Raw genomic sequence first — 288,358 nt, forward strand, 5'->3', positions numbered from 1 at the left:
AACAGAGTCAACTAGCATAGACTCCTGTGTCTCTTAGTGACTGAACCACCAACCTAAGAACATATATAGGCTGAACCAGGCCTCCCCACTCATATGTAGCAAATATGAAGTTTGGCCTTCATATGAAGTTGTTCAGTGAGTTCTGAACAACTGGAATGAGGGCTATCCCAAAAGCTGTTGCTGTTGCCTGTATGTGGGATATTTTCTTCTAGCTGAGCTGCCTTTTGACTCAGTAGGAGAGGAAACACCTAGCCTCATAAAGACTTGAATTGCCAGGGTCGGGAGATACCCAGAGGGGTCCCTACATTGTCAGAGAAGAAGGGACAAGGGGTATGAGAGAAGGATTGGGGGGGTGACTGGGATGGGAATAGTGATGTAAAGTAAGTAAAAACTAAATGAAATTTTTTAATGTGCTCGAAAGGCATTGTTAAAAGTAAAGTTATTACACTTAGTTTCCTATTACTGTGATAAACACCACAACTAAGAGCAGCTTGAGGAGAGGGTTTATCTTGCCTAACATTGTGTAGAAAAGGCAGGGCAGGAACTCAAGGCAGAAACTTGGAGACAAGAGTTGATACACAGGCCATAGAGGGGTGCTGCTTACTGACTTGCTCCTTGTGGCTTGCTCACCCTGTTTTCTTATAGAACTCAAGACCATCTGCCCAAAGGCAGAACCCTCACAGTGGGCAAGACCTTCCTACAACACTCATTAATCAAAATAGGAACCATAAACATATCCATAGGCCAATATAATTGAGGCAGTTCCTCAGCTGAGGTTCCAACTGCCTGGTGACTCTAGTTTGTATCCAGCTGAAAACAACCAGCACAGATTGATAAGCCACAATATGAGAGAAAATCCTTGAGGTTCTTAAAACTGACAAGGATGTGTATCTGGAATACACAAAGAAGTCTTATAATTCAACTCTAAGATGTATAGTCAAAAGGGCAGAATTTTCAAATAACTCACTGAGTAAGATGTAAAAATAAGAATCAATAAGAAAATGGAAAAGCATCTGCTATTCATTGTCAAAGAAATGAAAACCAAAACCAGTGTCAGTTCATACTGGTATTGGACAACTATTGTCAAAACAAAAAATAAAATGAGTCACTGAGTACACAGGGCACTGATATTGTTCATGAGCACACAGAATGGTACCAACACTTTGGTAAAACAACTTAGATGTTCATCAAAATAGTATATACAAAGTTATAAGACTTAGCACCTTCATCTTAGTTATCTACATACCATATATATGTACATGAAAAATGGCATCTTTGTGTATATAAACAGCAATCTGTCAAAGCCCCTAACACAAGAACCCATGTGTCCATCACCTGCTGAAAGGATAAACCAATGTAGCCTATCCATAAAGTAGAATATTGCCTGTCAATAAAAATGACTGAAGGACTGACACATGCAAAGACAGACCACGAAAACACTGTGTGCAGTGAAAGATCACACAATAAAGAGTGTGTGCGGCATGATTAATTTGCATAGATTGTTCAAAACAGAAAGTCTACACAGACAGAAAGCAGATTATAGGTTTCCACACACTGGGAGGGTTGAGTGGGAAGGGAAGGATGACTATTAATGAGTACTGGGAAGGAAATGTTCTAACCATATTTTGCTGATATACACCTCTGTATGTACACTAATATCCACAAAATGCAAATACACTTAAACAATATTGGTGTGTAAGTTAAATGTCAGCAAAGACTTTTAAAAGAATATTTGCAACAGTGCTCGTGACACCAAAACTCTGCAGTAATCTGAGTATCTACCAACAGGGAAACAGATGCATAGATTTTCACACGTATGCTATGAAATGGGAACAGCAATGAGAATAAAGAATATCAAAAGTGAACCACTGAAGAGTGGGAGAAACTCCTGAAGTTCAAAAATGATGCCACTTAGACAGTTCAGATAAGATAAATAAAATAGTTCTTTCTCTACTTGATTTCTCATTCAAAGGAGGAAAAAAACTCAGTTACAATTAACAGTTTTTCACATTATGAAGTTTTTCATTCTGAACATTGAAAACAATATGGCTGGAGACAGTGGCAAATATGTTCTCCAGAAAGATGTGCCATTCATGTTTTTATCTACACTTTGTACTTTATTCTACCTAAACCTTTAAAAAAAATAAGTAGAAAAACAAATCTCTTAATGTCTGAAATACAAGCACAGACAGGTGAACCAATTCTGAACTCTACAGACATCTATTAAATGCCACAGGGGTGATCAAAGGCTAAATCCATATCCCAGCCCAGCAGGAGAGACTGGTGTGCTGCGTGCAGCTGAGGTTAGCATAGCTTTATTCCAAATCGCCATGGTAGACTTCACACAGTCCCCTGATACTTCAAGACCTCTGTTCGAACAGAATCGGGCCACCAAATAAAAAGTAAAAACCTTTGAACTCTTTGGTTTTTTATTTTGAGGTCTTTTTTTTCCTCTTCAGTATTCTCCGGGCAGATATGAAAACAAAGATGTAAGACTTGCACCTCTGAGGCTTTGGTCGGGTCCTTTGCCACTGTTTTGTGGCTTTGTTTCTAAAAGGATTGGTTAAAAGGATTGACGGGGTTCTGAGTCCCACTAACAGTAGATCCCGACTCAGTGATGATGCTTTGGTATTTGTCTATGATAAAAGTCACTCTTGGGAATTTTTAAGAAGTTTCTGAATGGGGCTTCTTAGTGTCCCAAGTCTGATTTTACACTGTAAAGCCAGATAGTCCACGAAAAGCAACTAATTAGCAACAAATTGGCCCAACCTCAGGTCGCACAGATGAGAAGACCTAAAATACGGAAAGCAGCTATGTTTTATCTAGCAAGCAAAGTTGGAGCCCCATCTCAGCACAGACTCCCAACGAAAGCTGAACAAAAACTAAGTAACCAGAATTCTCCATGACAACCTTCGTTCTTCAAGGTACTTGCAGAGGAAATTAGAAGATACATAAAAAGCAATCTGAAGGTGTGTGGCAATGTCCTTGGGTGCGTGAAAACAATCTGAAAGTATGTGGCAATGTCCTTGGGTGCATGAAAACAATCTAACTGGGTCTCAAATTTTAGTCAAAGGGTTTTATGCCTTTGTATAAAAGTTGAAATTAATAATCAAAAGAAGATTATTAAGCTTCAGATTTCTCTACTTCTTGAACATAGTTGTTATTTTTTTTTTTTTAAATGTTCACATATAGTGCCATACATCTTTAACCCAAGCATTCTGGAGGCAAAAGCAGATGGACATTTCAGTTTAAAGCCAGCATGGTCTACACAGTAAGTTCCAAAACTGCCAGGGCTACACTGATAAACCAGTCTCAAAATAGATAAATGGAGATAGATGAATGGATGGATGGATGGATGGATGGGAGGACAGATAGATAAATCCATTAGCTTGAAGGAAAGATTTAACTTCACCTGCCTTATCTACATGTGGTTGTTTAAATAACACTTTTATGAACTTCAAGGAAGTATTGGAAGTCATTTGATTTTCTTTAATGGTTATATCATAGCTCCTTAAATTTCTTTGAAAGTAGATTTTAGTTTAAATCTCAAGTACCTATGTAAAAAGCCAGCCCAGTGTTTGGGCAGTGGAAATAGGAGGATCCTGGAGGCTTGCTGGTCAACCAGTCTAGCTGAATCTGTGAGCTCCAAGTTCAGTGACTGACTCCACCTAAAATGTAAGACAGAGAGTGATGGAGGAAGATACTCCCATCAATATCTGCTCCCCACAGGCAAACAGGTGCATGAGTGCACACACACATGTGCACATACACACACACTCAAGGCAAACAAAAAAGAAAAGAAATTTCACAAATAACTCTCTTCTGGTTAATAAAAAATATTGATAAACAAGCTTATTCTAGATTCCTAATATATTTTGAGATCATGTGTATTAAGCATTAAACACTAAATATCAATATGCTTCTGAGTTTTTTTCCAAAGGCTGAAAAATAATGCAAGATTTCTCTGATTTATCAATATAGAAGTTTATGGGGAAAGCTAATTAATTAATTAATTAATTAAACAAAATCTGTGGGTTTTGTTCTCTCATCCATTGGTGTCTGTCTTCTTTAAAATTTCTAATCTACATTTTTCCTTTTCTTTGTCTTAGATGCTGTTGTGTCTGCATATAAAACAGACTGTTTGAATAATTCTTTATTCAATAGTTCAATAATTATTGAATAATACTTGAATAATCCTTTGTGGCAAAAATGTAGTCAAAAAAGAGGATCACTGGGTTATTCCAGAGAAAAGGGGGTGGGGGGGGGGGTTTGGGAGGGAAGGAAGATTAACAGTGTTACAATCTGAATATGAAGTGTAATCTTTCTTCCTACACACACACACACACACACACACACACACACACAGAGAGAGAGAGAGAGAGAGAGAGAGAGAGAGAGAGAGTCAGATTCATCTCTTTGAACACTAAGACCCCAGCTGGCTGCATTCTAGAGAAGCTATAGAACCCTTTGCACATGAGACTTAGCTGGCAGAAATAGACCCTAATGTAAATCTGAGCCCAACCCTACTTCCAAACCAGTTGCCACAGGCTAACCCACACTGGCTGTTACACCTTCCCTATCACAACAGAGTCTGTCCTCTGTTCAGAGACCTAAAATCAATCCTTCCTTCTTTCACTTCTTCTGTGGGATATGTGATCTCAACAATGAACAAAACAAGATGCAGGGAGCTTATAAAGAATAAGAGCTCCTGTTGTGCCCTTCAGCCCAGCTTGACTGCTACATCAAGAGAGCTAAGCCACGCCACAGCTAAACTGACCCACAGACTGTAAGCTATCAAATGCTTGCCCTTTCGAGCTGCTAAACTTGGTTCCGGTTTTGTTGTTTTTGGTTTTTAAGAATACGTCGTGTACTGTGGTGTAGACATGCAGGTCAGAGGACAGTTTCGATGGCTAGCTTCTCACCCTCCACCATATGGGTTCTGTTAGGTCCAAAGGAAAACGCCAAGCACCCAAAAAGGCTCACTATGTCTAGGATGACAGACTGGACGCTAACGGGAAAACCAGGAGGATTGCTGGAAGATACTTTCAGAACCCTTCTTCGTACTTCTACCAGGAAGGGCTACTTCCCACATCTCCCCTTCCTCAGTAGACGAGGCGTCTGGCTGCAGATTGACCTGTGCCTGTGATGTGTACCAAACAAATGCTAGCCTCCAGGCTCCTCAGCTTCCTATCGACCTGTGATATCCAGGCTCATCCTTTCCCAACCCTGCAGGTACAGGTTTTTCTTTATAACCCTGGAGGTGTTTCCATGTTCCTGCTCTTCAGAGATAACCCTGGCCCTTGTCAGTGCATCCTCTCCTCTCTGCCCCAGAGACAGAGCCATGCTGCTTTGGACTTTTATGGATGGATGGATGGATGGATGGATGGATGGATGGATGGATGGATGGATGGATGGGCACAGGTCTGTAATCCCAGCACTCAGGAGAAAGAGGCAAAATGGTTTCAGTGAATTTAAGGCCTTCCTGGTATATAGTGAGTTCCAGGATAGCCAGAGATATGTAGTGAGACCTCTTTTTCTAAAACAACAACAACAAACCACCCATGCATGGATCGGTCAGTTCCGAGACTTCACTGAGCCATGCTCGGGAGCAAGCATCTCTACCTGCTAAGCCACCTTGCGCAGGACCAAGCATCCTTACCTGCTAAGCCATCTTGCTGGCAGCTTTAGAAAACACACAATGGCTCAGAAGATAAATGAGGTGTTTAAAAGGGGTTTATAATTCAGTGAGCAGAGATGGATAATAAACAGAAACGTGGTTGCATAATTTTACATAATCTCTAGTGCTACGGAGAAAGTCATGGGCGGGTAACACTCCTGTGGGTGGCTGTGGAAGCGAATGGGAAAGGAAGGCGTCTCTGCAGAGACTTGGGGGAACCAATAATGGATGTTCAAGGGGAAGGGCAAGAGGTTCACAGCAAGTTACAAGATATGAACTCCAACCAAGATGATCTAAACACTCAACCAACATTTACAACACTGAAAAACGCTATTCTTTTCAGCGCCTGTTATTTGAAAAATAAATTAATTAAAATAAATAAGTTTTCACTGAACACTTGATTGTGGTATTTTCACTGAACACTCCATCGTGACATTTCTCATGTTACAAAAACAGGTGTATATTTTTAAGTTCTTTGTTTACTGGTAGGTTAAATCCACATAAAGTCTACTGTAACCTTAGTAGAGTTTTAAGGTGTAAAGAGGTCCTGAGACCAGTGAGTAAGACAGGCACTGTGGGACATACAATGTGGGTAGATCTCACTCTGGGATGAATGGCACAAAAAAAAATTGTAGAATGATTTTTTAAGCAGAAAAAGAAGAGACCTGGTTCAAGTATTTAAGAAATTACTCAGGGTTCTGTAAGAAGAATAGACAGGCTGAGAAAAAGGGAAATGGGTCCATCTGTTGGCTGATCAAATTGCCACCCACAGAGGATTTTACTTTATCTGGTTATATTTATTTTGGGTTTGGAGTGCTGGAAATCAAACCAGAAGCTTTATACAGTAAGCAAGGGCTCTACCATCAAGCCCTACCCCGAGCCCTCCCACAGAGGTTTTCCCAAGTTCCTGAAATGGGAGTGGAAGCCTTCAAGTAAAAAGAAAAGAAAAAGAGTCCACTTGAAAATTATCTTTCTATTTTGCAGCGAAAAAATGCAAATATCGTGTTCATTTAAAAGATGGGGTCAAATGACTCCTGTAGTTGGCAAAGCAGCCTTTAGTGTTCCGTTGCTTGTTTCTAGACCTCGGCAATTCACCTCTGCCTGAATCCTGTGTGCTGTGGGCCTTACCTAGGCACACCATTTAATTTCCAAGCAAAACAATGCACTGCTAAAATTTCCTATGGGAAACAAAATAGTCAAGAAACAAAGCTCCTGCTGCTGCATGAGGCTTTAAAAAATTCACACCTGTCTACACCTGTCTACACCGGCAGAAATGGAACTTTACTTTCCTTAGAAACAGTGCTTTTTCAGACTAATGAGGTGGTAGTAGCTTTCACAATGTCATACCATAAAAATGAAAAACAAATCAAATCCTGAATTCCCTCTAATTATATTATACTGTTTTATGGGCTATGGAGTATTTTGTTTTCTTGCTAAGTATCTACCCCTGAAAACAATACACCCTCAAGAAAAACTGGATTGCTGCGTCTGTCTCAAATATCTTTACCAAACTTTGCTGCCCCCCCTAAGGAATATTCAAGGTTGTTTCCAGCTAAAACCTTGCAGCTTAATCTTTCTGCCATCTCTAATACCTCATAAAATATGGCTAAATTGCTAAGAAAAAAAGAAAACGGTTTCTTTCTACTCCTACACATTCTGACCTTTACATTCTCTTCTCTTGGGGGTGTGCTAACCTTGTGCATCTTAAGCCTGAATGTTGTGTCTCCCACAGTGCCTACACTGTATCCCCTCATCACTAGGAATGTAAAGGGGTGAGAGAAGAAATACATAGGATGTTTTTCTTAGAGTTTTATGTTTTCTAAGTATGAAAGAAATTGCATGGGATTAAAGAATCAAGTGTGATGGCACAAAACAGAGGGAGGCGGAGGACGCTGGGGCTGGAGATCGTTCTTGAGGGCGTGGCCACTGGTAGGTTTCCCAAGCTTCGGGGAATGACCTCATACCTGTGCAGCACCAATTAAAAAGGAGAAAGATGAGGAGACTACGTGGGGGGGGGGCATGGAGGAAGGTGGGGGGTAGAGAATAGATCAGATCATATCTCAAAAATTCTCAAGAACAAGGAAGACAGAGCTTTAAAAATCCACTGAAGGTTTGCTATGGTGTGGCCAAGTCAGGCTTACAGAGAACCACTCCAAATTGCTCACTCAGTGTCCAATATTAAAACAAAATGAAGGAAGATTCGATATTTAAAACTCTTCTTAGCTAGCAGGCTGCTTTAATGTAACTATTGGCCAGGGGCAGAAAGGAAATGATGTTTCCAGCTGTGTGACTGAGTGTGTGCAATAAATACAAATAAACCTGAAATTAAAACCTATGGCCAGCTTCAGTGGAGCACACGCACACTGCTTTAAATCATGTAGGAAAGGAGCCGACCTGAGAAAAATTTAAATATGTTTGAAATGGAGCTTGATATGCAAAGAGTCATTTTCATGCAAATTTTCAAAACTGCTTTTAAAGAGAAACACGCCAGGCTTATTAAATCATTTGCACCATAACCGGAATATGGGGACCCTGGAACTCAGCTTAATTCCCTTCCGTTTCTCTCTAGCTCTTATTTTTTCTGTCATTAATATTATCACATCTGCTGGACACACACCGCCAGACCTACACCTGAAGGAAGGAGGGAGGGAGGGAGGGAGGGAGGGAGGGAGGGAGGGAGAGAGAGAGGGAGGGAGGAAAGGAAGGGAGGGAAGAGAGGGAAGGAGGAAAGGGAGGAAAGGAGAGAGGGAGGGAGAGAAGGAGGAGGAAAGGAAGGGAGGGAAGGAAGGGAGGGAAGAAAGGGAGGAGGGAAGGAAGGGAGGGAGGGAGGGAGGGAGGGAGAGAGGAGGGAAGGAAGGAAGAAAAACATGCCCCAGAGGTTTTGATGTCTCTCTGTCAGTGGGAATGGCCCTGCGAAGCCAGAAGGGTTAGACAGAAGCAGCAGCCATAAACCCTGGGCGAGCTGGTATTGTAGCAGCTGCCAGCATCCGGTCATCCTGAAAGTTCTAAAAGGTCTCCCTTAAACTTCCCCAAAGCTATGCTTTGGGCTCCTATTGCATACCAGTTTTCGCTCTAACCCAAGTTGGTAGATACCTTTGCTTGGTGACGGGTATTATCTCAAAGTTCAGGTGAATGATAAAATTCCGAGCCAGTAAGAGTTTGAGCCAAGCACTCTCATGAGAGACGGCAACATCCATCCACATAAAATAGAGCAGAAAATTCATCTACCGTGAACTTATGTGAGCCCGATGAGACAAGAAGATGGCCAGAAGCTAAGAGAAGTAGATGAGAGGTGCCCTGACCATGTACCTCTCCGGGAGAAAACAAACTCCCTGTCTTTAGTAATAGATGTTGGCCCTTTCACAATTATTTGGGAGGAAATTCAGAGTATTGCTCCAAACACTCCCCACTCCACCCCACCCTACATCTCTCCCACGCCTGAGATACTGTTTGCTTTCTAGAAGTTTCTCACCACAGGGTGCCAGCCACCTATTCCTGTCTGTGCAGGGCCTTGTAGAAAGACTCGTTCCTCTCCCTGGTCTTAGGTGGACCTGGTCGTTTCCCTTTAACCAGTTTTCTCAACTGCTGTTGCCCGGTCACTTTTTGCTTGCTGTGGGTTAGGGAGAAGGGAGTCACTGTCGAGTGCATAATAGGATTTTGGAAACATCCCTGGATTCTCCCCACTAGATGTCAAAAACCTACTCTAGTGGTGACAGTCAAACCTGTCTGTAGATGTTGTCAAATGTTCCTTTATTGCAACACACCCTGCCCGAATTGAGAACCCCTGCAATATACTATGTGGATCCTTGACTCACTGGGAAACAAATGATATCATTATGTCATATGCCTTTAATTATGAATTTCTAACGGATTATTCTTATCTTTTTCTTCTATATTCAGAAGCCTTCCTGAGCTATTACATATGTCCTTCTCTTCATCCTATTAACGAGTGGACCCTTCCCAAGTGAAGTCATTTGATACATACAGTAATACTTGCTGACATTTTTGAGTCAGGAAAATATCTGAGCAACCAGAAAGAATGTTATGGATGTTCTTGGTTTGAAACTGTCTCCCCCAAGCCCCAGACACTGCTACTTAGAAGTCTGGCATGGTAACCATCACCCAGGCTCCCAGAACCCATCGCAGTGAGAAAGGAGATGTACAATTTGAAGACCACCCTGAGCTGCTTAACAAAACCCTTTCAGAAACACTGGAGTGTACTGGAGGAGCCTTTATAGGCTTTTAAAAATCTTACCTTTGTGTCGTTGTTGCTGTTCTTACATCCATGGGGTGGTGTGCTTAGAAGTCAGAAGCAACATTTGGCAAGCGTCTGTGTGTGCTCTCTCCATTATGAGGTTCCTACGGATGAAATTCAGGTAACAAGTGACAAGTGCCAGTACCTGATGAGACATCTTGCTGGCTCTTTGCTTTCTGTTTGTTTTTTTAATTAATTTTTTGTTTGTTTTCTTTTTCCTGATAGAGTTCACTGAGGCAGTGTACTCTGGGTCCTACTTCCTCCAACTCCCAAATGCTGGGGCTGCTGTTGTGCACCACTGTGCCTGGCTCAATCTATTGTTATTATTACCGTGTGTACGTGTACACGTGTGCAGGACAGCTTGCAAGAGTCGGTCCTTCTTTCTGCCGTGAGTTCTGGGGATCAACATTGAGTCATCAGGTTTGTGAAGCAAGAGCCTTCAACACCTGATCCATCTCAACAGCTGTAACTTTATGTTTTGATTGACAGATAACATATACATATACATCATATACATATACATCATATACATATACATATACATATACATATACATATACATATATATTGCTATGCATTGCTTAAATTCAAGCATACATTGTGTATGGATCAAATCAAAGCAATCAGAATGCCTATCTCCTTAAACTGTTATCATTTCTTTCTGGCTTGTACACTGAATGCCCTAACTAGTTGAAATATAAAGTCATTGTTGATTGGTCCTAATAGAGAAAGGATGGTCTCTCTTCATCTTTTTGCTCCTTTAAGGCTTGACACCATTTATCAAGTTCAATCTATTCTCAACAGAGCAGCCCAGGTGGCTCTTAGCTCTTGCTGCCTCTTTCCTCTGTATCCTCACATTAGCACCTAGAATTGGTGCTTAGATTTCTGGCCACCGTCTATAGCTAATCCATTCATTTACCCCTTTAAAACCAAGACGACAGTTCCCCTAAGTTCTCCGCTTAAATACCCTTCCCAGCGCCTAACTGTTCTTTCAAACTATATCTTCGAATGTTACTTCTAATTCTAGCACATACTTCACTTGTTTTTCAAAGAGTTGGAAGAGAGGAGAAAAGCCAATACTATCTCCCTAAGAACCCAGGACACCCATCATTTTACTGGGGTCTAACAGCACTCAGAGCACTCAGCACTCTTGAGCTACTGGAGCACATAGACAGAGAACTGGTGTGTGCACAGGATGACAGACAGGAGAGAGCCTTCCACTCATCCTGCTCCCTCACCTGCAAGATGAAGAACAGTCCTTTATCACCAGAGAGCTGCCTCCATTACTGAAATGCATCACATGAAATCCAACAACCGTGACTGTAACTCTTGGTTTATATTCGCATTTGACTGGCTTGGAAGTTTAACTAAAATTCTGTTTGGTGTTATAATTTAAAAACAAGTGAGATGCCACCTCTAAGAATACACGCGCATGTTCTGTTTCAGCTGTTTGGAAGGACTGGGTGTATATGTGAAAGTAAAGAGTAGAGGTGAGAATTAATGCCGGTGGGTGTGCTGAGACTGAACATGAGGCATTAATGAGCAGAGAAAGAGAAACAGGAGACATCTTTTCAGACCATAAATCATAACATAAGAAACTGGGGAGGAGCATAGGAAGGAAAGAGTCTTCTATATCTTGCCTTCCACAGGAAAACACTAATACTTTCTAAGAAAATGGATAAGCTGTCCAGTTCTTACCAATTAATGAATCAGCAATTTGTCGACTTAAGCACATTATCAATCACTGTCTTTCGTAAAACTCTACTTTAAAAAAACTTGACACCCATCTCCGTTGCTTCTAGGGTATGTTAAATATGACTCCGGTTAATTAGAGAAGTTCTGAGAAGCGACTGGAACAGTCAAACTTGATGTAATCCTGCTTTCTCAGAACTCACTGGGGGAATTGGACAGCATGCAGGAACATCTGGATGGATCGGAGGCACGCTGGCCTTTGGTGAGAGCACTTGAGTGCAGATGGGTTTCTCCTTTCTCTTTTTGTCCCTCTTCTCACTGTGACTACTATGAACAAAGGGAGCTCACAGCAGATCCCGATCTGGCATCTTAACTGACAGCAGGACTTCATAGAGCCAGGTTAGTTTCCTTGGAGAAGGAGCAAAGGAAACTCCCTTCTCTTCACAACTGGTCCCGGCTCCCTGTACTAACTACCCTGCTCATAACCCCTTTTTACGTGGGGATGTATATCAACTATTTTTCATATTAGTTATTTATTTACATTATGGTTCATACAGTAACAAAATTACAGCTATGAAGTAGCAAGAAAATAATCTTATGGCTGGGGGGGGGTCACCATAAAACGAACTATATTAAAGGGTCACAGCATTAGGAAGGTTGAAAACTACTGTTCTATAGTATTTAAACAACCACTAGCCTTCTCCACGTCATATTATCTGGATAATGATAATGCATAATGCGCACACACGTGAACACACACACACACACACACACACACACACAAACTGCTAGACAATTGCAGCTTCTAACTCCCTAGATGAAGTCATGACATTAAGTGCCGGAAGCAATTGAGAACTTCCAAATTTATTTGTCTTCTGAAAATTCCTGATTTTTTTTCTAATGCAATTCTGCTTATAGGTGTTTCCAAATAAATAGATTCTTATCCATTTAGACATTTTGGATTCATTGTACAATCTTTTATAGTTATTTAGGGATTTCTCCTTACACTTAAAGAGCTGAAAACCAGTAAAGAAACCATCAGCTCCTATGAAACAGTATATATTAAATCAATACTATGCTGAGTAAAATGAGTATCAGGTTATGTACATGTGTGCATGCATGTGTGTGTGCATGTGTGTATGAGTATGTATGTACATGTGCGTATATGTGTGCATTGTATATGCATGTTCATGCATATGTGTACATACATGTGTGTGTGTGTGTTGTGTGTGAGATGGGAACAAAAATACAGCTATATGATATAAAAGAGGGTCTAACATTTTTTATTTGATATGCAAGGTTCTGATAGGCCGGTGGTGCCATTCCTACTTTAGACTCCATTCTGTACATACTTGCTTCTTTGGTCTAAATAAGTTTTTTTTTTCTTCTGAAACTCACACTGGAGCTAAATCCCTACTATTAAGATATTAAGATATTAAGTAGAAGAAAATTTCAAACAGCCAATGGTGTTTAGAGGTGCACCTTTGGAGAGGCAGTCTGGATTAAATAAAACCATTAGGGTGGAACCCAAATAGTTGCGTATGAAGGGCTTTATAAGAAGAGAGAGCAGCTGCAGAGAAGGCTCAGTAGTTCCCACTGCTCCTACAGAAGACCACAGTTCAATTTCCATCTTCCACAACAGGACTCACAGCTGCCTGTAACTCCCACTCCAGTGACTGACGCCCTCTTCTGGCCTCTGAGGGTACTGTGCTCATATGCACGTAAAAAGATAGTTAAAAAATAAAATCTTTTAAAGAGAATATGATTTATACAATTAAGGAAGGACATGCACACGTACTCAGAGCTTCCTGTCTTTCTTCATGTGACTTGTTGGACTACTTCAGATTCTTCCGGAAACAACGGAAACACTATGAAAACTCTCTTCCTTTTGAAACTTACCCAGTAAGTGGCATTGTATTGTTAGCAGCAGGGAACAGACCAAGGCACTAGCTAGTTCGGTTTGCATTGTTTCCTTGTCGCCTGAAATGGGAGGGGAAGATAAGTCTTCTTAGGTGGCCATTTTACCACCACACTGTCGTCACTTGCAAGTGACTCATCACTTCCTACCATGACACTTACAATACATATTTTTGTGTAGAATCTTGACACCTTGGAAGTGCCATGTGACATAAAATATTTCTGTGTTACTGCCTTAATTGCATCTTCACACCCTAAAATTCATGTTGAATTCCTGTTCCCTAGGATGTCAGAGAACGACTGTGTTTCCAGACAAGGTCTTTACACTGTAATTAAATTTATTTTAATTTATGCGAAGTCATTCGGGTGGACTCTAATCCAACTCAATAGTGTCCTTTGTAAAAGGAGAAAGTTCAGACGCTGAGAGTCACAAAGGAAGAGGAACATGAAAACTCAGATGGAGCTGAGGGTGTCAAAGCAGGTACCTGGCAGGTGTGAGGGTCTGGCTTTCATCCCCAGCACTGAGAAATAAAAAGGCAGGAACAGAGACAGAAAGATCTCCTTCCGCACTGCACCTCTAAAGAGCCCAGCCTGACAACACCTTGATCTCAGACTCCTGGCCTTCCTACCTGTGAGAAACTAAAGGTCTGTGGCCGAAGCTCCCTGTGGTGTGGTCCTGTGCTCTGGCAGCCCTGTAAGCCAATATGCCCACGTAACAAAGAGTGTGGGCAGCTTTCCGGCGCCAAAAGACAGATTGTAGCAGTAGGAAGTGGGGAAGCTCATTAAGGGAGCATGTGGCTGCCTAAGGGCACAGCCGCCTTGGCCTCCTCATGAAGGGAAGGATTAAGTTTAGGTCCTGCTGGATCATACATAAGGTGTAAATTAAAGATGATTACCTCACTGATCCTGCTGAAAACAGTCTTGCCCAGCATCTTACTGTTTGAAGACTCAGAGTAAAAACAGTAGATGGTTATAACAATGCAAGTTAAGCTGACAAGAAATGTGCTTCAAATGCATTTATTAATTTAATTGACAACAAAGTTTTTCTAATATAATTGAGTGTGTTATACATGTTCATTCAGGGATATGTGTATGTGTATTAAACATATTTATATAGGTGTGTGTATATTATACATGTTTGTATGTGTATGTTATATATGTTTATGTGTGTGTATATTATGTTTATACAGGGATGTACTGTACATGTTTTTATGTGTGTGTGTTATACATATTTATATGAGTATGTGTGTATTATACACATTTGTATGGGGGTGTATATTATACATGTTTGTATGTGTATATCTTACATACATTTATGTGTGTCATATGTGTTTGTATGTTTGTGTTATACATGTTTGTATATGTGTTATACATGTTTGTGTGTGTTGCACATGTTTATATGTGTGTTATACATGTTTGTATGGAGTGTATTGTATTTTATATGTTTGTATGGGATGTGTGTGTTATACAAGTTTGTATGGAGAGTGTCTTATACAAGTGGGGGTGTATTCTACATGTTTATATGAATGTCTCTGTATTATACATATTTGCATGGAGGTGTATTATACATGTTTGTATATATGTTTATTATACGTTTGTATGGCTGTGTGGGTGTGGTATACATTTGTATGGGATGTGTGTATTATACATATTTGTATAGGTGTCTGTTCTGTGTGTGTGTTATACATGATTGTATGTGTTATGCACATTTGCATGTATGCATGTGTAGAGGCCAAATGTCAACATCAAATGTTTTATTCAGTTGCTCTCTACCTTTTTAAGACAGAATCATTGGTTCAGCAAGGCTGGATGATCACAGTTACCCAGGGTCCCGCCAGTCTCTGCACAACACCCGCCACTGGAGTTACAAGCACATGTGACCACATCTGGCTTTTTACATGGGTGCTGGAGATCCAAACTCAGATCCTTACACATGTAACAGGCATCTACTGACTGCAGGGGGAGGGGGCTAGTTTTTATGCCAATTTGACATAAGCTAGTCATTTTGGAATAGGTAGCCTCAACTGCCCCAACCAAAGTAGCCTGCAGCACGCCCATGGAGCATTTTCTTTAGTGATGATTTATTGATAAGGGCAATGCCCACTGTGGTCAGCGTCACCACTGGGCTGGTGGTCCTCAGAGCTCTAAGAAAGAAGGCTGAGAAAGCCACAAGTACGAGCCAGTGAGCAGGACTCCGTGAGTTCAGCGTCAGTGACTGCCCTGAGTTCCTTCCCTTACTTCCCTGGGTGACACAGTGACCTGGAAGTGTAAAATAAAATAAACCACTTCCTCCCCAAGTTGCTTTTGGTCAACGTGTTCATGAGAACAATAGAAAGTCTAAGATGCAGGCTGAACCACCTCCACATCCCTACCAATATTCATCTTTAAAAACAAATTTTCTATCAAATCTGTTCTATTAAGTCCTGGTACATAAATATTGGAGTTGCTCAGATTAAATCGTTTTTGTCTCTGGTTTAGGAATCACCAGAAGTAGCAAGAAAAAGGAATTTATAAGTGGCTTTAATCTGTGCTCTGGTCACCCTTACGCTACTAGCTCATCAGAGTGGTAAACCACCTACTAAGGCAAAAATGAAAGATGTCTCCACCATGTAAATCTGCCATTCACAGGGTGGGGAAAGCAGAAGTCCCCTAATCACCGTAGTTTTGTCTTAAGCATTCACCTCTCTCCTTGGATTTTTATCAATGAACCAGAACATCAGACTATTTTCCTTTAAATTATTCTTTGCTGCTGGAGAGATGGCTCAGTGGTTAAGAGCACCAACTGCTCTTCCAGAGGTCCTGAGTTCAAATCCCAGCAACCACATGGTGGCTCACAACCCTCTGTAATGGGACCCGATGCCCTCTTCTGGTGTGTCAAAAGACCGCTACACTGTACTCACATAAAATAAATGAATAAATCTTTTATTAAAAAATTACTCTTTGCCAAGGCTTCCTATTGTTTCACATTAGTTTAAATACAGGAGGGAAATGTGCCAGAGCTGTAGAGGTGATGAATACGGTTATGGACCCAAGGACTAAGGGAATTGCAAAGGAAGCGACTGCTGGGTGATGTATTCACATTTCAGAGTAAGGCCTGCTAACAGGGAGGAGGCAGCATGGAGCCACTGTCAGGAAAGACACCCCAAATCACACTATCCATTTGATAGGTCTAATATTTTGCAACAGTAAGGTGTCCAGAGACAACTGCAAGATTAACCAGGGCTCTCATAAAAAGAAAGGACCTCCCAGTCTTAATCTTTCCAGTAAAATGCTTCAGTGCTGGTTGTTGTCAATCCTGGAAGGGTAATACCAAAGACATGGACTTTTAAATACCATTGTGAAATAGACCTCCTTAGAAACAAAGTCTCAAGCCTGGTACCAAAGGCCTTGAATCTCAGACAGAGATAGGCAGAACCCAGGTAAGTCTGAAACAGTCCGGTTGACATGACAAGTCCAGGCCAGCCAGTTCTGCATCCTGCCTCAAAAGTTAACAGATGCATTTTCATCTAATCATCTAAGGGACATATATACTCTGTCTTCCAGCGGTTCTCTCCTTCTACCATTTGGGTGGCAGGGATTAAACTTCCACTGGCTGGAACGAGGCCTCCTCATACACATGTACCAAATGTGCAGCTTGTCCTTCATGTGGGTCCCAAACACTGGAGCAGGAGCCATCACAAAGCTGCTGCCTGTATGTGGAACATGTTCTTCTAGCTGGGCTGCTTTGTCTGGCCTTGTGGGAGAAGTACCTATATTTGAAGATACCCAGAGGACTCCCACCCACTCAGAGAAGTGGTTAAGGGGGTGGGGAAAGGATTGTGGGAGGGGTGACCAGCAGGGAACCAGTGAGTAGGATGTAAAGTGAATAAGTAAAAAATAATTAATTAATTGATTTAAAAAACAATAGTGTTTCTCTATTCAGCATCCATTCACCCTTACTTCAGTTTTCTTTAGGTCCAAGTGCTTATAAGAAACTTAACTGCACTTCTGTCTCCAGGGGTACCCAAAAAACTGGAGGACGGCATTCTCCTAGTTCTTCTACAATTCCCCTTCCAACAGTCGCAACTGTTAAGGTTCCAATACTACCTGAGTAGTTCCAAAACCAATTGCCAACTTTTACATCAAACCACTGAGTGCATGAGTGTATGACAGTCTTATCCTATCACTCTGTCTTGTAGGCTTGGAGTTTTTGTAAACCTACTTTATTCGGGGTCCTAGAATGCTTCAACCTCCTTTCTAACCTATGGACCAGAGGTTGGAGAGAAAGAAGGTTAATAGGAAAAGAGGCTTCTAGCCCTACTTAGAAGTGGTGCTTTGGGGTGATTACAAACACAAATTAGTTGCAGTGGCTCAATCCAGCAGAAACCTCCAAGCTCTGCCGAATCTTCCAGAGTCAACAAAAGTAGCAAGCATCAGCTGGAATACCAGAAGAAGTTCTTCTGTGTGTTTCTCTCTATGAAATGAAGTCCAGCAAAGACCAGTGAAGACCAGTGATGAAGGGAGGCCAGCAAAGCATTGTGTGGCATTTCAGTGCAAGAGCACCTTTTACTGTTTGTGAAACTTCATTTATACCTTTCCAAACATCACATACCCTCGAAAGCATCTGCTCCAGTAGAACATCATATGCCCTCTCATGTGTCTGCTTCAGCAAAACATCCTCTCATAAGGCAGCTTCCAGAAAAATGTCATATGACACACTGAGTTACCAAAGAAACCAGGAATTTCTACTTCAGTGTCTCACACAGAACATGAATTGTCTGTTATCCAGTGTATCCATGTTACATGTGTTTTACACACACACACACACACACACACACACACCAGTCACACGGCAACCTCGATTATCAAGTAGACTGTAACAGTGGCTGAAGATGCTTACTTTATTTTATATCATCATATAGCGTCCCAAAGGATTAATCCACAGAGAATTTCCGACCCAAGAATGGGGTCATCACAAACAGAAAACTGAGTCCAGTGGTCATGGGTTTCACGTCTAACAATGTGACCAGCTACGGACCAGAAATATGAGAGAAAGGCTGTATCTGTACAGAATACATACAGACTTTATTTTCCTTTATCATTATCACCTATACTATGCAATATAACTATTTGTATAACACATTGTACTACACATGATAGAGACACATTTCCAAGTACAAGGAGGGTGCACGTGGTTTGTATGAGATCTAGACTGCTCTAGATGAGCCTTGGGACACACCTGTGAGGGATTGTCTTCAGTGAGTTGACTGAGGTGTGAAGACAAGTTCATGGAGGCACCGTTCCCTGGCTGGAATTCTGGACTAATTGAGCATAGTCACTATTCTCCGCTTTGCGAGTGCAGATGCAGTGCAACCAACTGTCAAAGCTCTTCCTCCAAATGTCTGTACCGTGGTGGACTATATCCTGAAAATGTGATCCAGAACACACCTTTTATCCCTTAATTTTCTTTGGATGAGATATTTATCATAGCTCCTGGAAATGTCACTAACACATAAGGAGAGCAGTTGTATAACTTTTACTGCAGAATATTGCTGTAGTTGTTCCATTGTAAACCTCTACACTGAACCTGGTCATAGTATTTGTATGAAAACGGTAGTATGTATGTCCTGTCTGAGTCTGATAATATCCACGGCCTCTAACACTCAGGCGAGGGCTTGGGACTCTCTCTGCATTCTCCTCCCCTTCTCTGATCATACACCACCACCGCCCACCAGTCACAGTGATGATCTTAGGGGTGGACATGTGAACCAATCAAATCCCAAGGAGATATATGGTGTTTTGGACCTGCTGACAAAGATAAATACAATCAAACTTGAATGACATTATATAGGAAAATGTAAGACTGTAGACATCTTTGAAATCCATGGAACCTGAAATGAAGCCATAGTGAACGATCCAGAGCCAAGACACATCACAAAGTCAATAGAGAATTCTGCTGGAAAAAAGGTTTCAGGGCCTCAGACAGATTGACTTTGAAGCACATACAGTCCCATAGACAACAACCTCACACAACTGTCTTTATCCTGTTGTGGGACATGGAGACAAAGCATCTCCTCACTCCTCTTGCCTGGCACTGAGAAAGCAGGGAAGAGAATTACATGACCATGAAGACCACTCAGTGTAAGGGTCTTGTCAGTGGAGACCTGTATAGACACATGAGTATAGGTCCAGAAGACAAGGTATGTATCTTAGACATCAAGGTGCGAACTGTATATTTTCACTCCCGTGGTATATGGGAGTATCTGAAAGGTCATCTTTGGACCAGTTTGGTTCTAAGTATCCAGTGTCTGTCTGAGACTTACCGATGACCCAGTTAGTTTCCCTTCACCCCGGGAATTTTCTCTAATCTGGGGGAATCCCTAGTGTCTCCTTAAGATCTTTCCATATGTCCATTTATCACATATTCTATTTTCTATGGACTTAGGACTTTGGAACACCGCTCTGGAGACTTTTCCTACACCGCCACTTCCCTTCCCTGAGGTGATGAGCTCAGAGCTGCCCATCTGCTCCAGTGAGGAAAAGAAAGATGTGCCAAAAAGAGCAAAAATAAAACAACCTCAGCATCACCGTTCTAGCATGCTGTTCTGATGAATCAAATATTTACATCACGGCAGCAAAGCCTAGTTTTTCATATGCAGGTGTTTCTTCTCACCCACCAAATGTGACCTTCCAAATATACACACACCCTAGCCTGAGAAACCGGGTCCACACCCCAAAAAGATGAGAAAGCTTCATGCACAAAACAGCCTCTGGGATGAGCTAGACAAGAATAGACTCCAGGTAACTTGTTCCATGTACAGTGCTCTTTTACTGAGGTAGGCTTCCAAATGTTCCCAACACCCAATGCTGACTCTTAAACTCACCCATCATATTATTGAACTGAAAAGAACCTCAAATGACTCACTTGAACCAACAGGTAAGAAGCTGCCATTGGTTAAAAGCAAACACCCACAGCCAAGCAATGGATGGAGCTTGGATAGTCATGGAAGAATAGGAAGAAGGATTGCAGCTCTTAAGGAGATAGAAACTCTACAGGAAGACCAACAGTGTCAACTAACATGGACCCTTGGGGCTCTCAGAGACTAAATAACCAACCAAAGAACATACATAGACTAGACCTAAGCCTGCTGCTCACATGTAGCAGATGTGTAGCTTAGCCTTCGTGTAGGTCCCAAACAACTGGAATGGGGGCTGTCCCTAAAGCTGCGGCCTGTCCGTGGGATATGTTCTAATAGTTGGGCTGCTTTGTCTGCCTAGGTGGGAAAGGAAGTGCCTAGCCTCACAGAGACTTAAAGTGCCAGGGTAATGGGGTTATCCAGGGACCCTACCCACTCAGGAGAAGAGGAGAGGGGCATGGGGGAAGAATTGTGGGAGGGGTGCCCTGGGAGGGGAGCAGTGAGCAGGATGTAAAGTGAGTAAGCGGAAAAAGAAATTTAAAAGAAGACAATAAAAGTGAACAGCATCTCCACTTTGAATCTCCATCCTAACTTCTTCATACCTAAAACATTACACCATACGCGGGCCATGAAGACACTCAGGAAGAGGAGTGGGTAGTACCAAACTCAAAATCTTCAATTTTATTTTCCTTTTTGGAACTATAAGTAGGAAGTAGGACCTCCTATATACTAAGCACACTCCCCCTCACTGCGTGAGCTACACCCAAGTCCCCAAGCCCAGATTCTCCTTTTAAGATTGTGTTTTATTTTTAAGGCTTTGGGGAGGATGCATGGATCTCCCTAGGAAGAAGAAACAGAATAGATGTTGTGGGTGGCCTGGAGGCAGATGGAGATGGGGACAGGAGGGATGGGGGTGGAGGGGGGGAGAGGGATGGGAAGAGGAGGAGAAGGGGACAGAGGGAAAGAGCAGGGGAGAGTACTGAGACAAATGGAATGGGGGAGGCATTTCAGGGGCGAGGTGGAAAGCTAGTACAATGGAAACTCTCTAGAATCTATGAGGATGACCCTAGACAAGACTCCTAGTGATGAGGAGCAGAGCCTGAAGCAGCCACGTTTACATAGCCAGGCAAGGCTTTCAGTAAAGAGACTAAGACATCAGCCCAGCCAAAAACCTTCAATCTACAATTTTCCCCGCTCCCGTAAGATGTGCTGGAGTAAAAGTGACCAAACAGCACTGGTCCAGTTTAAGGAGCACTCCAGGAGAGAAGACCCCATCTCTGACATAGCCGTGAAATGATTCCTAATGATATCCTGCTATACTGGTAAGCCAAATCCTAGCCCAATCATCATCAGAGAGGCTTTATCTAGTATCTGATGGGAGCAGATGCAGAAAGAGACCTCTGGTCAAAAACTGCAGAGCTCAGAGAACCCAGAAGACATGGTGAGGAATAATTTTTGGAGCCAGGGGAGTCAAAGACACCACAAGAACATTGTATACACAATCAACTAAGCAGGGCTCATAGGGGCTCACGGAGATGCAAATGACAATAAGGGAGCCTGTATGGGAGACAGGCCTTTGGGAAGGTACCAAGATCCTTCCATCTGGAGGGGCCTGCCATATAAACAGTCCAAGTTAGGACATTTAGAAAGAGCTGGTGTGATAACCACCCAGCTGTGCTGTCTCTCAGGGGCTGAGCAGCTGCAGGAATCACTGTTCTCCTTCCAGGTAGAAAGTCCATTCTAAATTCAGAGGCTGGAAAGATGCTTTAGAAGAATATCCCCAGTGAGGAACTGGAGAGGTGGCTCCGAGGCTAAGAGCACCAGCTGTTCTCAAGGACGACCTGGGTTTGATTCTCAGCACCCACATGGCAGCTCATATCCAATTCTAAGAGATCTGCCACCCTCTTTTGACCTATAGACACTGTTCATGTGTGGCACATTTACATGCAGGCAAAACACTCACATACATACATACATACATACATACATACACATATGTGTATACATAGAGTGTGTGTGTGTGTGTGAGTGTGTGTGTGTGTGTGTGTATACATATATATTTGGAGAGAGAGGGGCTATTCCATATGCCTTCCTATGAAACTGTTTTCCTGGTATGAAATTCAAAGCTCTGGGAGCTCTATGAAGGTTCCACTTGCTATCTCTTTCTTCTACCCATTCTTCTAGGATACCCTAAAACTATCAAACATTTTTTATTGGATTTTTTAATTTACATTTTAAATGTTATCTCCTCTCCCAGTTTCCTCTCTGCAAGCCCCCTATTCCATCTCCCCCTCCCGCAGCTTCTATGAGGGTGCTCCCCCACCGCGACTCACCCACCCCACTCCCTCCAGCCTCTCCACCCTGGCATTCTCCTACACTGGAGCACTGAGCTTTGACAGGATCAAGGGCCTCTCCTACCACTGTTGTCCAACAAGGCCAACTTCTGCTACATATGCAGCTGGAGCCATGGATCCCTCCATGTGTACTCTTTAGATGGTGGTTTAGTCCCTGGGAGCTCTGGTGGGATCTGGATGGTTGATATTGTCTTATGGCATCTTTAGATGGTGGTTTAGTCCCTGGGAGCTCTGGTGGGATCTGGATGGTTGATATTGCCTTATGGGTTGCCCAACCCCTTCAGCTCCTTCAGTCCTTTCTCTAAACAATCTCTCTAATCTGGCCTCACTAGACATTACTGGGTCCCTAAAGTGGGTTTCAAGTATCTGCCCTGTCTCAGCAGCAACCATGAGCACTGTCCCAGCACCATGCACTAATTCAAGAGAATCGGGAATCCGCATTGTAAGCATGCGCTGTTTGAGCTCACCGAGAAGCATGGTTGTCCCCACAACACGCGCTCAGACCCATACGTGTTTATATCACGTAAGCTCCAAAACCAGCCCTGACCCCTTAACACTGTAAAGAGGGAAATGGCAAGCAGCTTTGGATTAAAAAAAGAAAATTGTCTTTGAGAAGAGCAAGAAGGTGAACTGTTTTCAACAGGTTTCTTTGGTTTATCCTGATATAAACTACTTGCAATGGGTATAGAAAAAGCAGTCCCGGTGAGAGGCTGCTCACCTGGGAGTTCCAGCTCACGGCCTCAGCTTCCATAACTGACCTTTGCTGGGTGCTGTGAGCCCTGATTTGATGAGGATACCCAGCTGCTCCGGGAGCCTCTGCTGGATGTTATAAATGCCTGAACTGATGATTTCTATCTCATGTTCCTGTCTGTCTGCTATTTGCTACCTAGTGTTCTTTTGTTTTCATTTGCTGTTTACTTAGTAAACTCACTCATTCTAAATAAAAAGCACAGATACCACAAATTATCCTCCCAACTTTATAACAACTTCTGTTGGAGACCTATATAAGGACACTGGAGGAAGAAAGGTTCTCTCTCTTCACCTGCTTGCCTTGTGGGACTGAGCATCTGCTAAATCCTTGGCTTTCCATTCACAGCTGCTGCTGACCATTGTTGGGGAGTTGGACTACAGACTGGAAGTCACCAACAAATTCCCTTACTATATAGAGACTACCCATAGGGTCTGTGACTATAGAGAACCCCAACTAATACACCCCTTTTCTGAATAAAGTCTTGCCACTCAGAAGCTCATGGGGGACATGAGAGAACACAGGTGGGGAATTTGTTATAATGTTACTGGAATCTTTCTGTCAATCTAAAATTATCCAAAAATAACTTTTAATACAGGTTGAATATTTAATCAAAGCTGACTGGAGATGTAACCTCATTGGTAGAGTATTCAGCTAACACCTAAAGGCTCTTTGTTTGGATGACCAGCTTCTTATAAAACCACACATGCTGGCTCACACCAATAACCCAACACTTGGTATGTGGGAGCAGAAGGATCAGGAACTCAGAGTCAGCTTCAGCTACATAGTGAGTTCAAGGCCAGCCAAGGTAACAGGAGACTCTGTCTTAGAAATAAAAAATTCAAAGACTCAAATAGAAAGAGAGGCGGCCAGGCCAGGTGAGAAAAGCAGTTGTTTATAAACATGTTAGGAATAACACTCATGTTAGCAGCCGCAACCCAGAAAATACTCGGACTATGTTGGTTTTGTAAGCATATATAAGCCACTGCTGGGGCTAGGACAATTGTTCTCCCAAGGCTGTGTGCGAAGGCTTGGTGCCCACCCGACTGCACCAAATTAAGAGATAATAATGTAATAGGTGGTAAAAGTTTTGAGCTGGAGACTCTTCTTAGGCTTGTGTCCTTGTATTTGACATTGGGCCCCTGCCTCCTCCTCCTCTTCTTCCTCCCCCTTCTCTTCTTCTGTTACATCCATGCAAGGTGAAAAACTTCTGCCACGGGCACTATTAAGGTATGCCTCCTGCACCGCCGGCTCCCGAGCAATGGTAACAAGAATCTATGGGTTGAAACCTCACTAACTGGAAACCAGAATTAACCTTTTGTCTTCATAAAGAATGTATCGTGCATGTATTACAGTGATGGAAAACTCACATGACCACCAAAGATGGGAAAGTGCCTCAGCCTTTTAGACATCCTAGGCCAAGACTGAACATGCTTTAATGCCTGGTTGCTCTTCTTTCCCTTTTATAATTGCAGCTTTAGAGAGGGTTGGTCAGTCGGTGCAAATCAATAAATAAAAATAGTTCTGCTGATCCTCCAACTCTTTATCTCTGAATTCTTGTCACATCTGAGTAAAATTCCCATCACTGCACCATTTTCTCTGACTTCCTTAATGTTTTGAACAAAGGTAAGTTAAGTGGATCCGGAGGCAGGTACTTCCTCAGCATCTGTGAACAAGGCCATTCTTAATCTCAAGTCTGGGATTTAAAAGCCTAATCTTACTAAGTGGTATTGCCCTACCTGAACTTTTCTTTTTTGGCCACTTTTCAAAAGTCCATTTCCATCTAACTGATACTGATCTGGTTTCTTTTAATCCCCTTGGGTTCTATCCTTTAATACTATTAAATTATACCGGTAGTCCCAAAAGGTCTATATTGGTACATGATTTCAGGTGATTTACTACTGTGTTTGAATTTTTCTCTTTTTGGCACAGGAGAGAGGATCTGTACAAAGATACAAGGTCCCCTTCCTAGGGTCTAAGACTTTCAGGAACCACACTCTAGACCCTAAGGCTCAGATGAAACCCAGGATCCAAGCTGCCCTATGGATTTCTCTGCTGTTCGTTGGCAGCTCTTCTACCCTGCAGGTCTCTTGGTCACCACCTCACAGCTTCCCAGGAGCTTAAGTCACCATGTCCCCAGTCCCTATAACTAAGAACTTGCTAAGTACTAAAAGCTGTGCACCTATTTCTCCAAACCCGGTGCTGCAAATGGCAGCTGTGTGCAAGTTGAGAAGATGAAACTCATTCTGTTCTAGGTGTGAGTGTAAGGGGAAAGTACTTGTAACACAGGCCAAGAAACCCCTTTATTACAGCAAAGAACTTTCCACAGTAAAACCTGGAAGTCATTCAAACCCGATCTGAGAACAGGACTTCAGAGGTGAATTACTGGATGGAATGTAGAATATTCAGATCAACCAGTGAAGGAAACATGACAAGCAAAGCTACCAGGAGCCCGGCCATAACCGGTTCATTATGGATACAGCCGTGCCCTCAGAACAGAGTTTGGTCTACTTCTCCCTCCTTAAAATTATATCATTTCACAGAAAGACATTTATGTTACTGGATATCCCATCCTATTACCAACATAAATAGGCCTGCTGTGGGGTGACAGGGTTTGGGGTTTTCTGGAGACTGATTTTAGAGGATTTAGTTTCTGTAAATGAAGTGACAACCAAGCCTTCAATGTGAGCTCCCTCCCCAGGCCCCGCTTGTGTCATGGGACAGCAGAAAATGAAGAGATGGTTTAGATCTTAACTGGAGAGACCTAATAAGGAAGTCTGGAGTTACGGGCGGTGAGGCCACACTTGCTATACCCATTGCTTCTGTTCTTCCGTAACTGCTGCACGGTGCAAGACTGAAAGTCCTCCGCTCAGCACCGCTGAAAAGACTGCCTACAAAACAAATGAAATGGCCACTCGGTGCTGAAGAGTCTGCTGCTCTTGCAAAGGACCAAAATCTGGTACCCAGAACCAACACTGAGCTCGAAACCACCTGCAACTCCAGCTTCTAGTCTGAGGACACAAGCACAGTCAGCACATGCATGTTCGCACACACTCACTCACTCACACACACACACACACAAAGAAAATACTAAATCTTTAAAAAAATAAACCTATAAATAAATGTACATTTTGTGGGTTGACCAGTTGATGTGTTCCAATTGGATGATCAAATGGAGGGATAAGCAAATTGAAGAGATCCAATGTTTAAATAATTATTTAAAAACTAATGGAATAATATATTTTTCTTGAGTAACCAAGTAATGTCATTGATATTATAATCCAGGAATTAAGAATTCTGGCCAAGAACAAGAGGTAGATGGCTGCTCCTCTATCCTGTCTACTTAGAATCTTCCAGATATGCCTGGTTTTTGTTGGATTGAACACAGACCTCACTGTATCATTTAAACAGCTCAGCTAGGTCAAGATCCCTCTCCAGCGCTTACTAGACACTGACAACTTATTGATAATTATGCTTTTTTAAACAGAAGTTGTGTCCTGAAGATACTAAAAATTCGAAAGCAAACCATTTTTTTTTTTTGTCACGGATAAGAAGAAAATACATAATTTATGAATTTCAAGAGGTCCAAGGAACTCTTTGACATTTAATTATATTTAATGGATCATTTCTTCTACCTTCTAGAATTAGTTGGCCTGTGAGTTTTCAGCTAGAAAACATAGACACCATATGTAGAATGGATCAGCAAAATCCCCATCGGGAAGCCTTAAAGCAAACTGCTCGGCCTGCCTTAGCTCACTCAGCTGCTCTGTAGAAAACATAGCAGAGATGGAAATTACTGGAGAGACATGTATGAAAACACAGTCAGTATACCACCAGATAGAAAACATGGAAGCTGGGTTTTCTGGAAAAGGCTAGGTGTAAATAAATATTGGTAAATATGAAATCACACATCAAGTCTTGGCCGTGATGACAGCAGACACCAGAGCTTACAAAACTTGGGGGAACTGGGTCTTCTGTAGGTGAAGAAACTTAAGACCCCAATAGTTTGGATGGCTTCCTGCCCAGACTCCACCCACTGCTCCCTGTATTCCCACTAATAGCTATGACCAGGATGTGCACACGCTGAGCAGGTCCCCACAGCATGCAAACATGAAGCTGCTCCATCCTTTTTTCCTTCCAACCAGCTTCCCACACTCCTCCTTGACCCTTGGATGAAAACACAGGAAGATGTTACAGGCACCTCCCTCCGCTTGCTCACGTTGTAAAAAATTACCTTCTTCCATGTTTTTAGGTCCTTTTGGTCCTACCTCAGGGGAGACACCTTCCTAAGCTTCAGGCTGCACTGTGAGGTAAGTTTCTTCTATTCATTTGATGTTGGTGTGTGTGTGTGTGTGTGTGTGTGTGTGTGTGTGTGTGTGTGTGTGTGTAAGATTTGCCTGAACGTGTATCTGTGCACCAGCTGTATGCAGTGTCCACAGAAGCCAGAAAAGGATTCCTGAAACCGGAGATACAGTTGCAAGCCCCCATGTAGGTGCTATGAACCAAACCCAAGTCCTTTGGGAAAGCAGCCAGTGCTCTTAGCCGCTGAGCCATCTCTCCAACCTTCTCCCATTCTAGCTCTACCTCTGCCCATAACCACAGTGTATAAACAGCAGAGACAGAATTTAAATCCAGATAGTGTGAAGCCAGAGATCTTCACACAAGTCTGCCAACCACCTACTGATAGTCGCTTTCATCAGCCCAAGTGCTGACATCTGACCTAGGAGGTGCACCAACTCTGCCATGTTTCTTTGCCGCTGAGAGAAAATGGCCTCTCTCTCCTTACACCACTGCCAGAAACAGCTGGTTCCAGCCAAGGGCTCTTGTATGCATGTCACTAAGCCTGGTATCCCAAGCTGCAAGAGATGCATCTCAAGGAGCCCCAGCTGTTCCTCACAGGGTAAACATCTTGAAACCCCCTTCATCAGGAACACCAACAGCAGGACTGCCTGGGATAACCTACCCAGCAATTCCTTTGGGGTGGGGTGGTATTTGAACAGACTGTGTTGTGCTGACTTTTAGGTCTTTGACCACATTCCTTAGGTACTAGGAGTAAAGGTTCTATTTTATAACTTAATATTTTCAGGCACGGTGGCTCACGGTTGCAATCCCAGCTTTTGGGAAGCCACACCTGGCCTCCAGGGCAAGACCCTGCGTGACCTACCCACAGCTGTTTTTCAGGAAACCTCCCCAAATATAGACAATTGACAATGTTGGTGATTGTGCAGTGTTAGTAGCTAAGGCCCTGCTACTGAAGACACCACGTACCTTGGATGCAGGACACAGAGAAATCAAGCTGTAGGTGGTCTGGAAGCTTCCTCTCCACTGGCTAGCCTGCACTGTGCCTGAAAGGTGCTATGCATGCTGGTGGGGGAGAAATAACAACAGTCTTACTTAGCTGTGAGCGCTGTAACACTGAAGGACAAGTGGGTAAGCTGTGAGGATAACCACTGGTGTTTGTTTGCTTGTTTTGGATTTGAGGTTCACCTCATGACAGAGAATTCACACCTGATATTATAAACCAGGTCAGTAGCCCGTGGCTGGGGAGGTTGCTAGCCGAGGCTAACATAGACCGTAGCAGGGAAGCCATTGCTGTTGTTTTGCTGAATAGACTAGCTAGTTTTATGTCAACTTGGCACAGGCTAATGTCATCAAAGGTGGAGACCCAGTTGAGAAAATGCCTTCATCAGATTGGGCTGCGGGCAAACCTGAAGGGCATTTTCTTAGTGATTGATGGAGGAGGGCCCAGTCCCTTGTAGATGATTTTCCACGAGCTGGTGTCAAGTTGACATAGAAATAGCTCAGATACAAGAGTGGTAAGTGTATGAGAGTATGCTTTGTTATTAGATTTGAGGGAATTCATATCTGGTACCATAAGCCAACTCAGCATCAGTGGCTGGGAGGTTGTAAGTCCTAGTGGGGAAGCCATTGCTGTTGTTTTGCTGAAGAGATGTGATGTGCCTGTCAAATTGCCTTCTAAATAATTGTGTTTATGCCCTTAGAGTGACGCCATTGTCAGAAGCTTTTGTTTGTGGTGCTCAGTGGTACAGCGGCGTAACTGGTCACAGGATAACGGATGTGCAATGCCCAGCCACAAAGGGGGCATTAGTATCATGTCCCGTCCTGTTTCCTCCCCGAATCTCAGGGAGAAGAGAAGGAAAGAATGGAAGAGCCGAAGAAAATGGAGGGTAGAGTGCTAACCTGAGTGTGACTCAATTTCAGCACTCCTGAACCTACAGCAGCTGTGGTCACCTCCACAAGACGTCCCTTCGACACCCTGGCATGGAGGAGGAGGGAGGCTCATGAGACCCCACTGACCCTGGGGACTTATAGACAGTGAATAATTTCTAAGGGAGGAAAAGACATTGAGTTCAGTGGTATCACTAGGAAAGTGCCCAAGTCTCTACAAACAAACCCTCACCATGCCCATGTCCGAGCTCCTATAAACAACCCTAAGGAAAGTCACTGGGTCACTGGGGTCACTGAGGGGGGCATGGGGAGAGGTGGGGCTAGCTAGGAGCAGAAGGGGATTCATGGGGCAAGGCAATGGGATGAATAAAGTTGAAATGCCTCGTGCACAAGTTTAAAAAGGTGACTGTAAAACCCACTATTACACATAATAATGCTAATAAAAAGGCATTTTTAAAAACTGTCTCAGAAAGCAAACAGAAATGCGAACGAACTGAAGGGAGAACGCCAAGATGTACTAGAACCACTGGGAGAGGCTAATCTTGAAATTTCCTCATTCTTTAAATTTTTCCACTAACTTAATAATGTCTTGAGAATAACCTTTAAGTTCTCACAATTAAGAGAACCTTAAACTCCCCCCAGCTTCCTGTCAATCACACAACACTCCAAAGTTCTTCCCAGCCTCTGCTTGTAGAACCTAATGAAATAGAAATCACCGGCTCAAACATCAGCCATTCCCGGTGGGAACACACCAGAAAGTCATCAGGTGAGCCTCAGGACTGTCTCTCCAAACCTTCCACCCACTTTGCCTCACTTTGGCCCCTTGATGACACCGACCAGGACCTAAACTGTCTCTTCCGGTTGTGCTGCAGCTAAGGCATATATATATATATATTCAGGATCTTTGAGTTTGCATCGGGCCAAATTGGAGAAGTTCCTTTGGTATCTTCAAATAAACCTCCAGTTGAAAAGTCTTTTAAGCTAGGGGCATCTCTAGTATTCTTCCCTTTAATAACAATCTACTTGATGGTCAACAAGGTGTTGGTGCGCCGTCTCTGTTACAGCAGAACCCCTGTGCCGCTTCATCTGGCAATACGCTGTGAGACTTTGACAAGAGTCATACTCAAAGTCAGGTTTCTAAGTCCCACGTCCTTCCCACCTCTGAAGCTGGACACGAAGCTATAAAAGGAGGTTGGCTGCGAGGGTGTTGAACCTATTCTGGGCCCTACGAATAACTCACGACCTAAAGAGAATCGCCAAGCACGTGTTTAATAGTGCATTGCAGAACACAGTGGTTATTACTGCAGGCCAGAGTTGCAGAAGGAAAGTTCAAAGCTCCCACACCACTCCATCTGCTAGCTCTACGCTTGGGTCCCTGGTTCCGGGGAGAGTTTGCATCCAGACTTTGGGTCTCCCAGTCTCCAGAATGTGACTGGAGAGACTTCTCGAATCTAACGGTCGCTGAACCAGAGGAGTAAAAGAAGCTAAAGGCTTTGTGCGAGGTGTTCTTGTTCTCCTGTCCAACTTGAGACCCCTCGTCCTGGTGCAGTGTGTGTATGTGTGTGTACGCATGCACAGGTCCTTGCTGGCCTCCTAGAGCTATTAACAGGTGATCATAAGCTTCCCAGCATGGGCCCTGAAATCTGAACTCTTGGAGCCATCCCTCTAGCCCTTTCCTTCCAGTTTCTCTCACTGGTGTTTGTTTTCAGAGGTGCTGCGTTCAGCACAGCAGTGGAGCCATACCTGACCAAAGGGGAAGCAGACAGAGAAACCCAGCACGAACCATAGATTATGTACCAGAGACATCCCGGTAATGCAGCTCCCATTTCTGTTTCCAGGCCGGCTGGATCCCATCTAGAGCACCAGTTTCATGTCCCTGCTTGGCTTAGAACACTCCCATCTGTGGTACACAGAATGCTACCACGCAAGCATGATCCATTCCTGTCTGGACCAGAATACATAATACATTCTTTTGGATTACCCAGAATCACATGTTGAAATAAGTCTTGGGGTGGAATGGCAAGATGGCTCAGTGCCGTAAGGTGCTTGCAGCCAAGTCGGTTGATCTGACTTCAATCCCTAGAACCAGCATTGGAGGGGGGGGAGAGAGAACAGCCTTCTACACAGTCCACTTACCACATAGACAGACCTTGGCTTACACACACACACACACACACACACACACACACACACACACACCTCACATGCAAATAATAAATTAATTAAAATTTTTAAATAAGGGAAAAAGTAAATTTTTTCATCAGAATTTTAAAAATATCAATGCCTGGACTACTTAAACTAGTATAACAGCCAACCTTTTAAAAAAATACAATATAGGATATGCTGCTCAAATACAGATGTTGCAGAATTTCGTTTGTTCCCATTGAAGTGTTGAATCAGGGTGTGTTTTGTGGTTGTCTTGTACTGCCATCTGGTGGTCATTTTATATATATATTTCTGAACTTTTTTCAGTTCTTTGCCTTATCCATTAACTCAGTCTCCCCGGCAAGGTCTCTAAAGCGGTGTACACGGATTACTGCATCGTCCTTCTTAATCAAGTGAAGATCGACACATTTTACTGAATCATAGCATTGATCTGTTATTTAGCATAACGAATAACCAATAATTCATAAGAAAATGATTGTAAGACAAAAAAAAAAAAAAAAAAAAAAAATTAAGGCCACATGTACCCCAAACTTAGAACAAAAAAGAAGAAAACAAAGCTTGTCCAGAAGACGTACCTAGATTTTAATGACAGAATTTGGAGTTATATTGTCTGTGGATTCAGCTGAGTTGATAAACCACTTGCCTAGCACAGTGAAACCGTGGCTTTTATCCCCAGCACCACATAAACCAGGAGTGGAGGCAGACTCTGATCCCAGCATGTGGAAGGTAGAGGCAGGAGGATCGTAGTTTGAGATTATCCTTGATTACATAGTAAATCGGAGGCCATGTCTCAAAAACAAATGTTAGTATTGCTATATATAAACAAGGTTATAAACATTTTAAAGGGTTCCCTGGTATTTTTTAAATTTTAATTTCTCATTTGCAAAATGCCTCATTTTATCTTGGGCTTCCCTAATTTCTCATATAAATAAGCATAAATATTTTATTAAGGATAATATTGCTTATAAATTACATTTATTTAAAGTATTTGGTTAATTAATAAATAAAATGTCCTTTTGACTAATTTGAATAGAGAAAGTTGACATTACTGCTAAATCAAAATCACAAATTATCTTCTTTATTCCTTCAATTCTTTCCTCACTTACTGTTTTGCTTGGTAGTATTTTCTTAGCATTCATTGGTATCAATTTCTTGCCACTTTCCAAAAAAACTCAGACATTGTTACACTTTGAATACAAAGTGTGTCCACAGACTAGTGTGTTTAGAACACTGTCCCCATCAGTGGTGTTTTTCTGAAGGGCAGTAGGCTCTTAAGGGCAGAGCTAAGTAGGGGGAGTAGCTGATGCCTAGGGTGTGAAGCTTGAATCTGGTCCCCAGTCCACTTTCTTTCTTCCTGCTTCCTGTCAGCCATTTGAAAACTCAACCTCCCGCACTCACTTCTGCCCAAGCACATAGGGCCACGCCCACCCAGACAGAACCCTCCGAAACAGTGGGCTGACACACACCATTCCACCTTCATGCTGCTTGGGGCAAGCATTCTGTCACAAAAACAAGGAAACTAGCAACACTGATTTTAAGTTCACTGTAACTCTCCCACTATCTGGCAAATGTTTTACCTGGCCTTTGTCATTTCATGCTTTTCTAATTTTTGTTAACCCAATAGTATCCATTAATTTGCTTTTTTTTCCCCTAAATAACCAATAGCTCACTAAATAGCAAGATGTAGATAAACCCTCCTGATGTAACAGGGCCTCAGAACTTAGGAGACCTCTAAACCAACTGACTCCGTAATAGAAGAACCATTCAGCCCATAAATAAAAATAAAGACCCAACCCAACATAGTCCATAATCCTGGGACAGTTTCTAAATATACTAACCTTGGTTTTCAGCTTCTGGAGTTCAGCATATGGGCATATTCTTGTTAACTGAAGTATCTCAACCCAAGACATGGTTTATGAACTTAAAAGCTCACCTTGAGAAAGGCTTGGGGCTACACTGAAATCCCAGACACTCAGTGGAGTTGCTGGCCAGCTAATAAAAACTTTCTATTGGCTTAAATCCATGCCCAAGCACCTTCTCTGATGGATACCCCTGATGACTTGTAATATGTACATTAAGTCATACTAATATCCAAAAAATTAAAAAACAGATATTATGAAAATGGGGGAACTTACCTGAGGAGCCAGGAGGAAGATAATACAGTGGAAGAGCCAGAGAGAGATAAATTGCACTAAAGATGTTTGAAATAAAACAAAGATATTTTATAAGCTTACTTCAAAATACATATACCTGTGTGTGTGCACACATATTGGGACATATATGTTACACTGCATGGGATGATGATAGTCACACCAAGAGTCATGCACTTCTGTGTGCATGTTAGTTGGCATCTAACAATGCCAGTACCTGGCTGGGGAAACCTCCCCTCGAGTTGTTGGTCACAGGGATAGATGAGACTCCCAAAACAATACAAGCCTTTGCTATTGCTCTCGGTTACCTCCTACAGTTTGACGTTACATTCCTACTGCTGAAGATATCACACTCTTTGGACACAGGACACGGAGGTATCATGCTATGCCTGACCTGGAAGCCTCCTCCTGAAGACTAGATCTCATTGTATCAGAAAGTGTAGTGCAAGCTGCCAAGGGGGAGAAACGGTAGTGCCATCCCGCTGTAAAGCCTAAGAACCATCAGTACAGACATCTTGGAGGACTATCCTGCCTAACTCATGGAAACTAGAGTTGTTCAGTCTTCATTAGCGCTGAACGTGGACCCCCATGTCCAATGTTTTTATTTCTGAGAAAATATTCAGCAGCTCAGGCTGGCCTTAGATTTGAGATTCTCTCTCCTCAGTCTCCTGAGCTAGAAACACAGGCTAAGACCACAATGTGCAGCTTTATGTCTTCCTTTTAAACTTTTATTCATTTATTTTTTTATGATTGCATTGTATCCTCAGACACACCAGAAGAGGGCAACAGATCCCATTACAGATGGTTGTGAGCCACCAGGTGGTTGCTGGGATTTGAACTCAGGACCTCTGGGAGAGCAGTCAGTGCTCTTAACCACTGAGCATGTCTCCAGCCCGAGTCCTTTCTTCTTGCCTGTACTTAGTCACTGGGCTTTCCCTATCAGGACATGCACAGTTGAGTCATCAGGAAAATGAAGCATTGGGAAATGGTTGTTGTGTGGACACAGCAGGCATGCTTTCCCTCCACCTATCTTTGTACTCTCCAAAGCTTGGTGGAGAAAAGCAAGGGGAACAAAATTTAAAGTCTTTAAACAGAAGCTGCCAGCACATCCCCCACCCCCACCCCAGATCGTGATCCTGGAAGAGCCGGATGCTCCCTCGGGATAAAGAGGAAGCATTCGGCTCAGCCCATTGAGTCATGTATTCGATGTCATTCTGCACCACATGAGAAGTCCATAACCCTCCTTAACTCTGTGCTCAGATACATACGCATATGGGTGACTGTTACTGCAAATGGAAAAACTCAGGCTCTGAGCAGTGGCATAGAACCTGAGTGTTAGAACTAGACATAAAACTAGACCTGCAGGTGGCCCTAACACCAGGAAATGTCCTCACTCTGGTCCTATCTAGCAAGCAGGCAAGATAAAAGCCACCGCAGCCTTATCATACCCTTCGGTGTCTAAATGTCAACCTTGATGGTGCTGGTCTCCTGAAACCAACCTTTCTGCCACGCAAGACCTCGTGACTTCTCAGAGCAGGTCAGCAGCTACACACTACCTCCATTTGATCACAATACACTCCACTGCCTTCCTTACTCAGGAAGTCTATACTCACGTGAAGAAAACTCATCTGGGGATATTTTCTTCCCTTCCTTTTCAAACTTTGAAAAAGTGGCAGTGATGCTTTAAGTGTTTAATGAACACAACTCAGTTTACTGGCTTCATTCATTCATTCATTCATTTTTAAACCATTCTTTAAAGAAACAAAGGTGCTGAAGCCATGCATGGTGATGAATGCTGTGATCTCGATGCTCCAGGAAGCTGAGGCAGCAGCATCTCTGTGAGTTCAAAGCCAGCCTAGGCTACCAACCAGCCAGGGCTACATAGCAAGAACCTATTTCAAGGTGGGGAGAGGGAGAGGAAAGAAGGAAGAGAAGGATGAATGGAGGGCAGGAAGGAAGGAGAAAGGAAGGGAGGAAAGGAAGAAAAAGAAAAGGATGGAGGGAAGGAAGAAAAAGAAAAGGATGGAGGGAAGGAGGAAGGGAGGGAAGGGGACCACGGTCTTTGGATGCTGCACTGGACTTATTTAGAAGAGAATTTTTATTGTTGCCTTCCAGCTGCTCTCAACACCTCATCTCTCTCATAAGGGGTGATGGTCCGGGTGAGAGGCAGTCCGTTCAGAACCTCTGCTCACTTCTGAGATAAGTATTGTATTAGTCGGGGTCCTCTAGAGTCACAGAACTTATGAATACTCTCTATATAGCAAGGTATTTGTTGGTGACTTACAGTCTGCAGCTCAATTTCTTAACAATGGCCGGCAGCAGCTGTGAAGTCCAAGGATCTAGAAGACGCTCAGTCCCACAAGGCAGGCAGGCAGGTGAAGAGAGAAGGCCCTCCTTGTTCCAATGTCTTTATGTAGGTCTCCAGCTGAAGGTGTGTCCCAGATTAAAGGTGTGTACCATCTTGGATCTGGGACTTGCTTGTCCCAGATGACCTTGAGCTCAGTGATCTCCTTGCCTTAGTTTCCTAAGATTCTTAGCCTCTATGCCTCAAGATCAGGATCAAAGATGGGCCTCCCAATTCTGGATTGTGGTTTATTCCAGATATTGTCAAGCTGACAACCAGAAATAACCACTACAAATATATACTCTAAAATTTCAGCATGAATCTAGTTCCTTCCCTCAGGAATGAGCCCTATATAGCGTGTATATGACCCCCCATCTTTCCAGTACACCACTCCCATCCGCTCCACTCACAACTGACCACAGCCTGGTGCGCCCCGATCTTACAAAGTTCACCACCAACTTCCCTGGAATTAGCACCCTCACCTAAAATGTCCCCTTTTTGAATTGGAATTTGCTGGGTTTTTTTTTAATTTTATGATTTATGGGTTTTTTTTTTTTTTAAGGTTTTGAAGGAATTTTAAAAGATCAAAGCACCGTATTAAAACCGTATTCAGCTGCTTATTTTATGAATGTTGGGTTATGATTCAAATTATGTTTTCATGTTTTATATTGCTGTAATTTGGAAATTTGGAAATTTAAGAATTTAAAATTACTATTGCAATCCTCACTGTGTTTCTGTTTTACAATACCGGTTGCGGGTCTCACTTACATAGCCCTGGCTGGCCTGGAACTCAGAGATCTTCCTGCCTCTTCCTCTCAAATGCTGGGATTAAAAACCTCTACAACCCAGTTTCTCTGTTTGGGAGGTGGTATGTGGATTTTGTTTTGAGTCAGGGGTTTATGTAGCCCAGGCTGACCCCTAAATCACTAAGTAATCCAGGATGAACCTGAACTCCTGATCATCTTCCTCTTTGGACCGCTTGGCAGTATAGGATGCCGCATCACACCCCGCTCTTCCTGGATCTTAAAGCTATTTGGTTTTTGTTTGTTTATCGATTGTTCAACACTAGACTGCAAAGGAGAGATCATTCCCATCCCTAATCCCGGACATTTCAGACAGAACCTGGATCACGTGTGTCCTAGATACTGGTCTTGGTTTTGCGTTTTAAAACTTTCAACCTTACTGCTCCTTATCCGGAGAGGGAGAAACGTCCGGCCTCCCGAGCCAGCTCTGAGTCTGAGGTCCTTCAGCTCTACGCCCGCTGCTTATCACTGACCAAACGCTCTGGGCCCAGGAAGGAGGGGTAGCTGGACACCCATTTGACAAAATCTCCTTATCATCCTATTTGCCATGCGGGATAGGGCGCAGTGCAAAGCCGGTCCCACAAAAGCCAAGGGACCGGGTGAGCATCCTCTTTCTAGGAAATCGTCGCCGCTGCCTCCGCGGTGCACTTCTCCCTCCGGCCACACGGGGGAAGGAGAGCGCGCGGCGGCGGTGGTACAATCCGTACCCCCTCCTCCCGCGGACAGTGGGCTCTTCCGGTCGTAGAAAAGCATTGTGGGAGAGCGACGCGTTCTTTCTATGCTCTCTGGCGGCGCGCATCATGGTGTTCTTTGTAGCTGTGGCCTGGGAGGGGGCTGTGGCGTGGGGTCTAGGGTGTCCGCGGCAGCCTTTGGCTCAAGCTCTCTTCCCGGGAAATAGGAAGATGGTGCGGACTCGATGGCCGCGTGAGGAGCACGGCCCACCGGACCCCGCGTGAAGCGGGTCGGTGTGGGAGCCGAGCGCCGTTTGGGACGTAGATTTCCGCCATATGCCCAGGCGCACAACTGGGTGGAAATGGAGCGGACATCCAAGTTACTAGGTAGGATTAATTGCCCACTGCCAGACGCCCTATTCATGTAGCCTTTGTGTTGCCCGTTCACTTTTGGTCACTGGTGAATGCGGTGTCAAAAAAGGCATAAATCAATGCTTTTGCGGCCTTTTCTTTCCCTGGAGTTTGGTATCTTGGGTGTAGGAGCTGCATAAGTAACAAAGTCTACTCTTGGCTCGTGTGTGTACGTGAACTTTTTGTCCTTTGTCAGCAACGTTTCTTTAACTGGTTCTTAACTCGTTTGGCAGGAGGGTGTCTGAAGCTGAGGGATACTTCCTGAACGACACGCGGGAGCACCAAGTAGAAGGTAGGATGACTACAAAGCAGTACCTGTGGATCTTTTTAGGTTGAAATGTCCATGTTCGCTTACATTGCGGCTACTTACCGGAAGTTAAGGCAGACGGTAACTCATGAGACAGACGTTACCCATTGGCTAACTTTTATGGGTGTGCTTTTTCCTGAGTATTGAACAGGAGTAGTATATTACATTAGTGGCTTTGAAAAATCTGTTTGGATCTGTATTAGGTAGAAAAACTGCCAAACCTCTTAAGTCAAAAATTGGGCAGTTTTACCAACGCTAAAGGCTGTGGGGGGGAATCAATGTACAAGATACTTTTTTGAGAGGTACATTAAGCGTTTTTATCTTTCTTTTAGGATGTCCTTGATGGTTTGAAATTTTGACCTTCAGAAGCACGAGCGGTTTGAGTTTTTGTAGGAAGTCAAAACTCTGCAGACGGATGCACATTTGTAACAAGGTTATGAATAAACTTTGATATGTTCTGAAACTTGTGTGCTATGTGATTGGCGGCCACCTCACTGTGGGTTCATATGTAACAGCTAAACTGGTAGCTGGATTTCAGCTTAGGTTGACCGTGTCCCTTTGCAAGACAGGAAGGGACAGCTAGTACATGGGGATTACTTACAACTGTCCTCTAAGAGTATCACAAAAGGAAAGCCTCCTGCGTGATGTGAATCCAAGATCTGAACCAGTCAAGGGAGGGTGTGTGTGACACTGTGGATGGGAGTTGGAAAGTGTGGGGGGGGGGGCAGTGAAGAGACCAGACCACTAAGGCTTAGGTTTTATTAAAGCAAGAAGGTAGGGAGACTGAGCAGGGCAGTTCCACACAGGTAGACCGATGAGAGGTGAGCTGTAAGGAAAGATGGGTCACAGCTGCTGGCAGTACAGAGGGTTCTTTCTGAGTACTGTTCCTGTCTGAAAGCCATCATGCACAGGTAAAGGTCCAAAACTTGTGGGAACATGGGTGGACAGATGGGGGTAGGGGACAAGGCCTACACAGGCTTATTTTTTTTGCCCCAGAAAACACAAGACAAGGACACTTAATTCAAATCAACACTTAACAGCTTTTTACATCATTTGTAAATAACCATTGGGACTTAGTGTCACAAAATACAACAATACCCTTTTGTGGGAGTCACTACAGTCTGATGCAGGCCAGGAGTCCAGAGGCTCAGTTGGATGGTCAGTCTCAGGAAAAATTGTGGTGTCCACTGAGTTTATAAGGTTGTCCTTCTAAAGGCCCACAGTGCTGTATTATGCTGTACATAAATCCTTAAAAGATGCTAAAGACACATGTCCAAGATACATGGGTAATTATCTAATTCACAGTTTAAGAAGTACCAGTGGCACACATGCCTGTTCCCTGCACCCCTTCGGCCCGGTCAAGTCTCTGTCTTGAGGCGAGTGGCCTGGATGGTTTTTATTGTTTTTGCTGTATTTTTCCCAGCCAGGTTGATTGTAGAATGCTGAGGTTTGTCTTCAATCAGGCTGTCTTTAGATCCATTTCTTCTCTAGAAAAGATTTCGTAAGGCACACACTTGTGAGCCCGGGAAGAGAGCAAAGCCAGCCTGAGCTACATAGTGTTGCCACCCTAAATTTGTTCATTTATGACACTGCATATTGTAACTACTTGGAGAAAATGTATTGTGTGAAAGACCCCTGTAGTTAACCGCTAAGCCAAATGTGCTGAAATCTTGTCTGACAATTGGGAACACAGAAGTTTTCATGAAAATTGGGCATAATTTACCTATGTAGGCCTTTCCTTAAGGCTTTTTCCTTATAAAGACCAAAGAGGAGACTTAAAAGCCTCCCCTGGTTCTATTCCAAGCAGCCATGCCATGAAATGGTTCATCTGGAACATGTCACTGCCAACTGCCCAGGCCTAGGGATAACGGGTTGCTATGGCTTCACGTGTATTAACATATCTGAGAATAAAGAATCCCTACTGTGTCCAAAGGAATCCTTGAAAGCACAGGATGCAGAACCCATGTAAAACAGTTCTGAAAGCAGTTCTCTGACCACATGGACCGTGCATATTTTATAAATACATATAGTCATCAGTAGGGTCCTTACACCTTTACTAACCTGATGAACTGTAGCTCCTCCAGACCCCTGAGCATCTGAGGAACGGGTGACGGGAAGTGGCGGTACAAGGTCTGTCTTTGCACTGCCAAAGAGAAAGGTCAGAGTTTGAGAAGTCAGAACTCAGGCAGGGAGCTCTGAGGGCTGTGTTAGGAGCCAAGGGTTTGGCCACTCACTTCACTTCCGAGAGGACGGACCGCTCCCCGTCTGAGCACTGGGACCTTCGGAACTGCCGGTAACTCCGTGGGGAATGCGAATGCCTGATGCGGACAGGGTCTCCCTGGGTCCTGAGGAAAGCAGAGGAAGCAAGGACACAAACAGATGTCAGAGCAGCAGTGCTGTTTCCTGCATGCTGAACTGTAAACTTGAGACTGCTTTTTCTTGACTCTCACATTTATGTTGAAGGTCTCCTCAAGTCCAGGTTGACTTGAGACTGAAGGTAACTTAGATCCTGGTCCTCAAACTCCACATCCCACACGCTGAAATATAAGCATGTTCCTCGGCACCTAGCTCAGACAGGGGTGGTGCTTTTTTTTTTGGTGGGGGGGGTAATTTTGGATTTTTGGTTTTGTTTTTAAGAACTTAATTTTTATTGTCTTTGAAAGCAGTTGCCTACTTTTCAGAAAAATGTTTACACGTGCAAATGGAGCGTGTGTGTGTGTGTGTGTGTGTGTGTGTGTGTGTGTGTGTGTCTCCACAATTGTCGCTGTTGTTTGGAGACAGGGTCTGGGTCTCCTGATGTAGTCCTGGCCTAGACTATGTAGACCCAAGTAGCCCTAAAACCCGAGTGTCCCCCCACCTCTGCTTCCAGACTCCGAGAACACAAGCGTGCTCTACCCAGCACACTAACCACTATAAGTGGAATACTTCTGAGAATTCGGTTGTGTCTCTTCAGGAATATGGAAGGAAAGATCGATGCTAAAAACAGAGGTTTTGTGTTCCCGTCAGAAAAGGCCAGTTCTAGCTGACTCCATCCACAATGGGAAACTTGAATTCTTCAATGTTCTTGGCACACAGATCAGGTGGTAGACAAGTGCACCTTCCTGACTGACAATTTCACAATATAAACACATCCTAGAATGTCACATTCTACGCCATAATTTTTAAGCACTTAACTTAAAAAAAAAAATCAAACCTTGACCTAAAAACAATAGCAAGAGAGTTGGAAAGCCTGCCAACAGCTGGACCTGAGTGTGAGTTCCAGAGACCAGCATGAGGAAGGAGAAAACTGGTTCCCACAAGCTGTGCCTCACGCACATGCACAAACATATATATATATATACACACACATGCACATATACATGCATACATACAGACAGACATATACATACATGCGTACATATATTGTAAAAACAGGGTAACAAGAGATGGTTGGCCAGTGGGAAGAGGCTGCAGAGCTGAGCCTGTACCTTTTCTGGATGGGAATACTGGGTTATAGAGGGAAGGTAGTAACTTGTGCTCCCTCTGTATTCCTGGAGATAATTCAAGTGAATTCTCAGATGTATTTACATTGTAGTGGTTAAGCCAAGCCTGGTAGAGCACACCTGATCTCAGAGTCTGGAGGCAGATTCCGGAGAGTACGCAGGTTCTAGGCTACTTCTAGTCTTCCCTTGACCCATTACAAGGCACATAACAGCCTATCCGTGCTCAATGGTCAGGGCTGGAGCCTGCATCCTGCTAAGCATTCATTCACAAGGCCTGTTCAGTGTGGTCCCATGATGGTCTGAGTGAGGGTGTAATTGCTGTGAAGAAACACCATGACCAAGGCAACTCTTATCAAGGCAAACATTTATAAAGACACATTTATAAACTCTTTCATCAACATTTATAAGGGCAAAATATAAAGGCAACTCTAATTAAGAGCTGGCTTATAGTTTCAGAGGTTCAGTCCATTATCATCATGGTTGGAAGCATAGCATTGTGCAGGCAGCCTTGGTGCTGGAGGAGCCCAGAGTTCTACATTTTGATCCAAAGGCAGTCAGGAGAAGACTTCCATACTGGGTGGGGCTTGAGCATAGGAGCCTCAAAGCCCACCCCCACAGTGACACTTCCAACAAGGCCACACCTCCTAACAAGGCCATACCTCCTAATTGTGCCTTCCCATGGGCCAATCATGTCCAAACCACCACAGATGAGAACTGACTTCAGCTCATATGACAGTCTTGCAGTAAATATAAATTCTCTCTGTGTTAAAATGATAGACAAAACTGACTCTGTTATCGATGAGTACCTCAGCCAAAAAAAACCAAGAACCTTTTAATGGACATCATTCATCATTTATTGTAACTTCTTACATACAAACAAGATCTGAGAGATGTGAATTACAGAACAAGAGCAGTTTTATGATGTTTGAAACAGTCTCTCACTCTGGCTCAGGTTGGCCTAGAACTCACAAGAAACCAAGCTAGCTTTGAACTTGTGCCTCTACCTCCCAAGTTCAAGGATTAGAGACCTGAGCCACCACACATAAAGAATAGTTCTATAAACCCTTTTTACCTCTTTCTTTACAATAATCTTCAGTCATATGGAAACTCTGCATGGACTAAGTGTAAGAATAAATTGTTCCCTGCTGTGGTGGTATGAATGGGAATGGCCTCCAAATGTTCATGTTTGAATACTTAGTACCCAGACGGTGGAACTGTCTGGGAAGGATTAGGGGGTGTGGCCTGTTGGAGGAAGTGTGTCACTGGGGTAGGCCCGAGGTTTAAGACGTATGCCATCCCAGTGTGCCTTCTCTGCTTTCTATGCTGGGTCAGAATGAGCATCAGTTGTCCCTGTCACCTTTGCTCTACCATCCTGGACTCTAAGCCAGATTCTAATGCTCTGAAACTATAAGCCAAATTAAACACTTCCTTTTATGTTTCCTTGGTTATGGTGCCTTGTCATAGCAACAGAAAGAAAGTAACATACTCTCACACTAATACAACTGGCGAAGACTCTCAAGGCTGTACTCACTCTACTTTAGTGTATGGGATCTCTTTCAACTGCTCCTCCGACAATCCAGATGGGTCCACAAGCTCCTTCCTAGGAAAGAATAAGCAACAAGGTTAAGAGAAAAAAGAAAACCTGTCAGGCCTGTACACGTACCATTCCCAAATGGCAAGATTTCCTCTTCTGCCCTTGTCTCAGAACTTCTTAAAAATAGTACACACATGTGACGTGCACAAAGCTGAGAAAACTGGAATGTGAGGGGAAAATGGGAGAGACTCTTTCCTGTAGCCATGGCCTCTCTTCCTCCTTTCTAGGCCCACTCTCTTCAGGGCCCCACTTCCTGCATTGATAAGCCTCTCACCCTGTGACAGTGCCTTTCTTTCCTGAATGGATTTGCTTCTCTTTGCATTCCTTTGTAAACCACTGGCCTAGCTGAAGTGCATTTACAGGCAAATTAAGAGACCTTGGACAGGAGGCACTGGTGTCTGCCTATAGACAGCTGCTGGTGTACTACACCCAACCCTGACGTCAGCATCAGACGATACAGAATGAGTATGGCACCTTCTGGGGCACTAGACTGAGGCTCCTTGCGGTAGCACTGGTTTATCTTGTAATCGATTGAAAACAGCACGTATCATGCTGGTCACTGGCTGCTCTTGCAGAAGACCCAAGTTCAGCATCCAGCCACACGGTGGCTCACAGTCATCCATAATCCAATTTCCAGGAGATCCAGCACCACCAGGCACGCACATGGTACATATATATACATGCAAGCAAATCATTCATGTGTTTATGTGTGTGTTTGCATGTATGCATGAGTGTGCATGCGTATAATATTTACATATATATTCTAAAATTGTACCCATCAGGGAGACCCAGTACTCACTGGATATGCTTCCACAGTTCTTCTTTTGCTTGGACATCAGGACTTCTTCTGCAAATAAATGAGACAAAAATCATCCCTCATGGTACATGTCATTCACAAACCTCGAGTTACCTGCAATAGTTTTTCGAGGTCTCACTTGTCGCCCAGCTGCTGACAGAAAATACGAGCATGACAATTATCAGGGAAAAGGTAGCAGCGTTTTTCAGTGTAACACATCGTGGCCACCAGGGGGAGCCCACTCCCACACACAAACCATTGTTTGAAGGGGCAAAGGCAAGGCCCTCCTGCACAACCCAAGGAGACAAGGTTACTCAGCGGAAAGCAGGTTCAGCGAGGCTGATGCTGACCCTTTTCATGATCTTTCACAGCAGCAAACACAAATGCCATAGAAATGGAAATGAAAAATACACCAGGTAATTCTGAGCTTCATAACATTCAATAGATAACGCAAGTCATGTTCAACTTAGTGCTTGCTGGAGGCAACACAAGCACACAGTGATGATGATGATGATGGTGGTGATGATGGTGGTGGTGGTGATGATAATAATTTTAAAATAGAAATGGAGTTTATAATAAAAAACTTCCTACAAACAAAAATCTAGGCAGAGATGATAATCTTGAGGCAGGTGAGTAGTGGGAATACGTTAGCAACCTGAGATAGCATTTGGTTTGGGAATACAAACACACACACACGTACGTACGTGCGTATGTATGTATGTATGTATGTATGTATGTATGTATGTATAGCCCTCTTCTAATAGCACCCTTGGCAGCCTGACACCCTGAACTACATGTACTATGCAGACATACCTCCCCTTATGAATAACACACCCATCAAGTTGCATACACACCCCATTCTGACAATAAAATAACTTTCTCGTCCCCATTAACAATCATTAAACTCAGATTCTAATCAATCATACTATCGTTACGTCCAGGTTTGTTAGTACATGGTCAATTCAGCTTGAACTAGTTGGGGTCCATGCAGAACAAGGCAAACTTAGTCCTTTACATGAAGGAGCAGAGAGAATGCTCTGCTTTCTGCCAAATGCCCATGTGTGATTGGAGGTGTAGATGACTAAAATCATGCATTATAGGAAAGGATGTGTGAGGGCTACTAATCTACATCAGCCAATCAAATTAGCACACATAGACACAGAGGAAAATTTCCTGAACAGAACACCAATGGCTTATGCTCTAAGATCAAGAATCGACAAATGGGACTTCATGAAACTGCAAAACTTCTGTAAGGCCAAGGACACTGTCAAAGGACAAAATGGCAACCAACAGATTGGGAAAAGATCTTTATCAATCCTATATCTGATAGAGGGCTAGTATCCAATATATACAAAGGACTCAAGAAGTTAGACTCTAGAGAATCAAATAATCCTATTAAAAATGGGGAAAGAGCTAAACAAAGAATTCTCAACTGAGGAATATCACATGGCTGAGAAGCACCTAAAGGAATGCTCAACATCTCTAGTCATCAGGAAAATGCAAATCAAAACAACCCTACACCAGTCAGAATGGCTAAGATCAAAAACTCAGGTGACAGCATCTGCTGTCGAGGATGTGGAGAAAGAGGAACACTCCTCCACTGTTGGTGGGGTTGTAAGCTGGTACAACCACTCTGAAAATTAGTCTGGTGGTTCCTCAGAAAATTGGACATAGTACTACTTGAGGACCCAGATATACCACTCTTGGACATATACCCAAAAGTAGCTTCAACATCTAACAAGGACACATGCTCAACAATGTTCATAGCAGCCTTATTTATAATAGCCAGAAGCTGGAAAGAACCCAAATGTCCTTCAACAGAGGAATGAATACAGAAATTGTGGTACATATACATGATGGAGTACTACTCAGCTATTAAAAACAACGAGCTTATGAAATTCCTAGGCAAATGAATGGAACTTGAAGCTGTCATCCTGAGTGATGGAACCTAGTCACAAAAGAACACTCATGGTAGGTACTCACTTATAAGCAGATACTAGCCCCAAAAGCTTGGAATACCCAAGAAACCATCCACAGAACTTATGAAGCTCAAAAAAGAAGAAAGACCAGAATGTGGATGCCCCAGTCCTTAGAAGGAAGAACAAAACAAAGGAGGAAATACAAGGTCAAATAGAGGAACAGGGATTGAAGAAAAGATCTACAGAGACTGCCTCACCTGGAGAACCACCCCATTTGCAGCCACCAAACCCAAGCACTATTGCTGATGCCAAGAAGTATTTACTGGCAGAAACCAAATATGGATGTCTCCTCAGAGGCTCTGCCAGAGTCATATAGATACAGATGAGGATGCTTGCAGCTAACTATCTGACTGAACAAGGGGACCTCAATGAAAGAGCTAGAGAAAGGACTGAAGCAGCTGAAAGGTTTGCAACCTTGTGGGAAGAACAACATCATCAACCAGCCAAGGCACTCAGGTGGAGAGGGTGATTGGGGGAGGGAGCACCTCCATGGAAGCAAGTTGAAAGGGAGGAGGGAGAGGAGTGGGGTGGGGGAGGATATAACATTTAAAATGTAAATACAGAGAATATCCAATAAAATTGAAAAAAAAGAGAATTTATGCAAAACACATCTCTAGTGGTCAAATTTCTCCCTTCCTTCAGACTGCACGGAGAAAGAAGCCCCAGACCTGTGAGTACTTGGGACCCTTGGGTGGCTTCACATGTACACAGTGTCACTCATGACAGCACATTGGCCTGCTTAGAATAAAATTACCGTGCTGTTTTGCAAATCTGTATGGGTCTTTGTTACAACTCCTTGAATAAGAAAGAGAAATTGTGGGCTGGAGAGATGATGGCTCAGTGGTTAAGAGCACTGACTGCTCTTCCAGAGGTCCTGAGTTCAATTCCCAGCAACCACATGGTGGCTCACAACCATCTGTAATGGGATCTGATGCCCTCTTCTGGTGTGTCTGAAGAGAGTGACAGTGTACTTACATACATACAATAAATAAAAGGAGCAAGTGTGTCCAAGACTTGTTTCAGAAAAAAAGAGAGAGAACTTGTAAACACTCAGCCCAAGCCCCTAACCAAGGCAACAATTTCAACAAAGCATTATTCAAAATATTTAAAGAAAAAATAATGTTGATTTTATACTAATTCCAAAAATGAAGAGAAACATATCCCGAATGATAGTATAACTTTGTTATTTTAAAAAAACCAAACATTCATAATGCCACATAAAATTAAAAGCAAAAACAGAAACAGAACATTGGACACAGTAATGCCAATCCTTACTTTGGGGAGGTAGAGACAGAACAGAAATGCAAGGCCTTAGGCAGAATGTAAAAGTACAGACCTTTAATCCCAGAGCCCAGGAGGTAGACACAGGTGGACCTCTGTGAGTTCCAGGCCAGGTCAGTTAGGGCTACAGTGGAAACCCCTATCTCAAAGGAAAAGCAAAAAAGGAGGGGGAGAAGTTAAATTTAAGGCCAAAGGCCAGCCTGGGGCTACTTGAAATCCTTTCTCAACAACAACAAAAAAGTCCTATACAGGGGTGGTGACATGTGCCTTTAATCCCAACACTTGGAGTCAAAGACAGAGCTCTGTGAGGTCAAGGACAGCCAAGTCTCTATGCCGGGTTCTAGGCCAGTCAGGGCTACAAAGTAAGACCCTGGCTTATGTTTGTTCATTTGTTTTAGAGTTATTTAACATGTATGTTCTGCCAACATGCATGTCTGGGTACTACATGTGTGTTTGATGTCAAAGGAGGTCAGAAGAGGGTGTTGAATCCCTGGGACTAGAGTTACAGCTGACAGTGAACTATCCTGTGGCTACTATCACGTGAAGAACTGTGTCTTCAGCAAGAGCAACAAGTACCCTTAACCACTGAGTCACCTCTCCAGCCCCATATGACCCTATCTTAAAACAAAAACAAAAAAAAAAACTTTTAAAGTATCTACGATTGAGCTGTATCCCTCCTAACACATGGTCCACGGGGATCTGTGCCGGACCCTCCAGCATCCTCTCCTGGCCTGTCAAGCTAACAGCGCATTCTCAGCTTTCTTCTGCCTGACTCCCTCATAGCTGCCCAGCTGGTTGTGGTTTCAATTTCCTGCACCCATCCTCTATCTGTTCAGACAATGCTCTCTCCTCCCAGGAGTAAGGAACACCACACCGTTACAACTGACCACCCAGGATGTCAAAAGGCTTTGGGGATAACTTTTCAAGTTCATCCCAGCTCACCTGAAGTAGACATGCTTGGCAAGTGGAGCAAGTCTGGGTGGCACACATGTACACACACACACACACACACACACACACACAAACACATACACATCATTTACCTAAGAGCATGCAAGTACACCGCCTTGCCAGCTCACAGAAAATGAATCTCGGGGACAGGAAATTTCACCATGATGGGGTAATTGTACTCACACATGTCATTGCCTAGCAACAAGAGGGGCAGGCAAATCTCAATGCAGGGGTGTAATGAATCATTCAATGATTACCGCTCACAAATGGTAATTTGACAGCAAGATAGTCTGGCTCAATTTGGAACAAGACTTTAGAGAATCCTGTAGACTCCAACTGGGCAAAGCAGCAGGTGTTTCACCAACAGCCAGGCTTCACAACAAAGGAAACTATTATTTACCTGGTTTGATGTACACATTTGGTGGAAAAACAATACAAAACACAAAATATGGTTCTGATGGCCTTGTTCCCCTAACATTTTGAGTACCAACTTCTGAGAATTCAGAAATGGTTAGGGGATGTTACTCATGTAAGAAGGGAAAACAACAAATAAAAATGTATATTCCCCATTGAAAGGACTCGTTAGGAGACCAAACACCCATCCACCGGCTCCACCAAGCTTCCGGAAAGCTCCCTGATTTTGAAGGAAAGAGAATCCACATACGAGCGAGATCTGTGTCTGGATCTCCGGTTGTTAGGATCCACTTGGTTTTTTTCCTTCTGTCTCCTCAACACAGCTTCCCACTGAGGCGCTGAGTCAACCATGTCATTCTCCTGCCGTATTCTGGGAAGACAAACCAGGTGTTTGAAGTTAACCTCCGAAGTAGGCATCGCAAGCTCACCCAGAACAGCACTCAGCACTCAGAAGGCTGAGGTGGGAAAGTCAGGACTCTGGGCCACCCTGGGCAGCACAGAGAGCCTGTCTCAGAGACAAAGAAGAAATGTACAGTTCAGATCCACCCATAAATGGAAAGGAAAGCACCGCAAACCAAAGACATACACAGTACACAAAGAAGGCAGTCCTGACCTCCCAATCTCCTCAACCTCACTTTTCAGATATTTAAGAGAACAGTGGTTTTATTATATCATTTTTAATTTAAGAATAAAAACTGGATTAATATATCTTAAAGCAGGTGTACCTCCAAATATATACACATAAATATACAATGTTCATACTAAATATGTAATAAAGTAACTCACTTTAAAGGTATATTCTTATTTTCTGTATGTCCTTAGTCTGTTGTAACAGCTCTCTTTTCATCTCTAAATATATTTGTCAGAATCTTTTTTCTCTGTCTTTTGGTTAATTTGTTAAGACTTGGTAACTTTGTTAATATTTTCATAGAACCAACTCTTTGTTTCATTGATTCTGTCTACTGTCTATCACTTTCATTATTCATTTCATTAATTCTAGACATGACTTTAATTATCTCTTCTGTTTACTAGTTTTAGATGTTGTCTGTTACTGTTTTTCTAAAATTTTTGTGGTGGCTTGTATATGCTTGGCCCAGGAAATGGAACTATTAGAAGGTGTGGCCTTGCTGGAATAGGTGTGTCACTGTGGGTGTGGGTTTAAGACCCTCACCCTAACTCCCCAGAAGCCAGTATTCTGCTAGCGGCCTTCAGATGAAGAGATAGATAGAACTCTCAGCTCATCCTGAAACATGCCCCTCCCCCTGGATATTGCAATGTTTCTGCATTGATGATAATGGACTGAACCTCTGAACCTATAAGCCAGCCCCAATTATATGTTGTCCTTATAAGAGTTGCCTTGGTCATGGTGTCTGTTCACAGCAGTAAAACCCTAACTAAGACAGCTTTCAAGTGGACCATTAAGTTATGAATCTGAGCTCTCTCTGGTTTTGTTCATGTCCTCTCAGGGCTGCCTCACATCGCTCCACAGATTGTGGCATGCTGGGTTTTTGCTCAAGTCTAAGACTTTTGAACTTCCATCTTGATTCCCCGTCACCTCAGTCATCACCCTTTAGTGCTGTGGTCTATGGCCCCCGTGCATGTGTGCACTTTACAGTTTCTATTGGTGGTGACACCCAACCTTATTCCACTGTGGCCAGAGAGAATGCAGGATGTTCCTTTACTTCTCCTGGATTTATTAAGACTTGCTTTGCTCCATCGAATGCGGATGGGTTTTGGAGAAAGACCCATGAGTGCTGAGAAGATTGCATATTCTTTAGCATCGAGAGGAAAGTTCAGTAGGTCTTAGGTCCATTTGATTTATGATGTCATTTAACTTCAGTTTTCTCTGTTTAATTTCTGTCCAGATGACCTGTATATTGGTGAGGATGGAGTGTTGTAGTCACCTACAATCTTCTGTTGTGCTTAATCTGTGGATGTAGAACTGGCTTTACAACGTTGGGTCACTCATGCTTGGTGTGTGTATGTGAAAATCCTCATCTGATAAATACGAAGTGTCCTTCCTTATTTCTTCTGATCAGTTTGAAGCCTCTCTTGGCAGATACTAGGATAGCTACACCTTCTTGCTTCTTAGTTCCACTTGCCTGGAATATCTTTTCCCACCCTTGCACCCTACAGTATCTGTCATTAATGATGAAGTATTTTTCTTAGAGACATGAAAAGATGAATCCTATTTCCTTTTTTCTTTCTTATTTTTTAAGATTGATTTATTTGTGTCTACAATGTTCTGCCAACATGTTTGCCTGCAGGCCAGAAGATGGCATCAGATCTCATTACAGATCGTTATGAGCCACCATGTGGTTGCTGGGAATTGAACTAAGGACCTCTGGAAGAGCAGACAGGGCTCTTAACCTCTGAGACATCTCTCCAGCCCACCTATTTTCTAATCCTAATTACTATTTTATGTCTATTGGGGAATTGAGAACATTCTGTTATTGAAAGACATGTTATCAGTTGCTGTCATTTTGCTGATTTTTGTGGTACTGTGTTAGACCTCTTTTGATTAAGTATTCTGCCATTATTTGTTTATTGCCCATGAACTATGTCCCAGAACTGCTGAGCAGACCTTTGGGGAGGGAAAGAGTGGACCTAGCTGGTGGTATTAGGGAAAGAAATCCCAGCGAACCACAGAGGCCATGGGATGGGAGGGAACCTATCGTGGCAGTCTGCACGGCTTGAAGAGCACTATTCCATCTTCTCATGGCAGGGTAAACTAGAACACAGCATGAAGATGCACACTGTTGGCACCAGCACTAGGAACATGGGAAATTATGTAACCTGAGGTCTTTAACACCCTTTGAAAGCAGCCCTTCTATTTGACATCATCATGCAAGAACATACGCTTACTTACACATGTGTGGGCACATGTCTACGTCCACAGGTTTTCATTGTTGCGCTTCCCTGCAAGCCTTGCACATCACACAGCACAGAAACCCAGCAGACCTGATACACTACCAGGCATGAGGGGCCAGGGCTTATCGGATGCCATCAAAGGGAAAGGGTCAGGCCAATAACAGATCTCTCCTCCCACAGGAGCTCACACTTGATTTCTGGGTTTAGAATTGGACATAAAATTCTGCACAGAGTCACCATACCGTTCATGAGCAGGCTTAGATTTCACTACAATATGTGATCCAGGAAGCCAGGATCTTTCATCTTCTCAAGTTTAGTTCTCCTAGCAAGGCCGAGACAGGCTTGGTCCAGCACAAACTTTCTTGTAATCACAGACATTTGGAAGGCAGGCAAGTGCTGTGTGTACATCCTCTTGGATTGTAAAATCCAGAAGGTTAGGCATCACACTCAGATGATAAAAAACTAGTCAGGCATGGTAGTACACACCTTTGATCCCAGAACTCAGAAGGCAAAGGCAGGTGGAGGGTTTCTGTGAATCAGAGGCCAGACTGGTCCACATGAAGAATTGTAGGCCAGCCACCTACACTGTAAGAGAATACATTCCTGGGAACACACGTGCGTTTTCCTTTACCTTACCAATAGAATGGACCACATCAAAGTGAATTTCCGATCATACCATATACTTTTATTTTTCAAACTGGAGAGTCTCGAGTAAGGCCAGTGAAGTGCTCCTACTTCATAACCCCCTCATGACCCGTGTGCTCTGAAGACAGATGCCCTCTACAGGTAATGGTCTTTCATAAATATTCTAACGGATGCATTAAAAATGCAAGGCTTGTTGTAGCGTTGCAAGAGAAGCGGTGTTCCCGAGCAATGCTGGCGTGGATACCCAGGTCCGGTCTGTAATGAAGTCTAAAATTACATGCTTACAAAAGGCCACTGGCTAATGAGGCCTCATTACAGGAAGGACAGTGTCATTTCTTCCATTACTGAACTGGTCCAGAAGACACAGGTGCAACCAGGGAACAAAAAGCAATCCTAGCACGGAGAAGCAGGAATATTTTAGCACTCCACCCTTAAGGGCAGAAAGGGGTTAATGATTCCCCCACTTTTTTTTTTTTTTTTAATCATTGGTGATTAAAGGAAATCTTTGGGTGAGAAACACATATCTCCCACAATGATTTTTTTTCCCCTTTTCTTGAGACAGGGTTCATTATGTAGCCTGAACTGCTGTCACTCTTGCCTTGATCTCCTAGATGCTGAGCGCATAGGCGCACACCTCCTCCGGGCACGATTCTTAAGGCTTGTTTACTTACAGATGTGGAATATGCAAGTGGTTTTTGCTAACTTCCATGTTATTTCGATATAAGGATTTACATCATGGAGAATAGAAATATTAAAAGCTGTCAACTGGCATGCAACGTTTGAAAGCATCACAGTCAGGAAATTATGGGGGAGGGGAGTGGGGGGAGGGGCACTGTTATTTATATTACAGATCTAGTCATTTTCAAATGCTTCAAACACAAATGGTGAGCTTCAATACCCACCACATTTTCTGCCTGAATCTCTCAATCTTTCCTTAAATCTACATTCAACCCACTTTGTCTATTTCCCCATCTGAAAGTGAAGTCAACAGAGAGTGTGGGAAACAGATCCTAACAAGGCGTTTGCCTCTAAGGTAATGAATGCATGGGAGAGAAGGGGTCTAGGAGAGGAGGGATAGGGGAGGGAAGAGATGGGAAGAGAGGGAGAAGGTTATCAAATAGAACCATTTCAACAATGTTTCAGGGCAGGGACTTCTGGTATACCTTCTGTGTGTCTCACCGGGCCCCCACAGTCTACTTTTTCCTAGGTTACACATGCAATTTAGGTTTTTGCTGTACTTGACACTTAATTAAGTTTTCCAAGGCCATGAAAATGAAATACTGCATCCTCACTTGATAACGACGAGAAGATAACAGCGATTTCTATTCTTTCCCTTACTCCCAATTAGAGCTCTGCACAAATCGTCCTATTATCAAATGAGCTCTTACACAAGTCCCCTGGGGCCCATGCGGTCCTCTTCTTTTATTGGTTTTGTTCTTCACGGGACCTTCCTTTATACTAGCTCTTAATTCACCTCTAATTCGTCGCAACAAAGGCCGCACTGAATGCTGAACCTAAGATCTTTTGGAGCAAATGCATGAGGCCTGCTCTAGCGTTCTGACTCTTCCCAGCTTAGCCGTTATCTGACCCGGAGACTTTGAGCAAACCGCTAATCTCTTGCAGTCAGGTCTCTGCTTGCTCATGTGAAGAATTATTGCAAAGACCGTTTCTAGCTTTAAGACCCAATGTTTCTCTATTGTGTTTTTATCTCCAAACCAGTAAGACGCTGAGCCATGCCTTCTCTCTTTGACTGCAGCCTAACATCCCAGACAATTGCTTTGTGTGATAACTCCACTGCTAAAATCCAATCGCCAGGTCCCCACAGATTGGGAACTTGTGTTCCTGTCAGCCCCACTCATGTTTGCCTCACCTGACATAAAGCAATCTTCTTTTCTTATTTTTGCCAGTAGCTTTTCTTCCCTAGGGAAATTATTGGTTCCAGGCATCTGTTGATGTATTCTCTGAAGGCCAGAAAACAAAAACTGCATTTGCTTTCCCAACCTTCCCTTGCTGTCAATAAATTCCTCTGATTTGCTCCTAAAGTTGTTGCTTACGCTCCTGCTACTACCACAGGTGACCACTGATGCAGTTTTGCCCTGAAACTCTCCGGTCTTCGTGATTTTAAAATTTGTTTTGCCCTATTTCGGCAATCTGTGACTTGTCTCTGGTGTGGAAGCTTTGTTATTGCCACAGACTGTCTGTCAACTCACAGCACACTCTGGAGCCCCACATTACCCCATCACAGGTCTGTGTCTTGGGGGTACATTCTAGCAAAATAGAAATGAGACATCCTTTCAGCTGCAGTGTGGCAACCGTTGTCTGTCTTAATCAGCTGTCTATGAACTGTCCCCCTCATAACCACAGTTTGTATCTTGTTGTCTTTTAATCAAATCACCCATATTAGGAAGTAATATAATAGCTCTTACGAACACATTAAGACCACCTTAAACTATTTTCCAGATACTAATATACATCCAGCAGACTAATAAACTTATCAACATTAAAAAGCAGGAACAAACTCCAATAGCACTGGACCACAATGGATCATGTTTCAAACACTGACTTCATTCTGTTAAAGGGAACCAGCTTCACTTTCTGTTTCCCCCATGGTCTTGAGACCATGGGGCAGCTGATGCTCCCATGAGATTAACACCACCTGCCCATGCGGGACACTTTCTACATTCCACATGGCATTGTCTCCTGCATCTTCACAAACCTCCTTCGGGGAAGAAAGGGCAGGTGGGTATTCTTTCCCTCTGAGCCTGAGTATCAAAGATCCAAAGGGTAAAGTGACCAGGCCACAGGCACAGAACCTTCTCACGGCAGAGTGGTTTTTATAATTTAGGTTTCTTTTTACAAGAGCACACAATGCTCCCTGCATATAACTATTGTTTAAGATGCAAACCTCCTGGAATAAATGTAGGGAGGCTCTCTGGCTGCCATTATGCTGTAACCCTGCGTCTGGGCCCAGCTTCTCTCCCTCCCCACGCTCTAATCCTCTCTCAGACTCACTTCGACTTTTTCACTTAGGTAAAAACCACTGAACTACCTATTCACCCACATCCCTCATCTCTCCAAATCTTCACTCTGAAACTAAAAACCTAGCAGCACATGGAAGCCAAGGAACAAGAGATTAAGCCACAGATCCTCCCTGAGACGTTCACGCCAGGAGCAGGATATTCTGCAAATCTCTCCCCTGAGTGTGCAGAATGTTTTTATCATGCTCAGGGCATTTACAGGAAAGCTGGGGCATGAAAGCCTTCACTGCGGTCAGTCCTTCGGCATGTGTCTCAGACAAGTTCAGGGTGCACGTCCTATGTATTCAAACCTATAGAGGCAAACTGGCTGGCCTATTTTTTTTTAATGTTTTAAGATTTTTATTAGCACATGCTAATTACATACAACGGTGAGTTTCATTATGACGTTTTACATGTGCATGTGATCTCTTCGGACCATATTCACCCCATCTTCCTCTCTTATTCCTCTGACAGGGATCTCCTTCCTCTTATCGACTACTGACTGACCTTTTGGATCTCAGGGACAAGACTCGAAATTCTAGCGCACCAATTAAAACAAATACAATCTAATTTGCACAGGGATCTTCAGCTGCACAGTGCCAGCAGGAAGGCTCGCCATGTGGCAATTGTGACCAGATCAGTTGTCTCTCAGCAAAGGAAGCTCTGACTGACGCTTGAGCAGGCTGGGGAGAGTTCAACTGACCCAGCACCAGATTAGCACAGGTGAGGCTCCCGAACTGTCTAACCAGGTGTGGCAGTGCACACCTGTAATCTCAGCTACAGTCAAGTGTGAGGCCGGGTTGGGATACCTGAGATCTTACCAGTAAATAAATAAGAAAAAAGAAGGAAAGAAACTTAGTTCTTAATCCTACCAGTAAATTGAAGTACAAATTTATTTTTCCAATATCAACCCTTCACTATTTATATGATATTCAATATATCGTATCATCTTGAGAGATATCACATAAGACCCAAAATACTATAGATATTATCACCAAAAACTGATGTACACACAAACTATAATCCCCCTTAGAACCAAGCCATGGGTGAAAATGTGAAGAGAATTTCTGGTATAAAACCTGGGTGGTAGTGCCTACCTCTAACCCCAACATTTAGAATGCTAAATGTTGCAGGTCAAACTGTTCCTTGCCCTAAGTTGTTCCACACTGTAGCACCGGGTATTTGAGGTTGTCTTCACCTGAATGACTTTACAAGCCACTTTTGACTCCACTGTAAATACAAATGCAGAATCGGGATGAATCTGCACCTTAGGGATACTCAGAGATCTGCCCAACTGCCCCTGAGCACTGGGATTAAAGGCCTGTGCCACCATACCCAGCTTAGATTTTTGACTTTTTAATTTATTTTTATTCATTTATTTTATGTATGAGTGCTCTGCTGCATGGACGCCTGCAGGCCAGAAGAGGGCGCCAGATCTCATTACAGATGGTTGTGAGCCACCACGTGGATGCTGGGATTTGAACTCAGGACCTCTGGAAGAACAAGCAGCCAGTGTATGTAGCCCAGCTGGCAGTATGCTTGCCCGGCATGTATGAAACCATGCGTATGATCCCCGAAGCACATTAAAACAGCACAATAGTGGCGCAGACCTCTCATAGACCCTGAGAGGTAGAGATTGGGGAACAGGGGTTGAAGGTCATCTGTGATACACAGAAAGTTTGAGGCAAATGTAGCTTCACGAGATCCTGTCTTAAAAATACCAAGAGGGAGCCCCTTTGTGTATAAATAAATATTTGTAACGCCCAGGTAGAGGGTATAGGGAACTATCCAGCATCCTTAGACCACACACAACCTCCAGAAGTAAGATGACTCGGTCTGAAGAGCCACAGGACCCTCACAATGCCACACAGTAGTTTCTCCACTTTCCAGGGCTACAATTTCCCACAGCAAGAACAGAAGTGGGGTGTGTCGGGAAGCAGGTGCTTGCTTCAAAGATGGGAAAACACTTAGGAAGATGGGAGGGGTGCAACCCAAATCCCACAGTAACCTGTAGGAAGTCCACAAAGAAATCTGATACCTTATAAACTTCACAAAACAGTAAGAAAATAAACTGAGGGGGGGACCTTGAGAGAACAGATAAAGTTGCTCTCAGAAGCCATGAATTATTAAATGGATTTTCCAGGGCCAGGAGTGGGCCTGTCTCTCTACAACAAACTGCTAGTCAGGGAGATCCAGAGACACCCCCCCCCAATACCTTTAAATTGCCATTGCCCTTAGCTGCCCATAGAACTGGATAGTGAAACCCTATCACCAAAGATGCCACCCACTGTAGTTGTGGGACATAGAAAAAATAGTCAAGCTGCAGTTGGGCTGCATGCTCCCTCCTTGCTGGCTAACACTCATGGTGTGGAAGCCACTGGGGTATTCAGTTTTGGGCCTCATGTGTGACAGTATTAACTTGCCAAGAAAGATGAACCCACTGGCGCAGCTGTGGCAAAGGTTGGTATGGGAGTAACCAATGCTTTCTGGCTGGATCTGAGGCCTCCTCCACAGGCAGGGATTCACATCTAGCGCTATAAACCCAGTCAAAAGCCTATGGCTGTAAAGGTTGTAAGCCCCAGAGGGGAAGCTACTGCTGTTGTTTTGATGGGCATGATGTGCCTTTCAAACCGCCTTCTAAGCAACTCAACATATGTCCTCGGAACAGTGCTAGTGTTAGCAGTGTTCATCAAAGCTTCTTTTTGCAATGGTTAGCCACAACCCCATAGACTCATATGGTTAAAGAACTGAGAATAAGTAAGTGTTGAATGCTCAGCCGTGAACAGAACACTCCTCCGAGGCACAGGAAACACTGAAGATAAAAAGGCAGAGAGTATGTAAGAGACGGAGTCAAGTGGGGAGAGCAATATGTAACACTGGCTTCTGAGCATGACATGACTGTTGTACTCTGGACTCACAGCATACGTGATCACCTGCACACAAGTCTAGGATGGTCAAAGCCTAGACCGGACTGGAGAGGGGCTCGTGGGGCCCCACCCCTCCCTAAGGATTTATATGCAGTGAACAGTGGCTAGAGAAGGGAGGAACATTTTCTTCAGTGGAATAGAAATTGGTAAAGGTCACGTGATCCTGGAAACAACCCTAATGGAATCCATTGATTGGGTCACCGTCATTATCCAGAAAACGAAAAAGAAACCAGACCTGGAAGTAGAAGGGAGTCTGGTTGAGAACAGGAAACAGATTGCTGAGAGAGGGAAGAGGGCAAGGGAGAGCAAGGGAGCAACAATGACTGACATGTATCATGTTCTTGCATAAAAACAGCATAATCAAATGAATCTTACATACAATTAGTACACGCTAATGAAAATGTACAAACTTTGCCCAGAAGTTGCTCCAAGGTTACAACTTTCCAAGACAAGAAAGTGGGTGTTTCAGGGTGCAGATCCTTTCAGCAGAGACAAGGAAACAGAACATCAACATGTCCCGGGTTCTGTGTGGCCACCGTTCACAAAAGCACAAAGGACAGTGTGGGGGACTCGTCAGCCCCCACTGGTAGCCAAGAACAGGGAAACACATGAGGCTGAAGAATCGATATCTTGCCGTGTCTCCTGAATAAGTGCAGAGACAGATATCAAGAAACAGTCCTTTGTTGTACACAGAAGACATCCTGATAGAGCTGAAGTGCTAGCCAGGAGTGGGAAGGCTAACCCCCAGGGAGGAACTGGAGTTAAGCAAGTGAACAACAAAAGGGGCAACCTGACTCTGAGCAACCTCACCTGCCAGCTGAGCTAAACAAGCTTTTTCCTATGCCTGCTGTCTGCTACCTCTGTCTGCTGTCTGTCTGCTACCTCTGTCTGCTGTCTGCTACCTCTGCCTGCTGTCTGTCTGCTACCTCTGCCTGCTGTCTGCTACCTCTGTCTGCTGTCTGTCTGCTACCTCTGCCTGCTGTCTGTCTGCTACCTCTGCCTGCTGTCTGTCTGCTACCTCTGCCTGCTGTCTGCTACCTCTGCCTGCTGTCTGCTACCTCTGTCTGCTGTCTGTCTGCTACCTCTGCCTGCTGTCTGTCTGCTACCTCTGCCTGCTGTCTGTCTGCTACCTCTGTCTGTTGTCTGTCTGCTACCTCTGCCTGCTGTCTGTCTGCTACCTCTGTCTGCTGTCTATCTGCTACCTCTGCCTGCTGTCTGTCTGCTACCTCTGCCTGCTGTCTGTCTGCTACCTCTGTCTGCTGTCTGTCTGCTACCTCTGTCTGCTGTCTGTCTGCTACCTCTGTCTGCTGTCTGTCTGCTACCTCTGTCTGCTGTCTGTCTGCTACCTCTGTCTGCTGTCTGTCTGCTACCTCTGTCTGCTGTCTGTCTGCTACCTCTGTCTGCTGTCTGTCTGCTACCTCTGTCTGCTGTCTGTCTGCTACCTCTGTCTGCTGTCTGCTACCTCTGCCTGCTGTCTGTCTGCTACCTCTGCCTGCTGTCTGCTACCTCTGTCTGCTGTCTGTCTGCTACCTCTGCCTGCTGTCTGTCTGCTACCTCTGCCTGCTGTCTGTCTGCTACCTCTGCCTGCTGTCTGCTACCTCTGCCTGCTGTCTGCTACCTCTGTCTGCTGTCTGTCTGCTACCTCTGCCTGCTGTCTGTCTGCTACCTCTGCCTGCTGTCTGTCTGCTACCTCTGTCTGTTGTCTGTCTGCTACCTCTGTCTGCTGTCTGTCTGCTACCTCTGTCTGCTGTCTATCTGCTACCTCTGCCTGCTGTCTGTCTGCTACCTCTGCCTGCTGTCTGTCTGCTACCTCTGTCTGCTGTCTGTCTGCTACCTCTGTCTGCTGTCTGTCTGCTACCTCTGTCTGCTGTCTGTCTGCTACCTCTGTCTGCTGTCTGTCTGCTACCTCTGTCTGCTGTCTGTCTGCTACCTCTGTCTGCTACCTCTGTCTGCTACCTCTGTCTGCTGTCTGTCTGCTACCTCTGTCTGCTGTCTGTCTGCTACCTCTGTCTGCTACCTCTGTCTGCTGTCTGTCTGCTATCTCTGTCTGCTGTCTGTCTGCTACCTCTGTCTGCTGTCTGCCACGCCTCATCTTCTCGGGACACGGGAAGATCCCAGAGCCAAACTGCCACAGGTAAAATCAATCGCAAAAGCCTTCTGTATCCCATCTGCAATATGCAGCTGTGTGCTTTGAAAGTTCTCATCACTGGCATTACAGAGTACGTAAGCAGCTGTACACTCAGAAGCAATGCTGTTCTCACACCAAGAAAGCTGATGCAAAAAAAAAAAAAAAAAAAAAAAATGTCTTTCGGAGACAGAGGTCAAATATCCTGGGAAAGAGACAGGGACACAAGCCAACACAGCCAGAACAGCAATGAACAATTTAAAGATCCAGTGCAACCTTTTAACTCCCTTTTTAACAGCAAATGTTGCCCTCAGCACATTTGGCTCCCAAAGACACTGTTTTTAAACAGGTTGCAAGTGGGGCATTGAGGAGCACCGTCTGGAAGGCACTAAATAAGACAGATTCTGGCGAGATGAATAAGCGCAAGTGGTTAAGCAGAAAAAGCAAGCAACTTGGTTGATTTTGTACAAACTGCTTGGTTTTACAGCGGGAAGAAGGCACCTAAGGGAGAGTTGCCTCGAATAATTGGATTTTCATGGATACAGAAACCGCAATTGTTTCTTTGAGGAGTGTCATCACACACGGGGGAATCTTTCGGCTGACCAGTGTCATCCCAGCCTCTAGGAGATCAGGAGGCAGGAAGCTTTCCTAAACAAGAGGCTTCTCAAGATGCCGTCTAGGCCACCATTACACAGGCTGTGCAGTCAGAGTGCAGACCATTCCATCAGCACAGAGTTCCCAAGCACTAAAGAATGACCTTAGCGATGGGTCCAACTGCTTCATCTCGGGGAAGAGAAGATGGCTGAGACAAGAACAAGCAGGCCTGAGCCCGCCTATTAGCTCTTCCTTCCCCTCCCTGTCCATCTCAGCATCACTGATGTTTTATACCAGATGCACCTTTGTTATGGTGTCTGCCTTCCACATTGGAGAATACTTAGTATCAACTCTGGTCAATAATAAGATCTCCCATCCCAACCAACCAAAAGTAAATAACTCCAAACACAACCAAATGTCCTCTGGAAGAGTAGAGCCTTCCCAGTTAAGGACCACAGGGTTTGACTGGTAAAACTAACATCAAATCCCCTCTGCCCTGGTGGTGTGTGTCTACAGCTCATGAATACCTGCTGTTCATAAGTAAGTGGTTTGGACCTAGGGAGACATGATTAACACATTACGTTAATACTAATGCTGATTGTTTTTCATTGATCTTATGAGCAAGCTCTAAAAAACTGAGTCCTTCAACATCGAACTAAATACACCTCATGTGACTGGAAACTCTTGTAGATATGGAGAAGCAAAGATTAATAGAATTTCTAAGATGATAAATACCATTTTGGGATAAAAAATGTCAAATCCAGAGGTACTTCAAGGAGAAATCACCACACGAATGGCAAACTCCTCCCATCTTAGATAAATCCAACACACATTATGCCCTAAATATAGAGTTGTCTTGGAAAAACAAAGACAAGAAGGTACTTTAGCTATCGGGCTATTTGATGATCTGACTCTAGAGATACGAAATTCAGAAGAGCAGAGGTTTCCTAGACCGAGGATACAGAAACAATGGAGAAGGCAGGCTCAGATCTGCAGAGCACATCAGCTCCTAAGGCCAGGGCCAGCCCCGACAGCGCAGGCCTAGGGACTGCAGCATTCGGCTGTTACCTGTTTCTCTTCTTCCGGTGTTCTCTGTTAGAATTTTCTGACTCACTACCACTGCTTGTGTTACAGCGTGAGCGCGACCTGAAGAGAAAGCAAAAGAAGAAAAAAAAAATTATGACGGATTGTAGACAGGTTCATCATGAATCAAACACAAAGACCCATCTCTCTCACACACAAAGATCCCTCTCCCAGTAAAAAGAGTTTCTGGATTCGGGGAAAGATGTGATCGAAGAGAAAGAGGGAAGCACATGACATCAGTTCCCAGAAAGGGCTTGGAAGGTCCATCATGCCTAACAAAGCCAGCAATGGCAAAACTAAAACAAACATGGAGGACAAATCAGGGATGCCTCGCCTTCCCCAGACCCTCACAGGGGTGGACTGCCACTGCTCTGAATGTGTGCTGATCATGTGAAAGTCTTCACCAACAGAATAAGACGTAGGGATCAGCCTGTGTGTTCCAAGACTTGCTAGCCCACAAGGCTATTCGCAGGCATCAGCTCCCGTCTGACCTCTGCCTGCTCAATCCACTTGGACACACACACACACACACACACACACACACACACACACACACACAGAGTGTGTTTGTTGTTGCTTTAAGCCAAGTGCTGGAGTGGTTTTAGAATGAGGCAGAGCATAGCCTGAGGCAGCTCCTCAGAGGTACAAAAGAAACAGGAAGTGAAGGGAAATAGCAAGGGCCAGAACAGAAGGAAAGACTGAGATGCTCTTAAAACGCCAAGACTGGGGATACAGAGACAAAGCAGGCATAGCAAAGGGAGAAATCCCCACTCTCGCCTCACCTCCTCCTTTGCTTTAGATCTGAGTCTTCACCACTGTTGTGAGCCTTCCTGAGGGAGGAAAGAGAAGAAGCTACAGAAGGCAGCGCGCTCTGCAGCTAAGGAAGCACACAGAGGTTCACACCCATTCAGGTGCTTTCTGGACTGGTTCACTTGCCACAGTTACATCCTGTGCGCACGTCAGGTCCTGTGATGGATCCCAGAGCCTCCACACACCACCCGGCTTCAAGCACCCGGTCATCTACACCGAGGCTGTGGCCCACGTGTAATGCTCATGTTGAATAAGCTACACTCACCCAGCAACAGGATGTGTTAGCCTGTGGCTTCTAGGTCTGTAGCCCTCTGAACCAAATTTTAGCTGCTTCCAGCTCTCACTTAGATGTACTTTCCAACAATCCTGGCCTGGAATTCCATATCTCTCATAATAACCTCACCCACCACAGCTCACCACCCTACCCCTTCATTAGCTTTCACCTTTATTATCTCTAACCATCTCCAAACATACTGTCTTCTCATCACAACCCCCACTTCCTGTTTACCTCTACACACTTCTAAGAGGGCATATTGTTAAAAAATAAAAAGAAAGAAAAACACAGGTACTGGAAACAGACTATGTTACATTCATTACATGAATCAGAATCACATCTTCCCCACTGAAGAGCTTTGTGACCCGTTACTCCTTTCAGTGGCTTGGTGTTTTGTCTTATTTTTAAATCTTTATTATATATATGATTTAATATATATACATGTTTTGTCTGCATGTATGCCTGCATACCACACATGTGCCTGGTGCCCTCAGAGGCCAGAAGAAAGTACTGAATCCGCTGGAACTGGAGTTACAGACAATTGTGAGCTGCTTTTTTTGGGAATTAGGAATCATAGCTGGGTCCCAAAGAACACCCAGCTTTCCTAACCCCTGAGCCATCTCTCCAGCCCAAAGTGCCTCAGTTTTAATAGGACTCCCATAAACAGTTATGAGGTGGAAGAAAATGGGGCTGGAGAGATGGCGCAGCAGGTAAGAATATACACGGCCCTTGCAGAGGACCCGAGTTCAGTAACCTGTAACACCAGCTCCCGGGGACTGAGCGCTGCAGGCCCTGAACTCACACACATTCTCCCCAACACATACACACAAGTTAAAAGTAAGAGAAGTAACTCTTTCGAGCACAGTGCATTTCAAGCGAGGAGACCCGTATCACTGTAAGCTGTCACTGTTCCTGCTCACTCACCTGTCCTTATCCTACCCATCTGACCCCATGACCTCTGCCGTGGCATTTCTACTCTGCAGCTTGGGTTTCCATCCAGCGCTCAGTTCTTCCCCAGCTCTGGTTTTTTTCCCAAAGCATCCAGGTTTTCTGGGTCAGCCCCAAATATCAAGCTGAGCATCAGCAGCCAGAAGGAACCGACAGGCTTTGTTCGTTACCCTGACAAGCCTTCCTGACCGCATGTTTCAATCTTTCAACAGTCTGACTCCCTTTTCTGAGGTAAGCACTGTTTCTGTAATGTACTGTCAATATCTCCTGTGGTGCCCTTCGGCTAAGGTGCCACTGTGTTTTCTGGTCTCTGCTTTGTCCTCACAAAGGCAAAGGTGGCATCTGATAAGACTCTTCCATCTTCTCTCTACCTGAAATAAAAACTTACCAGTATCTCCTGGGTGCTTATGGAACTGTGTTGACAGCACAGGTTAGCTCCCCTCCCCCCACCCCCACGTGCTACCTGAGTCCCCAAACCATTGTCTTCACGAGCCTCTTCATTGACCAACCACTCACCTCCCATACATAGTTACCTTCCCGGCCAAATCCCCCTTTTTAAGCTTTTAGTATTATCAACTTAAACTTTTGACATCGTGCGTTTATGAGTGCTTGTGTGTGAGAGGTCAGAGGGCAGTTTGAGGGATCAGAGGACCGCTTGAGAAGAAGCTGCTCTCGCCTTCCACCATCTGGGTCCCAGGACTGAACGTGGATCCTCAGACTCCTTTACTGGTTGAGCCATCTCACCGTCCCTCAACAGAAGCTTTGACTCCATATAACTCCTCTTCTGTCTGTCTGTCTGTCCTCTCTTTCAAAGCCAAACTTCCAAAGAGACTAAAGCCTCAACCCCATCTCCTTCCCATGCATCATCCTCCACACCCTCAGAGGAGAGGACAAGGCCCTGCCATGGCCCCAGCCCCTTTGTCCTCTGCTGCCTCTTACCCGCTTAAGCTGACAGTAAGGCACACAGATATTTGACCCCCACCCTTATGCTAATTTGGCAGTGGTTAAGCATCCACAGGAGCAGAGCCACACATTTTTAAATTAGCCATTTTAAATACAGAAAGCAAGTGACCCATAAGTATATATATTTTTAATATCTCTAAAACTGTTTCAGATAAACACTTGAGGCTCCCTAACATGCATTATTTTGAAAAAAAGGACGAGCTTCCAGTGATCAAGGGAACACAGACAGTAGTGGCCCTCTGAGACTCTAGGTAGGAAATCGTGCCCAGGATGGAAGCTTCCGGTCACACTGCAATGGGAACCGTGTTCGCCCACCTTCGCCTCACTGGCTGCGAGGAGTCGTCGCTGCCACAGGAGAGGTTGCGCTGTCGCGTACAGGGAAACTTGGGTGACTTAGTGCGGTCGCTGGGGGAGTTGTACAGTCCGCTGGAGTGAGAGGAACAGTTCATGTGTCAGTTTGGGTTTCACAAGGCAAGCGTGGAGGGTTAGCATTCATGTCATTCGGAACGTTTCTCAGAACTACGTCCTCATCGAGAGTAGTGGCTCTCAACCTTCCTAACGCTGCCAGAGCTCTTCACGCTGTGGTGACCCCCAGCCATAAAAGTATTTCATTGCTACTTCATAACTGTAATTTTGCTTCTGTGGTGAGCTGTAAAGTGAATATCTGATGTGCAGGATGTCTGATATGTGACTCCCCAAAGGAGTCACAACCCTCAGCATTTGAGAACCACTGCTCTAAATGACTGCCCTGGTCTTGTAGGTGATGTCTTTATATACGCGGGTTTTCCCTTGTTGTTCTAAAAGGTTTACATTAGGAAATGGGCTACCGACTCGCTTCAGCACCTCAGCCACAGAGCAGCTTCCTCCACTGACCAAGCTACAGCACACCCCTCTGCTGCTTTCTCTCCAAAGGCAGAGAGCCTCCTTACCTCTGGGGTCCGTTTTCTTCCCATGGTGCATGAGATTTGCTTCTTTGGGGGTCAGGGCTGTTTTCATTCTTTGCTTTCTTAAAACTTTAACAATAAAAAAACAGAAAATAAGTTGACCAAAAGATTACATTAACTCATAGATTTATTCAGAAGGCAAAACCACATTGACGTATATGCACACATACTTCCTTGCTTATAGCTGTCACTCCTCCCAAAAAGAACCAGGATGTCAGATGAATACATGTGTTTCTCCTGCAAGCACTTCTGTGTCTCCTCCCTGACCCTAGTTGTACTGCTTCATGGGAAGAGAAGCCAGGCTGATCAATTGTTAAGAAACTTTCTAAAGACTCCACCGTAATAAGGAAGGGAAGATGGCGGGAATTTCATTTTGGTGAGCCTGTGACAAGGCCTTACACAAAACCACTATTTAGTAAATGAATTTAAACGTATAATTTAAGTCAGGATATGTGGCAAAGGCATTTAATCCTGGCACTTGAAAGGCAGTGGGTCTCTAAGCGTAGGTGCAGGATAGTGTACATACACAGTACCTGTACATTATGTGCTATAATCTAAATGTATATGATGTTATATTATATGTGTGTGTATATATACATATATGCACATTTTAAATGCGTTTAAATGGAGTATCCTGTATAAATAATAGTACTTTCTCCAGAAGCCATGAGTTATTAGATAAAAATCCAATGTCAGGTATGGAATACCATCTTGCAAGGTTTGTTTTTTTTTCAAAATAAAAATACTTTTTACTTAATAATTAAGTTGTCCACTACAATGACTTTGATAGCAGAACTGAAGCCATGGGGTGAGAGGGAGCCTGGCACTGAGGAAGCAGTCATGTCATTGGCCTGGGGCACACAAGCAGCTCCCGCTTAACCCCTTCATGCTGCCCACTGGAGAGTTTTCCTGTGCTCGTCCATCCCAGCATGCAACGTTTCATTTTAGTTCCACTAGACGGTGTTGTCCTCCCAGCCCTCAGCAATGGTCCGTGAGCATCCCTATCTGCTGCCTTCATTGCTGCTCAGCTGCTCTCCTTCCTTCCTGTGAGTTTTGGTCAGAGAGGCCGCAGAGACTCCCAGACCAATGGCAGTGGTGGCCGTAGCTCTTGCTTGCCACCATAACTAGATGGCAACAGGAAACAGCACAAATGGATTGCAGCATGTACAGAAACCAAGCTAGAATGATCTGGAAACCTTCTACCTCCTCACCAGTTTTCAGAGTGCCTGTGTAGGCCACTGGGGGAGAAAAGCCAGCAGGAGACTTACTCAGGAGTGGTGTGAGCTCTGTAAAACTGGCCTGCCAGGCAACATGTGCCCACAAGTGTAATACTGGAACATTAATGGGGCTAACCAACTGCTCTCTGATTGAATTGGAATCCTGTTCCACAAGAGAGAATGCTTGCCTAATAATGGGGTAGGAAGAAGGATGGACAGAAGGGGAAAGGGGAGAGGGAACTTCCCAGGAAAAGAAGCATTAGCTGCCACCAAGTAGAGAAAGGCAGCAAGCTGCAAAAGAAGAGAACGTGGGTGCAGTAGTTTGAATGAAACAGGCCTGTATCGGCGCCTGTGTTTAATTAAATACTTGGTCCCTAGTTGGTAGAGCCATTTAGAGAGGTGTGTTACTGACTCACTGAGACTTCAGACGCCCATGCTATTCCCAGTTAGTTTTCTCTGCCCTAGGTTTATGGGTCAGAAGCAAGCCCCTGATACAGCTCCAATGCCATACTTGCTTGCCTGCTGCCATGTTTTCTACCATGATGGTGGTCATGGCCTATAACCCTCTGGAACCATGAGCCCCAGAATAAATGTTTCTTTTATAAGCTTCCTTGGTCAAAGTGTTTTGTCACTGCACTAGAAAAGAACACCCATTCACATGAGGTTGGCCAGACCTTACAGCCATGGCCAGACTCCCTGGCTCCAAGTTTGGCTCTGGAGCACTGAAAGATAACTCTGGGGAGGAATCAGGCTACCCTATCTGACCTCTGTCCAGCTTCCGGATAGCTTAGCTCCATCCTTCCGGATCAGAGTGACTTCTGAATGCCATTTCCTGACCTAGTATCATCTTTCTGCCCTAAGAACATAAATACAGCTGAGTTGTTACTCAGGCTCAACAAACTGTTTAGGCACACCTAGGGAAACAGGAGACCAGCAGGAGGTGGGGTTGGGGTGTCATGTCTCACTTCCTCTGGAGTCTTAGCTTGCAGAGAAAAAGCATTACTTAGCTGCTAATCCACATTTAATCCTTGTCTTCAGAAGGATCTAGACCTCTGTTACAGAATAGGGCTGTAGCAGAATTCTTAGTAATAGCAACAAGAGGAAAAAGAAACAGGAGAAAGTGGCAAGGGTGTTGCAAAAACAAAAGAAACAAACATCTGTTGGGACACACCTGCACAAGGTATATCCAACAAGGGCACAGGCATCAAAGGTTTAGTAGATAGAGGGCATGTTTTACATAGGTTCAATATATTGTTCAATAATTTAAAACCAAAATTTCAAAGATCAGGTTTTCAAAGTAAATGCTTTCCTTTTGAACTAAGGAAAAGCTAAAAAAAAAAGAAAAGAAAAGAAAAGAAAAGAAAAGAAAAAGAAAAAAAAAGTCCCGTGAAGATTTAGTATAGCAACACAAAGTGTGTGCATTTACTAAGTTAGAACAGAAAAGAAGGAGGAAAGAGGGAGACAGGGAAAACTAGAGAGATGGAACAGACCCACAAGCAGCTGATTGTTAGAGTAACAATATCCCAGGTGACATGGAAACTGGTAACTATGTTTCTTCCACACTGTAACTGGTAACTATGTTTCTTCTGCATGGTAACTGGTAACTATGTTTCTTCTGCACAGTAACTGGTAACTATGTTTCTCCCCTGAACTCCTCATCTGCAGTGCAGTGGGCTACAAAGGCGACTGAGTTCAAGACTTAGGGGTCTGGATTTCACAGGTCACTGTTTCTACATTGGATACATCGAAAGTGTGCCCTGTACCTGCAAGTATAGCGGCCTCCACCCAGCAATGCAAGTCCATCTAGGGAAGCAGAGTTAATGAAGACACATTCAAGGGTGAAGGATGTGTCCTTCCAAAAGGGTTGCTTTGTAAGGAGAATGCCCTAGAACTGAAGAAATGGAGACAGGCCCAAAAAAATGTGTAGGGGAAACATCATTCTTCAAAGTCACTACAGAGCAGTTGAACGAAGGTGCCATTGTTAACTAACAAAGGATGGAGTAGAGGATGATCTGAGGCATCCCTGAAGGTCACACAGCTCTGACTGCTGAGACCTCTGTTCCATGATGCAAGTGGGGTGGCCTCTATAGGGAAAGTGAGCTTCTCAAAGCTGCTCATTGTAGCTGATAATGCTCCTTCATGGATCTAATTGGAGACTGGAAAAAAATTACTCCAAAACTCTCTTAGCAGAGAACAAAGCAGATCTTTCAGGGACCAATACATATAGCATACTAAGAGGAGGTTTTTTTTTCCTCCCAGTGGGAACAGCCCTGGAAACCTGATGCCCAGGACCATGATGGATCTGCATACATATGCAACCTCTGAATGCTGGGGCCCTGGGGTCTCTAAAGCTGCTGACATTGTTCCAGGGTGAGAGCTCAGTGCACCACTGTGAGGAATACGGTATCTTGAACTAAAATGTCATCCTCTACCTCCCCGGTCTCTTTACGTTAGCCCATTGTATCATGACTTCAAAGACCACATGGAATTTTCAGGGTGCTAATACATGCTGCAGACCTTGTATGCATACGGTCTATGACTTCCTCCATGAGGGGCAGGTTCCAGTGTTTGAATTTTGCTGACATCGTATCATGTTCCTTGGCTCAGACACTATCTACTAGAGTCCCTAGGTTAAAAGTGCTAATCAGTGAATTACAAAAGTGAAAAGATTCTCAGCCTTGCCAACAAGGGGAAGGACTGTCATGGAGCACATAACTGCACACACTGACCTTCTCACTGGTGAGGGAGCAATGATCTTGGTGGTCCCTTCGTTCTCCCTGTTCTCTGTGTTTGCAGTTACCCGACTGATGTTGTTTGATCCTAGTAACAAAGGAAGAGGAAAGATGGATGATAGGAGACTGTGAGGAGGGAAACAAAGACTCAGAATAATAATCTGTAAATGCAAGTTTACGGCTGGTACAATGGTTCAGTCAGTAAAGTGGGTGCCATGCAAACATGAAGACCAGACTTAGGTTTCCAGAACACATGTCAAACATAATGACAGGTATTTGTGATCCCAATGGAGACAGGCAGGTCCTGGAAACTCAACAACCAGCTAGCCTGAGACAGGCAGGTCCTGGAAGCTGAACAACCAGCTAACCTAGCCTAATTGAGAAGCTCCAAGCTGTTGCTCTCCACAGATGTATCCATACACTAACACACAGGCACACTGTTGCACAAAAATAAAGAAACAAAATGCAATTTTTGGGTAATTTGTGGCACATTTTATTGATATATTATGACTCCAAATAAATGACTGACCACTCAATAAACCTGAGTATTACCATCTGATTGCATACAGTGCTGCCCCAGGAGTCTAAGCTATGCCCTTTGAAGAATATTAGTAAGTTCTCATATCATTGACTATAAAAATTTAAACTCTGAAAACAATGTCCTAGATTATTCATTACCATATTGGAATATAAAACATTGCCAGTTCTTTGGGACCGTGCTGTAAAGTCATGGCTGGCCCCACTTGAAATCACAGTGAAACTCCCCCAAATTGAAACCTGTGAGAACATTGCAACCCAACATGCAAATGTCAAGAGGAAAATATGAGCCTGTGTTGTGTGTATTCATATGCCAAGGAACGTTTTCAAATATATCTTTTACAAAACAGGCCTCAAAACCTAAAGCCTAAGTTTTTCTGCTTACCCCACCACCGATTTGCACACAGGCCAGATGGGCCAGCAGAGGGAGCCCGCGGCAGGCACTCTGCAGGGATTCTGGTTATGAAGTCTGGGTACGGATCTCAAGGCAGGGACCAGAAAGGACTTGTGTGACCCTGGTGGTGACTTTTCTCCAGCATGCACCTCTCTAGGAGACAATTTAGATGGGAGGGTCAGCCGGCCAATGAGTGGCAGGCAGAAATGTCTTCCCCAGGATTGTTCCTTATGGGCATTTTCAGAGATGAAGACCAACCCAGTGCTTACACAACACCGAGGGAGTAGCTGAAAACACTAACACGTGCTTATAGATATCGAACGTGTGTTGTGTCCATGTGTATTCACTCATGGGACCCTCAAAATAGGGTAAAGTGACACCAATATCACTTTATTTTAACTATACAGATATGAGCTCTAGGGGCCGGAGAGATGGCTCTGTGTTTAAGAGCACTCACTTGCAGGACCTGAGTTTGGCTCCAGCACCCACAGAGGGGCTCACAGCTACCTGTAACTCCCATTCCAGGGGATCTAACACCCTCTTATGACCTCCAAGAGCTCCAGGCATGCATGTGGTACACAAACTTATACGCAGGTAAAATACTCATGCATGTAAAATAAAATAAGTACATCTAAAAACAAAACAACAACTAAAACCACCCAGAACTTTTAACCCTATAGCTCCCGGCTCACCCAGCTTGAAACATCATCAGCTCAGCCACCAAGTTTTAGATCTTCCCCTACACACTGTCGCTTTCTGTCTGCCATCTAAGTGCCTCCTACAAACAGCATGAGTCAATATAAATTAAAGGTCAACTGGGAGACAGAGACTTGACTACCTACTTATTAAATTTCAGGAGAAATGGCTAGAGGAAACTAGACCAAAGTGATTAAGTAATTTGACTTTACTCCCAAACAGTTGGTTGTTAGACTAAGACAGATTAGTGAGTCTGAGAGACGAGACCAATCCTAGGTTGCACAGCTTTGATTAGCAGCATGTCTACTCACTGTGACTCTGATGGCCTTGCTGGCAACAGCTGCTTGCGTGGCCCTATCCTTCAATTCAGTGGGAGCAGTTGTCAAAGCAGAATCAACTTGCCCAGATTTAGTTAGCTACTTGATTTAGGGACAGTTCTTCGGCCATTTGGTGATGTCAAGATTTGAGGACGAGCTACTATAGAATTGTACACAATTTGTAACTTGACACTTGTCAGACCACAGTCAAAACTCTGATGTTACTCAGTGTTGCTGCAGGATGTTTGATCACGCTGTGAACCCCAGATTGTGTTATTTACTGGGGTGGGGGGTTATTTTTAGTCCTGGTTTAGCTCAGCCTTAGTGTACATCTTTAATCCAAGAGTGAACATAGGATTACTAATAAAAAACCATAGAGAGTAAGGGGGAATCAGAGGATGGATAGAGAGACACACAGGAAGAAGAAGGGAGGAAGTTTGAAGGTTTTTTGAAAGAAGGGCATTTCTGGGCATGAGCTGAGGAGGAAATGGGCTGGGTGCTTTCTCTGCCTCTCTGAGCTAGCAGGCCTTCACCCCAGCTTCTGGCTCCCAATTTTTCATTGATAAAATGGGATGATTGAGACTTTGTTAAAAAAAAAAAAAAAAAAAAAAAAAAACAAGCCAGCGTCGTTACCATCCATTGCAGCTGGAATAGGTGAGCACATGGCATTAAAGTGAAAAACAAAGAAAAACCTGTAAACAGGTAAAATATAAGGACATAGAGTGTCTACAAAAATGTCCTCTGTGCCATAGAAATAATCTCTTTTAGATATCTTCAAGTGTCAACTTGGAAACTTAAAAAATACTTATCTTTCTGTTCTACTGTGCCTATTTTTCTTGATGTGCACCTTGTGAATGCCTGGTACCTGCAGAAGTAAAGAAAATCATATCCCCTGGAACTGGAGCTTCGAATGCTTGTGAGCCACTGTGTGTCTGCTCAGAGCTAAACCTGCATCTTTCAAAGTTCTTTAACTGCTGAGACTTCTCTCCATCACGGCCCCCAGCCCATTTCTAAATCTCTATGTTTAATTTTATTTTACTTAATCCTACTTTATCCTTTCCCTAATCTCTGATTTAAAAAACAACCATATACTAATGCTTAGGACAAAAAAAAAAAAAAAAAAAAAAAAAAATCCCGATACATCTTGGCTATTGTCCACACAAGAAATCTGGAGGTTTTAGTAAATTAACCATCTATTCTAGCAAAACTTATCTGAAAAAATAATGTACTCATGAGGAAACCCGAGCTAGCCCTTGGAACTGTTTCAGTTTTATTCCCACACTGACAGTCCAAAGTCACCTTGCCTTAGTTACCCCGGCTTCTCTGAGTATTACGGGATAAAATGGCAAAGTAGAATAAATTAACAAAATAAAAGATCCCCTTTTCTAATTCCAGAGTCAAACACAAAAATGATCCAAAGACAACCATCTCCCCACTACCGTGGAAGGTTTACATTTGGCAGAACACAGCCTTACTAAACCGTACAACTAAAGCAGGTTTTGAAACACACGCACTGGAAACTGGCAGTGTGTCTGGATTCAATGGCCGTTTATTTAAAGTTCAAATCCCTGACGTCAGCTCATCCAGACAAAGGGGTCCCTGCTGTCTTAAGAGTTTCTGGCTTCAAAGTCCCAAGACAGCCATTTAACCACATCTACCTCCTCTCCACAGAGGTGCCGACTTTCAACATCGATTTGCTTCATGACAACTGCAAGATCAAACAAGGCACCTACCAACACACCAGAGGGGACATTAAACACACGGGAGTGGCAGGCAAAGCTACTAGGAAAATAGTCAATGCACAAAAGAACCTGCTCGAGTTCATGTGCTTGCAGCTACCTCTTCCCTAGCACAACACTGCCCAGCCTGGGCAGCTGGCTTTCAGCACGATCACTTAGGAATGAGAGGTACTGAGCACGAAGTTACATTTAAAAATGCCAGTCCTCTTCCAGAAGTACAAATGTGCTCACATACAGTGCCTCGGGTAGCCAGAGGTTTTTTTTTGTTTGGTTTGGTTTGGTTTTTCTCTCTGCCCCTTAGAAAGCTACATTCAAAAACAAGACAGTGAGGAGCCTTGCTTCTGGGAGGCTTGAGTTTAACTCTGGTAAAAATGCACCCGTGTTGAAGAGCCTGCCAAGGGACCTGACGCTCCTGTCACTCAACCTTCACGGCCATGGATAGCCCTGATCTCAGGAATCAAATTATATGGTGTACCCAGATACCAATTACTTTTCCTGTGATTTGAGGACATAAATTGTGTCGCAGGAAGGAATTCCTTAAGCTGGCATACAAATTCCTTAAGATACTGGTAATACCCGCAAAGCCCAGTGGGATCCCGCATCTTGGAGATGGCACATCTTCCCGATCCTCCCTCTCTCAACCCTCGGGCAGAGGATTCAATCCGCCTGCTTCAGTGGAGGGTACTGAGCCGCCCACTGCTTTATGCTACACAAAACATCGCTGTACATAAAGAATAGCTTAAAACTTACTTTATTTTATTACACGTATGACTGTTTTGTCTGCATGTACGTCTATTCGACATGTGTTCAGTGCCCATGCAGGCCAGAGGATGGTTGCTGTGGGTGCTGGGAATTGAACCCAGGTCCTCCGGAAGAGAAGTAAGTGCTATTAACCACTGAGCCGTCTCTCTATCCCCAAGGGTTACTTAAGAGACAACCAGCCAAACAGAACAAAACAAACCTATTTATTAATTCTTAGGGAGTTTTACATCACACGCCCCAATCCCAGTCACCTTCCTGTTCCTTCAACCTCCCCTCTGCCCTTGCAACAAAAGAATTTTAAAAATTAAAAAAAAAAAAAAGGAGAAGAATAATGTCACCAGGGAAGCTCACGGTGTCCCCCACAGTGCACACTTTCAGGCCCACACCTTCACTTATAAATGTTCATTGCAATGAGTTATTGGTCTGGATCGAGGCCCTTGGCCTATGCTACACCATAAACACTGGGACTCCTCAGGGTTACCCCGGTTTTGCCCTGTGTCATGGAGACCCTTTCATACAACCCAGCAGTTCAGAGATGGGACAGATGTTGGTGTGGGCCAACTCAAGGCCCTGGATGGAGGTCTGGGGGATAGCTGAGTTGGTCAGCCCAGCACTCCCCTGTGCCCGCAGCATCAGGGTAAGCTGTGCAGCACTGGCCCGGCTAGCTTACCCAATGGTACAGCCGGCAGCAGGGTCAGCTCTCCTCCGCTCAGACCCTGAGGCCAGTTTATCTGTACCCATAGCACTAAAGCCAGCTCTACTGCGCCGCCCAGGAGGGAGCTGGGGGATAGTGCTCTCCCAAGGGCTACAGGTGGTGCCTTAGACATCAAAAGGGTGGCAGGTGAGCCCAGACCCGGAGCATCTGCATGACCTTTAGTGGCAATATGCACAGAGATCAACACTGTTGCAAGTCCTGCTGCATTGGCCATGGACCCCGACATGGCCCTCGGTGGTGGGACAGGCCACTAAGTACAGGCTGTTCCTCTCCACCCTCGAATCTCCACTTGCTCCTCTCCTCACAATGCTCAAACTGCTGCTTCCCCGTGCTCCCACCTTTCCTGGGCCACTGGGTGTCCTTCTCCCACACCAAGAAGTTGGCCCCCAAGGGTTACTGTAAAGAGGCTTATTTAGTTGAAAAAAAAAAAAGTTAGTGAAAATCTTTACAATAGATGTTTCCCTGCTTGAGTTCCTCTCTGTAAACTTGGAACCCAGTAGTATCTAAATCCTTTATGTAAAGAATGTTTAAAATCTATGCATCTCAGTATATACATACAAGATGAAGAAAATGGTTTTTTCTTTGAAAGTTTAAATACTGGAGCTATACATGTGCATGTCTGCACTAAGGCCTGCATGTGCATGTGTTCTCATCTGCGTTGGTTACCAGGACAATGCTAACCTTCTATGTGTTTGGATAAATTCCTTCAAGTTCTCATTTGGAGTAACAAGTAGAAGTGGCGTTAGTTTATTCTTTGGATGTTTGGTAGTACAGTGAAGCCATCTGGTCTTGTGCTGATCTGGATGAGAGGGTATTATTATTACTGTTGTTCACTTTACTTCCTGCTCAGTGCCCCTCTCCTACAACCCTTCCCCACTTCCCCTCCCCTTCTCTGAGTGGGTGGAGCCCCCTGGTATCCCCCCACCCACACAATCCCCACACATCAAGTGAATGAGAGATTAAAAAAAAAACTATTACTGATGTATCTCTTATCACTTTATCATAGAAACAAATTAAAACAACTCCCTGGATGTTAAAATGAACTTCTGTAGCTGGGGAGATGGCTGGGTAGGTAGGAACTTGTGTGCAAGCGTGAGGACCTGAGTTCAGCCCCCAACTCCCATGTAAAAAGCCTGTATGTCTGTGTTCACATGCACTTGCAACCTTTGTGCGGGGCGGGGGAGGGGTAGCTGTGAAAAGGCATGAGCTAGACCACTGGGGCTTTTGTCAAAATAACTAGCGGGCTCCAGGCTCTGAAAGAGACCCTGTCTTAGAGAGCTATGGTAGAGAGTGACAGAGCAGGAAACCTGACATCTGGTCCTCACGCTCTTATGTACAGACACATATACCATATACATGTACACTGTACATGTATACCACACATACAGAAGCACACACAAAATTAACTTCTGGATCTTTATTACATTTACTGGAAATATCAACATGCCACAGCAATACTAATGTTGACAAAATATTAAACACAAAAAGCAAATTGCTGCTTTTATTCTAATGCTAATAATACTGCTCACTCGAGACCTGGTGTCCCAAAGACAAGGGAGTCCACAGGTAGACCCAAGTGACACTATGCAATCCTGCCCCCAAGTTACTTCTGATTGGCGAATAAAGATGCCAACAGCCAAAAGATGGGCAGAAGAGATATGGGAGGGGTTTAGGGTTCCTTCCTAGATTTAGGGGCTCAGAGGAGATCCACATCAGGGAGAAGGTGATTGAAGGAGAAGCTGCCATGAGTTAGGTGAGTCAGGAAAATGTGGCCCTGAGGGCTGGCCAACTGGAGATAAGAGAAGTTCAGGTGAAGAACAGTAATAACTCAGGGTTTTCAATAGGAAATAGATTTAATATCACAGAGGGTAGATACGTCCCAGCTCCTTATACTGATTAAGGTTTATTGTACTTTATTAAAGGGCTTTTATTGGGGAACTAAATGGTTACAGGTGGGGTAGAAATCCCAGATTGTGATTAAATAAATTCTACAGTAGTTCTTTAAAATATGTATTGACTATGCCTGTATATATGTGCCTGCAGGAGTTTGTGTACACTCCATATATTCTGGCGTCCAGAAGACACTGGATCCCCAGAAACTGGAGTTATAGGAAGGTTGGGATCACCTGATACAGATGCTGGGAACCAAACCCATGTCCTTTGCAAGAGCAGCAAGCCCTCCTAAGAGCCGAAGCATCTCTCTGGGCCTTAGAATGTAGTGTCTAACGGGATAATGAGTCTCGCTTTCCTAATCCTTATCTGTATTGTATCCAAATTACTTTTGGACCAGTTCTGGAGTGTATTCCCTTTAATCTCAGCACTTGGGAAGCAGATCTCTTTTAGTGAGAGGATAGCCTGCTCTACATAGCAGGCTCCAGGCTAGCCTAGGCTACATTGTGAGAAGCTGTCAAAACAGCTATGCAAACAAAAAGGACAATTTTTACTTTGGAGAAACTAAAAAGATTTCTCAGCAGTTAAGGTCTCTTGCTTCTCTTTCAGGGGATGAGAGCTTAGTTCTTGTCACCCAAATCAATGGCTCACAACTGCCTGTAACTTCAGCTCCAGTGGGTCTGATGCCTTTGCCTGGCTTCTACGGGCACCCAAATGTACATCTGCACATACATACACATACATAAATAACAAAATACTCTTTCTTAAAAAAATTTACTGTTGGCTAAATGTGGTAGTGCACACCTTTAATCCTAGCACTCAGGATGTAGCAACAGGAAGATTTCTGTGAGTTTGTAGGGCCAGCCTGTCCTACAAAGAGAGTTCCAGGATAATAAAGTCAACACAATGAAATCTTATCTTTAAAGAAAATTACTTTTTGTTAGAATGAAGCAGTTTAACAATGATTTCATTACCATTTTAATCTTGTTGATTTTTAAAAAAGATTTATTTTATGTATATGAGTACACTGTAGCTGTCTTCAGACACACCAGAAGAGGGCAGCAGATCCCATTACAGATGGTTGTGAGCCACCATGTGGTTGCTGGGATTTGAACTCGGGACCTCAGAAAGAGCAGTCAGTGCTCTAACCACTGAGCCATCTCTCCAGCCCTTTGTTGGCTTTTAATGCTTCTTGAGCACATAAGCAAGTAGAGATACAAAGTACTACGCTAAATGAGAGTCACACTGACATCCCAAAGCACCTCTAACAGTTACAAATCTGGTGGTGACAAATTATGAGCAGTGACTTTGATATTTTATTAGGTGACAAGTCCACTGGGTCCTTCAACTGTGCTGTTAAGTCAAAATGAGAAAACGACTTAGAAAGAATGTCACTTGACAATTAGAATCCTTTCGTTCCCCAACACCAGCCAAGGGGATTTAAAGACAGAGATGATGAACTTCATTTGGAGGAAAGCACCGTCTTCCTTTGTACAATATGGGAACACCTACAGCAAAGGGTACACTGGGGACAAGAGCCAGCATGTCTAGTGCCACAGCAGGGAGGGCTCTTTAGAGTTGAGGAAAACAGCAGAAGTAACATGTTACTATCCCACCCTGGCCCCACAGAGAGGGAGGCAGACACAGATGGGGAAGGGGGAGGGGCGTGGACAGAGAAGCAGAGGCAGACACATAGACAGGGAGCATGGAGTAAGAAGTAAAAAGCAAACAAAAGCCACACCCTCTGCCTTCTAAACTGCATCTTATTCTATACACCTCAGCTAAGATCCTACAGATGATTTAAAAATTTTATTCATTTTCCTTCCTACATACTCTACTCTGGGAACTGCATAAACCAGCTGGAGGTCTATTATGCTAGCCTTCAAAATGGCTTCCTTCACCATTATCTCTAGCCACACTTGTTCTTGTTTTTGCTGTTGTTGTTGCTGGTCTTGAACTCACAGAGATCCACTCCCCTCTTCTGGGATTAAAGGTATAACCATCATGCCTGGCCTTTGTTACTGTTGTTAAAGACTTTAATTTCATACTTAATTGTTGTATTTATCTGTGTGTCTGAGGGTGTATACTGACTGAAGCTACAAGACAGCTTCAGATCCCTGGTAAACTACTTCACAGGCTGCTGGAATCCAGTCTCTGTCCAGCACTCTTACTGCTGAGTCTCCAGCCCCTCTCCTCTCTCAGTCAGCCTCACTGACACTTGGCATGTCCTGCCTGCCTAGACTGTGTCTGCCACACCTCTAGGCTGTAAGGGGCTAAGAATGCAAACAAGACATACAGATCTGTTTCTCATCTATACCAATTGCCTGTTACTAGCCGATCTAATGACCTTGAACCTCCTGGTCTCTGTTCTCTAGCCTGCAAAATAGGCTACCTACCATACAGCGAACAAGAGGAGGAAATAAGGCAGGTCGTAGAAGGTCCTTGGCATAGCGTTTACAAGCGCTAAAGAGCTGTCTCGTGTTTGTGTGCCTGAACGTGTACAGATGAGTAGCCATGGTTTTTTGGGTTTTTGGTGAATTTTTTTCCCTACATGAAATGGGGTCACATGCCACAGAGGTACTCTATAAATTTTTGATAAATAAGAAGGAGAAGCTACCAGGTGCCCTTTGTGGTAAAGTTAAGGCTTGACTGTGAACACACAATAGGTTTTCAGTTTTCCGTGCTTTTCCAATTTGGGTGGCTATGCTCCGAATGCCAAGCACTCACTGACAGAGGGGGCACAGGAGTTCCCCAGAATACATCTAACCAGACTGACCTTACCGTACATTAATAAGTCATCTACACAGCACAAAGAACACCGGCCTCAAGGCAGAAGAGAAAAGGGTGTGAACAAAAGGGAACTTCGCTGAACAAACACTTCCAGTCCCCACACCACCCCCCCAGAGCGCAACTGACATGTATGTGCCTGCTAAAACACCATCCCCCACACCTTAGCTCATTTCTTTCAGAGAGGGGTTTGACAGCGTGGTTGCTCAGCTCTGTGAGGCCAGCACTCTAGAGCCGGGCAAGAGAAGCACATGTTCAAGACCAGCCTGAACTAGTACAAATCAAGTTCCTTCAGAAATCAGTGGAATATCCGCTAGGGGCCTGCAAGATGGCTCAGCAGGTACAGGCGCTTGCTGCCAAGCCCAAGAACCTAAGTTCAATTCCCAGAATCTAACGGAGGAGGAAGAGGCTTGGCTCCTATGTCTTCTGACCTCCACACACCGGCACACACACACACATCCACATAAACGAACAAATCTAAGCAAGTTGTACCTGCTGAAATAAGAAATCGTGTAACAGGAGGAGAAAGCAGGTTTGTGTATTTTCAAGTAATTCTAGATGCTTTTCTGTTTTAAATTTATACTGATTTTTCTTAAAAACATATGTTCCCTAGCAGATCCGAATTCAAATTCCTGTCTGTTCTTGTATGTCTACCTTTGAATGAGTGCTTCTTAACAATTGTTTTGGTCTCCGAATTAATCAAAAAGGAAGGAACAGACCATCGCCTATACAGTGTTACTAAGATTGATTTGTCCAGTGACAAAGCCAGCTCTGATTAAAAGGAGGTTCAAGGTGAAGACCCTGAAGGATCTCACAAACTGCAACTCATTGATACAAAGTCTCCCCCAAGTCTCCCCCCGCCCCCGTGTCCAAAGCAGTTCTGTCCCTCAGAGTTTCTCCAGGTCAACTCCATTTTCCTTTCTCTGCAAACCAGCTGCCCGTGGCCAGACAAGGGACCACAACACAGCTCCTAATGCTTGGCTCTCTGGAGCTAAGTGACCAGACCACTGCATTTCAAGTCACCTTCATGGGAGGAGTCTGAGAGACCCTCAAATACCCTATTCTTACAGAGGGCTGTCCGGTCTGCCCTATAATTATAAAACACACAGAGATGCTGGAGGGATGGCTCAGCAGTTAAGAACACTGACTACTTTTCCACAGGTCCTGAGTTCAATTCCCAGCAACCACATGGTGGCTCACAACCATCTGTAATGGGATCTGAAGCCCTCTTCTGATGTGTCTGGAGTCAGTGACGGTGTACTTATGTATAATAAATAAATCTTGAAAAAGAAAAATGAAAAAACAGAGTCAAGAACTCCACATGCTAAGTAGGGCACGCTGGCTGCAGTGAATGTAGTTCCTTTCTTTCCTGCCTCACCTTTCCCAGCTACCCTGAACTCAGACTGAAATCAAGAGCCAAGGGAAACAGAGCCATGCATGTGAATCCACCCCAGGTGTCACAGTCTGACAGTAAACCAGAGCTGTAGATCTCATGTGCTGTCCGCTTCAGAAAACTTATGCCCCAAAGAGAATTTCAAACTGCTCTGAAACCACGGCCTGGGGAGAACTGGGGTACACTGGGATTGTATTTAGCTAACAAGTGACCAAGAACGGCCAGTTCCACCACTGACTCCCAAAGCACAAGGAGATTCAACAAGAGCTGGGTCCACAGCTGTGTGAACACAGCTGTCAAAGGCAAACACAAACCACACAAGCCTCCCAGGAGCAATGTCCATCTCTCCCTGGTTCTCACGCAGAGGGACGGTACTCATTTTTAACAAGGAGCTAACCAAAGAGGCAAAATGTCAGACTCATCTGGCCAATTTTAACTAAGAGAATGTTTTAGAAGTAATACGGGAGCACAGGTTGTTATGGCTGATGAAAGAATTTCATTTAACCTTGAGGGGGTCTAAAGAATCTGCTAAAATATTTTTTAATGCTATGCACTTCCAATGGCAAAAAGTATTCTTGAAGTATCTGAAGTTGTTTTATGTCTATGAGTGTTTTGCCTGCACGCATGGGTGTGCACATCTGTAAGTGTTTTGCCTGCATGCATGGGTGTGCACATCTGTGAGTGTTTTGCCTGCATACATGGGTGTGCACATCTGTGAGTGTTTTGCCTGCATGCATGGGTGTGCACATCTGTGAGTGTTTTGCCTGCATGCATGGGTGTGCACATCTGTGAGTGTTTTGCCTGCATGCATGGGTGTGCACATCTGTGTTTTGCCTGCATGCATGTGTGTGCACATCTGTGAGTGTTTTGCCTGCACACATGTGTGTGCACATCTGCGGCTGGTGCCGGCTGAGGTCAGCAGAGAGCATCAAATCCCTTAGACTGGAGCTACTCATTGTGTGAGCAACCATGCAGGGGCTGAGACTGAAACCTGGGTCCTTTATAAGCAACAAGAGCTCTTAACCACGGAGCCAATTCTCCACAAAGAGATATTTTACAATGAGATGATAGTTTTCACAAATCTGTGAGTCAAGTGACAACAATCTCTCTCTCTGTCTCTCTCTCTCTCTCTCTCTCTCTCTCTCTCTCTCTCTCTCTCTCTTTCTCTCTCTCTCTCTCTCACACACACACACACACAGGACACTGAATCTCCTAAAATCTTTTGTATGTTTTGTGTTTGATCCTTCCAACTCTGAGAGAATTTTAGGGAGAAGAGAGGTCCTTGAAGTTTACATACTCAATTCCTTTGTTCTATGGACAACAGGGTGAGAGCCTGCGCTGTATCGTTGAGTCTGTTAGATCAGAAAGTATTTACAATCGTACACCTTTCTCACATTGCCTCTCCCCTTTTCTTCACGTACCACAGCATGCTTTCCCAAGGGAAAGACTTGGAAACCCAGGCACTGAGCAACGTAAACCATCCTCAGAGCAATCTGACACTCAGGCTGGAGACAAAGTAGAGACCAGATTTGGCCTTAACTCAGTAGAGTCACTTTAAGAAAGAGGAGCCAAATCATGTTCTGTCCAAAACGAAGTTAGCATCCTGTTAATTCTCTAGAAGCCTTCTCCACAGCCACCACAGAGCAGCTTAGGTTTAGAGTGCTTTGTTCTAATGCCCTGGGAAGAGAATTAACACTGTCCTTGGCTGACCTGGAGAGGAGACTCAAACACAAACAATCTTGAAGAGCCCAGCAGGTGTGTGCACTGTCTTCCGACCTCATTTCCAGTCCCCTTCCACTCAACTTTTCCAGTCCCAGCCCTGCATGATCTTAATCCAGATATCCTCCAAGCTAAAGAACAGGCACATTTACACAACGGAGTACTACTCAGCTATTAGAAACAATGACTTCATGAAATTCTTAGGCAAATAAATGGAACTAGAAGCTATCATCCTGAATGAGGTAACCCAGGCAAAAGAACACTCATGCTATGCACTCATTGATAAGTGGATACTAGCCCAAAAAGCTCAGAATACCCAAGAAACAATTCATAGACCTTATGACACTCCCTAAGAATGAAGACCAGAATGTGGAAACTTTAGTATTTCTTAGAAGAGAGAACAAAATACACACAGAAGAAAATATAGGGACAAATAGAGGAGCAGAGACTAAAAAAAATATCATCCAGAGACTGCCTCACCTGGGGATCCAACCCATATGCAGCCACCAAACCCAAGCACTATTGCTGATGCCAAGAAGAGCTTACTGGCAGGAACCTGATATGGATGCCTCCTCAGAGGCTCTGCCAGAGCCAGACTGATACAGAGGAGGATGCTTGTAGCTAACCATCAGACTGAACATCAGGGATCCCAATGAAGGAGCTAGAGAAAGCACTGAAGGAACTGGAAAGGTGTGAAACCCCATGGAAAGAACAAAAATATCAACAACCAAACCTTCCACAGCTCACAGGGACTAAAACATCAACCTATGGCTCCAGCTGCATATGTAGCAGAGGATGGCATTGTCTGGCATCAATGGGAGGAGAAGCCTTTGATCCAGTGAAGTCTTGTTTTCCCACTGTAGGGGAATGCCAAGATGCTGAGGTGGGAGAGGGTAGTTAGGAGTGGGAGCATCATCATGAAAGCAAGGGGAGGGGGAGTCAGGAGAAAGGGGATAACATATGAAATATCAATAGAGACTATCTAGTAAAAATTATATACACACACATACACACACATATATACATACATACACATACATACATACACACACACACACACACACACACACACACACACACAAATAAAGAACCAGTTACTCTTAGCAATCACCCCATCTCCTCTGGTCTTGGCTCCTTACCTATAACACAAAGCCCCTGTTCTACCTCTGATCCTGCGAGAACTCTTCCTTCTCAGAAATAAAGCATGTTTTCCATGTGCACTGCTAGTAACCCTCTCACACCGGGCTAACATGAACAGGTACAGAGAGGCCCTGCATCTTGCACTGGGCTGATGTGAATGGGTACATAGAGCCCCTATGTCGGCCTCTAAAAAATCAGCTCTGCTCACAGTGCAGATGTTAGGCTCAGTCACTTGTTGGGAACTTGTGGATTCCTGGATCCAGAGCCCGGAGTCCACCGTGCTCAGTAACATTCCCTCCCCTCTCTGAGCCCACAGGCCTTTGTCCTCCCTGTCCTCTCTCTTTCCGTCGGCTGCTTGACACTGGAGACGTTCCTAGCACTCCAGTTCTGTAAGGCTGGTCCGCTACTGTTATTTACTTGCTCTATGAATCACACTGCTATGATCAGTGTCCTCAGCTCAGAGCCTTTTGATACGCTCTATGCTAAAGAAATGAATGTGTGTTTGAAACCATTTTTTTTATCATAATACATTCCTGACAATTATCTACTGGGCTTTTTACAATTCCAACACAGAAACAATGAAATAAAATTCAGATCCACCCCTCCCCGATTCTCCATTCGGGCAGAAATGCTTCCCTTTGTAGGCTTCTACTATTGCCAGAATACAGCACACCTGCACGTGGGTGCACATGCATGCCAGCCATGATTTCTGGATGTTGTTTTATTCACTGGAAGCACAGGAGTCAATACCAGGGCCATGCTGCTCTGTCCCCTCCCCCACCCCTGCTTATGCTATAGTCCAGAGACCATTCTATATACTTATAGCAGCTATGTTGGCTCTGTGGTCCCCAGACCAGTCCGAGCTCCAGCTTTCTAACCTAAACACTCACGGTCATAGTATCTCCTAAAAGAATTGAGTGGGACAGCATCTGCAGAGCTCAAGCACAGAGCCAGGCACACAGAAATGTTCACTAACCCTTAGTTAACAGCATTCTCTTCCCTTGGTGGGCTCCTTGCCCAGGCTAGATTTTCACAGCAAGTGTCATGGGGTTATGTGTGACATCACACGAACACAAATTCAAACCTTGCTCTCAGATTTCTTCCAACAGATGCACAGTGTGCCTCCCTAGATCAGTTCCTGACTTCGGGGTATTTGGGTCATTAGGATGTGTCTACAACACAGCCTGTTCATGTTAGAGAGGTGATCGTATTAAGAATTCCCTGATCTAGAGCCCTGGGGTCCTCATGTTGTTCGCTCAACATTGTTCTTCCCCATCTCTGCATAATCGTCCTTTCTTGTCTGTTCTCTTTCTAATGTCTGCTTGATGTGAAAATGAACCAAGGGACCAGCAACTAATTCCTTCACACAGGAAAGCTCCCAGGCACAGAAAGAATGATGAATCATGGAAACTTGAAAGTCGTCAGGTAGGTCAGGTAGGGCTCCATTACAAAGGTGCAGGAGAAGTTACAGGAAGTTATTCTGCCATAGGAAGTCCTGAGAGGGGAGAGAGCAATGTGCACTCGAAGTGTGTGTGTGTGTGTGTGTGTGTGTGTGAGAGAGAGAGAGAGAGAGAGAGAGAGAGAGAGAGAGAGAGAGAGAGAGAGAGAGGAGGGAGGGATGTTGGCAGGAGTGGAGGGGAGTGCTCAGTGTAAATGACACAAAAGGAAATGGTCCTAGGGAATTGTCGTACAACACTGTGAGTGCTTTGCACTGTCAAACTTACATTCAAAGCTGTAAAGATGCTGCCCTTCATAGCATGTGTTTTCTTACCACAATTTAAAGAAATTAGCTTGGACTAAAGCATTCTCTAAAAGGCCAGAAAACCAATAAGGAAGATGTCTAACTGTGTTATCAGCACATTGAGTTGATGACCAGCCTGGAACTCTACCTCAAAAAACAAAGGAAAGAAAACTGAACAGTGTAACTTAAACTGCCTCATCTTTTGGATTCGCTTAACACTGAATTTTCTTTAGTGGCATAAAGTCTCCAAGTTCCTTCTCCATGCCTATTCATTTTACTTACATGGCCTCTCCCCATCCCCCCCATTCCTCACTTCCAACCATTCAGTGACAGTCACATTATCCTTGTATGATGGCATCCATCAAAAGTATAACTCAAACACTGATGGGATGGTTTTCAGAAGGAAACTAAAATGTACCAAAATACAACTAAAACCGAATAAGGTGTTCAAACGCCATTGCCTGAAACACCATCTCCAGGAGAATAACCCAGGAGCCAGGGTAAATATTCTCACTTGACTGATGAAGAAACAGAGGCTCAAGGTAGTCATGTGCCTTTCAAATACTGCATACTTAATGACACGGAGCTCTGAGCCAAATGCAGATTTAGATTTACTGGATCCACATTGCCTTGGGTTGATGACACCAGTCCCTATTCACACAGCTTCCCTTTTCTCTGCCTCACCATAAAAGATCTGATGGCCACAAGCTGTGCTAGATTTCCACCAAATCCCATCTTACACACTGAGCAGCTGGATCAAGGGTCCAGTAAATGCTTCTCTTGGTTCAACAGCCCAGAGCTGCTCTGCGGTGGGTGAGACTGATCTTCCCAGCTTCAAAGCTTTCTCCATCTCTCCTGCTTTGGCTGTACCTACCTGATGTGCCCAACAGATATGCCAGGCAGCTACCTACAGGTGAATCCTTGGTTAGGGTCCAGAGCTGTGTGGCAACATCGCTCCCTTGTAGTTGGCTGACCAACCTACTAACAAAGTGTTTGTGCCAAGAAGTGATCGAGTTTTGGAAGAAAATGTGATTCTTCCAGGTGTAACTCAAGAAGCCTACTGGGAATTCCAAGACAGGTGAAGGCATTACATGGCCATGGGGTAGGTCAGCCACTTTCCCCAGCTCTGCCAAGCAGGGATCCCAAAGAGCCGTACCACAACCCAAATCTGTCACTCAATTAGCACACAGTTTTTCTAAATGAAATTCATCACTAACACATAATATCCAGGTTTTATGCTTCCTGAAACACTAGGAGATTCATGAAAAACAGTGGGTCTACTCTCCTGCTGCCGTGGCCCAAGCAGTAACTGCTTGCACACCTAGCCCCAAGAACCTGCACTCAGAAGTCATTTTCCCATCCTTTTGGGCATGGTGTTCTTGGCACCTTCCCCAGAGCCAGAAGAACAATGGTGTAGTCTCCACTGCAGACAGCGGGTCCCAGGGGAGGCATTTAACTTCTTAGAAATATCTCACCGAAAGACGCAGGAATCCTGGTACTGTCTAGATCACAGAAAGGCGAGGCAGGGAGGCTGGAGAGGTGACTCGTGGTTTAGAGCACTTGCTGTTCTTGTAGAGGATTGGATTTGGTTCCCTGCACCCACGCTGCCATTTATAACTCTCTGACAATCCCAGTTGCAGAGGATCTCCTGGCCTCCATGGACACCTGGCATGCTCATGGTACACGTGCATGCATTCAGCCAAGCATTCATACACATAATATTTTTTAAAAGGAAGACCATACCATTATTTTCTGGTTCTATCTGGATTCTATCTAAATATTCTATCCCTATTGCCAATTCACAGCGGACGCTTCTGCAAGAACCCACCTGCCTGAGTTGCCAAGACCTTATCAGAGACAGGGCTGTGAAAATATGAAAATATGCGTATTTCCTGCCTGCTACCTCCCTTCCTGCTCCACACACCGGGGCTTTATCCACAGAGGCAGCTCTGATCTGCAGGAATGCTCTGGCTGCCTGCCCTGGCACCGAACTCTTCTGGGTGGGGCAGCAGGCTACGGGGTGCAGAGTCTTGACTCTGGAATGTGCTTCCTCATAGAAGTGCCAAGGTCTAAGCTTGGCACATTCTAAACACAATAACCTTTAAGCTACCAGACACGTATTATTCTTGACTGAGAGATGAATACGCGGTTCTCTGAACTCAGAGAGCTGGGGTGCAGGTTAAGTGGGGGGAGTCATCTACTCAGACTGCATTGTTTTCCCTTCAGAAGGAATAAAAGAACATCTTCTAAAGCAAAAAGTGCACTGTAAGATGAAGCCGCAAACCAACAAGAACTAACCATCTCCAGTCTGTCGAAACTTAATACTTACACAAAATTATGAAGCGACAAGGTGAAGGTATATGCTGATAATTCCAAAACCTGTAGTTCTAAAACCTCAGGGAGCACATTAATAGAACTCAATCTATAAAATGCAACAGCTGGCCTTATTAAAGGGAAAAAGAACCTCCCTTCTCTAAGCCCCACTTCTGCCCAACTCAGGGAGGGTCTGTTTTTTTCTTCCTGGTGTCTGGTTTCTTTTTATTATTATTATTGGATTTTTTAAAAAATTTACATTTCAAATATTTCAAATGTTATCCCCTTTTCCCAGTTTCCCCTCCAGAACCACCTCCTGTTTCTTCCCCTCCCCCTGTTTCTAAGGTACTCCCTACACACCTACCCACCTGCTCCCTCAAGTAGAGTCTTAAAACAATGACTCCGTATTTTAAAAATTGTTAAGCTTGGTCTGGTAGAACAGGCTAGCCTGGACAACTTATCAAGACCCTGACCCAAAACAAAGAAAATATATTTTAAAAATATATTATTATTATGTTTTAATTATATGTAAGTGTGTTTGCATGTGGCCTTGGAGCTGGAGTCACAGGTGGTTGAGAACCATCTTCTACATATGCTAAAAGCCTAACTTCGGTTCTCAGGAAAAGCAGCAAGTACTCTTAACTACTAAGCCACGTCTTCAGTCTCTCAAGATAAAAATTAGGTAGAAATCTGGAGATATAAACCAGTGGTAAAGTATGTGGACCTAGGTTCAATCCCCAATACTGGAAAGAAAAAGATTTTACTTTGCCATTTTGTCAAAGTTTTCAAATATTTTAAATATATAAGCCAGGTTATTTATTAGAGTAATACTTTTATTTCCTTTAGCCAGTGAAAATTTGTAAGCTCCCCCTCCCAACTCTAGGAATGAAATCCAGGACCCTGATACACTTTACCAATGCACTGTATTCCCAAACTAGTATTAAAAACTACAGTAAAATAAATGAGAACTGTTCCTTTTTTGGCTAGTCAGTGATGACTGTGTCCTGGCAATGGAGATTTGAGAGAAAGGCTGGGCTGGGGAAACCAGTGTGGGAGGGAGAGGAGTAGGCAGGCTGGCAAGATGGACGCTGAAACTAGGAGGCCTTATTGTAGACTCATCTGTCTTTGTCTCTCCCCGAGCAGCTTTATGGAGATGGTCCTCCTCCACAGAGCCTAGAGATAGTCCTCCTCCACAGAGCCTGGAGATGGTCCTCCTCCACAGAGCCTGGAGATGGTCCTCCTCCACAGAGCCTAGAGATAGTCCTCCTCCACAGAGCCTGGAGATGGTCCTCCTCCACAGAGCCTAGAGATGGTCCTCCTCCACAGAGCCTAGAGATGGTCCTCCTCCACAGAGCCTAGAGATGGTCCTCCTCCACAGGGCCTGAAGATGGTCCTCCTCCACAGAGCCTAGAGATGGTCCTCCTCCACAGAGCCTGGAGATGGTCCTCCTCCACAGAGCCTGGAGATGGTCCTCCTCCACAGAGCCTGAAGATGGTCCTCCTCCACAGAGCCTGGAGATGGTCCTCCTTTACAGAGCCTGGAGATGGTCCTCCTCCACAGGGCCTAGAGATGGTCCTCCTCCACAGAGCCTAGAGATGGTCCTCCTCCACAGGGCCTGGAGATGGTCCTCCTCCACAGAGCCTAGAGATGGTCCTCCTCCACAGAGCCTAGAGATGGTCCTCCTCCACAGAGCCTGGAGATGGTCCTCCTCCACAGAGCCTGGAGATGGTCCTCCTCCACAGAGCCTGGAGATGGTCCTCCTCCACAGGGCCTAGAGATGGTCCTCCTCCACAGAGCCTGGAGATGGTCCTCCTCCACAGGGCCTGGAGATGGTCCTCCTCCACAGAGCCTGGAGATGGTCCTCCTCCACAGGGCCTGGAGATGGTCCTCCTCCACAGGGCCTGGAGATGGTCCTCCTCCACAGAGCCTGGAGATGGTCCTCCTCCACAGGGCCTGGAGATGGTCCTCCTCCACAGAGCCTGGAGATGGTCCTCCTCCACAGGGCCTGGAGATGGTCCTCCTCCACAGGGCCTGGAGATGGTCCTCCTCCACAGAGCCTGAAGATGGTCCTCCTCCACAGAGCCTGGAGATGGTCCTCCTCCACAGAGCCTGGAGATGGTCCTCCTCCACACAGCCTGGAGATGGTCCTCCTCCACAGAGCCTGGAGATGGTCCTCCTCCACAGAGCCTAGAGATGGTCCTCCTCCACAGGGCCTGGGGGGCAGGGGTTTGGACAGGAATGCTCACCGTGATGGACTAGGGAGCTCTCTTCAAATGTTTGCGTCAACCTAGGAGGCCAGCGCCACTCTTCGTTCTCAGGAGTGCGGCCCCTGGAAAGTGGTCCTTGCTCAGTGGGTGATCCGACATGCATGTGCATATGGGTGAGTTCATTAGACTCATTGAGTTTAAACAAAAAACATAAAAGAACATTTGCTTATTACTCACAAGCATGGGGCAGTTAGTGCAATGGGACTTCATACTGCTTACATTAAAAACAAACAAACGCATTATGATACATTAAAATAAAACATAAGACCAGCAGTTAGAAGACTGGAAGTTTGTGCCTAAGACACTGGCTTACCTGGATTACTATGTAATTGCAGAAAATCTCTCTGGGTGACCTTGGACTAACCCAGTTCTCTTTGTCTGCACCTTTCAAAACTAACTGTCAAATGTGTAGGAAATGTCATGGGCTGAGTTGGGAAGCATCTGACACACCCAGCCCTTATTCCTGTGCTTCCCAGGGAAGGTGACATTGTGAGTCAGAAAAGTCCTTCCAGGACAGCTGAGCTCTTCCCTGAACAGCCGGATGGATGCCTGTTGGGCCCGAGCTTCAGCCCTGGTGCCTCATGTGACTATTTGAGTACAGAACACAGTTCTGTGGCCTTTCCTTGTGGCAGAATGAGGCACGTTCAGTTAAGATTCTACCTGCCCCAGGAAGCTTTGCCAAACACTGAGAGACCAGCTCACAGGGGATGCTAGGCCTCTCTTACCCTTCCTACAGAAGAAGTAAGTAAGACATCCAGTTCATGTGACTGTCTCTGCATGTTCTGTCTCACCGGACTCATGACGAACAGTAAAATCAGGGCACAGCAGACTTGTTCCACAGTACTCTTGGAATCTTACAGTCCTACTTAGAGAAATGGGGGTCATAGCAAGGTACTCTACTGCGAATTTAACTTGGGGGGGTTACAAGAATCATAAAAGATTGTGTCTTCAAGACTAATGTGAAGAGGAGACCTAAAGTCAAACCGATTGAACTGACTTTAGAAAAGGTAAATTAGGTGTCACTCCTACACCCAGAAAATTATACAACAAACTCACTCACTTCCTTCATGGGCTTGGTGTGAGGATGAAGAGAAGCAGTGAATGTCAAATGTTACATCAAGTCAGGCTTGGTTAGCAAGTACCTTTTAGCTGCACCATTTGAGGGCAGAGCCAGGCAGATTTCTATGAGCCCGAGGCCAGCCTGGTCTACATAGTGAGTCCCAGGACAGCCAGAGCTATAAAAGAGAAAGACCCTGTCTTAGAAAGAAGTAAAAGAAGGAAGGAAAAGGAAAAGAAGGAACGAAAAGGGAAGAAAAGAGAGGCAGACACAGAGACAGACAGGCAGGCAGGCAGGCAGGCAGGCAGGCTACACCAGCTCTTATCCAATGGCTAGATGTTGGTTTTAACAACTCATTTCAAAGAATACAGTAGAAGACTAAAAAGAACAGATTCCTGACCCTAAATAGAAAGCCCCATGCCTCCTTATAGCTCCTAGGACCATGTTTTCCTCTGCTGTAAAGTGGAACTAACTATGTGTTTTTCAGTGTGCTGCCTTGCAGGGTAATAAAGAGGCTGAAAGGAGATGCTGCGTGTGTAAGGCCTGGAGACCAGAAAAGTCCTGTGATTTTGAGCACCAAACATCAAGACTGACTGACCAGGTGGCTTCATTAAAGAAAGAGGATATATTAGCAATATAAAATAGCTAAACAATACCATGTTCACCAACACTAGCAGAGAAAAACCGATACACATTATAAGAAACACTTAGCCTTTACACAAACACTTGCTCTGTACATAAAGCTGATAAAAAATACCAAGACTGCATCCCATGGCCTACTTACACAACATTAACAACATACAATTAAACATGCTCAGAAAAGGGCTCCACACACAGTAAAGTTACGAAGAGTTTATGATTCTCATGTGTTAGACATGATCTCTGACCGGGGAGGCAGGATGCTGACGATTTAATTTGGGGTCCACTGGGAGATTCTGAGCATTGCTACTGAGGTTACATGTCACATGCATAAGATATCCATAATCAAATATGAATGTGCATCTGTGATTTCATGTACTTCTATATTATGTTCACAACAAAAACAAAGAACAGTAATTTTTAAAAGCTGCTCAAGCACCACAATTATAGCAACGATGCTTTGTTATACATACATACATATATATATATATATATATATATATATATATATACATATGTATATATATATATATATATATATATATATATATATATATATATATATATATATATTTAAAACCATTTATTAGAAGCTATTTTGGTTCAATCTCAGAGGCACTAAATTAGTAAGGTACTCACTTAAAACTTCTCCAAAACCGAAGTTGAATCATTAAAAAAGGCATAGCAAATTATTCAAGGGACTATCCCACCTGCTCATTGTTAATTACCAATTACTATCCATATAATCCCAGCACTTTGGACAGTGGAGATGGAAGATCAGGAGTTCAAGGCCAGCTTTGTCTACACAGTCTAGGCAAGGCTGGGCTATATTGAGACCCTGTTCCTCCAAAATACAAAAAATAACAATAATAATGTTAAGTAGTAATAATTACTGGCTGTCTGAAACTTTCCAGAATTAGCAACAGACAGCCTGGAGCTGGAGAGAAGGCTGGATGGCCAAAGCATCTGCAGTACAGGTGGGAGGACCTGAGTCACACCCTCTGGCCCCAAGTACAAGCTGGGTGTGGTAGTGCACCCTTTTGTTCCTAAGTAAAATGGAGGCAGAGTCAAGATGATCCCCAGAAGGTCACAGGTCGGCTAGCCTGGTATATGCAGCTATAAACAACCATGAAGAGACCCTATCTTAAAAAAACAAAACACAACAAAAACAAAAACAAACAGAAATCGAGGACCAACACCCAAGATTGTCCCAATCTCCACATGTCCATTGCTCATGTACACGCTCATTTACATATACAAAATGTTAGCATATACCTACACACATATAAACATGCGTGTCACATATTCACAATAAGATAGTAAGATAATAAACAAAAGGGTTATATAACCCCAGTCACCACCTGAACTTGTTTCACACACCAGCCTAAAAGAAAATGCCAGAGCGCTTGGGCGTCCGCGGTCTGGTGGCTACTCACCGGAGGGCTGTGTCTTTGCTACCCTCTTGGGGTAAGTCTTGCTTCGACTTCTCACCACGATCTGATTGGGCCGGGGAAGTTGGATAGAAAGATCTCGGCTCATCTGCAAAGCCGTCCTGCCGCTTGAAAACGAGACACTTTGATTAGCAAGAGTAAAATCGTACGGCCACAGAACTAAACACAGCCCAGCCAGAGTGTCTAGCAAAGAAAAAGAAGGGAAGAAGCACATATTCGACTGGCCATAAGCGTGCAGAGGTTTTTAATTGATGCCCCTATATTATTACCAAGAAGGTGCCACTAAACTCAGGGAGTGATTGGGAGCATATGAAAAAAGCTTGCCAAGGGACCAGAAGGGAGAGAGGGTTTACCAAAGGTTGGGCTCAGATTTAGGGGGGAAAACAGGCTAAAAATAGATGTTTCTTGTTGGCCTTAAGATTTACAGCCAAAAATTAGACAAGTCATGATGGGGGAACCATGCAAGGGGTAATTCTACAAGACTGTCCTGTTCATGCAGTAACAATTGGACAGTATCCCCAGCAATATTGGTGGGATTTGTCTAAGCTCTTGCAAATCAGTTTTTATTGTATCTCCTCACTTAACAAACCATGTCCAGGTAGGAACAGGTAGAAAGACAGGTCTAGAGGCCCACTCAGGCCTGACTGTCCAGAGACTGTGTGAGGATTTGGAGCCTAAGCTTCTCTCCCTCTCCCTTTCCCCCACCATGTCCCTCCCTCCCTCCTCCTCCCCCCCCCCCTCTCTCACACACACACACACACACACAAAGTGTTATGTGTTGACAGTTTGGCCTCCGACCATTGGCCCCAAATAAGAGATGACTAGGTGGTGAGGTCGGTACTCTCAGCAGTGGATTAATCCACTGGTTTGTAGCCCAGCAGTCGGCTAAAAGGTGGGGGCTCGCTGGAGGAAGTAGGTGACTGAGGTGCCTTTCCAGTGAATGTGTATATATTGGGACCCAGGTCTATCTGGACCCTCTCCTTCCCTTCACACTCTGTCGTCCTCAGCACGAGCTCACCAGTGTCCCGTCCCACACGCCCACTGCCATGATGCTTCTATCAAAGACCCAGAGCAGCGGACCCAGCTCTCCTTCCACTGAGATCTCTGAAGCTACAAAGCAGAATAAACTCTTCCCCCTCTAGCTTGGAGGCTTCTATGTGCACAGGCTCTTTTCCAAAAACGCTTTAAAAATCCCGTAGAGAGACAAGACATGCTCCTATTATTTTGAACGTGAAGATTAAGACCCCCTACTCCAGACTTTCTCTGATGTCAAAGAGGCTTGGATAGTGTATCCCTTACTGCACAGAGGAAAATCCATTTGTCATAAAAACATAACTAAATATGCAGACCACTGGGGCATTTTATAATGAGATTATGCTTTAGTATTCAGTTTTTCTTCATACATTCTCTCTCAGGAACAAAGCAGTAAGAACATAACTTCCCGAGATTAGTAAGACTAACGTCCAGAAACACCAACTAATGTACTACAGGCTACAGAAAACCCAGGTCTGGAATGGGTCTCAGGCTTCCCATCTGGTGGGTACAGAGCAGTCTGCCGACATGGAGGGGCAGAACACTCAGCTATTTAATTTGAAAGCCCCATGGAAAACTCAGAGCTGCCTTTTCCTAGCCGTTTGGTCCTTGAAGGCTGTTTTGTTTGTTTGTTTGTTTGTTTTTAAATCTCTACAGTCCCTTTCTGTCATCTATACTACGGTGCACCTCTTCCTACCGCGCACTGCTTCTCCGTGGTGTTAGTGATGGGTATGCACTTCTGAGGCACCTCACCTCCATGCCTCCTCACACCCTGCCATTGTAGCTTCTGTTCTGGCTGGCAAAGCCACACACAGTTAGTTCAGCATCAAAGTGAAGGAGAGGCAAGAGGGGAAAGTTACATGGCCTTCAGATACCAGATTTGCAGCTTGCGGGTCCTTAGCTTAATTACTTTCCCAAGAGAGTGCTTCAGTTTCTATTCTGTAATTGGGATACCTCTTTGGTGGGCCACTGTGCAGATCAAATAAGCCGTGCCCAGGAAAGCACCTGACACCACGGAGGAGATCCTGAGAACCGGGCTCTTACACATCTCGAAATCTGAGAGCTCCTCTGCTTCAATCCTGCAGAGAGGACTCTGCTCTTCAGCCCTCCTATGAAATTCCAGCAACTCAGCCTTTCAGGGAGCTTAGCAACAGCTAAGAGGAAAGGCTAATTTTCAAGGGACTCCAAAAAGGAGATATCAATATGTAACAAAATACTTAATTAGTCAAAGATTTAATCAGCCTTCAATTCGGATGACTGGCTCCTCAATAAAAACAAGAGAATCAATGCATCAGACTTCAGCTAAGCCTTCTTCCCAATTTAATTTTGAGACCTGATTGTTCCACACCACTTAGAAATGTTTAGCTTTCCCTTCTTAAGTACTTTTTCTTCCCTTCATAACTAGTTTTTTAAAAGATGCAAGAATCACCCCAGCATTTTGCAAGGCCTAAGACAGAAGAGAAATAAAGTCTGGAAGCCTGTCTTCCTCTACTTACATACACAGCACAAGGGCCCCTACAAAAACCACACACACACACACACACACACACAGCACACACACACACACACACACACACACACACACATTCACACACTGCAGCTCCTGGGACATGGCTCCTTTGCCTCCACCTCAGAGCCTGCAAGAGGTGACTATTGAACTCCAGAACTATTTCAGGGCATCTCCAGATTACCTTAACAAAGAGGCAGGCACAAGATACTGGTTAAAGGCATGTTAGTTTGCCAACTCTTGTCACTAATCAGCCTACATTAGTGCCACCCAGCAATCAGAGACCTGACCTGCTGACCTCTGGCCAGACAGATGAAACACCTCTCTCCCACGGGTGGCATTGAAGTTAGTGCTTCTTACACACAAATAAATAGATCTGGGCCTCATTAAGATTTAACAGGCAGTTAATATTAGCCACAAAAACAGAGAAGAGCTAGCAGAGCATCCAGTTCTGCAAAGGTTACCTTTAATTGCTTTCATGGAAAAATTATATTTAATATGCAAAATGCAATAAAAATACTTTCTAATAGTGACTCCCAGTAGCCATAATATTTGCATTTCAATAAACTTGAGAAATCAGGTATGGCTGTATTTGCAGAAGCCAGCTACCTCCAGCATATGTTAAACAGCATGGTTATAATTTCAATCATCTGAGCACTAATACAACAGATGCCTGCATGCTAGCTGCCATCCGTTGACAAAGAGACAGATTCAAGCATGCTCTCTCTAGCCTTGGCAACACCACGGTTGGACAAACAGCACAAATACTAGTTACCACCCATTCTTCTCAGAATAAAAGTAAGTACTATCTTCTTAGATATCTCATAATTATATTCTTGTCTAAGAAGGAACTCTGAAAAGCTAAAGGCTAAATATATTTATACATCAACAAAAACCTTCATACAAAATCAGAAGCACCTTGAATAAATAATACTTTTTTTAATCCATCAAGAGGATAAATATCCTACTGGATACCATGTTCACAGGAAGTGCTGACATTACCGTTTATCATTCTTACCGGTTGCCTCTTGTCTCAGATTTGACACTTCAAAGTGGGAGCATTAAAAGGGAAGAATTGAGATCTGGCCTATTGTAGCCTTACAAACCCAACTTTTCTTTCTTAAAATCTCCCATGGAAGCATTTCATCCACTAATGTCTTTTATCAGCAGATGGAGTGGCCTTCCATCCTCAGGTGGCATCTCTGCACCCAGTTTGGCTTCCCCAGGCCTGGGGGCTTCTCTGCCTATGTAATACTGCATCTCTTTGGTGACAGAGGGGCTTGAGCTGAGGCTTTCTATATCGGGAGCCCTAAAGGCGTTCCTCACACACCGCAGCTCTCCATGGAACTGAAGGAACTCAAATAAAACAAATGCTTTTGCAAAATACAAAGCTCATTTCCACTTTTAGGGTGGGTACTGAAGAAAGCGCTCATGGTGTTCAAAGTTTTGCCTCCCCAGGCTGAGCCTCTCTAACAACTGGAAAGCACCGGCCATGGGGACGAGGGTTCTACTTCCTAGCTAGGTCACTGTAAGAAGTCCCTTAGCTTCCCCGAGTCTTCATTTCCTCACTGTAGGTAACATACAGATGACCGTGATGACTATCGGAAGCAATAGTCAGTATTAAACAATCGTATTCTAACACGCAGCAAGGTTAATGTGTAACTAGCAGTACTATAAGCGGCTTTATACTTATGTAAGTTCTGTGTGTACAGATATGTTCTGATGTAGAATATAAATGATATACTGCATTCAGTATGGGACCAACTAAATATTCTAACATCATAAACAGTCAGTTGCAATCCAGAATTTCTTCTTTGTTTTATAATCACAGGACAAAATTGGAAATAACTGATCATTATAACAAAATGAACCCTGAATTAATAAAGTCTACTGTGCTCCGAAAGCCCATAACTTTACATAGCTAATGGAGATGTTAAATACATTTAAAACTGGAAACTCGTTTCTGTCAGGAAAGATGTATTTATACAGCATGTTGGCACTGCTGGAGGGGGAACTCACATATTTCATTATGTCTGTATGTAGGTAACTAAATTAAAAACCTATTTACATACACAAACCCCAAGGGGGATGTCATTTACCTGTACCGATGTTTGTAACTTATGGACCCAAACTTGCTGAGTTTTCTTGACAACGAATTTGACTCTGTTTCCGGCATTCTAGTTAATTTAAAAAGAAAACCAAAGATGTAAATGCAAGTACTTATATAATATTTGAACACAGAGCTACATGGGAAACTATTTAATAGAGATAGTCACAATATTCTCCTTATTCTACATACTAGGAAGGAAAAAATCAGCAATTATTTTAAAGTTTATGTTTAATTATGTGTGTGTGTTTGCGCCTGCATGTGCGTGCATGTAAGTGCAGGTGACCATGGAGGCCGGAATAGGGCATCAAATACCCTGGCTCTGGAGCTAAAGACAGTTTTGAGCTACCTGACAATGAGATCTGGAAATGCTCTATAAGACAGCAAGCTCCCAGAATAACTGAGCCATGTGTCCAGGTCAAGAACCATAAACCAGTTACCTTAAGCTAAATTTAAAACACAACTCACATTGGAATATTAGGTGTGTAAATATCAGACACTCAGACTTGCCGATGTCTCCAGGAAAGATGGATGGCAGGTCATCATATTCTTTTCTATACTTCCTTGGGAATCCTGTCGCCATCCTAACTTACTCATGTGAAGGTCGAATAGCAGCTCGTCACGTTAGACGGTGCTGGCTCACTCTGTGCACAATATATTCCAGCATTTTCCATGTCAGGGTACTCTGAACAGACACCAGCATGGAGAGATCCTGGGCCACTGAATGTGGAAAGTCTTGGGCTCCTGGGTCACTTCTCTCCCCTAACAGACTAGTACAAACTGTACAAAGGACAAGGCTTCACTATGTAGCCCAGGCTGGCCTGGAAGTCACTATGCAGAGATCTTGCCTCCGCCTTTCTTGCTGGGAGAGAAGGCATGTGCCGAAAGGATTAGCAGTCATTCTGTGATGTCCCCCAATACGAAGGAAACCGTTCAACATAAAGAATATGGGAAGAAGGGGAAGAAGCCAATCTTGAGTCGATAAACAATGTAACATTATCACCTAATGTTGCTTTGTTTTGACTTAAACTTTACAACACAAGGCTACAAAACAGTACTATTTAAAAAAAAACTGTAATAATGTAGAAAGTATACCTACAGAGTTGAGTGTGGGGATACATGCCTGCAATCCCAGTATGTGGAAGGCAGAAGCAGGGGGATTACCCATTGCACTGAGATACCTCAAAGGCATCTCACCTGCAGTACATTCACAGCAAAGCACCGAATTTCCATCCATGCCACACAGGCGCTAAGTAATTCTGAGCTTTTTACATAAAGTTTCCAAAAATCGTCCCTGAATCTTTCTCACAGTGTGAGCAAAGATTTACCTGGACATCAGTGTGTGCATCGATGCACACACAATATGTGTACAGATGTGCATTAATGCAGTCTAGAGACTGGGGAGCGGAATAAGTTAAGGAAACATTTCTACATTCATGGAACAGAATACCTGTCATGACAATCAAACAGCACCTTCGTGTCTTCTGACGGAGGCCATTAACATACCTGAAGAATGTATGGTGCTCCACGCTGCACTTCCACAGGTGCTTGCAAGCAGTTTTGCTGCGAGCTTCAAAGAAGAATGAGGTTTCATTACACTGCAAGAGACAGACAGAGAACCCCGGTTACTGGTCGGAGCACTTCACATGGCAGCCCTCCTTCAGGGAACAGAAACTCAGAGAACAGAAATTAGCACCAAAAGGATACGTTAAAAATTACTTTCCTCCCCCTTTCCTTCCTACAGCCCCTCCCAGTTTCTCTCCTATCTCCTCAAATTAATAACCTCTTTTCCTATATTATTGTTACATATATACATATGTGTATGTATATGTACCCACAAATACTTAATTACAACCTTATTTTAAAAAATTACTTTCCATGCTAGGCAGTGGTGGCACAGGCAGATCTCTGCGAGTTCCAGGCCAGCCTAGTGTAGAGAGTTTCAGGATAGCTAAGGCTGCACAATAAAACTCTGTCTCAGAAAACAACAGCAACAAAAATACTTCCCATTGGCCACAATTATGAAACATAACTTCTATTTCAATCTCAACGCAGTTACCTTTACTACCTCCTCTGCTTCATCTCATGACTACGAATAGTTCAAGCAACGGCACAGGAATCCTACAAGACTGCCTGTCATAAGCAGCCCCCCGTGTACACAAAAACCTTGTGGAGTTTGGCTCCTAAGAAAGGGGGAGATGTCTACACATCCGGTGCTTAAGCCTACTGCTTACGGAAGGAAAAATCACAAGTCAGCTCTGTCAGGAGACTCCCAGGAAGAGAGGCAGCTTCCAGCGCCCTGAAGTATCTGGGGGATGGAATTAAAGTATAGACAGATGCAGCGTCGTGAAACAGGCATACACAGCCTTTAACTGCCATTCTAATCTAGTGGTTATTCGATATATAAGAAAATAAAAACACATTAAAGGTGACTCTATTTTGTCGGAGTGTGAAACGCGATTTTAAATGGCTAACCAAAAAGTAAAGCAAAACCAGAATGAGCACCATAAACGCATCAACAATTTAGCATCAAATTTAAAAGTCAAACAGCAGTCTTGAACACGGCAACCCCTGTTGAATGATTTCCTATGGACACATAAATGCAATATTGACCGTGCACAGGAGTAACTGGAATATCCATCCACCATTTTAACAAAGAATGTTCATGAAGTCCTCCCAAGCCCAGGTGGAATGACTCTGCCAACTCAGGATTTGTAAAATGTGGAGCGTGGCAGAAATACGGCCACCGTTCCCCTCACAGCAAAGCTAGCTTTGTATCAAAACCTTACAAAGTAAAGGAAGGGACTTCAGGGAGATTCTCAGGCACTCCGTTTGGCTGTTGCTATTAGTAAGCAGCAAACAGGGGAAACTGGAGAAAATGGGCAGATATTAAAAGCAGAAAATCAGGACAAGATATTAAGTTGACATGCTCACAGAATGCCAAGTGATCCAGTGCGTACACAGCTGCCCTGCTCAAAGGATCCCACAGTGTCTCACACAAGCACTGTCCCCTGAGAACACGTAGATGGTCAGGACAGACCCAAGTGTTAAAGGTACCAACAGGATGATGCATATGAGATGGATCAAGATGACTCAGGAGACAATGTGTCAGAGAGGCTGGGGAGAAACACCTCAAGAGACGAAAGGAGGCCAATTGGTTTTCAAAGAGTCACTGCTTTCCACAGTGAGACTAGCTGGTGACTTTCGTGCAAGATGTAGGACCATAAAGCTAGAGATGAGAAAGACATTCGGTGAATTTAGAATATTTTTTTCCTCAATTGCAAATGGACCTAAGGCTGGAGAAGAGCAGAGACTGAAGCAGGTAAAAAGGCTCCAGCTCCCCTGAAGAGACGGGAGTGCTGACAGGGCTGACAGGGCTGACAGGGCTGACAGGGCTGACAGGGCTGCCAGGGCTGACAGGGCTGACAGGGCAAGCTGTCTTCCAGTTCTCTTCAAAGGTGAGCACACGCCCACACACAGTACAGGGGACACAAGGTGGATTCACAATCAACAGGTCATCCCTCCCTGCTGCCACTGTCCCCAAGAACCCTGTCTCCAGATCTGGCCACCACTGGACTGTCTTAACTACAGTATATGGGTCAACCATTTAAGAGTTTGCCTGTGAGTGAATTCCACCAGGGTAAGTCACTAAGGAAAGAAGGATAACAGGACAGGCTGCCGCACATGGGGACAGGTCATCTCCCTGTGCGTCTCAACAAGGGACGCATCAGGCATGGCAGTCAGTGAACACGACCTCAGCACTTGCTGGCAACAGTACTGAAGACAAAGTATCCAACACACATTTCAGCAAAAGCATCCATCACGTGCTTAAGCCAAATTTTCAAAAAACTTTAACTACACAGAACCCAAATGTCCAAAGGTACCAGGCAAATTTTAAATGACTCAGTCTTTGAAATGAAATAGATTCCCTCCTAATTTTAAACTTTGCTTGGATTGTTTATCTTTATTCTTCATGTCTCTATATTATTTGCTTTTCTTACTGAAAGATGTCAAAGGATGTCTAAATTCTTAATATATATTTTAATCCATCATCACTAATGAAAAGATAAAAGGTACTTCAAATGCAACTGGAATTTGGGTTTTCTCATATCTTGGGCACATACATTTTAGAGGAACCAAGGAGCCTCCCACAGGCCCTCTTAATTACCTCTGTCATGAACAAATGCAAGTATGAACTCATTCCCCATTTACAGAAGGCTTCAAACAAGCTACCTATTTTCTTCTGCATTACTGATGGAATGATTCAAATACCAAAGGAAGATTAATGTTACTGAAACCAGAGCCAAGTATTCGGAGTAAATTCCGGGTACTTCTGTCATGAACGGCTGGCACCAAGGAGCTGACAAGGCATTTCTGGACCGTTGGAAGACAGACATGGCCACTCACACATTTCCCAACTGAAGAAAGCCTCTGAGTACAGCTAAAACGCCCTCCCCCAGCATCCAGAGCTTGCTGAGTCACTCGACCGGCTCGAACACTTGAGTCGTTCATGCTGCGGTCTGGGTCTGCTGTTTCCAGTTAGTAAGTCAGCCAAGCTTAAATCACTTGTAGTGAAGACAGAATGCGGACGGCACTGTTCCTGGGGTCTCTGAGGAGAACCAAGTTGGGGCACATCCTTGATTGCATTATTGGGAAGATTTGGGCGCCTGTATTATTATATCCACAAATTCCCAACCAAGCACCTTTCGTCTTCTAGGTGTTTCTGCTTATTGTTGTTGAATGTCTCTCTTGGTGATCTGAAGAACAGGTGTGTGAGTGTGTGTGCGCATGTGTACACATGTGTTCGTGAATGTGTGCAAGCATGTATGTGTGTGAATGTGTGTGAGTGTGTGTGTGTGTGTGTGTGTGTGTGTGTGTGTGTGTGTGCATATGCATGCATGCACAGCTACTTTGCTGACTTCTGCTCTGTGTGTTTCACTGCTGACAGGATCACTGAAGCAGTTTACACGGCAGAGGCACAGCTACTTAAGTGTCCACTCCATTTTCAGTGTCTCTCAAGCCTGTGCTTCTTGACACAGGAGCCTGCGTCACGAAGTCCCGTGGTGTTTCTGTGGAGATGCAACCACAGGTGTGTGTCCTGTCATTCCTCTGCCCGCAGGAATTATGGGAAAGAGCACATTCACAATCCCATTAAACAATTCCCACATCCAAAGTCACTAGAAGCAACTCAAGATAGAAGGCATGGGGGAGGGGGGGAAGTAAAGGCCAATGACCGACATTGAGAAGAGAGAAAACAAACTCCCACAAGTGTCTTCTGAGCTCCACAAGTGTGCTCTGGCACACATGTGCCTCCGCACATACACAAACACTCACATATAGAAATCAGTATTAAATAATTGTACTTTTTAAAAGATAGAATGCATAGGTCACTGGTGAGCAAAAGAGACCAGTGTTTCTAAGAATGGTTAAGTCTTAGTTGTTCTTAATTCTTAAAATACCCAAAGACCTGTGGCAGAGAGGCTTCCTACCAAGGCCTCGCCAAGGAGCAGGAGAGGCTCAAGAGAAATGTGAAGTCTGAAACACTATGGGTATTTTAGCACTCAATCTAAACCAAACTAATATAAGTATTTTGTACTTTAAAATCTTTATTTAATATATGAGTGTTCTACTGCATGTGTGCCTACAGGCCAAAGAAGGCACCAGATCCCTTGTACATGGTTGTGAACCACCATGTGGTTGCTGGGAATTGAACTCGGGACCTCTGGAAGAGCAGTCAGCGCTCTTAACTGCTGAGCCATCTCTCCAGCCCAGTATTTTGGGCTTTTAAACTTGCTTTAGGCATGATGGGAGAAACAAACAGGATAAAAAGCCTGATTACAAAGGAGTAGGATAACTTCCTTCTGGAATCTGATAGAACAAAGGCGAGCAGTGACGCTGGGAAATGTAGACGTTCCTTGGTTGGAAACTCACACCAGACATACAGACTTAAGTACAGGTGGAAAGTTCATCCTTTCAAGTGGCTGAGACCGAATGGCTGCTGTTTTAATACACTGGACTGTGTTGGCAAGTTGGAGACACAGGCTTGATGTTTGCTCTAATGATTTTCATCGTCCCTCAATGCTCGCCAAGTTCAAACCTGTTTTGTTTTGTTTTGTTTTGTTTTTTTAATAATGCCACTTTTGTTATTACTTAAAAAGGGGAGTCAGAGAGAAATGTTAAAGGCTCGAGTACATCTCACGTATTCTTTCAGGCCAAGCTTTGTCTTTATGTACCATACCCAAGGGGAAGGCACAGCAGGAGAGCTTTAGGGCACTGGCATACAGGTACCTCTGGTTAACTAAGTATGGGGCATGCTGGGTAATCACTCACAGTTTAACATGACCATATGCACTGTTGATGTCCACTAGGCAAGGAACTGGGAGGTTTACCTAATTACTTTGGACAAAGACCTGTGTCTTTAAAAAGTATATTTTAAGTACTCCAGTTTGAAAAGATAGAAAATACAAACACTTCTGAACACACATGCAGCGTATATAGTACATGTGTTCACCTCAATTATAAATACCTTTGAAATACATGCTGCATAGCTTTGTTTGACTTGGGTTTTTGTTGGTGGTGGCTGAGTTTTCAGACAGGGTCACTATGCCACCCTGGTTGACTTATGCAGCCAAAAATACTAAAACAAGGGCTGGGAAGCTAGCTGAGTGGGTGACGTGCTGGGAGCTCGTATTAGGAAACAGTCTAATGACACTACTGTATTTGTTGAAGGGAAGTCATAGAGATCTGGTAAGATACAATGAGTTTTTAATGGATTAATTCCATTTATTTACAGTTAATGGTAGTTGATAGCCTTCACTCTAAAAGTTTTGCCCCTTTTCGGGGAATAATGGTTTAATCTATTCTAATTATGGAGAAAGTCAGCAAAACGAGTAACAAAGTAAAGGAAGAACCATGGGCTGAAAGATGCAGGCTTCCCTCCAGCCCGAGCATGAACTATCCAAAAGCAAGGGTGGCAGAAGCAAAGTGATCTCACAGGAGGCCACGGCGGAGGCCACAGAAGCTCAGGAGAGAAGCACAGACCGGGGCTTCTCATGCCAGCCATGGGCTAGGTAGTTTCAGTCTCCTACGGTGTTTATAGGTAGAGGTGACCATATATCCTCCCACCATTCCCACCCCATCCCCCACTACAGGCAAGGGACATGGGTGAAGCCAGAACAGCGAACTGTCCAACATTAGCTAGTCAATGGCAGCCTTGAGTTTAAGCCATGATACCTAACCACAACCCCAGCAGCCTATCATTAATTATAAAAGACTGGAACAAAAAGTGTTACAAGCATCAGGGCCCAAATATTACTAAGATGGCCACACTTGATAATCTGTATTTCAGGTATCTTCAGGTACCCTCATACTGTGGGTAGAAATGGACAACTGTGTGAGACTGGAGCTGAAATGTCAAACAAAAAGCCTGCACACTGACTTATCCTTTAATTGAACAATCTACGCCAAAGACCTGCTGCCACTCAGCCACTCCAAACACACTGATGGTCAGTTACTCACCGAAGAATATAAAAATACCTGAATATTCAAGCTCAAGCAATGGGGTAACTACACCATGGGGCTCACACCCACTGAAGCTTATGAGAACTAGAGGAAGGTGAGGCTCAGGAGTAGGGTATACACAAGACCTGGGGTCCACCCCAGCATCAGGAAAGAAATGATTAAAAAAAAAAAAGAACCAGAAAGTTCCTGATGAACAGATACATAGTTTTGCTGAGGTTTGGCCTGTTGTTATGTGTACTGTAATGTTAAGTGCAGGTCCCCAAGACCTGGTTGACTCAAGTGATGTTATATGACCTTGTCTCCACGTCATTTATTATGGGTGAATAAAGATGCTGACAGCCAATAGCTGGGCAGAAGAGATATAGGTGGGGTTCAGGGTTCCCAGGCCAGTTCAAGGTCAGAGGAGAACCACAAGGGGTGACACAGAAGAAGGTGAAGAGAGGAGAAGGTGCCACAGAGTAAGAATCTTAAAATAACAGCCATGTGGGCTGGCTAATTGGAGTTAAGAGCAGCCCAGAGGAAACATGGCAAATTATATAATGGGATTATTGGCTGGGAAATAGACATAATAGCATAGAGGATAGATATCTGCCTAGCTCTTGTGCTGATTAAGGCTCATTATAAATATAAAGGCTGTGTGTGCCTTTTATCTGGGAATAAAATAGTCAAAGGCAGGGTAGAAGCCCAGGATTGATATTGAATATTTCAACAACAGAGCTATTTCTGGATCAAAAATAAAGAGAAAAGTATAAATACCTTTACGCTATGCAACCTTCAGGTTAAGTAAGAATAATGTGCAGGCACATATACATGCATAGAAAGCAGTAAAACCCAATAGCTTCAAGAAAAGGTGAGAAAGGACAGAAAGAATACAGGAGTTCAGGACGCTCCTCCGAGCACATCTTTCTATACAGTTACAACCTTTAGAAGAAAGTTAATCTTCTACATATTTAAAACCTAGACTTAAGCAAGCAAGAATGTACAGCAGAAGGAACCCTAACTGAAAATAAATAAACCTAATTAGATTTTGAGGGTGTATACAACCACAGCAATGAAGCAGGAAGAAAGGAATGAAGGGACAGAGGGCAGGCCATGTAAACTCTGAACACGAGACAGTTCAGGTTCTCGAATGTGGGTGGAAAAATTGCAAGCTCAGTGTCCTGACCAAAGCAACTCTGACACTATCTGATGCAGTGTGCAGATACTGGGAGCAGAGGTTCTCAAGGTCAAAGAAAGGTCATCAAGCATGAGATGAGGACAGAAAGAAAGGCATGCATGAGGCAATCCCATCGCTTCTAAACTGTATACAAGTGCACAATTAAATGCACAAGCACATATGTATACATTCCTGTTTCATGTATGTGTATCTGGGGCAGTGTCTGTATATATGCATGCATAGATTCTAGCCACCAAAAAGCTTAGGCAGAAAAGCTACCAAAGAGTAACAGTCACCCCTTTCTCCAAGATCTGGATCATTTCCCACTGAAAGGAACCAAGGAGCTTCAGAGATGTGGTTGATCCTAAACTGGGGCCAAAATAGACACAAGATGTGTCTAAATATCATATTGCACTTTAAATAAAAAGAACCACAGTAATGATGCGAACAGATCCAAGGAGCACAGAGGTCAGACTGGCGGGGAGGGGGGAAAGGGTAGGGGCGCTTACCAATCAAACCTAGGAATTCTTGGATCTCCAAACCCCCAGGTACAGGAATGAATCGTAAGTCACTGAGGGAAAAAAGATTAGTAAGGCCATGTCAAAAACAGCTGAATAAGTGGAGGAGAGAGGGTAGGGCTCTTCATCCAGCTTACTGTTGAGGTCTGAAAATCAAGGTGAAGTGCGTGGGAGAACCTGAAAACCAGCCTTGTCCGGCCTTACCGTAGGAGACTGGCGGAGATTAAAACGAGTGAAGACTGACTACACAGGAGAGTTCTAATGAGCAGAGAAGTGCTTGCATCCACTTACCTACCAGGTCTCCCCATGGAAAACTTACCTCCTAGCTTGGGGGCAGGGCTACCCACAACAGGAATCACACATTGGAGACATTAGGTGACATCATAGCCCAGCAGATCAAATGCCACAGACAAAAAAGGCCAGCAGATGACCACTGTGTCTCTCCAGATGTGAACCTCTGAGACAGACAGGACCTCAGCAGTGTGACTACACAGCTGGGAATGCGTACCACACTCTAACCACACATCAGCAGGGAATCAGGAAAGGACTCTGCTTGATGACAGGAGGGGTGGGTGGCGTTTAAAACCTCCATGCCATAAAAGATAAAGATATGCTAGGGAGACATTCCAGACCAAAGAGAGCTGACCAAGTCTGTAACATGGGGGAGGCAGGGGGAATATTATTGAGTCAAGCAACAGAATGAGAGGACTTCCAGTATCGTTTACTCGTCTTTCTCAACATCCACAAATACACTTCCTGTATGTCAGGTTATAGGCTAGGTTTGGAATCATACCTTCTCACTGTTGCCAGAGCTGAGAAAACTGATTGAGTTCTTCCCCAGTTTCTATCAAAATTATCATACTGGGATATACTTATGATTCTCAAGTTCTTATGCTATTTCTGATCCTGAACCCTAAACTCCTACAGTCTAGTGTTTATTCAATATCTCTGCTTAGATGCCTGGGGAAAAAATCCTAAACTCAAGTCATGCACAGGAGGGTTCCTGGGCTCCTCCCACACAGCCTTTCCCTTCCCACTGAGGAGGGCTCCATCTCCTGCCTCTCAAGACAAAGGCTGTAAGTACCTAGGACTCCTCTGTCTGTCTTCCCACACCCTAAGTACCACAGTGGTTAAGTGCAGAATTAGAGCCCCTCGTCTGGGCAAAGCACTGCCATCTTCTGCCTTCACGGATGATGGACAGATGGATGATGGATGGCTAGGCACACATGCACTCCCAAACCAGTTAACACTTACAGACATTCCAACCAATGTGGTCAAATGGGACACAGAAATGACAGAAGCACATGACCTACTTTCAATACATACACACATACTTATTGGGCTACACAATTTATGAGAATTATATTCGGAATTCATAGTTGTTGGGTGTGGGGCTCATGTCTGTCATCCCAGCACTTAGAGGCTCAAGTGGGAAGGTTGCAAGGAGTTTGAGGCAAACCTGGGCTACAGATTGAGAAGTTGCATCACCAAAAAAAAAAAAAAAAAAAAAAAAAAAAAAAAAAAATAAGAAAAAAGGCAGGGGAAGCTAGAGAGAATGATTAGTGTTGCCTTGAGTTCAGTTCTGGGCAACCATGTCATGTGTGCCTCCTGTAAACCCAGCTCTAGAGAAACCCAATGCTGTCATAAGTACTCACATGTGCACATACCCACACACAGCTGTTCACAAACAAATAATTAAAAATAAAACACAAAAGGCAAATGCAATAGAAAGTGCACATTTGCAACAGCAGAAAGAAACGGTAAACCACGTGAAAATGGGATTAACACAACTCCAAGCAGGCACGCACGTGTGACTCTAAGAAGAAGGGAAATCTTTATGGTACAGTACCAAGCACAAATGTCCACACATACTGAGTATGGTGCGTTGCCTACAGTTTCAGTACTTTGGAGGCAGAGGCAAGAAAACTCATAATTGCAAGGCCAGACTGGGCAACAGAACACCGAAGGATGTATACAATCATGCAGGGGATAATATCTTTATATATGCACATATAAACACAGAATACATTCACAGTAATGGAGCAAAAAATTGATAAGCAATCATAACAAAATGTTAATAATCATCACCTATAAATTTTAGGATAATAGGAAAAACTAATTTCGTTCTTCACGTTGTATTTTCCTGTATCTTCTCCCATTATTATGCAACACCTTTATTCAGAGTTTCAATTTTCTGTGGGGTGCAGCTCAAACCACAGTGCACTTTGAAGTGTGTATAATGCCTAAAGGCCTCTGAACTTGGCCTCAAAGCACTAAGCTCATGTGGTTCAGTCTCTAGCCAGACCAGCCGACCAGAAAACCAGCAGACTAAGCATTTCAGCCATTTTTCAAGCTGAATGAGATGACTGTTCCAGGTGATGGGTTTTAACGGGCTTTTTAATTCAATCTGTGATTACAGCTAGGCCTCCATAATAATCAACTTAATTCTACCATTATGCAAATCACTGCCTCACAGAGAGGAACCCTGGTGGAGAACGGGCGGCAGGGGGGGGGGGAGCTGTAAGCAAGAATACTCAGGAAATAGAACGTTTTGGTTAAATCAATATGCCTATTTAATAACAACTGTAGGATGAGGCATGCCTGTAATTTCAGCAGATAGGATAAAAGAGGTAATAAGGAATTCATGGTCACAGCCTGGGCTATAAAGAGAAAAGGCCTCTTCAGTGACTGGCCAGCTTTGGTACCTATGTAAAAGTCACACTCCTACCGGCTTCGAGGACCTAAAACGATGAGAACATGGGAACACAGTGACTCAGGCCTCTCCCAACATGAATTCCATCTCAAAGCTTGGAATGTCACAGGCTGAGTAAATGCCTAGGAAACCAGTTGCCATCTGGAGATATACTACTGAGGCTGACGCCGGGTAAGACACAGGTACATCAACCTTGCTGTCCTCAGTTTGGGCTGGTAATGAAGACACATAAGAGGCTGAAAGTTCAGGCTACTGGTGAAATTAGCAATTTCTTCTCCTGAGACAACAGAAGAAACTTTAAAGCGCTACATTGATAACATACACATAGCTCAAAAGACAAAAAAGAAAAAAAAAAAGAAAAGAAAAAGAAAAAGAAAAAAAGGGACTCACAAAAATAGCTCAGGCCTAAGGGGGAAGGATGCTCTGAATAGCAGGGTACCTCCCTGGGAGTCCTGTCTATCCTGCAGTTGGTAGATGGGGCTCTCTGCTTTAAACCCTATGAACCTCATGGCAAGGCAGAGAAAACTATAAAATCGTACTAACTAGTTTCTCTACTTCTCAAATGACTTTAATCTACTCATACACTAGTGTATCTTTTAAGACTGACATATCCAATTAGACATTAAAAACAAAATGAATTTCAAGCCCCCACCAAAATAGAAACTATACAATTAATGTATAGTTTGCATGTGACTTGGGAACTACCACTGTCTGTAGATCTGGTAATTTCCCATCCTCACAAGTTCAAATTCACCTCAAAACTTAGTTCTAATTTCATTGGCCATGTCTTTCGGGGGTGGGGCCAGAGCAATGGTTCTCTACCTATAAGTTGTGACCCCTTTAAGGGTAAAATGAGCATTTATAAGGATTGAATAAGACCATCAGAAGACACAGATATTACAATTCACAACAGCAGCAAAATTACAGTTATGAAGTAGAAGCAAAAGTAATGGGGGTCACCACAGCTTGAGAAACCACATTAAAGGGTCAGGAAGGTTGAGAAGTATCGGTCTGGAGGAAGAATGGACAGTATTAGAGTTTTGAACTTTGCAATTCACCTCAAAAATCAGTTCATCAGCCATGTAACAGATATTAAGGAGGATTCTGCACATGTGAAATGCTCTGCTAAATACCCTGTCCCCAACCCTCGGGGCTGCTACACAGTTCTGACAGCTCCATGTGTGGTCATTAGCACCGGCTTATACCTAAAGTCTCGCTAGCATCAAAGCAAGGTCAATTCAAGGCTGGCTGTGGTAGCACACACCTGTCACCAGTCAGCACTTGGAGGCTGAGGCAGGAGGACTGCTGTGAGTTTAAGGCTACCCTGGACTACACAGCAAGAGGCCAGACAAGAAAACATACCAAGATCCTGTCTGAAAATGAATTTATGAGAAGCATAAAAGAAGTCGGCTCAATTCCATATTCAGTTTAACTCTGCACGACGTCACAATAAAAGGAGGAGAGGAAGAACCCCTGCCCTTTCATCTTCTACCCGTTGATCCCACATGGGTTGCACCAACAGCAGAGGAGGCAGCATTTTCACAGACAGATCAAATGGAATCTCTCACACCCTTGCCATCTTGGACAACTTCTACAAGCTACCCGTGAAGGTGTGAAAACACAGGCTGTACCCACTGCCCACACACTGCCACAGTGTCATGAGGTCAGCAGGCCCCACCCCTCGGCTTCCGGTCTCCCTCGAAAGCATCCAGAATGTCCATCCGGTTTGTCTATCACACTCAACAGGGTAAGACCATCTGATCCCCAGTGGGTTGTTTGGTTTACTTCAGAGCAAAACGAAGATGCGTATGTGTGGTTCCACACAGCCTACCCCTTTCAGGGTACACGAATCCCACCTTCACAGGCAGGCAGGTCTGAAAAGCAACTTTCGGACAAAACAGATCACCCTGTTCTCTCCTCCGCCTGGAAAGGTTTGCGTTAGTTTGTTAAAACGGAAATGGTATTTCCCTGCCACCATTCCTCTTCCCCTTCTGCAGAAATGTGTGTGTGACATAATTAACCTCGTTCAGCAAGGCCACCGCCGAAGGAGGGCACGGCAGCCTTGCTCTGCACATCTCTTAAGTGACTAGTGAGCAGGTAGTGGTCTCTCCTCTCACAGTGCAGCTAGATGCCCACAGAAACTTACGTCTTTTCCCAAGACTCTGAGTTCAAACTGGGTTTCCTTGAAGTGCACCTTCGTAATCCGAGGCCTGAAAGGCAAAGCAGACAGTGTTGTGTTTGCTGCTGTTTCCAGGGCACGTGGGTTTGCAGAAATTCACAGAGGCAGCCAGCAGGAAAGGATTGAGGAATGCAGGCTCTTTTATACCACGGGAACACTGCAGAACATCCTCTCTCTGTTTCTTCACTAACACACAAAGAAGCTTGGAATCTCAGGCCTAAAGGTATGACCTTCCAGTCATACACAGGGCCTCCCCAATCCCTCCACTCCACCGCTTAGAGGTGAAACACCAGTTAGTCCTGGATACATGGGCCAGCAGCACATGGGAGGTGGGTGGGAACTCCCACTGTATAGTCCCATGGGAAAGCCCAGAACAACTGAGAGTTACAAAGAAGGTACATAAATTTACAATCAGTTCCATCCACCTTTCTACTCAGTACTGAAAAGACACAAGTCACCCCCCCCCACAAAGCCCAATGGCTACCGCACACACTTTAACCTGACTCTGCCCCCAACTTACACTTACCAGAAATACTTCCCCACTTGTGTTTTATTCTTATAGACAACAACACCCACTGGAGTCAGTCCTAAGAAATACTCAGACTTATTTTCTCCCTGAAAAAACAAACAAACAAACACAACGTATATTCCTAAAACCATCAACTTATTCATAAAGAAGCTCTTGGTGAATATAATTGGCCGTACAAATATAATTTGTTGAAGTAATACTGGATTCAAGTTTTGAAAAACATCAAATAAACAAAAAACTAGCTAAACTTCAATAGCAATTAATTTGATGCTCTCCCCCACCCCAATCCTTCAGAGTATTTTTCCTAGCATCAAATCTATACTTGTGACTTCAGTTCACAAAAATAAACACTGACAGACAGCTGCTGACCCACTGGTGCTTAAGCCTAGGTACAGTCACCTTGCAGCTTAAAATGCAGATGAGGATGAGCCACCAACTTGGTTACCTCAGACTATCCAGTGAAGGAGGCGGAGTGTAAAAACACACAGGGGCTTCAAACCATTCTGTAGCCACAGCTCAAGACCCAGTGGTTTCTATCAAGAGAGCTGGTGAATGGCTTGTCTTGGTTTTGTTCTCTGATGTGGATAAAGCTGTGAGGCCCAGCTTTTACCATGAAAAATTTTAGGCAGCCGCCAGCAGACAGACGCTTTGATTTCCTACCTCCACTAGTAACTTTGAGACTAAAATTCTCAAAAAGTGAGAAGAATAATGTCTTCTCATAAACCCCGGGGAACTTTCCTTTCCAGGCAATGGTAAGATCTCAAACAATAAGACAGGACCCTGAAATGACAGGGCCACGGGCCTAGTGGATGCCGTGAACATGCACAGAGCTGTCTGCTGCAACGCCTGTAAGCAGAGGACAACTGCTTCAGAGAAAGACCTCTGTCTCTTCATCCTCAGAGGGAAGGGAGGCCCAACACACACCCAGGTCACTTTCCATAGGTTCCCTCCACCACCTTCCTAAACTGGAAAACTTGAATATAAATCAAGATAAACATTGCAGAGTTTTCCACACGCACTCTGCAGAAGCCTCTATACATTTCCCAGGAGGTCTATTTTTTTAAACACCCCCAAAACCTGGCAGGATTGACATGGCCAGTATGGGAGAAGACAACTACTTCCTGGAGTACGACAGATTCCTTTCTCCCTTCTGTCCTTCCTTCCGCCATTGCTTTTCCAGGCTGGCCTCAAAGGTCGGACAGCCCTGCCTCGACCTGGGACTACACTGCTGAGATTCCCAACCTTTGCCCCCAGCCCTCAGAGGTCCTCTTAAAGCAGCACTACGTTCTTCATCGAGACCGGCATCTAATACCAGAGAACCTCTGCCTTCTCCAGGTCTGTGACTTCCACTGACACACTGAATGTATCCTCGAGAATGCTTCTAATTCTAAAAGTTAAAAGGAACCGAGAACAATGGCAGGTGCCTGGAGTCCTCCTCGAACCCCATGGTAAAGACAAGCAAAGTGTGAGCCAGTCTGGACCACACCGTGAGATCCTCAACGACTGTCTGAATGAATAGGAAGCGTGGTTTCTTGTTTTCGAGCTAAAGGCATGCTATAAAATAAATGCAGGAGCACAGATACAGAGGAGATACTCAAAGAGAAGTGTTGAAGAGGTAGGTCCTGGCTCTGGATTACTTGGCAAGGATCTGAGGAACGCTCAGTGACAAGAGCTGGCAGGTTTCCTCGCTACTGAAGGAAACTGGCAACTACTAGCCACACAAGCACTCTCCAGGAGACAGAACGCTATCCACCCAACTCCACCCACCCACCAGGACCGCTGCCCAGCACCTACTTTACCTGGCAAAAAACTTACTTTTTCAGCCGTAACAAAAAAAAAAAAAAAAAAAAAAAAAAAAAACCTATTTTTAGAAAGTGCTTCCATTTTCTAATGTTGTCAATTACAGACTGGTTTTTAAACCATATTGACATTTAGCTAAGCCCTTTGGAACTGTCATCCGGACTGTTTGCAAGCCCCGTGGATTGTTTTCTACACGTGGAAATATAATCACTGACTTTTATGCAAAACTCATTAGGGTTTAATCCGCATAAGAGCTGCTTTGACTCTGAAAGCACAGGAGGAAGCATCGTTGTGCTAGACAGGAGGCCTGCAGCTTCCCTCGGGGAGTTTCTCTGACTTTTTAACAAAAATGTCATCCGCTTAAGATATTTTGTGTTAATTAAATGTTACTCACATAGACAGGATGGAGGTCAACGCCATACATCTCCAGGGATTTGGCAGTCCTCAAGTAATTCAGCTCAGCTTCAGAAGGAGCCTGACCCCTGTATCCAGAATAAACACAACGCCGTATCTTACTGAGAGCTACTCCACTTGCGGAGAAGGACACTCTATGATGTTTGCTGGGAAACCGAGGAACATTCTGCACTAATGCTCAGGCTAAAGCTTTGCACCTCAGGAAGAACTTGGCCTTCTGGGTGACGAGAAGGTAATATTTATATTAAGTTAATTTCATTTATCAGACCTACTTCTGCTCGTTACAATCTATTCCCAAATTCTCAGTATGCATTAAAATCTTTTCTGTCTCAAAAGCTCCCAAAGAGATTATTGAGAATATAAGCATTCAAATCATAGAGCAGCCACTCTAAGGAGCAAGATGTCTCCAGGTACCACCAGTGGTGGCGGCTGCTGCACTTCAGGAGCTGGTATCACAGCAGGCAAGGAGTTGAGGGTCCCGCTACCCAGCAGGGGTCACACCAACAGCTCCTGAGCACAGGTGCGGTTTGGAAACTGTGAAGTGCTTGTTGTTTTCATAATTGAGTATAGAAATTTTCCTAAGGCCTTCACTGGTGGTAAGATCCAGAAAATACCATTTGCTCTTAATGAGCATCTGCCAGGACTCCCCACGGATGAATTGGTGGAGGGGGAGAAGGGGGGGTTGCAAGTGTGGGTTGTGTGTGTGTGGGGGGGGTGATGGCTAACAAAAGATAAAAGCTGCCAAGAATGCCTCTAAATTGAGATGTGCTCTCTGATGTAACCCCTCACTTCAGCCGCCATGCACTTAGATGGAAGCCCAGAAGAACGTTCTTCATAAACCGGTCACAAGAAAAGTGCCAAACTGCAATCGTGCTTTATTCCTACACAACTGGCCACACAAGTGCATAGAACATGTGTGAGGGCCTTTACCCAAAACCCCTGTAATTTCAAAACACAGTTATACCTTGAAACTCCTAGTAGAATTAGTATTCATGGACCGTGCCAAACACACCACCCTTTATAATGTGTAACAAGCTCTCTCTTGTTAGCATCCACTTCAGCAAAAACCTTAAAATGAAGGATTCTGTTTCCAGGCAAGAGAGCATTCTAGTGCATGCTAATCCAAGATGGAGAGTCGGCTCCTCTGATTGCTATTCCGCAATTGACTTCTGCCGCTAACCACCGAGGCAGATCCATTCAGCAAACATTCTTGTTGAGCAGATTAATTCCACATTTTTTTTCTTAACTATAATAGATCTGCAGCTAAGTATATTCAAAGGGGAATGTTACACATGATGCAAAAAGAGCGAAGTTAATCAGTACAGAGGATTTAACCAAAATACCTATAATTAAATTATAACGTCATTGCTCTGGACAATTAACTGGAAATCTTCCCAGGGGAGCACGTGAGCTCTCAAGGTGCATCAGGGTTAGCATAACATGACGCCTGCAGAAGCTACGCACTACTGTCTTCCTGCACGTGCTCATTTGCCATGGCCTAGAAAGGCTTTTTGCCTCTAATTCTAAAGACATATACTTACTACAGGGCAAATCTCGAATACACAGGGGCATGTTTAGTTATTTTCATATAGTTAGAAGTAGTATTTCTACATTATAAGACTTCACCAGTTACTAATGCTGAGAAAACTACAGAACTCGGCTCTTATGCAAAATCACAATGCCTTAACCTATACAAAATCCAGTTTCTCTGGGAATTATGCAGAGATGAGCGGTGGAGACTTTAGGTGCCAGACTTATTGTCTCCTCTGGGGTTCCCAAAGCTCATTTATCGTGGTCGCGGCACAGTTGAGTTTATCACTGGGAACATTCAGATGAGGGCTGATGCAATGCGTAATGAGCCTACATTAGGGTTTTATGAATCCTTTCTATGGCTTCTTCCAGGTCCTCCTTCTGATCAGGAACAAACCGGTACTCCGACACATACCCCGCGGTATGCTTGTATGGGTCATGGTCTCCCAATTCGGCTGGAAAACAAAATGTCTTTTTAGTCATATACTTTTCTCCTTAACTACCCCAGGCAACGATATTTGTGGCTAAACATTTTTCTTTAAATGCTCTTATCACTACGGTGACACAGCTAAATAGCTTTACTAAAACATGACAAAGAAAAGACTTCACCGGAGACACGTGTGTGTGGTATAAACAAATTAAGATTTAGAAAAATAAAGTGTTTCTGCTTTCCCACGGTCTATCATCATTTTATCTCAAGTCTTCTTATCAGTATTTATGAAATGCGGTGAATGTGCGGGGTTTGAGCTCAAGGTTATATATTTTGGCAGCACTGGAGATGATCCATGTGCCTTCTTGGACACTGAAACCAAGAGAGCAAGTGTGGCATTCAAGACAACCATGCTGCACGTGACAGACGTTCAGAGAGACACTCCAGTCCTGAGTCTGTCCAGCCACCGTCAACACAGACAACCAAACCAACTCAGAAAGTTCAGGTTAACTTCGTCTTCCAATAATCGACCTTCTAAGGCCCAAGCCAGCTTATCTGGTTGACATTCTGCCTGGGCTGTGGAGTCTATACAATTTCTAGTCTACTAGCGGCTCAAAGACCAGGTTATCTCCCCAGATTTCCAACACCACATTTGACACATGACCAGGTTTAGCTTCAAAGAGACCAAATAACCCAGAGTGGCCTGACACAGTCACCATGTTGACCCAGGAAGTAAAGTATTTAGTGTCACTCTGGCTTACTGTCACCACGCTGACAGCGTGTCTGTGAGACAGAACAGGGATGGGCTTAGGCTGCAGAGTCACAGAACTCAGGCACGGGAGAATCAGAAGAGGTTTTGGTTTCCTACTTGGCAATCGGGGATATTCCTGAAACTAGAACCTACCCTGGATGGCATATGCTCCCAACTGAGCAGCGATATTGACAGGACAAGGTAGCCGGCCCTGAAGGGCATCTTGCTTCACCTGTAAGAAAAACTGATATCTAAAAGAGAAATGGAGAAAGGAGATTAACAATCTCTGGTGCTGCTCAGACTTGAAGCTTCAGGCCCTGACCAGCAAGAGAAAAACAAGCATCTTTAAATAAAAATAAAAATAAAAATAAACCACTCCCAAAGAGGGATGAGACCAATCACTTTGTTTGGTCACGTGGCCACACGGGGCTACTGAACTCTCTAGGCAAACCTTCTGGCCTGCACAGCGGTTCTACGGCTCACTGCATCTGTAGCCTTTCACGGTCAGTTAGCTTCTCTCAAGGCCAGCAGCCTCCCAGAACTGGGAAAGGACAATGCCGGCTCATGGCTGGGGTCAGGAAGAAGGTTAGATGTAGAGTTACCATCAACAGTGCTGCTGCTGTCAGTACGTCAACAAATGCTGTTCTCAAGAGGAAGAGATCACAAGGACCCTACCTGGATTCTGTGTGTCTACAGGGCCCGAAAGCACGTGTCCCAGCCACAGTCAACACTGGTGTGTTTCCATCTATCTTCCCGCGTGTTTAGACTCGCCTCACTGTTTCAGCTTGGCTCATTCCGTGTTACCTTTTACAATCATGGTGCGAAGAAGTGCTTTTAGCACTGTAAAAAACACTAACACTTTCTGTGGCTTTTACATTCAGTAATCTAAGAAAATGGGGTCAGCACTGCTATCTTCATCCTGAAGATGATGTAACTGCCCCAAGACTTCCCTGCCAGTTAAGCAGCAGAAACAGAACTAAAGCCCAAGGAAGTGGATCCCAGAACCCTCCCAGTCAGGAGACTATAGGTGGGGCTGGAGAATGGTTCTGTTGATAAAGTGACCGCTATATAAGGAGGAGAGCCAGAATCTGAGCCCAAGAACCTGCACTGAAAAAGCAGATATGACTGTATACTTACAATCCCAGCTTTCGGGAGGCAGATAAGAGCAAACGTCTGCAGTTCCCTGGCAAACCTAGCCTAACTGATGGAACCGAGGCCAGTGAGAACACTCGTCTCCAGATTCAAGTTGGACAGTGCCTGAGGAGTGACACCCAGTGACCTCTGGCCTACATACACATCCACACAGGGATCCATTCATACATACATGCTTCTATACATGTATGTATACACACAATGGCACCGACACACCCATCTACACGTGTACACACATACATACATGCATCCATACAAGCACGCATACAAACACATATGCACATTCATACACTCATCCACACATGCATCCACACAAACTAGTACACTGTATCAAGTTGCTGCCACTAATGTGCCCTCACACAGCCCCCCCTTCAGGCTGCCCTTTGATCTCCCTTCCTCTGTAAGGTGATGCCTGATGTCACGGGGAGAGGCAAAGACAAGAAAAATAAATAGAGTCTAGAAATCCTCTGTTGATAAATACCTCTCCTCTGACTGCTTGCAGCTAAGGCCCTAAGAAGAAATCTCAATGATAGAGGCCAGACCCGCCATTCTCAGAAGACTAACATCAAGCTGGAGTGTGAGTGCAGGCTTGAGGCAAAACCTCCTCACTGGCTGTTTCAGGAGCTGACACATTGCTCTCAGGTGCCATGTGAGGGACCTCGGAACGCAGGAAGACCATCCCTGACAGCCACATTCAATCACAAATACTTGACAGTATAGCTGTAACACTCTCTCTCCACCCTGTCCAGGACCCTTGCATGTTTAATCTGGTCTGCCGTCCCATGTATCCCACTTCCGGTCTTTGCATGTTTAAACCTGGTCTGCTGTCCCACGTCTATCGCACTTCCGGTCTTTGCATGTTTAAACCTAGTCTGCAGCCCCGTTTATCCCACTTCCGGTCTTTGCATGTTTAAACCTGGTCTGCCATCCCACGTGTATCCCATTTCCGGTCTTTGCATGTTTAAACCTGGTCTGCTGTCCCACGTGTATCCCACTTCCGGTCTTTGCATGTTTAAACCTGGTCTGCTGTCCCACGTGTATCCCACTTCCGGTCTTTGCATGTTTAAACCTGGTCTGCCGTCCTACATGTATCCCCCTTCCTATCCTTTCAAAGATGCGACGCCTTTAGAGTAAATAGGATTTTTTTTAAATTCAGCTCACGCTGCACAGATAGATGGTAGGATATACTCTTCTTGGGCCAACTCTCTTGCCAGAGATCAAGGGCCAGATAATGACAATAGGTAAGTTTAACACTAAAATCCTATGAAATACTTTAGAAACTAAAATGACCTCCTTTTTAAAAAAAAGTAAAAGGCTCAAATAAAACTCATTACACAGAAGTACAAAAATGCTACCTTCCAGTGATGGAAACCAGATCTTTTTCTTCAGATGCTCACACAGTGCACAACATTCTATCAGCTACTGAATCCCCATTCAATGAGCAAGTGAGGATATCCAGTCTTCTTCTCTCTCTCTCTCTATTTTTTTTTTTTTTTTTTTTTTTTTTTTTTTTTTTGGTATATGAATTCACTGTCGCTCTCTTGAGACACACCAGAAGAGGGCATCAGATCCCATGACAGATGGTTGTGAGCCACCGTGTGGTTGCTGGGAATTGAACTCAGGACCTCTAGGAAGAGCAGTCAGTGCTCCTAACCACTGAGCCATCTCTTCTTCCAGTCTTAACACACCTATTCCAGAATGCACGCTCCAAAGACTGTGTGGTAGGTTGATTTGTAGCTAAATGCTCTCATACACCTAGACAGTTTTGATTAAACGGATAACCTGGAAGACCTAACTCAGGGCTCCACATTGATCTTTTTCTATTTCTTGAAGCAACAAAATACAAACTAACTATCCTTTTCCCTCACCTCAGCTGGCTGCCAATCTACTGAGCATTTACATCATTCACACTGAGTCAGGGCCTGTGTGCTAAGTAGCTACATTCTCCCAGTCATCTTTCTATAGAAATATAAAACCCCATCCATTTATAGAAGAGAACTGGTTGAATAGCAAAAGAGGTCCAAGCAAGATATATGGAATATGATTTTTTAAAAATCTATTTACATGGAAACCCTGTGATTCTGTTATGTAGTCAAGAAACTGAGATTTTTTTTAAAAAAATTAAATTTCCTCAAAATTACAATTTTCTTAAAATCACACAACTAGTCAGATGGAAAACTAGATGCACAAAAGTTTCCATTATCTTATATTTAATATAAAATTATGAAAAACTCAAAAACCACTACAGAGTAAGCTGGGCCAACACTCCAAAGAACAGAATCAAGATCAGCACTCTACTTGGGATTTTTGTTTGTTTGCTTGCTTTGTGGCCTTGAGTTCAGGGCAATCCTTCTGCCTCAGTTTCCCAAGCATTAGGATGCCTACCTGAACTTAAACTTGAAAACCCTGAAACTTAGTTTAGAAATACTAGCCTCAAAAATGGTTTTCCTTCAATCGCCCATAAGGAAATTTTGCTTTTGAGTTTCAGTTTTAGCTTTTAACCTGGGAAATAGCTCAATGTGTAAACCAAAAACAAAACAAAACAAAAAACAAAAAACAAAACAAAACAAAACAAAACCAAAAAAAAAAAAAAAAAAAAAAAAAAAACCGCTTGCTGAGCAAACCTGACTTGAGTTCCATTTCTGGAATCAGATGATATGGCAGTGGGTGACTACAAATCCCAGCATTCCTACCACAAAATGGGAGCCAGAGACAGGAAAATATGGATACTCCTGGACCGGTCCAGCCAGGAGTGTGCAGCACAACAGCCAAAACAAGAGATGACCTGCCTCAGAATAAGAAAGAACACTGACCTCTACACACATGCCATAACAACCTATGCGCCACACGCAAACTTACACACACACCACTCAAATTTATAGTCACACACACAGAGTAATTCTATGTAATCTTTTTCAGTCTGTTGCATTATGGACCTGCTGGTGTAGGTACCCATGCAAGTCAACAGCATCATCCTCTGCACACCTAGTGATCGCTTACCAAATGTGCATTTAGCTCACCCATGGTTAAGCCTGTCTATAGTCACCACCTAGAAGCTAATCATGTCATCTGGTTCCTGTACAATACGGTGACATGCCTGACTGAAAATGGCTGTGTTCATAACACTCTAGGGCATCAGTATTAGTTGATTCTGAAGTAAGCTTTCTGTTCCCTATTAATACAGGTTAAATGCACATAAAGAAATGAATTATAAACCCTCGTTTTTTTCCCTCCTTAACACAAACATTTTTTGGAAGCTAACTCTATTTAAGTGCAACTTCACTGTACTGTCAAAACAAACAGAGGGTGAACTACTTAGAATTCACACTAAGTACTTAGCAATCAAACAAACACACATATCACCTTATACAATGCTTACAAGAGTCTTTTGAGATAGATACTGAGGCAGAATCCATCAAAATAATGGATTTTCACTACTTTTAAACAAAATGTCCCTTTGCCATTTTCTAATGAGTTATAGGTGTTTCCACCTCTTAGACTTGGTTTCTGCCCTGCTCCCGCCCCCATCCCAACCCCAATCCCTGAAAAGCTCTAATATAAATACCACTCCCCCCAGAACAACTGTCTTCTTGCAGAAAGGTGTGTGCTAGAAAGCCCACACTGGCACCGGCTTTTCAGAGTGCTCAGAAGCAGAGGGAAGCAGGTGATGTGGAGGCAGACATCACATGGGTCTGAAGACTAGGCTTCTGTATAGGAGATCAGAGTGGGATGGGGAAGCCCAATGAGTCCAAATAAAGATGAAAGCCTGAGCAGAAAAGCACAAGAATGTGAAAGGAGCTGGGAAAATGGCCAAGTCAATGCAGTGCCTGCTGAGCAAGCATGAGGACATGAGTTCAGATCCCCAGCACCCGTGTAACAAGCCAGGCACAAGGGTACATGCCTACAAGCTCACCACTGGGTCACCGAGGCAGACACTGCCCTGGGGCTTGTTAGCCAGCCAGTCTAGCCAAATAAACTGACAGGTTCAATTAAAGACCTTATCTCAAAAGTGAAGAATGATTGCAAAAGATACCTGACCTCTGCGTGTGCATGTGTGTGTGTGTGTGTGTGTGTGTGTGTGTGTGTGTGTGTGTATGCATGCTGATGCATATATAAAAGGATGGACTAGAAAGGGGGCAAACCCCATAGGTTGCCTTTGTTGATCTGATTTCTAGTTTTCTCCATGATGTATGAAGCTTTACTTCATTAATAATAATAATAATAAAAGTTCACTAGAAAATGAACTATTTGAATTATGACAAATGCGTTTGATTTCGCAGCCCGTTCACTGGTCAGTAAGCTCATCAGGAAAGCGATAACCTGCTCTTCAGAGCCACTTCCAAACACTGCTGTGGACTACTTTGGTGACCTATCTAACCAATGAGAAAAATTGTCTTTACTGAAGTTTTTTTTTTTTTTTTTTTGGTTAAAAAAAAAAGACAAAATAATACATTATAGTACTGATCTTTTATTTCCCCTGTCAATATTAAAAGTGACTATATTTTCATTTCCTGCAGATAGATGGAATATCTAAACAGCTGATATTTCACCTACAACTAATTAAAAAAAAAATAACTGGCTTTCTTAATGTTTATTTATACACACAAAACTAGCATCAAAAATGCCCTTTGCTTTCTGTTCAAATGACTGCTCTTACAGAAACACAAAGGCCAAAGGCTGAACAATGACAAAGAATATCACATCACAGAGATGCAAAATCTATTAGCACCCAGGTTCCTGTCATTTCCCAAACACATCTATCATGGACCCCGTGCTACCTCATGCAAGACTAAAATCTAATCCTCACAGCAGACACAACACAGCACCAGACTTGACACACATGCAAGTGTTGCATCCCAACTTTAATCCACTTTTAATACAGCCTTTCATACAGCACATTATTCAACAAAGTTTGCACTGTACCTGGTAATTTCTTCTTTGAGTTTACACGGATCTTCAGCATAGAATTTAATACCAAAATACAAAGTATATGGAGGTCCAGCTTTAAAAAAAAAACAGTAAAAACTAGTTACACTTCATTTTATTATAATCAAAGTTACATTGTAATATGTAACAATTAATTATATTCACATAGGGAGGGTGTATTAAATATGAAAACCATCTATTTCAAGAAGTTGACAGTTCATTTACATACAAATTGTATTTTTTTAAGCTTCACACTCTAATATCAAATAATATCAGTATTGTAATTTACCTCTAGGTATACTATGTAGCCACTGACGTGTGTGTGTGTGTGTGTGTGTGTGTGTGTTTGTGCTCGCGCACACGCTCGAAAATTTGAGTCAGCATCTCCATGTAGTTCTGCCTGGCATGACTGAGACCTGCTATGAAGACCAGGCTGGCCTTGACCTCACAGAGATTCAGCTGTCCCTGTGTCCCCACTGTTGGGATTAAGCTACCCTCATGTACCGCCATGCCCAACTTGTATACATTTTTTAAAACTATTGATGAATTTGAATTTAAACTGCTAAAATGGAAGTTTTTTTTTTTTTTTTTTTACTTGGGGAGGGCAAGGGAAATGGCTCAGTGGGTAAGGGAGCTTGCTATATAAACGAGAGGATCTGAGTTCAGACCCCAACATCAGTGTTAAAAAGCTGGATATAGCTGCAGCCGCAGCACTGTGTGGGACTGAGACGGGGGTTTCTGGGGGGGACTTCCTGACTGCCAGTCTAGCTCCTGGCCCCATAAAGGACCCTGTCTCAAAGGAATAAGACACCCTTCTCTAGTCTCTGCATGTAGGCACACACATCTACATATACACACAGCGAATGCAGGTAGGAACACACATACTCAAGTACATTTAAAATATTTCTGAAGATACAAGAATACAAAATGGAAAAAGTATGATTCAAGACTATTGAAAGCAAGTGCATGTTCACACATAAACACAGAAAACACTTATAGTCAGACATACGAGTGTTCCTGGTTCTTAGAGCTGGTTGGACAGTCTATGCACAGTTTTTATCAATTTATATTTTGAGTTGCTCATGAATGAAAGAAGGTGGGAAAAAGGAAAGGTATTTCATAATCAAAAGAGAAAACCATGTTGAAAAATTATTTTTTTAAAACCATGCGCTTATCACTTCAGCTATATATAAAAGGCGCAGTGCAGCACCAGGGACTATGTTAATGAGCCGCAGGCACGGGAGCAGCCCCAGCACATTCAAACAGAGATCTGCACATACAGATGTAGAGGGGGTGGTCAGTCTACAGTCCTGAGAGGGGGTGGTCAGTCTGCAGTCCCGAGCACCAAACCTGACATCTCATGGGGGGAAAACAGTTCATCTGTGTTTGTCCCAGGGAAAAAAACTTGAGAAAGCTTAAACCGTGGCAACAGCTGGAAAGAGGAAGGGAAACTCTGCAAACCAATTCACTGGAAATTTCTAAATCTTGTATAATTCCTAAGCAAGATAATTATCAGACAGGCAGCATAATATCCGGTGCATTCTTAAACTGTTTTATTTTATGTGTATGGGTGTTTGCCTGCATATATGTGTGTCTGTTACCTCAGGGGTCAGGACTCGGATCCCTGCAACTGAATGTATAGGTGGCTGGGAACCACCACACGGGCGCCAGGAAGAGCAGCCAGTGCTATCCAACCACTGAGTTGCCTCTCTTGACCCTCAAACTACTCTAAATAAAAAAGTTTAAAAAGCATAGTCTTACCTACGCAAAAAGATATTTTTTCATTTATTTACCACACACAGATGACAACAAAAAAATTTAAAAATTCAAAAACAAAGCCTGGAATTGACCCTTCATGGGTAAATGTAAAGTTAACACGCTGTGCTTTATTAGGAGGGCCCCTGGGTACTGCTCTACTATAGCACACTGTTCCTAGAAATAGTTCTTACGTGAGCGTGAATGGATGTGGTCCACACTGTTTCCCAAGCTGGCTGTGACTATTAGTCGCTCTAAGATGCTTTGTTCCTGTTTTAAGCCAGGGTCTCTTGTAGCTCACACTGGCCTCAAATCTCCTGGACAGCTGAGGTGGAGGTGAGGTCCTGACCCTCCTGTCTCCACCGCCCAACTGCCATACCCCTCAGTCTCACAGAGAACGTTTTATTTGGTGTCCCAATTGTCAGTCCGAGTAGCAACTGATGAATTCAACAAAGGCTCTGCCTGCCCCACAAACAGAAAGCATGAGCCATGTGCCCGGAACAGATATTAAAAAAACCCTAGTCTTCTTTCATTTTTAGTTAAATAAAGTCATAGCTTATAAGCTTTGGGGGGGGGAATAGAACAAGCGATAAATATAAAATTATTTTATAATATACAAACCACATTATTGGCTATTATCATATATTCACACATGTTTTCTATTCTCGTCCAAAGCTATATTAACTGAATACACAGGCCATCAAGAGCAGGCCCATCCCTCCCATGATCTCTGCCTTCCTTCATGAGTTACTTTTTACACTTAATGCTGTTTTCAAAATTTTACATCGTGAGACTAATGTCCTATCAGTATTTCACATATCTGGTTTTTATGTATATTCGATCCCCTCTTGTGCTTCTCACAAACACGCTACTCCCCCTGAACACAGACACGGGGGAGGTGAGACTATTAAATATTTAGAAGAGCCAGGAAGTCCGGGGCTGGCTGACGTCTGTGTCAGTCAAACTGAGCAGATGGGGAGCCAGTGCCCCCAGGCCAGGCGCCTGGTCTCCGGCGCACGGTGGGGAGGGGAGCAAGGAGGCTCTTGTGCGACTGAGAGGTGGCTAAAGGGACATTCTACAGACTCCAGAGCTACTTGCATTCTGTGGAACATGACAGATGACCCTATTCACCCAACACAAACATCTCCTCTGGGTTGAGCCATGAGCAGCTAAGTAGAAACTTGAAAAAATGCACAGTGAAAAGCAATCAGCCTGAGTTCCTTTTCTTTGATGGCTGTGGTCTTTTCCACTGGCACGTGGAGGGGCTTGTGTCACTTCCTATTGCCCGGTGTGGGCACGGGTCTTTAATGTCAGCACTCACAGGGCAGAGATGGGTGGATCTCTGTGAGTTCAAGACCAGTCTGGTACATATGAGTTCCAAGTCAGCCAGGGAAACAAGGTGAGAGCCTGTCTCAAACAACGACAGAAGTTCATGAATATTTCATTCTCAGCCTCCACCACAAACAGGCGAAGCTCTGCCGAGTGAAGCCACAGAGATGAGCCGCAAGCCTGCCCCTACCTAGTACTTGGTATTGTGTGTGTACTGTCTAGGAAAACAGACCATGGGAGCAAACGCAGCTGGAGCACTCGGTAGCAAAATCTACAGCCCTAGAAGACAACACTGAATGCTCTGGATCTGGGGTTGTACAGGTTGTGAGCCATCATGTAGGTCCTGGAGATCAAACTTACGTCCTCTGGAAGAGCAGCCAGTGCTCTAATCATTGAGACATCTCTCCAGCCCTGGTGTCTGCCTGCTTCTTTTTGAAACAAGAACTTACTCTGTAGCACAAGCTGACCTCAACTTGTGGCAACTCCCCCCATGCCTCAGTCTCTTCACCACTGGGATTAGAGGCACAAACCACTGTGTTTCTTTAAAGTTTACATTGTTTTTATTACCTCAGGTTTTTTTTTCTTATATGAGAAATCTACAAGTTTATTTGAAAATAATTATTCCTGAATTTTTTTTCTGAGTTTCTGATGATTACTGTTTTTAATTGTTTCAAATGGGCCAAAGCTACAATTTGTAAATGTCGTGGATTTTCATCAGAGAGGTAGAAAGCCAGAGATGTAAGAATGATGCTGATGTTCAGAGAATCTGTTCTTGCTCCTGAGGGTCCTGCCATTCCAGGTTTCTAGTTCTTGTCTGAGGCGTGGCTGCATTCCTGTGCTGGGACCCAAGGAAGTTCACACAGCTGGTATCATCTCAGAGAAAGGACCCACAGGCACAGAAGAGATGGGCCACAAAGTCAGAGGGGCCCACTAGGTTCTGGCTGGCAGTCAGTCACAATTTAAACACAACCGTTTGTAGCCATAGAGCTCAGGCTGCGATAATGAAAATTGTGTGGATGATGACAGTGAACACAGTGACAGTTACAACAATGTGAATTATGTAATGCCAGTGAATCACACGTGAAATGTTTCAATTTTTAACTTCCCTAATTTTACCATAAAAACGTGTTAAGGGATTATTCTTTTGCATACTTACGTTTGTACATGTGTTTATGAATAAAACATTGGGTGTGGATATTAAGATTAAAGAATATGTACTTAATTACAACAACTCTTCTAATAACACAACACTCCATAACCCAGGAACAATGCTTTCCTTTTACCTTTTTAAGGCTCTAAAGACAAGCATACAGAAGAGTCCCAGATTAAAACCGAGAGAGGGTGTGTCCCTCAGACATCTTCAGTACAGTAATGAGATCAGCTGAGTGTACGATGAAATTAAGCCCGCCCCAGTCTGAGGAGAGCCTCACGTCACACAGCTCAGTGCTTCTCCCTGGTCCCCCTCTTCCCTCACCAGCTCTAAACTAATCACAGACAGTTCACCATGCCCACGCCCCGCCCTCTCACAAAATCAAAATCAAATACCTACTGTTGATCAGCTCCTTGTGTTCTGCAAGAGTTTTTGCGGGATCCAGCCAATACTGTGAGACAGAAAGGGAAATCTTTAACAGTTAGGCACTTTTCACCGGCCTCTGAATCAAGCATTACTCAAATGGTATTTAAACAGTTGTGGACACGTAAACACTTAACCATGCATTGTGTCACAGCTGCAAACACACTAAGGAGCGCTCCGTGACTAGAACACTGAAGAATGTCTAAAGAGACAGGGCAGCATAGATTTCTCAGCACACTATACTCAGTGTCGGGTGGGTAACAGCCAGACCTGTATGAATGAGTTGTATTACATGGAAGTTGTGTTACCTCTTCATTGCATGCTCCCATGCCCTGTAACAGTTGCTACTAGGTATCAGGAAGAAAGCAATCGATTTAACTCAAGTCATCATTCAAGATCCATAAGGGGAGTCGAGCTCAGCTGAGGACCTGAACCCTGGAGCAGGTCCACGGGGATTTCTCCCTGCCATCACCACGAAATAGGAGACAAAGAACTGAAAAACTATGACTGTCCCCGCAGCATTTCTATGTGGAGTAAACAGTAATGCACATAAAGCCTTTGTCTGCTGGCTGACCCTCAGCTATGCAACACGTGATTGTTATTAAGGTGTGTGGCTCACTCTTGGGAACTGGCTTTAGCCCATCTACGGTATTAGCTTATTAATTCAAATTAATCTTTAATGAATAGAATTGGAGACAGGAATAGGAGAATTCTTGGCTCTGCAGAAGTGTCCTGTGAAACAAAAGTCACCAAAAGAAGCAAGCCTCCAGCCTCAGCTCTTTGTCTGCAAGAGGAGAAAAGAGAAGCCACAGAAGCTCAAAGAAGGCAGAAAGGCACCAAAGGGACCACGGGGGTAAAGAGTTGAAGAGCTGAAATTTCATCATCATTTATCCTAGACAAATATGGAGGACCAAACACAAACACTCAAACATACATACACACGTATGCTCACGCATATGTCATCTTCATTTGCCTAACTAAGGTACCCTTCTTCACAGCAAGGAGGGAGCACTTTGCAACCATGGCCTCCAAACTCTTAGCACTTCTGTACTTACTCTCATGAGATCACTCAGTACCTCCCACCCTATCACGCCCCCCCCCAACACTATAAGAAAAGTCCGGGAGAACCTACCTACCAGTGTTTCCTCCCCTTGCCTTGGATGAACCATTGTTATAAACAGAGGTTCTGATATGTTATGCAATCCCCTTACCTTCTACTTCACATTATATATGATAAGCTTTCATAACTAGTGCCCCAGTTAGTCACGTCACTGCAGCACCAGCCTCAAGCCTTCAGCACCATTTGCAGCTGTCTCTCAAGGCAGTGCCATGTTACATTCCAAAGACATGACAAAGTAACCAACAGATACCAGTGCACCAACTTAAAACAGGGTTCACGCTCTGGCTTGCAGACACACAGAGTTATTTGAAGTAGGGGGTTTTAGGGAGCCCACAATGGTAGAAGAGGCTGTCTTGGTGCTGAAACTCTGGTTCACTAGAAAATTCTGGCTCATGGTGTACAGCAAAATCAGCCCACTGTTGCTGTGCTAGGACACAAAACAAGCTCATTCCCCATTGTTGTTTTCTCTTACAACTTTATTTTAAAAAGAGAGATACATGTACAGGTTTTTAAAAGCATTTTGGCATAAAAACTATGTGAGTATATTTTTGTCAATACTTGATTCTTTTAGAGGTTTGATAGTATGCATTGAAATCATACCACTTACCATAAGCATAAAGCACATGTAGAACAGAACGTAACATGGAAACAGAGTTTTCTTGGTGTGTATTGATTAAACATAATGATTTTTGAATACCAAAAATTGCCACAAGGCTATATTCTTAGCTCTTGGATTATTAATGATTTAAGGTCCAGGTGTACCACACTCTGAGAGGGTGCTATACACATTTTTTTCTAAGAAGGACTGAGGTTTTCACTTTTTGGCCTTTGGTTTTTTTTTTTTTTTTTTGAGCTTCATATGGCCTGTGAGTTGTTTCTGGGGTATTCAGAGCTTTCTGGGGTTAGGATCCAATTATCAGTGACTACATATTATGTCTGTTCTTTTGTGACTGGGTTACCTCACTCAGGATGATATTCTCTAGATACATCCATTTTCCTAGGAATTTCATAAAGTTATTCCCGCAGATGTTTTCTTTTGTTGAGGATGGATTTTGATATTCTAGGTTTTTTGTTATTCCAGATGAATTGGCAAATTGCTCTTCGAAACTCTATGAAGAATTGAGTTAGAATTTTGATGGGTACTGCATTAAATCTGTAGATTACTTTTGGTAAGATGGCCATTTTTACATGTTGATCCTTCCAATCCATGAGCATGGGAGATCTTTCCATCTTCTGAGATCTTCTTCAATTTCCTTCTTCAGAGATTTGAAGTTCTTGGCATACATGTCCTTCACTTGCTTAGTTAGAGTCACACCAAGGTATTTCATATTGCCTGTGACTATTGTAAAGGGTATCTTTTCCTTAATTTCTTTCTCAGCATGTTTGTGAGGAAGGCTACTGATTTGTTTGAGTTAATTTTATATTCAGCCACTTTGCTGAAGTTCTTTATCAACTTTAAAAGTTCCCTAGTGGAAGTTTTGAAGTCACTTAATTATACTATCATGTCATCTACAAATAGTGATATTTTTGCTTCTTCCTTTCCGATTTGTATCCCTTTGATTTCCCTTTGCTGTCTAATGGCTCTGTCCAGAACTTCCAATACTATGTTGAATAGGTAGGGGGAGAGTAGGCAGCCTTGTCTAGTCCCTGATTTTAGTGGGACTGCTTTATGGGCCTTGGATTCCTGTTCTTTCCAAGACTTTTAACATGAAGGGGTGTTGAATTGTGTCAAATGCTTTCTCAGCATCTAGTGAGATGACCATGTGGTTTTTTTCTTTGAGGTTTGTTTATATGGTGGATTACGTTGATGAATTTCCATATATTAAACCTTCCCTGCATCCCAGAGATGAAGCCTACTTGATCATGGTGAATGATCGTTTTGATGTGTTCCTCGATTCAGTTTGCAAGAATTTTGTTGAGTAGTTTTGCATCAATGTTCATAAGAGATATTGCTCTGAAGTTCTCTTTCCTTGCAGGGTCTTTGTGTGGTTTAGGAATGAGGGTTATTGTGGCTTCGGAGAATGAGTTGGGTAGTGTTTCATCTGACTCTATTTTGTGAAATAGTTTGGAAAGTATTGGTATTAGGTCATCAATAAATGTCTGATAGAATTCTGCACTGAACACATCTGGTCCTGGGCTTTTTTTGGTTGGGAGGCTTTTGATGACTGCTTCTATTTCTTTAGGTTTTTGGGATTATTTAGATGGTTTACCTAGGCCTTGTTTAATTTTGGTATCTGGTATCTGTCTAGGAATTCATCCATTTCCTCCGGATTTTCCAACTTTGTGGAGTATAGGCTTTTGTAGTAGGATCTGATGATTTCTTTAATTTCCTCAGTTTTAGTTGTTATGTTTTCACTTTCCTTTCTGATTTTGTTAATTTGGATACTCTCTCTTTGCCCTCTAGTTAGTCTGGATAAGGATTTATCAATCTTGTTTATTTTCTCAAAGAAACAGCTCTTGATTTTGTTGATTCTTTGAATGGTTCTTTTTGTTTCTATTTGGTTAATTTCTGCTCTTAGTTTGATTATTTCTTGCTGTCTATTCCTCCTGGGTGTGTCTGCTTCCTTTTGTTCTAGAGCTTTTAACTGTGCTGTCAAGTTGCTAGTGTATGCTCTCCCCAGTTTCTTTTTGGAGACACTCAGAGCTATAGTTTACCTCTTAGTTCTGATTTTATTGCATCCCATAGGTTTGGGTATGTTGTGCTTTCATTTTCATTAAATTCTAGAAAATCCTTAATTTCTTTCTTTATTTCTTCTTTGACCATGTTATCGTTTAGTAGAGCATTATTCAGCTTCCCTGTGTATATGGGCTTTTTGTTGTTTTTGTTGTTATTAAAGACCAGCCTTAGTCCATGGTGATCTGATAGGATGCATGGGAGTATTTCAATCTTATATCTATTGAGGCTTGTTTTGTGACAGACTATATGGTCAATTTTGGAGAAGGTGCTGTGAGGTGCTGAGAAGGTGTATTCTTTTGTATTAGGGTGAAATGTTCTGTAGATGTCTATTAATTCCAATTGGTTCATAACCCCTGCTAGTTTCACTGCATCCTTGTTCAGTTTCTGCTTCAATGATCTGTCCATTGATGAGAGTGGGGTACTAAAGTCTCCCACTATTACTGTGTGTGGTGCAATGCATATTTTGAGCTTTAGTGGGGTTTCTGTTATGAATATGGGTGCTCTTGTATTTGGAGCATATAGGTTAAGGATTAAGAATTCATCCTGATAAATTTTTCTTGTAATGAGTAAAAAGTGTTCTTCCTTTTTTGATAACTTTTGGTTGAAAATCTACTTTATTCAGTATTAGTATGGCTACTCCAGCTTGTTTCTTGGAGCCGTTTGCTTGGAAGATTTTTTTCCCAGCCTTTTACTCTGAGATAGTGTCTGTATTTGTCTCTGAGATGAGTTTCCTATATGCAGCAAAATGCTGGATTCTATTTATGTATCCAATCTGATAGTCTATGACTCTTTATTGGGGAATTGAGTCTATTTATGTTAACAGATATTAAGGAATAGTGGTTGCTGTTTCCTGCTATTTTTGCTTTTAGAGATAGAATTATGTCTGAGTATCTTTCTTCTTTTGGTTTTCTTGCTTAGTTATTTTCTTGCTTTTTCTAGGATGTAGTTTCCCTCCTTGTGTTGGGTTTTCCATTTATTATTCTTTATAGGGCTGGATTTGTGGTCAGATATTGTGTAAATTTAGTTTTGTCCTGGAATAGTTTGGTTTCTCCATCTATGGTGATCAAGAGTTTTGCTGGGTATAGTAACCTGGGCAGATATTTGTGTTCTCTTAGGGTCTGTATGATGTCTGTCCAGGATCTTCTAGCTTTCACAGTCTTTGTTGACAAGTCGGGTGTAATTCTGATTGTTATGCCTTTATATGTTACATGACCTTTTTCCCTTACTGCTTTTAGTATGCTTTCTTTGTTTTGAACACTTGGCGTTTTGACTATTATGTGTCAGGAAGAATTTCTTCTCTGGTCCACTCTAGTTGGAGTTCTGTAGGCTTCTTTCATGCTCATTGTCATCTCATTCTTAAGGGTAGGAAAGTTTTCTTCTACTATTTTGTTGAAGATATTTACTGTGCCTCTTAGTTGATACTCTTCTCCCTCTTCTATTCCTATTATCCTTAGGTTTGGTCTTCTCATTGTGTCCTGGATCTCCTGGGCATTTTGGGTTAGGAGCTTTTTGATTTTTGCATCTTCTCTGAATGTTTTGTCTATGTTTTCTATGTTGTCTTCGGCCTCTGAGATTCTCTCTTCCATCTCTTGTAGTCTGTTGGAGATGCTTGCATCTGTGAATACTGATTTCTTTTTTAGGCTTCCCATCTCCAGGGCTGTCTCTTTTTGTGTTGTCTTTATTGTTTCTATTTCCATTTTCAATTCCTTCATCTCTTTGGTTGTGTTTTCCTGTAGTTCTTTGAGCGATTTTCATGTTTCCTCTTTAAAAGCTTCTATCTGTTTATGTGTGTTCTCCCGTGCTTGTTTAAGGGAGTTATTCACGCACTTCTCGAAGATCTCCATCATTATCTTGAGGTATGTTTTCAAGTCTGAGTCCTCTTTTTCTGGAGTGTTTGGCAATCCACTGCTTGCTGTGGTGGGAGAGCTGGGTTATGATGTTGCCAGGTTGTCTTGGTTTCCATTGCTTAAGTTCTTTCATTTCCCTCTTGCCATCTTGTTATCTATGATTATATGTGGTCTTGTGGTCAGTGGCTGGCACCAGTCTCTCTTTTGGATCTGAGGACCCTGTGGATCTGTGGATCTGTGGATCTGGGATCAGGAAGAAAATTGCTTCTGAGTGTTTGGCTTTTAGTAGGCAAGCAGTGAGTTCTGGTAGCAGTGACTCAGCTCTGTCTTTGTGGGCTCAGGTGTGGGAGCTCCTGTGAGGCTGTTCTGGTAGCTCAGCCCTGTTCCCACAAGTCCTGAGTACTATTGGCAGGGACCTGGCTCTTTCTCTAGGCCAAAACAGACCCTTTTCCAGATAACACAGTACTTTTTCTCTCTGAGAACTCCCGGTGTGCTCTCTCTAGGCCTATGTGCCAGGCCCCCCTCTGGTTCAGGTGTAAGAGGGCCTGTAGAGTAGAACTTCAAGCACTGCCTCTCCCAGGAAGACCCCAGTTCCCACTGACAAGGGCCTGTGCCTTACTGTGGGCCTGTGTGTTTAGTATGCGAGCCTGGGCTTTCTGGGCAAATCCCAAGTCCCTCTACCAGAGGTCCAGCCTTAATGTGGGCTGCAGGGGCATGTTTTCTGCGTGCTCCACCTAGCTTTCTCTGCACTTTGGTCGCTTACAGCACAATCTCACCAGGCCTGTGCCCCGGATCTCTGCTGTTCCCTCATTCTCCTTTGTATACAAAGCTAAAGATTCTTCCCGTGAGATGAAAACATCAAGTAGATGAACTATTTCTTTCCTTTGGTGTTAAGTAGAAAGGTTTGAGGCTGAGGGGATGACTCAAAGGATAACAGGGAGTCATGCAAGCCTAAGTTTGGAGCATGTAACAAGGCATATTGTAGGATGATGTCATTATGCAGGAAGGCGGGTCCAGGATAAGGCAAAGCCTATCATTGGATCAGAAGAAAGGGTAGGCGGGGGAAGGTCTAGGAAGGAAAGATGAGGAGGAGAAGTGAAAGAATCAAGAGGAGACAAAGGAGGAGGTAGAAGAAGGGAAAGGAGCTGGGAGTCAACATGGTGGCAGATATAAATGCTATGTATATTTTTGTGTGTTCTTTAATGTAGTGACTTAACTGAGTTCAAACGAAAGTGCAGTGGCGGGACACACAAAGCCCACTGTGGAACTGGGATGTGTGTGTACCAAGCGTGGTAACAACCTGCCTAGGAGACAGTGTGTGGAAGCCACTGATTGAGAGACAGCTGGGAGAGGGCGGCTCAGTGGGGAAGCAGCCGGGGAGAGCAGATCTGGCTCAGTGGCCCACAGCTCCCTGTGGATGAATGCGCAGTGAGAGCTCACAGAAACTGTTAACCCTGATACTTTATTTTAACCACAACAGCATGACCATACTCACACACACATGACCATCCTCACACACACATGACCATTCTCACACACACATATCATACTCATGCTTACAAGTGCACAAATTTGGGGAGGGGTTAATAAATATGTTTTTTTTTTTTTTTAATTTAAGTATGCCTATTCTTTTCCCCAGAGGAAAAGCTAAAGAAACACATTTGCTTAGGCTTCAATGGCTACATAACAAATTGTCAAAAAAAAAAAGTGAGACTTTAAACAGCATGCATTTATTATCTCAGAGTTCTGCGGGTCAGTGGCTCTCTTCTCTAGGATGTCACCAAGCTGGACTCAAGATGTCATTGATGGCTGGTGACCCATCTATAAGAGACCATAAGAGCAAGAACTCGAAGCAGATGGGCCCTTAGAGGTTCTCCTCATTTTTGCCAGAGGTCAAAGCACTCCAAAAACTGGATTTTAATTTTAGGCCTTGCAACACACACACACACACACACACACACACACACACACACACACACGGAGAGAAAGTGCCAAAGGAGGAACAGGGAGATGGGAAGGGAGAAACCTGGAAGGGCCTAATAAGAGCAACACTTCTAAACTTTATCTTCTAAACTGATTACAAAGTATCAAATTTTATAGACTCTTGGGTTCAAGGCATTTTAGGTAATAAACTGCTTTCTAATGTTTGTTTTTGGCTGGTAGGAAAGAACATAAAAGCGGTCTATACCGATGGTGTACCATGATGTTCCGTGTGTGCAAACTGTTTCTGTTTTTCAACTCTGGAAAGGCCATGAAAAGAAACCAAAAAGGAAGCTTTTATCTCAATGGGATAGGAAGGAACTCTTGGTGTATCAAACAAAGCACATTAATGATAATCTGTACAATTTAACCTTCATCCATGGAGCATGATTAAATTTTTATGTAAAAAAGCACAATAAAATCCTCAGATGAGATAGAAATTACAATTCTGCACAAAGCAAAGAAAATCAAGACTCAATCAAAGGCCATTCAATCGACTCCCTGCACATCTGATATGCTAAGAATCCATCCATGGCTTGCCAGGCACAAATCTCATTTTATCAAAATGGAAGGCAGAGGTGACGGAGGTCAGACAGTGATAAATGCCCCAGAATGTAAGTAATAAACACAATCTACCAGGTTTCACAAGCCAACATCCTCACATGCAAAATCCACTTATGTTCAACCAAGGGAAAGAGATGACCTTGGATAGACAGCAGCCACCGTCTGAGAGTACTTGTCAACACAGTTACCAACAAGCAATCAAATACAGTGCATGTCTGGTCACACTGAACATTCCAGGCTGCTGCTCATCCCCAAGAGGAAAAAGGATGCAGAAACTTGCTACTGAATGCACTATGCCAATCTTAAGGTTCTGGAGGCAGGGTTTAGAGTACTTAACATGCACAGAACACTCTCTATTCACAGCCGTTATAAGTCTCACCAGGCACTGTCCTGGGAAATAAGATGGGCCTGCCTCTAACCTCAAGGTACTTAAAGGCTATCTAGGGACACACAGACACAGAATTACAATCTAGGACATGATAAAATGTATATAAAATGTATATACATGTGATACTAAAATTAGACACAAAGAAAATGCAAAAAGACTTTACTAAAAGAAAAAACACTGAACAATTATTCATTTAAAAAATCTCAAGCTTTATGTATGAGGAAAAAAGAACTTTATATTGTTATAAAATACATGTCAGTTGTATTTAGTGTTGTGACTGCTTCTGTGTGTGTGTGTGTGTGTATGTGTGTGTTGTTGTTGTTGTTGTTATAAAATACATGTCAATCACCCCACCACCCTGTATGTGTTTATGGTGTAATTGTTGTCGTTATAAAAGACACATCAACTATTTCAAATGCCCATGTATGTTATAAAATACATGTCAGCCACCTCAACTGCCTGTGTGTCTGTGTGTATGCGCTATACCTGTGTGTTTGTGGGGACACATGCGGAGGCTTGAGGACTGTATCAGATGTCCTCAATTGTTTCTCCTCATTTTTATATGTTTTATATTTTTTTATTGAGAATTCAATACATGCGTAAAATGCATTTGGCTCACATTCCTTCAAAACTCCTCCCAATTTTGTGTCCTACCGTTTTTATTATTTATTTAATTTTTAGACAGAGTCTTTCACTGAGTCTGCAGGTCATTAACTTGGCTAGGCTAGTTGGCCAATGAACTCCAGGTCCACACAACCACACACCCTGGAGTTATAGACAAGCCTCACCCTGCCCAGCATGCACATAGTGCTGGGAAACCCAGCTCAGGGCCCCCTGACTTGCCTGACACTTCGCCAACTGAACTATCCCTAACCCTCCCCAACTGCTGTTAGAGCAAGTGAACCTGTTCTCAAGTGACAATACATTCCTTTGCAAGAGAGCAGGGTATTACATTCGGTGCTGCCCAATAGCTGTGACATCAGTATTCATGAGGGTGCTGTGGTTTACACACCATTTGTCCTCTCCCAACAATCATGATGAAATTTGTTCCCCAGTGTAACAGTACCAAGACTGTGACCTTTAAGAGATGGCCAGTTTGTGAGATGCCATCCTTCTGAATGAACCAATGCCGCTTTCCTGGGGATGGGTTACTTATGGGAGCAGGGTTGTTACAAATTAAGGCATCTCTTCCTGCTTTGCCTCTTCCTCTTGTACACTCTTTATGACACAGCACAAGGCCTTGCCTGGTGCATCCGCCTCATCTTGGACATCTAGCCTCTTGGACCATATGCCCTCCACACTAAATCTGTTCGGTAATGTACCAGTCTTGAGTATCTGTCATGGCAACAAAAATCAGGCTGATAGATAATTTTAGAAAGAAAAAAGGCAGGGATTATTCTAGTCCTTTCCACCACCCAGAGTGAGAATAAATAGATACAAAGAGATACAGGACCACACTATGTGATGCTGACCATCAGGGTGTGGCATTTCTGGACTGAGCTTGGATGCACTGCCGTCTTGCCTAGCCAGATGGTTCCAAGGAGAAACAGCCTGTATTCACTAGGAGCATCTCTGTCCAGTGTCACTTTTCCTCCTAGTTCCCCTCTAACCCCCCCTCTCTCGTGTGTGTGTGTGTGTGTGTGTGTGTGTGTGTGTGTGTGTTCGCACACATTCGTGTTTTCACAAACTGGACAAGGTACTGCTCTATACAAAGATAGCAATAAATCAAAGCACACCTTTCTATCCCGTGTCATTTGATGAAGCCTGCTTATTAACATGAGCCTCAAACATCTGGTTACTCAGCAAGCATGATGGCTGTCCTTCCAACTCTCACTCATTCTCCAGGATGTAAGAGGCAAGCTGCAAGGTATCCTTCTACCCTGGCCTGTCAATCGTAATAACAGCTGGTGTAACTAGGAGAAACTGACAGTCTTCGTGGTCTCCGATGGTCTTGGCTAAACGCCACAGGTTTCTTTTATGTACCTTAGCTGATAATATCACAATTCATCAATTTTCTAGGTGAAAGTCTTAGGATTAAAATTTTAAATTCCCATACTGTTCAAAAAATCAATATCCCAATTATACTGGCTGGCTTTGTGTGTCAATTTGACACAAGCTAGATTCATCAGAGAATGTCTTCATGGGATCCAGTTATAAGGCATTTTCTCAATTAGTGATCAATGGGTGGGGGCATCTAGACCATTGTAGGTGGGGCCATCCCTGGGCCGGTGGCCCCTCTTGAATCCTTAGCATAGGGTGAGCATTTATTTCCTGACCAAAATACTTCAGACCAGAAATAATTCACAGCTCAGACTAGGAGCAGGAAGGGGAACATTGGGAGATTTATGGGATGAGTCCTAGGTGTAAGCATAAAATTCGTCTATGTGTTTAGACACACAGCCTAGAGGTAATTGTACATGTCTTAAATAACACAGTACATGAAACTGTTTACACGAAAGCAACAGAAGGTAAAGGTGTTTCTACCCCAGAAACTCACAGGGCAATGTGACTGTCTGCACCCCTCGCTCTGACTTTACATGCTATCAACGAGCAACCGTGTTCATAGACTTAACGCTCAAGGGTTGCTGACAGTAAAAACAGTGCAGCGGAGGAGACTAGAAGGTCACGTGTTCCTGTGTTTACCATAACCAGGCAGCACATAGCATCCGAAGAAGCTGCAGACACAGACTATTTCCCCATCTACTCAAAACATCCACGTTCTGGTTCTTAGATTGTCCTCTATCTTCCTTCTCCTTCCCCTCTGGCCACACAACCCTTCTGCTTTTTGCTTCCAGCCAGAAAAAGCAAAAATACCTGAGGCTTCCTGACCAGAATTCTTCTTCACATATCTACCAACATTACATCTCCACTCGGATACTCCTTAGAGTCTCAGGCCTTAAAGGTCAAAACCACCTTCTACCCATCTGTAAATCCATTTGGCTTCTGTGTTCCAAATAGAAACCAAATCCAAGCATTTCTCCACATTCAATGGGCATCACCCTCTCCTGGATTCCTTAATCAGCTCCTTTTATGCTGTCCTGCCACCCCATCAACCCCTGCCTTTGTAGTTAGGAAGAGAAACCATTCAAAGCCCAGAGTCAGATTGGTTCCCTCTTCAGGGAGGCAGCCTGCAGCAGGCAGACTTCAAGTCAATGTCCTGTGGTAATCAACAGCGCCCTCCCAGAGTGGGACCTGCTCCAGTCTCTCCTCTCTAACAGGAAACACCTTACACAAGAGTGTCAGTAGGAGCCTGAGGTCTTGAAGGCTCTCGCCAGGAGAAGTAGGAAGAAAGGAACCCAATTATACAGAGTCAGAGCTTAGCAATGCTGCTGCCTATGGTAACATACCAAAGAAACCAACCAGGACCTAATGAACCGTGTGATCCCGAAAGGGAGAGCTCCAAGCAGACTGGAGAAAGTGTCCGTGCTTTCACTTTGCTGCCTCCACTAAAATGCAAGGTGAGAGAGATAAGAGGAAGAAAGTAAGTTAAAGAAAAAAGGAGAGCCAGGACTTAGAGTTAGTTCAGAAATCAAACTTTCTCACTCCCTGTCTTATCAGAAGGCAGCCAGCGCTACAATTAAGAAATGGCTCCCAGGCAAAAGCTGGATCCAGAAGCTGTCGGGAAAACAAGATGTATTTGTAAAATCCTTCACAGTAAGTCTTCAAAAGAATTTCATACGAGGCTTCATAGACCCGTTCATAGTGACAAAAGTTTCCTTGAAGAATCCTGAGCGTGTCATTCCTCAACAGTCTTCCAGGGAACAGAAGAACAGAAAGGACGTGGACATTATCGAACTGTTAGGGTTGCCTTTGTCTAGCAAAGATGATTAAACATCAATTTGTAGGAACTCTGCAAAGATGCTTTCTGTTTGTTTTGTAATTTTGTCACCTGAGCATGGGAGCACAAACCTTAAATCCCAGCCAGCAGCCGGGGAGACAGAGAAAGAAGGAAACATGTTCGTGGCCAGCCTAGACTTCACAAGGACATCACCTCCACTACGTCCTTTCTCCCCCAGCACTGTGGAGAAGCCAAGGCTCTGTGCCCGAGCGTCAAGCACCCAATGTCCTCATCAGGCACCAAGCAGACTATATCGGACTCAGCTGCAAACGTGTATTACTGGTTTATGGAACAGAAGAAAAAATCCACAGGACAGACCCACCGGTCAAGACATTGGAGCTGGGTTCCACAGTGAGCAACTCCCAGGGAGGTTAAGACCAAAAGAGAGCTACATGTGCCTGGCTTGACCTCAAAATCCAAAATGTTGTACTGAACTCTGTAAGCTGAATACTGTCTCTGAATTTTAAAAACAACATGTAAATAAAATTAGAAACCAATGCCTCCTGCTTATCTCTTTTCTACTTTGTGGGTTTCTCTATTTTCCTCCTCCTCCTCTTTTTATTTCCTTCCTCCTTCCAAATTTTCCTCTTCCCTACTCTTCCTCTTCTCCCTCCTCCTTTGTTTCCCCCCTCCTTTCTAAATGGAAGTGTTTAGGCCGTAATCAGTACCTTACATCTATGATTCTAGGATTTAAGAGGCTCAGACAGGAGTTTGAAGCCAGTCCAGGCTACAAAGTAAGACTTTGTCTCTAATAATTATTATTATCACTACTTAATAAAAAAAATAAAAAGCTGGAAACTATGGAAGTTTGGATGATAAATGCCCACTGTTAATCGTGAACATCTGAATACCTGGTCCCTGCTGCCTGCTTGCTGCCTTCTGCCTGCCTGCCGCCTGCTGCCTGCCTGCTGTCTGCCTGCCTACCTGCCTGTCTGTTGCCTGCCTGCCTGCTGCCTGCCTGCCTGCCTGCTGCCTGCCTGCCTGCCTGCTGCCTGCCTGTCTGCTGCCTGCCTGCTGCCTGCTGCCTGCCTGCCTGCCTGCCTTCCTTGTGCCTGCCTGCTGCTGTGACAGCCCCCTCACACACACACCTTATCCCTCTGGAACCATAAGTCAAGTAGACCTTTCCTTCTGTAAGTTGACCATGCTGCTTTCTCGTGGCAACGGAAGAGTAACTAACATGGAAGCTGGTGTCAGTATTAACACACACAGCATACTACTGCTGAACGAAGGCCAGGAGCCACTTATTTTTCTCGTCCTCCAAATACAGATCCAGATGGAGGCCCTGCATCGCAGGGCATATCACTCAATGCTATCATATTTCCTTATGAACTCAAGGAGGTAAATATGAGGGGAAATGCCCAGACTCAAATCTGATGAGACTCTGAACTCCAAGCCTGAGTCTTATATCATAATATAAGTAATACATAATATAGTAAATGAGAAAACATAATTTTTGACTAGAGAATAGAATGTAACATTTAAAAACATGTCTTTAAGAGCTAGAGAGATGGCTCAGAGGTTAGCCACTTCCTGGGTTCGAAGAGGCCTGGGATCAGGTCCTGGCACCCACAAGGTGGCTCACAACCACCTGTAACTCCTGCTTCAGGACATCCAATGCCTTATCTGGTCTCCAAGGCTACATGATGCAAATATATATATGCATGTATATATATATATATATATATATATATATATATATATATATACACACACACACACACACACACAAACACACACACACACACACACACACACACACACACACACACACATATATATATATATATATATATATACACATATGCAGGCAAAACATTCACACACATAAGATAAAACTAAGTCTTTAAAAAAAGCTTATCTTTAAATTAATCAACACTGTCGTTAAGGGTTTTGTGGTTTCCTCTCATTTTTAAAATGTGGCTTGACCTTCTCTTCAAATGAAAGGAATATAGCAGAAGTCATAAATGACAAAACAGCTGTTGTTGTCGCTGTCCCTCTATCTGTCCCTCCTTCTCTCTGCTCTTCCCGAGGATGGGTCCTGAAACTCAGGCGTTGTGCTGAAAGCAACACATAACACTGTGGAAAACCCACTGGCTCTCAAAATGCAGAAACTTACCAAGCACAGGAAGTTAAGATGGGGTTTGCCTCAATACTGTCCTTGGACACAAAAACTGATGCACTTGCAGATAGCTAAGTAACTAATCAGAGGAGCCAGAGCAAGCCTTGGGGTGGATTGTAAAGTAAGACCCGCCTGGCAGCCCCCGCTTAGCACTACACCGCCTACCTGTATCAACTGAGGGTACCCGGCCAGACTACATGGTTATACCAGGAGCATATGGCAGCCTAAGTTCTGTTCCCTTGCATTTAGACTCTCTCTGTAATTCTAGCCTCCATCTTAGGGGGCTAGACTTGGATGTCTAAAAGACAAGGATGTATCCAGCATATCCAAAACAAAACTGACTCCTTCTGCCCAAAAGCCAACTCCTCCATCAGCTGTTCCCCATTTCTCCTCAGCTTGCCACACCCAACACCTGCCTGATACACATGTGACACGCCCACCCGTCTCTTTGAGTACTACGTATCTTCAGTGGCTTTCTAGGTCTGGGATACCTATTTGTCCCTTCCTAGGGCCAAGGTGCAGCTGCTTTCTGCCTACCACAGCACTCCTATTTTTAAAAAAATGTTTTTTGAGAGAGGGTTTCTCTGTTGTACCCTTGACTGTCCTGGAACTTGCTCTGTAGACCAAGCTGGCCTTGAGCCCACAGAGAGCCTCTTGTCTTAGAGGTTCTGGGGTTAAAGGTGCGCATCACCACTCAATGGGCCCGCCTAGTCCTACCATTCACCTGTCAGTCTGATCTCCAAGACAACTGCTGAGCACCCGGCAGACCCCCAGCCATGTGCAATGTCAGCGCCAGAGCACTCACCACCTGCTATTTAAACATCTACTGCCTCTGTCCTGGAAAGAAACTCCTTGGGACCAGGGACTTTGTCTTTGCTCCCCATCAGACCTCCCTTCAACAGCAGCCTCCCAGAAAGGATTTGCTGCTTAATTAAACTGAGGGGAGAAACAGCAAACACAGTCCCAGGCCAGCGGTGTTTGAGGGGCACGCTATAAAGTTGATGGATGTAAGTAGGAAACTTCCTAAATAAATACCTCCTAGAGAATATCCTAAAGCCCCAAAGAACCCTAGAACTCCAAAAGAAGCCCGAGAGGTATCCTGCATGGAATTAAAAAAAAAAACCTAAACTGTAAGTCATCTTTAACTCATGAGGCAAACTTCAAGCTTTACGGTCCTTAAAGGCAGGCATGTGCTAATCAGCCGTCCGGACGAGCATGTGCCCAAACTTCACCAGTTCCCCCAGTTCTTTTGTCTGAGATAGACTGTATATCTGATAAATGACTCATCATCTAGTTCCTGAAATTAAAGACAAAATAGCAGGCTTTGATTGTCATGGCCGGTCTACCTATTTATTATGTTCACAGAGGGCCTAACATGCATAATCCTTTTAAGCTTCAGAACAAAGTTAAATTGGGGCTAATTAATCTGCCAAAGACTTATGCCGTAATTCTAAAAACATGTTTTCGATGATCAAATGTGGAAGCCAAGTGTGGTGACACATATACATTTGTAGGCAGAGGCAGCAAGTTAGAGGTCAGCCTGGGCTACAGAGAAAGACTCCTGTATCAAAAGAGGGGGGAGGAGGGGTAAGAGGAGGAAACAAACGAGGAGAAAAAAGAAGAGAAAGGGAGATAGAGGGGAGCTAACAGGGAGGGAAGGAGGGAGGGAGGGAGGAAGGAAGGGAAGGAGGAAAGGAGGGAAGAAGGGAGATTCTAGAATCATTAACATTAAGACACTGCTTCCACATCTGAATCAAACAAAATAATCATCAATTAAACATCTGAAATTCTATCCTTTATAGGTTACACTGATTTAACTAGGTAGAAGGCCATCTAATTTAATAAAATGTTCACTGAAACAAGATCAGCAGTATCCCTTTGGTATAAGTAATCCGGTATAAATTAAATTTCCCGGCCGTCTGATTCTCTGGTGGAAGAATGCTTACCACACTTCCATACCTTGTTGTTTATTTATACACATATGAAGTGTTTGTGTTCTTCCTGGCGGCTCAGTTCTGGTAGCTTTTCTTTGAACCGTCACAACTTTCACCTGTTTGTTTTACTCTAGCTTGGGTTGTTGCTTTTTTTTTTTTTTTTTTTAAATTAAGAACTCTGAGTGCCATTAATAAAGAAAGATCTTCCAAGAATTCAGTCCCTCCTTCTCCGTAAACCTGGGAAAGGACACATGGGAGAAAGGCACAGGCTAATGTATTTTGCATATGACCTGCAGAAGATACACTTTGCCAATTCTGATGACAGACTGAGAAGAAAGAACAAAACAAGGCAGCAGCAGACTCTGGGGCAATAGTCTGTCAAAGCCAACACTGACTGCAAAGAAACTCCATCAATCAAAGCAGCTCTGCTTCTCCCAGAAGCCACGTGAGGGAAGCATGAAGCCCACTTGGCAGCTCCACCACAGGGATTCCCAGGGTTTCACACACATCAGCTCCTGAACTCTCATGAGTAAGACATCTCACGAGAGATGAGACCCTCTCCAAACGGGGCATTTCAGAAAAACACCATCTGTTCCGATTTTATTAAACATTGCTTATGCACTACCGGGAAACAGGAGTTTTACCGTAAGCAACAGTATGTGTACTAACAGAAATGAAGGTCCAAAGCCATCCTGCCAGAGATAGGTGTCCCCCAAGGCCTCACAGGTCACCCCTCTCCTTTTGCACATTGCACACAAGAACTGCTCAACAGCACCTAGCAGCCGCCAGAGAATCAGAAATAGCACCTGTGTGGCACGCCTTGCCATCCCATCCATTTCCAAGCTAACCGCCCAACCTCTTGGGAAAGCCATTTTTGAAAGGTAAACTGTGTTTGAATGAGAATGTGCTTTAAGTGAAAGAAGAGAGGGGAAGAAATCCAGGAATGACAGGCGGCACAGAGACTCGGAGAGGAATGTGGGCGGGTACCCGTCCGGAAGCTCTTCCCTGGGCCTGGCCAGCACACAGGGCCTAGGGGGAGAGATCCTTCCTCCTAAACCAGCTCAGAGGCTCACCTAGCAGAAATGGATGGTGATGACTGATCTCAGGACTTCTATAAACAAGGCACTAGTGATGTGTAAAAGGAAAAGACTAAGTCATTCCTAGACAGTGGGGGAAAAGTTCAAGGGAAAAAAAAAAGATAGAGACGTGGGTGAAAAGAAAATAGGTCTTAGCCCAGGGAAAATGGAGGAGAGAGCAAGCGGGAGGTCAGGGAGGGAGGCAGCACTTGAACACGGAAAGATAATGCTGGTCCAGGTGAGGGGCTCTGACAGTATCTCTCGAGATACCTGCGCTGGAGACGCTAATTAGGGGTAGAAATTATCACTCTTTGACAATAATTTATCTATAGAGCAGATGGCACTACCCAGGAAAAACACATATTTATCCTCAGGAAAATTAGAGCGTGTTGGCATTGCATAGCCCCATGAGGATGCCCCTGTCAGTCCCGGAAAGGGAAACAATTCTTCTTGTGGTTTTCTTTCCCAGGCTCCCCACATCTGCTGTCCTCACTCTCCCTAGGCCACCACAGTGCTTATACGCCACTTGCTACAAAGCCAAAGGGACCACTGATAGATATTCCTGCCTCATCGTCACCCTCTGTTCCCCTACCAGATACCTAGAGATGCCACAGACCGGCAGGTCCATAAGAAGTGTGACAATCTTTCCTTCTTTGCAACATTATCAGGCATTATAGATATTTCCTAAAATACGCAGCGGGTGAAATCTCACGTCCATTGGAGAATACAGAATCTAGATGCAAAGCGTGCAGAGGAACCTGTCTGCTCATGCTCAGTGCAGAAGGTTGCCTTCAACACCAGAACATCTGGAGGGAGCACTGCACTCGTGAACCTCTGCCCAGTTAGGACATGATGAATCAAGGATAAAACCCTGATGAATAGCAATATTTGGTGCTTGCCTATTAGATACGAAGCCCACGTGTACAAACAGGGAACCAAAACACAAACAAAAGTCCAAACCCGGTGTCTCGTGGAACAGGCAGAGGAAGAGTGAAGTCAAGAAAAATCAGGAAAAAGGTCTGAAAACAGAAAAACTAGGCTGTCTTATGACAAAATAAGATTTCAAGAAAGAGTAAGCCACAGTTGCGAACAAGCAGAAAGGTGGGGTTCTTTGTAAAGGCAAAGAATACCTCTGGCAGCGTCTGTACAAAAGATGAGCTTTGAGAAGATGAAGATAAGAAGATAAGGAACCCACGAGACCTCTGCTGGGAAAGAAAGAGAAAAGGGGGAGGTCAGAGCTGACACAGAGGGGGGAGGTGATAGCATTCAAGACAGGCATTGGGACTTAAAGAAGGATGTCAGAGCTGACACAGAGGGAGAGATGATAACATTCAGGACAGAGGCACTGGGACTTGCCCCGTGACAGGAGAGGAACAATGGTGCTGCCAGTGGAGTGATCCAGGAACAGGAAGTTCTTTCTGACTTTTCTGGTGAAGGTGAGGACCGGTGTTTTCCTGTGCAGGATCTTTTCCCCTCCTGACTTCCTGAAGGCAGAGGACAGCAGGTCTAGAAGCATGAGTCTCAGAGACAGTTCCAATTCTGTCCGCTGAGAAAAGTTCCAGAGCCTATGAGTTCTGCCCCTGAAAGAGTAATAAGGGAAGCCTCAACTCTAGCACTGAGAAAAGCAGGGTTGTAACTGCTACCGCAGGGGCCAGGCATGGCTGGGACACCACGCTTACCCTTACTGATGATCCAATGTCATCACATGCATCTTTAATTTTCCTGAGGATTTATAAGAATCTAGACATTTTTTTTTTACTTTCTTTCCTCTTTCCTTTAGACCGTATCCTTTCTCCTACTTTATAAAAGGCACTGAGCACTTCTTTCCCACACCGAGTTTCCACAGGAGAGGCCACTTACACACCTTATGTCTTCTAATCTATAGAGATCGTTCAGGAAAATCTGCTGTGGTCCCATGACACTCATTGAGGGCAGAGGCATTTTACTGTCAATACAGAGCAGGTTCCTACTATGGTTTAAAACTAGTTCATTATCACCCAAGTGCTCGTGTGTTGAAAGCTTGCTCCTTGGTATGGCAGTATTTGGAACCTTTAATATAGTATAGAACCTTTAACGGCAGTGAATAGTTAGATCACTGAAGGAGCTGCCCCAGGAGGAAATGATGTAGTTAGCTCTTTGGAGAAAGCTGCTGTAAATGAGCAAACACGATCTCTTGTTATTTGTCCCACCTCTCTTGCCATGTGATCTCCCCTTCTCACAGACGTAACCCTGTTGTTGGTATGCCATCATCCGTGAGGTCCTCACCAAATGAGCAAATACCTGCATCATGCCTTCGAATTTCTCAACTTTAAGCTAGATATACTTCTTTTCTTTATCCATTACCCAGCGTCAGGTGTTTCGTTACAGTAAAACAAAACAGAATTATTCAGATATTAAGAGTTAAAGAAAGGAAGACCAGAATGTGGATGCCTCAGTCCTTGAAGCTAACCATCGGCCTGAACAAAGGGACCCCAATGAAGGAGCTAGAGAAAGGACTGAAGGAGCTAAAAGGGTTGCAACCTCATGGAAAGAACAACATTATCAACCAACAAAACCCTCCAGATCTCCCAAGGACTAAAACACCAACCAATGAGTTCACATGGAGAGACTCATGGTTTCGGTTGCATATGTAGCAGAGGATGGCACTGTCTGGCATCAATGGGAGAAGAAGCCTTTAGACCAGTGAAGGCTTATTTTCCCAGTATAGGGGAATGCCAAAGCGCTAAGGTAGGAGAAAGTAGTTAGGAAAGGGAGCATCTTCATGGAAGCAAGAGGAGGGAAAGGGGGATGGGACACAGGGGAAAGGGGATAACATTTGAGATGCAGATACAAAGAATATCCAATAAAAATTTTTTTAAAAAGAAAAGAAAAAGTTAAATAATCAACCTTAGCTTTTTTTGTTGTTGTTGTTTAGTTTTTTTGGGTTTTTTTTTTTTGTTTGTTTGTTTGTTTCTTTTTTTTTTTTTTTTTTTTTTTTGGAAGAGACATGGGATTCAAAGATATCTGTGACTCCCAACAGCAGCTACACATTCTGTCTCATCATGCTCTACTTATAACCATCTCTCAAACCCTCAAAAGTGGCCCGGTTCCTTCCATCCTCTTGTTATTTTCAAATGTTTAATGTTTAAAATGAAGAAGACTGTGCTACAATTCTAACACGAGTTGCCAACAGATCTCCCCATCCCTCTCTCACGGCAAGAAACCCACATGCTTCTGAAGCAACATTGCTCACACATCAGGGACACACCCAGCATCTGTGATCATAAAGGAACCCTGCTCATAAACCATAGAGGGTACAAGATATCACTACCCAGGAGCTTAGCAGTGTTGCAGCCGCTGTCTGCTCGGTGTGAAAACCCACACTATAAAGTCTTACATTCCTCCTGAGCCAGCAAAAATGAAATTCTCCTCCACAAATCCAATAGGATTGGTTTCCTGCTGCTGCAACAAATTGCCAAAGATGTGATGGCTTAAAGCAACAGGGATGTATTATCCTGCAATTCTGGAGGCTTTGGTTTCAAAACGAATCTTACGAGGATAAACTAAAGATGCAGAGGTTCTCTGGGGAAGCAGCCACTTCCTTGCCTTCTGTCCAGCTTGAGAGAGCACCTGCGTTCCCTGACTAAGGACCTCTTCCAGCAATGCACCACTCCAACCTCTGTTTCCATCACTGCATCTTCCCACTTTCCAACTTTCCTCCTTCACACGTATGAGGACACTTGTGACTGAATAAGGTCTGTGTGATTTTTGCAAGTTAGTCAGTTTTTCCGGGCAATGTCTGACATCAATTGTGAAACTATATTTGTCTCTACTAGGAAAATATTACTAATAAAATATGAACGCATTCGAGAGCCTGAGTTTACTCCTTCTATACATATTTACAGCTCAACAATAGTGAGCCGAGGTCTATACGGGACAGAGCTCAGTCAATCTCTGAATATGTCTGTACCATGGCAAAATGGACATCAAGACCTAATTGCCTTGTAGAATGCTGTCCTCTCTGTGAGATCTAACAAAATCTCCAATATTTACTCCTATTTCATGAAACCAGCTAAAAAGAAATCATGTTTCACTATTACAGCATCCCGCTTCCCTAACTCTTCTCAATCTAAGGAATTTCTAGGGCCAGATTCAGTACTGACTTCATCTCCAAATGGTCACGGGAAGCCAGGAGCCCCAAGGGAAGAGGACGAACCCTTCATTTCACACAGCTGCACAGGACAGAAATATGTGGCCAGTGTCTCAGTTAGGGTTTTCCAGCTATGAACAGACACCATGACCAAAACATCTCTTATAAGGACAGCATTTAACTGGGGCTGGCTTACAGGTTCAGTCCATTATCATCAATGTGGAAACATGGCAGTGCCCAGGCAGACATGGTGCTGAAGAACGCGCTGAGAGTTCTGGCATTTTGATCAGAAGGCAGCCAGGAGAAGATTGCCTCAAAGCCCACCCCAACAGAGTCATACTTCCTTCAACAAGGCCACTCCTCCAAGCAGCACCACACCCTATGGGCCAAGCACCTTCAAACCACCACAGCCAGTCCGGACATTTCTAAGACAAGCCTCTGAGCAGTTCTGCACGAAGAATCTATCTGAGGCTAAAAGTCGTTCTCAGACTAAATCAACAAGCATCCTTCATTCTTCAAAGTCTTCTACCTCCAAAGTTGCAGTGTGGCAAGCTTCGTAGCAGACAGGATGGTCTCCTGAGTCAGGAAAGGTAGACTACCACACCGAAGGATGGAAACTATACTCATTTCCTTTTGTAACAGTCTGAGGCACCCTCATGTCCTCCTTACTCAGTCCGTCATTTACAGAGACCCCTTTCTCCCAACACAGTGAGTCAGAGAACAGCACGCATGGAGAGAGCCTCCATACAAACTGGTGGCAGCAATGGAAGCCGCACAAACCACCTGCAAAAGGAATTCTGTGCAAAGACGCGGTGAAGCCAGCAGCTCTACAGACTTTTCTGAGGTAGAAAAGAAGTACAAAGAAATCGTCATGGGAAAGTGAGAGGGAAGGCCCCAAGGTTGTTTTTGGTTCCCAAAATCTAAACACCTAGAATGACACCCAGAAAGGCCAGAGAGAGAGGGAGAGAGACTTATAATCAGGCAGTTTTAACACAAGCTCATTGTACTCACTGTCTGATGACTTCTGTCGCAGTACCGCAGCCCAAAATAATCTATCTCCACGAGGTTTATGTGACGGAAAACATGGTCAAGGACGACGGAGCATTTTGTTGACTTCTGCAAAATAATCCACAGATTGCTTTTTAACAAGGTGCCGAGTCTTTCTCCATGGGACAAAATCAAATTCTCATCTCTTATGAGCTGCCCTCACAGAAGGACCACCTTGTTAGATGGCGCTGCTCTCTCTGATTTTCCCCTTAGGTACAAAGACAGATATGGTAAAATTACAGTATAATAAGGAAAAAGTCTTAGACAGTCACCATAAACTTTAAGAGTATTAAATGAATGCAAACCCCTTCTACTGTGGTATTACAAATTATCTCCAGGGTGAAGTACTTCTTTATTTTTAAATTTCATGTGTATAGGTGGTTTGTCTACATGTAGGTCTGTGTTTCATGTGTGTGTCTAGTGTCAGCAGAAACCAGTGAGAAGGCATCAGATCTCCTGTAACTGGAATTATAGATAGTTGTGAGCCATTCGACATGTGAATGCTGGGAATTGAACTTGGCTGCTCCGAAAGAACAGCCTGTGCTCTTAACCACTGAGCTATCTTTCTAGCCCCGAAATGACTCTTTAAATAAAGGTAGCCATCTATGTAAGAAACATTTAATAATTTATTAAGCATTACAGGAGCTTACATTTTCTATCATTCTGTCCATTGGAAAGTAACTTCTGAAATGGTGGCAGGTATACACTGAAGAAACCTAGTGACAAACCAGCTGCCACATGGTAGCAGGAACACAAGAAAGACACTCAGAGGCACACCAGCTGCCATGTGATGGTGGAGTGGCTGAAGACACCCAGAGACAGGCAGGTGTGTGCTCAAAAGATACCATAGGCACCAATGATCAGCAAGCATGTGGTGCAGAGATGGGCGAGAAAGAGAAGGAAGCAGTGTGTGCACTATGAGGAGAGGCAGAAGTGGAGATACAAGGGTGGGGAAGAACAGTCCAATGTGAGTAGCCTCCACTGCCACCTAAGATCACCATGGTGAGGTCCCGACCCATGCTACTGCTGAAGGCCACGTTTGGGTCTGTGACCCTGCAGTATCAGGGATCTGCAGTCAATATCTGTGGCCCATGCTACCACAAAGGCCATGCAGATGTCCCTGGTCTGGGCTTCCTCCTAGAGCCATCTCAGTGTCTGAAGGCTATGCAGAACTGGCCTTGCATCTCACTGGTTGTGGCACTCGGGAGAGTTGGTTCTGTGCCTCTCCTGGGCAGCACAGTAAATCAGGCTCTGGTGTTGTGGTATTAGCATGAGAGATCTGGCCCCTCACCTCACCTTGGCAGATTGGGAAAATTTACACCCGGGGCAAGAGAGTGGGTAAACTGACTCATCCCCTTGCTGGTGGCACCCCTTGAGAGAGCCCCCTCCCTCACCTGAGCTCAGTACAATTGATCCTGGAGGTGTAGGCATGGAAGAACCATGGGAGAGATATCCCCTCCCCTTGCTGCTGCCTGCAGTAGGCAGGAAAGCCGGCCCAGAGACCTAGTGTGGGCAGTTTGGGAGAACTTGTTGTGGTGTCCTGGGTCCTCTCACCAGCTGCAGCACTCAGGAGAGTGGCCCCTCAACTCACCTGGGCAGTAGAGCTGGCCCTGGTGGCCTGGACATGGAAGAACTGGCCTGAGGTTTCAAGAATGGGAGAGCTGTCCCTGACCTAGCCTGGGCAGTGCTGGAGAGCCTGCCTGGTAGCATAGATGCTAACCCTGATGGTGTGAGCACAGGAGAGCCAGTCTGCCTCTTGCCAGCTGCTATAAGCAGGAGAGCTGGCCCTGCCCCTCACCTGGGCAAAGCAGGAGAGCTGGCCCTGCCCCTCACCTGGGCAAAGCAGGAGAGCTGGCCCTGCCCCTCACCTGGGCAAAGCAGGAGAGCTGGCCCTGCCCCTCACCTGGGCAAAGCAGGAGAGCTGGCCCTGCCCCTCACCTGGGCAAAGCAGGAGAGCTGAGCCTGCCCCTCACCTGGGCAAAGCAGGAGAGCTGGACCTGCCCCTCATTTGGGCAAAGCAGGAGAGCTGGCCCTGCCCCTCACCTGGGCAAAGCAGGAGAGCTGGCCCCCAATGGCTTATGTGTGGGAAAGCTTGTGGGCTGAAAAACACAGGCTCAGTTCCAGGGCATGAGTTGATCTACCCCAACATTTGCCCCATCTATGACCTGCTAGAGTGCATGAAAGAATCCGACAGATCCAAAGCTGCAGGATTTCAGGACAATAGGATATTCGAGAGAAGTACCAGTGTGAGAACCTAGTATTGATGATGTAGCAGAAGCCAGAGGCCTCTGGCCATATCAATGATTCATTGTGAAGTACATTTGCAAGTAAAGATGTGTGGACCAAAGGGTATACTGTGGGACACACCATGACACACTCCAGCTTCCACAGCCAAATTTATTTTGTTATTTTTTCTTTTTTGTTTTTATTTTATTTTTGTTTTCTTGGTGGGGGTGTTGAAAGGGCAAAGAGCAGATATGGAGGGACAGAGAGATGAGTGGGACTGGGGCACATAATGTAAGAAAAATAATAAAAAATCAATTTAAAAAAAAGAAAAAAGTGATTTTCACACACAACACTACTTTTGTAAGTATCTAGAATAGAAAATCCATAAGATAAAATAGCAAAGCACAACTAAATAAAATTAAAGCTGCTAAACAACCCTTATCAGGATATGTGAGCCAATCTTACACATGGGCACAGACAGAATGAAAACATTTCTCTGGCTTGGGTTTTAAGCACTGACACCTATATAAATATACTACTCAGTCTTCTCTCCCTCCCAAGACACACACATAGCATGTGTAAGGCCCTGTGTTATATAGTAAATAATTATTTATAAATACCAGAAACACGTAGTCAGCAGGCAGTAATACACGCTGGTCTTAACAAGGGTCTATCCAGTTAGGGGCAGCACAGATTCAGAGCTTCCCTTTTGTGGCCCTACCATGGGCAGGTACAATTAGGACATGAAAGAAATCCCCAGGTCACTCAGTGTATCCTAGGACTTTTGTTCAATTGCAGCTCCTCTCAGACAATGACCACTAGGTACTTAATTGTATCGTTCAAACTATAGATATCACAGGGCTTTCAGAATATAGATTATGATATAAATAAAATTACACACTTGGAAAAGATAGTTGGTAGCTGCTTGTATTACAAATGCTAATTATGTTCCCCCTCCCCCCAAATTCCTGCTTGCACAAGAGTGTCTATACATAGCTTCTGAGAACCTGCCCCAGTTGATTCTGATTGGTAAATAAAGATGCCAACAGCCAATAGCTGGTGAGGACAGATGGGGCAGGATTTTTAGGATTTCTTGGGCTTGGGATGGTGAGGAAGGGGGAGAGACGCCATGCCTGAGAAAAGTGAGAGGCATGGCCACCATGTGAAGGAGCTGGGAGATCTCAGCCCAGAGAGCTGCCCACCTAAGTCTGGAGCAGCCCAGGGAGAACACAGCATTTAATAAGTAGTAACTCGGAACTATCGGTGGGAGGTAGATTCTAGCAGCAGAGGTTAGGCAGTGGCCCAACTATTATTGCTGTATAAGACATCTTAAAATATAAAGGTGGTGTGTGTGTGTGTGTGTGTGTGTGTGTGTGTGTGTGTGTGTGTGTGTGTGTATGTGTGTGTGTGTGTGTTTCATTCAGGAAATAAACCATTCAGGTGGGTAGCAACCCCACGTCGGGATTCAATTAATAATTAATTCTTACAAATTAATAATAGTCCTTCTTACAAATCCCCAAATCTCTAAATTGCCCTGGTTCAACTAAATTGTTCCCGCTCCCCTTCAAGTTTCCCTAAACTGTTTACTTGAAGCCGTAACTCGTCCATGATGGACTTACGCACTGCTGAGCAGCTTCTGCTGTAACAAAAACGGCATGTCCAGTGAATAAATGTCTCTTGGTGCTCATGTCCCTGTGTGTTTCTCTGCAGTAAACATCTGGAAATGAAATCACTCAATGGAAGAATATCATACTTAAAACTAGAGTTGGTACTGCCAAGAAGACCATTCTAACTCAATCGGTGAAAATGCATGCTCCTCCATCCTTGCCAACACTTGGGCTGAAATGGGGGAGGGGCAGTGGTATATGGCAAAGGGGAACTATTTTTATTTATATTTTCTTGACTCTATTAAACATAAGCCCTCTTTTACGTACTTACCAGACAACTGCATTTCCTACCATAGGGACGAGGTACTCTTCAACCAGTGTATGAGCCAACCCTTTGGTACTTTAAATACATACGCAATTGTATTTAGTGTATTAACTCTTCACTCCATCTGGAAATTATTTTTTTGTGCTTGGAATAAAGCCTAACTTTGTTTCCAAATGGACAAAAACTGTATTGTTGTTTACTCAAAAGCCACCATTCCATTTAGGATTTGAAATATCTTCAGCATCTCCTAAAGTCCACAGATATTCAAAGACCAATACTTCTGATAATTTAAGGAATTTAATATATTTTGCTTTACATCCAAAATATATTTAAAAATTGTGTTTAATCGTTCTTAGATATTTGTCCTTATGAGGAGTTTGGGATGATCTTGCAAATGTAATTAAAAACTTAATTCTGGGGCTGGGCACAGTAGCATATGCCTTTATTCCCAGCACTTAGTAGGTAGAGACAGACAGATCTTTATGAGTTCAAGGCCAGTGTGGTCTACAACGCAAATTCCAGGCAAGCTGGGGCTATGTAAAAGAGACATTGTCTCAAAACACCAAAGAAATCAATAGTTAGGAATTTGTAATTAAACAGACAGAGCAGAGGACCAGGTGGAATCACATAATTTACTAGGCAAAAATCAAGGCGGTTTTCTTTACATTCATTGTGCTGGCTGGTTTTTATGTCAACTTGACACAAACTAGAGTCATCTAAGAAGAGAAACTTCATTTGAGAAAATGTCTCTATAAAATCTGGCTGCAGGAGACCCTATAGGACATTTGTTTTAATAGTGATTGATGGGGGAGGGCCCATCCATGGTGGGTGGTTCCATGTCACCCTAGGCTCTGTAAAAGAACAAACTGAGAAAGCCATGTCAGGCAAGACATAAAGCAACACCCCTCTATGGCCTCTGCTTAAGTTCCTGCCTTCAGGTTCCTGCCCTGTTTGAGTTCCTGCCCTGACTTCCTTCAATGATGGGGTTGAAGCACAAGCCAAATAAACCCTTTCCTCTCCAATTTATTTTGGGTCAATTGTGTTTCATCATAGCAACAGCAACCCTAACTAGGACATGCTTCAAAACAGTTTATACAACATACACACACACAGACACACACACACACACACACACACACACACACACACACACAGAAAGAGAGAGAGAGAGAGAGAGAGAGAGAGAGAGAGAGAGACATGGTTTAAACCCAGCCATGGATGCATCACATGGTTTTCAGCCAAGGATTTTGCTGTGAGGGCATGACACAGCAAGGACTTAGAATGGCTGAATCAGAGGTGTTCAGTAGTAGATGCATGGGTTGTGGGTCCAGCTGCAACAAGAAGCAATGATGACTCACTCCCAAGCCAGGTTTCCATTACTCCTGAGTTCTCAGGAATGGCCCGGTGGTACCTGACCCTCCCTTGTCCTGCAGAAGCAGTGATGCTTGGCCCAAGAGACACGACAGTGTTCCACGTAAACCCCATGTGAGAGTATAAAAAGGCTCATCATAAACACAGATTATTGAAACAATGTTAAGCATTCTGGTGTTAAACATCTCAATGTCAAGTACTGGTACAGCTACACAACTCCAAATATCATGTCCCCAAACAAGCCAACAAAAACTAATTCATTAAAAACAAAACAAAACAAAACAAAACAAAAAGGGAAACAGTATGCAGGAAATGCTGGAGACTTCTTTAAAAAGTGTGTGTGTGTGTGTTTGTGTGTGTGTGTGTTTGTGTGTGTGTGTGTGTGTGTGTGTATCTCAAGTCTTTTCTATGAAAAGTACTTCAGTATTCCCACACCCTCTAGAAAGGTTAGGCATTCTTTGATACATATAATCTACTTACAGAGCATACAATGACCTAACACACTTAGTCATGAAGGGCGTATGCAAAAGAAAGTTTGAAAAATCACCTCAGAGCTTGAGATGGTGGCTGGTGCCTGCAGCCACAGCCCTCAGCAGGCTTAAGCATGCAGACTGCCATGAGTTCGAGAGTAGCTGGGGACAACATGAGAGTCGGGGAGCTACCTCCATATGGAAATTATTACAATTTCGTGCATAAGAGAAAGACACCAGGTTTTAAACTGCCATTGTCAAACCACCAGGACATGGAGTGTCAACTCTCTGTGACAGTTCTGCATTCATAGAGGCTCTGGTTCTGCAAATGTTTTGGGTTGTTTCCCTTCAACGTATTGTGTTACCCTCTGCAGAGAACACATTCTAATCTAAGAAAGAACAGGACCCCCTCTGTAGCACTCCATGCAGAAGGGGTGTGTCTGCTCATGCCCTGAGGGCACAGATCAGGGACAGAACCATGTGTTCCATCTTCTTTTCTTTTGTAGTCCTAAAAAATTATCTTTCAGTAAGGAAATAAATACACAGGGCTGTGGGGAAGGATACAGCTCAGGGATATCAAGCTTGCATAGGACCCTCTTCTTCCTGTCTGTTCCGCAAGTCTGTCTTCCTCTGTCTCACTTAGCCCAGGCTTGAACTTGATCTGTTGATTTAAAGTGACTTAAAAATTCTGATCCCCAGGGTGTGAGGGTGGGAAGGGAAGGCATGGGGGCACTCTCCATCCTACCCACTGCTGGGATTATAGGCCTGCGCTACCACTTTCAGGATGTTTTATATGGTGCTGTGGCTAAAGCCTGAGCTTACACACCAGCCCCACATTATTAGTCTCTGGAAGATGTGGGAAGGTGAACCAAAAGGCACCAGGAGAGAGGAAGAAGCTTGGTACACAGATCTGTGGGGAGGAACCCCTGTCTGGTATCATAACCTTAGAGACAATAAAGATATGTATGAAGTAACTTAAAATCTTAGAGTGGCCTCTGAAGGAAGAGGAGAGGCCCAATTTTCACATATTCCTTGTGTAAAATGCCTTTAAAACCCAAGGCGCAGCAGCACAGGCAGGGTAGTGCTTTGCTCACTGAGGCTGCCCTGTAGTGCATTTGGCATCGGCTTTATTCGCCTTTCAAGTTACTTCAGAACTTCTTAATGTGAATTCTTCTTCCAGCAGTCAGAGAAAATCATCATCAACTCAGGTTCCGGCAAGCCTCCAGGCAAGCCCTTCAGACAGTAACAGACTGTTACTGTCATTTGAGGTTTAAGAAAAGCGTGATTCTTCACTTCTTTGGGTCCTTAGCAGAGGACAGGCATGCGAATGCAGTCAGGATCACTGGCATTTTCCTGCTCACGTCTAAGAGAACCCCAGAAACCACGGAAGACAGAATTACAACCACAGCACCTAGCAACATGCCAAAGAAGTTTCTAAATAGATAAACAAAATTTTGTCTCTAATAATCAACTTCCATGTTCAGACTCTAGCAAACGGTACAGAATAAGAATTCAAATATCAAGAAAGGAATTCTTCCCACTTGAAGGAGTGTCCCCATGTGGTCTGGCCCAGCCCATGGCCACGTTCCCTTCACCCTGAGGATGCCTCTTTCCCTTACACTTTAAGATCTTAGCTTTGTTGTAACTCTAGCCAGTAGACCTACAAAGGCTCCTGGTTTTGCCTGTCTCTTAATCTGTTTGACCTTTATTAAGGTCACCTGCTACTTCCCAATTCTACTAATAAGTAAACATTCTGCATTTGACCTTATCCAAGAAGCTGGGAAGCAATAAAGCCCAGCTGGTTTGAGAGGAGGCGCTGGCTCCTATACTCCACTTGCTTTGTGAATAATCTAGTCATTTCTACCTATAAGATACCTTCAAAGTTCACTACGAAATGATGAACAATTGAAGAGCCAGAATACAATGAAAGCCTCAGACTTCCCGACTATCTTGTGAAGCTTCCATTTTTCCTAAGGCAAGCAGACTTGAGATGATAAATAAGAAGTGGGATTTTGCCCTGCTACATCAGGTGAGCAAAATCAATTCAGTTCACTTTTAATTAAAACTTCCCCTCCCCTTTGTTTGGGTGATGTATAATCCCATATATTCTAAAAGTACAGTAAGAAATCACTATCTGATGTTTGAAACTCACGATACTAAAGAGTCGAGGATTCTGAAATTAATATGTACTATGTAGAGAAGTATAGTTTTACCATGCAATAAAATACATCTGACAAGAATTCGGTGATCCAACACTAAGAAAACAGAAAAGACTGAACATAAGACAGTTAAGCAAATAAGGAAAGGACCATCCCTTCAGTCACTCAGAAAAGACTTAAATTTGCCTTTAAGATGGGAAGTGCCTGTGGCATTTCTGGATTGTGAAGTGTGTGCCACATAACTCGGCCAATGGACATAGGTTGTTTTCATACCAACAACTTTCTGGAAACAACAGTTTCTGTCAACTCAGATGTGGTTTTAGGGAACAACTCCCAAGGAGGACAAGCTGATTTGGAAACACCACCGGTGAGCCTTTTAGCCAGAACAAAGGATCCCTCCTAGAGTAATAACAGCTTTGCAGATTAGTGCAACATTACAAACCAGAAAGGCAGGTTTTCACCAGCCACACAGGACGATAACCATTGCGATCAATCAGACAGCCTGTTCCTTCGTGAGGGGAATGAGCCTAGCAGAGAAGTCTTCACCGCTGTGCCTATAAAAACCTTCTCAGTTGTGATTTGGTATTTTGAACAAAAGGATTTCCAGTTCTCTTGGAAAACATAAATCATATTAAGTATTTTAGCATAGGCCCAGGAGGGTACTTGGGGGAAGGACCTCTCAGGCACCAGTGGGTCCTCCTCTTAGGAAAGCAAGACAAGCAGCTAAAATGATGACATTTACTCGCCATCCTCACATACATTCACAAAAACAAAAACAGAAACAAAAACCTACATCATAAAAAAATGGACTTTTTTTTAAAGCTGTTTTCCCCCATATACAATTTGTGTATGCTGATAAAGTTGGGCTAAACTTTTCTTCGTCTTTAGGGTTTTAGCTATTTATTGGTATGTACCAACCCCAAAGTCAGCAGCTTACAAGAGCAATTATTTAATTGAGGTTTAAATTTGGACAGAGCTCAGAACAGCTGGTGTTTGTTCACTGTGCTGAAGAACCCGGTGTGACCTCACTCACAAGTCACCTGAAGTGGGCGGAATGGGAGGGCTGGCTCATCCTCTTTGCACCGTGTAAGTCTTGCCAGCAAGAGACTTTCTAAGGTCGTCCAGAGAGGGCTTGGAACAGAGACCAAAACTGCCCAGCATCAGTCTTGCTATGTTCTGTTGACTGAAACAAGCTGTAAGGTCTGTCCAGAAGGGAAAAGACCAAGAATAGACTCTTCTTGACCGAAGAAATGGCGGCGCACTGGGTGACTGGAGGAAGCGAAGATTGCCATGTTTATATCTTTGTAGACAATGGGCTTAATTTGTTTCCCTCCCAGCCTGGTTCTAGCCTGTACAATGTTTCCCCGCCTCACTCATCCCTTTCTCTCATACTTCAAATCACAGTAAGACAAAAGACAGAACAAAGAAGAGCAGATTGCTCCGGCTGTCTGTATTTAAGAAAGGGTATCCACACATTTTCCCTTCCCAAAAGCCACGCAAAATGAGCATCTTGCTCCTGTTTTCTGAGAATTGGAAGGGATGGAGGCAACTTGGTCTCTGCAAATTAGAAAGGCATGGGAGAGGACCTCTCCCCGAATGTGTCTGACTAAAGCCCCAACCATTCTGTGACACCAGCTATTCTAGAGACATGAAGAGCATGAGGAACCTTCCGGGGCCCATGAAGAAACAGGACGCCTGCGTGAGTCACCCCGGTAACCCCAGCCCTAGGAAGACAGAGGCAGGGGACACGTTGCAAGGCTGGGGTCAGCTGCTTCTTTTAGAAGCACTGACATGGTTCCTGAGGTCACCTTGATAGCATCAACAGTAAGAGAACCCAGCCATCTACTACTAAGTACAGAAAGCAGAAGTTCAAACATTACTTCACTTCTCCAAAGGACCTGCTTCATGAAAACAATCTTGTTGACATGAACGTCTTCTAACTGTACGTGTTGTTGTTATTGTGTTGATTTGAAACAAGGGCTCACGCAGCCCGGGCTGGCCATGACCCTGCTATGTAGCAGAGGATGACCTTGAACTCCTGAATCTTCTGGTTCGACATCCTAGTGCTGGCATGACAAATTTATATCACCATGCCCAGCTGCATGTCTTACTTAATGAGCCAGGTTTGTTACAATTAAGTCTAGAGCTAGCATATGTAAAATGGCTTCTATTATGACATTTTCATACACACAAATCATTGTTTTGTTTATACATGCTTCCCAATGACCTCCCCAGCCCCCCCCCAGTAGTCCTCCTCTTCTTGATATATGTATATATATACATTTTATATACACAACATATATATATATATAGTGTGTGTGTGTGTGTGTGTGTATATATATATATATATATATATATATATATATATATATATATATATATATATATATATACATGCCATTACTCCATCTTAAACTAGTTTAATCTCTCAGTTTTAATTTATAACAATAACAACTACACACGTGATAACCTATATAAGCAAAAGTCCCTTTAGGACTCAATAATTTTAAATAGTGTAGAAACTCCAAACTAAGCAGCTTAGGAATCTCCCCATTATACTAAAGACAAAATTATATTCTTGGTGGTATATATTTATTTTTGAATAGGCGATGTAATTGATTCTTTTATTTCTGGAAAGGCTTGTATGCCAACCCTTCCTCTTTTTATACAAGAGAAAAGGCCTCAAGGGTGAGCTACCCATAAACCACATCATATATGTAGTATGATTATCACTAAAGCAAGCATTTTCCTCAGTGTCTGACAGATCATGTTACAGCAGAAGCCTGAAAAACTCACACCAGTGGTGAGGTGAAACACAGAAAACAAAAAGGAACCGAACGTGAGGCTGCTCAGAGGCTGACAGACAGCACCACACTTTAACAGTAGAAATCCTAATGACCACAAGGAAGCTATTCCCAGACCGATTTAAGGCACACTCTGATATCACCACATTTACACTGCATCATACCAACACCTGAAACGGAGACAATTTTCATCCACATTGGCCATCCTCAAAAATGTGTCAAATTTATGAAATCCAGAATCTCAAAAAAATTATCTTTCTGAATTTGTTTAGTGTTGGAGATTAAATTTCAGAGTAAGAAAAGATATCGGAGCTGATGGTGGTGGCCCAGGCCTTTAATCCCAGCACTTGGGAGGTGAAAGCAGTTGGATCTCTGTGAGTACGAGGCTAGCCTGTTTTATAGTGAGTTATAGAACAATCAGGGCTATACAGAAAAACCCTGTCTCAAAAAAACCCAAAACAAATAAATAAATGATGTTGGAAGGGGAGGTGTCAAAATCCAGAAGAAATCTAGAGTTTACTCACTAAAACTGTACCTGTGAATGTCAGTTTGACTCCAGAAGACATTAAAGGACCTTGAGTAGCCAGCCCTCAGTGACTTCCGTTAAAGCTTCCATAAATCTGACTTCATGGTATACAACAAGGTTTTAGAAATTGGCTTTTAAATTACAAAAGTTCCTGAATAGTAAGAGATACAAATGTTTCAGTGTGACTGAAGAAAACTCTTCACTCAAATCATTCCAATAGCTATTGTTCCTACAAAGGTCAGTGCTTTAAAACTTCAGCATCAGGGGAAAGGGGCAGACTCATCCCAAAGAGTATGTTTCCCTCCTGGGACATCTCACACAGCCTGGGCAGGATGCTGATCTCACAAAAGAAGGAAGGGTCCCAGAGGCAGAGAGGCTGGAAGAGCGAGGGTTGTGCCCAGGGTCCCGGTGCACAGATAATGTTTGTTGCTTTCTTAGTCTTTATCTTCACTAGTGTGTTAAAGACAGGTCATGTATCTAGTATGCACAAGACACAAGGTCCTAAAGTCTATTTTCAGAATATTCTCCCCAACAATGCAAACATAAAACACACATGTGCACACACATAACACCATAAACCGTTTCATTCAGTGGCTCACAGTGCAGTGGGAAGATTGGGGAGGGAGTACTCCATTCTGGTTCTTCCAGCAATCTGAGGCACCCTGGGACTTCACTCATTCACTCCCTCCCTCCCTCCCTCCCTCCCTCCCTCCCTCAGTGAAGACATCAGAAGTGGCACCCACAGTAACACTGACTTTGCTACATCAAACCGACCTCCAGCTTCATGAAAGGCCTCAGGGACCTCAGGTAGCAGAGCCTCCGGGGTCTCTGTGGTCTTGCTTAGAAGCAGGGCAGATACAAAGGAGACTCGCTGCTAAAAGCTCGCCTTATATTAAGATGTGAGGAGACAGTCCAAAAGGTCTGGGGTCATGGGAAAGACCACCTGACTAAAAGAATTGTAACTGACAAGAATCGGACAGTACCATCTCACAGAGAGAAGGTCAAAGGGCATAGGATGGTCAGAATGGGTTGGAAAGGAAAAGCCCACGAGGAAATTATTTCAAAAAGCCTCGCTCCCAGCATGCATTTCTTCCCACCTTGCCTGCAGTAACACAATGCCCGAGTAATTTATACAAAGACGCATGCCTTGTGGCATTTCATAATCTAAAGCTCATTTCTGCTGAGGAGTAAAAAGAAGCAGAGGCATGCTCTCTGAGGACAGAAAGACTCCAACGGCTCTACGGCTTTGTTATAAATAGTACTGCGCCATTATCTGTGTTGGCAAAATGCTTTGTCCTAAATTAGAGCACTGCTCACCGCAGACACTGTTCACTGCTCCTTAATCTATTACCAATGTGTGTGTGGGGGGGGTGAGCGTGTGCCACAGTGGGCATGTGGAGGTTAGAGAATGTGGATATCTGAACCAACTTTGTGGATAAAGTTTCTCTCCTTCTATCTTTATGTGGTATGGTGGTTTGTATATGCTCTGCCCAGGGAGTGGCACTATTAGAAGGTGTGGTCTTGGAGTAGGTGTGTCACTGTGTATGTGGGCTGTAAGACCCACATCCTAGCTGACTGGAAGTCAGTCTTCCACTAACAGCCTTCAGGTAAGGACATAGATCTCTCAGCTCTTCTTGCACCATGCCTGTCTGGATGCTGCCATGCTCCCACCTTGTTGATACTGGACTGAACCTCTGAACCTGTAAGTCAGCCCCAATTCAACGTTGCCCTTTATAAAAGATGCCTTGGTCATGGTGTTGGTTCACAGCAGGAAAACCCTGAGACATGTGAGCTCCAAGGATCAACTCAGGTTACCAGATATGGTGGTTTAAGTGAGGAATGTCCCTCACAGGCTCATGTATCTGAATGCCTAGTCCTCGGCTTATGCTGCTGTTGGGGGGGGGCATACAGAACCTTAGGAGGCAGAGCCTTCCTGGAGGAAACAGGTCTCACGGGGTTAGAGAGTTCAGAGCCTCATCCTGTTTCTGCTCCACTCTCTTTCCTTGTGATAAAATGGGGCCAACCAGCTTCCTGCTCCAGCCTCACGCTGCTGTGCATTCCCCATCACTGTGGGCTCTACCTCTGGAACCATAGTCGCTCTGGTCGGGGTACCTTATCACAACAAAAAGCAACTAATACACCAGGCTTGTGCAAAAGCACCTTGGCCCCACACACACGCCATCTTGCTGGCCCTGCTCAGCTATTTAAGTAATGTTTATAACGCCTTACTTCTGCTGCAACTCACCTTTGTGCCCTGGCTCTAATGCACCACCACTAAATGAAGACCCAGAGTGTATTTTTCACCCAGTAAAAGGGGGCTTTGAAGGCACAATAGATGAACCGCAGTGATAGAGTGGTCAAGCACACTCAGAGACCTGGATTTGGTCTCCAGAGTCATAAGAAAACAAAAATACAAAAGCAAAAGTGTTAAAATAGCATTGTAGTAGATGCTACACTACTTACTGTAGAAGTTCCAGACCACACAGTGAGATGGGATGTATGGACTATATAAAGGTTCCCTGCTAGGGCCTCAAGGAAGCCAGAAAACGAATAGTTTAAAAGTCACACTTTCATCCCCTGGTCATGTGACCAGTCTCTAACTACCCCACAACCCACCTGGAAGGAATACCCAGGACAAAAATTCATCACAGACCTGTCAAGGGACTTCCAAGAAGCACATGCAATCACAACACACAAATCTTTACTGAAGCCCCTTTAAACAGAGTCCCCAGCTTCATGAAAAAGCAATAAACCCTGTACGGGCTCATGGGCCATGCTGGAAAACAAAATGAAGTACAAGTTTTCATCTCAAATTTCTGAAAAGGTACAGAAAGGAAAGAACACTATTGGGATAAAGCTAAGGTCTGCAACTTTCTTAGTCCGTCATTCTCTGCAGGTAAGACCTCAGTCCTGCATGGCTTTTCCATTTTCTTTAGAGCTTCTAGAAGGGCTGTAAATGTGACAGCTCATGCCACAAACAACCACTGTGCTCTCCCAAACTCGTAGGCTCCCCTTTGTGCCCATTCCCACTCAGTCAAACTACTAAGGGTAATTATACATCTATGCCGTGTACATTCTAACCAAAATTCTCCAAAGACGAAGAGCAACAGGATGATCACAGACTAGTATTCACCCCATGATCCAGTCATGAGCAGCTACCATGCCCTGTGCTGGGCTTTCACGTCATCTAAGTCTTACAACCAGATGGCACAAGGCCCCAGTAGCCCCTGTTTTCAAATAAGAAAACTGGCTGAGAAAAGCTGGCTGAGTGGCTTGGAATGCCATGGCACCAAAAGTGGTACTATGCAGAAGGGAGCCCTGGTCGCCTCACCTCGCTCCCTCCCATGAATGTTAAGACATGATGAGAACCATGTTTCTCATCAAAATAATGAGAGAAGGCATTGCTCGAGAAACAAAACTGAACATGCTGTGTAGTCAACACTTTCAGAAACAAGAAACACCTCATATTTAAACGCACTGGTTCCAGAAGGTATCCTTAGCACTATTTCTACGAATAACAATTAGTAACTATTTCTAAGAATAACAATTAGTAACTAGTTCTAAAAATATAGCAATTTCAACACTTCTACAGTAAGATATTTGTTTCTCCTGTGATAAGACTGCAAACCATGAATTTTGGCTATAAATTCAAATATCTGCTATGTAATAATTCAGGAGGAAAAAGGGTGAGCAGGACCCCCTGCCCAGGCAGACGCTCTCCATATCCCCCAAATTTATAAAAGTATAAAGGTCAAATCACCTCGGCAGACATTTTCAAAAACATAGTATTATGAATAAAGGGGTTGTGTTTCTGAACATAAAGAGTGGTATACCAGATAACCGCTCCCCACTGGCTATATCATAAACTATTTCTGAGCAAATAAAGACTATGGATGTTGTCCTACAGTGAAATGAATCTGACTTAAATATGCCTCGGAGTCACTCAATAACCAGAGTGGAGTCCTGTTGCCGCACAGAGTCCAGAAGCCATTTCTTTCTATCAAAACTCTGTGTCAAGCCACTGTATCAACCCACTTGCTTTAAAATGCCATTCAGGTCCCGCTGAGCAAGAGGGAAACCATGCCTGCCTGGGACTGGCGACCTAGCCAACCATCCAGAGCTGGTGAAGTCATGAGTCTTGGAGGAGAAGCACAACCTCTACTTTACTAATCCAGCACAACCCCGAACTACTTCTAAATATTTGTCCTTATAGACACAGATAAGTGCAGTGCTCTCGCAGTGCTCTCTCCTCATCGAGCAAACTTCTCCTTGTAACCGACAGAGACTATTACAGAAAACCACAGCCAACCAAAATGCAGAGCTGCGGAGCCCCGTCCCAATGCACACACGCACAAAACAACTTCTGCACAGAAGGCTCAGGGGATGATGAAGAAGAGGGGGCAGAGGATCAGGGAGTTTGCTGTGAGATTGTGTCTCCTCGTACTGTCAGAAGTACCACCAACATGACTAAACGTGAGCTCCAGGACAAGAGACATGTGACCATCGGTGGTGGAAAAACATATCAGAACTACAGGGGAACTACACACCTAACTACAGGCAACTAAAGAGCTCTGAAAGAGGGGGAGATAGCCTTCCTCAGAGATGAGCACACCAAATGGTGAGTCCTGAAAACATACATAAGAAAAACATCTTACATTCATGTTTTTAGGAATATATATGCGTCTATGTAACAACAATTAATGAAAAGAGAAGCCATGAGGTTGAAAGAGAGCAAAAAGGGATATAGGGGATAGTTTGGACGAAGTAAGGGGAAGGGAGAAATGATGTAATTATAATCTCAAAAACTAATGGAAATAACCTTTAAAAAGAAAATGTTCTATTAGAGAAGAAAGGGCATCCGGGATGGTGGTTGGGAGTAATTGAGTACAATGGGTGTTTGAATAGGATCAGAGAATATTTTATATATGTTTGAGTATGTCTGCAACACATTATTTTATAGGATTAATATAGGGTAATAAAATGAATGACATACCAAAAAAAAATTTAAAAAGCCATTCAGCTTGAACCTGTGAACAACTAATGTTTGCCTAAGAAGTGATGAGGAAAGAAAAATCTGTGTTGCTACAATTATATTGTTCACTTACTTTTTCATGTCTGAAATTTTTGAAGCTCCTCATTAACCATCAAATAGCTAAAGACCTAATAAAACCATTAATTTTCGATACAGTCTTCAGCTAAATAGTTAACGCATTGGAAGAAAGCACAATGGTGCTAAAAGAATTTACAGGAGACGGAGTGAATCATGTTATAATGTGAGTCACCAACTCCTAAATCACAGGTTTGGAAACTCAGATTTCCTGAGTTAGAAACAGGATGATTCCAGTTCTGATTACTAATTATGTTATTACAGGCTTTGCCTGCTCTGTCGTGGTTCTGCTGTTCCCTTGCTGGGGGAACTGGAAACGCCATTGTGTTCTCTAACGCCACATCCTCATCTTTAACGCCAGAGAGCACCTAAGACCAGTCATCACTTTGAACAATGGAGATGCTGATCCTCAGTTCCCACATTCAGTTCACTGCCTTCCCTCACAACTGCAACATCCTCGCTCTTCCTGATTTTATCTGTCCAGTGGCCTGAAATACACCTCTCATCCCAGGGACTGTCCTGAAAATGAAGTCAGAATGTGAATATTTCTGAATGTGAAAGCCCATGGGATTTCCTGCTTACCAAATAAAAGGCCTCACCCTGGCACCCTCACAGGTCTATGCAAGGCTATGTGACCTACAGCACGTTTCAAACATCGCTTTCAAACGCAGTGTCCTTATTTGCTAGAGGAATTAACAACTCCTGTCCAAACCACATCACAGGCTGTATTGGAAGATCAACTAAAACATATCTGGAAGCTCTCTTTAAAAGCATAAAGCACTACAAAGATGGCTCCAGTCTCATCTCTACCATTAAATAAATGCCAGGCACACACACACACACACACACACACACACACACACACAATCATGCTCTAGATCATGTTAACAGGCTTTGCAGAATGGGGAGATGGCAGTGAAAGTATATGCCATTAATTTGCTGAAGTCATCTTTATTTTTTAAGTATTTTTGTTATTATTTTGTTTTGAGATTGGGATTCTGTGTTGACCTGGCTGTCCTGAAAGTCACTCTGTAGACCAGGTTGACCTCTAACCCAGAGATCTGTCTGCCTGTAACTCCTGAGTGCCAGGTTTAAAGGCATGTGCTGCCCCTACCCCGCTAAAGTCACCTTTAAGGAAATAAAAGCGCTGATGAAGCTCTCACATTTTTAATTGGAAACTGACATTTTTAATTTCATCAATTTAAAATTGGGAGAGGGTATCACAGCCACATGTCCACTAGGCAATGGAACTGTGTTCAAGCAGCAGGCATTGTGCAAGTTCCTAATGCTATCAGATTCCATTGAAGCACAAAGAACTTCCGGGTTCTCGCCTATAAATTCTATAGCATTTTGAGGCCCTGGTCCTGTGATTTTTGTTTAAGCCAATGGTTATTCTAAGGAAAGAAAGTCACCTTTAAGCACACTAAGGAACTGTATCTCACAAATCCTTAAACCAACATAGAGACAACGACTAAGCCAGTCAAACTCCGGTTCCCACTGAACATTAAGGGAACTGGAAAGGTTGACCCCTTCGTGTCTACCTCTCTTACAGAGTTGGAGATGGAGACAGCCCAAGAATCCGGTCTCAAATGGGTGTCCCGCCGTCACTCACAAACAGTTAAAGATCCGCCCACAACTGGACCTTCCGGGTTGATACAGAAGCCAATGAAGATGCTCTGAGGCTGGGTCACCAGACCGACGGTGCTTACCACAGAAACATCTACTGCTTCTCCTCTCTATGCCGTTCCTACTACAGCAAAGCCTGGACTGTACCCTACTTAGCACACAACAGCCGCACATCTAGGACGGTAGAGCTGCTCCTGTTATCTGAACTTGTTGTCTAGCCTGGGGACCACTTGGAACCTGCCACCATTAGCACTGTTGCAGAGTGTGAAAATGTCTGTCATGAAATAACGACGTGTCACTCTTTATTCTGATAAAAGCAAGACTTGGGGAAATCTCCCTTGTACTCTGCCCATCTTTTGAAGGCTTTACATCTGACTGATAATAAGTTATGTTTCTGCCCTACTGATACATGCTTGAAGTAAAAGAATTTCTAAGTTTTAAAATCTAGTCAGAATCTACATGTAAAACAGGACAGAAGTGAGGATCTAGTTTTCCTTTTAGAAACCTACCTTGTTTTTTGAGATACGAGTTCATACTTTGTGGCTATATGCAAATGGCAAAGGGCTTTCTTCCTCTTCTGTCTTGAACACTACACCAATCAAGGGACCAGTGTCAACCCAGGTACTGGGCCACACCTGTAATTCCAGGACTCGGGATGCTGAGGCAGGAGGATTGCAGGTTCCAGACTGCATAGCGAGAGACTTGGATCACACAAAACACGCAGTACAGGGAGGAGACAGAAATGGTGGGCACTGAGTGTTAAGCATACCTCGTAGTTCTCAAGGCTCCATTGAGTTCCCAGTGGCTACAGAAATAGCAAACTTGGGAATCATCGGGACCTGAGCTCCCTAACCACAGGATATTTTCTTTCTCTGTGCATTCAATGGCTCAAAAAGCTAAGGACCTGCCAGCTGAGAAGATACACCCTGAGCAGGTTTTCCTTCTGAGCAAGACCCCTCGTTCTTCCCATTCTCCTAGGGCCTCCCTTCTAGAAGCGACAGGGAGGCAGGGGGTGGGGAGAGGAGTGTCAGGGAAAGGGAAGGAGAAGCAGGGCAAACACGCATGTCAATGAGCAGTGACCCTACCAGCCAATTAAGAAGACGCAGTGCTGGTCTTCATGGGATGCTGCAGGCAACTCACAATGGACAGATAATGGTTGTGACACCAAGCCCCAGGAGATGGGGTGCAGATGAATATGAAACATATCCACACACTGACAGACAAGCGGAACAACAGGATGCTTGCATCCCCTGCGCTCAGAAAGGCTCTGCTGGGAGGGAGAGTGTGGCTTTCTGAAATTGTCTGTCCTCCTTTCTCATGCCATAGTCTCTTCCACACAGACACTACGTCGGTCGGTCAGTCAGTCAGTCAGTCAGTCAGTCTCTCTCTCTCTCTCTCTCTCTCTCTCTCTCTCTCTCTCTCTCTCTCTCTCTCTCACACACACACACACACACACACACACACAAGCAAGAGTCCTGGCCACAGAACAGCTCCTCAGCAGCTAAACAGGACTATACAGTGAACACAGGAGAGCAAGGATTTACACAAGGGGCAAACCCAAGGCACCGCAGCAGAGTCCACACCCACCCAGCTCCAACACCACCAGAGACTCGGTGCTCACGACTGCCTTGAACATCTCATAAGAAAAGAATTCTTCTGCTACATTTTAAAGAATTCTTTTGTTACATTTTAATAGGAAAAGTGAAACTAATGCAGAAAATATCACCACTTCCTTTAAAAAAAAAAAAAACTCACCAAGTCTAGACATCAGGGAAAGGGGGATCTGAGAAAGAAACTCCAGTTCAGGGCTTCACCCCATCAATCCAGGCTGCAAACATATTCCACGCACACCCCATCCGGCCCAGTTATGCCAGCCAGTTTGATCATTTTGACAAGTCTCTAGACACAAATGTCTATGTGACTCCATCCCGCCTCCCCCGTTATTCCCCCTGTCTACCCCCTACAACTGCAACTGACTTTTTTTTTAAGTTTATTGTTAGGTTAGCAACGGAATGGGTTTTATTACAGTGTCTTCAAACAGATGTCATCTGACTTTGTTCTCACTCATCTCCCTCCTGGAGTGGCGCGCACACGCACACACACACATACACACACACCTCCTCTTGCTGGTCCCCAACTCCTCCCAAATAGTTCTTTGCCTTCAAGTCACATGTGTCCTATTACCCTCTCTTCTCCTCACGCTCTCTTTTCTTAAGATCTCATCTCCCCACCTCACGTTCCCTTTCTATTTCTATGAGACACACACGCGCGCACACACAAATGCGTGCGTGTACACACAAAATGAAGAGTACATGCTATGCCCATCTCTCTGACTCTGGCTTATTCCACTTACCAACATACCGACGGTCATAACAACCGTCTCTTAATGTTGGGCCCACGTCTGGCTTTGCTCTTCCCTCCACACAACAGCCAGAGTATTTAGCAAGCAAATTTGGCTTTCATATTCTTTAGTAGAACTTTGATATAATAAAGACAAAGTCCAAATGCACACACCCTGATTCCCCAGCTCCCTCTGCCACCTCGGCCCCACTCACCACAGCTGGTGCTTCTCTCCCACACCCAGGGCCCAGCCACTGAGCATCTGTACACAGACCTTTTGCACCAGCCATCCTGTCTGGGCACACCGCCTGCCTCTGTTTGAATCCATCACAGTGTGTTTTGTGGTCACCTGTGCTTGGGGAAGGCTACCCAGAGGAAGGAGTCTTCACTTTTGAGGGGGAAGGCAACAGAATGTCCTCCGAGGATGAGGAAGAGACGAGCAAGGAGGATTAGAAAGCAGTGAACAGCCACAGTTCGAGAACAGGGGGCAGAATTAACATTAAAGTCAAAGCTGCATGAATGTGGGGTGATGAGAACCCCACATCAGCCCAGTACAGGAGAGCTGGGGCTCCAGTTCCCTCACTAACAGCTACCTAAGAAGTTAGGGAGGGGACAGTGGGGCACGGCTGTCCATCACCTGGGAAACCAGGTGTGTTCCTTAGGAATCACACACTGAAAGGCTTTGAGGTTCCCAGCTTCTCTATATGCTACCCGGCAGGTAAGCTGAACTGGAGACCGTGAGGTATGAGGCCGGCGGCAATCTCCTTCACAATTCTTCGAGATTAAAAGTTCATCTTTCCTGCTCCTGCTGCCTGCCCCTCCCGCAGTGCCCCAGAGTGATGGGCAGCTCTTTACAGAACACTTACTACTGTAGTGGCCATTAAACTATTCTCAGCGGAAGGACAGCTCGTCTGGCTAAACAGGGGCCTGTGACAAGGCTTGCCACTAAATTGATCCAAGGCAAGATTAGAAAGCTAGTCAAGATGGGAGACTGAAAACAGAAGAACACAATGTCCTAAGGCCTGGTGCCTGGACCCCCGGGGAACCAGATTTCCCATGAGCAAAGGTCAGAAATTCACCTTTTTTTTTTTTTTAATTGCAGGGATTGGAAGTAGACAGCATCCTAGAAATACATTAAATCAAGTCTGTCTGTATCTTTCCAATTTCCCAAGATCTTATCCAAAAATTAGCCTGTGGCCTCCCTAGGGCACAAAGATCACTTCATTAGCAGTTTCTCTTCTGTAGTCTGTTCACAAAATCATGCTCGGAAGACAATAAAGACCACTCATCTATACATCTAGTAAAAAGTTTTGAGAACCCAAAGCCAGCAGCTAGCTCTCCATCTGGATGCAAGGTGCATTGTTGACATTAATTATCCTTTCAGTGTTTGTCTGTTGAGCCTGCCAGGCAAGAATCCTAGAAGATGCAGGAGCTTCTGATTATTAATACTCCTAACACCACATGCATGTGGACATGTCTGCCTGTGTAAAGTATAGCATCTTTCCTCCTGGAACTTTACAGCTTCCAAAATATCTATCTCTATTTCCCTTCTCCCTCCCCCACCCTGTGTGTGTGTGTGTGTGTGTGTGTGTGTGTGTGTGTGTGTGTATGTGTGGGGGGGGAGGGAAGAGTGTGTGTGTTCTCATGTATGAGAGATTTCCTGAAATCCCACAATTTCATCCTCACAAAGTTTACAAGCCACTGAATACAGCCAGCTTTACCACACCTGAGCCCGTCTGCAAAAAATCCACCCACAGCACACTCCCCTTGTCAGTCACTGTTTATTGAACAGCTATTATTTACCAGGTGTTAAGCCCCATCGCAACAGACAGGAGTCCTTAAAAATCAGTAGGTGTTATCTGAAGAACTCCTGAACAGAGCCCATCATGATCACAGACCTCAAGAGACTGGAAATACTCCTCTCTGACCACAGATAAGGAAAAGCAGGCTTGGAAAAACAGTCATTGACCTAAGGTCACAAGGCCAACTCCTGAGTGACTCTTCTCTGCCACAGCACAAAGACAGTACAAATCCCAGGATCCGTACCTTGACCCCAAGTGTTAAAATATCTAAATGAAAGGGGGTGTGAGCCAAGTGCCCCCACCTAACCCATCTGGAAGAGAAACGCCAGGAAGCAGCCACCCTGAAAATAAGGATGAAGTGGCTTCTTCTAACTGGGCAGGTTTCTCCAGGAGTAGAGCAGCCGGCTTCCCTGAGGGAAGATGGAGAGCAGATACCAGTATGGGGAGACAAAGAAGAGCGCAGGTAGCCTAATGGGACTTCAGGATCTCTCCCAAACACACCTACGGTCTGTCTCTAGCCCCAGGGCAAGCCCTCAGCCTCCCTCTTGCCCCATCTCTCTGTTCCTCCCTATACCTTCTGATACCTTTTCCAAGGCATCTGCAGACAATGCTCTTCTGCCTGCAAGTCTACCCACGGTGGAATGTACAAAGAAAACTTCACTAACCTCAGCTCCTCATGCTCCTCAGGATCCCTTCTCATCCCTTCCCCTGCCAACCAAACCAAAACACGGCTTCCCTGTTAGGCCCAGCATCCTGCCCCTCCCAGCTTCCCTCAGGCTGCTCCTTTTTCTGCAAAGTCCTGCCTCCCAGTCTGCTGTGATTCCTACCTCCCACTGCCTGCTCCCACTGGTATCTCTGCCCTGGTTCTTTCTAGCTGTGCCTGAACAAGCCCAAGGCGGTTGGCCGTGCTGGCCATAGCACCTGTGTTCCCACCCTGGGAAGGCTTTTCTGGTTCCCTCCACCTTCTCAAGATCAGAGGGACATCTTCGATCAGATCAGTGGTGAACAAAAGAAAACACCCTTCCCCCACGGCCACTCCCTCCCCAGCCTTACTCTTTTGGCCATTGCATCGGCTGGGATTTGACACACACAATGACTGTGTGTGGCCTGGGAAAGAAAGCACAGTGCAGTGGCCAACAGCCAAGGCAGCCTGAGCACTCCAGGCAGGTAGGGCACCTGTTGTTTTGCATGTTGTAAGAGGCAGAGTGGTGTAGGTTGCAATCCAGACCATACAGCCCATGACAACCGAAGTACTTACTACACAACTCTAACAATACGGTTTGCCAATCCCTGCCAGAATGTCCCTGCCCCATTCATCTACGCCACATTTCCTGCTGCCTTCCAGTCAACCTCCAACCCCGAGAAGATGGACAGCTCTCAGAAACACCTTGTAGATCAAAGAAGGCAAATGGGGAGCCAGGGACTGGGATAATTGGGAGGGGGATGAGCAATATGGAAATGACACAGGAGACAGAGCAACGGGGCTGGTGGCTGTGCTTGGGTGCCAGCCAAGAGAGGAGGAACAGGTCAACAGCACGCTGATACGCCACTCATTCGTAAACACAGGAGCTGACCATCACAGAGCTGGTGGATTTAAATCAAAGTGTCTGGCTCCCTGAAAAGGCCAGTCAGTGCTGCCCCTGCCCCGAAACACACTGGCTCCGTCCATGAGACAAACTTCCGTACTAAAATTCAAAGTTTTGTCGACTACAGCCGACACGGACAATCTGATGACTAACTAGAGTCATGATCAATAGAGTAGATTTGCCAAATTCGTCCATTTCAAATGCAGAAATACTAAAGCAAAGACAACCATGTTGGGCTAATAAAAGAATCCCTTCATGACTACACAAGACTCATTCTTTGCACTGACGTATGTGAACACTAAGGCCTACCTTAGCTAAGTCACCATGCTACCTCTCCGCAGGCTAAGGGACGGAACTGGAATAGAATCCAGAGCTCCTGGTGAGGGTCCAGTGTGCTCTCCACAGATCCAGTTGTCATGGCAGCAGGTGAAGGAAGCAGAGAAGCACTCCAAGTGTGGGGACTGCAGCAAGACTATGACAGCGAGGGCATGGGCTGGGAAGTCACCTCAGCGTGGTGCCTCCTGCACGGAATGCATGAAGACCTGGGTTCTGGCCACACAGTGATGTGAAAAGCTGGATGCGGTGCCCATGTGATCCCGGCATGGGTGCAGGGAAACAGGTGGATCCCTGGGGCTTGTGGCTGGCCAGCCTTGTCTACTTATTGAGCTCCAGGACCAGTGGGGCGGGTACCTAAGAAACAATACCAAAGGTTGTCCTGTGGAATGCACATGCATGTGCACAAGCACGCTCACATAAAGAATAAGGGAGCAATGGATGAAAGACTTGCCCAGTGAGGAACCCCTGTAGGGATTTCTGGCTCTTACCTAAGTTGGCCTTTCTGGTGGCCTTGATGAGTACTGCCAATCAGTCATATTCAGTTTCTGACTCATGTGGTTGGGAGGGGACACCAGCAAGTATGTGGCTCCCAGGCAATGTGGACGCTTCAGGTAAAGGTCAAATCTCTGTATCTTCTATATAATTCGCTGTAGTCAATAACACACTGACCTTATTCTTTGAAATTGACACAAATATAGCTTACCTGTCTCCCAATTAACACATCAGGCAGTAAATTTCTCATTCCACTGGGTATGTGTGTATGAGTGTGCACATATGTACCCATGCAGGCACACACACATGTAGGAGTGCACACACATGTACCCATGCATGCACATGTGTATATGGCCCTGTTGGTCTAAACTTTTACATTACTTACAGACACCATCAATGGACTTTTAAAATCACTGGATATTTGATTAACTGAAATATCAAATATTAGGACTTCCCTAATACAGACTCATAACCTCACAAATGAGCAAAGCAGACAGAGCATTAAAATCATCTGTTTGTGGATAACATCCAATAATCCTGAAAGGAAGTGACTTCACATGTTTACCTTTACCTATATATTCTGAAAAAAAAAAAAAAGGACACTCTATATAAAGCCCTGTATCCATAAAAAACCGAAATTCTCACACTAGTCCAAAATTCTGTAAATAAAAGCAAGATGATTTGTTTCAGTATCTGTACGTAAAACTATTTCCTTCTGCAGGACACATCAAGACAATTCACAAACCAGGAGGCAACGACTAACTAAACTCTGTAAAAGAAGTACATCATTAGGAAATGTCTAACCTAAAAACCATGTCAAACTGGGCCTTTCAAAGAGGTTAATAAGTTATGATCTCCTTGTAAGAGGAGATACTGAGTAACAAGGAGACAGTCAGGTGGCTGGAAGTGGAGGATGTGTCCAGCTCAGCAGCTCCCATCCCCTCTTCTCCTCCATTTTGCCACTTCTCCTCTTGCTTCCCACTGAGCTGTGGGCATAGGAAGCTCACTGTATCCTCACCATATCTAAAGCAACTGGGCTAGGTGTTCTCTGATGCACTGTACTCAGCAGTTCTCTGCTGGCCTGACTGAAAGGCAACCCTAAGGACAGGCTGGGCCCATGGCAGGTTAACTCCCATAATGCCAGGCTTTTTCTCAGTCACTGTCAATGACAGTTTAACCTGATACAGGCGAACACACTCAAGATGATGAGGTCTACTCTTCCTGAGCAGGGCAAGGTGAAACAGCAGCAGGAGGGAGTAGCCGCCTGGGCTGAGGAAGCCTGGAGGTTGGATCTGAAGAGGTGTATGTGAAGGGCCAGGCGCCACCAGCAGCCAGGAGAGCTTCCATGATCTCACTTAGCAGATGAGCATACAAAGCCAGGAAACTCCAAGGGCAAGCAAGACTCCTGGGTTTAGCATGGCCAGACTCGGGAAAGAGTATGTCCCTCAACAGTTCATCCAGGCAGCACAAACAAACCTCTCACAACCCAGAAGGGCAGTCTAGAGTGGCACGAGACATTTTCCACGGACTGAGTGTGCTCTCAGCAGGCTTTTGAGAAGATGCGCACCACGCCTCCGTGACTTTCAGTGCAAGTGTGGTACTCAGAGCGTAGCCTGCAGGAACACATTCCACTTGAAAGCAACTGCTACATAAACAAAGCACAAATAGGAAGCCGAGCGTGGCAGCTGGCCGCAGACAAGTAAGCACTTTCCACCATGTCTTTTACATTAAGGGCTCTCAAGTGCTTTGAAGAATTAATTGATTCTCTTTTCCCAACGGGCCTGGAAAATCACTTGTTCAAATTTGGCTTCATAATTTCAAACATGCCCAGGTTCCTAGGCATGGACTACTACTGTACCTAGCTTTGGGATACAATATTCTATAGAAAGACTTCGATTGCCAAAGTGTATTAAGACTATAAGGAATGCCAACCATATGTCATCCCTGTATCGTAGGCCGTAGGTTGATTTTCATCTAACTGCTGCTATCGGCTGCAGTATAACTTTCAGAGAGAAATATACAAATTTTAAGAACACTTTGGTAAGTTTTGAAAAATGTACATCTATATAAAGACCTAACAAAAAAGCAAAACACTCCCATTATCACAGGCCATTACTTAACAATACACCCATGAAAACACAGGGACACACACACACACACACACACACAGAGAGAGAGAGAGAGAGAGAGAGAGAGAGAGAGACAGAGAGAGAGACAGAGAGAGAGAGAGAGTCCCCTCCATATATATGGGTGCCTCTTCCCATAGATTCAGCCAACTGAAGACTTAAGAAAAAACACTCGAGAAAAAAGTGAGTATGCACTAAATATGGACACTTTACTTTTCCTTTCATTAGCTCTTAAACAACACATCAGTCTCCATGGTTCTTACTCCGTAACCAATTCAATATGTGTTGCATTGTTTTATCCAAGGAACGGAGGTCTCTCTGCAGATTTCAGTATCTGCAGGTCAGGAAGGAGCTGGGACAAATCCTCAGGGAATACTGAAGACCAACTGTGCACACGTGGAGACTCCTTGTTATGGTTATGAGTGCACAGACAGACACACAGACACGGCAACCTTTTATCCACTTATAATAATATTATTTATTTTCATGTGTATGTGTTGTGTGGGCTTGAGTGAGCTCATTTGTATCACGTGCTATAGCCACTAGCAGAAGCCAGAGAGGGCACAGGATCTCCGGAAGCTGAAGGTCACTGGGAATGAGATGAGCCCAGTCTTCTACAAGAGCAGCAAGTGCTCTTCAATGTTGAGCCATCTCTCTGGTGCTTGCTGTGGGTGGCTGCTTTTGTCTGACTGATTGCTTTTTTGAGACAGGGTCTCTGCATAGTCAGGCTGTCCTGGAACTCACTACGTAGGCTGGACTGGCCTCAAACCTACACAGACCCACTTGCCTCTGCCTTCCGGAGGTGTGTGCCACATCACCACCAGCTCCTTGTTTTGCTTTGTTTTTTTAATATAGTTTCATCATGTTTCCCAAACAGAACCTGGGCTTGCTGAGAGCCCCCAGCTTCTGCCTCTGGGATTACAGGTCTGAGCCACATACTGGCTTGTAATACTCCCCTGCGTTTTCTAAACATCCAGTGTAGTTGTTAATTTAATAATTAAGAAAATTTACAGTGTTCCTTAATTAATATCATTAATGATGAAAAATTAATATGTATGTCTAGTAATTTAAGTTACTACAAAATGCCATGACCAAGCCTGTTAATGGGGGTCATACTGTGGCTGCCCTCTCTTTCTAAGGTCACCAGTGTCTGGTGATTGCACATCATTTAGTCAACAGACACAACCAGTTACCATTTTTTAAATGGTGGATCCTTTAATATTATGTAAAGTATTCACTCTTAACCTACCAAAGGCCCAGATGAGAATGACTTTATAAATGTTTAGAGGTGAATAAATAGCAACTAAAGAAACCTCTATAAGAAATAATTTGTTCTGGTTGTTACAAAAAAATGTTATCCTGGGGAGTGCATAAGCAGAAACATGATGGCCATAACCCACAGTACCAAAAATGTTCAAGACAGGCAACATTTTATAATGTTATATTCATAATCTACAACAAAGCAAACTAAAATTTAGAAAAATAAAAATTTCAAGTCATCATTTCCCTGGCTAGTCCAAAAGTTTCACCAAAACCATTATCTCTGAGGCTTCTCTAATGATGGGCTGGAGGAGACACATAACAACAGGCTACTTAACCCTCACCACACTCACTCCACAACTTTCCAGGCATCAAAGAAGAGGAGGAAGTATGGGGGAGCTATCGTATTGGTTATTTTGATAGTTACATCCAAATAGCCACCCTGTCTATAACCCGAACACAGTTGGGCACAAGCCAATAAACCCACTACAGCCCGATCAGTGTGATTAAAATGTAGCAGTGCTTGATGCACACACAGACTGGTAAGAACATGCTAACAGAAAAGTACCTGAAGCTGTAAGTGGTTAATCTCGACTAGACGATAAAACAGTCTGGGAAAAAAAAGAACAAAAACAAAACACGACGGGGGCAGGGCAGGTGTAAGCACAGGCACGGGCTCTCTCCCCTCCCCATCTCTCCCTCTCCCTCTCTCTCTGATTCTGTCTCTCTGTCTCTGTCTCTGTCTCTGTCTCTCTGTCTCTCTCTCTCTCTCTCTCTCTCTCTCTCTCTCTCTCTCTCACACACACACACACACACACACACACACACTTATATTTTCAAAGGGTGAACCTTTAAGAGGATCAAAACTGTACTTGTAACCTTATTACAATGATGTCTGCCTGCTTCTCTGTGCAGCCATTAGTACTAAAGATGAACGGGTATCCTAGCTTTGTGGTGGACACAGGATGAGGAACACAGTGGCAGAATCAGCTGGATTGTAAAGAACTGAGGACCACCCTGGTAATTCTTCATATTTATTTATTAAGACGCAGAGTTCGAGTAAGTACTCACACACACATTCTGATTACAGAGTTTGACACTGCCCAGTTTGTTAGCCTGAAAGCGCAGACTCACCTGCAAACACGAGGTGCTGTGTCTGCACTGAACATGCTTTTGAACCGTCGTGTAGATTTTATCCATTCTCTAACTGACTTGTGGTCTCTCTTCTTTTGCTGTGAACATAACAATACTCAATACTTACAGAAGAGAGCAGAGAGGGAGACGGTGGAAGCAGCACTATTCAGACAAAAGCTGAAGTCGAGAAGCTGAGCGGCCAAAGGCCACAGATAGAGCGGCGCACAATAAGCAACGCCCCCGTCTCTCTGCTCAAGCCACCAGTCACTGCATCACACCCCCACACCTGCAACTTTCTGCTCACTGCACAGTGCATTTTGCAAGTTACCAGCCTCCGCAGCTTCTCCAACAAAACTTCCAAAAGTTACCTCCTGCTTACACCCTGTGCACTGGAGAATAGCATCTGACTCTCTCTACTGCATGTCAGTTCACCTTTCCTTCCGTCCTCCAATGTGGCCTTACGGTAATCAGCCTCCAACACTCCGAGGAAGCCAGTATAGGTCATACGTTCTACCCTCTTTTCCCATGACACTCCATCCACCTGACCCACCCATCCCCACGGTCAGCTCCACCAAGTGAAATCATCTTGCATCCCTCAAACTCCCCCTCCAGGCAGCTCCTTCACAAAAGCTTCTTCGAAACCTCCTCCGCATACAGTTATCACATGGTACCCATGCTAGAATCAAACAAAACACACAGAACCTTTTCCTAGAAGCTTGCAAGCTCGGGGGCCATGGTTTTCCTGTTCTAATTCTCTCTGCGCCTCCAAGAACACTGTCCTCAGAAATTTCAAGTAAAGTAATCATTTTCAGAATTGAGAAATAAGAACGGAACCTAAGCAGAAAGCTGCTTCGTTGGAACAGTAAGTACATCTACAGACATCGTTCTTCTGAATGTTTCTCAGCTGCCCACAAAAGCTGAAGCCGCTGAGAAGTCCCAAGTATTAGTCAGCAAGGAAAGCAGCATGTCAGCAGGAGATGAAGTTATGGGGCTGACATTCAGAACAAATCTACAAGGATACTGTGATGGGGACACAACAGTGACACTGAGGAAGCCTCTTGAAGTTTTGTGGAAAGAGAAAAAATCCCAAGAATCCCACTTGGGAGCCCAGTATTCCATCTGTCTATTCAGAACAACAGATGGGTAAATCAGAGTTGTGTTTCAGGATGTTTCCCAGCAAGCCATTATCCCTGCACAGAGCCCTGACAGCCCCATCCCATCCAGCACATTCACAACACTACGTATGATGATGAGACCATAGGAGAACCTGAGCAGAGCGGTGCCAACTCCTCACAAGCAAGCGGGGCACAGTGTGACACATGAGACATGACATCGGGGTTCTGGGTAACTAAAGAAAGAACAAACACAATTCAGGGAAAACAAAGAACCACAGCGAAGACAGTTTCAAGAGAGAGCAGTGGCAGCAACTCTGTCACCACAAGCACATCTTGCATGTGAAGTCGGTGATGTCACACTTCAGGCAAAGGAGAATTCAGAACTATCAAAGTTTGCCAAAGGAGCCATGCTTGGTGGGACAAAGCCTGAAATCCTATTGACTTAAAAAGACTGACGCAGTCCAACATCTAACAAGGACACATGCTCCACCATGTTCATAGCAGCCTTATTTATAATAGTCAGAAGCTGGAAAGAACCCAGATGTCCTTCAGCAGAGGAATAGATACAGAAAGTGTGGTACATTTAAACAATGGAGTGACCTGGTGTGAACATGAAAGGCTTCCTCATACCATCTCTTAACAGATTAACAGCACACATTTTCTTGTTTTGTTTTATTTTGTTTTCGTTTTTGAGACCAAGTCTTGTTCTGTAGCTGTCCTTGATAGTTTACATTGTCGTGACACAAACTAGAGTCATCTGCAGGGAGGGAACCTCAGTGGAGAAAATGGCTCCATAAGATCCAGCTAGAAGGCATTTTCTTAATTAATGATCAGTGGGGAGGGGCCTCACTGTGAGGGTTCTGTAAGAAAACAGGCTGAGCAAGCCATGAGGAGCAAACCAGTAAGCAGCACCCCTCCATGGCCTCTGCATCCAGGTTTCTGCACCCAGGTTCCTGCCCTGTTTGAGTTCCTGCCCTGACTTCCTTTGGTGAAAAACAGTAATGGCCAACTATAAGCCACATAAACCCTTCCATCCCCAACTTCCTTTGGCCATGTTGTTTGTGGCAGCAACAGTACGGCAACTAAGTAGCCCAAGCTGAACCTGAACTTAGTGCATGGATAGGCTAGCCTCAAACTCATGCAATCCCACAGCCTCAGCCTTCCAAATTCTAGGGTTACAGGTTACAGGGAACTACTCTAATGTTGATACACACACACACACACACACACACACACACACACACACACACACGCACGCACACACACACACTGATAAGTTGTGAAGCTCACTGTAACTTGGTTAATGAAGGGGTCTTTGCAAACCCTATGGAAGACACTACTAACAAACATTTGTTTCTATTTGTAGCTATGCATTTTTCCGTTTTTGTTTTCTTTTGTTTTTGTTTGTTTTCTGAATCTCAAAGCATTAGCATATTAACAACAACAGAAATTCTTCAAGTAAAAAAAAAATAATATTATTAGGTGTAAATCTGGAAGCTACATGCTGTTTCCATTTAAGAACAGGTAAGAAAACAGTGAAAAGGGGAAGGGTAGATGTTCACAGGTGGAGGCTGGAGACTGGGCCTTCAGGGAATGCCTGTACCACCATCCTGTTTGATTTTTCCAGAAATTTCACATAAACACCAAACTTCTGCTCAGATTGCATTTGCCACTGCAAATAAGAAGTCTGGGGATGAAAAGGTTTATTTGGCTTGTACTTGACATTGCTGTTCTTCACCGAAGGAAGTCAGGACAGGAGCTCAAGGAAAAAGTACATTAGCAGGTGATAAAGTCATTCCACTTACTCACAGTGAGATACTAGGAGACGGTTCTACACAGAGTGTTTGAAAATAAGATCTGCTGCATATGTAGCAGAGGATGGCATTGTCTGGCATCAATGGGAGGACAGGCCTTTGGTCCAGTGAAGGCTCGGTTCCCTAGTGAAGGGGAATGACAAGGCCCTGAGGTGGAGAAGGTGGCTGGGAGAGGGAGCACTTTCATGCAAATGAGTGGAGAAGAGGGAGGAGGGTAGGAGAAGGGGGAAAGGGCGTAACATTTGAAATGTAAATACAGAGAACATCCAATTAAAAAAAAAGAAGATATTCTTTGCCCTCTTCTATTCCTGGATCACCACAGTTGAAACTTGAAGACATTGTCCTAAGTTAAATAAGCCAGTCACAAAAAAGGACAAATGCTGTATGAGTACACTCATAGGGTACGTCCACCATGGTCAGAGTCACAGACACAGGAAGAAGCTCCGCTGTTGCCAGGGGCTAAAGATAGTTGGCAGTGAGGAGGTAGTATTTAATAAGTACAGAGTTCATCTAGGAAAAATGAAAAAGTACTAAGGACAAACAGCGATGATGGTTATACACCAACATGAAAAAAAAGGAAAAAAAAAAAAGAAGAAAAGGAGATCTGCATTGATCAAGTGTTTCAGATGATTTCATGAGGTTCACAGTTTTGCCTAAGCAGAAAAGTCTGAAATTTCTCTCAGTGAACCAAGCAGTGGGCTTCCTTGCTTTGTTCTCATACATTAATCGCCATGATTGGATTTCATCTGCCCCTCCCTACTCTGCCCCCTCCTCTGCATCCTCTCCAAACCTCACCCCTCTGCCTTCACTCTGTATTTCATCACCTTCTCTTTCTGGGCACGTCAAATATCCTCCTCTGGTCTTGTGGACTACTTTCTATACTTCCACCCCACATGCACACACACACATATGCACTCCCTCACACACTCACACATACACATGCACACACACATATGCACTTCCTCACACACTCACACATACACATGCACACACACATATGCACTTCCTCACACACTCACACATACACATGCACACACATATGCACTTCCTCACACACTCACACATACACATGCACACACACATATGCACTCCCTCACACACTCACATATACACATACACATATGCATATGCACTCCCTCACACACTCACATATACACATGCACACACACATATGCACTACCTCACACACTCACACATACACATGCACACACACATGTGCACACACTCATACATGTACACACATATGCACACATACATACACACACATGCACTCACTCACACTAATACACTCACACATATACACATATACATATGCACACACACACACTAATTCATATACGCATGGACACACACATACACATACTCACATATACACACATAGACACACACCTGTACCTTCTGCTAGTGAAAGAAAACAGAGTGTATGTGCCTTTCTAAGTCTGGATTATTATGTTTAACATAATAATCTCTATCTAGTTCCCTCCACATTCTCACAAATATCACAATTGGTTTTTCTTAGAGCAAATAAATTCCGCCATATTTACTAACCCATTCTTTCGATGGCTTTCTAGCTCAGTTCCATTTCTTGGCTACTGTGAACAGCACTACAAATGTGGGTGTACAGGTCTCTCTGTGGTAGGTTAAGAATCCCTCCAGCATATGGTATAGTTGGGTCATATGGTAGTTCTATTTTCAGGTTTAGGCTGCATTAGGTTGCGTTTACCCACATATCCTTGCTAAACTATGTTGTTGTCTGTCTTTCTGAAGATATCCACCCTGACTATGGTAAAATAGACTCGAAAATTTCCTTGTTAATTGTTTTTTTGACAGCTAAAGGTGTTGAACACCTTTCCAATATTAATTGGTCACTTATATTTCTTCTGATGAGAACTGTATGTACAGTTCATTGGTCTATTAATTGAATAATGTTTTGCTTAATGTTTACAATTCTTTATATACTTGAGATATTAATTTCCTGTCAGGTATAGAATTAAAGATTTGGGGTTTTGCCATTCTGGAGGGTGTCTCTTCCGTATGGTGACTGTCTTCTTTACTGTGCATAATCTTGTTAATTTCATGGAATCTCTTGGAATAATTTCTTGAGTACATTGTTTCCAAAGCTACAAAGAGTTTGACTCTGTTCTACTCTTGGAGTTACTAATTTTCAGGTCTTATAAAGGTCTTCTGTCCATCTTGACTTAGTGTCTTGTGCAAGATCAAGAACAGGGATCTAGTTTCCTTCTTCTACAGGCGGCTATCCACGTTTCCCAGCACCATTTTTAAAGGCGTGTCTGTTTTCTGGTGAGAATTGGGTGTCTGAGGCCTATGAGACGGCTGAACAATGGAAGGCTCACCATACTCGGCATGACAACGTGGAAGAACTGAGTCTCTACCACATTGTCCTCATATCATCCATATGTGCACACACGCACCCTAAATAAAGATATTAGTGTAATCTTAAAAATTTAAAGAAAGCTTGAGTGGCTATAGCTTTCTGACTATTCCTGAGGCACCTGTTCTACTCCATTGGTCTAAATGCCCTGTTCTGTGCCAATATCATGTGGTCTGTGATGCTACGGTACCCAAGTGAAACTTAGTGTTCACATTACATTCAAATTTTTACTTAAAGTCTGACATTTCTTGAAGGTTGGTCTCCAAGGAGGAAGCAATACCCTATAGTTTCTTTTCCACAAATATGTTTCACACTTCAGAATGATGTTTCATAAGCTTTTAGAGAGCTGTGTTTATGGATTAGTGCAAGCTGAGTTTCACAGCCCAAACAACTCCCAACACTCAGTGCAATACTTTCCTGGTTCCTCATTAAAGAGACAAGGTCAAAACTATCAGGGAATGTGTGAAATCAAGAATATTCTTCCAGTCTCTGCTGATCCAACTATCGCCTTTGCAGACCTGCAACTCGCAAAAGGACACCAGCCAAGAAGAGCGCCATCCTCCTCCTGTTTGTCTCTGTGGATGCTCTCTCTATTCTGAGAGATCTTGGGCTGGAGGAGAATGCATAACAAACACACGTTCTGTTTCTCCTGGTTCTCCCAGAGAACAACACTCTTCACTCATCTTTTGAAAAGGTACAGTTCTACCCTGGGACCATAAAATGTCACTGTCCTCCAAAGTAAATGTTACTGTGCTCAAAGGATTCCTGAAGTTGACCTTATCCACATCACTGTAGCCCTGAAGAGTTCAAAGCTGTGTCTATCTTTCAAGTGGTGACTGTGTTCTTGGATTACACAGACAACTCATCCATTGGTAGAGTCCCACATGGATTCTTGACCATGGAATAGGTATGTGAGATCCGTAACCAAGTAGAAAACTCTCGACCTCCACTCTCAAGGAGAGTAGGCAACCATGCAGTCACACCTCTGGGGGAACCACAGAGACTAATACCACTATCAAATCCTGACATGTTCGCTAGTGGTAATTCTTACCATGTTTCTATTAATGTATACCTTTGGTCTATGCAAAAAGCCAACCAATGGGAGAATGACTACAGGCTGACACCCTTTCTGGTGGTGACTAATATGACTAATTTACTACATGAAGTGCCATTTCTTGAGCAGATCTAGCCCCTGAACATGATATAAAGATATTAAGGCAGAAAACCCTTTACTGGTACTCAAAGAACACAAGAGGCCAGATACTCTCCCTCACGAAGGCCCCCCAAAGAATATATTTTTGTCTTTCTGCCCAATACTGTAACACCTTTCCTCTCTGCCATATCTAGTCTGTGGAGGTCCCCTGTCCTGTTGAGCAGCTGCATGGTTACAAGCCTATGACATGAAACATGGTGTTACAAATTCCTTAGGTGGAGGAAGTACAGATTTTTCAAAAAGCTACCACCTCCTAACATGCTCTGAAAGATGTTGGAATATTCCTTCATGATGGTTTGTATATGCTTGGCCCAGGTGTGGCCCTGTTTGGAGTAGGTGTGGCCCTGTTGGAGTAGGTGTGTCACTGTGGGCATCTGTCTTTAAGCCCCTCATCCTAGCTGCCTGGAATCCAATATTCTGCTAGCTGCTTTCAGATGAGCATGTAGAACTCTCAGCTCAGCCTGCACCATGCCTGCCTGGATACTGCCTTGCTTCTGCCTTGATGATAACGGATTAAACTTCTGACCCTGTAAGCCAGCACCAATTAAATGTTGTCCTTGTAAGACTTGCCTTGGTCATGGTGTCTGTTCATAGCAGGAAAACCCTACCTCAGACACCTTCCAAAGTAGTATACCAACTGTAGCACTTCAGTCACTGGGGCAGGGGGATGAATGAGAATAGAAATGTTTTACAGGTTTTGCCTTTACAGGTTTTGCCTTTACAGGGTAACATGTAACAATGTGATGCTCTTACTGAACATAGTACCTCATGCCTATAATCCCAGCCCATGGGAGGTGGAGCAGGAGTTTGAGGACAGCTACTGTAAGTCCCCCTCAAAAGGGGGAAAAAACAGACTAGAGCAATGGTTCAGTAGATAAGAGCTCCTGCTGTTGCTGCAGAGGCCCCGTGTCCAATTTCCAGCATACATGTCCTGACCTCAAAACTGCCCGTAACCTCAGTTGCAGGTAACCTGTGGTGGTTTGAAGGAGACCAGGGCCCACAGGCACATGTTCGATTCCTAGTTAGGGGAATTATTAGGAAGGATTAGGAAGTATGGCCTTGATAGAGAAGGCATGGCCTTGTGAGAGAAGGTGTGTTACTAGAAATAGGCTTTGAGATTTCCAAAGTCCACACCAGGCCCCCATGAGAGTGTGTCAGCCAAGACTTCTTTCAGATTTCTGAATTAACCACTGATCATCAATTAACTAACCTTCAAGAAACAGTTTAAGTTCAAGGATAACCCCTACCTCCTGGCTTAGATCTCAAACTGAAGTAAACCATAAAATAAATGCACAACAAATACACACTTTAGGCTTAAGCAGAATTTGCACAACAGCTCCATATCCACAGACATTTTAGAACTTAATGTGGGTGTACTGGGTAAAACAGATCTAAAAAATAATTTAAATTAATTCAGAATATTAAACAAAAGATATCTATTTCTTAAGAAGTATTAAATAAAACTTTGTTGACTTGTGAATAAAATTTTAAGGAAAGATGAGAAACTGAGAATTTCAATAGAACCAAATTCTAAAGAATGCCACAATATTTTATTTTTATTTTATTTATTTATTTATTTATTTATTTATTTATTTATTTATTTATTTACTTTGAGTTAGAATAGTACCAACTTTCTTACTTGCTTGGCTAGAAAAAATACTATGTGTGAGTGTTTTGAGTAGCAAAATATTGCAGATACAACAACTCACTATTTTTTTAACAGAATCTACCTATATAGCTCAGGCTGACTCAAACTTGAGATCCCTCTGATTCAGCCCACGTGTGTGTGTGACACCTCGTCTGGCTGCTATCTGCATGTTAATATCTGTGGTTCTGGCCTTGCTACATTATATATGCCTCCAACGTAGGAAGAGTGGTTTACTGAAAACGTCCTAGTGGCAAGTCTGAAAGATGTCGGCAAGGGTCCCACGCAGGGTGGTTCCACTGAGGACAATATGCAGAGAACAGCTCCGCACATACTCTGCCTGAACACCCAAAGATGGGAGAGGCCAGACAGGCTAGAGAAGCAGTCAGCCGAAGAATGATCTAAAACTAGAAAGAGCTTTCCATAGTGAGACCAACCATTCAGCTGCGCTAACACTCCAGGGCCAACGCAGGGCAGGGTGTGCACTCATCATCATAGGCGGAGCCCATGCTGAATGAGCAAGAGCTAAAGCACTGCACAATCCCACCCAACACTTAGCACTCTTCCCCGATCATCCAATAACCTCAACCATATGCACCCAATAAACCCAAGCACCATTGCTGATGCTAAGAGGTACCAGATATGGATGCCTCTTCAAGAGGCTCTGCCAGAGTCATACAGATACAGCTGAGCATCCTTGCAGCTAACCATCAGACTGAACACAGAGACCCCAATGAAGGTGCTAGAGAAATGACTGAAGGAGCAAAAAGTGTTTGCAACTTCATGGGAAGATCAACATTATCAACTGACCAAACCCTCCACAATTCCCATGAACTAAAACACCAACCATTGAGCACATATGGAGAGACCCATGACTCCAGAGGATAGCAGTGTCTGGCATCAATGTGAGAAGAGACCTTAGGTCCAGTGAGGGCACGTTTTCCCAGTGTAAGGGAATGCCAAGGCACTGAGGTGGAGAGGGTGATTGGGAGAGGGTGCACCTTTGTGGAGACAAGTTGAGCGGTAGGGGGGATAGGGATAGGGATAGAAGTGGATAACATTTAAAATGTACAGAGAGTACCCAATTTAAAAAAAAAAAACACCCTAAAGCATCTTTCTTCTGGCCTCCTACCCCCTCCCCCTCCCTCTCTTACACTTTCCCTCCCCCCTCACACCACCCCCAGCATTCTTGCCATCTTTTTCTACAGAGCCTTCCCTGCAGGATTCTGTGACCTGATGCTGCCAGACAGGGGGATGCCTCTAAAGGCAACGCCACCCTGAAGGCAGCAAATGCCTCACAGATTCATGGATGTGCTGTGTGCAGACACCTTTACACTTAATTAAAAACCTCCACTTCCCTTCTCAGAAATACAATGAAAATAGGAAAGGTTGGAGGGTCACAGGAATGACATTTAAATTCCATATGTCTGTGCTGCCAGCAAAGTCCCTAGCTTAGCAAACCAAGCTGACTGCTAAGACAAAGGACACCACACACCTAAAATCAAGTGAGACCCAAAGACTGGCAATGAGCTAATGGGTACCCCTGACATAGGCAGATGATGCCATACTGTTGTTTAGAAAAGACCAACTTTAACAGTGATATCTGAGACACTGAAGTGAGTTTGTAGAGACTGGTTTGAACGGGAAAATCATTAGAAGGCTTACAATGCTCAAAGCATTTGAAAGTATCAAAAGAATGACATTTTTATACATTCCAAGTCTCCCATTAATCCCTATTTCTCAATTTAGCATTAGCTTAAAAAGAAACTGTGTGTACATGCATGTATGCATGTGTACTGAGTATGAGACAGACAGACAGACAGAAGAGAAGGAGGATAGAGACCACAGGCTTATGTATAAGGGTTAGAGGACAACTTTCAGGAGCCTGTTCTCTCTTTCCACCATGAGGTCCAGGTTCAAACTCAGGTTGTGAGGCTTCTACAGCAAGCACCTTTAGCTGCTCAACCCTTCCATGCTCAGCCCTCTCACTGGCTCCCTAGTGCTGTTTTAAAAATAATGATATAAAGAGAATAATATCTTACAACCCCCCTCCTTTTTTTCAAGACATAGTCTCAGTCAGTCCCAGGCTGGCCTTGAACTCCCTCTCTTTGTAGCTGAGGCTGGGTCTTGAACTCCTTGTCCTCCTGCCTCTACCTCCCCAGGGCTGGAATTACAAGCCTTATACTACTGTGCCTGACATCAGAGCTTCTTTTAATGAAGACTTCCTACTTATCCCATCTCTCTACTGCTAAATGCCGCAGAAGCCTCTTCACATTGCGTGTACATTCTTGCTGGTGGCCATTCCTTGCACTGTGCGGTTGACAGCACTCCCGGACACCTCCACTGGTATCTGCTCATCCGTTTTTGTCTGTCCTTTATCATGTGCTGTCGCATGACCTGTTCTTTCTTACCAGTCAATCTTTATGCCTTAGTCAATCAAGTCCTTAAAATAAGACTTCCATCGCCTCTACCTATGTCCCTGTCTTACTCGGGGTTTCCATTGCTGTTATGAGACACCATGACCAAGGCAACTCTTTTAAGGACAACATTTAACTGGGGCTGAATCAAAGGTTCAGAGGTTCAGTCTGTTACCATCAAGGTGGGAGCATGGCAGCACCCTGGTGGGTATGGTTTAGAAGAAGCTGAGAGTTCTACATCTTCATCTGGAGGCCCCTAGGAGAAGACTGGCTTCCAGGCACCTAGGACGAGGGTCTAAAAGCCCCACACCCACAGTAACACACCTGCTCCAACAAGGCCACACCTCCAAACAGTGCCACTCCCTGGGTCAAGCATATACAAACCACCACACTCCCCCAGCTACCGTTGTTCCTGCTTCTCAGATGGGTGCCCTACCCCCGCATCTCTAATTCTCTGCCCTCCTTTCCCTCAGGGCAGGCCTGACAGCCCTAGTCACTTGCCTGCTGTCCAAAGGCCACTGACTTCCACATGCTACATTCACTAGACACATTAGCCCATGTGCTCTGCCTGTCTCTGCCACATCTGCCAGGCTGAACTGACCCCACATGGCTGCGATGCTTCCCTGGCTCTGGAGTCTGCTGGGTTTTCCTGCCCACTGTCCTTTCATTTTCTGTCCAGACGTTTTTGATTTTAAGGTAGCAATAGCCCATGCTTCTGGCCTCGCTGAGTAGGACCCTGAGTATCACTTCGCTGTTTCTATAGCATTTTCAGGGACTCTCAAGCAAGAGCTATAACTGTTTTAGTAAAGATACCTTACCTCACAGCATTCCTGGAACCTGGACTTCTACCTTACCCTGGCAGGTGCCCCTCCAGAACCATCCTCCTTTTTTAGTAACTTTTTGAAGACAATAGTTCAGACCCCACCAGAATGGTGTGTAAGATAATGAAGTATGACCCTGGAGAAGCCCCAGCTCTGGGTTACACATCTTTCTTCCTTTCTGAGCATCCCTTTCTCTTCACCCTCATGCTGAGCACATGGGAAATTTTTTTTTTTTTTATTAAACCTGAACTCTACTTCATGCTAGCTACTTCTGAAATTGGTTTTCATATCAAAGCCACAAATTCTGGAAGGGCCTGAGTCTAAGTAGGGAAAGTTGAACCTCACCTTCAGAAATGGTCTCCATTAAATCAGGATTGGGTTGCTGCGTATTTATAAAAACAGACACTATGAGCTATGCTGGGTTTTTTGTTGTTGTTTTGAGGGTTTTTGTTGTTTTGTTTTTTTTTTTTTAGTTAATTTACCTATAAGACTCTAGATAATTTTTTCATCTATCATAAAAATATCTAGAAATGGCCAGGGGTGAGAAGCCATGAGGGAAGAAGGTAAGTAAGCTCTACCCTTCCCAGTCAAGATGAAAGGAGGACACGGCAGCAGGGTTCCGCTGCAGGCCAGGGCCAAAGCTCTCTGACCTGAGTCCTACCAGCCCACAGAGCAGCAGGCTCCTCTAAGCAGAGAGGTAGGGGCACAGACTGTGCCCACCTCTGCAGCACCCCACACCACTGCACAGACCCACCTCTACAGCACCCCACACCACTGCACAGACCCACCTCTGCAGTACCCCACACCACTGTACCCACCTCTACAGCACCCCACACCACTGCACAGACCCACCTCTGCAGTACCCCACACCACTGTACCCATCTCTGCAGCACCCCACACCACTGTACAGACCCACCTCTACAGCACCCCACACCACTGCACAGACCCACCTCTACAGCACCCCACACCACTGTACTCACCTCTGCAGTACCCCACACCACTGCACAGACCCACCTCTACAGCACCCCACACCACTGCACAGACCCACCTCTACAGCACCCCACACCACTGCACAGACCCACCTCTACAGCACCCCACACCACTGCACAGACCCACCTCTACAGCACCCCACACCACTGCACAGACCCACCTCTACAGCACCCCACACCACTGCACAGACCCACCTCTACAGCACCCCACACCACTGCACAGACCCACCTCTACAGCACCCCACACCACTGCACAGACCCACCTCTGCTTCTCCACAAAAGAAGTTATCTTCCATCTTTCAGAATTACTGGAGATTTTTAACTTACTGAAAGCCCTCTATCACTTTTTCTTGGATTTTACAAGGATTTTTCCTCTGGAAACACTGACAAAGATCTGAACAGTAAGAACGCACACACGCAACCATTTATAAAACAACCTCCAAATCAAATCAGACATGTCTGACTGTTCAGGATCCTGCACCAACTTCACCTAGCTCAAACTGAGTGTGCACCAAGCTTTAGTGTATTTCATCTGTTTGTGTATTGTGTGTGTGTGTGTGTGTGAGAGAGAGAGAGAGAGAGAGAGAAAGAGAGAGAGAGAGAGAGAGAGAGAGAGAGAGAGAGAGAGAGAGAGAGAGAGAGAGAGAAGACATACATGCCACGGGACACATGTGGAAGACGGAGGAGGGCTACATTCCAGACTCAGTCCTCTCTCCTTCCACCATGTGACTACACAGAAAGGAAGTCGCACCATCAATCGGAGTGGCAAGCACCTTTGTCTGCTGATCCATCTCACTGACTTTATGGACTCCTTAAAACAGTTGGTGTCATAGCTCTAAATGGCACGACCCTGCCAAATCCCTCCTCTGGGAGTTCAAGGAACCCCACAGAAGAAAAGACAGACTGAGTGTAAAAGTCAGAGGGGATGGAGGACACCAGGCAAAGGAGGCTCTGAGTCAACTGAGCGAGGCTCACAGGAACCCACGGAGACTGGAGCAGCAAGAGCAGAGTCGACACGGGTCAGCACCAGGTCCTCTGCACATGTGGTATAGCTTCAGTTTAGGATTTTTTATGGAACACCTAAATGTGGGAGCAAGTGGATCTCTGAGTCCAGGGACTTCTCTTGGGGTGCTTTTCCTTCTGGTGGGTTGCCTTGACCAGCTTCAGTGTGATGGGTTTTCTTTTATCTTACTGTGTTTTATTTGTATTATATAAATATTTATATTATTATGTTTGGCTGTTATCTCTTAGAAGCTTGTTCGTTCCCAATGAAAGACAGAAAGGAGGGTTTCCAGATGATCGGGGAGGTAAAGAGGGACTGGGAGGAGTAGAGAGGGAGGGGAAACTGATAATTGGGATATATTATATGGGAAAAATCAATTTTTAATAAACGGGAGAAAGTTTGGTGTGATAATCTTAGCTGGCAATCTGACTAGATTTTAGACTTGCCTATAAGATGGCGAAGTACTCTTCTGGATACATCTCGGGTCAGTTCCAAAGAGGACTGACATATGTGACAGGAACGAGGGGACTGTTGGCCCTGAATGTGGGCGGCACCGTCCAGTATGTGGTGGCCCAGATGGGGAAATGCGCTAATTCCAATCTCCTTGGGTGGCTCTGCCAGACTCCATCCCTCCAACCAGACATCAGACTCCAGCTCCTTTCAGCATGAACTCAACTCCAGCAGTTTTCCAGGGAGCTTTCAAGTGCTTAATGTGCACCCCCTGAATTCAACAGCTACTGGCTTCTCTGCCTCCCATGCATACTGATCCCCCATGTAGAAGGATAGCCATCGGCGCACTAAACCAGCCCCAAAATTTAATGTGTATAGATGTGAGTACTAGTTATACATATGCATATATTCCTATATATGTATATATATTCCCTCTAGAGAAGCTTGATGAATACAATTTTCAAGTTCAAATTCCAAACTTAAAAAAGTAAGCTTTCCTCCAAAACTTTGTGAGCCAGTAGTCGTCACAAAACACCTCTCAGGCAGCAAGCCTTGTTTTCGGTAATAGAGAAACAGTGTTGAGTAAAACAAAGGTTGCCATCTAGTATAATCTCTGAAATTTAATATGAGAAAACCTTGGCATAATTGTGCACGATACATGTGTATTTTCACACTTGTGTGCATTATCAAATCCCTGGCAGCTGTTAATTGGCATTTTTCATGTACTGTCCTCAGGATTTACCATGTTGCTTAGCACTTTAAATAACACTTGAAAACTGAGCGAAAGCTCTAATTAGCGAGGAGTCTGTCATAATTAATTTTGTTTGTGAAATGAGTCATTTACAATACACATGGTTATTTAAAAGACTTCTGAAACCAAACACCATACAACCAAGCAAGGTCAAAAATCCCAACACCTCAAACACAGAAAGCCAATCACACTTGTGCTAGTCAAAGTACCAAAGACTACGTCCAATTTACCCAAGCTCTTATTTATTACACCTGCTAACTACAATTTTGTAAATGACTAGCTGTGGAGGAAGTGTGGAGGAAAACCAGAGAAGGCTACTGCAGCCTCCGAATGGAGAGACGCTGACATCTGGCTATACACCACAAGGAAAGGCAGGACTGTGGACAGCCACTCCCAAGATACCTGACAGAGAACACAAATATTTGTATACTATTCTTCAAACTTCTTTTAAACATTTATTTACTAGGGTGGGGGTGTCACAAAGGGCAGAAAACAGCCTTCCTTAATTATGTATAAAATAATCATTAAATAATTTGATATGCAAGAATGACATTTTAGATAATGTACTCAGTTATAACCTCAGGGCTGGGAATACAGAGACCCACAGTGTACACTAAGCAGGAACTCCTGACCCCCATCTAGCTTCTTGGAAGATGAGAGGAAAGCAGAGAAACTCCCCTACTTCCAATCCTCTGGCTGTGGTCCCTCGGCCTGTGGCAAGCATTAAGCAGGCCGCAGACACTGAGGACTGGAGAATCGTGATGTGCTGACAGGACCAGAGGTGCCTGTGATGCCTTTCCTCAAGGTTGCCTTAGGTCCCCTCTTTCCTTTCATTTCCTGTGCCACCACCAGCCACTTTGATGAAACTTCCTCTTCTCCACTAGCTTTTTCTGGAACTTCCACATATATGTCAAGTGCGTAGAAAATGAGAGCTACTTGTGGTGGTTTGAACATGTTTGGCTCCCACAGACTCATGTGTTTGAATGCTTGGCCCGTGGGCAGTTATACTATTGGCAAGAATGGCCTTTCTGGAGTAGGTGTGAACTTGCTGAAGTAAGTGTGTCACTAAAGAGGTCTCTTCCTTGCCGTCTTTGGACCAAGAAGTAGAAATCTCAGCCTCAAGTCTGCCTGCACAATGCCATGCTTCCCACCATGATAATAATGGACTGAACCTCTAAAACTGTAAGTCAGTCCCTATTACACAATTTCCTTTATAAATGTTGCCCTGCTTCAGTCACATGCCATGCACTCCTTTAGAGTTCTCAACATACTCGTTTATTGATCAAAATCTTACTCTTGTTTTAAAGAAGAAGGGGAAACCAAGGCAGAAGTAACTTGCCCAGTCAGCATGTAGCCAAAGTCAAGGTTGAAACTCAGGCCGTGAGTGTAGCTGCTGGCCTTCCATGCTCTCCTTCACAGAACAATTGTAGTTGACTGTTGGAAGGCTCAGTTTACACACAAAGCCAGTTTATATCGTAATGGAAGGATGCTCAAGGTGGTATGATGTCCAGGATGCTGAAATCAGATAAGTTTGGTTCATTAAGTTTTTGATCCCTTCCAGAAAAGCAGACCACTGTAAGAAGGAAAGGAAACTGTCAGCATATACTTTTCACAGCCTACTTTAATAACGATTCCACCTCCCCTCTAGCTCACCACCCACCAGAGGAAGTAGAAAAGAAAGGTTATTAGGATACAAGGAAATTGAACCTGTTTAGAAATTGGTTTTCCAATTTTTGTCCTTATCGGCAAACACCACACAGGAATCAGCAAGGGCAGTTCAATCTAGAAGAAAACTTACGGAGCCAAAGACCAAGGAAGCAGCAAGAAACCACAGGAATCTCTAAAGAATTTCTTTGTTGAGTTTCTGTCTAAGAAGTCACCAAAAGTGAAGCTCAACAACGCAGTGTAAGACGAACCAATACTTGTCATCAGTGAAGACTAAGGAGGCAGAACAAGGCAAACCAATGCTCAAGCTTCCACTGTCTGTGGGGTCACATTTATATTCCTTTTAAACATCAAGCATCCCTTCACATGTCTGCTTCAGCAAAACACCCTTTCACCTGTGTACCCCAACAAAAACATCACTTGACATAACTGATTTTCCAAAGAGACCAGAAGTTTCCACTTCGGGGAGGTATTCTTTCCTCAGCACGTGTTGAGAGAGCAAGCCATGTGCACGCTTGTTAGTTCTGCCAGAGTGCAAGCCTGGAGGGTGAGAAGCACCCACTTCCAGAAAAACTTCTCGTCGGAACTGTTTGTGTGGAATGGCTGCTTGATTCGGAAACACGTGGCATTCTTCAAATGTCAGAAGCAGCCCCAGAGAATAAACCAGGTCCCCAACTATGCCATTAGGTAGATGTTACAAACTACAGAGCAGAAGAAAGCAGCTCGTCCCTGCTGATATCAGAGTGCAGCTGACAGAGCTGAGGACATTCCGTTACCTAGCAGCTTAACCTTCCAAGAATGAATGGAGTGTTGTTTCCCAAGTTCAGAACTGAAAGCCATGAGAATCTTTACCCCCAAGCTAAAGACAGAAAAGGAAAAGGGGGGAAGCAGGAAACACTGTTTGGTTTGGTTTTGTTTTTTAAGTCTCTTTATACAGGAGAAATGCTTTGATAATGTTAAATATGTTGAAACAAGGAAAAGAGGCAAAGTCTTCTAAATAAAAATGATTCTGACCACAAAACATCACATTAGTCCAGGCACCTAGGTTACATAATAAAAAGGTAATAAACACGGTGCAACAATGCCCCCCCCCCCGCGCCCCCAGGTCTTCAGGCCTCTTGGAACAGTGCCAGTGGCAGTCACTGTAAAGACGCTGCATCTCTCTCGGAATCCTGACCTGGCTTTTGCTTCTCTAAATGTGCACGCATTCATCATTCGAAAGGGTAAGGCAGAGGGACTGTAAGTTCACAGCCAGACAGAATGCACAGTCTGTCTCAATTAACAAGGAAACTGCCCATAAGCAGGGGTACATGACATGGGTAACCCCAGCACTGGCAGGCTGAGGCAGGCTATCAAGACCAACCTGGGCTCCACAGCAACTGGAATGGGGGAGCAGGATGTAAGGGAAGGTAAGAAAGAGAAAAGGGAGAAGGGAAGGAGGAAGAAGGAAGAGAGAGGACAGGGAAGGATGGAGAGGGTGAGAAAGGGAGAGAGATGCTGATTTAAAGCTCTGTGAACAGGAGCTTGTCTTTTGCCTAGGGTCGGAGGTTAAACTGCTCCTCCAGGAAAGTGAACCCAATTTATCTTTCGGCCTTTCATCCCTCCTCAATACCACCAAGAATGGACGCAGACACTGAGTGTGATGTAGGAAAGCTCATCATGATGCTGCATTTCCCAGCTCATCCAGAAACCTCAAAAGTGCCAGCGCCTAACTCCACTGAGCAGATGAATGGGGACGGCAGTGGGAGAGAGCAGTCGCCCTGTTTTGTTGTTCCTTTTTAGCTCCACTGGGTGACTTAACAGAGCAAAGGGCTGAGAATCACCCAAGAGGATCTGACGGAAACACGAAGCCCCTGAGCGTGCTGAGAATGGCAAAGTCAAATGTAGGAAACATCCATTTTTCTCCGTCATCTTAAACCCAACCCTCTTACAGACACACTGGACATAGTGTCAGATGTCTGACGAAATCCCAGCACCCGGCAGGGAAAGGCAAGAGCATGCTAAGTTCTAAGCCAGCCTCGGCTACATTAGGAGATTCTGTCTCAAAAGAAAAATTAAATCACACATGCAAACACTGTTCCTCATGCAGGAGTCACACATGCAAACACTGTTCCTCATGCAGGAGCACAAGCATAGCACAAAAATGTGCAGGCTTCAATGAGAAGTCAAACAAGATGAGAAGTCACCATAAAGTCACCATTCCATCAGCCAGGGGACGACAGACAGCAGTGATAAAGATTAGCAAACTAGGATCCCTCAGTGAACAATTGTGAGCATTCAGAATAAAGAAACAGCACCACGTTCCCCAGGCCCTTGATGAAGGTTCACTGCTGAGCCAAGTTCCATGAAAATAGAAGAGCCTGGCCCATTCCCACAGTTACTTTAAATATTAAACATATAACTGTCATAAAGCAGCATTCGTACAGAAAACAAAATTTGGCTTCTGTAGTGAAAATCTGTAAAACCAGGTATGGTGGTGGCACATGCCTGTAAAAGCCAGCACTTAGTGAGTGGGTGATGAAGATCACGAGTTCTAAGACATCCTCAGCTTCACAGAGGATTCAAGGGCAGCACAGACTGAATAAAATCCTATCTCCAAAAAAAAAAAAAAAAAAAAAAAAAATCCGTGCATGAATGTTCAGCAGAGGTGAAGTTTTTACAAAGTTACTTGCCTACCGATCTCTGCCTACTGCAAACAGTGGGTACCAGAAAGTGACCTTTACATGTGTTAGAGATTTTTATTTAATAAAATATGTAGTCCCACCATTTCATCCACAATCCAGGAATCCCAGCTGTCTAATTGTATTCAATAAGGAAGGAATGCCCTGTAGCTTTGCCACAACCAATTACTTCCACAATGATGCTCAACATTCCCTTCGCTATCAAACCTACGGTACCCAGAGCCCACACTTGTTCCTCGGCTGCTGCTTCGGGGAACAATGCTGAATGCTCAGAAGCCCCTCTGCTGAGCATCACTGCCTTCCCAGAGCTGTCTCTCAGAGACTCACATCACCATATCAAGTGCTGCTAGCTTCTCCAACCGCAGCAAACCTAATTACTTCTCAGGGGACCTCGCTCTGCGTCGTATTTACAGACGGAGAATTCGCCAGTTCGCAAGCAGTAGATTCTGAATCCATAATCAGGACCCCAAACAATACAACTGCAACAACAAAATCTTGCCACCTTCAGTTCGCACCTATGAGCACCGTCCTTAAAAGCTCTCTAGGTTTACATCAGTCACGTGCAGGAAGAAACCATTTCTGCCCCATGCTCATTCTGGTTCTCCACACTCTCACATTCTTATCCTCCATGTTGTACCTTGGTAAAATCATATCCCCTGCTTCTTGTGATTACACAGACTGGTCTGTACAGTTTGCAAGGCTGTGGTCCACCTAAGGCCACGTTACTTGGATCAAAAAAAAAACAAAAAACAAAAAAACAGTTCTTCTAAGACTGTGAGCTATTCTTTTATTTATAAATCTTTCACAACTGATATGATATGATCTAAAGGGGGGGGGATGTCCAAGGCTAACAAGATACAAATGACAAATTAGTGATGTGAGTTAACAGCAACACGAGATCTACATGGTGTTTCCAAAGATGGTTTTCTGAATGAGATCAGGGAATGACCTGTACCTCCGGGCATCACACAGGAGCTTTAACCCAGGCATACTGACAGCCATTTGAGGAGGGGCCAGCAGACACAGCAAGGAGCCTCTCCGAAACCCAGCATGCCTCTGGGGTGCATGCTGAAACTCTTCAGAGTCAGCTCCCAGTGGTCAAAGTACATTCCAAACAACACTTACTCTAAATACAAGCTCCTTTCTTCATCAGATGCTCAACTGGACAGACACTGGACCCATGGCAAAGACCAGGTTCCATGGCGAAGCCTAGCTAAACAGTTAACTCTAATGTTAACCTGCTAGTGTGAAGAAGGGAGACATATGCAGACTGTACGGACATGTGCAGGTGGATGAGGGCGGTCACACATAAGCAAACCCCTTTATAACAGGGGCAGGGCACACCAAATCAGTGTTGCTTCCATCTCCGTGTAGTGACTCTAAGCAACAGGCAACCTGGGAAGCCAAGTCAAGCCTCCAGTCTTCTGTGTGATCAAGAATTGAGGCAAAAAGAGCTTATGTATCTACCCTCAGACGCTTAGGTTGTTATCTTTAAACTGTGAACCAGAAGCTGGGTAAGTGCTTCCTTTTATGTGACTTTATATATATAACAGTCATCCTTCTCCAAGTTTCCCTGAATCTGCCACGCATTTAAATTACGTAAAGCTAGAATCTAATGTCAAAATACATGTGGGAAGAGAGCAAAGATCTAAAATCCTTCGCAAGCACATGGAGGCTTTAAAGCACAGCTGGAAGGATTCAGGGAGAGGACCCAGAGGACCCTTAAGCTGCAATACAGAGGAAGAGAGAACCCAAATACCCACACGTTGAGCGCTTCTTTATCCTCTATGAAGGGAAGATGAGTTCTCAAGACCAGCAAATGGTATGAAAAGACACACGGCCTTTTATCCCAAAGCCCAGCCATTCTGGAAAGGTATGGACACCGCGCACCGTACTGAGAGAGGCCTCGAGCTCAGGTTCACCTATCAATCATCCTTCTCCAGCAGGTCACATGACAAGACAACTGCTCGATGAGCCCAGCCTAAGGCCAGAGCGGATCACTTCTTGCCACAGCAGGAGAACTCTAATTTTATAAGAGATAAGAAAGGCAATTTCAGCTGCTTTGTTGTTCAGAACACCGGCCTACTCAGACTCAGTGTGGGTGTGTTTGACCTCTCAAGTGTTGGAACTGCAGGGATGAGGCACTACATCCTGTTTGTGGGATACTGAGACAAAAGCCAAGGCCTCTAGCATGCCTCCCTGGCAAGCACTCTCCCAACTAAGTCACATACTCAGCTCAAGAAGATTATTTTAGTGATGTGAAAGCCCCCACAGCTTCTCGATTTGGTGATCATAGCCAGGAGCACAACCTGTAAGAATCCGGTTTGAATCTACCCTTCAAGCGGACTTGTGGCAGTTACCTGGGGAACACTGGGTGATAGAACACCCTGCGCTTCAAGGAGCGCTCAGCCCTGGTCTCAGGAAACCACTGCAAGAGAAAAGGCCCAGGCAGAGCTGGCTTGGAGAGCGTCAGATCACATCAGGAAACACACACGCTACAACCCTGAGATCAGAGACCGGCTACATGAAGACTGTGACCTGCAAAAACCAGCAAGAAAGGCAAGGCATCTCTGTATCTAGTATCAAATGCTAAGTTGCCTCTCCTACGCCTTGTCCAGAAAAGCTATAATTTTATTACATTGCTGTCAGTCGAACGTGACATAACTTCCTTGTTTTGGTTTGTAAAAACGATGCACTCTAACCATCAAGACAGACTAGAATCAGCTCTCAACACCTTGTTAGCTCATGATGACACCACCGGAAAATCCTTCAAAAACTGTCAGGTTTATAGCAAAAGAATCGCCTACTCCAGTGACCAAGGGGAAGACACAAAACTCAAAAGGAAGAGACAGAAGTCAACGCTACCCAAACTCAACCGTGTAATTTTCAAGCAAACGTTTGTATCAATCAGAATCTTCAAACAGATCCCGCTCAAAAACTGAGTTTCAGTCTCGATTCCTGGCAGCTGTTCGGAGCAGGAGAAGTTTCGGGAAATAATGACATCGATGTGGATCTCGATCTTTCAGACCACAGCATCATTCCTTTCTCCCTCTAGCTCTACGGTTTCAGGAGCGCAGTTGTGCGCTCATTTCTAGCCAAATAATTAGCTTTGTATATGGATTAATTAATGCTTCCAATTATGCACATCGTTGGCTCCTTTAAGAAAGGACTCAGCGCTCCTGCTTCTTATTTTTAAGAGGCATGATGAAATGAAGTGAGACCGCCTTCAGTCTGTTAGTCACCATATTAACAAGCACAGCTGCTGCACCAGGCCACCGAGAAGGCCTATCACCGTGGAGGGGCATCTCACGTTAAGCCCTGGAAATGTAGTAACGGATCAGCCTCCGAAGCATTTGCCTCATAAACCCAGCCCATAAAATTACTCAAACCTGACATAAAATATCTTTACAGCAAATTACTTCTGTCTGGTCCTAAATTATTTCCGATGGGACATCAAACCTTCAGCAATAAATTCTATTCGAATAAAAATTAACAGCGTTAAATCCTGATAGATTTTTTTTTTTATAAAGGCTTATACATTACGGTCATTTACGGCAGATGGGAAATTTTAATCTCATCTATATGGCCCCAATATTGATGTAAAGAGATGCTGGACTTATTTTAATCTAATAAGTTTAAAAAAAAGATGGGATTAAACTGTGAGACTCTGGTCTTCCAACGCTGTTAGACTGGGGTGAGCATGAACTTCTGGACACACTGCAGGACATTTATAAACAAAACAGTGACATCGTGTCTTAGATAGGTTTCCACTGCTGGACTAAAACCCCATGACCAAAAGTGGCCTGGGGGAAGAAAGGGTTTATTTCGGCTTGCAACTGGCAGGTCCCATTCCATCACTGAGGGAAGTCAGGGCAAGAACTCAAGGCAGGAACCTAAAAGCAGGAACTGAAGCACAGGCCATGGGAGAACACCGCTCACTGGTTTGCTCCTCCTGACTTGCTCAGGGCTAATGTGGGCTGAGCCCTCCCACGTCAGACATTAGTAAAGAAAATGCACCAGGCTAGTCTACAGATCAGTCTTATGGAGGGATTCTCTCAATAGAGGTTCCTGCCCATCAGATGACTCGGCGTTTGTGTCGTTTGTCAAGTTGACCAAAACAAAACCTTCAACATTAGCTTCCTTTCAATTTCACATTTCAGACGATAAATGTGGGACATGTCTCAAAGCTTCGGTTACTGGTTGAGTGACTCTGATTAGGGAGACACTGCAAACACAGTCCTTACTCTCCTGCAAAGAAGGGAAAGCAACCAGAGGAGGGAGCAAGATGATGTCATTCATTCTCCTTCTATTATGTCACATTAACTCACCATTAACATGGCTCCTAGCTTGTGTTAGCTAAGTTAGCTGAGTTAGCTAAAAAGACAATAAGTGACCCCATGCCTTGAGTGTTGGGGGACATGTGGAGAGAGAGAGCATCAGATCTGATAAGATGGGGTAAAAGTTCAAGGAGAGAGTGAGCCTTCCCTTCAGGGGCTAATCTGAGCCAGCCTTGCAGGCACTAGAGACTCAGCCTTGTCAGGAAGCACTTCCACCACTGAGACAAAGCCCTAGGATGACAAAGCTCTTGCCTGCACACTCCCTGGCCCCCTCACTGGTGTTGTGCCTGACAACCATGCCCAAAAACAGTCCCTAACTTTTTTTTTTTTACCAGTCTTAGCCTCAGCTTGGCCAGATCCAGCTTCACACAGAAATTAAAGCAAGTGTGTGAACTCATAATGTCTGATCATGGTGTTCTCTGTGACCAGAGCCAAGCCACCCATAAACAACGCCTGCTTCCTTCTGGGCTCCAAAGCCTTCCACTGAACATCCATCTCAAAGGTGAAGTCTTACTTACTACACCTTATTTAAAACCATCTCAGCTGGGCATGTTGGGGCACATTTGTTACCCCTGTACTAAGAAGGCCGATACAGGATGATCCTGAGTTTGAATCCCACCTGAGTTAAATGCTTAGATCTCAGCGAAGTTGAATATAAACAAGATCATCTCAAGAGAACCTCTGAAAATATAAAACCAAAATCCATCGCATTTTAAACACAAGCAACTATCTTGTTAAAAAGCAAAGAGTCGCATATTACGGACTGTTTACTTCAACAGTAGTGTGTGTGTGTGTGTGTGTGTGTGTGTGTGTGTGTGTGTGTATAACAATTGTCACATTCTATAGACACTGCATCTGATAAATTCTTATCACTAAGTAAATATGTAGCTGAAGGGCAAGAGTAGGTAAACTGGAACCTTCAAATACAATTCAGTGAAAGGATTCACTAAAGCCAGACAACCATTTTTACTAAGGTGACGATTAGACTGATTAATAGGAGAGAATACAGAGAATGTACATGGATTACGTGATGTGAGACTCCATGAGACTGTTTTCATCTTAGCGATGGAAATGTAAAACACTAAGACATGCCAGAACCAACAGTAACGATGCTTAAAGATTATACAATATCCCATATGGCCCTCGTGTCATAATTAGTGATTTATTTACACACTTTATATTGAAGTACTACTCACGGAACACTTACCCAAAGGAAGTCAGGAAACCCAACGTAAGCAATATTACTGTACTTGGGATTACTTACAAGTGTGGGTGACTTACAGCCAGCTATACCACTAAAGAAAAAATTATCTCTCTCCCAGTATCTGGTAACTATGTACAAATTCTTGAAGAGGGACATGGCTTCATGACCTTTATACACTTGGGCAGTTTATACTGTAAACCTCGGAGGATCCAGAATCAACCTGAAGACAGTCTCTGGCCACATTAGTGAGGGATCTTAAAATGAGGTTAGATGACATGGGAAGGACCACCCTCATGTGGGCAGCACCATTCCAGACTGCTTCAAAGAGAAAGGGAGCTGAATTGTGACATTCATGTCTCTCTACTTCCCAACTATAGATACAATGTGACCAGCCACCCTCAGCTCCTGCCATCAAACACTCCCCACTGCAATGAACCATACTCCCTGGAACTGCAGGCCAAAAGAAACCAACCCAATGAAGGAGCTAGAGAAAGGACTGAAGGAGCTGAAAGGGTCTGCAACTCATGGAAAGAACAAAATTATCAACTAATCAAACCCACCACAGCTCCCAGAGACTAAACCACTAACCACTGAGTACACATGGAGAGACCCATGGCTCCAGCTGCATATGCAGCAGAGGACAGCATTCTCTGACATCAATGGGAAGAGAGGCCTTTGGTCCAGCGAAGGCTCATTCTCCCAGTGTAGGGGAAGCCAAGGCGCTGAGGTGGGAAAGGGTAGGTTGGGAGAAGGAGCACCTTCATGGAGGCAATGAGAGGGGGAGGGGGGATGATATTGGAGGAAAGGGGATAACATATAAAATGTAAATACAGAGGATATCCAATAAAGAAAAGGGGGAAAAAAGAAACTGTAAGGCAAAAAGAAAAAGAAAAAAAAAACCCATCCTCCCATCTTCCTTCCTTCAATGGCTTTTATAAGTTAGTCATTAACTGGCTCTAAGTCCTTTGAGAAGGGTGGCACCTCCTGGTTCCTTACCCTGCTCCATGATGGAGGGTTAACTGACTCCTTGTGCTGGGACTCCTGAGGGTACCTGCAGAAGATGACAGCCCAAGAGAGCCAAGGCCACTCCTTGCCCAGAAGAAAGCATTCAACAGAGGGAGCAGTACTGGAAAATTAATGTATTATGTAATTTGCAAGGTTTTTTTAGCTGCAAAATAGTATTTATTCTTGTCACGGAAGACTGAGAGAATATCAATGTTTCCAAATAGACATTATCCATATATAAAGCTCAATATCAAACGGCTAAGTAAATCGTATATCTTATGAACATTAGGCAACTATAGAATTAAAGAGAAAAACTCAAGTTTGCTCTAGAAGATTTACTCAGAACACAATGAAGCCAAGTAATGAGATGAGAATTTGTGCCCAACTCCCTCATTTAACCTTGAGTGAGCTTGCCTCCTGTTTTTTTAGAGTAGCCAGAACTAGGGTCTTGAGTAGCCTACCCCTCTGGCTACTCTGTGTGTTGAGGGCACATTACGGTGACAAGAACAGCTCAAAGAAGCAATGGCCTCTGATCATGAGACCTGTCAAATGTAGAGCATCTGGGGGCTTCATGACTAAGACTGGACATGCATCACTTGAGTACAAAGTTGTGAGGAGGTACAACAATCCAGACCAGCTACCTCCCACACAAACCACCTACCATCCGTCTGTAGCATGCGAGCCACCTTCCTATTGCCTGACTGGCTTCTGCCGTGACAAAAGCAAAGAAAGACCCTTGCTGCTCATGACACCTGCTCTTGGCCTTCTGCCTTCGTACTTAGAAAGAATGGCCGTCTCAAGGAATGAGGGAGGAAAGAGCCTCAATCCTTACAGTGCAGGGAGTAGCCAGGAAAAATGGGACACTGAACGTCCAAAATTCCTCTCCAGAATGGGGCACACAGGAAGGTTTGAAAACTGGAATTCTTTGGAAGTCCACAGATTACTAAATCAACTCAAAACTCAAAGGGCAATAAACCAACAATTCCCCTTCACAACAGCTGGACACGGCCCGTGATTTCTCACAAAGATAAATGTTCCTTCCCACTATTTAAAAGAGCAAGCACTTTAAGGTCACAATTTAAATGAACAATGCATAACCTATGCCAACCACTAGACCTAAAATAACAGACTAAGGGAAGAAGGAGATAGAGGGGATGTCTAGAAACCTCCATCAGCAGACCCAGTCACCTGACCCAGGCCTTGGCTCCCAGGTCTCTCTGGGCATCTCTATCACCTGAGGCAGAGTTTTATTTTAACCAAACTCAAACACTATCCAGACAGCTTGAATCAGAATCCCTAAACAGTCACTAGGCTACAATGGAAGCTCCTCAGGAGACTAATGGGCAGTCTCGAGTCAACAGCACTGGGTGGAGACAGCTAAGGAGGAAGAACAGGAAGTTGGTGTTCAGAACAGCTGAACTGCACTTGAAGGGCCTCAGGTCCACAGACTGCGGACATCACCTCATCAGCTGCCTCAGAGATCCAACCAAGGTGGCTCCTCTGAGCATCCAAGGCTGCATGCAGGTCAGCTGGAGAGCCTCTGCCGTCTGCCGTCAGTCGAGGAAGGGTCAGGCTCAGCAATGGCCAGGGAGTTTCCAGCCTTAGCACTGCCTAGGCAGTGTGCAGCCTATTGCTTTTCCCCATGGCCCCTGTTATCAGCCCCCAAATGTAAATACATGCTTAAGAGTACATTATTAGTTTGTGGACTTCAGAAGCAGTTGGTTCTTAATTTAATGAGCTGTAAACTCCTGCTAAAGTAATTTCTTATCCCAGGAGAGGGACTGATGTGCATGCACGAAAGCAAGCACATACGCATGCACACAGACACACACATACACAAATCTCAACAGTCATGGTAGCACTTAGCCAATAATAAAGAGGAAGTTTTTTTAAAATAAAATTTGGATTAGCCTGGGCTACATAGTGAATACAGGTTACAAAACAACAAAGACCCTGTATCAAAAAAATAATAATAATAAGTTAAAAAGCAAATTTCTAACATTTTCAAGTATGAGAAAATTATTTATTTAAACATGCTTTATTTCTTGAGTTGTGGTAATGCATACCTTTAATCCCAGCATTTGGGAGGCAGAGGCAGATGGATCTCCTTGAGTTGGAAGCCAGCCTGGTCTACAAAGAGAGTTCTAAGACATCCAGGGCTATTACAGAGAAACCGTGTCTTTAAAAAAATACATTTTCCTAAGTTAGGAAATATCTGTAAAGCCATTTTATTACTGCACTAACATTTAATGTAACATGTATTCTGTCATTGAGCCCCGTGATTATGCTAGCAGATGTCACCACCACCTCCTTTTGCAGGCAGAACTGAAGCAGGTCAGCAGCTGAGCAACCAGCCCAGTGTCACACTGACAGAAAGGATGAGGTTGGGACGCAGACCTGTCTGACATTACACAACCAATCTGCAACTGAGTGCTATTTGAAAAGCAAGTGAACAAAATATCCATCTATCTGCCATGTACCAAATTACTCCAAAACTTAAGGTTTAAAACAGGTCACACAGCATCTATGAGAATCAAAAATCCAGGACCCTCAAGTTAAACTGCATGCTTCTTCTCAGCCAGGGTTGCAGGCACCTGAAGGCAGGCCTCTGGCTGAAGGATCAGATACCAGCCTCATCACCTCTAGGCCTCGCAGCAGGTCAGCTGCCCTTTGAGACAGAGCTAGAAAAGAGAACCCCATCTTCTCCAAAGCACTAGAAGTCCAGCCCATCCTCAGGGGCAGCTGGAGTTGTATTCAGGGCCCGAAAGGAGTGTCAAGAAACTGTGGACATAGTTTTAATGGCCAAGGTGTCGTGTAATAGATTTCTCATCAGTAGAATCCCCATGAAACAACTCCATGATGTTCGTGCACACATAAAACAAGCAGTCTAAGATAGCACTCACAAGGGCCAGGACCACGATACTTCCAAGATGGAAGCCTTTTGAATAATAATTGCTTTTGTTGTTCTTACTATTTGAATGATAGTACTGTTCATTTGTATTAATGTTTTAATTTCCTAATTTTAAAATATTAATCAAAATTAATAATTATGATAGGGTTGATTTGAATTAATATAATACTAATTTTAATTTATTATCATGATATAACAAAATTAATTTATGTTAAAATGATAATAAAATTATTACTATTCAAAATACGAGCAGCCAAAAAGATCGCCACCCTTTTTTCTTTCCTCTCTGTCCTCAGCAGTTCATGACAGGGAGGGCTACTAGCCTCATAAAGAATAGCCCCAACCCCATGAGAACATCTTTAGAACTTGAATTTTCTTTTTTCTTTTTTTCTTTTTTTTTTTCTTTTGCTTAAGATCCTCCCAATGTACTTAACTGCAGATTAAAAATCCAGTCCAACTAATCTGTGTATTAATAAAATAATACAGTCAATTTAAGTTCAGAGATTTGAAGGAAATATCTACAGACATCCAACCTCGGGGTTCAGTGTGGTACCTCCTTAGCCTCAGGCACTGCCCCCTCACTGTCAAGCCCCTTCCGGGAATAAGTTAATAGAAGCCCATCCTAAAACAAGGTAAAATAAAGTAAAATAAAATAAAAGTCTGACAGAAGCACCTTGATCAGAGTCAGCCAGAAATGAGTTTAACCCTCATTACAAAGCATTCACTCAGTATGGAAGTCCCACGTGCTGAGTGTAAGGGAGAAGAGCCTAGAGGAAGCGCGTGAGCAGAAACTTGAGAGGTAATTCTGGGAGAAGAATGTTCTAGGCAGAAGGAATGGCAACCACTTAGCCCTGAAGCCAAAACCTTAGTTAGCTTTTCATTGCTGTGATGAAACACCTCAGCCAAAAGCCACTTGAAGGAAGAGAGGGGTTACTCAGTTTACAACTCTGGTCACACTCCATCTCTGAGGAAAGTCAGGGCAGGACGCAAGGCAGGAACCTGGACACAGGACCTGAAGCAGACGGCGTGGAGGAACACTGCTTACCAGCTTAAGGCCTCAACGTCTGAGACACGAGCTTCGTTCGTGACGACTCGATGACTGTTTCTCTTAAAAATGTACACTCCTAAACAAAACTGCCAACAAAACTGCCGTGACTTGTTTGTCCCTGGTAGCTTATCCCTCGTGACCAGCTGCAGGGAGTCATAATTAGGCAAATTAGCTATCCCTGAAAATAAGTCTGAATCCAAAGGCAAACAGCCACAGTGGTGTAAGGAGACAAACAACCCAGTTCTGGATCCATCACCCTCTCTACACCAACCATCCAGTTCCCTTTGAGCCCCTACCGACCCCCTTACACCACCACCCCAACACACACACTGAGCTCACAGCACCTCACAGCACCTCACAGCACCTCACAGCACCTCACAGCACCTCACAGAACCTCACAGCACCTCACAGCACCTCACAGAACCTCACAGCACCTCACAGCACCTCACAGCACCTCACAGCACCTCACAGCACCTCACAGAACCTCACAGCACCTCACAGCACCTCACAGAACCTCACAGCACCTCACAGCACCTCACAGAACCTCACAGCACCTCACAGCACCTCACAGCACCTCACAGCACCTCACAGCACCTCACAGCACCTCACAGCACCGGCTTTCTTTCCCTAGCTGACTGCACCCCGGCCAGGCTTCTGTTTCTGCTTCAGGATCTCAATCTCAAGGTCTCCGCACGGGCAGTTTCCTCTGCCTTAGCACCACTTCCTAAGAAACATTTCCTTCCATCTATCGGATTGCTGCCCCACACTCCTTCTCCACTATCATTTCCCCCACCCCCATCCCCGTAAACCCGGAGACCTAGTGACCACTTCCCTAATCACCAACAAGGCTGTGCGCCGTGCTGTCGAGGACTTTATTATTCTACTAATGGCTATATCTAAGACCTGGCCCAGGCCCAGGAGCTGACAGGCTCTTAAAATGTATTTGTTCACTGAGTGCTGTCCTTACAGTCATTTCTCCTCTGCCCTCCGCCACCAGTGAAACCTAGCTCACATCTTACCCTAATACTTTCCCAAACTCCGGGTTCCCCAAGCTCCTTCCTGTCTGTGGTCATCTGCTGCCCGTTTAACTTCCTAAAATACTACCAAGGATCTCCTGTGCACCCAAGATATGACATCCCATTTCTAGATTTCAAGTCCCTCCCTCACCTAACACTACCCTACAGGAAGGAAGCTAACGTTCTCCTTTACCTGTGGATACCTACGGATTCAGTCAGCCCAACCCCAGCCCTCCTGAGAAGCTCTCTAAGCAGTTTCTCATCTTCTATACCTCAGACTTAACTGGTAGAGTCGAGATGCTCTGCGTCTCTTCCCCTTCCAGGAGCATCCGTCTCGGTTCTGTGTTGAGCATCTTTCCTAGGGTTCTGCTCAATCTGCACACCCAACAACCTGCCCACTGTCGAAAAGGGAAAGGCACCAGCTCTTCCTGAACGCCACTGAAGGAGGCCCAGAAGTCTCGGTGTCTAGCAATGCTCTTAAAACCCTACTGAACTGACTGCCCCGCCCCTCTTTGAGGGCAACTCTTTAAGTTGCCTTGACGAAGAAAATAATTTCTAAAAAATGAAGCCATTTGAAAATCAAATGCTCAGTGTCACCCTCCTTCCCTTCCCGAAGCACTCTAGCAAGTGGTGAGAAACAGGAAGCCTAATTAATTTTCTTCCAGATGCCATCTGCCTTGTCTACAAAGGGAAGAGAAGAAGCTGCCACTGTTAATGGAGTAGTGAGACAGTCCAGACTACACACACACACACACACACACACACACACACACACACACACACACACACGACAGTATCTCTAGGCTTGCAAACCAGCCTGACAGAACGTGCATTTACATCACCCCTGCCCGGGCTTCAAGAACCCCTTCCTTACTCCTCTCCTGCTGCAGCGCTGCCCGTGGGAACATCTGGGGTGTGAGCTGCACATGAGACTCCTCAGGTTGTAAGAAAATGACAGACAACCAGACATGGGAGAAACCGCAGTTCAATAAGGCCAAGCTGAAGATGCAGGTAAAGAACACCTTGCGGACCAAAAAGACTATTGGACAGGAAAAGTGGAACTGGAGGGTCTCCCGGCCCCATCCCTGTCCGTTCCATTATCTCCAAGATGGAGAAGAGACACCCACAAGACAGGCAAGAGCCACACACTGCACTGTAAACCCAAGACACTGCCACAGCAATGCCACCGGCCCACGGGTCCTTGAACGGACACACACACACATACACTGTACTACCACTAATTGGACTGCCAAATTTTACCAGTTGGCCCTGGCACAATGATTTGTATGAGTGATGAAAATAAAAAGCACCTCATGGCAATAACAACAACAACAACAACAACAATAATAATAATAACGACTCTTTATTCAGTAACTAAAACTTTATGGGAGACACTTTTGAACTTTTAGGAAAATTTTAAAGATTTAATTTAGTTTACGTGTATGAGTGTTTTGTCTGATTGTGTATACATACACCAGGTGTGCAGTACCAGAAGAGGGCGTTGGATCTCCTGGAACTGGGGTTACTGATGGTTCCTGTGGGTTCTGGGAACCCGGCTTAGGTCTTCCGCCAGAACAGTAAGTACCCTCTTACCCACTGAGCCATCCCTCCAGCTCCTGGAAGAGTAAGAACTTTTAAACAGCATCCCAGCATGAATAGACACAGCCATAAATACCGAAACCCTGTGATACAAGCACATATTCATGCCCACTGTGCGGTCCTGCTCTTCCCCAGAAGCTTTAACTGGTATGGTATAAAACCTCTTAACATATAAAAGCGGTTGTATACGCAACTGTGCTTTTATTCCTTTCTCTGCCTACAAAAGTGATTAAAAGCCAGGACGGTGGCGGATGCCTGTGATTCCAGCACTTGGAAGTGGAGGCGTGAGGACTGGGAGCTCATAGTATCCTCAGCTACACATTGAATTCAAGGCCATCGATTTTTTAACTGTATTTCAGGCCTTACCCACTCGGCAGAACCCATACTTGACACAGTCCACAAGGCCAAGAGTCTGTAACTGGTTACGTCTGGGGCCTACAGGAGAACACACACTACTGTTCTGCTGAACGGTCATAAAGCAGATCCTAATGACTTAGTGCTATAATGCCTGGCTCAGCCTTCATCCCAGAAGCAGCTTCTTACAAACGGTATGCGGGGAACCAGGGAGTTGGCCTGGCCTAGCAGCTGCCTGGAGAGGCGGGTGGGTGTCAGAGGTTTTGTAAGTTGGGAGTCCACGGCTCCTGGAGCACGCTGTGCCTTCCAGCTCCTGAGAGACGGATGCATTCCCGCAGGCAGCGAAGCGTCCCGGCTTCTTTGTGCTTCTCTGTGTGGAAGCTCCCTTAGTGGTCAAGGAAGCACGAAAGCGTGACAGGACAGCTGGTCTTAGACATTAATCTTGTGCAACCTATATAGCTTGCAAACTTCATTGTATCCCGGCAACAGCCGTATTCATCCTGGTAATTGTCATTATAGTCTGCTTCTGATAAAGGCATAAAGAGTCTGATTGCTCTCAATAAAATGGTTGTGTTGTGTTGTGGCCCCTCTAACCCGGTCTGATTTCATTCCTCTTGGCCATATCGGGTCACCTTGGCCCTGGTAAGGAAGCGCAGGCACCAGGCGCGTACGCGATAGACGGCAGTTTACACAGAGACCCACAACTGTGCAGTGTGCAGAAAGTAAGCGACCTCAGAGTGCTCGGCCCTAAATGCGAGTCTATCTCACAAGGCATCCTTTCGAAAGAGGCGGCAGAAAGATGGCAAGAACCAGAGGTGGTGAGTGACTCCAAGGGAACCATGTTTTCTGAACACAACAGGGAAGACGCACGTGTGCACCCACAGTGACTGAGCTAGCATTTGCAGGACCTACACAAGTGCAAACCAGACCAAAATCTCAGCGGGGAGGAGAGACAGTGAGCGTGCAGTGCACCCCTAGCTGAGGGGTTACCGGCCTTTGACAGCTGATGCAGAGGGAGAGTCAATTCTCTTTAATGGTGCGATACCTGGTTTATCGACCACACTCCAGGGCAGGCCCGGTGCCTAGGAGCAGTTGGCCAATACGTATTGGGGGAGGGGGGACAATAGAGGCAGTGGGGAGGATCTGACACAGGGTTGATGGAGGGGTCTGCATATGACCGAAATCTATTGCATGAAATTCTGAAGAAATTAATAAATGCTTTATTTTTAAATTTTTTTCTTGGGAAAATGGGATTGCGAGTCAGGAAGGTTAAGAGCCCCTGGTCTACAGTGGTGGTGTGTTATGTGTGTTGTCGGGTTGTGTGACCCAAGGTCTCACAAATCCTAACACTCAGATGAGCTCCCAAGCCCCCTAGTTTTGGACACTTTTAGTCAAGCACCTATAGAGAACGTAGCAACTGTGCATGTCTGATAGGCTACAGATCATATTCAAGGCAGGAGGTTTTATTAAACACGGAGGGTTGCGTACATTTTAGTCCCTTTACTATCCAATCTCAGGCGCAAGGCACAAGATTATCTAACTACTTGAAGGAGCCAAGTATACTGGTGAAGCCAAAGCTGAGGTGTGTCTGTCTCTGCTATACACCAAGAAACCACAGTCAGGATGCTGGCTTTAACCCATTCAACAGTCACCAGTGGGAAAGCCACACAGGGAGGCAAACTATAAGCCACTTGTCACATGAAATCGCCACACACACCCCCAACCAAGAAGAAAAATAAAAAAATCCCTGCAGCCTCTTTCATTCCTTCTACAACCCCAAATGGGAATCAGCTTACAATACTCTCAGTCAGGCTGAGGTGTGTCTTGGTGAACATCTGTTCTCGGTAGCCCTGATTTTGATACTTGAAGGAAACCCTGTTCTAGGATATAAATACTGCTCATCTTTTGAAAACAGTAATTTAAAAGAAAAGGAAGGGTTTTTCTGGAAAGCAGTTAGCTGTTCATCCTTAAACACAACTCAACCAAATACTTAATATATTTAAGCATTAGGTCGCTTTCCTTTCTCCTGTGGCTCATGGGAGAAGGAAGAAATCGAAAGAAAACGTGAGGTTTTATAACCTGATAATACACAGGGGGCCTTGGGTTTCTCCAGCATCGTTCACAAAGAAATCTGTCGACCTAAGAGGATTGATCTGCTGTCTGCTGGGGTCTGGTTCCCTTTGTAACTGTCCCCTGGATGTGGCCATTATGACTGTGTCAATACTGATGTTTCTATGACACTCTTATAGCCTGCTCCTCCTGGTGTAGACAACAGATTCCAAGCAACCTATGAGAGAGATCTTCAAGGTGTGTTGGGCAAATTTTCTAAAAGAAACTATTTATCAAAGTTCTCTTTTTAAAGGTGATCCTTAAAATAAAATAAAAAGATTGAAATGATTACAAAGGCTAAATTTTAACTTAATGACATTCTAAATGAAATTAACAAAAGAACACTTTTCACATTCATCCCCGCTGGCAAATATATGTTCACAGCACATACATGAAACACATGCAGGCACACACACATACACACACACACACACACACACACACACACACAAAGGAGGAAGTGGTTGCTATTGTCTAAATTGTCTCCAACACAATCAGCTTAACCATCCAGTAAATGCGAATAACAAGAAAGCCTTTGGCAAAACCTTAACCTACAGTCTAGAATTGTTTATAGACACTATAAATCATATAAATCACAATCTCTTAATTCTAACACGTAACACTGCGTGACTGCATAACAACATTCACTCACTCTCATCTGGTCACGATTCAATCGTTCGCTGGCTACCACACTCTCACAGTGTCGTACCACATTCAGCCTTCCCGGGGATAAAAAGTAGATGATGCTACCAACCTCGTCCTGCTGAGATAAAACCCAGGCACAGACTTAAACAGCTTGCCAGAGGTTACCACTGAGCAAACAGAGAAACAGCCATGAACACTCTGCAGCCCCTGAAAACTGAACACATGTTCCAGCCGTTTCCACCTCTGAGCCTCCAGATGCTGTGACATTAATGGAATCATCTCCGCAGCCATTTTATTTTGTAAATGGAGAAAGGGAGTCACCGTCCCTGTGAGTGACTTTCCCAAAATAGATAATGAAGCAGGAGGAAGAGAGACTCTGATCTGTCTCCTCCTCCCACCAAAAAAACTGCGTTTTGCACTCGAGTATTTTTATCATCCATTGATGAGAGCATTGTTTAATAAATAATTCTAGACTTAAGATCTGGGTTGATAAAAATGACCCATCCCTGGCATCCAGTGCAGAGACTGGCAGTCTGGTGACCCCAGGTACTCCAGTCTTTCCACCAAACTCATCTGTTTATGTTCCTACTGCTCTATCCTGGGCAGCCTTCGGAGACATGGGCCAGCCCAGATCAACAGCTTCTTCCCAATAAAAAGTCCAAAGCTATAGCTGAAGGCTTTGTCTTTAATGCCTTTAAGTCCTCACCTGAAGACTATTCATCTAGTAATACATCTGTGTGGAAGTGTTCAGTGATTCCTGCCTTTGCTCTTTAAAACCTTCCCACATCAAAGTTAGCTTGTGTTGCTATGCTGGTTCAAATGAGAATGGCCCCCATAGGCTCAAAGGTTTAAATAACTGGGCCTCAGCTGATGGAACTGTTTGGGAAGGATTAGGAAGTGTGAACTGTTGAAGGTATGTCACTGAGGGAGGGTTTTCACATTTCAGTAGACTCATGTCATTCCAAATGTGTTCTCTGCTTCAAGCTTGTGGATCATTACATGAAATTTCAGCTGCTGTCCCAACACCATGCCTACCTGTTGCCATGTAGTAAGAGACCCCTACCCTTCTGAAAACCATAAGCCCAATTAAACACTTTCTTTCATGACCATAGATGCAAAATTCCTTAACAAAATGTGCAAACCAAATTTCAGTAACACATTAAGATTATACATTATGCCCAAGTGGGCTTCATCCTAATAAGGCAAGGTGGGTTCATCTTAAATAAATCAATAAATATAATGTAACATATTCTTGGGTTTCTATTGCTGTGACTAGGCACCATGACCAAGGCAATTCTTATAAAAGCAAACATTTAATTGGCATGAGTGAGTTTCAGAGCTTCAGTCCAGTATCATCATGGCAGAGTGCAGGCAGATGTGGAGGCTGGAGGAGCCAAGAGTTCTACATATTGAACTGAAGGCAGCAGGAGGAGTCTGTCTTACCAGGAAGGAGAATGTTCTCTTCTGTACTGGGCAGAGCTTGAGCATAGGAGAGCTTAAAGCCCACCCACACAGTGACACACTTCCTCTAACTAGACTACACCTACTCCAAAGATGCCACACTTCCAAACAGTGCCATTCCCTGTGGCCAATCATTCCTATTTGGGTCAAGCCTTCAACCACAGGAGTCTATGGGGGCCAAACCTACTCAAACAACCACACCACATAAACAAACTCAAGAACTGAAGCCATACTTAATGATTTCAATAGATGCTTTAAAATATATAAAAATTTTAAAAAGCATTTGCCAACATTCAACCTGCCTTCATGATAAAAGTTTTGGTGAGTTTAGGAATATGTGGAACATATCTAAAAATAATAAAGGCTATACTAGTCAACCATAGCCAACAATATATTAAATGAAGAAAAACTGAGAGCACTCCCTCTAAAATTAGGATCCACACAAGACTGTCCACTCCCAAAAGTCTTGACTATAAAACTAGACAAGAACACAATGTAAAAGTGTACCAATAGGAAAGGAAGAAATCAAACATCCTAATCTGCAAATTATGTAATTATTTTCTTAAAAGACCCTGCTAAGTCTACTAGAAAACTCCCAGACCTAATAAACACTTTTTCTCTAAAGCTCCAGTGTCATTAACCTCATTCTGACATACAAGAAACAGTTTCCTATAATACTGTCTATACGGACAGAATCCCCCACATACAGTGTCCTGTGGTCCATCTGTTATTGTTTCATAACTAACTGTTATCCCTCCACCTAGTACTTAAACACCTTGTGCACAGAAGTCTCCCTCTTATTTTGTTATCACCAACAGAAACCCTGGTACAACTAGGCATACAATTATCTCTGAATAAATTCCAGTATGGCTGAGTTCACAAAGTTGTGCATGCAATTACAGACACACAGCAATGTTTCCTATCAGTCACCCTTGCACTCAAAACCTGTTTCCAAATACCTATTCAAGAACAGATTTTTAAAGTATCTAAAAGGAAAAAAAAAGTGGCTTTCTGAAAAATTTAAGGGAATTCTGCTTATCCTCCAAGTACCCTTGTAAAAAGCAACTACATAGGAAAAAAAAATCTAAAAATAATCAAATTGATAGTGAAGTAATGGCTATCCGGAAAACATCCACCAGCCCATCTGAACCTTCTGACAGGACCGTTTTGTCATTAATCATTCCATTCATTCACATCTCAAATGATATCCCACTTCCCAGTTACCCCTCCACCAGCCACCCATCCCACATCTTCCCCCCTTTACCTGTACAAGAGTGCTCCCACCCTCACCCCACTCTCCCACCCCACCGCTCCAGCATCCCCTTTACACTGGGGTATCAAGCATCCACAGGACCAAGGACCTCCCCTCCCACTGCTGTCAGGCAAGGGCATCCTCTGCTGCACATGTATCTGGAGCCACAGATTCCTCCAGGTACCCTCCTTGGATGATAGGCTAGACTCTGGGGAACTGGGTGGTCAGACCAGCCTATGTTGTTCTTCCAATGGGGTTGCAAACCCCCTCCTCTTCCTCGGTCCTTCCGCCAGCTCCCCACCAGGTTCCCTGAACTCTATCTGATGGTTGGCTCCAAGCATCCAATTCTGCATTGGTCAGGTGTTGGCCGGATTTCCTCAGGACCTGCCACACTAGGTTCCCTGACAGAACCATATTACCTCTGTCTTCTCTCCGCACCTCCTCTCAGGCAATAAAACTGGTCCCTGTCGGCAGGGTTTGGTAGTGCACATCTTTAATCCAGAGCAGATTAAAGCAGAGGGAAGCAGAAGCAGACAGATATCTGTGAGTTCAAGGCCAGCCTGGTCTACAAAGCAAGTCCATTGCAGCCAGGGCTCTGTGACACAGAGAAACCCTGTTTCAAAAAGCAAAGCAAAACAAGAAAGGCCAATAGCCAGTTTTTACTTTTTCCTTCTACAAGGAACTGTAGGGATTCAGAGGAAAAGCAGAAAGGCTTTAAAAATAAAGACCAAAGGAAAAGTCCATGTAATATTACTCTTAAAATAAATTACTCTTGACTTCTCAAATAAGATTAAAAAAAAAAAAAGGACAAAAAAATCGACCTGCATGACAGTGACTATCACTCTGAAGAGAAATCCTACATAGTAATCTCGTAAGTAAATTTAAAGGAAGACCTCACCAGGAAACGCCCACACCTCACAGGTAACTGGGACAAGCCATAGATCTAAGACCTTATCAGAGGAATGTGGCTGAAGGCTTTGAGGCTACAGGAAACAGGCAGGGCAGTGAACCTAAATGCTTTCAATACATTCCTGCCCTTGCCTTCTGTGATCAGCTCTCTGCCTCTCCTTTCCCCCATGCTGCAAGCAAGAAACTGGGGGGGGGGGGGATTGGGGCACCAGCACAAGAACAAAGGGGTCTAGGCCCACATTCTGAGCCCTGCTCCCCCACCGGGAGACTTTGACCTACCATTCTAAGTGAACTCCTGTTGTTATAACTTAAGCCCCTTCTCCATCTCTCTTCTGCTCTTTCAGGTAGGCTTTCTGGAGGAAAATTAAGTGAGGATGGGTAAGCGTGTGCGGAGGGACACTCAGAGGAATAACTGGTCTGCAGAATGAGGGGCTGATGTAAGCAACAAGAAGAAATGAAGTTGAACGAAAGGTTTTTGCAGCACTGCAGCACTACCTAGATTCTGGGCTCTTGACGCCCTCTCTCTCTTTACAAAGGAGGTTGCTGTAGCTCACACGTCTACTGAGACTTTCCAAATGACCAGGTAACTGTGGACTTTAAAAATGTATAATCTAGACAAGTTCATAAAGCTCACACCATGCCAGGTTCAAGACCCTAAGAATTTGCTACGATTTCCCTCAGTCCCAGGATATCTGAGACTGATTCCACAAAGCCATGGCTGTTCCCTGGGTTTTAACCTGCAACCCTGATAGTAATCCCACAATTTCAGGGTTGAAAGCAATGCTGAGGGGGAAAAAAATGTGTTCACATTGTTCTAAGCTATCTGTGTCATTTCATTAGGGAGGGAAACAGTACCCCTCTCCTCGCTTAGAACAATTCCCTAGCAATTCCTCGGTATGCTTCAAGGCAATAGGCAAACACTACATACATATATAAAGGACAATTCTTCTAATATTCTTCACCTGTAAAAATTGCCAAAGAAAAATAATTCATCAAATACATACAAATAGGCCTTTTCAGTCCTTGTCCAACTGATGTACTGTAAAGGACCAAAGGCAGATCCTTCACAGAATGTAAATAGCAATACTCAAAGCTTCCACAAAAAAAGCCTGAGGAATCTAATTCAATAGTGGCACTGTGCCTGAAGTCGTCCCCTGGCTAACATTTGGTGTAGCATCAGATATCATGTGTCTCATATTTCTCTACCTTGAAGATGGGGGGGACAGACAGACAGACTGACTGACCGACAGACAATAGCAGTGCACCCAGGAAACTGACAAGAATTGGTTTCTCAAAATAGGCATGATGTGGCACACCAGTAACCCCAACACTAGGGATTATAGACACAGGAAGATTTCCCCAAGTTCAAGCCCAGCCTTGTCTATATAGTAAGTTTCAGGCCACCCAGGGCTTGCTTCAAAACTTAAGTGTTTAAATATCATGTTTTCTTTTCCCAGTGCACCTAGCTCACCAAGGAACTAGAAAAAAAATAAATAAGAGATCAGAGGAACGGAGCTGAGAGTTCGGAAAAATACTCATAGTTACTGTCGACGGTTGTTTGTTTGTTTGTTTGTGCTTTTTTTATAGTGGGGTCAAAACAACTCGAAGCAGGGGGGCAGGGAATCTTAACAAACAGTTCTGAGACAACATAATCGCATCTAAAAGTAAAAAAACAGACCACAGACTTTAGACTTACAAACCTTTAACAGAAACACAAGAGAGTATGTTTCCATCCCTTGTGTTAAGCAATGGTTGCTCAAACATAATACAAACAGCAGGAGCCACAAAAAAAAAAAAAAAAAAACCATAAATGATATTATCAAAACTGTAAAAAGATTATGTCTGAAAAGATTCTTCTGAAGAAAAGACAGAACTGCAGTCAACACCTGCAAATCAAGTATCTAGTAAGATGTACGCACAGGACATGGTTTAAAACTCACAATAATAAGGAACAAATAACCTAGTTTTTCAAATTTACAAAGACCAATAGGCTTTTCACTAAAGAAGATATGCAAATGAATAATAGGAGAAAAGATGCTGAACTCACTAGTCACTGGGGAAAAAGGAAGATCAAAACAATGTGAGAGGCAGGCAAGAGAGTTCAGTAGGTACAAGTGCTTGCAGCCAAGCCAGTGACCTGAACTCAGTCTCTGGGACTCACAGCAGAAAGAGCAGATTCCCAGAAGTTCTCCTCTGACCTCCACACATGGCCCGTGGCATACACACAATACATGCACACAATACAACCACAATAAAGAAATGCGATTTTTAAAAACGTTAAGTGTACGATACCACCTAGTATAGGATTGTAATTTTAAAAGACAGATAATAAAAAGTAGTCAGAAGGAGGTGGCGCAGCCATTGTGGGAGCAGCACAAACTTTTGTAAGCTGTTCAACCTCCTCTGTTGGACATATATGAAGTAGGCAGTAAGCTATACGTAGACGAAAAAACTCAAGTATAAATCGTCACAACAGCAACATTTATACTGACCAAAGGTGAGCCTAAGCCAAAGCCCATCAACCAGAAAAAGGACACGGACTGTCCAGTACATCCAACGGGGGCTGTCGTTTAGCAATAAAGGTGTCAAGTACTGGCACACGCTACATTATGAATAGGTCTTTAAAATATCACGTGAAAATTAGTCTCTCTCTCACACACACAATCACAAAACCACTTCTAGGAAATGTCTAAACTCTGCAAGTAGAGAGGGGTGAGGGATGTCAGGAGTCGGCTGCTGATGATCAAGATCTTCACAATGGCCGCCGTGATGGCTGCATAGTTCTACATGCTTTTTAAAAACATGGGATTGTACATTATAAATGGGCATAATCTATATCTCCTTTTAGAAGCTTCTTGTAAAACTAATATAAGAACTGCAAAGGCCGTTCTTATTACACACATATGCCCAGAAAACCTAAAACAACCAAAGGGGGGCTGCCCTCTACAAACTCATCAGCTTATATCTAGGAAGAGGTACATTTCACTGTTCAGATTAATCCACTCACCACGAATCCAACAATGCTGACCATTCCACAGTGACCTGACTGGGGAATCCCATAAAAGGGGGCTGGACCCCTCCCTGGAGGCCTTCCAGCCTGCTATCAGCAGCTACCACCCATGAGGCCCGTTGTTAAGAGATTCACACGCAACAGCTCAGGACAAGGCAGAGAGCTTGGCCCTAACTTTACAGTCAAGGATGAGCACTCGAGAAGGTGGCTCGGCCATATTGACAGTGTTGACACATGGGGAGGAGACTGGAGACAGATGGCCTATGTCAGAATCCGCAGCCTCATTCCCACTGTATCCCTTCCAGCAAGGTGGGCAAGAGAGCAGAGAAGCATCTTCAATGAATCCCCAGCTTGATTAGCATCCAAAGAGGCCTCTGGGATCCCCCCTGGGAAGTCTACAGGAAGGTGACCCCAGAGCAGCGAACTCCATGGCTTCTCTCAGTCAGGGAGAGCAGAACTGAGCTCTCCGGGTAGACAGCTGAATAGCAGGAATGTTAAGCGTCCATAAACGTGGGTTCTACTGGACCGCAAGACCAGAATGAGGAAGTAGCAGAGGAAGAACAGAAAGAAGGGGGCGGAGGAGCGGGCTACTGAGCACAGTGGAGACTAGACAGTCAGATATCAATGACTTGTCAGACCTGCATATCTGAGAAGCAACAGCCTCCATTCCAGCTGTCTGTCACACCATCACGGCTACTCCCGGATGCTCGACCAGTCGGACCTCGCATCACCCTACCTCAGTCCCAACTTCCTCACTACCTGTGCTGCATTTCTGATCGCTCACTGCGCGGACAGTGGGTGCTAATGCCCTCGTGACTTCTCTTCTGCCACTACCCCAACCTCTTCTCTTCCTGTGTCCCAGCCTGGTGAGCAGTTCCACTCTCCGCTCCCTTCCCACAAGATTCTTTGGTCCTCAATGACAGAGCTCCTGCTTCAGTGAGGAAGTGTGCTAGCTCACCCTGAGGGGATCCAGAGTCAGAGAACGAAGGCTCGGGCAGGTCAGATACACCACTCTCACCTGTTCTGTCTTTTCCCCTTTGCCATCTTGAGAGTCGCTGTGTCCTGTGGGCTGTAATCAATAATCAAATGGTTCTGGCGATAAGGAGGAGGTGTGTATATTTGGCAATATGCTAGACTGGAGATACACTTACTTTCCCAGAAGCACTTTCACCAGCAAGCTTGCAGGTGTGGCATGAGGCTGTGCTGTCATTTAGCTCCAGAGACAACAGGTACATCTTTAGAGCAATCAGCCTTACCGGACTGGGTAGGGCTGGAACCAACTTCCTCCCAGGGTCAATGGCTTCATTGAGATCAGCTGAGTCAGGAGTGAAAAGGCCCAGGGGAGGTTACTGATGGCTCCCAACAGTGTGTTCTACCTCTTGGGCCACGATCCTTACATGTCCACATTCTTGTAGACCTTACCGTTTCTCCTCCTAAATATCTTACAGATGTTACTTCCTCTCCCGTTCTACCTTGCTGTTGCCTTCAACCTTGTCCTTCTCTGTCCTCAACAGCTGCTCAGATGTGTGGCTCCAAGCTACACCTCTTAGAGACACCTCAAAAACTCATGTCACTTATGGGTAAAGGTGGGAGGCTTTAACATTATAAGCAAGAAGCAAGTATGTTTCAAGAGTAAGAAAGAGCACCCATCAGTAGCTACCACTTATTTAATATCTTTGATCTTACAAGCCTAAAATCCCCCTCTAGGATTTCCACAAGCATCCTAAGTGCTTAACATGTCCCTCGACAGATAGATAAGGAAACTGAGGCTGGCTCAGGGAAAATAGGTGTTCTTGTGTGGCAGACAAGACATGACCATGGGGAGCACAAAGATTAGACGCATTCACACAGCACCCCAATCTATACAGCACCCCAGATGGGAGGCTGGCCTGCGTGTGCAAAGTGTGAGCCCACACGAAGTTCAAAACAGTGGGGACGGGAAGAAAGCCAGTTTTGAGAAGTGATATTTAATGTAGCAAAGGGCCGAGACTGTCTCTCAAACTTGCTTCTGAAAGGACAGGATGGGGAAGACTTTTGATACGCCACAATCTCTGTGCTTAGCTCACAAACCTGGCCTTCAGGCAGGTCACCGTCTGTGTGGAAATCTGGCCTCTTGTTTGGTTTCGGTTGGTTTAGTTTGTAACACAAATCTCAATGTGTAGCTCCTGGTTATCCTGGAACTCACTTACGTTGACTAGGCTGGCTTGTTAACTCGCAGCAATATTTTTGCCCTCTGCCTCCTGGTTGCTGGGATTATAGACATGCACCATTATACAGACCCAGCTGAACGTCTGACTCCAGACAGGACCCTCCATACAAAGCCTGGAACTCCTGCCCCTGACTGTGCCACACCGGGCTCAGAAGGCGTCCTTTGTAAAGCAGCAGAATTTGGTTTCATTCCTTTCCAGTCTCAACTGACTGACCCCCTCCCTGGGCATCTGACCTCTCTGCTCCAGTGCTATTGTCCCAGTGGGCTAGGATGGTCCCGACACTCCCACCCAGCACTCCCTAGTTTTCCCAGCCTCATCTTCCTTGTTCAGACTTCCTCTTGGAGTGCCAATCTCCTTTGCCAGAAAGCAGACTTCTCACGTTAGAAGAGCAGCCAGCCCTTTCAAGCCTGCAGCCTCTGGAGGAGCCATTTCAGCCCTTGGGGATCTATCTCTTCAAGAGTATTTGGTTACAGAGAAAGGTCTTAACAATAGACAGCATTCAGGAGGAATGGCTGTTTCACTTAAAAAAGAAAACAAACAGGAAATGCATGCACAGCTCACGGGGGTCACAGGAGTACATCTTTTTTTTTTTTTTTTTTTTTTTTTTTGAGAATGGAGCAGACTCTCCAAATTGTGCTGACACATTTCTTGCTTCACAAAGTAAACTGACTGGTTCCTGAACTTAACACACCTTGCCTTTGCCTAGGACATGTGATAACAGGTGTCTATTTAGTCTTAATATCTGACATTGCAAACAAAATGCACAGCTAAGAACATGATGTCAGTTACTGAAAAGCAGGTCAGGATGGCCAGGAGCAACACAGATGAGCTTTACAGGGTCTAAATGTCGAAGGTGACCTCTGCCAAGCAGTCTCAGACAATCTGTTTTTGGTTTTCTGGGGTTTTTTGGTTTGGTTTGGTTTTGGGTTTTTGTTTGTTTTTGTTTTTTTTTTTTTTGTTTGTTTGTTTGTTTTGTTTTTGCTTTTTTGCTCCCTCACCCCCACCAACCCAATATTTATTAAGGCTGAGAACCAAATCAGGTTTCTGTAGCTTCTAGAAGAAAATGTGCAGACGAGCTCCCTCGATATCTCAGTCCACACTGGGACACTACCCAGCACTGTTCTCGATACAGGCAACAGGAGACTTTCAGAGACTCGTGAAATCTGTCCTTCTTCTGAAAGACTCAAGTTGGAAGAAGAATGTGGCATTTAAAAGAGAGGGAAAGACTTAAGACCTGAGAGGTAAAGGCAGGAGAAGAATCAGCAATGCATGAGAATCCTCAGGTGCAGTCACTCTGAAGCCAGCCCGGATTACACTGAGTTCCTGGCCTCTCATTTCCTCCCCACCCCTTCTACAAGAAAAAAAAAATGGTGTGACTCATGTTTTCTGCAACAGCTGCCAATCAGCTCCTCAGTGTGTCTCCTGCACTCAATCCACCGAGTCGTCTCGCTCTCTGCCCATTATCAATATAAAAATTACAGTATCTTGGCAACAGATTTTTCACAGTGGAACTCACTTTATTCTGCCGTCTTTTCTAGTAAGAATAAAATGCCAAAGGAATGTCATTATCTATAGTAAAGATTTTCAATCTAGTCCATTCCAACTGGAGCATTCCATTCTTCCTTCCATTCAAATTATAGTTAATGAGCATCTATTACATGAAGCATACAGCTCTAGCTGCCGGGATCACAGGCATGGGCTCGCAAGCTACAGGAAGAGACGGATGAGTCCAGAAATAATGCTTGAAGTGGGTTGGGCACTGAGACAGAGGTCTGTGAGGTACAGACGGGTGCTGCTTAACCCTGCCTAGCCAGGTTCTGCTGAGATGTTCTTAGCAGATGAGACACTTGGTTCAGTCTTAAAGGCAAGTTCAGATGGGGGGAACTTTCTAGACAGGGATGGTCTAGACAGGGATGGGCCCCTACAGAAGGGAAGTCAGGAAAGACAGAGGAACAAGGTTAACAGTGGGTATCTTGCAGAGGGGGAAATTGAGCTTCTGGGACAACAAGTTTCTTTCTAATGCTCTGCATTCAGTTTACATTACAGGAACACCATTTATATGTAACTTATAGGATCAGTTTCTTCAGTCTATGTTTGTGTGTAAGGAAACACAAGGGCAATAATCAAACACATAAAATCAGTAGATTTTCTTCTGGGGATTCATGGAATCCCTATCTCACTGCCAAGTTAGTTTCAATGATGTAGTCATCACACCAAGAAAACCAAGTATCCCAGTGTTCATTCGGAGGACCAACCCTTGATAAAATAAAAATACTCATCGTCTTCAGATCTGCGTAGCAAATCTAAGGCCCAATCAAACCTTGTGACTTTTTCCTCTGAAAATAGTTCGTTCTCCAAATAACCACAGTACAGACAAAGAGTTTGAACCACATTCAAGTTTTGCTGAAAGGACACAAGGAGGCACTCTGCCTCTCCTTGCTCAGAGAACCACAAAGGATCCAACCAAAGTTTCCCAAAACAAACATTGCTCAAAAACTGAGGCCAGCTTAGGGGAAGTTTTCCTTGACTGGTCTAAAGAGCCAGTAGTACAGAGCAAACAGCTAAGGGCTGTTTGATGCTGGCTGAGCACACATCCAATAGCTTTCAGCTTACATAGACCGGGGTCTCTCAGTCACTGATTGGACTCCAGCAAGGGACTGAAGAAAAAGCATTTTCTGCCCATCAAGTGAGGTTACCGATAAAGGAAGAATGCAAATCTCTAAGTAACACCAAAATGGATACAAAAAAAATCTCACCCTTTCATTTTCCTAATTAAGTTTTAAAAGAAAAAAATTTTTTTATTTAAATGATACTTTTTTGAAAATATAAGATGTGCAACTATTGTCCTTGTACTGAAATGCTTTCAACCAGAGCACAGTTTTGTTTTTTATTTTTCCCGATGAAAAACCTTCACTTAAGTTATGGAAATTCATAACTAACTTTTCAATTCACAATTTGGTACTTAAACAATTCCAAAGACTATCTTTCAATTGATATTCACAAAATAATGTTTTACCAGGCTTCTTCCACATGTCTACATTTAATAGCTACAGATAGTCTTCTAACTCATAATGCATTATCATAACAAATTCAAGGCGTTTCTCTTTTACTGTCTGTTTATTTTATGTGCACATGTATACTCCTGAGTGTATGTGGGTGGGGTCTATGGCAGTCAGTAAAGGGTCCCCCAGAACTGGAGTTGCAAGCCACCATATGGGTTCTGGGAAATGAATGTGGTCCTCTGCAAGAGCAGTAAGTGCTCTTAACCATTGAGCCATCACTCCAGCACCAAAGATATGTCCACATAGGGATCAGAGAAAATTCCTCCTATTAAAATAAAACATAGCCTACATGTGGTGTCTCCTGCCTGTTCTATAACCTTAACTTAGAAGACAAGAGACAGGAGGATTGCCATGAGCTCCAGGTCAGCCTGAGATACAAGGTGAGAACCTGATAAAAACAAAACAAAACAGAAAATATGTAAGTACTTTTAATCCAAAATGAGTGCTCCTTATTTGTGCTTTTAATAACTTTATTTTCATGTGTGTGGGTGACTGCATGTATATAATGTGTACAGTGTATGTGCCTGGTGCCCTCAGAGGGTAGAAGAAGACATCAGATCCCATGATGGTCTTCAGTTGAGAATAGGGGGAAAAGGGAATCACAAAGCCTCCAAAAATACTTTTAAAAGACTTTCTATGATTATCATCATCATTATTATTATCATTATTATTATTTTATTATTATTGTATGGGTGTGCATCTGTGAATAAGGGCTAAGATATGTGTCGCAGCACACAGGTAGCGATTAGAGGACAACTCTGTATGGCTCTCCTTCATTTTTAGGTAATTGCAGGGATCAAACTCAGATCCCCAGGGATCCTGAAAGGAATCTTATTCCAAAGCTATCTCATCAGCCCTTAAGCCGGACTTTTTAAAAAAAATAAATAATTTTAGTAGATTTTTTTTTGTTTTAATTTCAGAGGAAAATGAGCTAAATGGTGCTGCTTAACTTTGTTTCTATTTCTACTTAAATTCTGAGAATACTTTGGTTAGTATAAAAATACCAAAAGGGGAAAAAAAGATAATTACATCAAGTACATAAATTTAAAACCTAAGACTTTGAAACAAAATAAAACCATGAAGTTCCGGGAGTACCGACCGCGTCTGTGTTCCGAGTACTGTAAACTGCACATAGTGGTATAATACAAATTTGGGGATCACTTTTTGCCCACAATTAATGACCAAGTTTTTAGTTTCTCAGCTCCTCTTCATCGTCTTTCTCACTTTCCTTCCAGTACTAACACGAGATGCATTTCCTAGTATAAAGCCTTCAACTAGAGTTAAATTTTTGTCGATTTTCCAAACTTTCAATCTCTGTCACGCTGCTGGCCTAAGCTCTTTCTCTCCTGACTACTCACAAAACCCTGAATCTTTCTCATCAAATTTTTGTATTTCTAAGGTCGGAATATGTCGGCATTTCTTCTTTGCTTTCAGATAGAGATGTACAGGCCTCTTCTCGCTTAGAAACACTCAGACCTTCCATTAACGTTGATTGTACTTATCAATGGCCAAGCACCAAGTAAATTACTACAGAGATCATTGTATAATGGCTATTGAATATTGGTTTTAAAGTTAACTGTTAACTTGTGAACTAAAGTAGAAGTTAAATTTATCTAATTAACATACATTAATCAGGACAAAAGAGATGGCTCAACAGTTAAATGCACTGGTTGCTCTTCCAAGGGATTTGAGTTCAAGTCTCACCACCAATATGGCAGCTCACAACCAATTCCAGCTCCAAGGGATTCAACACCCTCTTAGACATGCACACAGCAAAACACCAATACACATAAAATAAATAAGCATCATTCATATATACACACACATATATATATAGTGACTGCATCTATATGTCATAGCATAGGCAGGTTAAGAGAATGTTTTTAAGTCAATTATGAATAGCACACATGTTCAGTGTTTAGGTATTTACATGGGAGATGCTTTTACAGACCTCATACTACTGGTTAACAGAAACACGCTGACCTCAGTACAGGCCACAGGTAGACAAGTCCTAACACACACATTTTTAAGAAGGCATAGTAGTTGCAGATAATGTGGTTAACTCCAGCAGACAACATCTGTGTCACACACATACACACACACACACACACACACACACACACACACACACACGGACATCAAAGTCAGCGTGGTGTGCTTCTGTGACACCCAAAGGGGCCATGCCTGTGGTGGGAATGATTCCTTCCAACCAGAGCCCGCTTTAGATACTGCTTAGCTGCAGGGCCCTCAGCCCAAGTAACAGCACCTTGAAGTTGTTCTGCGTTTGAATCACTCACCGATTTCCCGACCCATGTTTAAAACAAGGTAAATGCAACGGAGTTAGAAGATAAGCGTGGATCAGGATTTCTGACTCGTGCTTCTTTAACAAACTTACCTCATTTGATGCCAAGCCTTGGCTGCTCTCCTGACAGAAGAGTCTGCTCTACACGGGAGCTCTTACAGATGACCCCGGATCCAGAAGGATCTCCTTGTCTGCTTAGCATCTGATCATAACTTAACCTTCTCTGACTGTTTCCACCCCTACTCCAAGGACTCTGTAGGTATCACCAAGAACTGGCCCCTTTTGTTGTTTCGATCTTATCTCAGCCTGTGCTGTTCACATAGCACACCAATACATGCCCCATTGTATCCTATAGTAAGTGTTTGGCTTTCTTAAGAGTGTAAGGGGGTGTGTCTGAGAACAGGAAGAAAGGCTGAAAACATAAAATGAACACTGTCCCTACAAATATCGGTTTATTGCTCTTGGGGAAAAAAAACAAAAGATAAAAATCTGATTGAATTTTGCTTATTATAATTCCTGAGGAACAACATTCAAAACGACTTCCCAAAGCAAGGGGTTAAGTGTTTCAGCTTAAGGTCATGTTTGCCTTTCTTCTGCAAGAGACTTACACCCATGAAATCCTAATTCTGGATGTCCAAAGTGGCAACCTCCATGAAAAGGCTTCTAACCAGGAACGGTTTTTCTGTTGGGCATAAAGGTAATCAAGGCAGACGCCCCCAATGAAATGCCCAGAACTGACCTCATGAGGTTAACTTCTGAAAGACAAGGAAAGGGAAGAGGGCACTGGGAACTCTAACTCTATCCCCAGCTCCACAGCTGGGGCCTGGGGCGGGCCCTTGCAGACCCCAAGGCTGCCCTAACTAAAATGTAATTTAATACTGAAGGGAAAGGACAAACAAAACAAACAGATCTTCGGATCTCCTCAGTAGTTTCATTGCTGGAAAAAGCGCAGGTGCATCCTCAGGTTGTCAGGTACAAAAAGATGAACTCATTAAAATTAAGGAAGCGGGTCGGTGCAGCTCACAGGCTTTCTGTGGATTCTCTAGGCTAGAAGCAGCAATACATTTTTAATGACTACAAAAAGGAGCAAACTGATTACGGATTTGCACTGTGAGATGCTTACTTAAATATGGAGATAAAACCAGCTCTCTTGCGGGAAGGAAAAATTGTTCTCGGGGCAAACGTAGCATTTCCCAACTACAAATCCCTACAAATCCGAGAAGCACAATCACAACGACCTGATTAATGTTTCAACGAGGGAGGGAAATGGTTTGCTTTCCCCAAGAACACTATCAGGGGAAAGGGCGTTGGGGAAGGAAAGCTTCCACCTGCTCAAGAAGCACGCCTCCAGCACCCGAGTGGGGTGCAGCCTGTCTGGAAGCCGCGAGGGACCTAAGAGCTTCTGAGGAAGCGGAGGGAGGGTTGGGGGGGCAGAGTCTGTCCCCGTCCTCGGATCTCGAATTGATGCTGGAAGTTGGGGCGTCGAGCACCCTTCGAGACACCAAAGTTACTTTTCTAAGCAACTCCAAGTTAGCGCAGCCCGACAGACCGCCCTCCCCCCTCTGTTTGAGGCCGGCGACCCCTGCCTCTCCTTTCCACCGATGGCTGGGCTGGACCGGTGACAGCCTGAGACAAAGCCGCGGACCGCGCCCCGGGCTGTGCTTACCTTGATGCCCTGCTGCTGGGTGGTGAGGGTGAGCTTTGACTCGTCCAGGAGCAAAACTTCGCAGTAAAATTCTTCCGGAACAGCGCAGAAACAGCCCATGTCGACTGAAAGCGTCTCCAGCCAGGCGAGAGCAGCGACCGCGGCGCCCTCCGCCGCCTCCCCTCAAGCGCGAAGCATTAATTTATTGTGCGCGAGTAGAGGGCGAGACGCGCGGGTCTGGGTGGAGCCCCCGCGTAGGGGTGAGGTGTGGGGTTCTACGGTCGAGCCGAGGGCACCCCGAGAGGCTCGGAGGGCGGAGGCGGGAGGGCGAGCACGCCTCGGAGCGTCAAGAGCCCAGAGTGGCCCGGGAAGCGTCCGCAGACCTGGGAACCGGGGCCGGCGCGTCCCCGCGCATCCTGCGGCTGCAGCTCCTCTTCTGAAGACTGGGGCGGCGACAAGAGTCGCCTGGCTAAGGTCAGCCGACCAGAGACACGAAAGGGGTGGGACGTGCCCTCCAGACCCTCCCTGGGCTCTGACGCCCCTCGGAGCTCCGCAGCGCCAGCCCAACGCTAGCACTGGAGCGATTCCCCAGCCGCAGCTCCCGAGTCCCCGCCGGGCGCGCACTTCCAGCGCCGACCCCGCCCCGCAGCCCCTTACAGGGAAGGCAGAGCCGAGAGCGATCAGCTTCTCTTTTGTGTCGAGGGTGACCAACGACTCCCAGCCTGGGACTCCGGGCTACCGGAAAAGGTCACCACTCCTCCCAGCCACTCTCACAGCCGGGGGACCGACCAGAGCTCCTCGAAACCAACCCGGGGAGGTCAACTTGTCGCGGGCCGCAGCCTCTGTCCGAGGGTCCCCGAACTCATCCCGCGGAGATGGCCAAGTTCAAGCTTCCTTTCCCAGAACGTCCTGGAGAAGCGGGGCGTCTGAAGACCTGCGGGCGGGCGCGGCAGAACCCCAGGCGCCAGGCCTCGGAGGCTCCAGGGAAAGTTCTTGGTGGCGCGCGGGGCGGAGCCCTGGGAGGGAGCAGCCCAGGTACAGCGGGCTCCGACCCGGGGCGTCGGCAAAAAGCCTCGGAACTGAAGCAGGAGCCCCGGGACGGTGACCCGAGCGCCCCCCTTCAGGGCGGGGTCTCGGCTGGGGGCGGAGGGCGGGGCGGAGGTGGTCAGTCTGGCTGGGTGCAAGCAGGTCCCAGCGAGAACGCGTGCGCTGCCAGAGCCGCGCGGCCGTCGCGAGGTCACCGCGTTCGTTTCCCTGGGAGACCGGAAGGTTGGCTCCGGGCAAGCAAGGCGCAGTTCAGCTCCGACCCTTGCGTTCTGCGGTCCCAGTCCCACGCCCTCCGCGCGGCCAGCCGGGGCCAGGCACTGGTGGGCACAATAGCTCTGAGGCTACAGTGACCCCTGGCGGGTCGTCGTGTCCGTGCACAAGCAATTCAAGCCGACTGTGGAAGACCCAGGACCCCCGCTGGCCCTGGGAGCAGGTGCAGTCTGAGCTCTGTAGCTGGGAAGCAGCAGCGCATTAGTACTAATCACAGTCACAGACCGCAAAAGGGAGGACGCACCGCGGAGTGGGGCGTGGTCAGGGAGTGTGCCTGGCAAAACTTTGTTCTGTATGAACTATGAGAACGAGAAAGAACTTGACATCAACTATGAATTTGCTTTTACCACTTGTTAGCTTGCATAGTCAAAACTCAAAAGAAAAGAAAATGCTTAAAAACCTAAGAAGCTAGCTCTTAAGTAAAAACTTTGTGTCCCCAACACAGGGCATTTCATTTTACACACACACACACAACTGTGTATGTATATTTTTGTTCATTTGTATATTTCCCAATTGTGACCATTACAAATAAAGTGACTAAACTTGTCATCTTTGTCAGCTCAGACTGCCATGATAGAACTTAGATTAAGTAGCTTACACGGTAGACATTTTTCTGGAAAATGGAAGTCCACATTCCAATGGCATGCCAGCATGGTCCAATTCTAATAAAGAGCTTCGTGACTTTGGGATTTATTACAAGAACACAAATCCTCCAGTGTCAGGGGGTCACTCTGACAATCTCAACTGTTTCCTTGTAGACCCCCCTCTAAACGCAGTCATTGGGTCAGTTTACACAAAATCGTTTAAGAAACACAGTTTAGCCCAGAGTGAGAACACACATTTTTGTATAAGCCTGTGTGTGTGTTTTATTTTTAATAAAGTACAGACTGACTGGATGAGCAAGAAGAGATGCAAGAGGCAAAAGTGCACGGAAAGAAGTTTATGTGCGTTAGTCATTGAAGAATGCGAATTAAGAGTCCCACAGGACGCCACAGTCATACAGAGCTGCCCTTCGGAGTCTTAGTGAGGAGGGCAGAGAGCGTTGTAGCCTCACTACTGTGTTTTCTTTGGTTGAAGTCAGGTTTTGTCACAATAAGTCTGATGCAGATGAGTCAAATAACATCTGGATTCAGAGTAAATGCAGTCCTGTAGAGATGTGTGGACCATGTATAAACGGTGCAAGACTCCTCGTCCTCAAAGAAGGTGTTTCAGTTTACAGTGATATATCTTCAGCCCTGGCTGAAACATGCACTTCAAAATGCCAGACACAGGATTACTAGCGAGGTGTTTTGGTGTACGTGGAGAGTGTAGGTCAGAGGAGAACAGAGTGTTGAATCCCCTGGAGCTAGAGTCTCCAGATGCTGGGAGCAGCACTGTGTGGATGCTGGGAACTAGTTCCAGTTCTCTACAAAGGCAAAAGGCCTCTTAATGGCTGGTCCATCTCTCCAGACCTCAGAATCCTTTTTAAAGCACTTTATTCTCATTATAGGGATGTGTTTAAATAATCCAAGTCATCTCTTTACCTTTTTGTAACTTTACATTCTCCAAGCTTCTGAAACTTAACAATAATGTGAAAAAGAAAAAAAAAAAACTTTTGGAAACATTGATGGTGAACACATAAATAATTTGATTATTAACTCTGGGTTGGTAAGATAGCAGAATTCCCATAAAGACTTGGTAACACATGGATTCCTGCCCTGACACCCAGAGTTAAGTAGGTCTAGAGCTGCTCTTGAGAATGTCCATTTCTAGCTTCTTCTACTATTGAGTACAAGGACACTTTGTGAATCACTAGAGGTTATCTTCCCCCCAACATAGTAGAAGTTGTTCCTGATTACCTACAAATAATTCACTATTAGTCCCTAGGTTAATCTACTTCATCCATCCATGTAAAAGCCTGTAAAGGAAAGTTATTGAAGATCCTGTCGGGTCAATGCTAACAGAAAGAACAGCTTGTAAGGAGAGGAAATACCCTTGAGTTTACTAATACTATGTTTATTACTTTGGCTACTTGGACAACATTCTCATTTTTCTTTCTAATATAGAATGTGCCCAGACACATAAACCTCTGAAGACTATCCTGTCTTCTGACTCATTTCATGGCTATGTCATTAGCCAGTTATCCACCCTTCTAAGTCCTGAAGGCCAAGATGCCATTCATTGAAATGCCTCAAGGCTGTTGCCCACGTTGCAAGGAAACTCACTTCCCAAGACTATCCGGCCATGAAAGGTGTCTCTTCCTCCTTGTGCACTCCAAATAAAGGCCCTTTAGAATTACTGAGAGCGATTATGCAATTTTAAAACAAAGTCTTGGTTGCTGAATGCATTGAGATGGTTTGTACTTAGCATAAATGGTTTAGACGTTGACTTACAAGCGCTCTACTCTTCCTCCTCCACTCAAATGCAGGCTGCCTGAGAAGTCTTGTCCTTTAGGATCTCGGGGTTTTTTTGGTTGTTGTTTGTTTTCAGTTTTCTAAACAACAGATTTTTATCTTTTGCCTGTTCAATTGAGAATGATTCCAAAGATTGGCCAAGTGAGATGAAATGAAGAGAGAGGCTAAGGAGACAGCTCAGTCAGCAAAATGCCTGCTGTACATTACGGGAGTTCAGGTCTACAGCATCATGATGAAAAGGATAAATCATAAGCTGGTAACCTGATCACAGAGGGAGAAGAAATAGGCAGATCTCTGGAGCTCTCCGGGTTCCGTGAGGGATTGTGTCAGAAGAAAAGTGGAAATCGATTGAGAAAGACGCAACACATCAGCCTCTGCCTCCACACACAGGTGCACACACACACACACACACACACACTGCATACATACATACAAGTGTACCCAAGTGTCATTTGTTACATTGTTGACAGAAATGGAAAGTGACTTAAGTTTTGGAATGCAACTTGTCATAAATATATTTTAAATACACATCTGGGATTCTAAACCAAAGCATAGCCACAGACGCATGTAGGATATTTACTAGACCAAGTTTATAATAGTAAAATTTTGAACAATATAAATTTCCAATAATTCAATTATTAAGTTGATCGTGGTATGTGCATATGATAAAATGCCTGGAAAAGATTTAATGGATATGTAATGCACTGACAAGGAAAATTAGCAAAGGTTTGTGAGGTTTGTTGTTGTTGTTGTTGTTGTTGTTGTTGTTGTTGTTGTTGTTGTTTTAAGACGACCTCACATTACTATGCAAAATTGGAAAGATCATTTTGGCTTGTTTTTTTTTCCTATACATTTTAAATGTTTTATTTGTTACTATATCAGTGTGATAACAGTATCAGTCCCTCCGTAAAAACTTGGAGAAAGCAATAGAGAAATGAAACTATTTTTAATCTGAGTGAGGTCATATGACCTTGAAGATGGCCCATCATCTCATGGTGCCTTAGCCGGCTCACCAATCAGATAAGGCCTTGGGATATGTGTTATGGTTGCTCTGGAGTATGTTCAATATGCTGAAGCCCATGGTTTCCTACATCACTATTCTTTAAAGGAAGTGATCCCAGGGAAAAAAACAGCCAAGCATATCAGCTAACAATGAAACATCCAGATTAAATGACCTCTGAACACACATCTAGCCTTCTGATTAAGACATTACCATGAGGGACTGAAAACATTCATTTCCTCTGTATGTGTGTCTGGTGGACTGGGTAGAATAGGCAACTTGCTACAGCTTTATATCCTGTTATTCCACATGTCTGCTACTCTCTCATTACCTGAAAACATGTCTCAAAATCATTTTTAAAAGGCAAAAAGGAGACTATAAGATAAGCTTTTTAATTAATTTTATACGTATGGGTTTTTATCTATTCTATGTTTTGCACCATTTCAAGCCTGGTGCCTTTGGAGGCAGAAGGAATGTGTCAGTTTCCCTGGAACTGGAGCTACAGAAGGTTGTGAGCTGTTATGTGGGCACCGGGGATCAAATGTGGGTTCCCTGGAACAGCAGCCAAAGCTCTTAAACCCTGATATCTCAAGCAGATACTACCTGTAAGTGCATCTGCAGTACAGACTTGGTCTACAAATGAGAAGATAGCAACAGCATAGTCTCTCTCCATAGGTTCGGTTTCTTGCTATTATTCTTTTTAATAAATTACATTTCTCGAATAGTATTCCTGTGGCCAAGTAACTGTAGGATTGCTGATTTTTGCAAGAAAAAAAAAGTTTTAAATATAGGATGTAAGAAGTCCAAGCTCAGGGGATGGAGGAAGTGCCAGGTAAGTCTCGACTAGAAATCTTGACGCCTAACCATCAGCAGCTGGCCAGGAAGTGGCTGGCTTTGGTCCCTAGATTGTTAGGCTTTCTCTCAGCTTAAACATCATCTTGATGCCCCTTTCTTTGGCAAACCTGTTATCATCTCGCTTGCTTTCACCTGCTGCTCGGACATCTATCCACCCCATTCTCCCTCCTCCGGGAAGCTCTCCTGACTCACCTGGGGATTGGGTACCCTGTATAATTACCACCCTTTTGCTAGACTGTAGTTCCATACAATCAGGGCATCGTTGTTAATAAAAGCTGTCTGTTGCTGTATTCCAAGCACCTGGCACTTGCTCAGTGGAAAGCAGACACTAACGCTGAATGACTAAGGACCTGTACAAACCTCATTAATAGTCAGGTACCTGTGAACTTCCTTTAAGCATCTTCAGCTGAACTCTAACTGACTCCCTTCTCTTATGTTGTCTTGGTCGATGCACCCATCATCTCAGCATTCAGGAGGCTAAAAGAGGAGGATCATGGGTTTGAAGTTAGTTGGAGCTACACATCAAGATCCTGTCTCAATCTAGGCATGGTGGCTCACAGCTGTAATTTTAAAACTTCAAAGGATGGAGCAAGAGGATCACTACAAGTGAAAGACAAGCCTGGGATGCAGGGGAAGTTCTAAGCCATGCTATGCCACAAAGTGAGATCCTGTCTCAAAACAACAATTAAAAGGAAATCAGATCTGGGATTACAGCTCAGTGCTTGTGTGCTTGCTGAGCGCATATGAGGATCTGGGCTCAGATCCTACTACCAATTAGTTGACTAATTAATTATCATTTATTAAAATAAACAAGAACAATAAAAAAATAAAATAAAACAAGAATTCATACTCCCAGTATCCCGAGGAAGTGCTGACTGTCATTGGAGAGAGTGTAAGCTGATGCCCAAGGCAACACCCAGAGAGTGAAGTCTGTTCTAGAAGCCTTAGCTAATTTGCTCAAAATGAGAAGACAGCATTAACTTATTCCAGTTTATAGTGTGCTTTATTGATACCCTAATTACAAGTAGTGCTGGCGACATCGATACCACAGCAATTAAGTAACAAAGTCACAGAAGAACCAAAGCAGGTAAAATATGGAACAAACTTAACAATTTGATTCCATCACTTAATTATGTCCCCAACAATGTTCCTGACACATAGCCACATTCTCACTCTTGACCTCCTACATGAAACAACCTTTGCAACCTGTTTAGAAAGTTCAGGGACATTCTTTCTCATGAATACATACCTACACTTGCCATGGGTAAAGCATGACAACCCATGTCAGCTGCCTAAGGAGACCTCCACAGAGAGAGAGAGAGAGAGAGAGAGAGAGAGAGAGAGAGAGAGAGAGAGAGAGAGAGAGAGAGTGGTGTAAGCATGTATGAGTGCAAATGTGGGTGTGTGTCAGGGAACAGAGGCCAGAGGTCAACCTCAGGTTCACTCTTCGGGAGCCATCTACCTTGCTCATGGAAAACGGATCTCTCGAAGACATGTGGAAGCTTACTAATTAGACACAACTGTCTAGCCAGAAAGCCCCACGGATCCCCCTGCCACCCCACCTCCACACCAAATCGGTGTTACAAGCACGTGCCCTACTTTAACATTTCATGTGGGTTCTGGGGATTGAACTCCGGTCTTCATGCTTGCACAATGTTTAACCAACTGAGCCGTCAACCCCCCCCCCCCTTGCCTTTACCTCACCAAATTTCTGTATTCCCTTCTCCAATCAACTTCACTGGCCTTGATCCAAAGAGAAATTGACTCCAGATATTGGCAGTGAATTAGCAATGACTCCCGGGTCCCTGTTCTCAGTGGGAATCTGGACAAGTGGTCTAGGCACTATGCATCAGTGCAGGACAAGGCTGCATACAAAGACGGTCAGTGGGCAGTAATACCCCACATCCGTGCTTCCTATGTGCAGCCATGAAGCATCAGCACGGGTATGGCACAGCATCTCGAGTCATTCTCCTGCACTTCTTCCCTAAGGTGTGGCCGGCCATGGCTGTGACGCCCAGCACCAGTGACTGCAGTACGTCCAGGAGGAGATGACCTTTGGCTGAATGCAGAGGGAGGAGTGGGTAGACTGAAGGAGGGTCCTCGTCTACCTTTACCCCTAGACTGAAATTTAGTTCTGTGTACTGATATTTTATTACTCTGTTTCTCTAACCGCTGCAAACTCAGCACACCACTGAAAAGAAACCATGTAACATTTGTATGTGGAATGGAGCCTTTCAGATAAATAAGAGACTAACAAGTAACGTTGAAAGAAAACATTTTAGTCAGTGTAACTGCCTGGCACTTCTTCTGTTTTAATTAGCAGTAACCTCACCTCTATCTCATCCTTACCCCATAGTGGGTATGTCTGAAGGAAATTTGAATGTCACAGCTAGGATGTGCCATTTGTATCAAATGGTTAGAGAAAACAAATGCTCTTAAACAGACTGCACTGTTTAAGGCAGATTCAAAATTAGTACTGAGCTAGAGCTGGGCATGGTGGTCCACTCTGTAGTCTAGCTTCCAGGGAGACTGGGATATGAGTTCAAGGCTAGCCTGGACAACATAGCAAAACTAGGCTAAAAGCAGGCCTAAGCTAACACAATATTTCCCACTTTCTTTAATGTTTAGCATACTAATACCTTCACTTTTATAATCACAGTAAATTTAACAACTTGATTTTATCAAATTAAGTTAACCTCGATTTCATGTATTAAAATTGTTGCTCATGGTAAGTATAAATACAATCATTTTAGTTTACACTGCTTGCATAATTTTAGAGAGTTGTTTTGGCTTTATGGTTTGGGTTTCACATATTGTATATTTGTGTGAACTATCCCAAGTAGATTCAACCCAAGAAGACAAAATACGCACGAATGATTGTCAGAAGTTGGTTGAAACAACAACAACAACAAAAAAATCTTAATCAGTAGAGATATTTTGGAGTACTGGTACATCTGATAGAGGGCTAGTATCCAATATATACAAAGAACTCAAGAAGTTAGACTCCAGAGAATCAAATAACCCTATTAAAAAATGGAGGACAGAACTAAACAAAGAATTTGCAACTGAGGAATATCAATTGGCTGCAAAGCACCTAAAGAAATGCTCAACATCCCGAGTCATCAGGGAAATGCAAATCAAAACAACTTTGAGATTTCACCTCACACCAGTCAGAATGGCTAAGATCAAAAACTCAGGTGACAACAGATGCTGGCAAGGATGTGGAGAAAGAGGAACACTCCTCCACTGTTGTTGGGGTTGTAAGCTGGTACAACAACTCTGGAAATCAGTCTGGTAGTTGCTCAGAAAATTGAACATAGTACTACCTGAGGACCTAGCTATACCACTCCTAGGCATATACACAAAAGATGTTCCAACATCTAACAAGTAACATGCTCCACTATTTTCATAGCAACCTTATTATAATAGCCAGAAGCTGGAAAGAACCCAGATGTCCTTCTACAGAAGAATAGATACAGAAAATGTGGTACATTTACACAATGGAATACTACTCAGCTATTAAAAACAATGACTCCATGAAATTCTTAGGCAAATAGATGGATCTAGAAAATATCCTGAGTGAAGTAACCCAATCACAAAAGAACACACATTGTATGTACTCACTGATAAGTGGATATAAGACCAAAAGCTCCAAATACCCAAGATACAATTCACAGACCACATGAAGCTCAAGAAGTTGGAAGATCAAAGAATGGATGCTTCAGTCTTTCTTAAAAGGGGAAACAAAATACTTACTGCAGGAAATATAGAGACAAAGTGTGTGGCAGAGACTGAAGGAAAGGCCATCCAGAGACTACCACACCCAGGTATTCATCCCATATACAGTCACCAAACCCAGACAATATTGCGGATGCCAAGAAGTACATGCTGACAGGTGCCTGATATGGCTGTCTCTTGAGAGGCTCTGCCAGGGCCTGAGAAATACAGAGTTGAATGTTCTCAACCAACCACTGGACTGAGAAAGGGATCCCAAATGAAGGAGTGAGAAAAAGGACTAAAGGAGCTGAAGGGGTTTTCAACCTCATAAGAACAACAATACCAACCACTCCAATCCACCACAGCTCCCAGAGACTAAACCACTAACCAAAGAGTACACAAGGAGGGACCCATGACTCCAGATAAATATATAGCAGAAGATGGCCTTATCAGGCATCAAAGAGAGGAGACATGCTTGGCATTGTGAAGGCTCAATACCCCAATGTAGGGAAATGCCAGGATGGGGAGGTGGGAGGGAGTAGCTGGGTGGGTGAACACTCTCATACAGGGAGGGCAGGGAGGATGGGAGATGGGAGAAGGAAATTCCAGAGTGGAATCAATCGGGGAAAGGGGATAACATTTGAAATGTAAGTAAAGAAAATATCCAATAAAAAATAATGATTGCACACACACACACACACACACACATATATATATATATATATATATATATATATATATATATATATATGAGAGAGAGAGAGAGAGAGAGAGAGAGAGAGAGAGAGGGAGAGGGAGGGAGGGAGGGAGAGAGAGAGACAGAGACAGAGACAGAGACAGAAACAGAAACAGAGAGACAGACAGACAGAGAGGTGTTTGAATCTGCTCCTGACCAGATTCCTGTCTTGGAGCACATGACCACACCTCACTAAGAGGACCATGACAACCAGTTACATAGCAGAGAGCCTAGAGTCCTCAATGCTAATGAGGTATCAAGATGTGCTCCAAGGGGTTTAGTCAAAATACTTCCCTTCCCTGACATTCCTTCCTGCAAAAGGTATTTAATCTCTGGTTGGCCCTGCACAACTTGTATGTATCCTCATTCACCATGAATGAAGTTTGGACAAGCAAGGTCTCCTTCATCCTTACCACCGTGAGGGTAGCCTTCATCACACAGAGCCACACAAAGTCCTGAAGGCCTCATTGCACTCCTGGCACTTACCCTGAGCTAAGTCTGATTCCCCCCACTCGGGGCTCATTTCCCACCAGCTCCCCACAACCCCCTTCTCAACTCTTCACAGTTCCAGCAGCATCTGGGTGCCCAGGAATTTGAGAACCACAGTCTTAGTGTCAGCCTACACCATTTCTCATGCAGAGAAACTCGGGCTGAGTCCCCTATCTTAGGCTACATTTCACCCCCCCTAAGTGGTGTGTCCCACAAGCCTAGCACCCGGATTGTGGTGAGCCTGGCACCCAGATGGCAGCAAAAAAAGAATGTAGCCTAGCACCTCTGTGTTTTGACTCCCCAAGCAACATCCTGACACCCCAGTGGCAAGGGGAAACACAGATCCACAAAGATGGGCCCTATAGGCTCATGTTTAAATGGCTGACCCCTAGTTGGTGGAACTATTTGGAAAGGATTAAGAGGTGTGCCCTTGTTGGAGTCCATGAATCACTGGTTTCAAATGCTCGCATCATTCCAGTTGTCTCTGTGCTTCCTGATTGTGGTCGCAACATGTAAACGCTTAAGTTCCTAATGAACTTTTATTTTGTAAGTTGCCTTGGTCATAGTTTTTCTCTCTCCCTCCCTCCCTCCCTCCGTCCCTTTAAATTATTTATTTATTTTATGTATGTGAGCACACTGTAGCTCTTCAGAAACTCCAGAAGAGGGCATGGGATTCTATTACAAATGGTTATGAGCCACCATGTGGTTGTTGGGATTTGAACTCAGGACCTCTGGAAGAGCAGTCAGTGCTCTTAACCACTGAGCCATCTCTCAAGCCCCCTGCGGTGTCTCTTTACAGCATGGAAAAGTAGCTACAGCAGATGATGTCTTTGAAATCTTGAGCCTGTCTTTTTTTTTTTTTTTTTTTTTTTTTTTTTTTTTTTTTTTTTTTTTGTCTCGTGACATTTTATGCATGAATTTCTGGAATTACTAACTGAAACTTGCTTTTAAATATATTTGTTATTTTTAGGCATGTTCATCAAAAACAAGTGCAGAAACAATTGTTAAGGAAGTCTGGAACCACTACAAGTATCAAATAAAACAATGAAAAGTAGCAATAGTTCAACAGTAACTGCCAAGAACCAGCTTCAGTTTGGGAGAGGGTCCTGAGGAAGGAGTGTGGGAGAGATGGAAGAATGACTCATAATCAGAGATAGGGTACAAACTGACAGCATTGTCATCTGCTCAATATAGCCCTCAAGACACCTCTCTAGGTAGCTCATGGGCTCCAGCCAAAGTAAACAAAAACAAAAAAAACAAAAACAAAAACAAAAAAAAAACCCTGCTAGACAAAATTCTAGAAGAGTTGGGTAGGTAACACTCCCTTGCAGACCAAAGTCCAGTCTTTTATTTATATACCAATTCAGTCATTTACACCAGGTTCCCTTTTTAGTATCCCACACATCGGCATTTTATGACCTTAGCCCCTTATTCTTAGAAAAAGGCAGCAAGTTTCTTTTTTGTTTGTTTTTGTTTTTTTGGTTTTTTTTTTTTTGTTTTTTTTGTTTTTTTTTGTTTTGTTTTGTTTTTTTTTTTTTTTTTTTTTGTTTTTTTGGTTTTTTGTAGGCACAGTGCTTGTGGTATTTTAAGTTAGCCTTTGTTTTTCAGCTCCTTCGCTGCCTAAGCATGGCTGTATTGGAACCTGCTCTGTAGACAGACCCAGAAGTAGGAAGTCTGCCTGGGTCAAAGTGTTTTGTCACAGTAACAGAGAAGTAACTAACATACTTCATCTTTTAAACACAAGAACCCGAGGGTTTAAATGTGCAAATGCTGCATTAAGCACTTGAACTAAGTAAGAGTGAAAAGAAAAACCCCTGCCAGTTTTACATTGTGGCCACTGTCCTGCATACCCTTTCTCTGATGACTACAATGGGCTTGCAAAACACAAGTGGGGACAGTAAGGAAGGAGTGACTCAATGGTACCAAAAAGCCATCATTGTTAACTTTGCTTGACCTTGTAAAATCTGTGGCAGCAGCCAGTCCAGTTTCAGCGTTGTGACATCAGCACTGACCCCATACTGATCAAAAGAGGCTCCAAGACATGACAGGTGTCCCCAGTGAGGGCAGGTGGATCAGCAGTGTTCTTCCACCAGGATGTGCCAAAGTGACCTCCACACTCAACAGAGGAATGTCTTCTTCCTTTGGGGACAGTGAGATAAACTCTATGCAGGTGCCCATGAGACCACCCACTGCTTGGCACACAACAGAATACATCCTAATCCTCCTTTCCTGGGACTGCGATTTCATGGGCTGCCTTTGATGGGAGATCTTAGGGGTCTGGGGAGATCAAGGCACAGAGGCCTTACAGCGGTTTCTGTGTCTTCCCAGACTGCTATCATGTGATGGAGCTCCTGCTGGCTGGGCTGATGGCTCCTGGCTGCCGAAACCTGCCAGCTCACTCAGTTCCCCTGGCACCCAGGGAGCATGTGGTGTCAGGGTCAATATTTACCTTCACTTGTGGTGCTTTGGTCTGTTTGTTTATTTACTCAACTGGTAATTAGGCTTCACAGAGCAAAATTCCTTTCTTCTCAGCTTGGGTTACTGAGCATCTGAGCTATGGAAAGCAGTTCTCAGACAAGCCTTGGGGTGTGGGGCTTGCCTGCAGCTGCTGCTCTGATGCAAGGGAAAGGGGGTGCACCCACAAGAGTAGACAAATAAATGCAGAGACTAGACTGCTGTACATGGTAATATGATAGGGCATATTTGAGTATACTTTATTAAATATACCGCAGGCACGATTTTAAAAATACTGAATTATGTTCTCTTTAATGTTGGCACACATTCTGGCAATGTGGATTTATTTTTACATTTTTGGATTTTTTTTTTTTTTTTGTGAACAGAAGTTATTCAGGAATTCTTAATGTGTCAAAGTTAAAAAAAAGAAAACTTGAAGGTTTTCTTGAGTTTTTAGTAAATTTATAAATCTTATCCCTGTCTCAAAATGAACACATTTTAACATTCCTTTAAAGAAAGTTTTGATCAAATTAATAATCTTATGTTTTCAACTGTATCTATATGACTTACTTCCTTTTTGAGTGATTTATCTAAAAGCACATAATTTTCATGATTAAATATATGCAGGTTTTTGTTGTTGTTCTTTTAAAAGTTAATCTTCAGCTGGGTGTTAGAGTACATATCTGTAATCCCATCCAACACTTGAAGAGGCTGAAAAAGTGGTGAGGCGCAGTCCAGCCTGGGTTACATATAAGATTGTTGAAGGGGTGGGGGCACATGACTGTGGCTCGGTGACAGAACACTTGTCTAGCATGTGCAAAGTTCATTGGTTTAACTATTCTTTACAAAATAAAAACAACTTCCAAAGAATGAAAATTATTTTTGTACAGAAATAGCAAACAGAACTGGAGGGGTGAATAAGCGGGAAGAGCTCTTGATACTCTTCCAGAGGACCTGGGTCCGAGGCCTAGCACTCACATAGAAGTTAACAATCCTTGGCCACTCTAGTTCCAGAGGATATGATGCTCTCTTCTGAGGCATACATGTAGTTACACATGCATATACATAAAAATAAATGTTTTTAAATCTAGAGAAATTAAGTATGTAAGCATATTATTTATTCCTTTTAAACCTCTAATCCTGTTCTTAAAACCAGCAAGATGTCTTATATACATAGTCACAAGCTCAAATTAATTTTCGATGATCAATATATCTTGGGGATAGGTTTCTTGCCTATTCTACTAGGCTCAATTGTCTTAAATATCACAAAAATTTACAAATATCAAAAATGTACAACTTAAAATCCTATTGGTTCCCTGGGTTGGCTTCCATCTTTAACTCGAAGTCTCCCAGAGAGTAAATAAACGTTTAAAAATAAGGAATGGGGCCAAAGGGATGGTTCAACCACTAAGAGTGCTTGCAGTGCTTGAGAACCTGAGTTGGGTACCTCACACCTATGTTGGGTAGCTCACAGCTGTATGTGGCTCTAGCTTCAGGGGACTTGACAGCCTCCTCTGGCATCCAAGAACACCTACCCACATACCCATACACACACATCATACACACATGCATGCACGTAAAAGAAAAATAAAATAAATCATAAAAACTAAAGAAAACATTACACCTCAAACATTTTCAAGGCTGCTGTCTCAGCAGGCTAACAGTTTATCAAGATCACAAGCGTTTACTGGGACCTGAGGTTTGGAGTACAAAGAGCCATTTTCCTCCTTACCCTGAAATCCACTGAACCTCTACTCACAGTAACTATGGCAACTTTAAATGACTAGACTAAGATTCCTAAGGCAATTTGCAGACTTTTACCAAGGGCTCAGGCCTGGACTCCATCCTCCCTTCCTCAACAGCAGCACACAAGCCAGAAACCTAGGTTTCTCCTCTCTCCCCCAATTTATGAGCTATCTAAGCTACCACCAGATTAATACTTCATCTATACTTTTCAAACTCTCAGATCGTTCCCTTCTCTCCTCCCCACAGTGTTGCCAGAGTTAAGGCTCCATCTCCCTTCTTAATGCACTTTATTCACATCCCAGGCTCATGGGGAGTGGCACTATTAGGAGGTGTGGCTTTGTGGGAGGAAGTGTGGCACTAGGGGTGGGCTTTGGGGTTTTACATGCTCAAGCCAGGCCCAGCATACCTCTGTCTCTGTGTCTCTGTCTCTCTCTTCCTTCCTCCCTCCCTCCCTCCCTCCTCCTCCTCCTCTTCCTTCTCCTCCTCCTCCTCCTCCTCCTTCTCTCTCTCTCTCTCTCTCTCTCTCTCTCTCTCTCTCTCTCTCTCTCTCTCTCCCAGCTACCTCTTCAGCACATGTTTGCCAACATACTGCTATGCTTCCCTCCATAATGATAACGGTAATGGACTAAACCTCCTAACTGTAGCACCTAATTAAATGTTTTCCTTTCTAAGAGTTGCCATGGTCATGGTGTTTCTTTTTTTTTTTTTTTTTTTAGTACGGAATAGAGTTTATTCAGGTCATGGGAGAGTTAAGAGGGTGGTAGAGGCAGAGAGAGAGAGAAGTAGAGGAGTAGAGGCCGGCCATGAGCACGTGGGAGAGAGGTGGGAAGGGAAATGGGAGAGCAAGGCTGCAAGAGCACAAGGGCAGAAGAGGCCAAGAGCATGGTGTTTCTTCACAGTAATAAAAACTCTCACTGATATAATCACTTCACTCCAACCATGGTTATAACAATGACACTACTTTCAGTCAGGATGAGAACAACCCTGCCCCTTCAGTCATGGACCAAACCGGCACATCCCTTCATGGTGAAAACAGCCCACTACCTACAGTAGCAACCACCGCCTCCTTCAACAATGCAGAGAACAACCACAAACTTCAATCACAGTGACAGCCACCTCCCTGTGGACTTAGTGAGAGCTGCCACCAGACCACCACTGTGAACCCCTGCTGCCATTTACAAATACCAATCATGCCAGTCAAGTAGCTGGAGGCTTGGTCCACATGCCCTTCAAATCCCCGAGTGATATTAATTATTGTTCACTTTAAGATAAGCAAAATGAAGCTCAAAGATGTTAAGTAACCTTTCCATGACCTCTGCATCAATTAAAAAAGAATGAGGTTAAATAAGCATCCTCTTCCTTTTCCACCTATTGCACCCCAGAGCCATTCTCAAAGTATATTCTTGATGCTGTCCTTAGAAAAAAACAGCTTCATTTGGCCCTTGGTCTGATTTAGGCGTCCTTCTCTTGGTATTCCATAGCACATTCTTCAACCCTTCATGAGATGCTCAGCAAACCACTGCAAATGATTTACAGCAGAAAGAGTGGGATGTGCCCACCAAGATAGGATGTAATAAATGGGGCAGGGTGGGGAAAACACACAGGTAGCACTTCCTTGTGACCAAAGAAACTATTCCACCCACTAGCCCAGTGATCTTGAGCAAGTGAGTTAACCATTCTGATTCCATTCCTGTGGTTATAAAAAAAAAAAAAAAAAAGAATGCCTCCTTCTAAGTTGTTAGGAGAAAAAGAATTCAAGTGCATTCAGACTGCTGTGCTGGTTGATGTATCTACAACATACATTGTTGCCCTTACGATCTTGTTTAAGTTATTATCCTCCAAAGACTCTCTTGCTTCTGAGTATGGGAGGCAAATAAGTTCCCTGAGAATACAGCACCCTGAAGGCAAGAACTTGACCTCTCTGGAGACCAGAAATAAATTTGTGACTTTTGAAATCCATATCCCACATCTTGACACAGCTTTCTTTCAGCCCAGAGTACCCCAAAAGTCTTCCCCTTTCCCTGCATTTTATTCCAACTCAAATCAACGTTCCCTCAGCTTCCATTTTCCACCAGAAAAATTTTCACAGAGCCTCGTGAAGGACACAGTAATAAGAACAAGTTTTTTGCTCTTCCAGGAACATAATTCTAGTTCTCAAAAGGAAAAACGTCCCTTGTGACTGATAGGCCCACAGCACGAATGCACAGGAGGCTATGGCTGGTCCCCACGGGCTCAAGCCAGGTAGAAAGGCGAGGGAAGGAGGCAGTCAATGAGATCAGATGGGAAATCCATCTTGCCATACAAGGCTGGGTTGTGGAAAGCCTAGAGCCGCTGCAGTATGACGTGCTGAGACTGCAGAATAGGCTGAAGAGCTCCAAATGCGTGAACTTTATGAGCCACAATGCTGGGAATTAGCACCATGAAGCCCTAGTCCACATGTGCACCATGGTGCCACTGAGCCACACAATACTTACTGTGTCAAGAGCAGGACTGCTGCGAATTTGATTTTTTGTTGTTGTTCGGGGTTAGTGTTTGAAAGATTCTTTGACTATAGTGCAGAGAGGGAACTACATAGTTGCAGGCTAGAGACAGGAGGGGTGCACTAGTTGTGAGGAGAAGGGCCTGGCAAGGAGACATGAGGTCTGAGAAAAGCAGAGTCAATGGGACACTTGGCATGGCTCCGAACATTCTTATGAAGATCAATTACTTCATCAGATTCTCATATCCGAACATTCTCATATCCTCCTCCCCTCTCCACTGTGCCGCCATTCCCTCAGCTTTTGATTTCTGACCAGGTTAATAGTTAATTTAGATGACTGTGTGTGTTGCACATTTGACAGGACTGGAAAAGATGGTTTCCTAACAGCTTGTCGGCTACCAGAAGTCTTGTTGTCATCAACACACTCCTCTAGATTAGCATGTGACTCTAGGACAGTTGCATGTTTTGGATTAGAGTAGGAGGTAGTACACCATCATCTTAGTGGCCAGATAAAAGTACAGAATAGGCAAATACTTGGTTCTTACTCTATGACACACCCAAGACTAGAGCCTGGCACATAAACAGCAAAGACCACTACAGTCATTGCCGGTGGTGGCTCCCAGACTCCTGGGAAAGGAGCAAAGCTTCTGCACCTAAAACCCTGCAGGGAGGAAAGAAACAGTTTGGCAAGCCCTGGGAACAGACTTCTGGGGAATCCAGAGACCCTGAGAACAGAAGGAAAAGTTTGCCTCGAATTTGGTTATTTTATTATTTGGTCCTGCTTCCTGGGCGTCTCCAGCCCAGTCTAAGAAATTTGGAGTCGTGCCTGTGTTTCCAAAGACACTGACATCACAGCATCCCAAGCCTGGGAGTTCACTTAGGCATCCTATTGCTCTTCCCTAGTGTCTGCATAGACTCTCCTCATCGTGACTTGTCGTCGAGGAGCCGATATTCATTCCTTCAAGTGACGTGTACGGCACCCAGGATGGAAAAGACCATGCAGTGGAGCAACTGAAATCGTAGCTTTGAATATGTACTGAGACCTTTCAGGACTTCAGACACCTTTGTAGCTTATGTATGAGGCACCAGCCAGCCTGCAGAACTTGGGCGAATTCCTCTCTTCACAAAGGAACAGACGTTCCAGCTTCTACACAAAGGGAAGGAATCACAACTGAACAAAGAAAAAAATGGCAGAAAAATAATTCAACCAGAATCAAAGCAGCTTCTCCCCCTCATCCCCTGCCTGAACTGGACGGTTTCCTTTGGGATTTGCATTGAATTTGTACTGTGTGCCAGCATAGCTCAAGATTACATCATTCCCTCAAGGTTCCTGCTTCTTCCCTCTGCTGAGGCCGTAGGACCACCTCCTCCCCTCTCCACTGTGCCGCCATTCCCTCAAGTCTGTCTTTAATGGCTTCTTTCTCTTCCATGACTCACAAAGTCAGTGCCTTTGGGACCCTTAGTGTGTGATGTGCTGATAAAACACTCAAGAATTTCATTTAGAATCAGTTTCTTGAGGAAATAACTGAAATCACAAAATTGTTGAGAGAGCTGATAAGCAAAATCAGGTCACCAGGAAAAATCCCCCCCTTTTTTTTCTGTCTCAAAGCATCGAAGGCAGCTGTGTAAAGAGACACCAGTATGTGCTGGGTGCCGAAATCACTTTGGTTAGTCCCTAAATACTAGGCTGTAGGCGATGAGAAAGTAAAGGTTTTTACAAAATAAAGAGCATAGCTAGGGTCAGCAACTCAACAGAAAGACTACAAAGGCCACTCCCTACCACCAATGGAGTCATGATAAGTCACTTAAAGTATTTACTTCCCCTTGCCTGGAGACAGAAGTCAGGCACAAAGATTCAAATCCTGGTCCATGATTTGAGCCAAGATGATGTCTGAAACCAGACTTTGGTGATTCTTGAGCAAGAATGGTTCATTTATTCAATCGTGGTGTGTGTGTGTGTGTGTGTGTGTGTGTGTGTGTGTGTTTGTGCGCACACACATTGCCTGAACTCTTCCTCGTACAACTCTAAACTTTCTTGCATTAGAGCAGTGTGTGCCCTCCTAGATAAGGAAGGTGTGTCTAAAGCACAGTGAGGATGACAGCGCTTTTACAAGACCAAGAGTGTTGTAACTTCAGCAGGACAGAAAGCCATCTTAAGAAAACACTGGCACAAGTGAAGGGAATAGTCACGGTGGCATATTTACAAAGACCACTGTGATTCTACTGCAGAGAATCCTAAGTCCCATTTATAGGGAAGTGATCGGTTTCCCATTTACAGCTCAGAAATCACTGGCATCAGCACAGTGCTGCCTATGTCCTTAGGAAATGAAGGTTTCCTACAAACGCTGTGAAAACAGCAGTCCTTGTAGAAGAGCAAGACGTGCATATGGAAGAAGGCAATGAGTCCCTCAAAGTTAGACTTCCAGCTATTCTGTGGGGCTCCCAGTGGGTTACAGAGGAGCTAGGAGCTGAACTCCAGTCCTCACTATGTATAGCAAGGACTCCTCCCCGTTGAAGATAGTTGGATTGTCTTTGAGGTGCCAGCTCCTGAATAATGCCATGGAAACCTTTTATTAATTATGGAAGCTTGGCCTTATTTCAGCATGGTCTTAACGAGCTCATCTAAACCCAACCACCCAGCTCTGTCCCACACGTGGCTTGCTAGTTACCTCTTCCTCAGCTCCCCACACTTGTTCCCTCCTCAGAGTCTGACTGGCGATTCCCCCTCCTCCCTCTCTCACTGGTGAAGTTCGGTCTCAGGCTCTTTCCCAGAGTTCCTTACTCTGCCCGCTAGCCCCGCCTACCCTTTCCTGCTTTGCTATAGGCCATCCAGCTCTTTAATAAACCAATGAGAAGATGATGGAGATGTTTACAAAACACTGACACGGGTGATGCTTCGTACACAGTACACAAGAGATTATCCCAACAGCTCAGGCATCTCTCCAGTTCTTTCGTTCATGCTCCAATAAATGTTTTTGAAGCATTTACATGACTGGACGTACATTCATTCTTTTAAGAGAAAAGCAGCCCCTACTGCAATTCTAGGGAGGATAGCTATGTCATATCCTTACAGAATCCAAAACTGTGATGTTAATGAGGTGGGCCACTGGGGATTATGGTAGATGGCATCTAAGAGGCTGGCTGCCTTCATTCAGACCCACTGACTACAGTAGCCTTCTTATCCAAGGAGGGGGGATGTTCTCAGACCCTTGGTGGATCCCTGAAACTAATATTATCAGATATACATATATGTATATTTCTTCTAATTGTCATAAGTATCAGTGATGACGCTTATTAATTAGGCACTGTAAGATTCACAGTAGCTAATGATAGAATATTTACATCAACTATCAAAATAAAAGTTACATGAATGCTTTCTTTCTCTCATCATACTCTTACCTTTTTGCTTAAAAGAAGCATTTTGGGGCTTCTCTTTGGCAATCCAAGTCACCGGCACTGCTGCTTTTGCAGCTGAGGGCCAACTGCAGCGTCAGTTTTTAAAGAGCCACGCGAGCGCATACGCCGCAGCACACCACAAAGCCCAGTTAGTGCTCCATAACTAAGATGGCTACCAAATGACTAACAGGCAGGTGCTTTAGACAGCACAGATATACGGGACAAAGGGGTGATTCACATCCCAAGCCAACTTAGAGACAAATACTGCAAGATGTCATCATGCTACTGAGAATGTTGACCAATTAAACACGTATGACTTATCTCATCTTCCAAACAAGGCTCTAAAAGGCATTTCCAGAGCACGGTGGACTGCAAGTACAGAAACCTTCCAAAGCTAAACCACAGGCAAGAGAAGACTATTTCTGCTGGTTCATTTTCTTATTGCTTTTAGCAAAATGCCCAACACAAGCAAGGTAAGGAAGGGAGGGTTTGTCTGAGCTCAGAGTCATGGCAGGGATGGCAGGGCGGTGGGAACATGTGGCAATGGTTCGTATCGTGTCTGCAGACAGAGGAATGCCAGCGCTCAGCTTGCTTTCTCCTTGCTATGCAGCCTGGAGCTCCAACCTGTGGTGCTACTCACATTTAAGGTAGATCTTCCCTCTTCAGTGAGACCTCTCTGGAAATATTCCCACAGACACAGTCAGGGATGTGTCTCCTAGGCGGCTCTAAATCCAGCTGTGTTGGCAATAAAGATTAACCACTGAAATTCTGTACTCCTCCTATAAGGGAATTTGAGTCCTGTGTTGTCATAGTTTCCAGTTTTTAAAACTGAAGCATCAGATGCTAATTTCACTGACAGGCTGACAGATGGATGGACGGATAGATGGACGGACGGGTGGATGCTAGTGATCAATCCCTGCATATAACAAACATTCATTCTACCCCTGAGCTGCACCCTCTTCTCCTTCAAAGCATTTTCTTCTGTGCATATGTGGGAAAGGCAGTGGCGTTAAACCCAAGGCTTTACATATGATTTACATTGGCAAATGCTTTACCACTGAGGAATCCCCTTCTCCAGGTCAAAAACATTGATGACTGACATCAATTTCAGAAATAGTGCTTCACCAGCAAACCGAAGCCTGGCTGCAGGACCCGACCTGAGCAGCCCTCCCAACCTCTGACATCGATTGTCATATGCTGCTTACAAACATCACGCTGGTGATGGATTTAGAAAAATGTTATCATTTACCTCATCTTCTCGTCTCAATTTCTGGAAACACCTAAAATATAGGATAGTTTCTGCTTCTCTTAAAACTGTTTGGCACGAAGTAAAATCCTTTTTAAAGTGGTCTGAATAGGATAATGGAAGCCCCCCCCCCATCCCTTTACCAGTGTGATTCGTAAACTTTTCTTCACCAGCATCTCAGAAACATCCTAGTCAGGTACCCTTAGCACCTTCATGTCATCTTCCTTTTGTTGTCTTCCCCAAAGCTGTAACAATAGCTAGGTATCCTACCCTTAGATCCAGGGCTGGAGAGGTGGCTCAGTAGTGCAAGCCTGACCATGTGGATTTGGATACCCAGAAACCACATAAAATCTATAAGCAGTGTTCAGAGCATCTGAAATCCCCCTGTGTCCCACCTAGAGAAGAGGAGAGGAAAGAACTTCGGGAAGCCCACTGTGCACCGCAGTGAGAAGAAAGGCCCTGCCCCAAACAAAGAGGAAGGCAAGGATACACACACACACACACACACACACACACACTCCAGACACACACACACTCAGACACAGACACACACACACACACACACCATACACATACATACAAGTATACATAAAAATATGTTAAAGTTACAAATTAAAAATAAATGAATAAGCCTCCAGTCCTCCTGCACTGCAGACTCTCACTGATCTTACCAACGGGAAGCTACACTTCTTGCTTTTTCCAGACACTGCACATTCTCTCAGCCATTAAGAGGCTTCCCACTCTCCGGTCTTCAGCCACAGCCAGAGAGTTACACAGGCCTAGCACTGATCTATCAAACAGTGTACAGATTTAGAGACCCTCCACTCTCCATAGACACTTGCTGGGAGAATGTCAGAATAGATAAATCTCCACTTTCTTCCATCTCTGATGTACACAGCCCATAAAGACCCGTCCTGGACACACCCTCCCCAAAGGCACTTTTTCTTCATTCTACTTTCAATGCCCTTTTCTATTGGCACCTCATAAACTTCTGGCTTCCTATCTTCACAATTAGGCAGCCATTCAACAACGGAAAAGCTAAACCATGTGCTCACATGCCACCCCCAGGTCTAGACTCTGCAGAATTCTGGCAGGCAGGGTCATCTCTACGAGGATGTGTGCTGTGTGACAAAATGTTATTTTGGGAAGGAGATGTTATACACATGTCTACTCTCTCCAAATGGGAAGCCTGTGACACACCAAATGGGTACCACCAAAGTCCAACTTGATAAACTAATGAGTTTTACTGGAGTTACTTACAGGAATGTGGGTTGGGGTCACTTACAGGAGCAGAAATGATTCAAAGATAGCTGCATCACCAAGGCTCACCCCAGCATGGGTGATAGCTCACAAATGTTGGGAAGGTGGAGCACAGTGCATCCACCTGAGGACGGCTCACCAGGTAGAAATGGGTCTTTCCCAAGTAGCTCTGGTCTAACCCTCTTCCAGGCAGCTCAGTTGTTTTTTGTTTCTTCCAGACAAGCTGTTCTGGTCTCACAGCGTCTTCTTTGTCAATTGTCTTTTTTTTGAAGTTTTGTTTTTGTGAGGTTTTTTTTGTTTTGTTTTGGGGGGAGGTTGGGGGACTTATGGGGATTGTTTTGTTGTTGCTGTTGTTTTGTTTTGTTTTGTTTTGTGCCTTGGCTTGTCTGAGACTCTTTAGAGCTTGCTTTGTCTGAAAATCTTTTTTGCAGACTCACCCCACTTCTCTGACAGGGAGTCTTGGCTTTCATTGCCTAATCTGGGGGCCCTAGTGAGTCTAGTTAGTTTTAGAAACTTTCTGGAGCTATTTTGTTTACTTTACTGTTTAAAGAACTTCTTGGAAGGATGGAATGTTTCAATCTGGGAGGAAACTTACACAGCACTGCATCTCTTTCTTAGGCTTTTTTTACACCACTACCACCATCACCCCTTTAGCAATGATCTCTGATCTTTGAAGGGGGTGGCTATAGATGTTGACCTATGGCTAAAAGTTATGTATTTTGTCACAGCAATAGCTACCTATTCTCAAGAGCATCACCAGTAGTTATGAGTCGAGGCTGCCAACAGCGTTGATCTCTAGGTCCAAGTACACAAGTTTAAAAGACAGCTTGACAGTCACATCACATCCATCTAATAAAACCATAGAGGTTGTTTACCCATTTGACCTATGACCTCCTGTGGTGGTTTGAATATGCTTGGCCCAGGGAGTGGCACTTTTGGAGGTGTGGCCTTGTTGGAGTGGTCATGGCCTTGTTGGATGAAATGTGTTACTTTGGGGTTGAACTTTGACACTCTCTTCCTAGCTGCTTGAAAGACAGTCTTCTGTTTGCCTTTGGAACAAGATATAGAACTCTCAGCTCCTCCAGTGCCATGCCTGCCTAGATGTCTCCATGTTCCCACCTTGATGATAATGGACTGGTCCTCTAAACCTGTAAGCCAGCCCCAATTAAATGTTGTCCTTTTAAGAGTCACCTTGGTCATAGTGTCTAATGGAAACCCCAACTGTGATGCCTCCACAGTCACAGGATACAGTTTTGGCTTACAGTACCAGATGTGAACTCCCCCTTTACATCCAACTGAAAGACTGTTACTCTTACTCGTGATAGCCAAGCCACTGTTGCTTGAGCAAGTACATCTTCCTGGCATGTTTGGTGTGTAAGCACATGGGCTCCATAGCCGAGTAGGAATGTTGGTGACAACTTCCCACCAGCACACTACCTGTCCCGAACAAGCACTGTGATCAGGTTGGGGTTTTACACTTCAGTCCCAGCTTAATTTCCCCATGGCCTATGGTCAAAGCATGTCCAGTACAAGAGCCTAGGGCCATCAGAAAATACTCTGCACTTAAACTGCTGGAATTGAATTCGAAGTCTTTCAAAGATTCAGTGAGAGAGCCTATCTTGGCCTAGCCTTCATGACTGTGTGACCATGGGACAGAGAATGGGATCAGTCCAACTGTTGTGGAGGCAGAAAAACCGAGTAATGAGACTTCCCATCTCTGCTTAAGGCAATGCTGCTTAACTTGAGGTAGTATGAGGGGACTAGTCCTGAGGGGCTGGCCTATGAAAGCCATTAGGACTTCGGTATCTCCATCTGAGGTCTTCACAAATAGTAGGGGCTAGAAGACCATAGAGGAGAGACAGAGCCTACTGGGGAGCCAGGAACAAGAGAAGCCATGTTTGAACCTCTCTTCATTGGATCAGAAAAAAATGTTTAGAGTTTTTTTTTAATTTTTAAAAAGATTTTTAAAAAGTTGATCCAACAGGGACCTCAAGCCTTAGTAGTTGTGCTGAGCCCTTTGGTAGGGTGAGATTTTTCTACAGTAGGAAGGGCTTTGGCAGATCTCAGTGACTTGTACAAGCATGTAGAGTCGGAAAAGTAAAGAACAAGTTAGAGATAAGAAAAAGTTAAGTGGAGGAAGAGGTATGTCTGGGTTCTGGAAGACAGATGTGGTAAGATTTGTGTTGAGCTGGATGGAGTCCCTAAGGGAAAAAGCTGACAGAAAGCCAGACTGTGTACTAATGAGCATCTCTAGAGCCTGAGGAACAACTCTTATCCATAGTAGAGTAATACTCACGAGGACAATCAAAGCCATCCCAGACATGGGCAACGATTCCCCCCAAGACTCAGGAGAATGGTTCGTCCAGTCAGGAACTCCCCAACAACCAGGTATGGTGGATTAGAGACAACAGCTTCAGCTACAGGCACATGCCAACCCAGGGCCACTCTGACCCGGGGAGCCAGCAGGTACAGCTGAAGAGAGCAGGGCCTTGTTCTCCTTTGGCTCTAGTAGGTCTGAGCAGATCAGAAGTCAGGCCCACTGAGTTCATCAGAGCTGGGATGCTCCAAAGAAGACCTCCAGGATATGACAACATAATGTCTCAGAAGAAATGACCAAGGGTGACAGGGAGCTAATTAAGTTAGTGTCTCATATTCAAGCTTTGTATCCAACCCTGACTTATAGGGAAGACAAATTATAAATATTGATGGGCTGGGTAATGGTGGCACACGGCTTTAATCTAAGCATTCAGGAGGCAGGGGCAGGCAGGTATTTGTAAGTTTAAGGCCAGCCTGGTCTACAGAGAGAGTTCCAGGTTAACCAAAGCTACACAGAGACCTTGTTTCGGAAAATGGAAAAGAGAGGGAGAGGGAGAGGGAAAGAAGAAACCTTTCTGTGCTGTATTAGGCCTTGCTTATGTTTGGCTTCGGTACCTTCTCAGTTGTCACTGGGGTCACCTGACACTTGCTGAGGTCACATTATGACAGACTTTCAGAGAGCTTCACCAAGGTCATCTTGGTAACCCCTCTGTCTGTTATGTGATGGTGGTCCAGCTGTTGCTTGTCTTGCTCATCTTCTCAAAGGGGTTTTTCTATATAGATGACATAATGCTAACCTCTGAGTGTGCTGCAGATTTGGAGATCCATTATAGAAACATACAGGTGTATTTAAAAGAAGGAGGGTGGGAGATCAATCTATATAGAGTAATAGGGCCAGGCACAGCTGTAAAATTATTGTGTATTACGGTCTGGTAAGGTGTTTATGATACCTGACAATGTTACAAAAATCCTGCAACAGCCTGTTGCTTTTTTCATAGCCACTAGCTATAAAGAGCCTTTGAACATCTGGTGACTTCTAAGGAAAAGAGACACTGAAGTAGTGGGGCACATGGTTAATAAGCCTGCCCTTCAAGGATCTTAGCCTGCTCAAAAGCTTTTGAGCTATTCTGTCCCAATCCCATATAACACTTTATCAAGTTATACAGAGGATGAACAGCTTAGGCAAAATAGGGTATGAAGGTCAGCCAGCATCTCAAGAGCCCCAAAAAGCCTGTAGATTCTTTGCCGTTACAAGCACAGGCTGATGTGGGATTTTGTCTTCCTTAAGGTATTTTGAGTTGTTTGCCTTTCTGTATAAAGATCTTCAATGGAGGGTGGCATGTTTCAATTTTGGAGGAGGAAACTGTGTATGATGCAACCTTGCAACATAAGCTCCAGAGATGCTCTAAGGCCTGGAGTAGGGGTGTGGTGTGACAGCTTTGCAGGACTTCTCAAGTCAAAGCTTTAGAAACAAGATAAAAACTGGAGTCCGTGCCTTGTAAATAATTCAATCCCCCCAAAGATAGAACTTTATCTAAAGTTTATGTCTAAATTTATTTAGGACTCAAACCGTCCCTTCCAACTATCACTATACAAAATGTTCAGTGAGAAGTAGATTCTGCTGTTATTACAGAAAGCAGAGGTCACTAGAACTTAGGTAAAATATGAGTTTGTCACCCACCAATAGGAAGGACCACAATCATGGTGGCAAGGATACCTCCTCATTTGATTGGACTGAGATGGTTCATGTCCACCGAGCCTGGACTGTAACTAAGGGCAGTGGCAGGAAGGTGCAAGGAGCCAACTCAGGGATCACAGACGCCACTTTCCCACACAGCTCATTGGCTCTAACAGTGCTTTACCCACTGGCGCTAGGCCTGCCAAGTGCAGCGTTCTTAGGACTATGTGAAACCCTTCAAGTCCCCCTTGCCAACGTCCAGGGTTTCTTCTGGCAACACTGTTTCCATGTCTTTGTTGTTTTCTTTGAGGTTTTCTGAATCCCAGCACAGCCAAAACATCCATATTCACAAGTAATCATAATAGAAAGATTAGCAGAAATGATGTTTCTTTTAGTTACCCACCACGTCCAGAGAACAGAGATTGGTGAGCTAATACCAATTGTATAAAACGGCTTTAATTTAATAAAACCGGTTTGGTTTGATTTTTAAGGAGAGAAGGGTCATACCACCTTTTGTTTTTATACCGGTGGCTGACTTAGCATCTGATAAGGTATAGGCTAGGTAAGATAAGGTGACAGAGTGCCCAGGCTCCTGGCTCAGACTTTGAAATTGGCTACATTCTGAAATTCTGTTTTCTACAATACGTTAACTAAGGTCAAACTGCCTCCATATTGAAGTTTTAATGTCTAGTCAGTTTCAACAGCTGCCTCTTAGCCATTAAATTACAGGGTGGCTGGGTTCATTAAGATTTTCACACACAGCTAAGTCCTCAAATTGTATCCCGTGCTCCCTAAGAATTTCATGGGCAAGGCTCGTCTGATGAGCTCCGGTTATAGCAGAGAGCCGATCTGTCGCCCGTTTGTTTTCCAGTAGACAAAGAAGCATTATGTTCAGGTTGATTAAAGCTGGTCATTCGAGCCTGGAGCCAAATTCCAGGATGAGGTCATGAAGATCAGCTATGGTGAGGTTCACTGCCAAAGGCAATGGGGAAGAGTCCAACTTTCTCGGCTGGAAGACACATTGCCAAAGCTTCAGGTTGAACTTTGGAAGTCTGGTACCTTTTTTCCATGTTGGCCTGTGCAAATGAAAAAGAATGGAGCTCAGTATGGCTTCGTAAGCACCAGCCACGAAACCAACTTTATGTTTCTGTGCTGTTTAATTCATGCAGAGTTGGGTTAGGGCAGGCCCTCCCCTCCTCTGAACCCATACTTTAGGAAGCCACGTTGTCTGAGCAAAGTATTTTAATGAACACTTCATTTCTCTCATGACTTATCGAAAGCTCCACAATTAACTACAACATCGTCATTCATTTCTTCATAGGTTACACAAATGACTTCACTTTTGTAAAAAAAAAAAAAAAAAAAAAAAAAAAAAAAAAAAAAATCTAGCATATGTGTTAAAATAACTATGAATTCCGGAAAACAGCATTGAGTCTGGTAATATAAGTGTACTCCAATAAAATATCAAGGACTGGAAACAAAAGATTATCTCAGGAAAGAATTCTGAAAGAAAGGTGCTTTAAATGAAATTCCCTGCTAATGTAATATGTAATGTAGAAATAAGGGATGAGAGGAGCTGGCAACCGGTACAATTAACGTAAGTTTTTTAACAACAACAACAACAAAAAAAAAAAGCATGCCTCGTTGTTTTGTCAAGATGGCTCGGAAAGTGAAGAAGGAAGCTCCTGTCCCTCCCAAAGCCAAAGCCAAAGTGAAGGCCTTGAAAGCTAAGAAGGCAGGGCTGAAAGGCGTCTACAGCCACAAAAAAAGGAGAAGATCTATCTGAACGTCACCCACCATCATGTGGCCAAGACCCTGCGGCTCTGGAAGTGGCCCAAATATCCTCGAAAGAGTGTGCCCAGGAGAAACAAGCTGGACCACGATGCTATCATCGAATTCCCCTGACCACCGAGTCAGCCAAGAAGAAGATAGAGAACACACTTGTGTTCACTGTGGATGCCAAGGCCACAAGCACCAGATCAAGCAGGCCGTGAGGAAACTCTATGACATTGATGTGGCCAAAGTCAATACCCTGATAAGGCCTGAAGGAAAGAAAAAAAGAGTATATTCGAATTTAAGTACTTAAAAGAAATTCTAGGGTACGGAGAAATGGCTCAGTGACTGAGAACACGTACTGCTCTTGCAGAGAACCCAAGTTCAGTTCCCAACACACACATCAAGAGGCTCACACTTCAGGTATTTCCAGCTCCAGGGCACCCACTGCCTAGAGTCTCATCTCGTGCCTGTACTAGTGTGCACGAACCCACATACAGACACATTTGCATAATTACAAATAATAAAAAGAAATATTTTAAAAATAAATTTAGCCTGCAAGCGTTAGTACTACATGTGAGGAGAACTGAAAAGGCCAAATCTTTCTATTCGATGTAATTATAAACCAAATAAGTCAAACAGAAGACTAGGAAAATAGTCATAACTGTATGTTAAGCATAAAAAAGCAAATCATGGTACTGGGGACATGGCCCAGGGGTAAAAAAAAAAAAAAAAAAAAAAAAAAAAAAAAAAAAAAAAACTTGCTGCTCAAGCATGAGGACCTGTGTTCAAATCCCTAATGCTTCCACAAGAAAACCCAGGGACGGCCACCAGTACACTTCCAACCTCAGACTGGCTGCCAGCATAGCCCCAGGTTGAGTGAAACACTCCATCTCAAGAGTATAGGGCAGAACAGGACACTGGATATCCACCTCTGGCCTCCATGTTTGCACAAGCATGTGCACCTGCACACATGTGTGCACATACACCATGTACCCACACACACACAGGCATTAGCAGTTTTCCCATTTCTAAGGTGTGAGGACTTGTTTCGCTTTGGTTCCCCGGGGGTTGAATGTTTATCAGTGAAGTACGCATAGATCGTGGGAAATAGTGATTCGCATTCTCCCCAGTGCATCATTCACCCGCAATCTCCATGGATGAGCTGCTTCTCCTTCCAGCTTCTCGGCAGGATGGAGAGATAACAGCCTTTTGGATGAGCCAGCTCAGTGGGATGCAGGCAGGGGGCTCCTTCATTTTTCTCGACTTTGATCTTTGGGTATCTTCCGTCAGATCTCCGCTCTCTAGCCCAGGAAGAGGGCTTCAGCATATCCCAACGACTTTCGATCCTTTTCAGATTTTAAAAGGGTTTTCTTATTGGGTCGAGGATTGATGAGTACGGTGTGATAAAAATGAAAGCTTTCATGTCTCCGGCTTCTGTCCACTCTACGGCCAGCAACAGGGAAAGGAGTCGGCTCTGCCCGTTACATTCACAAATCTCAGCTCATATTCTGCATTTTCCTCTTCCACACACTGTGCGCCCTTTGTTCCTTGGGGTCTGAAGAGGTAGAAAAGACAGGTCAGGGGTGTGTTCGTCAACATGCCAAATCACTGTAACAAAGTAGCCAAAATAAATGGCTCGAAGGAGAAAGGGCTTGTTCTGGCTCTCTCTCTCAGAGTTCTCCATCTGCATGCCTGGTCCTTTCTCTCCCGGCTTGTGCAGCACTGCCCATCATGGTGGGAAAATATGGCAGAGGCAGTCTAAAAAGCAAATCGAGACAGGAAGGGGCTATGGTACCAATGCCCCTTCCCAGCTGTCAGGGATCTAAGGTCCTCCAACGAGGCCCCATCTCAAAGGTTCCAGGACTTCCCAGTCACACCCTTGGCTGACAGCCAAGCCTTTAACGTGAGCATTTGGGGAACACTTAACATCGAAACCACAAAGGAGGCAAATACATCTGGTTCTGTGGACACTTGCTCTCGGTCCCTGCACGGCAGTGCGTTGAAGTTGCTTTCATCTGCGGTGGGAAGCCCTTCCATATTATGCCCCAGATACATCCATCACGGGATGTGCTTTGATGTGGGCAGTTTGCTTCCCGGAACAGCTGGTTACTCCGAACGAAGCCCAGAGCTCTTGGGGTAAGCACCCATACGGGCTCTTTGGATAAGGATAGTCACAGTGACTACTCTGGCCCACAGGGTCTGCCTCCTCACCTTAACTGTGGCCACACTACCTCCACTGCAGCCAGCTCCTCACTCTGCCCTGCTTAAGGAAACCTTACAAGATTTCACACGCTAGAAGCCTCTAGGCATGGGCCAGGCCCCCAGACCTTCCAACCACAGGCAGCAGTCACAAGTCAGAATCTTCTGTGAGTTTCTACCTGCCACATTCCAGTGCTGTTCCTTCCTAAGGGGTTAGACTAGAGGTAGGAGAGGGTTGTATCCCCGTTGCTGGGAGACCACAGCATAGGTTTCAGTGCAGTAGGCTTACAAGAAGTACCCATGCTATTTAAAACTACAAGAGATAGCAGGGTGAGTTTGGGATCGTTTCTCTGCAAATCCTAAGGCATGGTCTGACATCTGTCCTCACAACAGAGGGGCTCTTCCCATACATTTCTCAACACTCAGGCCTCAGACAAAACCAAGAAAAATCTTGTTTCTTTGTGATATACCATACCCTCCCACCTGTTAATAAATATGTTTCCTTTATTGCTTCTAGGGCATAATTCTAAAAAATGAAATAGCAAACCCCTTTGAGTATTTTTTTACTTTCTGCTCAAATACGCCAAAATCATAGAGGCCTCTAGACTAGAGGGCTGGGTGGCGGTGGTGCATGTTACGAATCCCAGCACTTGAGAGGCAGAGGCTGATGGATCTCTTGAGTTTAAGGCCATACTGGACACAGAGTGACCAGGACAGCCAGGGCTTCACAGAGAGACAAAACAACAACTAAAAGTAGACCAGAAGAACACTCACATCAGTCTGCTTCCCACAGTGACTTATACCAGAATTGACAGCACCAGCCATGCTGGTGGGTACGGCAGGCCTGCTGGAAGGGTTAACAAGAAGGGAGGTAGGCACCCACCTTTTGGGGAGGAGATATGAGGGAGCATGGCAGAGTCTGGGTGATGTTCCCTTGGCCAGATGAAGATTTGAGTTTGAGTCTTATGGAAAGAGTTGCTGTGGGCAGACACCTACGAATCCTCTTTCAGAGGATACAGAGACCATGAGGCAGAAGGATGCTATCAGAGTGGCATCTTTCAGAGGATACAGAGACCATGAGGCAGAAGGATGCTATCAGAGTGGCATGCATGCCACAGTGGGGAGGAGAGTGTACCTTTCCAGGTAAGCACAGGGTACCATGTGCCCGTGGGATGCTGAGAACTCGGGAAAGAGGAGTGTAACGTGGGGGTTAATGTCTTGAGGGAGGAGGAGGCCGCACTTATGGCATCAAGATCAGGACAATCTCAGTGGTCCTCTGTGACCTCTGCCTATCAGGAATGCAGTTCCTGCCTTAGTTCCCAGGGGGAGTTGATCCAGGCATCTCAGTGCCCTTCAATGGGCTCTGAGTCTAAGTTCCCTTGACAGCATTCAGCTTTTCTTCACATGTAATCTTTGGATTCAACCAAGTCCTGACTCCCCAAAAAAGACTATATAAAATAGGAGGGAGAGATACAGAGAGAGAGAGAGTAGCAATTCCCATATAGAAAAGGAGCCACCAGACCATTTTATACATTCTTTTGTACTGGGCAGAAACATCTAGAACTCTGAGCCTTCGGAGTTCATGATCTACCCACCAGCTGCCCCAGCTCCTGCCTTTGAGTAGTGGGATGAACCTTCATTGCTCAGTGACTTACGTGATTGATGGCTGCCTTCCAGAGATCTCTTGGAAAGCCTCAGACCCACAGTAGAGCAGAGCAGTTGTCCTGGGGCCAGGGGGAGACTTTCACTTCCATCCGTATGAGTCCTGGGGCTTCAGTGAAGGTGAGCACTCAAGAGTGTGGAAACCCAGGCTTAGGAGCTCACCCCAGTGCACCTCCATAATATCTTAGCAGGCTCTGGTCCCTGCAGGGCTGAATGTCTTCACCCCATTGCAAGGTATAGATTTCGTGCAGGGAGCCTGCCCCTCCCAATTCTTATCCGGTAACAGCCCTGGTGCCTGACACACCTGCCCTGGTGCCTGACACGCCTGACGTGTCTATTTCAGAGGAACATAGAACAGACTGAGCCAGAAAAAAAAAAATGTGAAAACATTGTTTTTCTCTTGCTGTTAAGGAACCTGGCTCTACGACTAAACTATGCTCCGTAGTGAGAACGGAATCTCAGCAAAAATGTGTTTCTCCCCTCCATCAAGGGCCAGGTGTTGAGGCATTATTGTTAGTTGGGTATCTACTTAGGAATTACCCTGGCAGATAATCATTGCCAGTCGTGTGCAGGAGGTAAATGCCTGTCATGTTCTGGTCCCGCAGCATAATTGACAGGGCCTAACACAGAACACAAGTTTCTCTGATCAAAGTTTTATTAAAATGCTACTAAAGATACTAAAATATAAGATTTTGTCCCTTTCTCGTGTGTCTTTTCAGCCTCACCTGTGTTTTAATAATCATTCCAGGGAAGGAAAATGTAAACCATTAGCACGAATCTTACAAAACTTTTTAAGTGAGGGCTAGGGGACTTTGCTATGGCCCAAGTTGGTCTTGAACTCCTGAGCTCCAGCGATCCACCTGCCTCAGCTACTCAAGTGCTAGAACTATTGGGATGTCCCAGCATGCCTCGGTCGGTTTTGGGTTTTGTATTGCTGGCTATAAAGGTAGAAAGATTGTGGAGCATGCCATCAGACAGAAGGACCAGAAAGGTTAAGCAGGCTCAGAGCCCAGGGAATCTCAGAACTGAGAATGGCAGTGGTGGAGCCAGCTCCCGGCCAAACTACCTGATCTGGAACACGTAACCACGACACCCCACGGAGAGGACCAAGACAATCAGTCACATAGGGATAACAACACCAGAAGTCCTTCCCCATGCAAAGAGAGCACCTCTAAGCTCTCAGATCGAGCCAATGGGAAGCGTTTGCCCCTGGGCCCCACCCTACTCCCAAAATGTTTATAAAGTCCCCATCCACACGGAATGAAGTGAACGAGTTATTTTACCAAGAATCATCAGAGGGTGGCTTTAAGAGTTTTCTCCCCCAAAGCATTCATTGCTGGACCTTGGGTCTGCACAGCAGGCCAGGCTCACCGCACCCCCACCCACCCCACCCACCCCACCCACCCACTCATCACTGCTGCAACTTCCGGAGTAGCCACTACTTGCCTGTTTCCTGTCTAGTGGCTCTAGCTGCCATCTTGGCTGCTGCTCGCCACAGCCCACCACCGCTGCTGCTGCTGGCACTGGCGCTGCTATGGTAGCAGGAGAGGCCTTGGCTACCTGCCTTGCACGGCTTCCCTTGGGAGAGCTGTAAGACGGTTCTGGCCAGACCAGCGAGCGCCCCGAGAAAACTTTTATTTCAACCAGAGCAGAGATTCCTGCAATTTATCCTGGATATCCCTATCGCTGACTGCATTCTGCCTCCCCAGTGCCACGGCAGATAGGCAGCTCTGTGTAGATGGGCATTCCACCGACCTTTACACCCCACCGAACTTTATAACTTGTATGTTGTAGCTGAACTCAAATGTTGAAATATTGCTCAAAAATGCACTCAGCAGTTTTTGTTTTCCTCCCTGACCCAAGCATACTCTGCCGTGTACTCTCTTTACCGCAGTGGTGAGGGAAATGGGCTCACAAGCCAAAGGAAGAAGGGTTGTCCTCTCGCTCCCGACGTGATTTCCATTGTGGCTTCCAATGCGAACAGCTGACTGGAGGAAGAAACAATAAAGAAGGCCAGGTAAGCTTTCTGCCTGTTGTATTTTCTCTTGTATTTATTATAGTTTATCTTATATGTTTTTATTCATGTATTATATTATTCTCCCTTTTATATTTCACTCTTCTTTAGCAAGAATTAAAAAGTTTGTAAGTAAGTAGGGGTCTTGGGAATTGCAATCTGGGAGATATAGGTTCAGATGCTCTGGTCAGGATTCCAAACCCGTGTTCCTGTGAACCTCCTCTCCTTCTGCCTGCAGGCAGAACCGTGTTGGGTTAAAATAGAAAACCTGGATGTAGCCATCTTACTCTTGAAGGAATGATGTGATCAACTTGTTATTGCTCTGGTTTCCCCTGAACCCTTTGCTTGTGCGGTGTGGTGGACACTGTATGTGAACCAGACAAGAGGGAAGGAAGGAAGGACTCACAGGTTACGTGTATCTCTGTGTTCACATGCGTGGTCTGTTGCTCCATCAAGTTCACAGACAAAGTTATCAAGACAGGGGACTAGAAAAGGTGGCTCAGTGGTTAGGAGCACTGGCTGCTCTTCTAGAGGACCTAGGATTTAATTCCCAGCACTTGGAGGTTTGGGAGTGGCCCAACCATTGAGTTGTTTAAGGCATACTAAAATACAAGGCTGCATGCGCATGTGTGTGTGCATGTGCGTGTGTGTCTTCCACTCAGGAACCCAAACACATGGGGCGGGTAGCAAGGAATGCCCAGCGCCGCCACCGGGGCAAATTGACTAGAATTAATCGATTACTGCAACAGAGTTCTTATGACGAAAAGTTGGCGATAAGACTGTTATTCCATTATTTTAACCTGTATAGATCAAGATGCACAGGCTAAAAATCTTGCAAAGTAATAGCCAAGAAATACCTCATCTCTTTTTGCTCTATCGTCCTCACAGATGCTCCAAGCATCACACTCCCGTACTAAGGAGAAATGAAGCAAGTAGCTTTTCCTCAGCACGTCCTTGGTGCATCTCCCTGTCCTCAGCTGTATGACAGTAAAAATAAAACCAAAGGGCTGTGACAGACTCGGCCCGACCACCTGCAACGTCCACTTCTATTCTAACCTTTGATCCGTGGCGCTCCCGTTCTCCCTCGTGCGTTCAGGTCACATGCAACACTAACCCTTTCTTCTACAGAAACAGGTCAAAACTGTCATCTAGCTCCTAGTGGAGATCAAAGGCCAGATCTCCAGTCCTTATGAGCACTTGTTGAAAAGTCGGATGTCTGTTCTGTACACGTGTGCTGTTCAGCGGAGGGGAAAGAAGGCTAGCTGCTGTCTGTTCTGTAAAGACACAGATGGAGAAAACAGGCCACATTTCATCCTGCAGACAGCAGGAATGAGGTCCTGTTGCTTAGGCTGCGGGTTTCTTTTCTCAGACCCTGGCTTTGCCCTCTGGGAAAATCCTCCCTGTCTTCTGGCTATATATCATGAAGGAGACATTTCCTGTGAACTCGCACTGAGCTCTACTCGAAAGCGACATTTCCCTGGACAGTCCTCAGCATCTGCTGCCATGTTTCTGTAGCTTTAAATTCAACCTTGGAGGCTGTTAGCGACAGGTTGCTGACCTGCTTGAGTTCCTTTTGTTTCTCTGATGAATTTCCTTGTTTCCAGTTTGCTTTTGCAGCATAATTTCCCAGGGAAAACTAGGCTTCAGCATTGGGTTTCTTTGATTTGTTCCTTCTGGAGCAATCTCAGCCCTACGCTGGTCCTTGAGAAGCCTGGGCACACCTCAGTGATTTTTCTTGCCTCTGGTTTTTCAGTTGTGCTGGGATCTGAAACTGCTCAGAACAAGGGTGAGATCAGAGTGTCTTTTAGCCAGTCTTCCTCAGTGTGTTATTCTGGGTCTCTCTCTCTCTCTCTCTCTCTCTCTCTCTCTCTCTCTCTCTCTCTCTCTCTCTCTCTGTTCTATTCCCTGTCAGTATCTAAGCTGTTACAATATCCAATATATTCGTCTCTAGTCAGATGTGTGTGTAGCTTACATGCATTTAGGGAAAAAATGGCATAACATCTTCAAAAGGTGGAGTATGGAACTTGTTTTCAGTAGATAGGAATAAAATCATTGGAAGGTTATAATTATTAAACAGCTAAAACTATTATTAGCATACAGATAAAGGCCATATAAAAACTGGACATGGTGGCCTTTAATCCCATCCCTAAGGATACAGAGGCAGAAAGATTCTGAGTTTGTGGCCAGCCTGGTCTACAGAACAAGTTCCAGAAGAGCAAGGACTATACAGAGAAACCATGTCTCATAAAAACAAAAATCAAACCAACAAGAAAAAGCCATATAAAGTATTTTTAAATGATGTGGTGACCTGATTCAAATACATGAGTGGTTTTTTAAAAATTAATGAGAGGTGAGCTGGGAAGGGAAGTCCCGCCTGTAACCCCAGCCTCTGGGAGAACTCACAAGTTGAGGCCAGCCTCAGCCACAGAGCAAGAGCCTGCTGGAGATGGGGGGCAGAGAAGACTAGGGAGAGGCTGCTGTGTTCCATCCCTTCCATCTCACAACTGAAGAAAGCGAGATGTGAAGAGGATAAGTAACTTAGACTTGGCCAGACAACAAGCCACGGGTCCGGGATTTGAACTCAAGAAGTTAAAAGCCCGGGCTCTCAACTCACCAACACTCTGGACAGTATGTGGATGGAAGTGGGGTTTTGTGCACGTTGGTGAAAGATAGGTAACAGCACTTCAGACCTCAAACCCTACAAGTTGAAACCCCATAGTGTCCTGAAATTGCTCACAATCAAATAAGCAGTTTTGAAACTAAGACAGGAACTCAAGATCTTCTGGGCACTCGTGCAGCACTGCGTGAGGCCTGGACAACAGCCACCGAGCACAAGCCGAGTCACTGCCTGCCGCCTGAGCCACCGAGGGTCTCCTGACACTGGGGGCTTCCCTGTGCAGCCTCTGTTTTAGCGTAACTGTCTTTATGTGTCTGTACTCTAGCGTGCGAGCTCATCAAATAAAAGAAAGTACACCTTATTCATCTCTACGAGTTCTCTGTAAAATGGATCCTTTAATGAAAGGCCAATTAACAATTAATTCATAAACATCCACGTGATCACGGCTTAATTCATGCTTCTGTAGAGCTGGCTGCCCTCTAAGGAGACATGTCGGGTTTGTCTTGGTCATTACAGATTTGGGAAACCAATTTGTAAATTTACTCACAACAACACTGAGAGAAATGGCAAGGTTTGGTATAAACTTACATAAGAAGCTAGGTATCAAGAGAGAAAGTAATAAATAAGAAAAACAGGGTTTTTTTTTTCTTAAATCAATTATCCTCAAACTGTTCTAGTTTATAGCAAACTCAGTTCACCCTTTTTTGTGACTCCTCCCAGGGTAGAAAAACATGAGGAGCCCTGATCACTGTATCTGGAGGCTATGGAGACAGTGTGAGGACAGACTACAACTCTACCTGACCTATTTCTTTCTGAGTGCAGTAAAACTGTTACCAGACGATTGGGTTTGCCCATCTCTCTTCTTCCTCTTCCAGTGGCCTGTGAGTGTTGGCAGAAGCTGATTTTAAACTTTTAGAAGTAAACTTTTATTTAGAAACAACTGTAGATCATACACATTGTGAGAAGCAGCCTTTAGCCACTTTTCTCCCACAGAGAACATCCTACCAAACTATAGCAGTACACACTATCAAAACCAAGACATCAGCTCTGGTTGTTAGAATTTAGAGCTTTGTCCGGCTCCCGTTGGAGAAACTGGCCAAAGTACCAAGAGTAAGTAATAGCAGCGTGTTTGTCCCTAAACGGAACAAGCTGTGTCACCCCTCCAAGGCTCAGGGAGCACCGCAGAGTGGGTAGGAGAAATCTAAGAGCTGGAGGATGGGAGACACACAGCTTGAAGTCCTCTGAGAGGAACATGACCATTGTTCTTGTGAACTCACTGCAAGTACAGTTACCTGCACAAGATTGGGTGGAGGAGGGGCCGTGAGGCCTCCCCCAGAAAATATTGGCACTGAGGGTTGCTTAAGAAGGGGTGTCATGTTCCTCAGAGGCGTGGTTGCTGATGAGTTGTCCTGCTCCAATGAATAGCCTCCCACACACATACCCAGGCTGGAAATTCTAATCATACAGTGGATCACACATAACAAGTAGTCACAAAAGGAAGAGGGGTGACCTTTTGAGAAAAAGGGATCCACTGGGAGAAAGAGGAGACTAGGGGGTGAAGACAACCAACATTTATTGTGTAATGCAAAACCATCAGACAATAAAAAGAAAAGATCGGGCCTGGAGAGATGGCTCAGAGGTTAAGAGCACTAGCTGTTCTTCCAGAGAACCTGGGCTCAATTCCCGGCACCCACATGACAGCTCACAACTGTCTGTAACTCCTGTTTTGGGGGGTCTGACACCTTCACACAGACATACTTGCAATCAAAACACCAATGCACATAAAATAAAAATAAATAAATTATTTAAAAAAAACCAGGAAGTCCAGGATATCAACATCAATCTAGTTAAAATCCAAACATTAGAGTGGTTTCCATCAGCAAAAGGATCCTGAGGCTGCCCTTCTATCGATCCTCTTTCCTCCTGTAATTGAATCTAATACAGTCTCAAATAATCTCTGCTGCATGTACATAGATCGTTTCAATGGAATTCTGCCACACAGCATCTTGACTGCCTTGCTTCACTGAGCACAGCTCTCTGAAGCCACCTAGCTTGTGTGAATACTTTACTGCTAGGTTGTATGAATACTTTACTGCTGAGCAGTATTTTATGGAGTTTCTGTATCCAGTCTATTTCATTCCTCTAGGAAATCTGGGTTATTTTCAGCCTTATAGTACATCTGTTATATATGAATAAAGCATCTATATATGTTGTATATGATATATATGTTGTTATATATGATATATATGTGTGTGTGTGTGTGTCATATATAAGTGGTTTTATGTGCACACACTTTTCATTCACCTGTGATAAATGCCTAAGAGCTTAATTTCTGAGATGGTTATGATTTAGGTTTCATAAGAAAATGCCAAACTATTTTCCAGAGTGCATATACTGTTTTACATTCTATGGTGGTTTGAATGAGATTGGACCCCTTAGATTCATATATATGTCTGGTTCCCAGTTAGTAAAACAGTTTGGAAAGGATCAGGCGTGGCCTTGTTAGAGGAGACATGTCACTAAAGGTGATGTTAGAGGCTTCAAAAGTCCACACCATTCTCAGTTAGTTTCTCTCTCCCTCTCTCCCCACCCTCTCCCCCCCCCCCCCTTGCTTTGTGATTGTTGCTCTGAGATGTAAGTTCTCAGATTCTGTTCCAGTGCCATGCCTGTGTACAGCCACACTAGCAACCATGATAGTTATGGACTCTAACCCTCTGGAACCATGAGCCCTAAATTAAATGCTTTCTTTCAAAAATTGGCCGAGTCATGGTCTCTTGTCATAGCAATAGAAAAGTAATTAAACACATTCCTATGAACAACACATGAATGAACATTTCCCACATCCACCCTGGTATTGCTACTTTGTTTTCATAGATCATTTTAATAGATGTGTAGTAATACTTTATTTTTTTAGTAAACATTTTAGTCATTTTATTTTCACAGAAAAAAATGTACAGAAAGTACATGGACTTTCCTACACCCCCTAAATGACAGACACGCTCTAATTAATGAACCTGCAGGATGTGGTCAGCCAGTCTATGGTCTAACTAGGGCTCACTTTCAGCGTCACACACCCCATGGGATGGACAAATGTGATAGTAGGCATGTACCATTGCAGCAGCAGCCAGAGTGGCTTTACTGTGTGAAAGTCCATTTACTGTCAGAAATGCTGATGTAGGAGAGGCTATGCATTTGGAAGGGCGGCATGTATGTGGGGTATCCCAACCTTCCTCTCAATTTTTCTGTAGACCTAAAATTGCACTTTAAAAAAAAAAGAATCCTTAAAACAAAAGCCTCTATGTTCTCTTTATTCATCCCTTCTCCCTCACTGCCTAGCAACCATTCACTGTGGTTTTAATTTGCATTCCCATAATGTTCATCATGGTGGGCATTGGTTCCTATGCTTTCTTGCCACTTGTAGATTTTCTCTGGGTCAGTCCCCTTTGTGTTTTTTGTTAATGCTCTAGTAGATTGTTGGTTCCTCTACTCTTGTGATCTAAGAATCTTCCTGCGCCCCCCAAAACTTGTTCCCTTTCCAGACACATGGCTTGTAAACGCTTCCTCTCAGACTGTAGTGTAGCCTCTTCTCAGCAGGGGTTTCATGCAGTAAAATTTTAATTTTGATGAAGTCTTGTTATTAACTTGTTTTATTGACCACACTTGCTTATGTTGAGCCTAAGGCTTTTTGCTAAGAAGTTGTTTCTCTGAATGTGGGCTTTACAACCATTAGCCTAGCTGCCTGAAAGCCAGTATTCTGCTAGTAGCCTTCAAATGAAGATGTAGAACTCTCAGCTCTTCCTGCACCATGCCTGCCTGGATGCTGCCGTCATGTTCCCACCTTTGTGATAATGGACTAAACATCTGAACCTGTAAGCCAGCCCTAATTAAATGTTGTTCTTATAAGAGTTGCCTTGGTCATGGTGTCTGTTCACAGCAGTAAAACCTTAAGACAGCAGCCAAAAAGAGACTGGACTTCTGCAGGCAGCCAGAAGGAAGCTCTCTTCCACACTGGGTAGAGGCTGAGCACAGGAGACCTCAAAGCCCACCTACACAGTCACACACTTCCTTCCACAAGGCCACACCCCCTCCATCAAGGCCACACCTCTTCCAATAAGGCCACACTTCCTCCAACAATGCCACATCTCCTCCAACAAGGTCACGCCTCCTAATGGTGCCACTACCTGTGGCCAAGCATTCAAACACATAAATTTATGGGGGTCAAACCTATTCAAATCCCCACATTTCACTTCTTAGTGCTCATATGTTGTAGCCATAACATAATGCAAAATGCATTTAGTCTAACTTCAAAAGTCCACAGTCTATTACAGTCTCAACGTTTAAAAGTTGAAAGTTACAATTTCTTAACTGTAATCCCATATAAAGTCAAAATTAAAAAGCAGGATATACATTACCATTCCAAAATGTCATAATGAGGATATTCTAAACAAAACAAGACCAAAAATCAGCTGGGCAGACTCCAAACTGCATCTCCATGTCAGACGTCCAACTCCTTTCAGCTTTTTTTTTTTTAAGATTTATTTGTTTTATTTCTATGAGCACACTGTAGCTGTCGTCAGACACACACCAGAAGAGGGCGTCAGATCCAGTTACAGATGGTTGTGAGCCACCATGTGGTTTCTGGGAATTAAACTCAGGACTTCTGAAAAAGCAGTCACTGCTCTTAACTGCTGAGCCATCTCCCATCTCTCCAGCTCCCCTTCAGCTTTTTTTCCCTGCAACTCAATTATTTCTCTTGGGCCAGCTCTACTTCTTGTTAGCAGCTTTCCTTAGCCGGTATCTCATGACTCTGGCACCTCTAATATCTTGGTGTATCCAATGCAACTTCAACTTCACATCTTCTTCTTCTAATGTCTAGGATTCACATATGACCTTCTGGGCTCCTCCATAGGGCTTGGGTCACTTCTCCAGCTCTGGTTGACTCCCCACCACAGCTGCTGCTGTTCTTGGTGATCATCCTATGGAACTGGCATCTCCAACATGCTGGAGTCTTCCACTGCAACTAGACTTCCCCGATAGCTTCTCATAGCCTCTCTTCATGGGGCTAAGCCTCAGATTCTTTGCATGATCCCTCCTGTCCTGAGCCTTCAACTACCACTGAGGCTGCACCTTCACCAATGGCCTTTCCTGGCTTCTCACAATCCCAAGACTCGGCTGTTCTCCGTGACCCCTTCATGCTTTCAAAACCAGAACCTACCCAGATTCTTACACATTACCAAGTTTGGCTGCCAACATTAGGCCTATCTCTGGAACACAGCTTCTTTGTGCTTTCAGAAAACACCTTGCGAAAGATTTCACCTCGGTGATGCTGGTCTTTTCTTAATCACTGCTAATTTCTTAGCTCCAGCTAACCAGCATCAATGCCCCAATAACCTCTTCTATTCATAACCCTAAGTCAGTGCCACATGGCTGAAACTGCCAAATTCTGCTCCTTCTGAGGCTGGAACATGGCCTCCTTGTTCTATTACATCTTTGCCAGATTTCTGGTTCTGATGATTTCCTTCACAGCCTAAGCTTGGCTGCCTTGGAACTTGCTCTGTAGACTGACTTTGAACTCAGAGATCTGCCTGCCTCTGTTTCCTAAATGCTGGGATTAAACTACATATATTTAATGCATACTAATAAACAACTCTTCAAACCATGGGTTGAATTAGTAAAAACTAACAAGGAGGAAGATGAGAAAGGAGAGAGAGAGAGAGAGAGAGAGAGAGAGAGAGAGAGAGAGAAGGCACTTCTTAGAGGATTGGGGTTAGAGGTGAATATCTGAACCTGTGAGAAGAGCATTCATGCCAGATGACTATGGGAGCAACAGTACCGATATTTTGTCTGTGAGGACCTGAATATTTGGTAATAACTTCAGTAAATAATATGGTTATTTACTTCATTGAGACAAGTGCTGGCCATTCGTGTTTTGCAGTGTTTTCTGATGCCAGGGCTCAGAAAAATGACATACTATACCCCAAATTGTATACTTAGTAAATAGTAGAGCCTGAGTTAAACTCGGGTCATATACATACACATATATTATATACATGATATATAATATATAATGTTCTTCGTCACTAGATCTTATTTCAGAAAAGACAAAGAGCTCAGATTTTTATTTCCTACCAACACAAGTACTGAGGTTAAAGTTAATGTCTTCAGAGATGGATAAAGTTGTACAATCCATATTTTAAAAAAGATTGACCTTTTGTAGTGGTCTGAATGAAAAATGGCCCCAACGAACTCATAGGGAGTGGTATTACTGGAGGTGTGACCTTGTTGGAAGAAGTGTGTCACTGAGGGGCAGGCTTTGAGGCTGCCTAGTGACTCACTTGTTCTTCTTGCTGCCTGCGAATTCAAATGCAGAACTCTAAGCTACCTCTCCAGCATCATGTCTGCCTCCATACCACCATGCTTCCTGCCATGATGATACTGGACTGAACCTCTGATGTGAAAGCCAGCCCCAATTTATTGTTGTCCTTTATAAGACTTGCTATCGTCATGGTGTCTGTTCACAGCAGTAAAACCCTACCTAAGACACTTGTAATGGCAGAAGGACTACACTGAATCTGGAGAGATGCCATCAGTACCTAGCTGTGGCTTGCTTGTTCCATTTTACATTAGATTCATTCACCCATTAAATGTTCACATGGTACACTAGCCAGAGTTTTATTGAGAAGTAGAACCATTAAGTATGTACATATGTAAATAAATATATACTATGAATATTGGAATCTGAAGGACAGAGGAATATTTTTTTTCTGTAGGAAGCTTCAAATTCAGATCTTGACTGAGCCACTCATGCCCAGCCAGATTATGGAAATCAGCCTACAAAACATATGCACAGCCACGTTTAGACTACTTTTGGCTGAATAACGGAGAACTACAGTCAAGTTGACACAAAGAACTGACTCTTACATGCACACTGCTGTAAGTCACTGGGTCCCTGCCTTTGTGGAATCTGCAGTGTAGTGACCGGAGAATACTCGCCGTTGTAATAATCCAAACACAAGTAGAAATAAAGACAAAGACTGCAGAGGCAACTCTGCGGTAAAGAGCCCTTATTCTTCCAGAGAAGTCAAGCTCGGTTCCCAGCACCCACGTTGGGTTCTGACAATCGCCTCGGTACCCTTAGAGTCCAGAAGGGGGCATCAGATGCCCTGGAAACAGAGTTACAAGTGGCTGCCACTTGGATGTTTAGAACCAAACTTGGGACCTCTGCCAAAGCAGGAAGTAGTTTTAACTGGTCTACCACTCCAGCCACACATTAGTTACTTCTCCCTGTTCTCTTCACCTCCGCCTGATACTCTCCCCTGTACCTTTGCATTTACCATAGCCTCTTTCCTTCTGTAAGAACAAATGTATTTATTTATTTACTTATTATGTATTTACTGAGAAAGTGTCTCATGTATCCTACTGAACCATCTCTCCAGTCCTTCATTGTCTTTCTTTTAATGTCAGCATAAAATCATATCTGGATAATATTCACACTTATTAGACCTCTCTCAGTACTGTATAGGTTCCGGGAATACAGGTCAACCTTTTATCTTATGAAAAAGTATTCCCTCCATATAAAAGGCTAGAGAGAATCTGTACTGGGGAATGGAGATGGATACACCTATGTCATAGCAAACTGTGTATCCAAAGAGATGGAGGCAAAAGAGTTTTCGAAATAATAAAAGAATTATGTAGTTATTTTTAGAGCAATAATCCATGGTTAAAAGGATCTGTAATAACGGCATAAGGTTGAGTAGCCATTGGGCAAATGTTCTTGCAGAAGGGTGTTCAGTGTAAGGATGTTCAATGTAAACACATTAAACAAAGGTGTTTAAGGTTATGCTTCTGGCAGAGTATTTTGTTGCTGTTGTTGTTGTTAAACATGTAAAATCCTCCCTCCTCTTAATCTTTTGCTAGGGTTTGACACAGGACTCCATTTTTATTCTGACAATTTTGATAAGACTAATTAGAATGCAGAGAAGAGGAGAGTCATGAAGAGCGTTCCAGAAGGTGTCACAGGGAGACAGGAAGACTAGCCTGGCCTACCTAGCATACCCTTGTCTCAAGGAAATGAAAAAGAGTTGGGGGACTGATGGTACTTGGTAAACATCTGGGGGCTGAAAATGTAGCTCAGTGGAGAGTCAGCAAGTTCAAAGCCCTATGCTCAACCTCCTGCGGTGAGAGGCCAGCACGTTTGATAAAGAGGTCTCTGGCTTAAGCAAACATGATTACCTATAGCTCACATACTGTACTGATTTGTAGAAACAAACCTCCAAAATGATATTCCTCTGCTTTCTAGGTGGAGGAACAGGCCCAGTGAGCCCATTTTTCTCTTACACTGTTAATGCAGGGGGTCGTCCTGTGTTATAGCTGACTATAACCCCCTTTCATTACTGTGTCTCCTATCAATTTGGTTAAAGATTTACCTTTATTTTTAGTGTGTGTGTGTGTGTGTGTGTGTGTGTGTGTGTGTGTGTGTGTGTGTATCTAAGGAAACCAGAAGAGAACTCCTGGGGCTGGAGTTCCCAGTGGTCATGAACTGTCTGCCTTGGGTGCTAGAAACCAAACTCGGGTGGTCTAGAAAAGCAGTATGTGCAGAGAAACTATCATCCCAGTTCCGGTGTTGTTGTTGTTGTTGTTGTTGTTGTTATTGTTGTTGTTGTTATCTCCTTTAATGTGTGTGGTTGGGTTTTGCCTGCATGTCATGTGTGCCCTGTGTATGCAGTTCCCATGTAGGTTAGGAAAGGGCATTGGCTCCCTTGGAACTGGAGTTAAAGATGCTTATGAGCCACCATATGGGTGCTAAGAACCAAACCTGGGTCCTCTGGAAAAACAGCCTCCTGAACTGTCTCACCAGCACCCAGACTTTTGTTTTTGTTAAAAACAAACTAGTAATCATTAGAATTAGAGTGTTAAATGAGAAAGCCCTGCTGAGAAAAAAAGAAAGGGAGGGGCTGTGGACAAGAGTGAGCATGTAGCTCAGATGATAGAATACTTACCTAGCATGCATGAAGCCCTGGGTTCAATCCCCAGCACTGCGTTAACCAAGTATAGTGACATACCCCTTTAATCTTAGCACAGGAGGATCAGGAATTCAAAATTAACCTCACTTGCATGGTTAGTTTGAGGCCAGCCTGGAGTACAGGAAACGCTGCTTTGAAAAGAAAAAAATAGCAAACAATAAAAGTTGAGCCTCATAATTATTTGAGGTCATTGTCTAGATCTCTCTGAAGGAGGAATAAAGATCTAGCCAAGTGTATGAGCCCAATGTGTGAGCCAGGTGTGTGAGCCAGGTGTGTGAGCCAGGTGTGTGAGTCAGGTGGCACACCAATGTGTTAGGCAAGAATCTACTAAAAGGTTTACGGCTATCAGCCTAAGAGTTACTTAAAAAGTGTTTATTTTCTGAGTAAGAGCGGATCAGCGCCATTTTGAGTCACCTGTTGCCTCAAGCGCAAGAACCGTAAAGAGACAGCCTTTGCTGACAGGCTGTAGTGTCTGTGCCTAAAACAGGCAGGCAAGCCAGGTACACACAGAGATAAAGAAAAAGAAAGAGAGAGAAAGAGATAAAGAGAGAGATAGGGAAAGAAAGTGAGATAGAGAAAAAGAAACATAGAGAGATAGAAAAAGAAAAAGAGATTAGTAACTACTTGATTCTTTTAAAAAATTGTTTTCAAAAATTAAAAAGATTATTTGTTTGTTTTAAGATGGTATAAAGAATCGAGATACAAGTCAAGTTTGTTTTTCTAGTTAGAAGAATGGAGTAAAGAATTTACCTGAATCACATGGGAATTTTCACCATCGGTTCGGAACTAAGATAAGTCTGTACACCAGAAGAGTGAATACAGATGAATATTAAGTTAGGTATTAATAATGAAGATCTGATTCTCCAGACAGAGAAAGACTTTGGTTTAAGGTCCTAGATTTACAGAATTGTTTAGTAAACGTATAAAAAGTTGGTTCAGAAATAAATAGAAAAAATTAGTCACAACTCCAAGAGAGTGAGTGGTGATTTTTACAGGTTAAGGTTTCTCATTGATAGAGATCTGTGCCACAGGCAGTATATATAGACATATATTAGGGAAGTTATAAATAAGTAAAGATCTGGTGCCCCAGATTGAGAAGTAGACAGGTCAAAATACATAAGCTAAGGTCTTGGTTTTACAAATTGCGTTTTTAAAAGGTGTGATTTGGCTCTATGTTACTTCCATAGTTATTTGGATTAGATTTGATAGAAGTAGACCACATGAAAAACTGAATTAAAGAAGATCAAACAAAATATTTTTTGATACTAAAATGTTTTCTGTTGAGTATTATACATGTTTCAGAATGTACAACTATGATAAAGCTTTTCATCAGAATGCTGTAATGACATGTAATCTAAAACCGAGATATAAGTCAGATATAAAATTATAGTATTTCAAGATAGATAAAATGGTGCTTTATTTAATAGAAAAAATTAATAGGCTAGATGTTAAGGCTGTCTTATACTTTATAAATTGTAAAATGGTAATAGTTATATTCATCTTATAGTTGAAAGAAAAAAAGGCTTTTTAACTGGACAAAAGGAGGAAAGGTAGATTGTCCTGAAGTTGTTTGTATTTTAATGTTAATTCCACTTCCCCAAAAAGGGTTGCCTAGTCACGTACTCCTGAGGTGACTTCATCTGAACCTTCCCTTTTTCATTAGTAAAATAAAGAAAAGTCAGTGACTGGGTAGATCAAGGTAGGTGGAGAGAAGAGAGGTCTAAGAGCTCAGAAGACTGAGGGTGGAGGTTGTTGAAACACAGAGGTTCCCAAGAACTAGCTAGACCCAGGTGGGACTGATTGGCATTAAATAGCTATGAACATTAAGGATTTTATAGGTCTAGTATCTCATATAGAAGGGCAGTTTGTATCTTTGTCTATTTGATGCAGTCTCGTTGTGTAGAGGGTTTGTGGATTGAGAGTATAAATATAAATATATAAACCTGTATGAAAAGCTGTAGAGTTGTATTTATGTGAGATTTTGGGGTAGAGAAACACTCCAGGAAGGAGGCAGAAAACCTTCAGGGAAGGGAGTTGTGCGACCAGAGTGAGATCCAGGTGGCGGCTCGGATCAGGCAACAGAGGTGCCCGAGGCTCCGAATTAAAACCGGGCCTGAGGAGTGAGACCTCAGGACCAATAAAGAGATAAACCCCTTATATGCTTAATATTTACTGCAACAGAGCCAGGTGTGTGGCATAACTCCTGGAGCTGGAGGAAGACCAGCAACTGTGGCACTACACTGGATTAGAAAAGAGCACCTCAGCAGCACACTTAGATTCCCTCTGAGGTATGGTCCAGGCTTAATTTTCATATCCTTACTGGGACTTTGGAAACAGCCATGGCCGGTCCCCAAGGAGATAATTGGATAGAAGCATCTGTGGTCACAGCACCAGGTAACGGTCCCCCCAAATCTTCATGACTCCAACACTGTGGGGCTCTAAGCAGGGAAGGTGCTGGAGTTGGTGAAGAGGAATGAGACAGAATCTCACTCGGTAAACAAATGGATTGGAACCAAAAAAATTCTTAGAAAGTACCAAAGTAAAGAATTGTCTAGAAACCACCCCCCCCATGATTGTGCCCTCAGGCCAAAAAGAAAAAAAAATGTAGGCACTGTTCTAGTCTGTCTCTGTTGTTATCCAGTGTGAATGGCACAAGCTAGAAGGTAGTGAAGGCAATTACCGAGATCCCATGTTCAAAGCAAGCCCTCCACCGCAGCTACTCTCAGGTTAGGAATTTCTGGCTGTCTCAAGATGAAAGCCAGTCTGAATCCCACTTCTGACCTAGTGTTTGAAGATGTATTTAGCTGCAACTGTAACTAGGTAGGGTGTAGTCATGCATGTATTATAGGAGAACTTGGATAAGGTGTTCAAGGTAGTCCTCAGAAATATAGTCAGTGCAGAGCCAGCCTGCTTTACCTGGGAGCCTGTTTCAAAAGATAAAAGGATTGTGGCTGGAGAGATGGCTCAGTGGTTAAGAGTACTGACTGCTCTTCCCGAGGTCCTGAGTTCAATTCCCAGCAACCACAACTACATGGTGGCTCACAACCATCTGTGATCTGACGTCCTCTTCTGGTGTGTCTAAAGACAGCTACAGTGTACTTATATTAATCAAATAAATAAATCTTTAAATAAGAGAAAGGAAGGAGGGAGGGAGGGAGGGAGGAAGGAAGGAAGGAAGGAAGGAAGGAAGGAAGGAAGGAAGGAAGGAAGAAACAAAGAGCTAAACATGGTGGCACACAACTTTAATCCCAGCACTTGGGAGGCAGAGGCAGGGGAAACTCTGTGAGTTTGAGACCAGCCTGGTCTACAGATTAAGTTCCAGGACAGCCAAGACTATGTAGAGAGATCCTATAAATAAATACATACATACATACATACATACATACACACACGTAAATAAATAAATAAATAAATAAATAAGAAAGGAAGGAAGAAAGAAAACAAAGTAGCTGAGACATAAGTTTAAAGGAAAAGGAAACAATTACTTCTTAAAAAGAACTTTGTTGAGGGGACTGGAGAGATGGCTCAGCAGTTAAAAAACACTGACTATTCTTCCAGAGGTCCTGGATTCAATTCACAGCAACCACATGTCAGCCCACAACTCCAGTTTCAGGGTATCTAACATCTTCACACAGAGATACATGCAGGCAAAACACTAATGCACATAAAATAAAATTATATATATATATATATTAACTTTTCAATATGGGGTTACTCTGAGTAGCTCTGGCTGTCCTGGAACTCATTTTGTAGCAGGCTGGCCTAAGAGATCCACCTGCCTCTTCCTCCTGAGTGCTGGGATTAAAGGTGCGCACCACTATTACCCAGAAAAATACTTTAAAAAAAAAAAAAGTACTTTGTTGAAGTTAATAATACTACTTTAATACTAAGTTAAAAAAGAAAGGAAGGAAGGAAGAAAAGAAAACATTTGGCTGATTAAAAGCCAGAATGAGATGCATGCAACTCACCAATCTGTTGCTGGGACTTGGTAACATTTGAATGCATTTCATTTACCCAGAAAACACCTGTCGCCTTTACCATCGCCAGAATATTTAATAAATTGGGAGATAAACGTATGGTTACCTTAAAAACTATCTCATACAATAATAACACAATTCAACTTAACTAAAAAAATTTAGGGTCACTAGCTACAAGGCTTAATTTTCAATATCCACCTATAAGGAAATTACTAATTTTGTCACTGAAGTCAAGAATTAATGTCTGTTTAGTGTAGTTTATTTTCCAGGCCCTTGCTTGATTCAACCTGACTCAGTCAATTACAGCATATGTCATATATTTTACAGAAAGCACTTAATTTATTGGAGGGGAAAGAGAAAGAATTTAATTGCAGCAATGCCTAGAGCCAAAGGGGCTAACAAGCTTTACAAATCAAAGCGATGCCATTTGTGAAGTTAACAAGCGCTTTCCTCGGGGGGCTGCAGCAGATGCGGGCGCGCAGCACTCAGAGCTTGCTGTCTGAGGGGTTTCATCTGAGCTTCGGGCAAATCGTGTCAGCCAGAATGCACAGTTCTTCACCAACAGAAGAGCCCAAGCCCAAGCACAGAGAGGAATGCATGTCTCAAGAACATGCCCCTGGCATTATCCCACTAAATTATCCCACGTCTCTCTTGGCTCGTTTAAGGAGATGTTTTGGGGTACACATCAGCATGATTTGTGGATTTGGAGCAACTGAAGAATTGACAGAAATGAAGCCTGACGACCTGTAGATAGATGATGTTTGACTAAGTATGGAGGGTGGTAGAGATTAAGACTCGGCAAAAGAAAGTATTTCATTTCCTTCGACCCACACCCTTCTGTGGGTGTTCAATGACCCCCGCCCCCATCCAAGTTACAGACGTAAACCTCTACAGTATGTTTTGTCTAGTGGCTTTCCCTCCGCGGAAGCCTTCTGAGACCGATCTACATTTTAGTGTCGCCAGTAGCCCATTTCTGAGGAATAATCTATTGCTTCTATATTCACCTGTTAGAAACAGCTGAATTGTTCCCGGTATAAGGAGATACCACAGATACTCACGTTTGCGCCTTTTTATAAACAAAGACTTTCATTCCTTTGGGATTAGATGACTGGTTCATAGAACAGCTGCGTGTTTGACTTGCTAAGACATTACCACTATTTTTCTCCTTCGTTATATCAAGAACACTGCAGCAAATCACCAAGAATTCTGTGATGGTTTGTATTTTGTCAATTTGTCAAAGCCTAAGTTTGCCTGGGAACAGAGCCTCTGAGCATGCGTGTGAGGGGCTTCTTGATAGGTTAGCTGAGTTAGGCGGGCCCTCCCTGCATGTGGTTGGTCTCATTACTTCCTGAATATAGGTTGAGTGTGACCAGCTGCCTCCCGTAATTTTCCCACCACGGTGAACTGTACCCCTAAACTACAGTGGAAATAAACCTTTCTCTCTTTAAGTTGCTTTCATTGGGTATGTTGTTACATCCAACAGTAACTAAAACGAACTTGTTGGCTTAAAATAATAGCAATGTATTTCTTTTACAGATCTGGAAACCTGAAGTCCAAAAGTAGTGCTTGAGAAAAACCAAGGTCCAACCGAAACCACAGTCTCTCTGAAGGTTCTAGGGAAGAACATATTCATGAGTCTGTCCCTGTCTCCTGGTGTTCCTTTAGTGTGGCCACAAGATGAAAGTCTCTGAACCCACATCATATATCCCAAATATTGCACTTGTTCTCTCTCTCTCTCCCTCTCCCTCTCCCTCTTCCTTGTCCCTCCCATTCCCCTCCCCTGCACCTCCTCTTCCCCCTCTTTCTCCATTCTCTCCCCCACATTTTAATTTTTACATTGTGTTTGTGTGTGTGTGTGTGTGTGTGTGTACACACGCGCACAAAACATAATTCATCAGACTGAGCAGCAAGTACCTGTACCCTCTGAGCCATCTCACTGGCTCTCTGATTTTTTGAGACAGTCTCTCACATCCCAGGTTGGCTTCAAGCTCCCTGTGTAGCCAAAGATAATCTTGAGCCCTTGAGCCTTTGCCTCTGGTTCCCAAGTGCTAGGAGCACAGGGGTGTGTACTCGGCCTGGTTTTCTCTTATATGAACTCTTATGATGGCTTCAGGCTCCATCGAGCTCGTATCCCAATCTCAATGTTAACTTAAATCATGTGTCCAAAGAACCCTAACCCTTGCATACATGTTTGCTTTTTTAACATATATGATAACAGTGTATGTTAAATACGTGGATGAAAACATAACCGTTTGGGTGCTGGAGCATTTTTCAGCCTACCACAGCTGATCTATTTTGGTTTTAGTCATTCTGTGGGTCACAGTGGCATGGGTTGCTTTGCCTTTCTTCGATAGTGACAAAGTTGTGACTTTGCATATGCTTATTCACCAGCTGTGTCCTCTTTTATGAAGCTTGTGTTCAAATCTTTTGTCTGTTCTTAAATTGGAGTTGATATTTTCTTCTTTTGGGGATTTGAGAGTTCTTTACATGTTCTGCATGTAAGTTCTTCATCATCTGCGTGATTTACAGAATTTCATCCGCATTGAGCTTTGTCTTGACTCTTTCTCCCCCACCCCCATGGCTCTTTGGACAGCACTTCTTGATTTATATCGTGATTCATCCTTACTACGCTTTCTGGATCCCGCGGGGCATGGACGATAAATCACTCCATGTCCCCAGCATGACATCTAGAAGGTGCTCACTCACTGCCACTTCTTTTTTTCTGCCTTTAATTCTTCTTTTCACGGGGTCACATCTACAGACCAGAACCTTCTTGCACAGAGTGGGGCACTCTTAGTGCAGTCTTGTCTCTTGTTCACTCACAAATGACAGGATTCACTCTTCTAAAGTGTGTAACTCAAAGGTCAGTAGTGTGATTATAAAGTGATTGCACAGCACTAAATCCAGAACACTTGTACAACCCCCCAAAACCCACATCATCCAAAGCAAGCCCCAGTCTTTTCTACCCCAGATACTGGTGGCCCATGATCTCTATAGAGTTGTCCACTCTGGATATTTCATACACTTATACAGTACGTGTCTTTTGTGTCTTTTCATTCCTTTAGTTTTCAACGTTGTTGGGTTGTTTTCCTGTGAGTTGAGCAAACATCAATGTCTCTTGGTAGGACAGCAGCAGCAGACCACAGTGTTGCTCCATCTAAGGCCTGCTTAGTAATCCAATCTCACTCACAGAACATGGGGGAAAGGGACTGCTTACAGGAGAATGGGTGACCCCAAAGAGCTGCATAACCAAACACTCCCTCTTCATCATGACTTCCCCAAAGCTTCATAATGAAGTTCTGCCCTCATCTAACCTTTATCTCCTATAAACTCCAGCAACCCTCCAGGTTACAGACAGTTGGGGCAGGAGGAAGGGAGGGCTGGAATCTCTCATAAAGATTTACTGAACCCCCTCCACTCTTCTATGAAGAATTAATAGTCCTGTTATTGCTCCCATTGATATACCTATCTGTCAGGACCCATGGGGGAAAGGCTAAGGCTAGCAGGTGACTTTCCTGGAGGTGGCACCTCCAGGAAAGCCTTAGCCTTTCCTCCATGACAAACCTTCCTGTATTGCCTAAGATGGGTGAGCTCTGAGAGGCAAGGTCTCAAGAGACTTCATCTCAGGCTTGTCTTTCCTGTCACTATTATATAGCCTGATGATTCCTAGGCATTATCCTACTCTATCGGTCAGATTTCCTGCAGATCAACATACAAATGAACTTTGGTGAGTCAATGCTGTTTAGATGAGTTAATGATTTTAAAGAATTCCTGATTTGATCAAATAATCTTAGGAAGAAAGTTTTAAGGGGTGGTGTGTTGGCTTGTATATGCTTGGCCCAGAGAGTGGCACTAATAGGAGGTGTGACCCTGTTAGAGTAGGTGTGGCCTTGTTGGAGTAGGTGTGTCACTGTGGATATGGGCTTTAAGACCCTTGTCCTAGCTGCCTAGAAGCCAGTCTTACCTTAGCAACCTTCAGATAAAGACATAGAACTCTCAGCTCCTCCTGTACCATGCCTGCCTGGATGCTGCCATGCTCCTGCCTTGATGATAATGGACTGAACCTCTGAACCTGTAAGCCAGCCCCAATTAAATGTTGTCCTTATAGGACTTGCCATGGTCACGGTGTCTGTTCACAGCAGTAAAACCCTAATGAAGACAGAAGATTTTAGTTGTTTTGCTACAAAGATGTAATAAAGTCAGACACGAATCAAGAGTATCAAGAACAGAATGTGCCTTTTTTTCATAATAGTAAGTAAAGGCTGCATAATAAAAAATACAATGAGCTTTCATAATTACACTAAACAGAGAAATAGGCTTGGGACAGATTTGTGTCAAGGAAAAACATTCAAGTCCAAGGATAAAGCCACAGGTGTGCACTATAAAACAAGGCCACGTGAAAACTGTGGTTTTGAACTTGTTATTGATACCCTTCTGAAACTCCCCCATTTTGTGTAAATTTTATCTATAAGGTAATTTTCTAAAGAACGTTTGTCAAAGAAGGTATAAAAATATGGCAGAGGGGGGAAAATAAAGTGGGTGTCTTGGGGGCTCTTCCCCGTTCATCCAAATGTGTGAACATAGCCCCTGTCTCCAACTCACAGCATTCCGCCTGCCTGTCTCCTTCCTGAGTGATGAGATTAAAGGCATGCATGGCCACACCCAGTTTCCTCATCTCTTTAACCCCAGTAAAGTTTTTGGGGGTTGTTTGTTTCCTTTTTTTTTCTTTGTCTTTCTGTTTTTAATTTCTTTTTTTTTTTTGTTCCTATTCACTGTGCGTGTGTGTGTGTGTGTGTGTGTGTGTGTGTGTGTGTGTGTGTGTGTGTGTGTCTCCTTTATTTCCTCTCTGGTTCACAAAGAGTTAACAAGCCTGACCATGAAGGGGCTCCTGGCTAGCTTGCTAGAGAAGGGAGACTAGCAATAAGTCTTTTACCTAGTCCTCCCAACACCCCCACCTACTGTTAAGTCACAGGTATTAATCACCTGAAGTCACTGACCCCAGAACAATGAAGACTCAAAAAAAAAAAAAGTATTATTAACAGTAAGCAACTTTTACTTTTGTAAAACCAAGTTTTGCACACACACACCACCAACAACAACAATAACACAAACACCACCAACAATAGCAACAACAACACAACCACCACCAACAAACCACCACCACCAACAGCAGCAACAGCAGCAGCAGCAGCAGCACGGCTCCTGTGTCACTGCCCTCTGGAGAAAGAATTGTGCTCCGAGACTCCTAGCCCCTATCACTGTCTTATTCTCCTATGTCACTTGACATGCTGGTCATTTGCCATGCTGTGGCTGGGCCATCCCTTGCTGATGTCAGAACCTAGATTCTTTGGACTTCCAGAGCAGACCGAAGACCAGCGGCTCTCTGGAAATCCTCCTGGCTTTCTGCGACGGTCTGCATCTAGCCTTACACACCCCAGGTACTGGGCTCTCAGCCTCTCCAGGGTGCAACCATTGTTGAATTACCCAGAATAATATTATGTAAGCCAACCTATTACATGTCCTTTGACCCCGGGTGCTCATCCCATTGTTTCCCTCTAGAGAGCCCTGACTAACGCACCATTCAATAAGAGCTTCGAAGGCAGAGCAGCACACAGGCAAACTAATTCCATCAAGTCTCTTGAACCATTGTGGTACCAAGTCATTCTTTGAACCTTTGACGTAATTATCTATCTATCCTGAAAGCATACAAAATTACCTTCGCAAGGCCAAGTGATAACACTCAAAAGACTAAAAACAGGGACCCTCCCCACCATGATATTTGGCACACAGTTCTAAGAGGGTGGGAATTTTTTTGCAGTTGAGGTGGTTTGGAAGTTGCAAATAACTTATCAGATGAATAAAGCTGAATATTGTAAACAGACCACAGCTAAGTTGTCAGCTGTGTAACAGAGAGAGAGAGAGATGTAAACAGCTTATGCAAGACTTGAGGTAGCATGCCAGTCTGAAGATACTGGTAATACAAATCAACTTCCTCATGGCACAACATGAAGTCACTGTCATATGGCCTGCTTGAAAGGGTCAGCTTTTGAAGCTAAGGTGCCTAGGTGTGATGCTTCCATGGCTAGGTGAACATGGGTAAGGAGTTAAATAACCCTATTTAATTTTGGCTTCCTTAGATAAAAAGTCTGTCTCATACCATTGTTCATAGATGTAGAAATTTTAGAACGGTGCTAGGTTTTGTTAAAAACCAAACAAAACATAAAGGTTAGTTATACACAAAGACATTATAT

At 44.1% G+C, this 288,358-nt stretch overlaps 1 protein-coding gene and 1 long non-coding RNA gene across 2 annotated transcripts; one reads left to right on the forward strand and one right to left on the reverse strand.

Moving 5' to 3' along the window:
- Nucleotides 1–38,021: 38,021 nt before the first annotated feature.
- Nucleotides 38,022–38,999, forward strand: LOC308423156. Its single transcript, XR_013975094.1, has 3 exons — nucleotides 38,022–38,249; nucleotides 38,507–38,565; nucleotides 38,913–38,999. It is a non-coding gene; the product is annotated as an uncharacterized lncRNA (long non-coding RNA).
- A 408-nt stretch (nucleotides 39,000–39,407) lies between these two features.
- EPB41L4A (erythrocyte membrane protein band 4.1 like 4A) lies at nucleotides 39,408–232,341 on the reverse strand. Its single transcript, XM_080920217.1, has 23 exons — nucleotides 231,779–232,341; nucleotides 151,390–151,494; nucleotides 128,683–128,734; nucleotides 124,047–124,125; nucleotides 118,125–118,222; nucleotides 117,125–117,245; nucleotides 115,241–115,328; nucleotides 113,044–113,132; nucleotides 112,485–112,548; nucleotides 99,937–100,028; nucleotides 98,423–98,500; nucleotides 93,770–93,891; nucleotides 70,225–70,315; nucleotides 66,264–66,347; nucleotides 65,650–65,760; nucleotides 63,122–63,169; nucleotides 62,325–62,402; nucleotides 49,328–49,447; nucleotides 44,456–44,503; nucleotides 43,594–43,662; nucleotides 40,815–40,925; nucleotides 40,642–40,723; nucleotides 39,408–40,067 (listed from the first exon to the last, which is right to left on the reverse strand). The coding sequence occupies exons 1-23, from the start codon at nucleotides 231,875–231,877 to the stop codon at nucleotides 39,939–39,941; spliced, it is 2,058 nt and encodes a 685-aa protein (XP_080776343.1). The 5' UTR covers nucleotides 231,878–232,341; the 3' UTR covers nucleotides 39,408–39,938.
- Nucleotides 232,342–288,358: the final 56,017 nt, after the last annotated feature.

This window comes from Micromys minutus (genome assembly GCF_963924665.1).
Source record: "Micromys minutus genome assembly, chromosome: 8".
Lineage (NCBI taxonomy): Eukaryota > Metazoa > Chordata > Mammalia > Rodentia > Muridae > Micromys > Micromys minutus.

Excerpts from the sequence above, each read along its gene's own strand:
- EPB41L4A (XM_080920217.1), bottom strand. The coding sequence starts at position 231,877 with ATGGGCTGTTTCTGCGCTGTTCCGGAAGAATTTTACTGCGAAGTTTTG. Across the intron at positions 65,761-66,263 it reads GAAGAAAACGGACCCCAGAG|CGGACTGTACAACTCCCCCA; the intron begins GTAAGGAGGCTC and ends CTCTCACTCCAG. Across the intron at positions 43,663-44,455 it reads GAACTGTGGAAGCATATCCA|GAAGGAGCTTGTGGACCCAT; the intron begins GTGAGTACTGGG and ends ATTCTTTCCTAG.